The sequence below is a fragment of the Oncorhynchus nerka genome, linkage group LG22 (genome assembly GCF_034236695.1).
Source record: "Oncorhynchus nerka isolate Pitt River linkage group LG22, Oner_Uvic_2.0, whole genome shotgun sequence".
Lineage (NCBI taxonomy): Eukaryota > Metazoa > Chordata > Actinopteri > Salmoniformes > Salmonidae > Oncorhynchus > Oncorhynchus nerka.
Window position 1 is genome coordinate 51,051,648 of NC_088417.1, and position 288,358 is coordinate 51,340,005.

The 288,358-nt window shown below is 41.5% G+C and overlaps 4 protein-coding genes and 1 long non-coding RNA gene across 19 annotated transcripts in view; 3 read left to right on the forward strand and 2 right to left on the reverse strand.

Annotated features, from left to right (window-relative positions):
* The window catches only part of LOC115105309 (myelin protein zero-like protein 1), a 20,638-nt gene extending 1,707 nt beyond the window's left edge, over nucleotides 1-18,931 (reverse strand). The window contains exons 1-6 of one of the 3 annotated variants that reach the window (XM_029627213.2): nucleotides 18,526-18,929; nucleotides 15,368-15,540; nucleotides 14,053-14,266; nucleotides 13,436-13,565; nucleotides 10,867-10,975; nucleotides 1-1,814 (exon numbers count right to left, since the gene is read on the reverse strand). The exon at nucleotides 1-1,814 is cut by the window's left edge and continues 1,707 nt beyond it. In XM_029627213.2, the coding sequence (XP_029483073.1) occupies nucleotides 1,713-1,814; nucleotides 10,867-10,975; nucleotides 13,436-13,565; nucleotides 14,053-14,266; nucleotides 15,368-15,540; nucleotides 18,526-18,598 (801 nt within the window). In that variant the 5' untranslated portion in view covers nucleotides 18,599-18,929 and the 3' untranslated portion in view covers nucleotides 1-1,712. Of the gene's footprint in view, nucleotides 1,815-10,854; nucleotides 10,976-12,783; nucleotides 13,166-13,435; nucleotides 13,566-14,052; nucleotides 14,267-15,367; nucleotides 15,541-18,525 lie in introns of those variants that run through there. The other 2 variants (XM_029627212.2, XM_029627214.2) reach the window with 2 other exon arrangements.
* Nucleotides 18,932-48,221: 29,290 nt separating this feature from the next.
* Nucleotides 48,222-122,975, forward strand: LOC115105310 (CAP-Gly domain-containing linker protein 2-like). Of its 4 annotated transcripts, XM_029627218.2 has the most exons (18): nucleotides 48,227-48,802; nucleotides 54,471-54,690; nucleotides 65,018-65,559; nucleotides 78,635-78,759; nucleotides 87,313-87,526; nucleotides 98,710-98,907; nucleotides 108,413-108,516; nucleotides 109,463-109,523; nucleotides 111,390-111,440; nucleotides 112,189-112,554; nucleotides 112,652-113,233; nucleotides 113,547-113,604; nucleotides 114,833-114,916; nucleotides 116,495-116,651; nucleotides 117,469-117,628; nucleotides 118,184-118,375; nucleotides 119,487-119,549; nucleotides 119,896-122,975. In XM_029627218.2, the coding sequence occupies exons 2-18, from the start codon at nucleotides 54,567-54,569 to the stop codon at nucleotides 119,905-119,907; spliced, it is 3,093 nt and encodes a 1,030-aa protein (XP_029483078.1). In that variant the 5' UTR covers nucleotides 48,227-48,802; nucleotides 54,471-54,566; the 3' UTR covers nucleotides 119,908-122,975. The 4 variants fall into 4 exon arrangements, with proteins under 4 accessions (XP_064863301.1, XP_064863299.1, XP_029483078.1 ...); XM_065007229.1 differs by lacking the exon at nucleotides 114,833-114,916 and having other exon boundaries at nucleotides 48,222-48,802; XM_065007227.1 differs by lacking the exon at nucleotides 119,896-122,975 and having other exon boundaries at nucleotides 48,225-48,802; nucleotides 119,487-119,570.
* On the reverse strand, nucleotides 115,122-126,172 carry LOC135563780 (uncharacterized). Its single transcript, XR_010460496.1, has 2 exons — nucleotides 125,913-126,172; nucleotides 115,122-116,637 (listed from the first exon to the last, which is right to left on the reverse strand). It is a non-coding gene; the product is annotated as an uncharacterized LOC135563780 (long non-coding RNA).
* LOC115105311 (general transcription factor II-I repeat domain-containing protein 1-like) lies at nucleotides 123,442-171,800 on the forward strand. Of its 6 annotated transcripts, none has more exons than XM_029627221.2 (27): nucleotides 123,442-123,547; nucleotides 135,633-135,765; nucleotides 142,378-142,519; nucleotides 144,634-144,813; nucleotides 145,851-146,037; nucleotides 146,187-146,506; nucleotides 146,865-146,948; nucleotides 148,332-148,415; nucleotides 148,727-148,910; nucleotides 149,788-149,813; nucleotides 149,999-150,125; nucleotides 150,424-150,467; nucleotides 150,859-150,939; nucleotides 156,182-156,301; nucleotides 161,857-161,910; nucleotides 162,261-162,338; nucleotides 164,072-164,255; nucleotides 164,807-164,868; nucleotides 165,299-165,379; nucleotides 165,616-165,883; nucleotides 166,041-166,069; nucleotides 169,288-169,335; nucleotides 169,546-169,623; nucleotides 169,814-170,006; nucleotides 170,192-170,229; nucleotides 170,357-170,466; nucleotides 170,735-171,800. In XM_029627221.2, the coding sequence occupies exons 1-27, from the start codon at nucleotides 123,468-123,470 to the stop codon at nucleotides 170,801-170,803; spliced, it is 3,084 nt and encodes a 1,027-aa protein (XP_029483081.1). In that variant the 5' UTR covers nucleotides 123,442-123,467; the 3' UTR covers nucleotides 170,804-171,800. The 6 variants fall into 6 exon arrangements, with proteins under 6 accessions (XP_029483081.1, XP_029483082.1, XP_029483085.1 ...); XM_029627222.2 differs by lacking the exon at nucleotides 123,442-123,547 and adding an exon at nucleotides 123,812-124,205; XM_029627225.2 differs by lacking the exon at nucleotides 123,442-123,547 and adding an exon at nucleotides 123,812-124,200.
* Nucleotides 171,801-176,079: 4,279 nt separating this feature from the next.
* Nucleotides 176,080-224,278, forward strand: LOC115105313 (probable E3 ubiquitin-protein ligase DTX2). Of its 5 annotated transcripts, none has more exons than XM_065007230.1 (10): nucleotides 176,080-176,937; nucleotides 178,325-178,910; nucleotides 188,871-188,929; nucleotides 191,973-192,125; nucleotides 193,691-193,758; nucleotides 194,421-194,579; nucleotides 198,881-198,907; nucleotides 201,101-201,262; nucleotides 201,328-201,417; nucleotides 223,663-224,278. In XM_065007230.1, exons 1-10 carry the CDS (start codon nucleotides 176,625-176,627, stop codon nucleotides 223,801-223,803), a joined length of 1,758 nt encoding a protein of 585 aa, XP_064863302.1. In that variant the 5' UTR covers nucleotides 176,080-176,624; the 3' UTR covers nucleotides 223,804-224,278. The 5 variants fall into 5 exon arrangements, with proteins under 5 accessions (XP_064863302.1, XP_029483088.1, XP_064863303.1 ...); XM_029627228.2 differs by lacking the exon at nucleotides 223,663-224,278 and adding an exon at nucleotides 203,633-207,022 and having other exon boundaries at nucleotides 176,096-176,937; XM_065007231.1 differs by lacking the exons at nucleotides 191,973-192,125; nucleotides 223,663-224,278 and adding an exon at nucleotides 203,633-207,022 and having other exon boundaries at nucleotides 176,096-176,937.
* Nucleotides 224,279-288,358: the final 64,080 nt, after the last annotated feature.

The window sequence follows — 288,358 nt, forward strand, 5'->3', positions numbered from 1 at the left end:
ATCTGTTTTGTAAGAGACTGACTTTGACCCAAATTATCCTATTTACACTTTGAGGTCAATTCTGACACTAAAATAAATGTTTGACTCAGACGCCACATAGCCTCTTCTCAAATGGGAAAGATGCTTATTACGTTCAGTTGCTCTTTAAACGGACTACTAATGCATCTCTTCCATCAAACATGATTGACTCATTGGAATAGCAACATTTGACTTTGTAACATAAAATAAGACTTATAATGTGAACCTTGAATATATTTAAAGCACAGTGAAACATCAAAGTAGAGTTGTTAATGGAAGATATTTGGCCCATGATATTATCAGTCTCACATGATCACGAAATCTAAAACAGATGTCAAAACGAAAATATGTCAAACAGGGTTTTTGTCATAATTAGTTGTGCTTAATTAATAAATTACATGTAAACTATTCAATAAAAGCAATGTAAAAAAAAGTTGTCTATGTTTCCATTTAACAGTTCAGTTTCTAAGCCAGTGGCAGGTAGGGTTTTAGTCATGGATATATCAATGCAATGTGCCAACCTATAGGACAATACAAAGTAATTTCACCATGAGGCTTTCCATGGCTGTGTACCGGTGTGATATATGGAGTTAATCTAAATGTTACAAGGTAACAATTTTGTGAAGGCAACTTGATTGCAGACAAAACACCAATGCATTTCAGTTATCCTATATCTAAACCATCAATTTAACATCCAATGTGTTGGGACTGAGCTGATGGTTAACATGTTATCATGGTCCCTGGATTGTAAAACAAAATAACAACCAAAGCCTATGTATTTTACACTTCCTACACATGCAGTTAATGCACAGTGCCTTCAGAAAGTATTCACAGCCTGAATTTAAAAAATATTATATTGAGATTTTGTGTCATTGGCCTAGAGCCAAACGGAATAGAGCCAAGCACAGGCACAAATCCTAGAGGAAATCCTGGTTCAGTCTGCTTTCCAACAGACACTAGGAGTCTAATTCACTTTTCAGTAGGACAATAACCTAAAACACAAGGCCAAATATACACTGGAGTTGCTTACCAAGACGACATTGAGTATTCCTGATTGGCCTAGGTGCAGTTTGGACTTAAATGGGCTTGGAAATCTATGGTAAAACTTAAAATGGCTGTCTAGCAAAGATCAACAACCAACTTGACAGAAATTTAAGAATTTGTAAATAATACATGTGCAGATACTGTACAATTCAGGTGTGTAAAGCTCTTAGAGGCTTACCCAGAACGACTCACAGCTGTGATAACTGCCAAAGGTGATTCTAACATGTATTGACAGAGGGGTGTGAATACGGACTATTTCTGTATTTCATTTTCAATAAATTTACTAACAAAAACATGTTTTCACTATCATGTGGTATTGTGGGTAGCTGGGTAAAACAAAAAAACATATCCATTTAGAATTCAGGCTGTAACAGAATAAAATGTGGAGGACATCAAGGGGTATGAATACTTTCTGAAGACAGTGCTTCTCTAATCTCTGTGTTGTATTGTATTAATCCTTGGTAGCGTAACTGTTTTACCACACACATGAACATGCAATGAATGCTTTCAGCAGACAAAAGGACAAATTAATGACAAAAAAAAACAATCTTTCAAAACAGCATAAATTCTAACCTTGTATAACAACCCCCACCCACCCATCCCAAAGCAGCGAGCTATGGTGGCCTGTCCATTTTGGTCTCCAGTTCTCTTCAGTTTTTCCTTATGTCAGCGTAGACCACTGGCTCCATCTTGTGGAATGAGTTGGGGTTCTTGGTGCCTGTGTGATCCAACTGGGCGTATATCACCGGTCCCTGTTGTGATGAGCATATGGATGGATGGGGAGATCAGGAAAAGGGGAGGGAAGGCTGTGTTAGTAAAAATACATGTCAGACTGGTTCAGCTGTTAAGTTCAAATGGCCGACTGCAGATGGAAGCCTGTAACAACGCCAGATTGTAGCACAAAATACCCCCCCCCCTCCCCGGGACTACATCTGGGCTGCTCTTGTCATCTTCAAGGTGAAATTTCTAACCCCCACTGAGCACTAACCTAAGAATCACACACACAAAAACAAAATAATAGGAAACATACAGTGCCTTCAGAAAATAACCATACCCCTTGACTTACAGTATTCAAAATGTTGTTGCGTTAGAGCCTGAATTCAAAATTCTCACCCATCTACACACAATACCCCATAATGGCAACGTGAAACCAATTACATAAGTATTCACACCCGAGTCAGTACTTTGTAGAAGCACCTTTTGCAGCGATTACAACTGAGTCTTCCTGGGTAAATCTAAGAGCTGTGGCTCCTGAGTGGTGCGGCGGTCTAAGGCAATGCATCAAGTGCTAAAGACGTCACTACAGACAACCTGGTTCGATTCCAGGCTGTATCACAACCGGCCATGATTGGAAGTCCCATAGGGCGGAGCACAATTGGCCCACCGGTGTAGACCGTCATTGTAAATAAGAATTTGTTTAACTGACTTGCCTAGTTAAATAAAGGTTAAATGGGAAAAAAAAGATGGCCACAGATTTAAGTCAAAACCGTAACTCTGCCACATTCAGTCTTCTTGGTAAGCAATTCCAGTGTATATTTCACCTTGTGTTTTAGGTTATTGTCCTGCTGAAAGGTGAATTTGTTTCCCAGTGTCTGGTGGAATGCAGACTGAACCATGTTTTCCTCTAGAATTTTGCCTGTGGTTAGCTCCATTACATTTACTTTTTAGCCCAAAAAAATAAATAAATTGTCAGGTCCTTAATGATTACAAGTGTCATGACTCTCCTGGTCAAGGATCCAAGGCCTCAGATTAGCTTGGCAAATGGCTGACAGATAGCTGGGCCCGTTTTATGACACCTCACGCCAATCGTAAATTGTATGCAGCAGACAACTCCTTTAAGTCTCTAGTATCAAGATTGGAATGTCTTTATTACAAAGACATTTTGCTACCCAAAAACTCTAACGACCAAAGAGTGAAACAATATTTCTAAGCTACGAATGTTAAGAATGGTCAGTGAAGATCTAAAGAATAATCATGTCATATTGCTTATTTTGTGATGCTATTAAAAACTGTATAAACTAAAATACTGTAACTTGAAGAGTCAGGTTTACATCCTTTACATTGTGTAGGAAATATCAAGAACAATTTAAACTATTTTTGTTAAGATAGGAATGTGATTTTAGTTTTCTAACGAGATCATAGATAACTTCACTGGGAGTGCCATCAGATGAAGATCAAAGGTAAGTGATTAACGCTATTTCTGACTTTTGTGACACCTCTCCTTTGTTGGAAAATGGCTGTATGGTTTTCTGTGGCTAGGCGCAGACCTAACATAATCGCATGGTGTGCTTTCGCCGTAAATCCTTTTTGAAAATCGGATGCAGCGGCTGGATTAACAAGAAGTTTATATTTAATCCTATGTGTAACACTTGTATCTTTCATCAATGTTTATGATGAGTATTTCTGTAATTTGATGTGGCTCTCTGCAATTTCACCCGGATGTTTGTTTGAGACAATGCATTTCTGAACATAACCTCATTTGAAATTGGCGCGTTTTTGGACATAAATATATACTTTATCGAACAAAACACACATTTATTGTCTAACATGAAGTCCTGGGAGTGCCATCCGGTGAAGATCAAAGGTTAGTGATTCATTTTAACGCTATTTCTGACTTTTGTGACACCTCTCCTTCTTTGGAAAATGGCTGTATGGTTCTCTGTGGCTAGGCGCTGACCTAACATAATCGCATGGTGTGCTTTTGCCGTAAAGCCTTTTTGAAATCGGACACTGTGGCTCGATTAACAAGAAGTTTATCTTTAAAATGGTGTATAATATGTTTGAGGAATTTTAATTATGAGGAATTTTAATTATGAGATTTCTGTTATTTGAATTTGGCGCCCTGCAATTTCACTGGCTGTTGGCGAGGTGGGACGCTCACGTCCCGAACGATCCTAGAGAGGTTAAGGTGCAACGGACATGAAAACTAAGCCACGCCCGAATGAAGTCAGAAGAGCATGTCAGTGTGATGGAACCACCCTTTTCGACCAGAGTGCTCAAAAGGACTCGCTAAGGATTAACGGACCAGCAGAAGTGAAGCATGAGCTAAATGTTGAAATGGTTGAAACTCTAAATCCAGAAAATGTGTAGCCAGGCTGAAAATGGTTAGAACTTTAACTCTCCACACGAGGTGAAGAAGATAAAGACCAAAACATTTGACAGCCTGAATCTGTGCATGTAAAAGTGGTCTTAGAACTTTGACTATCTACCCGAGGAAGAAAAGCAGAAAGAAGCTCACCTCAGACAATCACTGGTGAATCATTGAAGCGACAGACAACTAAGGACATTGTGACCTCTGATGGACAATCAGAGCCTTACACCCACGGGAGAGCCCACATCCTTCCCGACAATGCTTGGTTCTGACCGAGATAGACGAAAGAAGGCATTCACCACATGAATACATTTGTTACTTTCTTACCAAGCAGGTGGTTGTTCATGTGCAAGGCATATGATTAATGTGAGAATAGTTATAGAAATGTATCCACGATAAATGTCCCTTTCTCTAACTCCCCCCACTCCCTCTGTGTAATAAGCAGTCATCTTGTCAGTCCACTACGGACTTTTGTATGTGTATTCTGTGTTATTATTTCATTAATTAGTAAGTAAATACATTTGTACTGAATAATCACAAAAGGCTGGGGTTCTTGCGGATTCAAGAGGTATGCGACGTTCAGAATGAGACTGATATGAGGTAATGATTAATAAGTGACTTATCAATAAATAACTGATTTAATCTTCCGAATTAAACTCAAGATTATAACTTGTTAAACAACTTCTTCCGTGGTGCCCTAGTCCTAATGAGTACATTTTTACACAAGTATTTTAAAATCGAGCAACAATTAAACAGAATTAGTTGATTCGATACATAAATCAGATTAATAGCAGTCATGTCACTACACAAGCATAACCAAAACATGATGCAGTCACCACTACACTTGAAAATATGTACAGTGGTACTCAGTAATATTTATTTTGTATTTGCCCCAAACACATTGTATTCACATCAAAAAGTGAATTGCTTTGCCACATTTTTTAAAGTATTACTTTAGTGCCTTGTTGCAAACAGGATGCATGTTTTGGAATATTTTTTAAATTCTGTACAGGCGTCGTTCTTTTCACTAACTCATTTAGGTTAGTATTGTGGAGTAACTATAATATTGTTGATCCATTCTCAGTTATCCTATCACAGCCATTAAACTCTGTAACTGCTTTAATATCACCATTGACCTCATGGTGAAATCCCTGAGTTGTTTCCTTCCTCTCCTGCAACTGAGTTAGGAAGGACACCTGTATCTTTGTAATGAATGGGTGTATTGATACACCATGCAAAATGTTATTAATAACTTCACCATGCTCAAGGGGAATTTCAATGTCTGCTTTTTTCATTTTTACCCATCTACCAATAGGTGTCCTTTGCGAAGCGTTTGAAAACCTCCCTGGTCTTTGTGGTTGAACGTGAATTTGAAATTCACTGCTCGACTGATGGACCTTACAGACAATTGTATGTGTGGGGTACAGAGATGAGGTAGTCTTTCAAAAATGATGTTAAACACTATTATTGCACAAAGAGTGAGTCCATGCAACTTATTATTTGACTTAAGCTAATTTTAACTCCTGAAGTTATTTAGGCTTGCCATAACAAAAGGGTTGAACATTTCAGCTTTACATAAAAATAACAATTGTCTACATTTCTGAAAACATAATTCCACTTCGAATTTATGGGGTATTGTGTGTAGGCCAGTGACAAAAAAAAATCTCAATTTAATCCATTTTAAATTCAGGCTGTAACAACTAAATGTGGACAAAGTCAAGGGGTGTGAATACTTTCTGAAGGCACTGTAGATGGTGAGGAAACAACACACAAACAACTGAAAAGTACAGTACAGTACACAGGAATGTAGCCACCACAGATCTGCCCCGACACGTCTCTTAATGTAATAAGGGAGAGGCGCCTCTCATGACGTCCCTCACAAGATCAGCAAACGAAACAAGTCGACTGGCAAAGTTGACCGTAAACAAAGCATAAGGTTATTTTTTCCCCAGACATAATCCTTCAATATCAGTTTAAATCAGAGGACTCCTATGAACGTTCATAAGCAATGCATAACACCTTCATAGGCACTAAATGAACATCTATGCATGCTTATGTCAGCAACAGCAGCTTCGCAAAAGGATATGCTGTGACACTCCGGCCTGCTGTTGTTGACAAACATTTCGAGTTTAACCTAAATGAGAGGTCTCATAGTACATTAACAAGTATTGTATCTTGTTAATCACCAATCATAGTACTGGAAAGCTACAGGATGTGTGGGCTTTTGTTTCAGTCCAGCACCAAAGCACCTCATCAATTCAATAATAATTGATGACTATTTGGATCAGGTGGGTTACTGCTGGGATAGAACAAAAGCCTGCTCCAGGCTCAGGGTTGGTGACCACTGAAGTCAGTCTGTAGTGAAGGGGTATTCACCTACAGTACTTAAAGGCTGCAATGTCTACAGGCCTCCATCTTAGACTTAAAGGGACATTACACTTCAAAATCAAAGCTTTCAAATGTTTTCAGACCTTAAAAGTAATCCAACTTCAAGATAAATCCAAATTAGGGCTGGGCAGTATACCGTATTTTACTATATACACCGGTATTGATGCGACGGACCGGTTTGGGTTTTTACTGTACCTTCTATAACGGTATTTGAATGTTTGGTTTGTTAAATGTGATAGACTGTGTGCAACGTCCATTTTTATAGTTTACACTGCTACTTGAGTCATCTCTCTCTGCTACAGTGGGGCAAAAAAGTATTTAGTCAGCCACCAATTGTGCAAGTTCTCCCACTTAAAAAGATGAGAGAGGCCTGTAATTTACATCATAGGTACACTGCAACTATGACAGACAAAATGAGAAAAAAAATCCAGAAAATCACATTGTAGTATTTTTAATGAATTTATTTGCAAATTTTGGTGGAAAATTAGTATTTGGTCAATAACAAAAGTTTCTCAATACTTTGTTATATACCCTTTGTTGGCAATGACAGAGGTCAAACGTTTTCTGTAAGTCTTCACAAGGTTTTCACACACTGTTGCTGGTATTTTGGCCCATTCCTCCATGCACATCTCCTCTAGAGCAGTGATGTTTTGGGGCTGTTGCTGGGCAACACAGACTTTCAACTCCCTCCAAAGATTTTCTATGGGGTTGAGATCTGGAGACTGGCTAGGCCACTCCAGGACCTTGAAATGCTTCTTTCAAAGCCACCCCTTCGTTGCCCGGGCGGGGTGTTTGTGATCATTGTCATGCTGAAAGACCCAGCCACGTTTCATCTTCAATGCTCTTGCTGATGAAAGGAGATTTTCACTCAAAATCTCACGATACATAGCCCCATTCATTCTTTCCTTTACACGGGTCAGTCGTCCTGGTCCCTTTGCAGAAAAACAGCCCCAAAGCATGATGATTCCACCCCCATGCTTCACAGTAGGTATGGTGTTCTTTGGATGCAACTCAGCATTCTTTGTCCTCCAAACACAATGAGTTGAGTTTTTACCAAAAAGTTATATTTTGGTTTCATCTGTCCAAATGACATTCTCCCAATCTTCTTCTGGATCATCCAAATGCTCTCTAGCAAACTTCAGACGGGCCTGGACATGTACTGGCTTAAGCAGGGGGACATGTCTAGCACTGCAGGATTTGAGTCCCTGGCGGCGTAGTGTGTTACTGATGGTAGGCTTTGTTACTTTGGTCCCAGCTCTCTGCAGGTCATTCACTAGGTCCCCCCGTGTAGTTCCGGGATTTTTGCTCACCGTTTTTGTGATCATTTTGACCCCACGGGGTGAGATCTTGCGTGGAGCCCCAGATCGAGGGAGATTATCAGTGGTCTTGTATGTCTTCCATTTCCTAATAATTGCTCCCACAGTTGATTTCTTCAAACCAAGCTGCTTACCTATTGCAGATTCAGTCTTCCCAGCCTGGTGCAGGTCTACAATTTTGTTTGTGGTGTCCTTTGACAGCTATTTGGTCTTGGCCATAGTGGAGTTTGGAGTGTGACTGTTTGAGGTTGTGGGCAGGTGTCTTTTATACTGGTAACAAGTTCAAACAGGTGCATTAATACAGGTAACGAGTGGAGGACAGAGGAGCCTCTTATAGAAGAAGTTACAGGTCTGTGAGAGCCAGAAATCTTGCTTGTTGGTAGGTGACCAAATTCTTATTTTCCACCATAATTTGCAAATAAATTCATTAAAAATCCTACAATGTGATTTTCTGGATTTTGTTTTCTCATTTTGTCTGTCATAGTTGAAGTGTACCTATGATGAAAATTACAGGCCTCTCATCTTTTTAAGTGGGAGAACTTGCACAATTGGTGGCTGACTAAATACTTTTTTACCCCACTGTAGATCTCCATGACACATTCCACGCAGTCTGCATGGGTTCAGTCTGCATGGTAAATGCAGCACAAGCAGCAATGTTGATGACAATGATGCTGTTTTCACTTTGCTTCTTAATATAAATCCATTAGCGTTCTATAATTATATGTTTGTGTTTCTTACATCTGCAAAAGGCTTGGTTTGTCTTTTCTTAGCAAGTTGGGCCTAAATCGTGTTAGCCGCTAATACTAAATCGCTAGTTAGCTGGCTACCTAGCTAATAAATGTAGATTCAGAGTAAACATAACTAGCTATACAGCCCGATAGTACCAGTAATGGTGTAGAACCAGCATGTTTGTGCAACAGTGTTTTCTAAATCAAAGAGGAATACGTAAATATGTTAGCTACATGAAGTAGCTAAGAGAAAACATTCAATGTTCACTCAAGTGTTTTGCTCTAAATCGGAAGTCAAATCGCAATTGCAATATTTGGTTAAAAGTAAGGTCTAGATTGGTTGCCCGTATCGTGCAGCCCTACGTGGCATCATAAATTATTTCAAATGAGTGCAGGAAATGCAGAAATGTATTCATTGTTTTAAGTTGAACTGAACTATATAAAACAATCAGACTGGATAAAGACCCATTAAATTAACTTAGAATGTATGTGCTGCCACCCTAGGGTAACACACTACTCATAAAGCAAAACGTATAACTTTTATAGTCATACTGTCAACATAAAAATAAAATAATGTGATTATATTATATTTTGTCCATATCACTCTAGTCCACATCCAATGCCAATTGCTGTGTAAATCCATCTACGTGTCAACCCCAAATTAATGGGAAAGACAAGCAATACAAAATGGTGCTTATCTTTTCCATTGATTTTAGTTAGAGGTATATACAGTGGCAAGAAAACGTATGTGAACCCTATGGAATTACCTGGATTTCTGCATAAACTAAACAAGTTATCTGATCTTCATCTAAGTCACAACAATAGACAAACATTGTGACCTAGATGAAGATCAGATCAAATGTTATGACCAATTTATGCAGAAATCCAGGTATTTCCAAAGGGTTCACATACTTTTTCTTGCCACTGTAGCTGGATCTATAAAACACATGGCCTGGGACATGGACTCATCTCGACATTAGACTACTTTCTGAGGTCTGAAAACAAATGACAAATTACATTTGAGTGTATTAATACCTGTGATTGGTTAGGGAGTGTGTCCACCTGGGTTGTGTTCAGTAGATAGAATTGTCAACATTTTGTTACAATGTTCCTGTATTTAATAAGACCCTGGTTTTCCAGGTCTGAAATCAGATGTATGAAAAACTAAAGAAGCCATCAAGGAGATCAGCTTGAAACCCTATGCTGTAGTAGTCAAATGTTGGCTTGTCAATGATGATAATAGAGTTGGCAAGAGCACAAATAGATCTGGGTGAGGGTAATGCTGTAGTGCAGATGAAATCCTGCGACTAGCGAGGTTTGGCTGCCAGACAGACAACCTGCCCGCTCGACCCCATTCCCTCCTCCAGACGATCTCTGGAAACCTTCTCCCATTCCTCATCAACTCATCCCGGGCCACTGGCTGCATCCCCTCTGACATCAAAATGGCCCGAGTCACTTTCCTTCTCAAGAAACCAACACTCGACTCATCTGACGTCAAAAACTATAGACCTGTATCCCTTCTTTCTAAAACACTTTAGCGAGCGATCTTCTTGACCCAAACCAGTCAGACATGAAGACGGATCACTCAACAGACTGCTCTTCTCTGTGTCGCAGAGGCTCTCTGCACTGCCAAAGCCGACTCTCTCCTCTGTTCTCATCCTCCTAGGTCTATCTGCTGCCTTCGACCTTACCTAAAAACAAGAAGCGGTGCAGGTTCTAATCCAGGCCCTTGTCATCTTCCATCTGGACTACTGAAATTTGCTGTTGGCTGGGCTCCGCGCTAGTGCCATCAAACACCTGCCACTGCAGCGTTTTCAACCTTCTTAAGTACTCCAATGTCACCCCACTCCTCCGCACACTCCACTGGCTGCCAGTCAAAGCTTGCATCAACTACAAGACCATGGTGCTTGCCTACGGAGCAGCAAGAGGAACTGCCTCTCCCTACCTTCAGGCTATGCTCAAACCCTACACCCCAACCTGAGCACTCCGTACTGCAACCTCTGGTCTCTTGGCATTCCCACCCCTACGGGAGGCCAGCTCCTAGTCCAAGCTCTTACGAAACTTACTATAACTGTAATATGTGGTTGTCCCACCTAACCATCTTAAGATGAATGCACTAACTGTAAGTTGCTCTGGATAAGCGTGTCGGCTAAATTACAAAACATGTCAAATGTAGTGCATCTCAGCTCTAGTTAGTTAGAGGATCCCTCTCCACCCTGTAAGTGTCCCCTGGGCGACAGTGGGTGTGGATGGTTGGTTTGTCACTCACTGTAGCTCCTACCTGGACCGGGGTGGAGTGGCTGCTACACCTGGAGCCCTCCAAGCTGGACTCTGGTTTCTTCCCCCCCGGGCGTGTGGCGTGGGAGCTCACACTCTCCACTGACGTGCAGCTAGTTTTTGCGCCGGGTGAGAGGTTTGCAAACCAGAGGTTTGTTTTGTGCAGTTCAGGAAGCGTTGGCGCACAGAGAAATAGGCGACATGGACACATACAGACACAGACACACACAGGAGAAGACTTACGGGACAAAAATGCAATTGAGAAATGGGCAGATTCTGCATGGGTTATGTGGCACATTTTTAAATGACTGCTCCTAGTGGTTGGGAGGAGAGGTTTGCAGGAGTGACAGACATTGGGTAGAGACAATGTACTGGAAGTTTAACAAAGCATTTGTATGGGCACCAGGAGCAAATTCAAATAAAGGTTGTCGTTCATCCTATGCAAGACAATAACTGATCAACTGGTCACCCACTTGAGAGATTATTTGTGTGTACATTCAGATGTGTACATACCAATGTCAATCAGTCATCCACTAAACACTGAAGAGCAAACATGGCACTCTAAAAGAAACACACATACCATGTATATGTCCCAAATGGCACCCTATGCCCTAAATAGTGCACTGTTTGACAAGAGCCCTATAGGCCCTGGTCAATAGTAGTGCACACAATATAGAAAATAGGGTGCCAATTGAGACGCAACCCCATATCCTCCATTTTGAATAATAGGATCAGTTTGTTCACTCTACAAGATCTCTCAGCGCACATCTAACCAGGGGATGTATTAAGCGTCTTAGAGTAGGATAAACTATGTACATTTGATTTAAAATACATAAAATATAATTTATACATTTAAAAAATGATTCTAGAAATTAATCTAGGCTAATTATTTTAAAAACGTCCCGAATTGAGTCAATGCAGTTTTAATCGCAGTGTTAAAAGTATCTATTTTAATCTAATGTGATATCCACCCAAACAAAATGATTTTAGCCAAGATAATTTAATGAAAAAATAAAGTTGCAGACATTGGTGTTTAATACCCATTACAATTAGGGAGGGGCAACTTTGATGGCACTGGGGGCCACAAAATCTGAACTTATGAGGAGCCATAGTTGCTTGCGGGTCTGTGTACCCACATCCATGCATGCAGTCAGAGCTGGCCCTAGCATTTTGGGGGCATTATTGCAATTCTACACATTTTGCCATGGGGCGTAGAAAAAATATTGCAGTTTTAAAGCAAGTTTGTTGTAATTCTACACATTTTACCATGGGGCTGAGGGAAGATTTTGCAATTGTATAATTAATTTCATGCAATTATACTGATTTTGCCATAGGGCGGAGAGCAATGTTTGCAGTTTTTAATATGTTGTGAGAGTGACTAACAAAATAAAAAATGTGGTCCCCCCTTCAGTAATTTGACCATGATTACTACAAGTTTAGATAGCTGGCAAGACAAACTTACCAATCTTAAAAATATAAGCTGACATGGGCTAATTGAGTGACTGCAAGTGACTGACATGAGAAAACTGCTGATGCACAATCAAATTTTGAACTTGCACCTACTATTCTAACTCTCAACATTAAGTTGAGACCCCTACTGAGTTGGGGGGAAATTGATTCGCGGGCCTACAAAAGGGGAGCTGCCGCCAAATGCCCATTCCTGCATTAAATCATCAGGAGTCCATCTTAGTCTACGACTTTCGCTCAGTTTACAATTCCGTTAGTCAGCACTTGCCCTACTGATTTGGATGTGCGTCAACTAATGCTTTATATTAGGCCTAAGTCATGAAAACCTTGACACCAATCATGTGATGCAGAGAGAAAAGAGAGAAGAGTCTAAACATCTAGTCAGAACTAGCGTGACGTCCTCTACTCATATCTCTCATCCAGCCGCGTCCTTCGAATTAGTTTTCATTTAAGGTTATGTCGGACACAAACATTTTTAATCAATCACAAACATGTTACTGTATTATTCCAAGAGAGGGCACAAGCGACAATCTACCAGAACCCAACCCCCATATCCCATACAGCGGAGTTAAGGTCTGCTGACTAAGAACGTGCGTGTACTGGGAATTAGAGAGAAGAGATATCCATGGAATGCCCCACAACCCAACAGGCCATTAAAACATCAGTTTGAAAGTAGACCTCCATTCAATGCAAGGGCCGCTTCCAGAAAAAAAAGACAACTATGAACATTGATGCATAATTTCTGGAGAGATTAAGTTCTTTTAACATGGGCCAGCATCCCTGTGGAATGCCTTTGACACCATGTAGAGTCCATGCCCTGATGAATTGAGGCTGTTCTGAGGGGAAAAGAAAGGGTGCAACTCAATATGAGAAAGGTATTCCTAATGTTTGTTATTCTCAGTGTATATCACCAAGATAAGAGTCCTCTGTGTGATTTCATCTGTTTGATAAAATATTTCATATTATTTCATTTTTAGATACCTCCTAAAATACTCCACAGATACTGACGGTCAGGTGCAATGATTGATACTGACCAAAGTGAAGTTATTCAAGTACTATTCAAGCTATCTACTACCTTGATGGTAATACAAGGGAGAATGCCTTACCCTTCGTATTCATGGGTGGTTTGATGCCTCTTGATGATCAGGCAGGTAACCACAGAGATGAGGATAAGCCCAATGACGGCGCCGCAGACGGCGGCCACTACGACGGCCGTGTTGTCTTGAGGGAGAGACTCTGCAAAACAAGACAACGTAAGCATCATCATACAACATAACAATTACGTTACAAAGTCACAGCTGTGCAAATACTACTAGGACCCTACATATTTTTTAAATTGAACTTAGTAGGGAATCAATTAAATGTATTGAAGTCTATCATAATACATTAACATAATGCATCAGTGAAATTGGAATTTGGGAAAAAAAAAAAACGGATTTTGGAAAAACAAATAATACCAATTTTATAGGGCCCTATATTACCAGTTAAATGTTTGAGACGTTAAAAATCAGTGTTAGTGTTAAAATTGTGAATCTCTTGTACGTGTGTTTCTCAGTCCCTGGTTAGTAAGATATGATTAATCGCTCAGTTGGTTTGTTAGGTGAAATGTATTTTCTGGCTGTTTTATTCCAAGTCATCCTTCAATGTGAGAGACATTGGTCAGGTCCTATTTAAAAGTGAATTGAGTTTTGCTGTACTGTTGTGAATCTATTTGCAAGTTTACCTTTGATGACGACCTTGAGCTGTGTCTGAGCGGCGGTGCCAGATATGTCAGGCGGGTTAATCACGGCACATGAGTAGGTGCCATTGTCGTTGAACTGCGCCTCAATTAAATGGACTGAGGCATCTTTTTTGTTCAGGTCTCCCGCCCATTTCACCCTGTCTTTGAATTGAGCCACACTCCCTGGGTAGTGGTTTGCAGAAGTGTAATAGAAAATCTATAAAAAAAAAAAAAAATTAAAAAAAGATAGATTTTTTTTTTATATAAGAATGACTGAAGAGAAATGGATTGTGCAAGAATTGCACACAATGTTAGCGTCCCATATGACACCCTATTCCCTTTATAGTGCACTTCTTCTGAGTATGCCCATGGGGCTCTGGTCAAAATCAATACACTAGGCTATATAGGGAATAGGTTGCCATTTGAGACATAGCCAATGACTAAGGACTCATAACAGGAAATGGGAAAGACAAGCAAACAGGTTTAACCGTTGGGATGCTTATGGCTTACCTACATGACTGGGCACTTTTGCCAAGAAACAGCTAAGCTTCCCCTGATACTGTGTGTTATGTTCGTATCTGCTACTGTACCAAACTGATGGGCAATTCGTTTAGCATTTACATGACAGACAAATATCCTTAATAGTCATTTTGTTTAAAAGTTGAGAGTGGACAAATAGCCGTTCGCATTAGTGTGGGTGTTGGTGACTCCCTCTCCAACTGCACTCTGTTACGAGGCCGGATACAAGCACAGCATTATGGGCAAGATGAGCCAGCTAGCTAGATCTCTAGGGGAGGGAAATGGGAATAGGGGGAACTAGTTACGCTTGTTCCTGCCATTTCCATTCAAATCCCAGCATTGCAAATGTTAATTAACCTTCAGAAACTACTCTGTCAGGCTGAACACACTTTCCACATAAACAGGTCAAAGTTACTGCCTCACTCAATGAGTTGTGGGTCATGTTCATTTGGCCACGCAATATATTTTTTGGAAAGAGGAAACAAAAATCTATATACATATTGCCCTGAACCAGAGGAGGGAAGGAGCACTGAATTCAATGCTTAAGTTTGGAGAAACAAGAAAGGGAAGGACGCAGATGGTCAGGAAGAAGTGGCCTAGAACATAACACAACCCTCCTCAGGCTCCTTTCCTTTCATTGGACCAGTCACAAACACACACGCAAACTGCCTCACTCTTTTCTGTGGCAGTGGGCCTAAATAATAGCAGGAAACATGTTGTGCTAGAACACCCATTGGTGGACGATCTGAGAGGAAGCTCTTGGGAGTTTCATGGACCTCAGAAAAAAGAAAGGACTCACGGAAACAGCGCTTCCGGCATCGGATCCCGCCGGGCAAAACGACCAGGTGACTGTGGCTGCACTGCTGATCACTTCCCTGGACTTGAAGGAACACTTGAGGATCCCCGTGGTGCCATTCTCAACCAGCACTTCCGCCGGGGCGTACAACTCTATAGCGAATGTTCGATTTATACCTGTTGATAAAGAACCAAACATTCAATTTCTTGCTTAATGTATTCAACGTTGAGAAGCTTGGAGGGATTGGGACTCTTTAGGCACTTAAGCTTTGATGCTTTATATCTGCTTGGCCTAAGTTTGCCTAATACAGCAAACTGTTACCTTGGTTACCCCATGTATATTCAGTCTGAAAGTAGTCACAAGTCTCAAACCAGAATGTTGAATAAAATTGTTAAAATGTACTTCACCGGTTGTCCGTGCTGTTGGTCATTTTGACAGTAGTAAGTGAAGATAAAATGTCCACAAGAAAGTATTATTAACCTGACTTTTTGGGGTGCCGGTCTATATATGGCTCAGTTGGCTTGTATTTTCAATCTCCTGAAGCATTGCACGCGATGCACAATATGTAAACAATAGCCAAACGTTGTCGACCGAAGCACGTTTCCTCACATTCACTCACTGGAAGTACCTGCATCTCACTGCAAATTCAAAGTCAGCAACGTTCGATCAGTGGTTTGGTTTCTCTCAGCCATTGTTAACATACTTTGCAAGTGTTTACGTCGTGTGCAAATTGCGCCAGTATTGAAAATACAAATCGACAGGACCATATACAGACCAGCATACTGAAAGTCGGGCTAATAACACTTCCCTGTGGACATTTTGTCTCAGATGACCTCCAACAATGACAAAATCAGCAGACAACAGGTAAAATAAAATCGAATGAAGTTTATTCAACATTCTGACTGTTTGTTTGTTTGTTTGTTTGTTTGGGACTGTTTGGAAATGTTGAGCCAACAATGTAAGAGACGAAATTGTAAGTCTTCCACTCTCGGATTCTAAAAGGCACTGGGCATGAGTCATTTCCAGCTATCGGGTAAAGAGGACATAAAAACATTTGCTTCTGTGTTCTTACAACAATCTGTGTTAGTGTTGTTTTGATACCAGTATCGCGATACTAGGAAGTAAGGAAGCAAAACATGAAGTGAAACAGTCCTAATGTTTATAAAAAATAAAATAATCAAACTGCCTTGTCGTCACCCAGAGTCATATTTGTTTATTTTGCAAGCTATAGCACACAATATTTTACAAGAGTAGGTTTTAAAAGGACCAGAGTTAAGTCTACTTCTGGGTTTTTGCCAAAGAAAATCTGGTATCGCTATACTGCTATTGTGACAACACTAATCTGTGTTTACTAGTTTTTCATAGCTTAAAGCCTATACAGCGAGTTGTTCAACAGATTTCTGTACATATTTGACATCTTCTCCAGTTAGAGAGAGCCAGGTCAGAGAGGAAGGCATGCAGTGACAAAAACATGCTGACAGTGCAGAATGCAATAATAAAACAGCTGGACACTTTTTCCCTGCAAGCCTTTGAATTTCAACCCAACAGGCTGTGTGCAAACAACACACATAGAAACCAAATCCATTGGAAGTGATATGATATGGCATCTCAAAAGTGCAGTAGACAACAAATGATGCACTAAAATAACCATGACATTTTATCTTTTACACCAAAAAAAAAAGCCAGATGTTTCACCGGATGTATAAATCTGAAGCATCCAGTTGGAATTTCCACTACCCACCAAATATGGCGAGGAGAGGAAGCCAGTGGCCGAGTACGGAGCGATATGGAATTAGGCCAACATTCTGCAGATTTTCTCATCGAAGAAAAGCCTGATCTCAATTAGGGACGGACGATACCAGTATTGCAATAGTCATTAGTATCGTGGCAAGGAAACAATTTTCGGACAATTTTTTGAGCCTTCCTCTGACACCGCCTAGTATATGGATGTCAGGAAGCTTGGCCCCAGTGATGTACTGGGCTGTACGCACTACCCTCTGTAGCACCTTACGGTCAGATGCAGCGCAGTTGCCATAACAGGCAGTGATGCAACCGGTCAGGATGCTCTCGATGGTGCAGCTGTAGAACTTTTTGAGGATCTGGGGACCCATGCCAAATCTTTTCAGTCTCCTGAGGGGGAAAGGTGTTGTCGTGCCATCTTCACAACTTTCTTGGTGTGTTTGGACACCAAGGAAGTTGAAACTCTCAACCCGCTCCACTTCACTGCTGTCGATGTTAATGGGGCCTGTTCGGCCCTCCTTTTCCTATAGTCCACGATCAGCTCCTTTGTCTTGCTCACATTGAGAGAGGTTGTTGTCCTGGCACCACACTGCCAGGTCTGACCTCCTCCCTATTGGCAGTCTCATCGTTGTCTGTGATCTGTTGTGTTGTCAGCAAACTTAATGGTGTTGGAGTCGTGTTTGTTTACAAGGAGTTCAAGTGTGAAATGTAGTTATTGCACATGCACACATGCTCCCTGACAGAAATATGCAAATGCATGTTAGAATGCGCCAATAGGGTCTCGCTAGTTCGTGCATGGCTTTGCCCACCTCCTTGCGTGTTCTGCCCACTATAAAAAAAAAAATCCCCCAAATGAAAAATAAACAAATGAACTATCATAGTTATGAATATCGTAGCTAAAAATGACATGAACTAAGTTTAAATATTTTTTAACTTGCTGTAATTTGAATCCGTCATATTTAGCCAATTAGTTGGTAAATTCTTAGTTATCACGCCAAAACAATAGATTCAGAAATATTTAGAGGTCATTAAAGTCAACAACATGTGTCAAGTGTCACAACGGGCACACTCGCGTATCTTTAGATATTCTTTGGTTTTGTGCCAACTAGTTACATTACCTAGCAAACAAGTTAAGCTAATCAGACCCCATAAATTAGTAATCTAACCAGCTGGCAAGTACTCTAGTTACGATCTGCATCACATGCCTTAATTAGAAATACGACTATCGTACCAAGTCACGCACTAACGTTACTAACTAAAGCCAACTAGTATCGTCGTTTAGCTAGGTACAGTAGCCAGCTAACTAAAGCATATTATGTTAGCAATTATCTAGCATGCAAACTACTGTACTGGCTAGCTCACTAGCTAGCCATCAACTATTGCGATCATATTGTTATCAGCTTAGCGAGATCAGTACTTACCGAAAATAAGACATAAGGTTATTCCACATAGTAAAACACAATTGCACGCTGGGTTTGTCCGTCTTAACTCCATAATTTAGAATGTATCAATATTGCCCTCCCTGTTTTTAGGTCTAACGTTAACCAGCGTCCAGCTGCTCATCCACTGCACCCTCTTCCTGTAAGCGATGTTCGTGGGGCGTTCAAGCCCTAAACAGCGCTTGACTGGCGGCACGGTCTCCCAGGCTGCGTGCCGCTCTCAAGACCAGAGCCAACCGATACAAGTATCAACGAGCAACAGAACCAGAAAGCTAACGCCTAATGATGTGGAAACCAAGTATTTCTGAAGCCTTTTGGGCTTTCACCAAATTGTGCTGAAAAACAGTTCATTACTCAAGAGTTTTTAACACAATGACCATTAGGGACCTCTGCTGGTCAGCAATGAAAAGCAGCGTTTGATGTTCATATAGAAGGTTATTCCACAATATATCACATATCGTGGTTAGTCGTGGGTCTTAGCGCTATTGTCACTTACAGGTTCGCACCTTCCATCATGCTTCCCTGTTTTGCTGTAAATCCCTATTTTTTTGCTGTCAAAAACGGTGAATCTATGGCATTATTTAGGATAGAAGCTTGGGATGAACGAGTGACGAATTTACGGACAAGGGTGGTCCAATTAAACATCCATTCCTTACGGACATAATTCACATGCTCATAATAAGACCCGTTTTACCCAATTTACCAGGAAAGTACAGGATTTAAGCAACAAATACTCAGAGGGTTTTCTAATTATTTCAGGGGATTTTAATGAAACACCTGATGCATCTGCTGATCGTTTTCCACCTAGAACGAGTCAAAACCCTCAAAATAGTAACATTATCATTACACTACGCAAGGATCTCTGTGTTGAGGATGCCTGGCGTTATTTCAATCCGGATGCTAAGGGTTATACCTGGACCAACAAAACTGTCACGTAAATCTAGAATATATTTATTCCTAATTTCCCCTTTTTTTGTTACAATTTGTTATAGATGTAGATTATCAGTTGGCTCCCTTTTCTGATCATCACTTGATTTCCCTGAATTTACAAGCTACTAAAAAATCAAAAGGTACTCGAGGATATTGGAAATTAAACAACACACTTCTTAAAGATACTACTCTCATTGAAAACATCAAATCATTAGTTAAATATATTTTTGTAAGAAAAGACTTGGGTCAGGGAAGTAGATTGGAATTGTTCAAATATAAAGTCAGAGTGGTAGCCATTAAATGCGCCAAAGAACTGATGCAATTAAAGAAACTTAGAGAAAAGGAGATGATGAGCAAGCTTGACAGTTTTCTAAAGAAAGATAATTTATCTGAAGAAGAGGAGTCTGTGTTCAAGTCTTTACAACTACAATTAGAACAGCTTTACACGGATCTGGCAAAGGGCGCCTTTGTAAGGTCAAGAGCAAAATGGATTGAAGAGGGGGAAAGAAACACTAGTTACTATTTTGCACTTGAAAAGAAAAACTACAAAATAAAATCTATAACTACACTCAAAATTAACGATGTTTTATGCAAAGATCCCATTACACAATATCATCATTTGTCAATTCCTTTTATGAAAACCTTTACAGCTATCAATTTCAGGAAGATGGTTGTGAAAGCTACATTTGCCACATTCAGAATTATGTCCCTGTAATTGAGGATGATTTCCACTCAGTTTGCGATTCACCTGTGTCAATTGAAGAAATTAGAGAGGCGCTGAATTCAATGAAAAAAGGGAAATCACCTGGCCCTGATTGCCTGTCAGTTAAATTCTATAGACAGTTTTGGGAGTTACAAGAAGACCCGATTTTCAATATGTTTCAAGATTGCATTAGAAATGGGGAAATGGTCTCCACTATGAAATATGGCCTCATTTCATTGATTCCCGATAAAGACCCTTCTCTCATTGACAATTGGAGACCAATTACTTTTTAAAATGTTAATTACAAATGGATTGTTCTGGTTTATGCCAAAATATTAAAGAAAGGAATAGATACCATTATAAATGAGACTCAAACAGGATTTATGAAGGGTCGTCACATAAACTCTGACATTCGTTTAGTCTTGGACACTCGATTATTCAGATGCAATTGACGCAGATGCGGTTGTCCTATTTTTGGACTTTGGTAAAGCCTTTGACACAATTGAACATTAATTTCTCTTTAGGTCTCTTAAACTTTTTTGGGTTTGGTGAAATTTTATTAAAGTAATTTGCATGTTTTACAAAGATAAACAGTTTTGTGCTACTAAACCTTAATACTTCCAAAAGATTCAGTATCAACAGAAGTGTACGACAGGGATGCCCAATTTCGCCATTTTGATTCATTTTGGTTGTGGAACTTCTATCTCCAGATATTCTGAATAATGCACATTTGTATTGCTTAACCATTTTTAACAAAGAAATCTAAATCTCCCAACTGGCTGATGATACTACTCTTTTCTTAAGAGACAAAGACCAGGTCGCCCATGCCCTTAATGCTATAACTGCATTTTCTATTGCATCAGGATTAATGCTGAATGTTTCTAAATGTGAAATCTTATGTTTATTTGACTCTGATGATAAAGAAATAGAAAATATTCCTGTAAAGGACTGTGTTAAATATTTAGGAATTAATCTGTCAAAAAAACACTTAGTCAGACCACATTTGAATTTCTCTCCTAAAATTAAGAGAACTAAAAATATATTTAATAATTGGCTACTAAGATATCTTTCTATACTTGGGAGAGTACTTCTGACCAAGGCAGAGGGACTGTCTCGTTTTGTGTATGTAAAAGTTTTTATGGAACATGCTTATTCCTGACATTGTCTGGAAAAATGCATGGTTAAGGCCTTACAAATACTGTATACCAAACAAAGTCAAGGAAGTGCACTTCAAAATTATACATGAGATATATCCATGTAATTATACGGTATCCAAATTTGTGGCTATTGATGATATCTGCGTTTTCTGTGAAAAAGAAGGTGAGAATCTGTCTCACTTGTTCTTTGAATGTAAATTTGTGTCAGAATTTTGGGAAAACCTTGCAAAATACTTATTTACCATTATGAACACTGCCTATGTTTTTGACATTAAATATATAATATGTTACTATTGCAATGATAACAAGACCACTGAAATTATTGTTAATTGTTTTATTCTTGTTGCCAAATACTTCATACACAAACAAAAATTCCAAAATTCTATACCAAAATTACAAATTTTTCTGATTTAATTATCTTATTAAAACATTAACCCTAGTGAATAACAACAAGAATAACATCTTCCTGAATCATTATAATACGATTTTTTTCAGATTGAATACAATTGCACAATTAAAAAATATATATATATATATTTTATTGATATTTTTTGTATGTTTGAGTATTTTCTTGTTAATACATGTGTTTTGTTTTGTTAGACAAGATTGATGTAGCAATGTAAGTAGATTTTTGTATTACGATTTTTTGTATTTAAAAAAAATAATTCCTTCCTTCCTCGCCCTGCAAGTGTATACTCGTCAGACGTCATTATACGTCATCAGAAGTGTCCACTTCATTTCAGGGCTGAGGGGATAGGGTTTTGTCTTTTAAGAGTTTGGATCAGTAGCGCTGTGAAAACTTAATCGGAGCATTAGAGCTCGAGGTATTGATCGTTCCATCACTCCTCAAGCCTAGAGAGGGAAAAAGGTAATATAGCAAGCATCTTTCAAAATTAAGGCAACTTTATGCTAAAATGTCACTGATATTGTATAAGACTGATTTGTTGTAAATAACCAATCTTTGTGTTTGTTAGCTACCCAGATAGCACACATACTGTACATCGCGCCGATGTCGGCCCGATGTATACATGACACATTATGTTGATGTAATGTTAGTATGGAGAATTTGCACATTGGCAAGACGTGCATTAGATCGCATTCGCCCTTCAGTTGCTGTTTGGACGATGATTTTCAAAGCTGTATGCTGTCTAGCCGCTCTGCAGATGACATAAAAAATACCTTTGAGGTCGGATCCAACAGCAAATAATGTTTCACTAATATGATTTGAATTGCCCACACCCAGTGGCAACCCGTCATTCAAGACAGGTGTTTTGAGCCCCACATGTTTAGTTAACTGTTGCCTGCTTTGCATGTTATTTTGGCATTTTAATACGTCTCCCATATCAGGTTACAAATATTGTAAAAAATAAATAAATAGAATCTTTGAGTTAATAAAGCCGCATTCAAAAATGGACTCTTTTTTGCTTTCTTGAGTAAGGCAGCTCCAACATGCAGGTTTCAGCCTAGCTCAGTGCTTTCTGTGGTGGTGGGAAAGCCAGCAGAAAATACAGAGTGTTGGGGTTGGTAATGTTCTCTAGTTGCGCCGGGATTGGCTCAGTGTTCTGTCACTCGTGGGGACACGATGTCATCGCAAAATAAACAGGGAGAGTGCGAAAATTCAAGCCCAAGGGGTGCTGCCATAGATTTGCATTAGATGTGCCTGTCGAAGAAGGCTCAAGGTCATTGGTCAAATCAAAGTTTATTTGTCACGTGCACCGAAAACAACAGGTGTAGACCTTACAGTGAAATGCTTACAGTGAAAGGCTCTAACCAACAATGCAAAAAAGATATTAGGTGAACAATTAGGTAAGTAAAGAAATAAAAACAACAGTAAAATGACAGTGAAAAATAACAGTAGCGAGGCTATATACAGTAGCGAGGCTACATACAGGCACTGGTTAGTCGGGCTGATTGAGGTAGATATGGTTAAAGTGACTATGCATATATGATAAACAGAGAGTAGCAGTAGCATAAAAGAGGGGTTGTCGGGTGGTGGGTGGCGGGACACAATGCAGATAGCCCGGTTAGCCAATATGTGGGGGCACTGGTTGGTCGGGCGAATTGAGGTAGTATGTACATGAATGTATAGTTAAAGTGACTATGCATATTTGATAAACAGAGAGTAGCAGCAGCGTAAATTATGGATTGGAGGGGCCACACAATGCAAATAGTCTGGGTAGCCATTTGATTACCTGTTCAGGAGTCTTATGGCTTGGGGGTAAAAACTGTTGAGAAGCCTTTTTGTCCTAGACTTGGCACTCCGGTACCGCTTGCCATGCTGTAGTAGAGAGAAAAGTCTATGACTGGGGGTGGCTGGGGTATTTGACCATTTTTAGGGCCTTCCTCTGACACTGCTTGGTGTAGAGGTCCTGGATGGCAGGCAGCTTAGACCCAGTGATATACTGAGCCATACACACCATCCTCTGTAGTGCCTTGCGGTCGGAGAACGAGCAATTGCCGTACCAGGCAGTGATGCAACCAGTGAGGATGTTCTCGATGTTGCAGCTGTAGAACCTTTTGAGGATCTGAGGACCCATGCCAAATCTTTTTAGTTTCCTGAGGGGGAATAGGCTTTGTCATGCCCTCTTCACGACTGTCTTGGTGTGTTTGGACCATTCTAGTTTGTGGGTGATGTGGACACCAGGCAACTTGAAACTCTCAGCCCGTCGATGAGAATGGGGGCGTGCTTGGTCCTCCTTTTCCTGTAGTCCACAATCATCTCTTTAGTCTTGGTTACGTTGAGGGATAGGCTGTTATTCTGGCACCACCTGGCCAGGTCTCTGAACCTCCTTCCTATAGGCTGTCTCGTCGTTGTCGGTGATCAGGCCTACCATTTTTGTGTCGTCTGCAAACTTAATGATGGTGTTGGAATCGTCCAGTGTTGAAGATCAGTGTGGCAGATATGTTGCTACCTACCCTCACCACCTGGGGGCGGCCCGTCAGGAAGTCCAAGATCCGGTTGCAGAGGGAGGTGTTTAGTCCCAGGACCCTCAGCTTAGTGATGAGCTTTGAGGGTACTATGGTGTTGAATGCTGAGCTGTAGTCAATGAATAGCATTCTCACATAGGTTTTCCTTTTGTTCAGGTGGAAAAGGAAAGTGAATCTGTTTGGGTGGTATGCAAATTTGAGTGGGTCTAGGGTTTCTGGGATAATGGTGTTGATGTGAGCCATTACCAGCCTTTCAAAGCACTTCATGGCTACGGATGTGAGTGCTATGGTCTGTAGTCATTTAGGCAGGTTGCCTTCGTGTTCTTGGGCACAGGGACTATGGTGGTCTGCTTGAAACATGTTGGTATTACAGACTCAATCAGGGACATGTTGAAAATGTCAGTGACGGCACCTGCCAGTTGGTCAGCACATGCCCGGAGCACACGTCCTGGTAATCCATCTGGCCCCTCAGCCTTGTGAATGTTGACCGTTTAAAGGTCTTACTCACGTCGGCTACGGAGAGCGCGATCACACAGTCATCCAGTACATTTACATTACATTTAAGTCATTTAGCAGACGCTCTTATCCAGAGCGACTTACAGTACAGGTGATGCTCTCATGCATGCCTCAGTGTTGCTTGCCTCGAAGTGAGCATGGAAGTGATTTTGCTCGTCTGATAGGCTTGTGTCACTGGGCAGCTCGCGGCTGTTCTTCCCTTTGTAGTCTGTAATAGTTTGCAAGCCCTGCCACATAAGGCGAGCATCGGAGCCGGTGTTGTACGATTCGATCTTAGCCCTGTATTGACGCTTTGCCTGATGGATGGTTCATCAGAGGGCATAGCAGGATTTCTTATAAGCAAGCCCTGCCACTTTTGATGAGCGTCTGAGCCGGTGTAGTATGATTTGATCTTAGTCCTGTAATGACTCTTTGCCTGTTTGATGGTTCGTCCGAGGGCATAGTGGGATTTATTTTAAGCTTCCGGTGTAGAGTCCTGCACCTTGAAAGCGGCAGCTCTACCCTTTAGCTCAGTGCGAATGTTGCCTGTAATCCATGGCTTCTGGTTGGGGTATGTTTGTACTAGAGTTCGACCGATTAATCGGAATGGCCGATTAACTAGGGCCGATTTCAAGTTTTCATAACGATCGGAAATCGGTATTTTTGGGCGCTGATTTCCAATTATTATTATATATATATTTTTTATACCCTTATTTAACTAGGCAAGTCAGTTAAGAACACATTCTTATTTTCAATGATGGCCTTGGAACGGTGGGTTAACTGCCTTGTTCAGGGGCAGAACGACAGATTTTCGCCTTGTCAGCTCAGGGGATCCAATCTTGCAACCGTACAGTTAACTAGGCCAACGCTCTAACCATTGCACTCCATGAGGAGCCTGCCTGTTACGCGAATGCAGTAGAAGCCAAGGTAAATTACTAGCTAGCATTAAATTGATCTTATAAAAACAATCAATCATAATCACTAGTTATAACTACTAATCCAGTTTAGCAGGCAATATTAACCAGGTGAAATTGTGTCATTTCTCTAGCGTTCATTGCACGCAGAGTCAGGGTATATGCAACAGTTTGGGCTACCTGGCTCATTGCGAACTAATTTGCCAGAATTTTACGTAATTATGACATAACATTGAAGGTTGTGCAATGTAACAAGAATATTTAGACTTAGGGATGCCACCCGTTAGATAAAATACCGAACGGTTCCATATTTCACTGAAATAATAAACATTTTGTTTTTCGAAATGATAGTTTCCGGATTCGACCATATGAATGACCAAAGGCTCGTATTTCTGTGTGTTATTATGTTATAATTAAGTCTCATTTGATAGAACAGTCTGACTGAGCAGCAGCAGGCCCGTAATCATTCATTCAAACAGCACTTTCGTGCGTTTTGCCAGCAGCTCTTCGCAAGCACAGCGCTGTTTTTGACTTCAAGCCTATCAGCCTAATGGCTGGTGTAACCAATGTGAAATGGCTAGCTAGTTAGCTTGGTGTGCGCTAATACCGTGTCAAAGGTCACTCGCTTTTAGATTTGGAGTAGTTATTCCCCTTGCTCTGCAAGGGAGGGCCGCAGCTTTTGTGGAGCGATGGGTAACGCTGCTTCGAGTGTGGCTGCTGTCGATGTGTTCCAGGTTCGAGCCCAGGTAGGGGCGAGGAGAGGGACGGAAGCTATACTGTTACACTGGCAATACTAAAGTGAAAAGAAAGAAATAATCCTAGAAATACTATATTAACTACAACCTATGTCATGTTAAAAGGAAGCACCAACTTTCATATGTTCTCATGTTCTGAGCAAGGAACTTAAACGTTAGCTTTTTTACATGGCACATATTTTACATGGCACACATTTTTACATGGCACATACATGGCACATACATGGCACATATTGCATATTGGCACATATTACTTTCTTCTCCAATACTTAGTTTTTATAATATTTAAACCAAATTGAACATGTTTCATTATTTATTTGAGGCTAAATTGATTTTATTGATGTATTATATTAAGTTAAAATAAGTGTTCATTCAGTATTGTTGTAATTGTCATTATTACAAATACATTTCTTTTTAAATCGTCCGATTTAATCGGTATTGGCTTTTTGGGTCCTCCAATAATCGGTATCTGTATCGGCATTGAAAAATCATAATCGGTTGACCTCTAGTACATACAGTCACTGTGAGGATGACGTCCTCGATGCACTTATTGATAAAGCCAGTGACTGATGTGGTGTACTCCTCAATGCCATCGGAAGAATCCCGGAACATATTCCAGTCTGTGATATCAAAACGGTAGTTTTGCGGTAGTTTTGCATCTGACCACTTTTTTTATAGACCGAGTCACTGGAGCTTCCTGCTTACATTTTTGCTTGTAAGCAGAAATCAGGAGAATAGAATTGTAGTCGGATTTACCAAATGGAAGGCGAGGGAGAGCTTTGTACGCGTACCTGTGTGTCCTAGTCTCTGGTCACAGATAAAATGACACCAAATCACGTTTTATCTACCGTAACTTTGATTGGACTGATCATGTCAACATCATCATATATCGACATAACCTGAAAGGGCACTCAGCAAAGAAGAAGCCACTGCTCCAAAACCGCCATAAAAAAGCCAGACTACGGTTTGCAACTGCACATGGGGACAAAGATCGTACTTTTTGGAGAAATGTCCTCTGGTCTGATGAAACAAAAATATAACTTTTTGGCCATAATGACCATGGTTATGTTTGGAGGAAAAAGGGGGAGGCTTGCAAGCCGAAGGACACCATCCCAACCGTGAAGCAAGGGGGTGGCAGCATCATGTTCCAAATGGACAATGACCCCAAGCATACTTCCAAAGTTGTGGCAAAATGGCTAAAGGACAACAAAGTCAAGGTATTGGAGTGGCCATCACAAAGCCCTGACCTCAGCCCTATAGAAAATTTGTGGGCAGAACTGAAAAAGCGTGTGCGAGCAAGGAGGCCTACACACCTGATTCAGTTACACCAGCTCTATCAGGGGGAATGGGCCAAAATTCACCCAACTTATTGTGGGAAGCTTGTGGAAGGCTACCCGAAACGTTTGACCCAAGTTAAACAATTTAAATGCAATGCTAGCAAATACTAATTGAGTGTATGTTAACTTCTGACCCACTGGGAATGTGATGAAAGAAATAAAAGCTTAAATAAATCATTCTCTCTACTATTATTCTGACATATCACATTCTTAAAATAAAGTGGTGATCCTAACTGACCTACGACAGGGAATTTTTACTTGGATTAAATGTCAGGAATGATGGAAAAACTGAGTTTAAATGTATTTGGCTAAGGTGTGTGTAAACTTCCGACTTCAACTGTAGTAGTACGGTGAACATGATGTGGCTGTGGTCCTTGATAATTTTCTTGTCCAGATGCGTTGGGCCCTCTGGAGAGCCCAGCGGTTGCGGATGGTGCATCTGTAGAAGTTTGTGAGGGTCTTATGGGCAAATACACATTTCTTCAGCCTCCTGAGGTTGAAGAAGTACTGTTGTGCCTTCTTCACCACACTGTCTGTGTGGATGGACCATTTCAGATTGTCAGTGATGTGGACGCCAAGGAACTTGAAGCTCTCCACCTCTCCACTGTGGCCTCATTGATGTGGATGGGGGCATGCTCTCTCTGCTGTCTCCTGAAATCTAGGATCAGCTCCTTTATTTTTTTGACGTTGAGGGATAGGTTATGATTATTTTCCTGGCACCACTCCTGTTAGGGCGCTCAACTCCTCCCTGTAGGCTGTCTCATTGGCACTATGAGCTCGGACGGCACTATGGTGTTGAAGGCTGAGCTGTAGTCAATGAACAGCATTCTTACATAGGTATTCCTCTTGTCCAGATGGAATAGGGCAGTGTGATTGTGATTGCATCATCCGTCTATCTGTTGCGGCAGTATGCAAACTGTAGTGGGTCTAGGGTGTCAGGGAAGGTAGAGATGATATTATCCTTAACTAACCTGTCAAAGCACTTCATGATGACAGAAGAGAGTGCTACAGGGCAATAGTCATTTAGTTCAGTTACCTTCACTTTCTTGGGTACAGGAACAATGGTGGAAATCTTGAAAAAACTGGGATAGGGAGAGATTCAATATGTCACACTCCAGTCAGCTGGTTTGCACATACTCTGAGGATGCGGACAGGGATGCCGTGAGGGGTTAACATGCTTAAATGTCTGCATTGTATTTTCCTCGAAGGGGCAGAGTTGTTTAGCCTGTCCGAGAGCAAGGTGTCGGTGTGCGCCATGTGGCTGGTTTTCCCTTTATAACCCGTGATTGCCTGGAGTCCCTGCCACATAGTGTCTGAGCAGTTGAATTGCGATTACACTTTTTCTGTACTGATGTTTTGCCTGTTTACTTGCCTTACGGAGGGCATTGCTATACTGTTTGTACTCATCCATGTTTGCAGCAGTGGCTCCTCAGAGGAGGAAGGGGAGGACCATCCTCCTCAGTGAAATAAATAGAAATAGTGAAACACTAAAAAAGTTATCCTTTTTAGATAAAACTATACTAAATATATTCATATGTCACCAAATAATTAATTAAAACACACTGTTTTGCAATGTAGGTCTATAGTAACTTCAACAGCACTCTCTGGGGTAGCACCATGGCGTAGCTGGAGGACAACTAGCTAATGTCCTCCTCTGGGTACGTTGACTTCAATACAAAACCTTGGAGGCTCACAGACCTCACCCACTTCCATAGACCTACATGGTAATAATGACCACTTCCGGAGGATGACGTCCAACCAATCAAAGCTTTTGCAATATGTTGTCCATCCAATCATAGGATTAGGATAAGAGAATTAACCTAGTGTGTTGTATTGGGGTTGTGCCGCAGAGCATTATGGGGGGTGGTGGTTCTATGTGTTGAGAAGCTTGGTAAATTAGTGACATTATTGGATGGAGATTGAAAAGTGATAGTTTAGCATTTTGTTGATATTCAAATTAGTTTCTTCAAAGTACAGGAGAAGGAGGTAGATAAATTGTTTCATTCATTTTAGAACTTAATTTTTGTGTCCAGTTAGTGCAATTTATTTCAATTCAGTAGCAGTAGCTCCAGTGTGCAGTTTTTACCGCCAATGCTACCGCAAATTTAGTTGACTTTTTGTTTAAGAACCCCTTTCATTCTCTGCGGTACATGGAAAAGGTGTGAATTAAAACCAAGGGTCAACCTCTGCCTGAGATCAGTTTCATGAAGAAGGATGAAAAGGTGTGGGCATTCAATACCATTTGGTATCGAAAGATTAGCTGGTTAACAGGGAGCTTTTCAACAAGCCCCCTGTATTGCTGGCCTTGCCTGCTTTTTGGAAAGTCTGAGCCTTGGTCGAAAGGTGGGTACAGTGACCTGAAGAACATTGATCGTTCAGCTAAACGGTAAAACAAAAGCAGGGAGCATATAATTGCCCACATCAAATTCAAGCATCTGGAAAAAAGCCGCATCGATCATGACGGCGGTCTGGGTATTAGTGATGGATCGTTCGCGAACGAGTTGGCTGTCATGATCGTTTGAAGCATACTCGGACCAATGTGAAGTGTGATCTAGGTTCTACATCTTTATTTAGTGAAACACACAAAACAATAAAGAATAACAAAACGTGACGACAATGGAGTGCTAACATACAACTACCCATAAAGAATATCCCACAAAACACAGGTGGAAAAATGCTACTTAAATATGATCCCCAATTAGAGACAACAATAGCCAGTTGCCTCTAATTGGGAATCATACCAAACACCAACATAGAAAACAAAACTAGAACCCCACATAGAAAATATATACTAGACGAACCCCCCAGTCACGCCCTGACCTACTCCACCATAGAAAATAAGGACTCTCTATGGTCAGGACGTGACATTGGCTCTAAGAGCCGGCTCTTGTAGGTGAACGTTGGGAGCTGGCTCGCATATCAGAAAAGTCAAATCTATTTGTAAAAATATAAAAAATTAAGATATGAATAATCAAAATATTTAAGCGAATAGTATGAACTAATTCAAAGAAGAAGAAAAAAATAAATAATAATATAGGCCTAAATGCTCAAGCGCACACAATCGTTTTAACTGTCTGCTCAGACTAACAGCCTCACCTGTTGTTCCTGTCAATCAGACACACAGTGTCAACCAATGAACCAAAGTTGCACAAGGGAGGGCCGAGCCAACTCACTCACAGTCACACACTTAGCAGCTGAGGAGAGAGAGGAAGGACAGCTGTGAAAACAACAGCTGGAAAATTTGTCGGAAGCACAGTAGCATTTGGATGCATTTTAATAATGTAGACAATCTTAGAGCACAGTGTAGAATTTGCTAAACAAAATCTCATATAAAGCCGGTTCTACGCACAACCTACACCGGCATATGCAAAATGTGCACCCAACTGTGAAGCTAGCTGTAGCGGAGCTTCGAAAAACTAGCGGGCCTGCTTGTGATAGTGGTGGAGCCAGCACCTCCACACGTGGAGATGTATGCACTCAGTCAAGTATGCCTACTCCACGACCCACAGCAACGCAGTCTTCTATGGACCAGTTTATGCCAAAGTCTATGTCTGTAGCAAAACAAGGCCAAATTTATATTGCATTGGCTAAAATGATTGCCACCAATTTCAGCCATTTTCGATCGTGGAGGACAGAGGTTTTAGAAATTATAGCAGTAGTCTATATCCAATGTACACAATTTCAAGCAGGGAAACCCTTTCAAAATCCCTTATTCCACAACTGTACTGTACTGTACTGAGAGCACATAGGCTTCAGTGCGGGAAAGAGTCCAAAAAGCTACTGCAATTTGCCTTACCACTGATTGCTGGACATCACGGGTAACCACATCTTACATGTCAGTTATATGTCACTTCATTGAAGATTTTTCGATGTCTAGCTGTCTTCTGGACTGCTTTGAGTTCAGCGACAGATACACCTCAGAGAACTTGGCAGAGGAACTGTTGAGAGTGGCCAGAGAATGGCAAGTAGATGGAAAAGTGGTCTGTTGTGTTAGCGACAATACAGCTAACAACCAAAGCCATGAAAATGTTAAAATTGACTCTATGTCCATGTCTTGCCCACACAATACACCTGATTGTAAGAGATGCTCTGAAGGTGATGAAGCCCACTGTGGACAAAGTGAAAGCAGCTGTGGAACACTTCCACCGGAGCTCAGTAGGTGCTGAAAAACTAAAGTCTACACAATGCCAGATGGGGATGCCTGAGCTGAGACCTAAACAAGACTGCACTACAAGGTGGAATTCAACATTTTATATGTTGAAGCGGTTTCTTGAGTCAAAGGATGCCATCATCTCTACCCTGGCCATTGTCAATGCACCTGTTGATGCTCTGACCCAAGAGGAATGGGAGGTGGTGGAGGAGGTGTGCAGGGTCCTGGAACCCTTTGAGCAGGTCACTGTGGAGATCAGTGGAGAGAGGTACAGTATGCAGTTATTACTACATCATTATTTAATCCAGTATTATATATGTATATGAGCACTAGATGAGAATATAGTATCAGTAGACAAAACATGAACCTGAACTAATAATACTGTTCTCTCTTTTCAGCTATGTGACAGCCTTAGAAATGATACTCCTGTGTAAGGGTCTGCAGCGAATCACAGCCAGCAGCCAGAGAGAAGCAAATGTAACCACAGGACATGTGACAGAGTTGATGGACACCCTATGTTCATCAATGGACAGAAAGTTCTACAGAATGGAATATAATCACCTGCTATCAGAAACCGCTTCACTTGACCCCAGGTTTAAGAAGTTAGTCTTCAGTGATGCCAGAGCGATTGATGAGGCTCTTCAAAGAATAACCTCAGCAGCAGGGACGGACACTCCCAACAGTCAGCTGGCTCAGGTACCAGGGCAACAGGAAGAAGAGGGATTAGATGGAGGAGAAACACCAGCAGTAGTGCCACAAACGTCTGCTGTTTGGATGCTGTTTGACTAGAGAGCAACTGAGGATGGAGCACGAAGGAATCCCTTAGCAGATGCCATAATGGAGGTCCGATCCTATTTGGAATAGCCCCTCCTCCAAAGATCTGCAGATCCTCTGAGCTGGTGGAAGAACAAGGCCTCTGTCTACCCACGGCTTACTAAAGTCATGACAGGGAGCCTCTGCATAGTGGGCACATCCGTTCCCTCTGAGATGGTCTTCTCGAAAACGGGACGAATAATTACTGAGAGAGGAAACCGCATCAGCCCCTCAAGTAAGTCAGTTTGCATTTCTGAATGCAAATCTCTCATAAAAGAAAAATATAGTCAGCATTGCTGCGTGCTGCTGGTTATAACATGGCAATAAAGAAGAGAGAGAAAAGAGGGACCAGTTTAATGTTTTAAGTGGGATGCTGCAGTTTTGCACATTGTTATTTATTTTTCATTGATATGGTGCAACATTCTATTATTTTGTTGTTCAGATTGTATTCGTTTTGAATTGTAACATTTATATGCACTTTGTTTATGTACATTACAAAGTTATCCATAATGTATTTAAAAATGCATTGGTTTGTTATGAAAAAGATTGCTATTTGCGTTTAAATGGTAAGGTAGAGTATGATTTCATTGAATAATTGAATTCTAATTGTTTTAACACCAATCATAGTCAAACTATCGCAAACTGTTTGACATTGACAAAATACAAAACTTTTTTTTTTTTAAAGAGACGTTTTGGAGCCAAAAGAGTCGCTTCTTTTTGGTGAGCTGAGCCGAACGAGCCGGCTCACTGAAAAGAGCCGGAATGCCCATCACTACTATTCAAACTGCGCAACACAGTGAGAAAGTTACAGCCTGGCCAACGTGACGCGAGCGTTGCAAAATACATTTTGAAATCTATGTTATTCAATTATTGCACCCGCACTGCTCACGCGCGCCAACGAGCGTCTGCGTTGCCAATGGCTAAACTAGAAATCAGTTCTATTTCTGATGCAGATCGCGCTGCAAGTCCTGCCTCTCCCATCTGCTCATTGGTTTATAGAAGCAGGTACCCACGAGCCATCTCCTCATTGGTTATACCCACGAGGGTGACTGAAAGACGAACGAAGTCAGTGACGGTAATGCACCTAATTTATGAAAGTTACCAATCGCAATATAAAGTCAAGAGAAGAAAAGGCCTGGAAGGAAGAGAGATGACTAGAAACTATTTGGTTGACCTTATTATGTGTGGAATTATTGGAGGAGTAGAGGACCTTGTGCATTTCAGGTAAAATAACTCAATGTTTATATCCCAGGACAAATGAGCTAGCAACAGCAAGCTTCCTAAATAGGAGAAATTAGCTAGTAAGTGCAAGCTAACTAGCTAAATTACCATACATGTTTAATGCTTTTTGACCTGTCCCCAAATTAATATAATTGGTTCAGAGTTTGTTTTGATATTTCAACCTGCGTGTCATGATCGTGTTTGTTTTGGGGGACAAAATAAATGTGTGCACGATGGCACATGCATCTTTTGTCCAGGTGGGATAGGGCAGTGTGCAGTGCGATGGCGATTGCATCGTCTGTGGATCTATTGGGGCGGTAAGCAAATTGAAGTAGGTCTAGGGCAGGGGTGTCAAAGTCAAATGGACGGAGGGCCAAATAAAAAAATCAGCTACAAGACGAGGGCCGGACTGTTCGAATGTTCATTGAAAATTTTTTAAATGACGCATATAGTCTAGTGAACCTAATTGAACCTACTGAAAACCTAACAAATATATTACAATATGATCAGATAAATAAAGCAATATTTTCTTATGGCTCTGTCAGTAATCTTTAATTTTCAACAGACACAAAAGACAAATTTCCTTTATATAAATATCCCCATAACATGAACATTAAATGAAAGAAACCGGTATTCAAGGCACCATCAGTAGACTATATTTTCTATTTTAGCAAAAGTGGGCTAAATTTACTTCAAAGAAAAAACAATAATAGCAATTTTCTATCATCCACTCAACTGAAATATTTTTAAAATATAATTGGATTGAAATACAAAAAAATAAACTGCAAAAATCTATTAATCAAAAACAACACTTTGTTTAAGGAGAAGTAACATGCAGTGAAAACAAATATTAAATTTTAACTTTTAAACTTGAACTGAGTAAAAACTCTAAATATGTGATTGCACAGTAATGTTCACTTGTTTGAGGTTGAGGGTGATACTTGGTGGTGTCCCATCTTTTCCACAAGTTCATCAATGTTCGGGGGTAAGGCTCTGAGCTGAAGAAATCCTCAGAATTGAGTGGAGGTGTTCAGCAGTAAGTCGACTTCTGTGTGATGTTTTGTTCAGGTTCATCAAAGAAAACAGTTGTTCACACAGGTATGTGCTGCCAAACATAGACAACGTTTGAGCAGCCTGGATGCGCAGCTGGGGCATTGTGCCGGGAGGAAACGGGCGAACTCCGCAGCACCCACTGCCGCATATTTTGCCCTCAGTGCATCATTGCATTGGAGGTCAATCAACTCCATTTGGAGGTTTGGTGGTGAGCTTTCCACGTCAACAGCAAATGGGTTACCGAGCAGTTCCAACCTGCTTTTTGTGCTTCAAAGTCAGCAAATCGGCGTCGAAAGTCAGCGGCAAGCATACCTATTTTATCAGCCAACTGTGTGCTCGGGAACGCACTGGTAGAGAGCTTCTCTTTCATGGTCTGGCAGCTGGGAAAGTGGCTCAAATTTTCTTTCCGCATCTGCGTCTCCCACAGAGTCAGTTTGGTTTTAAATGCCTTCACTGTACTGTACATATCAGAGATGACACGATCCCGACCCTGCAGCTGCAAGTTTATTGCATTCAGATGACTCGTAATGTCACACAGAAAAGCCATTTCACACAGAAACATTTCGTCTCGGAGTTGTGTTGTGTCTTTCCCTTTGCTGTCCAAGAACAGACAAATCTCCTCACGAAGCTCGAAACATCTTTGAAGCACCTTTCCCTGGCTTAGCCATCGCACCTCTGTGTGATAAGGCAAATCACCATGCTCCGTTTCTAACTCCGTCAGAAATGCCTTGAACTGGCGGTGATTCAAACCTTTGGCTCTGATAAAGTTAACTGTGCGCGTGATGATGCTCATTACATGCTCCATTTTCAAGGCTTTACCGCACAACGCTTCCTGGTGTATGATACAATGATAAGCTGTCAGCTCACCTGTCGCGTTTTCCTCTTGCATCTTTTCCCGTATCTTCGCCACCAGTCCGCTCCTGTGTCCACACATCGCAGGTGCTCCGTCGGTTGTCAAACCCACGAGTTTTTCCCAAGGCAGCTCCATCTCATTTACACATCTTGACACCTCTTCATACAAATCATGCCCCGTAGTTGTGCCATGCATAGGACGTAAAGCCAAAAACTCCTCTGTCACGCTTAGGTTGGAGTCCACTCCGCGGATGAAAATTGACAACTGGGCAATGTCAGAAATGTCGGTGCTCTCATCCACAGCCAAGGAATATGCAATAAAATCTTTTCCCTTTTTCACAAGCTGCTCTTTTAGATTGATGGACAACTGGTCTACTCTCTCGGCAATGGTGTTTCTGCTCAGACTCACATTTAAAAAGAGTTGCCTTTTTTCTGGGCAAACTTCGTCACAAACTTTAATCATGCAGTTTTTGATGAAATCCCCCTCCGTAAATGGCCGGGCTGATTTAGCGATCTCTTCTGCCAAAATAAAACTGGCCTTGACAGCAGCCTGGCCTTGTGATTTGGCTTTTTGAACAGAGCCTGTCGAGATTTGAGGCCTCGTTTTAATTCCTCTGCCTTTTGTAGCCTTTGTTCCATGTCCATATTCTTGTTTTTGTCCGCGTGTTTCGTTTCATAATGTCGTCTCAGATTATACTCTTTCAGTACCGCCACACTTTCTCCACACAGAAGACACACAGGTTTTCCAGCTACCTTCGTGAACATATACTCCGACTCCCACCTTGTTTGAAACCCCCGGTTCTCAGTATCCACCTTCCGTTTTGCCATTTTTGATGGGTATCTGAAAGTTAATTTTACTGTGATGCTGACGACTGCTGTGCCAATAAATATTGAAATGAAGCAGCCTACTGCTCGGTGCGTCACCTTTGCATTGTGGGAAATGTAGTATTGGTGCGTGTAAAAGATCTGCGGGCTGCCGGCTTGCTGCGGGCCGGTTCTAATAATAAATCAAGATCATCCCAGGGGCCGTAAAAAACCTTCTTGCGGGCCGGATGTGGCCCGCGGGCCTTGACTCTGACATATGTGGTCTAGGGTGTCAGGTAAGGTAGAGGTGATATGATCCTTAACTAGCTTCTCAAAGCATTTAATGATGACAGAAGTGAGTGCTATGGGGCGATAGTCATTTAGTTCAGTTACCTTTGCTTTCTTGGGTACAGGAACAATGGGTGACATCTTGAAGAAAGTGGGGACAGCAGACTGGGATAGGGAGAGATTGAATATGTCCGTAAACACTCCAGCCAGCTGGTTTGCACATTCTATGAGGACGCGGATAGGGATGCCGTCTGGGCCGGCATCCTTGCGTGGGTTTACACGCTTAAATGTCTTACTCACGCCGGCCACGGAGAAGGAGAGCCCACAGTCCTTGGGAGTGGGCCGCGTCAATGACCCAACACACCTCCAGGCTGTGTAAGGGCTATTTGACCAAGAAGGAGAGTGATGGAGTGCTTCATCAGATGACCTGGCCCCGAGAATCACCTGACCTCAAACAAATGAGATGGTTTGGAATGAGTTGGATCGCAGAGTGAAGGGAAAGCAGCCAACAAGTGCTCAGCATATGTGGGAAACTCCTTCAAGGTTGTTGGAAAATCATTCCAGGTGAAGCTGGTTGAGAAAATGCCAAGTGTGCAAAGCTGTCATTAAGGCAAACGGTGGCTACTGTGAAGCATCTAAAATATAAAATAGATTTCGATTAGTTTAACACTTGTTTTGGTTACTACATGATTCTATATGTGTTATTTCATAGTTTTGATGTCTTCACTATTATTCTACAATGTAGAAAATAGTCCAAATAAAGAAAAACCATGGAATGAGTTGGTGTCCAAACTTTTGACTGGTATTGTATATACAGTGTATTCGGAAAGTATTCAGAGCCCTTTTCCCACAATTTGTTACGTTACAGCATTATTCTAAAATGGACAAATGTTTTTAAAAATCCTCATCAATCTACACACAATACTCCTAATGACGAAGTGAAAACAGGTTTTTGGGAATTTTTGCAAAGTTATTACAAGTAAAAAACTGAAATACCTTATTTATGTAAGTATTCAGACCCTTTGCTATGAGACTTGAAATTGATCTCAGTTGCATCCTGTTTCCAGTGATCATACTTAAGATGTTTCTACAACTTGATTGAAGTCCACCTGTGGTAAATTAAATTGATTTGGCATGATTTGGAAAAGCACACACCTGTCTATATAAGGTCCCACAGTTGACAGTGCATGTCAGAGCAAAAACCAAGCCATGAGGTTGAAGGAATTATCTATAGAGCTCCGAGACAGGATTGTGTCGATGCACAAATCTGGGGAAGGATACCAAAGAATGTTTGCAGCATTGAAGGTCCCCAAGAACACAGTGGCCTCAATCATTCTTAAATGGAAGAAGTTTGGAATTACCAAGATGCTTCCTAGAGCTGGCCACCTGACCAAACTGAGCAATCGAGGGGGAAGGGCCTTGGACAGGGAGGTGACCAGCTAACAGAGCTCCAGAGTTCCTTTGTGGAGATGGGAGAAACTTCCAGAAGAACAACCATCTCTGCAGCACTCCACCAATCAGGCCTTTATGGTAGAGTGGCAAGAAGGAAGCCACTCCTCAGTAAAAAGGCACATGGCAGCCCACTTGGAGTTTGCCAAAAGGCACCTAAAGGCACCATCCCTACTGTGAAGCATGGTGGTGGCAGCATCATTCTGTTGGGATATTTGTCACTATTCTGTTGGGATATTTGGGACTGAGATACTAGTCAGGTTTGAGGGAAAGTTGAACGGAGCAAAGTACAGAGCGATCCTTGATGAAAACCTGCTCCAGAGCGCTCAGAACCTCAGACTTGGGAGAATTTTCATTTTCCAACAGGACAGCGACCCTAAGCACACAGCCAAGACAACACATGAGTGGCTTCAGAACAAGTCTCTGAATGTCCTAGAGTGGCCCAACCAGAGCCTGGACTTGAGCCCGATCGAACATCTCTGAAGAGACCTGAAATTTGCTGTGCAGCGATGCTCCCCATCCAACCTGAGAGCTTGAGAGGATATGCAGAGAAGAATGGGAGAAATTCCCCAAATACAGGTGTGTCACGCTTGTAGCATCATACCCAAGAAGACTCGAGGCTGTAATCGCTGCCAAAGGTGCTTCAACAAAGTACTGAGTTAAGGGTCTGAATACTTAAGTAAATGTAATATTTCTGTTTTTATTTTTTTTAATAAATGAGCTTTGTCATTATGGGGTATTGTGTGTAGATTGAGGGGGAAAAAACTATTTAATCCATTTTAGAATAAGGCTGTAACCTAACAATATGTGGAAAAGTGAAGGCGTCTGAATACTTTCCGAATGTAATTATTATTCATTATATTTCCGAATTCAATTCTTCTTCTTATTTACATTTTTAAGATGTATATCTTTAAGATACTTTGAGGACTGTTTTCAGTGACTGCATTGATACTGGCTGGGTATACTGGTTCCCTTAATGTGTTTTTGTCATAGGCAAGGTTCTCCTTTCCGCAAAGATTTGCCAGAACAATATTTCCCTCTGTTTTGATATGACAGTTATTTTCTTCTGTACTCTGCTCCAGGGGCACTCTGGAATCTCTGCGCCTGCACCTCCGAGATGAGACCCTCCGGCCACTACCAACCACCAATCCATGGACCCCCATCTTAATATGAGTGCCAAATAAATGCCACACCTCTGTCTCTCATGTGTCTCCTGGGTTGCCTTAGATCAGAGCTAAAACCGCTCCAGTCCTCGAGTGCCACAGGCCATGTATGCTAGTTTTCATCCTTTTCCTTTTAACTGGAGACTCAACAGTTTTTCAAAGCTTTTTTTAGTGCATTAAATAATAACCTTTATTGGATTATATGTGGTAAAACGCTTGGTCTTAATCCTGATGAATTCATTCTATATTATGTGGTTGATTTGTTGCATTATAATATGTGCCCCTTAGCAGATGCTTTTATCCAAAGCAATTTACAGAACAGAGTGCATTTTTAGACGCAGCCCATATCAGTACTGTAAGGTCAGCCTCTAGATGACACCCACTTCCCTATGCGGGCCCTGGTCAAATGTAGTGCACTATATAGAGAATAGGGTGCCATTTCAGACACATACACTATCGGCAAGGAATGGTGGTGGTGGCATGCAGTTTGGGACTGCCCCAAAATGTGTACCACACACAGCTTAAGTTTAACATATTTATTCTTCATCAGAATCGGGAAACATTATTTTAGCCAGAAATTGTCTCTGGGGTATTTTTCTCGGTATCACGCACAAGTGATGAAAAAATAATTAATAGGGAATACATAATGTTTATTTTGCAAGTGTTACATGTGATCACACAATGCACACAAACTAATTTGATCACCCTGTTGTTGCAGGAAATTTCCACGTTAAAATGTCAGATTTCATTTGTCCTAACAAAAAAATGATCAACCACTGCAAAAATGTCAATTAATTATAATTCTCACAATAATTCCAATTTCCTGTTGCTGCAGGATTATTTTCCTGCTGTGAGAAACTGCTCATATTAAGATCATACACCACTGCTGCCTGTCAGTGGTAGCACCGAGAAGTACAGGGTCTGTATTCATAGTGTTTCAGAGTCTTGATCTTGGTTCAGGTCTGACCTATTCATGCAATGTTATTCAATATGATCTAAAAGGCAGAAGTGATCCTAAATCAGCACTCACACTGACACATTTTATGAATATGGGCCTAGATTAATAGTCTGATTTGTTCTCTACCATCTCTCTCTTTATCTCTCCACATGTAGAGTGTCACTGAGCTGAATCAGTGGCTCCTGGCCCTGAGGACAGCCTGCAGCCACAACAGACACTCCTTCCACCCAGGGTTTTACACAGGAGAATGATGGAGCTGCTGCCACCAGAAGGACAAAGCAGGTACTGCAGTTTGGCATGCCAATGCAATGCATTAATACAGTAAAGGGGGATACTAAGTACAACTGAAATGTGTCTTCCGCATTTAACTCAACCCCCCTGAATCAGAGAGGTGCGGGGGGCTGCCATAATCGACATCAACGGCGCTCCGGGAACAGTGGGTTAACATCCTTGCTCAGGGGCAGAACGACAGATTTTTACCTTGTCAGCAAGGGGATTCAATCCAGCAACCTTTTGTTTACTGGCCCAATGCTCAAACCAGTAGGCTACCTGTCACACAAGGTGCCAGCCCTCCTGGGCAGCTACTTGGTGTGCAGGTTTTTGTACCAGCCCTACTCTTAACACCGACACCGATTTCAGCAAATCGCTGATTACTTAAATCAGCTGTGTTGGAGTAGGGTTGGAACAAAATCCTGCACACGTCTTAGTTCAGTTAGGATCACCACTTTTATTTTAAGAATGTGAAATGTCAGAATAATAGTAGAGAGAATTATTTATTTCAGCTTTTATTTCTTTTATCACATTCCCAGAGGGTCAGAAGTTTACATCTACTATTTGAGTGTTTGGTAGCATTGCCTTTAAATTGTTTAACTTGGATCAAACATTTTGGGTAGCCTTCCACAAGCTTCCCACAATAAGTTGGGTGAATTTTGGCCCATTCCTCCTGACAGAGCTGGGTCAGGTTTGTAACTAGGTCAGGTTTGTATGCCTCCTTGCTCGCATATGCTTTTTCAGTTCTGCCCACACATTTTCTATAGGATTGAGGCCAGGGCTTTGTGATGGCCACTCCAAAACCTTGACTTTGTTGTCCTTAAGCCATTTTGCCATAACTTTGGAAGTATGCTTAGGGTCATTGTCCATTTGGAAGACCCATTTGAAACCAAGCTTTAACTTCCTGATTGATGTGGAGTCAATCACCACCTTCCGGAGACACCTGAAACCCCACCTCTTTAAGGAATACCTAGGATAGGATAAAGTAATCCCTCTCACCCCCCCTCCCCCTGAAAAGATTTAGATGCACTACTGTTCCACTGGAGGTCATAAGGTGAATGCACCAATTTGTAAGTCGCTCTGGATAAGAGCGTCTGCTAAATGACTTAAATGTAAATGTAAATGTTGAGATGTTGCTTCAATATATCCACCTAATTTTCCCCTCCTCATGATGCCATCTATTTTGTGAAGTGCACCACTCCCTCCTGCAGCAAAGCAAACCCACAACATGTTGCTGCCACCCCCATGCTTCACGGGATGGTGTTCCTTGGCTTGCAAGCATCCCCCTTTTTCCTCCAAACATAACCATGGTCATTATGGCCAAAAAGTTATATTTTTGTTTCATCAGACCAGAGGACATTTCTCCAAAAAGTACAGTCTTTGTCCCCATGTGCAGTTGCAAACTATAGTCTGGCTTTTTTATGGCGGTTTTGGAGCAGTGGATTCTTCCTTGCTGAGCGGCCTTTCAGGTTATGTCGGTATAGGACTTGTTTTACTGTGGATATACAGTGGGGCAAAACAGTATTTAGTCAGCCACCAATTGTGCACGTTCTCCCACTTAAAAAGATGTGAGAGGCCTGTAATTTTCATCATAGGTACACTTCAACTATAACAGACAAAATGATAATTTTTTTCCCAGAAAATCACATTGTAGGATTTTTATGAATTTATTTGCAAATTATGGTGGAAAATAAGTATTTGTTCACCTACAAACAAGCAAGATTTCTGGCTCTCACAGACCTGTAACTTCTTCTTTAAGAGGTTCCTCTGTCCTCCACTCGTTACCTGTATTAATGGCACCTGTTTGAACTTGTTATCAGTATAAAAGACAATGTGATTTTCTGGATTTTTTTCTCATTGTGTCTGTCATAGTTGAAGTGTACCTATGATGAAAATTACAGGCCTCTCATCTTTTAAGTGGGAGAACTTGCACAATTGGTGGCTGACTAAATACTTTTTTGCCCCACTATAGATACTTTTGCACCTGTTTCCTCCAGCATCTTCACAAGGTCCTTTGCTGCTGTTCTGTGATTGATTTGCACTTTTCGCACCAAAGTACATTTGAACTCCAGGAGACAGAATGTGTCTCCTTCCTGAGTGGTATGACGGATGCGTGGTCCCATGGTGTTTATACTTGCGTACTATTGTTTATACAGATGAATGTGGTACCTTCAGGCGTTTGGAAATTGCTCCCAAGGAAGAACCAGACTTGTGGAGGTCTACAATTTTTTCTGAGGTATTGGCTGATTTCTTTTGATTTTCCCATGATGTCAAGCAAAGAGGCACTGAGTTTGAAGGTAGGCCTTGAAATACATCCACAGGTACAGCTCCAATTGACTCAAATTATGTCAATTAGCCTATCACAAGCTTCTAAAGCCATGGCATCATTTTCTGGAATTTTCCAAGCTGTTTAAAGGCAGTCAACTTCGTGTATGTAAACTTCCGACTTCAACTGTAGATGGCTATCTAGCCAGCTAGCTTTGTAGCCATGGATTGTGCACCTTCCATTGTTTAGCTAAGTAGCCAGCTAGCTATACACCTAGCTCAACCTAGCTCAACCTTTTACCGAAACAGTGACTTTGAGAAAGATGTATTATTGTTTTAACTGTGGATTGCCGCTTTAATACCTAAAAAAAATATAAAAAAATGCATTGTGCTCCTACATTTCTTTGTGTGCCCCTACATTTTTCAACTTAGGAGCACAAATTCTGAAGGTAGGGTCCTTAAAACTTTTAATGATATACAGTATATAATCAAGTTGCTGGTTATTATTTGTTTGAATGCATATGATTGTAATGAAAGACAACAGGCCAAATTCTGTGTTCTATACCAGTGGTTCCCAACCTTTTTTGGTTACTTTACCACCAACTGAATTTTGCTCTGCCCAGAGTATCCCTGAAGTACCCCTTTATATGCATTTTACCAGTAGGCCTATGGTCTCATGAGTCTTCTCAAGTAGTCCCTGTTGATAGACCTAGTACCCCTGGTTGGGAACCACTGTTCTATACTATCTGCCCTTCTATACCCTTCTACGTGCCTTCCTAGACATTAGAGGACACGCATTTGTCATGGTAATGATTGCGGTTGTGGTTGTGGGCCTGCAGCTTTCACGTTGTAGCTTTTTAAGTGCACGTGCAAATACTCTGAGTGCATTGTCGTACATCATGTTCATCTGCAACTTCTCCGGTGCTGCTTGTGGCTAAAGTGCGTTTGAAAGATATGTCTCTGTGTATCTCTAGTGCTGGTTGATCCCAGTCTGTAATCTGTTATCTGGCCTCCTGTCCCAGGTGAGAAGAAACTGGACGGGTCACAAGGTTGTTCAGTGTCCTGCAGGACTCCCACACTGCAGTGGAGGAGGGGAGGTCAAATAATAGAAACTTTCTCCTGGAGCTGCAAACGTAACAGAACGTCAACTCAACAGGCAGTTTTCAGGCCTAGGATGTCCCAAATGATACTCCCTCATCCCCTCTATAGTGCATACAAAGATATCCCAAAAATGCATACAAAGACAACCCAAACCCAGTCCCCCTCAGTCCCCACCTTTTATCTTTGGAATGTTTTAGCATTCAGGTCCAAAAAGTAACTTTCTGAGCACTTCTACAATGGGCAAATATGAATGGAAGGTTTCGTTCAAATCAAAAGGTGTACTGTCAAAGTGATTAAATTCAAATGGATACTGTACCCTAGACTTTTTACATGCACTTGTGAATATGATGCTCTGGAACAGTATAAACAATACAGACGAGGAGAAACATGCATTTCAGAGGACAGATTGTCTGTATATGTATGCAAATGAACTTTTCAAGTGTTAAACTTGAAAATGAATGGACCCCTGAAAGATTATTCTCAGAAATGTGAAGTGGAAGATATTGTCATCCCTTTATTAATGTTGCCATTCTGTGTAAATACTAACCTTTTTTATGCGTTAGGTTTTTATTATATGTGTGCATATGTTCTTATAAATCTTATACATTTATATTGTACATTTTTATATGCTATTTTCTTTCTGTTTCACCACGTGAATGTAAAATGTTGGATCATTAACATAGTTCATTGTTATTAACCACTAGGTGGCTCAGTTGCATAAGTATGCTTGTGAAGTGCTATACAGCCATGCTATACAGTATGGTGTAAAGTGAAGTTGCACCTAGATGCTGATCTTGGGTCAGTTTAGCATTTTCACCAATAATGGTCAAGGATTGGGGGAGGAGAAGTTGATCCTAGATCTGTACCTAGGCAAAACTGTACCCTGGAGCTGTACAGTATACAGGGTTGGTGTACTTTCTATTGTATCTTTCCAGGAAGTACCAAATGGTTAACTACTTCCATGTTGCATTTCAACACATTTTGTGTAAAGCACCTGCAAGTACAGTTTGAAACTCCAGTTCTCTCTAATAATTTGAGAATTATCTAAATGCAATTCAAACCAGCTATACAGTCAACACCAATATGGCGCATGTGTGGATATAGATAGGAAATACTTTATAAAGTTTTTTACACACAAAATGCATTCATTTCAGATTTAATCAAGTGCAATGTATATTAGATTATACAAATGGAAAATGTGTTGCTTTACATGTGACCAGAGTACATGCTTAATTAACCGTGTGCAAGGTCATTAAAACTACTTTTATTGTATAAAAAAAAAACTCTAAACATCTAGCCAACATTGATATAAAGACATTTGCTTATCAAAAGTTTCAGTCTACACTCTTAGTTCTGTATAGTGCTTTCAGCATGCCTATTTTATTACTCAAATGTGGGTTGACTCACAGTATTACAGTTGACTTACAGTGGCATATCAATATCTGTGTCACTCCTTGTTGAAGGACACAATGCAGTAGCCCAGACAATAGTCAGACAATTGTTAGCGAAATATTACAGAAACATGCATTTAATAATGGTAATCAAGGCTCATGTAGTATCTGTTTGCATAGTTTGGCTTATGTCCAGATCTTCAGCAATACAGAAAGAATGTATTTCCTGTTGTGGCTTCAACCTCTCATGGAAACAAGAAACATCCAATCCCCTTTGCTCCCCCTCTCCTGACTCAATTTTAAGCAGAGGCGGCTCCAGAGAGGGCCTTGCCGGTTCTGACACACCCTCACTAGACCTAGCACTGCCATTAAACAACTGATAAGTACATACATGTACACCATTGATGGCAAGCATCCCTACGCAACGACCAAGCTACCCCAGTGACAATTATTGGCCACTGATTTTAAGACATAACATTCGTTTTTGCCACAACCAACTATGAATAGGTTATCCACTTTCCACTTCTGTAAACCTGTGATCTGGATGTTACATTCATTTTGAATTGTTTATATCAATAATGCAGCTTTAGGAATGGGAAAATGTAATTGTATCTTTTCTGTCCATAAGCTTTTTTTCTTAATCTGGTTATCAGCTATATATCAACTTTTTTACACTCAGTACAGGGACCTAAGTTAGTGAGACATTTTCATACCGCAAGAGTAATCTAATGTGGAATTATTTCAATGTTTACAATTATTTAGAAAGACCTTCAGATTTTTCATCATGCATGTATAGGGGGGTCTACACAATCTATGGTATGGATTTTAATATGGATTTAGCTCAATTGACCTAATCTACCCATTTGACCTGCTACATTCACAACTCATCATTTACCACCGCTAAGTCTATGTTAATTTGTTGACTAAACATTAATAACCATGAGACATCACGTCAACAAGATCTTTCGCCACCCATTGCATCACACCCTATTGGAAATTAGCATTTTTATATAAGCATGTAATAGGCTAATCTCATCCTTGACACTCAGGGCCACAATATAGATTAGACACTGACAAATTGCCTCAATTTATCAATGTTGTGCCACAGCCATTGAGATGCCTGAAGGTGTCACGGCCGTTGAAAGAAGAGGACCAAGGTGCAGCGTGGTGAGCGTACATATTCCTTTTATTATGACGCCGACAAACAATCCAAAAACCACCCGTGAAGCTAAAGGGTATAGTGCCAACAAACAAAGACAACTACCCACAAAGACAGGTGGGAAAAAGGGCTGCCTAAGTAGGGTTCCCAATCAGAGACAACGATAGACAGCTGTCCCTGATTGAGAACCATACCCGGCCAAAACAAAGAAATACAAAACATAGAAAAATAAACATAGAATGCCCACCCAAATCACACCCTGACCAAACCAAAATAGAGACATAAAAAGCTCTAAGGTCAGGGCGTGATGATTGTTGAGTGCTTCAAAGGGTATTGATGATGGACGAGTGCACATTTAACTTGAACTTTATTTAATTAGGCAAGTCAGTTAAAGAACAAATGCTTATTTACAATGGCGGCCTACCCCGGCCTAACCGGACGACGCTGGGCCAATTGTGCGCCGCCCTATGGGACTCCCAATCACGACCGGATATGATTCAGCCTGGATTCAAACCAGGGACTGTAGTGTCGCCTCTTGCACTGAGATGCAGTGCCTTAGACCATGGCACCACTCGAGAGCCCACACTAATCACAATGGCACTAAATCACATTCCATTTATAGGTGTAACTGATTGAGAGTTGTTCAAATGTCTCTGCTTAATATACTTTTTCTTTTACCATAAATATTGCAAAATATAAAATAGGGCAAGGCTACTTATAGTTGTCATTTACAAATATCCAGTAGACCTTCTTTTCAATAAGTTTCCCTTATACAGGTCTGTGTATTTAGCCTGTATGGTATTATAACAGTAGGCAGTGTAATTACAATGTTATTATATTGTCCGTTCATTATCTCAATTGTATGTATATTTGGGAACCCTTAAGCGTGAGTTGCAAAAAATGTATATTGTAATTATTGTAAATCGTATTAGGGACAGTGCTATAGCCTATTGCAAAGTGGGATCTAATTTAATGAATTTTCAGGAAGGATAACAATTTCCCAGTGATTCAGCACCAGGTGCACATAAATTCCTGTAAGCAAGTTGAACAGCTGGACCAAAGAATAATCCGGATAAATTATTATAGTCAATCCTACTTTCTCCTACACCTTAAATATACAAAATAGGCAACTATTTATGAATGCCTTCCAAGCCGGCCACAACATTGTTGGCCTTCTTCTATTCACAACTCTCTCAGCAACAGCGTCCACTTCCTTAGCTCTTTGTTTGGTTGAGCCAGCGAAGGGGGAGGCTACAGAGGCGATAAAAGAGGCCGAAAATCCATTGCGCCCCCAAGCGAAACATTGAAAACCTCCTCACCTTCTGTGTTCAGTACGCCACATGTGCGACTGGCTGCGTACTGGTCAACGTTTTTAAGAGTCAATTTATGCTTGATCCGAAAATGTGTTCGGATGCGCCGTATGGATGGTGTGACGCACTCGCGGAGGCCAACTTGAGCTCTGTTCCGCATCACGGTGTGCCTCTCAAATTGTGTAACAATGTGTAGGGCTCCGTATAGCTCCGTATTTACATGATTGGTGGACGGTAGGTGAGAGCGGGAGGTCCTGTATAAACACAAACTCACTTCCTTGACAACATCTCTGCGCTGCTCCGCGAAGCGCAAGAACCATGAATGCCATGACTTCTGTAGAGGCTATCACCGTACGGTAAACGCTGCACGACCAATGCAGACTATAGGTTGACCATACAGCGCCTTTAATAGTCGTGGACGCGGATCGAAGCTGCATGATTGAATGCGAGTTGCTGATGCTGCGTTGCACAACAAAATCGCAAACAAGAAGGGAGACCGAGGACTTAGCATATAGTTACGTTGTTGTTTCTGTTTGCTATGAGAAAACAATCTCATTTTGTTCCTGAGAGTCGCATTTTGAAATTAAACCGGCATCTCAGTCACATGAAATAGCCAAATGCGGCTCGCATCCTATCACACTCTCCCTTTCAGCTCCAGCTCAGCATCCATATTTTTTGTGCATCCCTGTGTTGGTGTATAGGGAGTGGCAACCTTCTGATAAATCAACCGATCAGCGCAACCCTCTCCTCTAGGAAAAACAAATACGTTTATGCGTAAATTGTACATTTAAAGGTAAGCGTTTCTTTCATGCATATTTATCTGGATTTGTTGAGTTGAAGTAGAAATGCACACCACGCTGTAGTTGGTATAACAATAGGTCAATAGGTTGTATGTGATTGGATGCGCATTCTGTTTCCCTATCACAGAAATATCAATTCGCAAAATATAATTGTGTAAACAATGTATCCAACAAGCTTAGCAAAGACAATGTGTCACTCAATAGCCCAATGGTCCTTGATGTTTAGAACATAAAATTGTAATATTGTAGCCAAGCTTAGCCCTACTGCACTGTCATATATATATATATATATATATATATATATACAAAAGTATGTGGACACCCCTTCAAATGAGTGGATTCGGCTATTTCAGTCACACTCGTTGCTGTCAGGTGTATAAAATCGAGCACACAGCCATGCAATCTCCATATATAAACATTGGTAGTAGAATGGCCTTATTGAAGCGCTCAAATCAAATTTAATTGGTCACATACACATGGTTAGCAGATGTTAATGCGAGTGTCGCGAAATGCTTGTGCTTCCAGTTCCGACCATGCAGTAATATCTAACAAGTAATCTAACAATTTCACAACAACTACCTTATACACACAAGTCTAAAGGAATGAATAAGAATATGTACATATAAATATATGGATGAGCGATGGCCGAACGGCATAGGCAAGAAGCAGTAGATGGTATAGAGTACAATATATACATATGAGATGAGTAATATGTAAACATTACATAAAGTTGCATTGTTTAAAGTGACTAGTGATACATTTATTACATCCAATTTTTTATTATTAAAGTGGCTAGAGATTTGAGTCAGGATGTTGGCAGCAGCTACTCAATGTTAGCGATGGCTGTTTAACAGTCTGATGGCCTTAAGATAGAAGCTGGTGGGGTGAACAGGCAGTGACTAGGGTGGTTATTGTCCTTGAAGAGGACAACAATGGAGCAGTTGCCGTACCAGGCGGTGATACAGCCCGACAGGATTCTTTCGAGTGTTTTTGGTGACAAGCCAAATGTCTTCAGCCTCATGACGTTGAAGAAGCGCTGTTGTGCCTTCTCCACCACGCTGTCTGTGTGGGTGGATCATTTCAGTTTGTCCGTGATGTGTACGCCGAGGAACTTAAAACTTTCCACCTTATCCACTACTGTCCCGTCGATGTGGATAGGGGGGTGCTCCCTCTGCTGTTTCCTGAAGTCCACAATCATCTCCTTTGTTTTGTTGACGTTGAGTGTGAGGTTATTTTCCTGACACCACACTCCGAGGGCCCTCACCTCCCCCATGTAGGCTGTCTCGTCGTTGTTGGTAATCAAGCCTACCACTGTAGTGTCGTCTGCAAACTTGATGATTGAGTAGGAGGTGTGCATGGCCACGCAGTCATGGGTGAACAGGGAGTACAGGAGAGGGCTGAGAACGCACCCTTGTGGGGCCCCAGTGTTGAGGATCAGCGGGGTGGAGATGTTGTTTTCTACCCTCACCACCTGGGGGCGTCCCGTCAGAAAGTCCAGGACCCAGTTGCACAGAGCGGGGTTGAGACCCAGGGTCTCGAGTTTAATGACGAGTTTGGAGGGTACTATGGTGTTAAATGATTTGATTTGATTTGAAATGCTGAGCTGTAATCGATGAACAGCATTCTTACATAGGTATACCTCTTGTCCAGATGGGTTAGGGCAGTGTGCAGTGTGATTGCGATTGCATCGTCTGTGGACTTACTGGGGGCGGTAAGCAAATTGGAGTGGGTCTAGGGTGTCGGGTAGGGTGGAGGTGATGTGATCCTTAACTAGTTTCTCAAAGCACTTCATGATGACGGAAGTGAGTGCTACGGGGCGATAGTCGTTTATCTCATTTACCTTAGCTTTCTTGGGAACAGGAACAATGGTGGCTATCTTGAAGCATGTGGGAACAAAAGACTGGGATAGGGATTGATTGAATATGTCCGTAAACACACCAGCCAGCTGGTCTGCGCATGCTCTGAGGTAGCGGCTAGGGATGCCGTCTGGGCCGGCAGCCTTGCGAGGGTTAACACGTTTAAATGTTTTACTCATGTTGGCTGCAGTGAAGGGGGGCCCACAGGGTTTGGTAGCAGGCTGTGTCCGTGCCACTGTATTGTCCTCAAAGCGAGCAAAGAAGATTTTTAGTTTGTCTGGGAGCAAGACATCGGTGTCCTTGACAGGGCTGGTTTTCTTTTTGTAATCCGTGATTGACTGTAGACCTTGCCACATACGTCTCGTGTCTGAGCCGTTGAATTGCGACTCTGCTTTGTCTCTACACTGACGCTTAGCTTGTTTGATTGCCATGCAGAGAGAATAGCTACACTGTTTGTATTCGGTCATGTTTCCGGTCACCTTGCCATGATTAAAAGCAGTGGTTTGCGCTTTCAGTTTTGCGCGAATGCTGCCATCAATCCACGGTTTCTGGTTGGGGAAGGTTTTAATAGTCACCTTGGGTACAACATCACCGATGCACTTGTTCACCGAATCAGCGTATACATCAATGTTGTATACATCTGATGCTATCTGGGAACATATCCCAGTCCACGTGATCGAAGCAATCTTGAAGCATGGAGTCAAATTCGTCGGACCAGCATTGAACAGACCTGAGCACGGGCGTTTCCTGTTTTAGTTTCTGTCCATAGACTGGGAGCAACAAAATGGAGTCATGGTCAGATTTGCCAAAAGGTGGGCGAGGGAGGGCTTTGTATGTGTTGCGGAAGTTAGAGTAGCAATGATCCAGAATTTTTCCAGCCCGGGTCGCGCATTCGATATGCTGATGAAATTTAGGGAGCCTTGTTTTCAGATTAGCCTTGTTCAAATCCCCAGCTACAATAAATGCATCCTCAGGATATGTGGTTTCCAGTTTACATAGAGTCCAATGAAGATCTTTCAGGGCCGTCGAGGTGTCTGCTTGGGGGGGATATACACGCCTGTGATTATAATCGAAGAGAATTCTCTTGCTAGATAATGTGATCGGCATTTGTTTGTAAGGAATTCTAGGTCAGGTGAACAAAAGGACTTGAGTAACTGTATGTTGTTATGATCACACCACAACTCGTTAATCATAAGGCATACACCCCTGCCCTTCTTCTTACCAGAGAGATGTTTGTTTCTGTCGGCGCGATGCGTGAAGAAACCGGGTGGCTGTACCAACTCTGATAACGTATCCCGAGTGAGCATTGTTTCCGTGAAACAGAGAATGTTACAATCTCTGATGTCTCTCTGGAAGGCAACCCTTGCTCGAATTTCGTCTACCTTGTTGTCAAGAGACTGGACATTGGCGAGTAGTATACTCGGGAGCGGTGAGGGATGTGCCCGTCTACGGAGCCTGAAAAGAAGACCACTCCATCTGCCCCTTTTGTGGCGCTGTTGTTTTGGGTCATCTACTGGGATCCGATCCATTGTCCTGGATGGTGGTCCAAACAGAGGATCCGCTTCGGGAAAGTAATTTTCCTGGTTGTAATGTTGGTAAGTTGACGTTGCTCTTCTATCCAATAGTTCTTCCCGGCTGTATGTAATAAGACTTAAGATCTCCTTGGGGTAACAGTGTAAGAAATAATTCATAAAAAAACAAAATACTGCATAGTTTCATAAGAACGCAAAGCGAGATGACCATCTCTAGTGGCTTTCAACGTGGCACCGTCATAGGATGCTACCTTTCCGACAAGTCAGTTCATCAAATTTCTGCTAGATCTTCCCCGGTCAACTGTGCTGTTATTGTGAAGTGGAAACGGTCAGCACAAAGTGGTAGGCCACACCAGCTCACAGAATGGAATGACAAGCGCTGAAGCGTGTTGCGGGTAAAAATAGTCTATCCCCAGTTACAACACTCACTACCGAGTTCCAAACTGCCTCTGGAAGCAACGTCAGCACAAGAACTGTCCTTCGGGAGCTTCATGAAATTAGTTGACATGGCTGAGCAGCCGCACACAAGCCTAACATCACCATGTGCAATGCCAAGTGTTGGCTGAAGTGGTGTAAAGCTCGCCACCATTAGACTCTGGAGCAGTGGAAACGCGTTCTCAGGATCACACTTCACCATATGGTAATCACACTTCGCCATATGGCAGCCCGACGGACGAATCTGGTTTTGGCGGATGCCAGGAGCACGCTACTTGCCCGAATGCATAGTGCCAACTGTAAAGTTTGGTAGAGGAGGGAATAAAGGTCTGAGGCTGTTTTTCATGGTTCGGGCTAGGCCCCTTAGTTTCGGTAATGGGAAATCTTAATGCTACAGCATACAATGACATTCTAGACGATTCTGTGCTTCGAACTTTGTGGCAAAAGTTTGGGGAAGGCCCGTTCCTGTTTCAGCATGACAATGCCCCCATGGACAAAGCGAAGTCTATACAGAAATGGTTTGTCAAGATCATTGTGGAAGAATTTGACTGGCCTGCACAGAGCCCTGACCTCAACCCCATCAAACACCATTGTGATGAATTGGGACTGCGAGCCAGGCCTAATCGCCCAACGTCAGTGCCCGACCTCACTAATGCTCTTGTGACTTAATGGAAGCAAATCCCCTCAGCAATGTTCCAACATCTAGTGGATAGCTTTCTCAGAAGAGTGGAATCTGTTATAGCAGCAAAGGGGGACTAACTCCATATTAATGCCCATGATTTTGGAATGAGATGCTTGACGAGCATGTGTCCACATACTTTTGGTCATGTAGTGTATATAGGCTACAAAGTTGCTACTTTGTATTGTCAAGAATATAGCCCCCTAGCAGAGCTGTCATAAAACTGCCCGAGGAAATATTCTGAAAGCATATACAGGACTATTGCATAAAATAACCTACGAAATGATGTTGATACATGAGTCGACTGAATGGTGCTGATGATACTGTAAAAGCATCTTTGTATTTTGTCAGTCGTCTTATCTCGAAACCTGCATAAGTGCGACGTGGCGCTAGAACAGTGATGTAACGCTGTCATGAATTGCATATTATGGTTGGAGAGATGTTGTCTTGTAGGCCATGCATGCAATTGGGAATACAGCTGATCAGATCTCAGAGTGTGTGGGCAGGGCCTAGTGCAATGAAGTCCTCTCATAGACATGTGATGCTATGGCACTGGCATAAGGCCACCCCCCTAACCCTAACAGAAGTCTAATAACTACTATTATAACCACAATTCTATAAATAGCCCTAGTATATTCATTTGGAATGAATGCACAACCAAAAACAAGACCAAATGTCTCTTTTTCTGTCAGTGAATATTCTTGAAATACACATTTTAGCATTGAGGCCAAACAGGAAGCTCTTTTTGTGAAAGTGAACACATCTAAGTCCCTGTGCATTAATTCACCAACAACACACTTGAAACTATACATTTAACTTAGTAAGGCCCATTGGCCAGAGTTCAGGAGAATCAACAACGATGATTAATAACCCAAATCAGAAATAGAGCCTATTGTTTTCTTATCTATAGTTCATTTTTTATCAAATTGAAAAGGAACCACTCAATTATTTAAATGTGTAGGCCTTTACAGTAGTACAGTATAGGCTATACTTGCTACACCTTGACATGGCTTAAGTTTTAAAATGGCTGGAGTTCTCAACAAGAAACCCAGCTAGCACAGAACGTTCCTGTAATGTTTCTATGAACCAAATTGTCCTTTACAGATGGATAATGCTAGCGTCGTCACTAATACACTGATGCTTCCACTCATTTCCACAGCTAAAATGGAGAGAGATTGCCACCATTCCGATTTCTAGTGCCTCAAACCGAAAGCCTTGATAGGGACTTTCTCATCCCTGCACATCTCCCCTGTACATGATGAACATGCTGAAGTCCAGTGGACTGAAGATCCCTGGCAGGGGCCCAAAGCACTCCCCTGGCCCCGTGGGACGAACCTCTGCTGGGGGATCTGCTTCCGGCACTGTGGGCCATAAAGACAGTAAGTCACTTCTTCACACTTCAAGACCTCGAGACTCTCAGAGAGCGGATTTCCTATTGCTTAGTTATTTATTTTACTAGGCAAGTCAGTTAGGAACAAATTCTTATTTTCAATGACAGCCTAGGAACAGTGGGTTAACTGCCTGTTCAGGGGCAGAACAACAGATTTGTACCTTGTCAGCTCAGGGATTTGAACTTGCAACCTTTCAGTAACTAGTCCAACGCTCTAACCACTAGGCTACCCTGCCGCCCCAGTTAGCCTATCAATCATTGTGGCATTTCATCATTGGAAGTGACCAGCGATTCCTTGATTGTTGTAATTGATTGTTTGTTGTCAGGTCCCTGAGTTTTTCCTGGTCAGCTCATGTTGTCAGAAAAAAATCAGGGCACTAGGTACAGTATTATGCTTTAGGTCAGAGTTTAACATGTTTTATTGGTTACTGTAGCCCCAATCACATTTTCCTTTGTCCGAAGTACCCCTTCATGTGCAACTGATCATTAGGCCTGTGTTCTTATGAGTCTTCTCAAGTACCCCTTGTGGATATGCTAGGTACCCTTAGGGGTATTGGCACCCCAGGTTGAGAATAACTGTTGTAGGTGACTTTGTTGTGATTCACGGAGATTACATCTTAGTACTAAACCATATTTGTCTACCACCATGACAAATCCGAAACCTCTCCATCTACCCAGGTGTTGACAGTGTGCAAAGCCAACAGAAATAGGACACTTACGTTATTCCCGGTTTTAGATCACATAACAAGCCCAGACCCTAGGCAGGATGATGTTTATTGTCATGAGTCTTGTCCTGGGCAGAACTGAGCAATTTCCCCTTAAATAGGCCAGCTGTAAAGTCAAAATTGTCTATGTTGTAAAAATCAGCCGTTTAAAAAAAGAAGAAGCTTTTTAGACTTATTTTAAGGTTAGGGTTAGCAGTGTGGTTAAGGTTAGGGTTAGGTTTACAGTTAGATTTTATGGACTTTGTGGCTGTGCGAGCTACTGACCACTCTACAGAACTGCCTCTAGAACAAGAGTCATGACGAAAAACGCTAACCTGTGACCCTAACGCCACAGATGCGTGTGTAACACTGGCACAGCTTTCTGCAAAATTACAGCTAGACTCTGCCTCCGAGCTGCACTCGGCTGATATTAGCCTACAGGAGGCCAAACACTGTCTGGGGGAGTCTGGGCTGCTTCTGCTGTCTTGTTATTTGCATTAGCCTGTATGGGAGAGTTCAATCAGAGGCAGCCGTGTCATGGTTTAAGTTGACGGTGGAATGTTGTGAGCAAAGGAAAGGAAAGAGAAAAACACAGGAAGTACAGTCGTGGGTAAATGAGAATCATGCATAGCAGTAATGCCTTTGAGAGTGCAGATGTTTTTTATTTCTTTTTTGTTCCTCCTTCAAAAGGACTATTTTGCAGTGCAGTGCATGTAGTGTATGTTGTAAGTATAACTACCAATAGATGATGCATAATTACCTATCAATAGATAGTTATTTTAAGAGATGTAGGACTAACATTGTTTCAAATTACTAATAGTGTTATTTGAATTCCTTCTCAATTATCCAAATTCACAAAGTCGTGTGAATTATCTTAGTTATTGAATGTTGGTAAAATGCCTCTCTCCATGCACAGTTTTGTAACACAATATGAATATATCTTGTAAGCAATATTAACAATGCTTTATTTATGTAAAAAGGAAGTATATTTAATCGGTAGAGGTAGGACTTCGTATATCGGCCTACTTCAAGGCCCTCTCAGTTACCAGAACAAACAAAACAATGCCACTGAATTATCTTATTTATTGAATGTCCCCATTTCTCAAGCCCCCTTACGGAGGAGGCCCCCTTACGCATGCATCCATAAGCCAACATTATAACATCTACAACCATGGCTCCACAGCAAAAAAAAATCCAAACTTAGTCTCAATAATATTTTTCTAGATCAGGGTCATTTCAGGAACAGCTGGTAGTCATAGTAATTGACCTAATCCTTCTAATTGACTGTCATCCTTTCCCACATCAGTGTTCATCAACTGCCTGCCTGCAGTGCACACAGAGAATCAGGTTAGGGCTATTGTGTGAATAGCTGTTTGGTCATCAAATTTCCATTTGTGTACTAATAGCCCTGCTCTAATTTCCTTTTTAGTTCAAGATCATTGCCATTTTTTTCTGTCGTTGATTGGTGATATAATACATTACATACTCTTCCCTTTTAGATCCAATTGATTTGATAATAAGTAGGCAGGCCTAGATAATTTCCTCTTGTTGTCCTGTCTGTTCATCCTCCTTGGATTTCAATACCAAAAGGCTACTTTTTCCATTTAGAAATGTATTGTGATTATATATAATGGTGCACCAACATACAGTTGAAGTTGGAAGTTCACATACACCTTAGCCAAATACATTTAAACTCAGTTTTTCACAATTCCTGACATTTAATCATAGTAAAAATTCCCTGTCTTAGGTCAGTTAGGATCACTACTTTATTTTAAGAATGTGAAATGTCAGAATAATAGTAGAGTTAATTATTTATTTCAGCTTTTATTTCTTTCATCACACTCCCAGTGGGTCAGAAGTTTACATACACTCAATTAGTATTTGGTAGCATTGCCTTTACATTGTTTAACTTGGGTCAAACAGTTTGGATAGCCTTCCACAAGCTTCCCACAATATGTTGGGTGAATTTTGGCCCATTCCTCATGACAGAGCTGGTGTAACTGAGTCAGGTTTGTAGGCCTCCTTGCTCACACATGCTTTTTCAGTTCTGCCCACACATTTTCTATAAGACTGAGGTCAGGGCTTTGTGATGGCCACTCCAATACCTTGACTCTGTTGTCCTTAAGCCATTTTGCCACAACTTTGGAAGTATGCTTGGGGTCATTGTCCATTTGGAAGACCCATTTGCGACCAAGCTTTAACTTCCTGACTGATGTCTTGAGGTGTTGCTTCAATATATCCACATAATTTTCCTACCTCATGATGCCATCTATTTTGTGAAGTGCACCGGTCCCTCCTGCAGCAAAGCACCCCCACAATATGATGCTGCCACCCCCGTGCTTCATGGTTGGGATGGTGTTCTTCGGCTTGCAAGCCTCCCCCTTTTTCCTCCAAACATAACGATAGTGATTATGGCCAAACAGTTCTATTTTTGTTTCATCAGACCAGAGGACATTTCTCCAAAAAGCACGATATTTGTCCCCATGTGCACCAGCAAACCGTAGTCTGGCTTTTTTATGGAGGTTTTGGAGCGGTGGCTTCTTCCTTGCTGAGCGGCCTTTCAGGTTATGTCGACATAGGACTAATTTGACTGTTTCCTCCAGCATCTTCACAAGGTCCTTTGCTGTTCTGGAATTGATTTGCACTTTTCACACCAAAGTACGTTAATCTCTAGGAGACAGAACAAATCTCCTTCCAGAGCAGTATGACAGCTGCGTGGTCCCATGGTGTTCATAATTGCGTACTATTGTTTGTACAGATGAACGTGGTACCTTCAGGCGTTTGGAAATTGCTCCCAAGGAAAGACCAGACTAGTGGAGGTCTACAACCTTTTTCTGAGATCTTGGCTGATTTCTTTTGATTTTCCCACTGTTGTCAAGCAAAGAGGCACTGAGTTTGAAGGTAGGCCTTGAAATACATCCACAGGTACACCTCCAATTGACTCAAATGATGTCAATTAGCCTATCAGAAGCTTCTAATGCCATGACATCATTTTCTGGAATTTTCCAAGCTGTTTATTAAAGGCACAGTCAACTTAGTGTATGTAAACTTCTGACCCACTGGAATTGTGATACAGTAAATTATAAGTGAAATAATCTGTCTGTAAACAATTGTTGGAAAAATGACTTGTTTCATGCACAAAGTAGATGTCCTAAACGACTTGCCAAAACTATAGTTTGTTAACAAGAAATTTGTGGAGTGGTTTAAAAACAAGTTTTAATGACTCCAACCTAAGTGTACTGTATGTAAACTTCCTACTTCAACTGTATTAGGGACAACACATCTGGGTTGTGGTAAATTCAATTTAAATTCAGTCAATTCAGGAAGTAGACTGAAATTCCAATTCAAAAATGTTCTTAAAAGCTAGGTTTCCATACAATTGGTGACAGCTTTTTATAGGAATATTCTAAAATCTGCATAAAAACTATATGCGCATTTTCCCACCAGACATGTGTTTCCATCAAAGCGAAATTTGTGCCCACTCTGGTCTTGGCAAGTGCAGTCTAGCCAACAACTCGCAGATACAGTGCGGGTAGGATACCTACATGATGAGATTATGGATAAGAGCGAGATTCTTTTTATTTGTCAAACGGCAGCCAAGCATCTATCATCATGTCACCAGAATAAGACCCTCAATATTTATTGGAAAGCAGCATCAAGCTCATAACCTTGCACTTTCACCACCCTTTCAAGTTCATCATTACTTATTTTACTGCATGCTTTCCCGAGTCGTAGTGGGAGGACCACACAACATATCATTGTGCCACCCTCAAGTTTACTTCAATATGATGGTTATACTATAAATATTTGCACATGAAGGCGTTTCCACCTCCATTTCTTGCATAATATATTTAACAGAAACAAAAAAGATACCTAATTGTCTAGTGTATTTTGTTTTGTCGACATTTGGAATGTTTACAGACAAATTTGCTCTTTCCAACATGCATGTCGTGACATTTTACATCCAACGTGTACTTTACAGGATGGAATCTTGGTTATAGAGAAGCATTTAGGAGAATTTCCTTGAAAATTAAATTGACCAAATTGAAATGGAATGACCCAACCCTGCTAAAAATATTTTGTCAATCTCATAAAAGCTTACATGGTATTACCTCATAACTGCTCCCAATGGTTCTATCTTTGGAGGTCATGTCCTTGTAACTGTCGAAACAAAGAATCATAACAGAGAGAAAGGTGTTTAGGTATCGCCCCTAAAAGCGTAGTCCTAGTCTCTCCTCTCACTGTCCTTAAAATCAGCCCCACAATCGTGAATGCTACACATTAGCTATAGTATTTGTATGAGGAATAAACATCAGTTTATTATTAGGGAAGCCAAAGAAATGTTCAACTTCACTTATTGGACTTAAGTCTCTCTGAAAGCTTTCAGTTCTCAGTCAGAGAGAGAGAAAGAGAGAGATGAAGAGAAAGAGGCAGAGAGAGAGAGGGAAAGAGCAAGGGGAGAGAGAGTGAGTGTGAGGGAGGGAGGGAGAGGGAGGGGGTTTTCTAAGGAGTTGTGGTGGGGTGATTGTGTAGGGCTGGTTTGAATAGTTGGATTCAGATGGTGGTGGGAGGTGGCTAGGCACAATAGTGAAAGTGAGGCCTGTGTTCTTGCTCTTCCTCCTGCCCGCCTCATTTTCCCCTCGATCTTCCGTTGCCCCGGCAACCCAGCCACTTGGACTAGCACTGCGCCTGTCTTTTTTTGGTGCATGCTTGTTTGTCTGGTGGGACTTGTAGAGGGAGAAGGGGGTGGGTAGGGTTCTTCTCTGTGTTGGCCCAGTGATGTGGCACAGGGCCATGGTGTTGACAAAGCTCACACATGTGATACACACAACATGCACAAGCAGGGGCATGCTCACACACCCATACCCCCTGCTACTGCACATGATATTACATACAGCACCTGCTACTGCACACACTTTATTACTTCACACATACACACATACACATTCACACCAACACAAACATACTGCATAGTACACACACATTACCTACGCAAGCACAACACACATGTCCTCATTGTCATGTGGCCGATGTGCAAAGCTTTGTTTGGTAAAAAAAAATATCTGTTTTGGAGGTATAATAACTTGAAATATGAAGGGTACAAGTGACTTTCATCATGTCATTATAAATCACTTTATTTGGGGTTAAAATGAAATTTTCATGTACACTAGCAACTGAAAATCGTAGGCTATGCCCTTTTCTATAAGAGTCCCAAATATAGTGGAAGTTCAGATTTAATAGGCCTTTTCAAACACATTAGTTATGGCCAGAAAGAGTAGCTGTTGGAAGCAGGGGCAGTGTCCCAAATGGCTCCAAATTCCCAAAATAGTGCACTACTTTTGACCAGACCCTATGGGTCCTTGTCAAAAGTAGCACTGCACTACATAGGGAATAGGTTGCCATTTGGGACGTAGGCAGAGTTTCATCCAGCATATTCTAGTCTTTGTCAAGAAAGACTAGAGTTTATCAGTGCTGCTTGAATCTCCACACAAGCTAGATACTGACGTTTTTCCTACTTAGGTACCTGCTGAAACACCCATTACGCTTAAACGTGTGTATTTTGTGTTGGCATCAAAATACAGTTGCCTTAATGACATTGTTTGATTTTGTTTTGTTTATTGTACGACATTATTGTATTCTGTAACCCATCAAGATTTACGTTATAATCACTCTTCATTCATGCAATTACAGTGTATGGATTTCTAATGAATTAACGTAAAACACATTGTACAAAACAAAATGTATTCTAAGTGGTGAATGTTACATTCCTGCGGGGGAACATACACTACAGTGCCTTCAGAAAGTATTCACACCCCTTAGCTTTTTACACATTTGACAAAATACTCTAATGTCAAAGTGGAAGAAACATTGTAAAAAAATAAATTTAAAAAATACTAATATCTTGATGACATAAGTATTCAACCCCCTGAGTCAATACATGTTATAATCACCAATGGCAGCGATTACAGCTGTGAGTCTTTCTGTGTCAGTCTCTTAAGAGCTTTGCACACCTGGGTTGTACAATATTTGCACGTTATTATTTTTTAACTCTTCAAGATCTGTCAACTTGGTTGTTGATCATTGCTAGACAGCCATTTTCAAGTATTGCCATAGATTTTCAAGCCAATTTAAGTCCAAACTGTAACTAGGCCACTCAGAAACATTCAATGTTGTCTTTGTAAGCAACTTCAGTGTATATTTAGCCTTGTGTTTTAGGTTATTGTCTTGCTGAAAGGTGAATTTGTCTCCCAGTGTCTGTTGGAAAGCAGATTGAACCAGGTTTTTCTCTAGGATTTGCTTGTGCTTGGCTTTATTCTGTTTTGTTTTTTTGTGATTTAAAAAAAAACTCCCTAGTCCTTGCCGATGACAAGCATACCCATAACATGATGCAGCCACCACCATGCTTGAAAATATGAAGTGGTACTCAGTGATGTGTTGTGTTGGATATGCCACTATCAAAACACTTTGTATTCAGGACATAAAGTGCATTTCTTTGCATAATGTTTTGCAGTTTTACTTTAGTGCCTTATTCCAAACAGGATGCATGTTTTGGAATATTTAGGTTAGTATTGTGAAGTAACTACAATGTTGGTCCATCCTCTGTTTTCTATCATAGTAACTGTTTTTTGAGCAGTGTCCTTCCTCTCCGGCAGCTGAGTTAGGAAGGACACCTGTATCTTTGTAGTGACTCCGAGTATTGATACACAATCCAAAGTGTAATTAATAACTTCACCATGCTCAAAGGGAATTTCAATGTCTGCTTTAAAATGTTTTACCCATGTACCAATAGATGCATTGGAAATCCTCCCTGGTCTTTGTGGTTGAATCTGTGTTTGAAATACACATCTCGACTGAGGGACCTTACAGCTAATCATATGTGTGGGGTACAGAGATGAGGTAGTCATTCAAAATCATGTTAAACATTATTATTGCACTATTGTCCATGCAACTTATGTCCATGCAACTTATTATGTGACTTGTTAACTTCTTGCGTCGAGCCATCCCGGATCCGGGATAATGACTACAGCCTCAATTCCATTACCATAACGCAACGTTAACTATTCATGAAAATCGCAAATGAAATGAAATAAATCTGCTAGCTCTCAAGCTTAGCCTTTTGTTAACAACACTGTCATCTCAGATTTTCAAAACATGCTCCTCAACCATAGCAAAACAAGCATTTGTGTAACAGTATTGATAGCTAGCGTAGCATTTAGCGTTAGCATTCAGCAGGCAACATTTTCACAAAAAACAGAAAAGCATTCAAATAAAATCATTTACCTTTGAAGAACTTCGGATGTTTTAAATAAGGAGACTCTCAGTTAGATAGCAAATGTTCAGTTTTTCCTGAAAGATTATTTGTTTAGGAGAAATCACTCCTTTTGTTCATCACGTTTAGCTACGAAAAAAAACCTGTATCCAGGAGTGTAAATCTATTCGCAAGCTCATTAGCATAACACAACGTTAACTATTCATGAAAATCGCAAATGAAATGAAATAAATCTGCTAGCTCTCAAGCTTAGCCTTTTGTTAACAACACTGTCATCTCAGATTTTCAAAATATGCTTCTCAACCATAGCAAAACAAGCATTTGTGTAACAGTATTGATAGCTAGCGTAGCATTTAGCATTAGCATTCAGCAGGCAACATTTTCACAAAAACAAGAAAAGCATTCAAATAAAATAATTTACCTTTGAAGAACTTCGGATGTTTTCAATGAGGAAACTCTCAGTTAGATAGCAAATGTTCAGTTTGTCCAAAAATATTCTTTGTATAGGAGAAATCGCTCCGTTTGGTACATCACGTTTGGCTACCAAAAAAACCCGAAAATTAAGTCATCAAAACGCCGAACTTTTTTTCCAAATTAACTCCATAATATCGACTGAAACATGGCAAATGTTGTTTAGAATCAATCCTCAAGGTGTTTTTCACATATCTCTTCGATGATATATCGTTCGTGGAAGTGTGCTTTCTCCTCTGAATCCCATGGGAAAATGCCTGCAGCTGAAGATTACGCACCAATTTAGACAAAGGACACCGGGCGGACACCTGGTAAATGTAGTCTCTTATGGCCAATCTTCCAATGATATGCCTACAAATACGTCACAATGCTGCAGACACCTTGGGGAAACGACAGAAAGGGCAGGCTCATTCCTGGCGCATTCACAGCCATATAAGGAGACAATGGAAAACAGAGCCTCAAAAATTCTGCTCATTTCCTGTTTGAAGTTTCATCTTGGTTTCGCCTGTAGCATCAGTTCTGTGGCACTCACAGATAATATCTTTGCATTTTTGGAAACGTCAGTCAATTATATGCATAGTCGAGCATCCTTTTGTGACAAAATATTGCGCTTAAAACGGGCATGTTTTTTTATCCAATAATGAAATAGCGCCCCCATAGGTTCAAGAGGTTAAGCACATTTTTACTCCTGAACTTATTTAGGCTTGCCATAACAAAGGGGTTGAATAATTATTTACTTAAAACATTTCAGATTTATTAATTGGTAAAAATGTATAAAAACATAGATCCCACTTTGACATTATGGGTTATTGTGTGTAGGCCAGTAACACAAAATTGAAATGTAATAACTTTAAATTCAGGCAATAACACAACAAAATGTGGAAAAAGTCAAGGGGTGTTAATACTTTCTGAAGGCACTGTACCTCCATAAATGCCATTGTAAGACCCCATTAAGTTTCAAAACTGAATTATCATGCTAAAACCCACATTCTTTTGTTCAATGTAGTACCCATTTTGCAACCAAGTCTATCGGTCTCACAACATATGGGAGCAATTGAGGCATACAAACAGCCATTGGGCCCCCTCCCCCACTGTTTGGGTTTCAGAGAGACAGTCCTGGCACCAACCACATACACACACACACAGCTTAGCTTCCTTGCTACAGTTAACAGCTTGTGTCTCTCTCACCAGAATGGATAGTGCTCGTCTAAACATCATGTGTCAAACAGCAAAGCACCGGTCAAGTCATCATTACATGAGAGATAATCTCACAGACAGTTTTCACTAGGAAGTAGAGTAATGGCTAACCTCACATAAACACCGTTTTGTGATGTAATATGACGAAATTGGATAAATAGATGCTTGAGTGACTGGATTTTGAATGCATTGTTTTCTCTTTATTCAACGTGCCCGCCACCCACCCGCTCTTCATCCATTCAATATTTCATGACCCTAAACCCGTCAAACCCACGCATCACTATTATAGATCTTCTACATTTGTATTATGACTGAATTCCTTATTTCAGCAGTTTGTGTCTATGCATGAGAAAACTGGACTGTAACCTGCATACAACACAATATATTAATCCTATAGACAAGCAACATTGTTTAGTTGATTATTTTTCACATTATTTGTTTGTAGACCTGTATGTATCGCCTTTTCTCTCCCCTCTTCAGCACTTTTGTTCCTATGGCATACACTGCTCTTCATCATTGTAATTAAAGCCATACTGTAGATCAATGTCCATTTGAATGAATATAGGAATGATCTGATTGTAACCTATACTCTGTCTACAATAGTAATGAATGTAAATAGGAATTCCATGATTGTAGCCTACATGATCTCATACTCTCTCTCTCTACCTCCATAGACTCCCCACACAAGCAGACCTCCCCACTCCCCAGCAGCAATGCCTCGGAGAAGTCGTGCTCCAAAACATCCGAGGTAGGGGACGATGTCCTGGGGGACTACGTAGTTGGCGAACGTGTCTGGGTCAACGGGGTCAAACCGGGCGTCATCGCCTACCTGGGCGAGACCCAGTTCGCCCCGGGACAGTGGGCTGGGGTGGTCCTCAACGACCTGTTGGGCAAAAATGACGGCTCTGTGGGCGGCGTGCGCTACTTTGAGTGCCAGCCACACCAGGGCATCTTCACGCGCCCCTCCAAGCTCACCAGGCAACCGGTGGGCGAAGGGAGCGAAGGCCACTCTGCTGATTCCCTGACGGCTCAGAACCTGACGCTCCATGGCGTCAACGGGGCTTCGCCCGCTGGTCAGCGCGTGGTTATGCCACTCAGGGAAGGCATGCTCAACAGTTCGGTGAAGACGGGTAACGAGTCAGGTTCCAACATGTCCGATAGCGGCTCGGTCAAGAAAGGCGGGGATAAGGACCTTCGAGTGGGAGACCGCGTGCTGGTGAGTCCATGTCCACACACACACACACACAGTGTTGGGTTACCAGTATGGTTCAGACATAGTTTCTAAGTCAAGTATACTGAACACAAATATAAACGGAACATGTACATGTTTGTTACCATGTTTGATGAACTGAAATAAAATATCCCAGAAATATTCCATATGCAAAAATAGCTAATTTTTCTCAAATTGTGTGTCTGAGACCAGCCACCTGGACAGCTGATGAAACTGCGGGTTTGTACAACTGAAGAATTTCTGCACAAACTTTCAGAAACCGTCTCAGGGATGCTCATTTGCATCCTAGTCGTCTTCACCAGGGTCTTGATCTGACTGCAGTTTGGCGTCGTAACCAACTTCAGTGGGAAAATGCTCAGCTTTGATGGCCACTGGCATGCTTGAGAAGTGTGCTCTTCACAGATGAATCCCGGTTTCAACTGTACCGGACAGATGGCGTTGTGTGGGAAAGCAGTTTGCTAATGTTAACGTTGTGAACAGAGTACCCCATTGTGGAGGTGGGGATATGATATGGACAGGCAAAAGCCACGGACAATGAACACAATTGCATTTTATCGATGGCAATTTGAATGCACAAAGATACAGTGACGAGATCCTGAGGCCCATTGTTGTACCATTCATCCGCCAAGCCATCACTTCATGTGTGACCGACCACCTTGATTCGGTGGTATGTAGCAAAATTTGATTTATTTTTATTTTTTACATTGGATAAAAACAGAGACATAAAGCTACAACATGGTATATCATTCACTACATTTGAGAAATCATGGAAAGGTAATTCTGCTTTGAAAGTTGATAAACTTGTAAACTCACTTTTGAGAAAATGGACTTTGAATGTTTGATACCTACTGGAGAGCTCTTCTTTGTCTACACCCATTCAGCATTGTTCACACCCTCTTAAGCTTGAGCCCCCACCCAAAACTCTTACCATTTTACTCACCCTAGCAGAGATGGTTAGGCTGTTTTCATGTTATCTAGAGCGTTGGTGACTGCAACTGTGCTGCTGGCAACAATTGAATTATGCTTTTTTTGCCAACGTTTACTGACATGGCCATATTCAACTGGTGTTGTGCATTCGTAAATTCAACAGTTATTCTACGCTCTGGTACTCTCAGACGAGAGTGCTCTGAAATCGGAGTAGATGGCCAGACGGAATTTACGAATACACCCGAAATGGTTACTTGCATAGTGGAGTCTTTTGTTAAGACATGTAGCTAGTTAGCTAAACAATGAACCATAATCAAAACTTATGACGTTACTACCCTGCATGAATCTGTAGGTAGCTAACCAGCGTCTATCAACAGTTGTCATAGTGACATTCTATTCAAATGGATACTTGCATAGTGGAGTCTTTTGTTAAGACATGTAGCTAGCCAGCTAAACAATGAACCAGAATCACAACTCATGACATTACTACCCTGTATGAATCTGCAGCTAGCTAACCAATATCTGAAAATGTAGCTAGCCAGACTATCTTACCGTATACATCATGGATGGACGCATCTCCTGTCGGATGCCATGGTTTGGTTGCTCATAGTTTGAAGATGTAATCCAGAGACAGGTGTTTTCTACATCTCTTTAGCTATCCTACTTGAATTCCATTGATTTCAAAACTCTGTTCTCCAGAAGGTGGAGAGCCACACTTATGCAGTTTTACTATGCAATACATTTTTCAAAAATACGCATTAGACAGGATTACCTAGACATACTTTCCAGCTCAAATACACAGAAGCGTACTATATGGCAGACTGATCCAAACTCATCTTTGGCATGTCCAGCCCACTCATTATCTCAGCCATTCATGGTTAGCGGGAAGGTTGCTCCCTTTTTCCATGGCTAAACCAACTAGGCTCATAATTTAACAATTTTATGTGTATTCACAGATGGCATACAAGTTTGCTATTAAGGCACATGAAAGTTCACATGTTCGAGAAGGGATTTCTGCCCCAAAAAACGCGTTTTGATTTAAAAAAATGTTTTACTTTCAAATGGCTCTCCTGTGAAGTAGTGACCCGCGACATACGCCTAGTTTCCTGAAACGGGTCACATGTTTCAGCAAGATAATGCACAGCCCCATGTCGCAAGGATCTGTAGACAATTCCCATTTCTTCCATGGCTTGTATACTCATCAGACATGTCACCCATTGAGCATGTTTGTGATGCTCTGGATCGACATGTACTACAGCTTGTTCCAGTTCCCACTAATATCCAGGAGTGGGACAACATTCCACAGGCCACAATCAACAGCCTGATAAGCTCAATGCGAAGGAGATGCATCGCGCTGCATGAGGCAAATGGTGGTCACACTGGACAATGACTGGAGTCAAATGAAATCCATAGATTAGGGCCCAATGAAAACATTTCAATTGACTAATTTCCTTATATGAACTGTAACTCAGTAAAATCTTTGAAATGGTTGCAAGTTGCATTTACATTTTTGTTCACATTCTGCAACTTTCATACCCACATAGTATCAAGACAAAAACACTCTTGAAAAAACAATGTGTAAATGTTTTTCACTGTGTGGAAACAATGATGGAAAATTATGTTGTTGACATGAAGAGCACGTTTGCTTTGACCCTTGCTCCACAAAAACAATGACAAAACATTATGAAAGTTCAATCTTAACTTATTATGATTTACGATTATGATTATGATTTACCTGTCATGTTCTGACCTTAGTTCCTTTGTTATGTCTTTGTTTTAGTATGGTCAGGGCGTGAGTTGGGTGGGTTGTCTATGTTCGTTTTTCTATAATTTGGGATTTCTGTGTTCGGCCTAGTATGGTTCTCAATCAGAGGCAGCTGTCAATCGTTGTTCCTGATTGAGAATCATACTTAGGTAGCCTGATTTCACTTTTGAGTCGTGGGTGTATGTCTTCTGTGTCAGTGTCTGTGACCACACGGGACTGTTTCGTTTATTCACGTTTATTGTTTTGTTCCAGTGTTCTGTTGCGTTTGATTAAACATTATGGACACTTACCACGCTGCACATTGGTCCTCCGATCCTTCTCGCTACTCCTCCTCAGAAAAGGAGGACGAGATCTGTTACATTACCTGTACATCTGCTATCTTTTTTGATCATTCTGAAAGTCTGAGAAACCAGACCTGGACTGATTCCATTTGCACTTCCACAAAAGGTCAAGGACTGCCATTTACACAATGTTCTTTCAACCAAACCACACTCTCTAAACAACAATTGGGTCACATTGCCATTAATTTACCGTTGGGTTGCGCTAAATGGTCAGTTTTGTCAATCACATTGGATTACTGTCAGGAGATCCCACAGCTGACATCATTTTACCTTGCTTCTCCACTCTGCTCTAACTGTGTGTGTTGGTCAATATGGATACTGGATAGGGGGTTGTGAAACTTGTTTCAAAATTGTCAGCCTTTCTTGCAATATTGATATTGTGTATTTTGGTGCCCTACTTTTGAATCTTGAAGCTTTGTGATAGGCTCTGACTTGTATTCCAATTTTGTACACAATACACAATGGTAATCTCAAACTCCTGCAAGAGTAGAAAATTGTGTTTTTGCGAAATCCCTGGAAGGTTTATCAAAAGTATTACATTTGAATGCATAAATGCAACTCTAATTCCTGTGGTTTCTCATGTCTGACCACAGTTTTTAACCACTTGCCATGGACTCCACCTTCCATGCTCTCTATGGATATAAGTATGTTTTCACAAAAGCCTTCCCAACAGCCTCCACCCACTAGAACTACTCATCAACCAGCACCAGCTTTCAAGGTCCTAAACTGTGAGATTGAAACCCTGAGTAATCAGTTGTTACCACTGGGATTAACATTGAGTAGTACCTAAATGACAAGGTAGCACCATGCCTATTCCTTCATGGGTTGTAATGTGGGGATCTGAAGGCCTAATGGTCGCTCAGTCACTAACATCCCCTGCCTAGTTAGAAGGATCTTGTTATCAGGGGTTTAGGACATTACGAAGTCTGTGTCCAAAATGGCACCCTATTCCCCATTGGTCCATAAGGCTCTAGTCAAAAGAAGTGCACTATAGGGATTAAGGAGCCATTTGGGAGGCACCCATAGACAATCCAGACAACCCTGTTAGTCAGAGACGGAGATCCCTCATCATTAGAGGGAAGAGAAATGCTTTCTGAAAAGAGAACTTCTGTGGCCAAATATACATGAGTAATGTCTCATGTTCCTCTAGCTTTGCATGGGATCGTTTTCTTGTTGTCGGCCATGTTATGTTAACTTCACTGGAGGGCAGTTCTACAGCTGTAGATTAGGAAGGAGTTCTTTGACTAATTTAGTCTTGACAAAAGTTGTTTGACTTGTATGAAGTACATATTTCAGAACCATTTTGTGACTTTTAGGGTTGAAGGATTAACATGGTTGTAGAAGTTTTGCTCACTGTCACACCCTGACCTAGTTCACCTGTCCTCGTGATTGTCTCCACCCCCTCCAGGTGTTTCTTATTATCCCCGGTGTATATATCCCTGTGTTTCCCGTCTCTCTGTGCCAGTTTGTCTTGTTTGCCAAGTCAACCAGCAGTTTTCCTTGCTCCTATTTTTCCCAGTTTCTGTTTGTTTCTAGTCCTCCTGGTTTTGACCCTTGCCTGTCCTGACTCGGAACTCGCCTGCCTGACCACTCTGTCTGTTCTGACCTCCAGCCTGCCTATCCCCTTGTAATATGTTTGGACTCAGATCTGGTTTCTAACTCCTGCCTGACTATAAGACTGCCTATCGTCTGGTACTGTTTGGACTCTGACCTGGCAATGATTAAAGAACGCAATGGCGTTAAGTAAATTGCGGCTGTCACAGCTTTTGAGAGTCATGATGGCTCTCAGTGATGACACGAAAAATTAACTATTGATTGAATTAACTATTGATGAACTCAGAAGTAATCAAATTTACTCTCACCATTTGATAATGTATTGCTAAATAAATAAATAACATTAAATATGAGTTACACAAAGTATGGAACTTTATTTTGAGGGGGGATGGATTGTGATTCTGTTCAAAGAGAGAGATGAAGGAATATAATGTTACTTTATATAATGTTAATGAACAAAGCATGGGAATGATTAGGGTTCATATTATAACTCCCAATAGCGCGAGATAAATCATTGTAACTACTTAACGTTAGTAAATGACTGTATAAAGCAACAATATTAATATTAAAAAGAAGTATAACAACTAACAACAGTTGTAACACGAACTTCCATGTGTAATGAATACAATGGGAGACAGACTGGTTTCAAGCGCAGGGCGCAGCAGGTGTTTATTAGTAAAGGACCACAGGAGGAGGCAGGTAGCTGGGTCCAGGGACAGGCAGAAGGTCATACACAGGGAGACCAAACAGGTAACAGTACAGGCAGGGGAAAGGCTAATCACGTAGTCCGGGAGATAAGGCAAGAGGTTGATGATAGAAAATCAGATTGGCAAAAGTACAGGCAGAGAATAGGCAAAAAGGCATCGTAGGTGAGGATGGCCAAAAACTATGATACACAGGAGGGCTAATACGAAAAAATGATCAGCGCTCCGAATAAACCGTGTAACAAAAACAAACAATACCTCAAAATGATGGAGTGCAAGGAACTGAACTAAATAGTGTGTGTAAATGACCTACAGATGTGTGAACAGGTGATCAGAATTCCGGTGATTGGGATCTGTAGAGTGAGCTGCGTTCAGGGGATCTATGTGTTTGTGAGCTGGAAATTGGTCTGGAAAGTTATCTACGTGTTTGAGAGTGTGAGTTGGAAGCAGATGTTACACCATGAAATATGCAATAACGTTATGTTGGATTATATGGAAATGATATCCACAATTGTGAGTCCATTTCCTATGGCACTTCCATTTCCTATCTTAATCAATTATGTTGCATGAACAAACAATTTTTTTGAAAAACTGTATTTTGACAGGAAAATCCCAACAACTGCCCAAGAAACGGCATCGTTACACTCCCGAAAACAGCTACAGGCTGCTAACGAGGAGGTGATGGCTGAGAGGAGCCTGAGGGAGGTGGCTCATGCCTCCTGTCAGTACCTGGTCCAGAAACATTACACATAGTTAATGACTATTGCAGTATGGTGACATGCTGTAAAAGATCACCCAACTGAGTGTGCACTTTGGTCTTTTAGGGAGTCCCGTTCATTTTCTTCACCTGTGCACAATCAAGAGTAGAAAGAGAGGCACGCAGGAATGTCACGTTTCAATTTGGGTTAGAGCATGTCATTTGCAAACAAGTTTAATAGATAGCACACGTAAGTTATTTAGGATATGCGTAATTGCCATGCATTATTGCACACATGAGATTTCACAATGATTGAACACATAGCACTCGTGAACAGGTTGGCACAGCAAATACAGTTGAAGTCGGAAGTTTGCATACACTTAGGTTGGAGTCATTAAAACTAGTTCTTCAACCACTCCACAAATTTCTTGTTAACAAGCTATAGTTTTGGCAAGTCGGTTAGGACATCTACTTTGTGCATGACACAAGTAATTGAAGGTACCACGTTCATCTGCACAAACAATAGTACGCAAGTATAAACACCATGGGAACATACAGCCGTCATACCGCTCAGGAAGGAGACGCGTTCTGTCTCCTAGAGATGAATGTACTTTGGTGCGAAAGGTGCAAATCAATCCCAGAACAACAGCAAAGGACCTTGTGAAGGTGCTGGAGGAAACAGGTACAAAAGTATCTATATCAACAGTAAAACGAGTCCTATAATCAACATAACCTGAAAGGCCGCTCAGCAAGGAAGAAGCTACTGCTCCAAAACCGCCATAAAAAAGCCAGACTACGGTTTGCAACTGCACATGGGGACAAAGATTGTACATTTAGGAGAAATGTCCTCTGGTCTGATGAAACAAAAATATAACTGTTTGGCCATAATGACCATTGTTATGCTTGGAGGAAGAAAGGGGAGGCTTGCAAGCCAAGGAACACCATCCCAACTGTGAAGCACAGGGCTGGCAGCATCATGTTGTGGGAATGCTTTGCTACAGGAGGGACTGGTGCACTTCACAAAATAGATGGCATCATGAGGAAGGAAAATGATGTGGATATATTGAAGCAACATCTCAAAACATCAGTCAGGAAGTTAATAAAGCTTGGTCACAAATGGGTCTTCCAAATGGACAATGACCCCAAGCATACTTCCAAAGTTGTGGCAAAATGGCTTAAGGACAACAAAGTCAAGGTATTGGAGTGGCCATCACAAGCCCTAACCTCAATCCTATAAAAATGTGTGGGCAGAACTGAAAAGGTGTGTGCGAGCAAGGAGGCCTACAAACCTGACTCTGTTACACCAGCTCTGTCAGGAGGAATGGGCCAAAATTCACCCAACATATTGTGGGAAGCTTGTGGAAGGCTACCCAAAACATTTGACCCAAGTGAAACAATTTAAAGGCAATGCTACCAAATACTAATCGAGTGTATGTAAACTTCTGACCCACTGGGAATGTGATAATAGAAATGAAAGCTGAAATAAATCATTCTCTCTACTATAATTCTGACATTTCACATTCTTAAAATGAAGTGGTGATCCTAAAACAGGGATTTTTTTTACTAGGATTAAATGTCACGAATTTTGAAAAACTGAGTTTGAATGTATTTGGCTAAGGTGTATGTAAACTTCCAACTTCAACTGTATACTTCAAAATATGTGAACACAGCAAACGTGAGAGCAAAAAAAAAGAAATCTCTTTGTCAGCAGGTGACAGATCAGAGTTTGGCGCGGTGGTATTATTTTTATGATTCTGCACATCAGTCTTATGCAATTCATTATTTATTGATTCAGTGTGTGTTATTGATGACCACTGCTATTAGCATCATTCTCATGAAAAATGAGTTTAATATTAGCCATTATAGAATTAATACTAAAGCTAATTTAAACGAAAATCATAAATAATTTACATCATTTAGCAGACACTCTTATCCAGAACAACTTACTTATTGGTCTCCCGTGGGAATGAAACCCACAACCCTGGTATTGAAAGCACCATGCTCTACCAATTGAGCCACACAGGACCATAATAATGAATGTTTCTTACAAGTGTATATGGTTACGCTTGTTTTTAATCTGTGAGAAACACGCTACCCCTGGTAGAAAGAGGCTGTATGGTACACGAGTTGCATAATGCATGCTTTACAGCGTCAGAGGGGTCCGTTTTTTCCCCCATAGTTTCTCAAATACTATTGGTTTATTTCCATGTCAATCAATGCTTGAATAGAAACGTAGCTCACACCCCGGATTTTGATGCTAACACAGTTGCTACAGTCCCATTAGTTTTCATTGCAGCCTCTTACGAATGCTGCGGTTACGCAGAATGTGTACGCAATACCGTTAGGTAGCAGTGGCCAACTAAAAATATATTTTAGCCTTTACTCTCAAAATACTTTATTCTCAAAATTGTATTTCGATTTTATTCTGGAAATATTGCAACTATTCAACAAATTTAATTTGGACATTATTCTCAAAATTTCAACTCAAAGTATTTCGAGTTTTTTAAGTACTATCAGTGCAACAACAAAAAAATCCAAGCACCACCACACATCACCGTTTATTTATTTTATCTTCACTTAGCCTTAATACTCTTCTGTAATACAGTGTATATGTGCAAAATAACCCATAAAGAACATTTAACCATCTCTATTAATTGTGTTTTATTGATGTATATTTCACTATCTGCATAGCACAATAACACAGTTGCTGGAAGTTATATATTTTTTGAATGCAAGGCAAACTAACGGACTCATAGGACTGGTCTTACACATCCTCAATATGATGTCTTAAGCGAGACTAGCCTATGGGTTACACTTCATATCACCTTACTGTATCTTATAGTGCATCTGTCTGACCTCCATTTGAAATCATAGACAAAGATATCACAGCCTAGTGTCCTGGTGTAGCTCTCTGTGTCTTGGCACTAAAACGGAGTTGCTTTGAGTCCCATCTCAGGCCAACTTTCAGATAAACAGGAAGTTAGAGGGGCAGTAGCCAAGAGGAGTCTTACAGTATGTTGCTGACTCGCTGTCTCTGCACTGCTGGCAGGCACACTCAGGCTTTAATCTGTGAATCCTTATGCAGTTATCCATCCAACTGGCATCACAAGCAGCCCACAACTGTGTTTTGCCTCATGGCTTTCACACTAATCCATCACACTTCTCTCTTCCCAGCCCATGAAAATGGACAGGTTAGGGATGGAAGGGAACACTCAGTGAAATAGCAAGATCTCCTATTTTGTCAACCCAGGTCGATGTCTTCTCCTTATGTTTTGACAAGCTAGGTTGTGGTCTATTTCACACAGTATGTTTTCCTTGGTGTGAAAGCTGTTTTGGACATGGTGTGTCATGCTGTGCAGGTTTAAGGAAAGGGGAATAACTAGTTAGTTGTACAACTGAATGCATTCAGCCAAAATGTGTTTTACATATTTAACCCAACCCCTCTGAACCTTAATCGACATCCACATCATTGACACCAGGGGAACAGTGGATAAACTGCCTTTCGAGTGGCAGAATGAGAATGTCAGCTCGGGGATTTGATCTCGCAACCTTGCGGTTACTAGTCCAACGCTCTAACCACTAGGCTACCTTCTGTCCCTATAAGTAAACAAAGTGAGTTAGGAAGAGAGGACTCAACATTCTTTGGGAGTGTTTTTGTAATCTCTATGTAGATTCACGGGTGATGAATGTGTCCGTCTGTTACGTCAAGCTGGAGCTTCTCTTCTCAGAGGAAGTGAGGATGTTACAGTGACAGTACTCGTATTTCACGTACAAATGTGCACCATATGTGGATAAGAAGGAGTGGAAGTCGAGATATTTAGCCTTTTTTGACTCACATTGACATTGATGATGACTATCATTATTATGATTTATTCATAATAATTATTAATAAATCATTATATAATAAATATTATAATATTTATAATTATTTATATTTATTATAATAAATAAAGTGTATTATTTATTATAAACATGTAGTAATCGATCAATTAATCGATCAACCCTCAACATTCATTGTGCAGTTTTTATCCTCCAACATCAGCAGTAAGTTCTTAAAACACTCCATGACAAGACAACCTACAGCACAACTGATTTGTATGAATTTGATGAGTACAACATGATAATTCCCTGGAAACTGCTCTGTGCTGACAATGCCATGCTATCCATAAGGGCAGTGTGCTCTAAGTAAGTTATGCTCTTTTCTCTTTCCATAAAGGCAATTACTGTAGGTTCTTCTCTCGCCCACTCACAAAAGGCCTCTGTGTCCCGGGATCAGTCTGGAGAAGATGTGACTCAAAACAAGATGGCAGTAGTCATGAGTCAGAGGTTGGGAAGTGAACAAAGCACTATTCTCCACCAACTCATTTCAGTGACAGACATTGTGTTCATCTCTACTACATTCACACACAACATTTTTTATGATTGTGGATAACACTCTCTATGAATTCCCTCTACCTCATTGTAATGTATTATAACGCTATGAGAATGGCGTGAGGGCATTATAACACTTTGCGTCATAAGGCATTATAGAGCCTTGTCATAATGCTCTATGGATATAGTTATAGATGTTAATGAGCAATTATTAGTGCCTATTTCATGGATTATAATGCATTATGCATAGCTCATAGGATTTTATAAATGTGCTTATAATCCATTATAAAGACAGCATTAATAGGAAGTTTTACCAAGTCGTGAAATGGAGTGTATTTTTTCCAGTAAATAAGCCTTGTGGAGCAATAACATCTCAGTCTTTGTTATTTGCATTTGTGTTGTCATCATACCATTTAGAAAACAATATCTTCTCACAGCCAGAGGTGGAATCAATATGGCTATCTGTGAAAGAACAGGAGAGTCCTTTGGGGGATTGAAAAGAGAGTGAAAGCTATACCAGGTTTTGCCATCAGATGAATTTAGACTGAATTTCATTGTTCTGCTCCTTGCAGTGCTTTGAGTAAGAGATACACACTGGCATGGATGATATCATTGTTTGGCCTCTAGGATGATGACCATGATGACATAATGTGTGTTCATCATGTTTATTTAAAAAAATCCTTTATATTTCTTGTTTATGTGGAAAGAGATATATCGAATCGATTGTTGAGAATCTGTATTTATATTGGTTTATTTGTTTATTTTGGTTTAGTGAAGATCAAGGAAAGGTTATTTCACTCATTGGTGATCGGCCTGTTGTTTGTTAGGCGGATGACTTTAACATTTTAATCAGTTGTTGATTACAGATTACATGGCAATGAAAGTAATAAGTAACATGATACATTGGATTACTCTATTACTCTTAAATTAGTATTAAAAAGATTCTGATTACATTTACTTCCATTTCTATCACTCTTTTAATTAAACATGTACCCCTATTATTCAATAGAAAAACAAAGAAACACAATATCAAGTAATCTAAAACTCTTTTAATCTAAAACTCTTCACATTTCTTGTTGCTGCTGGATAATTTTCCTGCTGTAGCAAACTGGCTCAAATGAAGATCCTACATCTGTATGTGCTAACAGTGGGTTTACATTCAATACACAGAAAAAGAAAAGACAAAAAGGGATGTATTGATGTGCACTTCTTTTCCATTGTTACAGACAGAGGTCGTATCAGCTCTACCTGTGCTTTTCCACGGTTATAGTGGATGTACATTCTAGCCAACTCGGGCTACGTAAATACCGTTGCTTATATGTGAATTTGAGTTCGGAGCACGCCAGATGCATGTTGGATATGGTTGGGTCAGATTCTCCCGGAGAATCTGGTTGTTTTCTCGTGACTTTGGCCTCCTTTGACACTAGAAAAATCACATGCCAATCATCACGTGGGGCGTTCCAAAAGCATATTGTTGGTGCTGCTTGGCAACAGACAGCGCATCTCCGTATGAAGCGCTCTGCACAGTTCATTTATCTCATCAGCTGGTCATTTTTAGGTAAATGTCATTTCGCTGCAGCATAGGTAGCGTATAGCCTAGTGCATTGCATGATGATGCTTGGAAAGTTGTATGTCAATATACAGTATACCATGTCTGATTATCTTAGATTTTATATTATTATTTTGGGGGATTTGGGAGAGGACACAATATTGTTGTTGTCATGGCATTCCAAAACACTGAGAATGGATCTGTGTTTGCCTCGGTCCACTGTTTGTAGATGATTGAACTTTAGATGGACTACGTTTCTTTATCATCAGTCTGTCTGATCGCAATTAGCGTAACCGACTGTGACCTTTTCAGACATAGAATGTAGGCCATATCAGCTTTTTCAGTCATGCACGATTACACATCAGCTCTGTCGCTCCGTTGTCAACTCCGACTTGTCAACTCGGAGTTGTCTACCCATGCAACACCAAGATGCCTGTCTGATTTCACCCTTATGTGTCTACGTCATTTAGTGTCACTATGGGATACGTGCATAACATCCCAATCCCACCTTCTAAAAAGGCAACACTCCATTGTCACTGAAAGTAGCCCAATGGTTATTGTTACCTTTTTTGGTATACAGTATATACTGTCGCGGTGAAGGCGCCGTGCAGGATTACGCCACACTACATACCTTATTTATAAACATGTAAGAACATCTTTGCACAGTTGGAAAAGGATGTCGCAAACGACATATCTTTTTTTCAAGTATGCATATTTTGGGGGCATCTGAAATAACAAAAATACCAAGAAACAAACAAGCAAAAAGAAACAGAAAGACAACCTCATGTCTACCTCAGTTGCAGTTGTTCTATATTTTATCTTACTACGCAAGGTATTTTGGACATGATAATTCCCAAGATGTTGCAGTTGTTCTATATTTTATCTTACTACGCAAGGTATTTCGGACATGGTAATTCCCAAGATGTTGCAGTTGTTCTATATTTTATCTTACTACGCAAGGTATTTTGGACATCATAATTCCCAAGATGTTGCAGTTGTTCTATATTTTATCTTACTACGCAAGGTATTTTGGACATGGTAATTCCCAAGATAATGCAGTTGTTCTATATTTTATCTTACTACGCAAGGTATTTTGGACATGGTAATTCCCAAGATGTTGCAGTTGTTCATCATGCTCCTTTGTATTTTCAGGTGGGGGGCACTAAGACAGGAGTGGTGCGCTACGTGGGGGAGACTGACTTTGCCAAGGGTGAGTGGTGCGGCGTGGAGTTGGACGAGCCCCTGGGGAAGAATGACGGTGCAGTGGCTGGAACCAGGTATCTCTCTCTCTCTGTGTGTGTGTCTTTCTCTCTCCCCCTCTCCTACTTGATCTAACTCCCTCTTTATTTAAATGTTTCTGTCTCTCACTGTCTCTTTCTCACTCTCCTACACACACACACACACACACACACACACACACGCACGCACACAAAACCTCCACACAGATCTGTCTGGCAGATCAAGCTGTAGGCCTAGTAGTGGCTTAAGCAAATCTATCATGTGTGGTTTAGTGTCAGACGAGACCGCATCATTCTCTTTTTAGCTGCAATCCCACTGTATGGTAAATATTTAGAGCTAGGCCTTCCCCTCTGTAACACAATATTGAACTGAATTATTTCCAAAATGGTGGAAACATAAATCACTGTGCAAACAGAATATGACTTCACTCTCCAGAATATGACTTCACTCTTCTACCTACAAAATGAATCCCTAAATAAAAAAATAAAAATTGAGATGGAAAGTAGCTGTGCTAACATATACTAGCGGCAACATGCTCTAGTTTCCTCGACTTACATATTTGATGTTTGAAATATGCCTTAGAAAGCTTTATTTCAATCCATTTAACTAAAAGCATGTTTTCCGCCTCTCAAAGTGATTGATTTCTATTAAAATACATTTTGATGTGAAGGAATGCTCGACAGCAACTAGTCATGACTTGCATCACATTTTACAGTACTATATTATTAATGACATAATACATACTAGAACATTGATATAACCTTTCCAACATGCCACTAAAATGAATGTAATGTAATGTTTCCCAATAGTCTTGAAAGACTAGTCTTAATTCCTCATTGCCACCTTTCTCTCATAACCTCTGATTAGAAAGGACTTGATTCCACTTGACATGATGGAACCTAGTAGTGAGCACCAATATCGATAAAAAAGTAACAATAAAATAACAATAACGAGGCTATATACAGGGGTACAGAGTCAATGTGCGGGGGTTAGTCGAGGTAATTTGTACATGTAGGTAGGGGTAAAGTGACTATTCAGAGATAATAAACAGCGAGTAGCAGCAGTGTAAAAACAAAAGGTGAGGGGGTCAATGTAAATAGTCCGGGTGGCCATTTGATTAATTGTTCAGCAGTCTTATGGCTTGGGGGTAGAAGCTGTTAAGGAGCCTTTTGGACCTAGACTTGATGCTCCGCTACCGCTTTGCCATGCTATAGCAGAGAGACAACAGGAAATTCACCATATTTATGTCGCCGAGACATAGCATGGGAATCTTTGTCTAAGAGGGCCTCGGTCGAAAATACGAAATGCGCTATGAAACTCTCTCCAGTCGCTCCTTTACAGACATTGGGATGCATAGGCATGATGTCCGATGTCAATTACTCATTAATTATCCCTTCCTTCGATGTATTAACTATGGCCCACTTCCTTGCAAGGTAGAAGCAAAACATTTATTAAAAGAGCTAAATTTACTCAAACATTTTTAAAGGGTATTAGTCAAAAGACTAAATAATTTGGTGGGTGCTTATATTTGTCCTATTTCACATATCTATTCATTGGAAATTAGCTTTTTTGCACATCCCAACTCCCCCTGAGACACCTTCGGAGAGTCGCCATTATCAACAGCGACCCTGGAACAATTAAGGTTAAGTGCCTTTGTCAAGGGCACATTGACCAATTTTTTTGAACCTTATCAACACTTGGATTCAAACTAACGACCTTTCGGCTACTGGCCCAACACTGTAACCGCTCGGCTACCTGCCGCCCTGTGTTTTAGCATGTACAAAGTAACAAAAACAAAACAGATGACATAGCATACATTTAAAAAAACAACCTAAAACAATGAAATTGACTGAATATTCACATTTTAAAAAATGGGCAAGACAAAAGAGCCTTTGAACAGGGTATGGTAGTAGGTGCCAGGCGCACCAATTTGTGTCAAGAACTGCAATGCTGCTGGGTTTTTCACACTCAACAGTTTCCCATGTGTTTCAAGAATGGTCCACCACCCAAAGGACCTCCTGTCAACTTGACACAAATGTGGGAAGCATTAGAGTCAACGTTTATTTTATTTAACTAGGCAAGTCAGTTAAGAACAAATTGTTATATACAATGACAGCTTATGAACAGTCGGTTAACTGCCTTGTTCAGGGGCAGAACGACAGATTTTTACCATGTCAGCTCGGGATTTGATCTAGCAACCTATCAGTTACTGCCCCAACACTCTAACCACTAAGCTACCTGCCGCCCCAGCATCCCAGTGGAGTTCATGCCCCGACGAATTGAGGCTGTTTGGAGGGCAAAGGGGGGTTCCAACTCAATATTAGGAAGCTGTTCTTAATGTTTTGTACACTCAGTGAAAAGCCTGAGCGTCCTTCACTCATCTCATTCATTAGTAGGGGTGAACGGTTTCAGGATTTTTGGAGTCGACTCCGACTCCTGTGGTTGGAGTTAAGAGTCAACTCTAGTCCTACTAGGAAGACACATTTTGCATTCTAGGGAAGACTGGCATGAACATGATACTGCCCATTTGCTTATCAACTTATAAAAGTCCTATGTTGTTTGTATATAGAAGGTGATGTGTAGGAACTAGAATATTTCAGTGATATTTCTGCTGTGAGCAGCCTTGACAGATCCCATGGGATGATGCGGTGCACTCTACGCCGATAAACCTATTATTTGCTGTGTTATGAAATTATTATCCAAGCATTTGCTTTATTCCAAAGGACGATTTGCACAGGATTAGTTTTTCCAAATGGAAAATTATTATTATTATTTTTTAAATTAAATTGACTCTTATAACAGAAGCCTGGGGTAGAAGTTTTTATTTTAGGCGTGAAGATATTTCAACGTCATGTCTAGACGGGCTACACTGATGACAGGCTACACTGATAACTCATGCTTGGCTGACAGATGTATCGGTGTCTCCATAATATTTAAATTGAGGAAGTGTGATCATAATCATTATTTTAGTGATCCATGGTAGACTTCCTTCCAAGTAAAAATGTCCCCCATTATGATGATTTGAGCTGCAACATTTTTGGGGTCTGAAACGTACCTTTCTGGTAATTTAAAAAAATAAATTGCTAAGGTGTACTCACTTCTGAGGACACAAGCTCAAATTCATACAAATATTCAGAAAATATGAAAAATCATGTATGACTTTTTTCCTATTCAAAAAAGTGGGGCAATAGGGCATGACATGATTGAAATGCTTTCTAAATATGGTAACAACAGTTTAATAGCACAAGAAACTCTGAGTGCTCGGAATAGGCTACCACCCACTGGTCACAGATGTCATTTCAACATCTAGTTTTGATTTACATTTGGTTGAAAAATCACAATGTCATTGGATTTAGGTCAAAAATTACAGGTGAGAAAAGACAATTCCCTTGCGTTGATGACTTTTTGCAAAGTCTTTTTGCACCTTTCCAGGTTGATTCAATGTCATCATGTAGATTTTATTTGTTGAAATGACGTGGAAACAATGTTGATTCAACCAGTGTTTGCACAGTGGATAGTTGTTACAATGTTGCATGTTCGCTATAGCAACAGCTTCAGCCGGACACTGTTGATTGATTTGGCATAATGTTGCAATTCACGAGCGACACTTCAAGCCAAACAGATAGAAGGGGAGGCAGACAGGCAGAGTAGAGAGATTAATGCATTTTTACTTAGTTGACAATGGAAGTTATAGGACTACTGCTGCATTGGCCTATAGGCTACCTCTGAGTTCCATGCGCTCATTTCTTTCGCCGCCAATGGCTTACGGTGTATCAATGTGCTCATATGGCAGAAGCTGGTGCTCTTGCATTAGTTGAATTCTTACTTTCAGATTTGTATCATTTTAATTTAAATTTGTATTATTAGAGATAAATGAGAAATGAAAATGTTATTATTGAAATTAAACTGCAGATCGGTAGAAATAGTATAATAAATTGTACATTTCCCCAAACTTGAAACTCACTCGCCGCCTATGTCAGCTACCCAAGTTTATCAGGCATTGTGTTATCTTGGAAAATTCCGTCTGGATTTTCTTCTTATCCATGATCAGCTCAGAAATTGACGAATAGGCCTACAAACTTGAACTCCCCAATTATCATGGCAATTTAGCCCACTAAGTGAAACTCGCGTACAGCAGTCGTGTGTAGTCTAATTTAATTCCATAGGCTATTTTCCATTTTATCTGTACTGTTTTTAGGATATGGTGTGTTTGATAAGACGTTAATTCATATTCACGTCGAAGCGCATTTGTATTTGATATTGGCCACCATTTGGGCTATTTGATTGGAAACACACATGATGTAAAAAGTGTCTGTTTCATGACATTGTCATACATTTGGTTTCCCTGTAGGCTACAAAAAATGCCAAAGAGGCTATATACTTCTACGTATAGGCTACATGATTTATGTTAGATGACCTTGACAGAGCGTAGCAGTGCACCTCTCCAACTGCACCATGGAGAGGCACGGTGGGCATGAACAAGATACATACACTATACATACAAAAGTATGTGGACACCCCTTCAAATTAGTGGATTTGGCTATTTCAGCCTCAGCCGTTGCTGACAGGGGTATAAAATTGAGCCGACCACCATGCAATCTCCATAGACAAACATTATTAGCAGAATAGCCTTACTGAAGAGCTCAGTGACTTTCAACATGGCACCGGCATAGGATAACACCTTTTCCAACAAGTCAGTTCGTCAAATTTTGGCCCTGCTAGAGCTTCCCCGGTCAACTGTAAGGGTGAAGTGGAAACATTTAGGAGCAACAACGGCTCAGCTGCGAAGTGTTAGGCCTAGGGTTGCAAAGGGTCAAAAACTTTCCGGTAAATTTCTGGACATTTTTTGGTTAAACTATCCCCAATTTAATGGAATTGCAACCCTCTGCTGTCACGGATCCACCCCGGTACTGCTGCTCATTCTGTTCACCAGTTCCGGAGGTCGACGTCACCGGCCTTCTTGGCTTCACTGAACTGGATTCATTATCATCAACCCCAGACTTTTTTGATTACATACACCTGGTTCCCATTTCCCCTGATTAATACAGCATGTTATATATGTGCTCTCTGTTCCCCATTGTCCTTGTCGGGTATTGTTACCATGTCCGTTGGTTGTGTGAGTACCATTGCGTTGTTTTTGTGCTGTGTGTTTTGTGCATTGTATTGTGTCGTTCTTCAAGGTTTACCCTCGCTCTTTTGTTTAGGTACATCCCAGTGTTTTGTATACGTGTTTGTTTTGGGTGTATTAGACACAGGGATACATAATAGCGTTTTTTTGTCTCCAAATCCTTTATACCAGCGTGACATCTGCATGTACAGTGCATTCTTCCATCAAATGTAAAGCTGATTCTCAAGATCTTACACACTAGTGAGATGCTATTGAGCCCACATTACTACACTGTCTGAGCCAAGGACTACATGCTTTCTGGTAAGTTTTGATTACAATACTGGGTGGGGTGAATATATTTTGTGACCTACATTATTTTTTGTTAACAAGTAAATAGCAGCCTACAGCAAAGTGTGTTTAAATCACTACTAACTTGCAAACAATTTCTGTTAGTTAGGTTTTGCTACCATGTGGGTTTTAGCTTGCTTGAGCCTGCTAACTGAGTGTTAATTCACTTGTTTCCATACGTTTCATTTTAAAACATTTATCTTACAAAGGATTTGTTTAATCTAACTGCTTAACTATTTATCTGTACATGGATTTTTATTTATTTAAATGTACTCATTGTTTTCTAATTTACAGGAAAATGCCACAGGCACTATCTGATGTGTGGAGACATTTCACTGGAGCTAAAATGGGGAAGGAAAAGCTGTGTACATTTGCAAATACTGTGCCAAATCATATGCGAAGAATGCAACAAAGATGCAGAACCATCTGGCCAAGTGCATAATGTTCCCTCAGTGCTCACAACAAGCAACCTCTGACAAAAGTCCCTTCTATTTGAGGTGAAAATGATGAATCAGACACCTTATTGATAGCAACAGCTCGTGGTCCTCCTTCTCATTCATCAGAGAAATGCTGATGAATGTCTTGCTCGAGCTGTGTATGCAACTGGTTCACCTCTGATGCTCACAGGCAATGTGTATTGGAAGGGATCTGAATGTTCTTCGCCCAGCATACCCCCCTCCAACCAGACATGCTTTATCTACTCATTTGCTGGATGCAGAGTTCAACAAAGTTCAAGTGAAGGTCAAGCAAATCATATAGAAAGCAGACTGTATTGCAATCATCTCTGATGGGTGGTTGAATGTTCGTGGGCAAAGAATAATTAACTACATAATCTCCACCCCTCAACCAGTATTCTACAAGAGCAGACACAAGGGACAACAGACACACAGGTCTCTACATTACAGATGAGCTGAAGGCAGTCATCAATGTTCTTGGACCACAGAAGGTATTTGCACAGGTGACAGACAATGCTGCGAACATGAAGGCTGCTTGGTCTAAAGTGGAGGAGTCCTACCCTCACATCACACCCATTGGCTGTGCTGCTCTTGCATTGAATCGGCTACTCAAGGACATCATGTCACTGAAAAAAAATTGTTACACTCTGCAAGAGAGCCAAGGAAATGGTTAGGTATGTGAAGGGCCATTAAGTTATAGCAGCAATCTACCTCACCAAGCAAAGTGAGAAGAATAAAAGCACCACATTGAAGCTGCCCAGGAACACCCTTGAGGTGGTGTTGTCATCATGCTTGACAGTCTCCTGGAGGGAAAGGAGTCTCTCCAAGAAATGGCCATATCACAGACTGCCGATATGGACAAGAGGATCCTCCTGGATGATGTATTTTGGGAGGCCGTGGTAAGCAGCTTGAAACTCCTGAAACCTATAGCAGAAGCCATTGCACGGATTGAGGGAGACAATGCCATCCTGTCTGATGTTCAGACTCTGCTTGTAGATGTAAGAGGAGAAATCCGTACTGCCCTGCCCACTTTACAGTTGCTCCAAGCGGAGGAAACTGCAGTTCTGAAATGCATCAAAAAGCATGAAGACTTCTGCCTGAAGCTCATACACGCCGCAGCGTACATGTTGGACCCCAAGTATGCTGGCAAGCGTATCATGTCTGGTGCAGATATCAACAAGGCCTAGGGTGTCATCACTACTGTGTCTCGCCTCCTTGGCCTTGATGGGGGCAATGTTCTTGGCAGTCTGGCGACGTACACTTCCAAGCAAGGGCTTTGGGATGGAGATGCAATATGGCAGTCGTGCCAACATATCTCATCAGCCACCTGGTGGAAGGGACTTTGTGGATCTGAGGCTCTCCCCTGTTGCCTCCATCTTCCAAATCTCACAAACATCATCCGCCTCAGAGCGCGACTGGTCCTTGTTTGGAACACACACACCAACTAATGCAACAGGCTGACCAATACAAGGGTTGAAAAATTGGTGGCCATCCGGGCAAATATGAGGCTTTTTGAGTCTGACAATGAGCCATCCTCAACAAGGTTGGAAAGTGACAGTGAAGATGAGGCCTCAGAGTCTGATGTTCAAGAGGTGGACATTGAGGAGGTCCAGGGAGAAGACATGGAAGCCTGAGAGGAAGACAACCAGACCTTTAGTTTCTAGACTATCATTTTATAAATGTGTGTTGAAAATGTTTTTGGGAGATGAGATGGATCATTCAATGTTTCCTTTTTTTTGTTCAGTGAAATCATCCCATGTGAAGAGTCAACTCATTTAAAGTTCAATTCGTAACTAAATAGTGTTTTTTATTTCTATTGGAAGGATTTAATCATTTGCGATTATGTTTACTTATGATAAGGTAAATATATCCGGGGCGGCAGGTAGCCTAGTGGTTAGAGCGTTGGACTAGGAACTGCAAGATCGAGTCCCTGAGCTGACAAGGTAAAACTCTGTCGTTCTGCCCCTAAACAAGGCAGTTAACCCACTGTTCCTAGGTCGTCATTGAAAATAAGAATTCGTTCTTAACTGACTTGCCTAGTTAAATAAAGGTAATAAAAATATATCCAATGCAAAAAACAATTAAATGGTAATAATTTGCATATAATTCTCAAAGTTTCCACCTCTGAATATTCCCCAAAATGTACAACCCTAGGTAGGCCACACAAGCTCACAAAACAGGACCGTTGAGTGCTGAAGCGCATAGTGGGTAAAAATTGTCTGTCCTCTGTTGCAACACTCGCTACCAAGTTCCAAACTGCCTCTGGACGCAACGGAAGCCTAGCTTGTAGGCCTATGGTCCTAAATGAAAGGGAAACAGATTGCCATTTGTAGCCCAATAGACCACTGAAATCAGTCAAACCGAGCTCAATAACTCGACGCATGCGCACAGTCCTATTGAATATGAATTTACCTATATTGTGAGTAGGCCTATACCATCTTGATGTACCCAGTTTATCAAGAGATTCACCATTCAAATCAATTCTTACCGTTATGTAGTTTGTTTAAAAACAAAGTCAAATTGATTGTATTGATACATGGCTGTCGCTGGGAATTTTTCTCATCAAAAAGTTAACAATTCATTATATTTATTATTGGCGTTAAATGTCAACCTCCTTGAACCCCACAAATCATCATTAGCCCTTAAAAACCCATATAGTTCATTCTCTACCTCTGACCCAGGTACTTCCAGTGTCCGCCCAGGTTTGGACTGTTCGCACCCATCCACAAGGTGATCCGTATCGGTTTCCCCTCCACCAGCCCGGCCAAGGCCAAGAAGACCAAGCGCATGGCCATGGGGGTGTCATCCTTGGCCCACAGCCCCAGCAGCTCGTCCATCAGCTCTGTTAGCTCTGTGGCTTCCTCAGTGGGCGGGCGGCCCAGTCGAACTGGCCTGGTGAGAGATACACATGCATGCATAGACATAAACCAACCAATGTATTTTCATGACTATAACTGCTAGTCTAATGGGGTGGTATCATTCATGTAAAGTGCCTTCAGAAAGTAGTCATACCCCTTGACTTTGAGTTACAGCCTGAATTAAAAAATGATTAAATATATATATTTTTTTATCTCACCCATCTACACATAATACCCACAATGACAAAGTGAAAACATGTTTTTAGAACTTATTGCAAATGTTTTGAAAATAAAATACAGAAATATCTCATTTACATAAGTATTCACCCATCAGTCAATACTTTGTAGAAGCACCTTTGGCAGTGATTACATCTGAGTCTTTCTGGGTAAGTCTCTAAGAGCTTTCCAAGCCTGGATTGTGCAACATTTGCCCATTCTTTTTTAAATTCTTCAAGCCGTGTCTAATATCCAACGTTTTGACAGACAAGCTGTCTTCATCAGGGTATAATGAAGACAGCTTGTCTGTCGAAACGTTGGATATTAGGTTATTAAATTATTGCATCTGAGCGCCTAGAGTGTGCGGCTCTCCTTTTCTTTTTCAATCATTGCTATACAACCATTTTCAGGTCTTGCCATAGATTTTCAAGTAGATTTAAGTCAAAACTAACTCAGCCACTCCAGAACATTCACTGTCTTCTTGGTAAGCGACTCCAGTGTATATTTGGCCTTGTGTTTTAGATTAATGTCATGCTGAAAGGTGAATTAATCTCTGTGTCTAGTGGAAAGCAGACTGAACCAGGTTTTCCTCTGATTTTGCCTGTATTTAGTTCCACTCTGTTTATTTTTTATCCTGAAGAACTCCCTAGTCCTTAACGATTACAAGCACACCCATAACATGATGCTGCCACCACTACGCTTGAAAATATGAAGAGTGGTATTCAGTAATGTGTTGTATTGGATTTGCTACAAACATAAAACTTTGTATTCAGGACAAAAAGTGAATTGCTTTGCCACATTTTTTGCAGTATTACTTTAGTTCCTTGTTGCAAACAGGATGCATGTTTCGGAATATTTTTACAGTTGAAGTCGGAAGTTTACATACACTTAGGTTGGAGTCATTAAAACTAGTTTTTCAACCACTCCACAAATTTCTTGTTAATAAACTATAGTTTTGGCAAATCTGTTAGGACATCTACTTTGTGCATGACACAAGTAATCTTTCCAACAATTGTTTACAGACAGATTATTTCACTGTATCACAATTCCAGTGGGTCAGAAGTTTACATACACTAAATTGACTCCGCCTTTAAACAGCTTGGAAAATTCCAGAAAATTATGCCATGGCTTTAGAAGCTTCTGATAGGCTAATTGACATAATTTGAGTCAATTGGAGATGTACCTGTGGATGTAAAAATCTGTCTGTCAAAATGTTGGATATTAGGTTATTAAAATATTACATCTGAGTTCCTAGAGTGTGCGGTTCTCCTTTTCTTTTTCAATCATTGCCTCTTTGCATGACATCATGGGAAAATCAAAAGAAATCAGCCAAGACCTCAAAAAAAATTGGAGACCTCCACAAGTCTGGTTCATCCTTGGGAGCAATTTCCAAACGCCTGAAAGTACCACGTTCATCTGTACAAAAAATAGTACGCAAGTATAAACACCATGGGACCACGCAGCTGTCATACAGCTCAGGAAGGAGGTGCATTCTGTCTCCTAGAGATGAACGTAGTTTGGTGTGAAAAGTGCAAATCAATTCCAGAACTACAGCAAAAGACCTTGTGAAGATGCTGGAGGAAACAGTTACAAAAGTATCTATATCCACAGTAAAACGAGTCCTATATCGACACAACCTGAAAGGCCGCTCAGCAAGGAAGAAGCCACTGCTCCAAAACCGCCATAAAAAAGCCAGACTACGGTTTGCAACTGCACATGGGGACAAATATCGTACTTTTTGGAGAAATGTCCTCCCGTCTGATGAAACAAAAATAGAACTGTTTGGCCATAATGACCATCGTTATATTTGGGGGAAAAAAGGGGGAGGCTTGCAAGCCGAAGAACACCATCCCAACCGTGAAGCACGAGGTGGCAGCATCATACTGTGGGGGTGCTTTGCTGCAGGAGGGACTGGTGCACTTTACAAAATAGATTGCATCATGAGGCAGGAAAATTATGTGGATATATTGAAGCAACTTCTCAACACAACAGTCAGGAAGTTAAAGCTTGGTTGCAAATGGGTCTTCCAAATGGACATTGACCCCAAGAATACTTCCAAACTTGTGGCAAATTGGCTTAAGGACAACAAAGTCAAGGTATTGGAGGGCCATCACAAGCCCTAACCTCAATCCTATAGAAAATGTGTGGGCAGAACTGAAAAAGCGTGTGCGAGCAAGGAGGCCTACAAACCTGACTCAGTTACACCAACTCTGTCAGGAGGAATGGGCCAAAATTCACCCAACATATTGTGGGAAGCTTGTGGAAGGCTACCCGACACATTTGACCCAAGTGAAACAATTTAAAGGCAATGCTACCAAATACTAATTCAGTGTATGTAAACTTCTGACCCACTGGGAATGTGATGAAAGAAATAAAAGCTGAACAAAATTATTCTCTGCTATTATTCTGACATTTCACATTCTTAAAATACAATGGTGATCCTAACTGACCTAAAACAGGGAATTTTTACTGGGATTAAATGTCAGGAATTGTGAAAAACTGAGTTTGAATGTATTTGGCTAAGGTATATGTAAACTTCCGACTTCAACTGTATATTGTACAGGTTTCTTCTTTTCACTGTCAATTAGGTTAGTATTGGGGAGTAAATGCAATGTTGTTGATCCAGCCTCAGTGTTCTCCTATTACAGCCACTGCTGGCTTGCCTCTGAAGCTAAGCAGGGTTGGTCCTGGTTGGTCCTTGGATGGGAGACCGGATGCTGCTGGAAGTGGTGTTGGAGTGCCCGTAGGAGGCACTTTTTCCTCTGGTCTAAGAAAATATCCCAAATTCCCAGGGCAGTGATTGGGAACATAGAAGACTGTCTTTCGGATGAGACATTAAACATGTGTCCTGACTCTCTGTGGTCACTAAAGATCCCATGGCACTTATCGTAAGAGTAGTTAACCCCAATGTCCTGGCTAAATTCCCAATCTGGCCCTCATACCATCATGGCCACCTAATCATTCTCATCTTTCAATTGGCTCATTCATCCCCTTCCTCTCCCCTGTAACTATGACCTAGGTCGTTGCTGTAAATGAGAATGTGTTCTCAGTCAATTTACCTGGTAAAATAAGGGTTAAATAAAGTTAAATTAAAAACTCTATAACTATTTTATAGTCACCATTGGCCTCATTGTGAAATCCCTGAGCGGTTTTCGTCCTCTAAGGCAACTGAGTAAGGAAGGATGCCTGTATCTTTGTAGTGACTGGGTGTATTGATACACCATCCAAAGTGTAATTGATAACTTCACCATGCACAAACGGATATTCAATGTCTGCTTTTTTATTTTTTACTACTTATAGGTTTCCTTTGCGAGGCGTTGTAAAACCTCCCTGGTCTTTGTGGTTGAATCTGTGTTTGAAATTGCTCAACTGAGGGACCTTACAGATAATTGTATGTGTTTGGTATAGAGGTGACTTTATAAATATATTCGCTTGTATTTACCCCCCAAAAATGAAATGCTAATTAGCTCCTAGTGTGGCTATCATAAAGAACAACAAATGCCATGATGATCTGGACGAGACTGACGAATCGAGAGACAATGGTAAGAATATGTGGATTAACTGTAATGTTAGCTAAATGTAATAATGATTAAATTGGCTACATTTCTTTAAAAGGACAATTCCGTGATCTATCTTGTGCAAGTTTAAAAATGTACACAATACCTGTTAGCAAGTGTCAGCTTGAGATGATATGCAGGATCTTGCAGGGATTTTTTGTTTTTCATGATGTCTATTTGGTGCTAATTAGCATTATTCGAATCTGAGAGTAAATTGAGCTGAATATATTGATAAAAGTCACGTTGTCCAAGAGAGATTTACATGGTTCTCAAAACGTCACACCAGGGTAAGCCTACACGAAACACAGCCCTTATTTTATGTTTTTTTTAATGTTTTCCCTATGGGAAAAATAAATGGTGGAAAAACGATTGAAGTCATTTCCCTGTTTAATCTCTAGGTTTTATGGGTATTATAAAACCTCCACTGTGAGGCTCTGTAGGAATTAATGGATTCTACAGTATTTTAATTAAAGGACAAAATTACATGTATTTAAGTATTCCTTTGTTGTATTGGACAGTAACATTAGTACTTTCCAAAACTGACTCGGAAATGTTTTTATATATTCTATTTTTTATGTTTAGCTCACATAATATAATTAAAAATATGCATTAAGATGTCTGTAGTATAATAAATGTGTCAAAAACAAATGTAGACATTAAATGCATTTCTATGGCTTTTAAAATATGTTTTACAATGGTGGGTGAGTGGCAAGATGGAGGCGCGGTGGTTTCAAAACAGCGCCCTCTGTTAAGTCATCTAGTGTAGATATAAATAATTGAGCGGTATGCACACACAAAAACTTGTCCCAGGTGCTGGATCAGAGAGGACAACGTAAAACAAAAAGTAAATCTGTACACTGGTTATAATGCTCCCAAAGCGTTTAGTTGCATTATACACATTTTTGCAGACCTTTAGATATAAATTAGATATAAATAATTGAGCGGTATGCACACATCAATTAAAAACATGCCCCAGGTGCTGGATCAGAGAGGACAACGAAAATCAAAAAGTAAAACTGTACACTGATTATAATGCTCCCAAAGCGTTTAATTGCATTATACACATTTTTGCAGACCTGTGGTGCGTGCATATGTATTCACCCCTTTGCTATGAAGCTCCTAAATTAGATCTGGTGTAACCAACTACCTTCAGAAGTCACATAATTAGTTAGATTGCACACAGGTGGACTTTATTTATCTGTCACATGATCTCCGTATGTATACACCTGTTCTGAAAGGCCGCATAGTCTGCAACACCACTAAGCACAGGGCACCACCAAGCAAGCGGCACCATGAAGAACAAGGAGCTTTCCAAACAGGTCAGGGACAAAGTTGTGGAGAAGTACAGATCAGGGTTAGGTTATAAAAAAATATCAGAAACTTTGAACATCACACGGAGCACCATTAAATCCATTATTAAAAAATGGAAAGAACATGGCACCACAACAAACCTGCCAAGAGAGGGCCGCCCACCAAAACTCATGGACCAGGCAAGGAGGGCATTAATCATAGAGGCAACAAAGAGACCAACGATAACCCTGAAGGAGCTGCAAAGCTCCACAGTGGAGATTGGAGTATCTGTCCATAGGACCACTTTAAGCCGTACACTCCACAGAGCTGGGCTTTACGGAAGAGTGGCCAGAAAAAAGGCATTGCTTAAAGAAAAAAATAAGCAAACACGTTTGGTGTTCGCCAAAAGGCATGTGGGAGACTCTCCAAACATATGGAAGAATGTACTCTGGTTAGATGAGACTAAAATTTTGATTTTTGGCCATCAAAGAAAATGCTATGTCTGGCACAAACCCAACATCTCTCATCTCCCAGAGAACAGCAGCCCCACAGTGAAGCATGGTGGTGGCAGCATGCTGTGGGGATGTTTTTCCATCGGCAGGGACTGGGAAACTGGTCAGAATTGAAGGAATTATGGCATTAAATACATGGAAATTCTTGAGGGAAACCTGTTTCAGTCTTCAGATGGCTTTACAAAGTACATATTTTTTTTTGGGGGGGGGGTAGTTATGCACGTTCAAGTTTTCTGTTTTTTTGTCTTATTTTTTCTTTGTGTCACATTAAAAAATATTTTGCATCTTCAAAGTGGTAGGTAGGCATGTTGTGTAAATCAAATGATACAAACCCCCCAAAAATCTATTTTAATTCCAGGTTGCAAGGCAACAAAAGAGGAAAAATGCCAAGGGGGGTGAATACTTTCGCAAGCCACTGTACATGAGACAGGACACACACTGTATTTGGCACAATATAAAAATTTTAGAGACAAATAACACACAAACACAGTAGTAACACATTACATAGAATAGTTACAACACGTTGGGGACACAATTACTGATTATCATAGCACATAAATAGGCAATATTCTTTTAAAGCTAGTATTGATATATTATCAGTATTGATGGAAATGTCTGTCTGTGTATGTCACCCCTCCGCCTCTTATCAGGCAGTCAGGTGACATATTTGGAAGATGTAGCACATTAGGTCAATTAACCTCAGCCAGCATTAGGACACCCTAATTATCACATTCTGGCACATCAGGTGGCCATCTTGGTGCTGGCAGTAGGGCTAAAGTACAGACATACTGTGTATACCCAGAAAAAATGACCCCATGTGGGTATTCGGTGGCCAAGGTGAGCACGGGCTAGCACACACCAAGCCAAACACATTCTAGCCTACACCAGCCCAACTCGGGCTAGCCCCGACATGGGCCAGCCCACACCAAGCCCAACACTGTCATGGTTCCACCTGTCACGAGAGGGCTGCAGATACCGTCCTAGAGACATTAACATCACTCAGGTGTGTCCTATTTACTCGTTATGATTTCCATGTTAAAAGGGGTGTGTTTTCTGTTGTCCTTTGCAGAAGCTTGAATTGTATACCGTGTGTGGTCGTTTACTGGGTGAGGTTTCGAGACTTAGTGTGTTGTTTTTCTAGTGTACTTTGATCCTAAAGTATTCATGTTTACCCTTAACCGCTGATTCTGCATCTGGTCTCTTCTCTGCACCTGGGTCCTACGTCACAGCAAGCTTCTGCCTCAACATGGACCCAGCAGAGATCACCCAGATCCAGAATGCTATAACCCACCAAGGAGAACTACTGTTGCGGCAGCAAGAACAACTCTCCCAAATATCAGAGACCCTCTGGGCACTTACCGATTTTGTCCAACCACGGCCCAACCCCAACCCAGGAGGAGCCAATGCCCAAGTCTCATCACCCAGTGCTACAGGTGTCGCCATAGTTCCTCCAGAGAAGCTGTACCGGGAACCCAAGATCCCAGCCCCCGAGCAGTATGACGGCCACCCTGGAGGATGCAAGGGGTTCCTCACTCATTGCGCTCTGGTGTTCGAGCTACAGTCCTCCTCGTTCCACACCAATCGGGCCATGATAGCCTATATCATCTCTCTACTCTCAGGTAAGGCCCTGGCGTGGGCAATGGAGGTGTGAGAACAGCAGCCACCATCCTGCAGCTCTACATTAGCCTTCACTGCCAAGCTGCGACGAGTCTTCAAACACTCAGTCAGCAGACGAGAAGCGGCAAGCCGACTGTTCAACCTCCGCCAAGGGGCCAGACCAGTGGTTGACTTCGCCATTGAGTTCCGCACCCACCCACTCCCGGCCGCGAGAAATACTGAGGCACTGGTCACCGCTTTCCACCAGGGTCTGTTTAACTCCATCAAGGATGAACTTGCCGCTTGGGAACTGGGAGAGGACCTTGAGTCCCTGATAAAGCTGGCCATCAGGATTTACAACCGCATCTGAGAACGTGAAAGACAGCGCCTTTGACACCACCACCGGTTACCGAAGCACCCCAAGCCCCCCGAGCCCAGAATTAAGGAGCTCAGGCAGCTGGGACGCTCACGTCTGAGCCCGCAGGAATGTGACCGGCGCATGAGCAACGGCTGCTGCCTCTACTGCGGAGGTCTCGGCCATCTCCGTTTTACATGCCCAGAGTTGATGGGAAACACCAGGCTCGCCAGGACAAGGGGAGACCCTGACGAGCTGTGCAGTTACATCCCAGGTACCCAGTCACCCTCTGACACTACCCGCAACCCTCCATTGGGACAACCGTCAGCACCACATTCAAGCCTTCGTGGGCTCTGGGGCTTCACCAGAGAATTGCAAATCCCCTGCGTGAAATGTCCCATTCATCTGCAGGTTCAAGCCCTCAATGGACGCACCATCGGCTCCGGCCAGGTGGAATATCAGACCAAGCTCATTCTACTGCAGGTTGGGGTGAACCACTCAGACTTTTAGTTTTCTTTTGATCACTGCTCCCGAGAACCCCCTTATTCTAGGGTACCCTGGGCTAGTGCTACAACCCACTATTCTCCTGGTCCACAGGACACCTACTAGACTGGGTTAAGAACTTCCAGACTAAATGCCTAAGACCCCCACCAAGAGCCTCGCCGTGTTCCCTGGCATCCACTGAAGACCAAGACTTTTCCACTCTCCCTCCTGAGTACGTTGACCTCCGGGAGGCCTTCAGTAAGAGGCAATCCGCCACCCTCCCTCCTCATCGTCCATACTACTGCGCCATAGAACTCCTACCCGGCTCCACCCCTCCCCAGGGCCGTCTGTACTCCCTCTTGACCCCTGAAGCAGCAGTCATGGACAATTACATCCGGGAGTCGCTGGAGCCAGGTTTCATTCACTCCTCTACATCCTCAGCTAGTGCAGGTTTCCTCTTTGTGGGAAAGAAGGATGGAGTTCTGCGTCCCTGCATCAATTACAGAGGGCTGAACAGGATTACAATTAAGAATCGTTGCCCCCTACCTCTGATGTCTGCCGTCTTGGAGTTTGCCCATTGGGCCCAATTCTTCTCCAAACTGGACCTCCGCAACGCTTACAATCTGGTGAGAATCAGGGAGCGAGATGAATGGAAGACTGCTTGACCCCGTAAAGGTGAGGGCGGTCACAGATCTCCGGACCCATCCTTGTCCATCCGGATCCTACCCGTCACTTCGTGGTAGAGGTGAATGCCTCAGACACCGGAGCAGGGGCGGTCCTTTTACAGCGGAACGAGGGGGACAAGAACCTGCACCCATGTGCCTATCTCTCCAAGTGGTTATCGCCAGCGGAACGCAACAACGATGTAGGCAACCAGGAGCTCTTGGCAGTTAAGTGTGCCCTTGAGGGGTGGAGACACTGGTTGGAGGGACACCTCATCCTTTTGTGATCTGGACGGACCATAAGAACTTGGTCTCCATTCAAGAAGCCAAGAGGTTGAACGCTTGCCAGGCTAGGTGGGCTCTGTTCTTTAACAGGTTCAACTTCACACTAGCCTATCTCCGGGATAAAATAGTTAGAAAGCAGACGCCCTGTCCCGCCAACACAATGTCTCTAATGAGGAGAGGGACTGCGAGCCCATTATCCCCAGCTCCCGCATTGTGGCCCCCATGATATAGAGTATTGATACAACGGTCCGACAAGCCCAGACCCGAGAACCTGGCTGGGTCTCACTACAGACTTTATGTTCCGCGATCAGCCCGTTCCCGGGTACTACAATGGGGACACTCCTCTGAAATTAACTGGGCATCCAAGGGTTAATCGGACACTGGAGTTCCTGAGGCGGAGATTCTGTTGGCCCAACATGATTGAGGATGTGAGATCCTTCGTTACGGCCTGCTCCACCTGTGCCCAAAGCAAGTCCTCAAGACAGCGACCGGCTGGGTTGCTCCAACCTCTGCCCATCCCCAGCCAGTCCTGGTCCCACTTGTCCGTAGACTTTATCACAGAGTTACCCCCATCCCACGGGCTTACCACTATCCTGGTTGTTGTCGATCAGTTTTCCAAGGCTGCCCATTTCATCACCTTACCCAAGTTGCCCTCAGTGAAGGAGACCGCTGATCTCATGATTACCCATGTCTTTCAACTACACAGACTTTCCCAGGACATTGTCTCGGATCGTGGGCCCCAGTTCGTCGCACGGTATTGGAAAGCCTTCTGCTCCCTGTTGGGGGTGTCAATGAGTCTTTCCTCTGGGTTTCACCCAGAGTCTAATGGGATAACGGAACGGGCCAACCAGGAGTTGGAGAAGTTCCTCTGCTGTTTCGTCTCCACCCAGGCCAGCAACTGGATCAAGTTCCTCGTCTGGGCAAATATGCTCAAAACACACTGCCGAGCTCGTTCACTAGACCGTTCGAGTGTCAGTTCTGGTTTGCCGAACTGTTGTCGTTCGCAGAAGCTTAAATTGTTTACCATGTGTGTTCGTTTCCTGAGTGCGTTTTCGAGACTTAGTGTTTGTTGTTTTTCTAGTGTGCTGTGATCCTGCTGCTACCGTTTCTCAGTAAAGTATTTATGTTTATCCTTAACCACTGATTCCTTGTCTGGTCTCTTCTCTGCACCTAGGAACAACCTCACCACATCACAAACATAGGCCAGCCCACACCAAACCTGACATGGGCCAGAGCACACCAAGCTCAGCACCTAGAGGCTGGGGCTCATTAGAATATTTGGGGGCGTAGTTTGCACACAGTTATTTTTGTGCAACCGTGACTGAGTGTCATTCCAGTTTAAGTGTTCTGTTGTGAGGTACCCATTTGTACACTTATGACGTCTTTATAAAGACCACACCCATTGCTGACCGGTGTATTAAAATTGAGCACACAACCATGCAATCTCCATAGACAAACATTCACAGTTGAATGGCCTTATTGAAGACCTCAGTGACTTTCAACGTGGAAGACGTGAATCTTTCCAAGAAGTCAGTTTGTCAAATTTCTGCTCTGCTAGAGCTACCCCGATCAACTGTAAGTGCTGTTATTGTGAAGTGGAAACGCCTAGGAGCAACAACTGATCAGCCACGAAGTGGTAGGCCACACAAGCTCACGGAGCGGGACCGCTGAGTGCTGAAGAACAGAGCCCTGACCTTAACCTCATAGAACGCCTTTGGGATGAATTGGAACGCCGACTGCGAGCCAGGCCTAATCACCCAACATCAGTGCCCGACCTCCTTAATGCTATTGTGGCTGAATGGAAGCAAGTCCCCGCAGCAATGTTCCAGCATCTAGTGGAACGCCTTCCCAGAAGAGTGGAGGCTATTATAGCAGCAAAGGGGGGACCAACTCCATATTAATGCCTATGATTTTGGAATGAGATGTTCGAAGAGCAGGTGTCAACATACACTACATTACCAAAAGTATCTTTAGTCTGCTCCTATTTTTTAAAAATAATGCTCCCAGACAAATGTCCTCAATAATAATTCAAATATCATGAAAGCCCCTTATTTCATGCAGCATAGAAATCATTTATGAAATCCCCTTTTTTTTCTTGCATTTTTAAATTGAGTGTTTATAAAAAAAAATTGTAATGCTGCAAGACAAATTTCCTCTAATCTTATTTGTTTCTCTCACCTCCTTCCCGCCTCTCTCTCTCCCCCCATTCATCCCCCTACCCAACCACCCTTCCCCCCTACACAACCTCCCCTCCCCCTCCATAGCTCACAGAGACGTCGTCGCGCTATGCCCGTAAAATTTCAGGCACTACTGCGCTGCAGGAGGCACTGAAAGAGAAACAGCAGCACATCGAGCAGCTGCTGGCCGAGAGGGACCTGGAACGGGCTGAGGTGGCAAAAGCCACCAGCCACATCTGTGAGGTGGAGAAGGAGCTCAGTGTCCTCAAGGCCCAGCACCTGCAGGTAGGCAGTAACCTGAGTGGTAGTTTTTATCATCGTGCCATGACATTGCAAGCCCTCTTTTTGTGGTCAGTTTTATGCAATAATATTGCGATGATTTCACTGTTTTAGGCTGAAAAGGTGAGGCGATTGGTCAAATTCACAATCATTGTTGATTTTGCAAAAACATTCTGTCGCAGAATCCTGGGGGGACTGGCTTACTAGACTCATAACCGGGACTAAACTGTAAATAAACCATCTCTAATGCGCTTTGGTTCGCCTGGAGATGTTCATCGTTCATAAACAAATCAGTCAGTAAGCTATTTCTGACGAATCAGAATCTCATGCAAGCTGAGCCTCACATTCATAAAGCCATTCAAAGCTGAATGTTATCTCCCATGGTTATCTCTCTTTTCTAGACAAGGTGCATGCTAGTTTTTGCATTGCCCAGTCCCCTTTTTGGGTGGAGATTTCATTTACGGAGCAATGGAATAATATGAAAAATCCGCCCATCCAGGGCACTGGTGATGCAAAACTAACGTGGCCAAGGAAAGCAAGTCCAGTGCTCTCAACCAATCAGTATTTATAGCGGAAACAGAGAGCGTCTTGGCCTTTGGCTAGCCATACCTACGTTTATGTCTCCAACCATGCTGTCAAAGGCACACAGCTAGGAAATAAGCTAGCATTTATTTCACTAGAAAGTTGCTAAATGCATGCCAGACAAAGCTTCTCTTGTGTGTTCTTCACGATCAACCAGAAAAAAACAAGTGTTTAAATCATGTGGCACTAAAGAGGAAAGGAGGCAACATCAAAATCCTACTACGGCAAAGGGAGGCTTACTGGATATCGTATCTAAAACATTGACCCCTAGTGGTCAGAATATTGACTGATCTCATGCCCTTCTTATGAACAAATCTTTTTTATGAACAAGTCTTATAAATTGATATATTCTTTCTACAGCTTATTAGCGTACACCAAATATGTTCCCCCTGTTGATGATGCTCATTATACATTAAGGTTGAACCAAAAGATTACATGTAACAAATATGAAATGAAATATGAAACAATTATGTGAAATTGAATTAAACAATGCATGTTGATGCTAATATGATGTACAATATTCAATTGTTTCTATATGATAACAATAGCGTAATATATTTAATATGCCATAAACTTAAAAAAAAAAAAAAATTAGTTTCACTAATTCATTTGAATTAACTTAATAATTATGACACACCCCTCACTAGTGTCATTGTTTGCACTAATTGCACTGTTTGTCTCCATAACCTGGTTCAAGTATTCATGATATTACCCTGAGAAAGGCACAGTGATGCGAAATGTTGGTAAATACCCATTAAATTGTTGGGAGTTTATACATGGAGTGTGCAACTTTCTTTATTTTGATAGTTAAAAGTTTATTTGCCGTTAGTCAGCACCTCCAGATAAACACATTTTTCTGGGTGTGCACCTGCTCGTGTTTTTTAATCTAGTAAAGAGGAAAGGAAAAATGTTCAGAGGAGACTCAAAAGCAAGATCAAGGAGTGCAAGGCAGCCTACAAAGACAAATTAGACAATGTTTTTAAAGACAATGACAGTAGGAAAGTCTGGCAAACCATCACAGGTTACAAACCAAAGAGACATTTTATGACTGTCGATAATGACCTTGTCTTTGCAAATGTTTTGAACCATTTCTATTGAAGGTTTGACATGGGTGATTTTACATCGCAGCATAAATGGCCATGGACAGTGTAGACAGCATACCAGCTGTTGATATACAAATCCCAGTGATGACGTCAAACAACACTTTCAACATGTCATCCCAAGAAAATCATACGGTCCAGACAGCTTCAGCAGGAAGGCACTCTGGGCATGCACAAACCAGCTTGCACTACCGTTCCAGAAGCTATTCCAGCTGTCACTGGACAGCGGGACAATTCCAGACTTATGGAAAAAGTTGCTGATTGTCCCAGTACCTAAAAACACCAGGCCAAAAGAAAATAACGACTTACGCCCTGTAGCCCTGACATCTGTAACTATGAAAACAAAAAAACCTCTGAGCCAGCCCACACATTCTTTAAATATGTAGATGACACCACTCTTGTGAGTTTTTCCACCCAGACCAAGGTTTTGACAGAGAAACTGTCAAATTCGTCCAGTGGTACGCAATTAGTCCAGTGGTGCGCAGATAACTTTCTTGAAATAAACGTTAAGAAAACAAGAGATTGAAATGGATTTTTAGAAGGAATGAAACTGCACTATCCCCTACGAAGTTCAATTGGGAATCCGTCGATAGAGTGACCACGTATAGATATCTGGGAATCGAAATAGACAAACTGAAATTCAATGACTGTATTCTTGCAAAGAGAAAGAAACTGCCACATACAATGTTTTTTTTACGCAAACTGAACCATTTTAATGTTGATTGCCATATCCTACAACTGTTTTATAAATCTGTCCTGCAGAGTGCGCTGTCCTTTGTTCTGACATGCGTCTTTGGAAACATACGAGCACAAGACCATGTCAAGCTTCAGCGCTTGATCAAGACGGTGGGAAGGATAATTAATATAGACCAATAATCAGCCACCAGTCTGTACACAAAACCTATTCTCCAAAAACTTGAAAGCATTTTACAGGACAGTACCCATTCCCTTCACTCAAAACTCAGTCGCAGCAGCCGTAAAAGTGGAAAGAGACTTCTTTAAGACAACCAGTGGCGCTTTTATAGCTCAATCTAATTCGTGCTGATAAAAAAAAAAAATCCATAGCTCTAACGGACACATGCTCAAACTCGCACACTTTTGACAGACTTAAACATCTGCAAATTACCGAGATATCAAAGTGTCACCAACATAAACCTAAACAATAGGCCTATAGCAAATGTAGCATATGGCACACATTTTTCAAATGCAAATAGCACTTTTCGGTAGTGCTCAAAGCATGCCATTCCCGAGAGCAGCATTTATTTTTCATCTCGAAGCATTGAGCCCAATCAGTGCTCCATGACAACAAAATAAATAAACAACAGTGTAGTAACAGAGTTGGCTAGTCCTTAGTTTTTGTGTTATGCTCATGTAAAACAATTTGGCTAATCTATATTTCCATATTTCCTAGTCACTTGAAGATCCAGGGGTATTAAATATATTGGAATAACTGACAATCTGACACTTGTTTTTTTAAATGTAAAGATATAGCCTAATCATATTATTATCTGTAGTAGAAAGGGATGGGTAAGAAGAAGCCTGCATAACCAATCCAAAAAGAAACATGAAACATCCATTTATGGCCAGCTATGTAAACTCTAACATTGACTTATCCTGCAATATGTCGTTCAATTGGTTATATTCATTTTGGCTCTTCTAATGCTTCTTATTAAGCAATTTGACATTTATTGAGATTAGTCTTGTCCTTGAGGCAGAACCGAGCGATTTCCGCTAGATGGGCCAAAATTGGATATATTGTAAAAATTTATGAAATCAGACACTTGCTTTTTGGTCTTAATTTAAAGTTAGGCCTTAGGGTTAGCAGTGTGGTTAGGGTTAAGGATGGGTTTAAAATCAGATGTTATGACTGTGGCTGTGCCAGCTAGTGGCCAATCTGCAGAGCTGCCTCCAAAACAATATGTGATGAAAATCACTAACCTGCGCCCCTTAAAGGGAAAGTAATTGAAAACTTTATTATCCCACCAGGTGGAAATTAATTTGCTTGTGTGCTTAAAAAGACAGTATATAAAAACGCAATCAAATTAATTTGAAAGTGTAATAGCCTACATATTTACAGTGAAAGTACAATATGCTGTACACTCACGTGACCAATAGACTATCCATTGTGTATATCAGTTGAAGTCGGAAGTGTACATACACTTAGGTTGGAGTCATTAAAACTAGTTTTTCAACCACTCCACAAATTTCTTGTTAACAAACTATAGTTTTGGCAAGCTGGTTAGGACATCTACTTTGTGCATGACACAAGTAATTTTTCCAACAATTGTTTACAGACAGATTATTTCACTGTATCACAATTCCAGTGGGTCAGAAGTTTACATACACTAAGTTGACTGTGCCTTTAAACAGCTTGGAAAATTCCAGAAAATTATGTCATGGCTTTAGAAGCTTCTGATAGGCTAATTGACATAATGTGAGTCAATTGGAGGTGTACCTGTGGATATATTTCAAGGCCTACCTTCAAACTCAGTACCTCTTTGCTTGACATTATGGGAAAATCAAAACAAATCAGCCAAGACCTCAGAAAAAAAATTGTAGACACAAGTCTGGTTCATCCGTGGGAGCAATTTCCAAATGCCTGAAGGTACCACGTTCATCTGTACAAACAATAGTACGCAAGTATAAACACCATAGGACCACACAGATGTCATACCGCTCAGGAAGTAGATGTGTTTTGTCTCCTAGAGATTAATGTACTTTGGTGCGCTAAGTGCAAATCAATCCCAGAACAACAGCAAAGGACCTTGTGAAGATGCTGGAGGAAACCGGTACAAAAGTATCTATATCCACAGTAAAACGAGTCCTATATCGACATAACCTGAAAGGACCCACAGCAAGAAAGAAGCCACTGCTCCAAAACCGCCATAAAAAATCATGGGGACAAAGATCGTACTTTTTGGATTAATGTCCTCTAGTCTGATGAAACAAATATAGAACTGTTTGGCCATAATGACCATCGTTATTTTTGGAGGAAAAAGGGGGAGTCTTGCAAACTGAAAACACCATCCCAACTGTGTAGCATGGGGGTGGCAGCATCATGTTGTCGGGGTGCTTTGTTGCAGGAGGGACTGGTGCACTTTTCAAAATAGATGGCATCATTAGGCAGGAAAATTATGTGGATATATTGAAGCAACATCTCAAGACATCAAGTTAAAGCTTGGTCGCAAATTGGTCTTCCAAATGGACAACGACCCCAAGCATACTTCCAAAGTTGTGGCAAAATGGCTTAAGGACAACAAAGTCAAGGTATTGGAGTGGCCATCACAAAGCCCTGACCTCAGTCCTATAGAAAACTGAAAAAGCGTGTGCGAGCCAGGAGACCTACAAACCTGACTCAGTTACACCAGCTCTGTCAGGAGGAATGGACCAAAATTCACCCAACTTATTGTGGGAAGCTTGTGGAACGCTACCCAAAACATTTGACCCAAGTGAAACAATTTAAAGGCAATGCTACCAAATTCTAACTGAGTGTATGTAAACTTCTGACCAACTGGGAATGTGATGAAAGAAATAAAAGCTTATATCAATTAGTATTTGGTAGCATTCCCTTTAAATTGTGATGAATGAAATAAAAGCTGAAATAAATCATTTTCTCTATTAATATTCTGACATTTCACATCCTTAAAATAAGTCGGTCTGGTCAGCATGTAACTGACCTAAGACCGGGAATTTTTACTCTGATTAAATGTCAGGAATTGTGAAAACTGAGTTTAAATGTATTTGGCTAAGGTGTATGTAAATGTCTGACTTCAACTGTATGTACACACACACTAAAGTTAATAAATATGGGGTCACTTAGAAAAAGAAAAAAAAAGCATATTTTTTCGTCCATTTAAAATAGCATCAAATTGATTAATTAGAAATACAATGTAGACATTGTTAATGTTGTAAATGACTATTGTAGCTGGAAACGGCTGATAAAAAAAAAAAGAAGGAATATCTATAGAGGCGCATTATCAGCAACCATCACTCCTGTGTTTCAATGGGACGTTGTGTTAGCTAATCCAAGTTTATAATTTTAAAAGGATAGTTGATCATTAGAAAACCTGTTTGCAATAATGTTAGCACAGCTGAAAACTGTTATTCTGATTAAAGAAGCAATTAAACTGGCCTTTAGACTAGTTGAGTATCTGGAGCATCATCATTTGTGGGTTTGATTACAGGCCCAAATGGCCAGAAACAAAGATCTTTCTTCCGAAACCTGTCAGTCTAAAATACCAGCCTCAAAGTCAACAGTGAAGAGGTGACTCCGGGATGCTGTCCTTCTAGGCAGTCTGAAGGGGAAAACATACATAATCCATGTCTCAATTTTCTCAAGGCTTAAAAGTCCTTCTTTAAGCTGTCTCCTCCCCTTCATCTACACTGACTGAAGTGGATTTAACAAGTGACATCAATAAGGGATCATAGCTTTAACCTGCTCAGTCTGTCAAGGAAAGAGCAGGTGTTCTTGATGTTTTCTACTCTCGGTGTATATCACTTGTAGACTAGCACAGGAAAGCAGCGCCACAGATGAAAGGGGAAACTAGTGATCAAACCTGAGTTAGTTAGTCGCTTATCTTTGGTAGAGCATGCGCGGCTTACCTTGCTCCCTCCTCCGACAGTCAAACAAACTGAGATTGAGATTTTTTTTCATGAAACTAACACAAAGTAATTTAACTAATAATAATGCAGTACTTTCCACACAAAGAAATATTGTAAAGTAACACTTTACTTTTGTTAAATGTGACGAGTAATATATTACTTTCCCAAGTAACTAATTCCAACACGGGTGATGATGATGGTAATTAGCCATAAAAGCCGTTGGGGCCGTGCAAGGACAGTGGTGACAGTGTGGCTACCTCCAAAATAGCACCATATTCCCTATATAGTGCACTTGAGTGTGAGCATGTCGTGTGCAGTGAAAAGGGGCATTTGAATTGACACCATATCCCCTATATAGTGCACTACATAGGGAATAGGTTGTCATTATACAGATGTAGGATCTTAAATTGATCACTCTTTTGTTGCTGAGAATGTTTTTGCACAGCAGGAAATGCAAACTTGTAGTGTATTCAAGATTTTAAAAGGCTTCTAAGGTTTGTAATTTCCACTTCAAAATATATCAAGCCCTACAAAAAAAATCCAATAATTATAATCCACATAATAATTCACATTTCCTGTTGGTGCAGGACTATTTTCCTGCTGTAAATAACTGGCTCAAATTAAGATCCTACATCTGTAGTTGCATGCTGTCACGGTCACTGCAGACTACACACTCACACCAGCCAAATCAGCAGCACCCACTCTATGACTCAACCAGGGAAATATCCTAATATGTCATCCCAATGAGTCTGCAGATGTTGATGAGTCACGCAATGACAGGGCTCTTGACTGAATTAAGAGAAAAGCAACTGCATATCTGTCAGACATATTCATCTGTTAGATATGGAAGTTGACAACATACAGGGCTGGTTTCCCAGCCAGTTTAAGCCTAATCCAAGACTAAAAAGCGTTCTCAATGGTGATTATCCACTGAAATAATGTTATTGTAGTAGTGTGTGCTGTACATCATTGGAACTGACTGACACACACAAACACACACTTGCAGGAAAGCATATCTAATGTGCTCTGGTTCGCCCCGGGGTGTGCTTTGAGTGATTCTCCATTGAAATAGTTGTTTTAGTCCAGGACTAAAAAGTATCTGTGTCTGGGGTTGTTCCATGTCATTTATATATATATATATTTACCTTTATTTAAAATTTCAGCAAGCCATGATACCCACCATCTCAGATTGTTCTGAAATCGTTTCTGTAGTTAAAAACAGATAAGATAAGTATTACGGAAACATTTTGTTGAAATATAATTTGATCTCTGAGAAATTAAGCTAATTGATTGCACCCAAATTGGCCATTTTAATTGATAGCATACAATAATTATTAATAATATAATATTCAATTATAGTACCTAACATCCAAAGTTTTTTTTAACGATGAGTAAGACAAAGAAATGGACAAAAGCCAACCACAGACCCTCCACACCCCACACCAATCCCACCCCAACAACCAGTATATACAGTGCATTCGGAAAGTATTCAGACCCCTTCACTTTTTCCACATTTTGCTACATTAACACCTTATAATAACATGCATTAAATAAATAAACATCCTCATCAATCTACACACAATACCCCATAATGACAAAGTGAAAACAGGTTTTTATTATTAACAAAACCATTCAGACTATTTGCTATGAGACTCGAAATTGAGCTCAGGTGAATCCTATTTCCATTGATCATCCTTGATATATTTCTACAGCTTGTTTTGAGAACACCTGTTGTAATTTAAATTGATTGGACACAATTTGGAAAGGCACACACCTGTCTATATAAGGTCCCATAGTTGACAGTGCATATCAGAGCAAAAACTAAGCCGTGATGTCAAAGGAATTGTCCTTAGAGTACTGAGACAGGATTGTGTTGAGGCACAGATCTGGGCAGGGTTACCACAACATTTCTGCAGCATTGAAAGTCTCCAAGAACACAGTGGCCTCCATCATTCCTAAATGGAAGAAGTTAAGAACCACCAAGACTCTTCCTAGAGCTGGCCACCCTGCCAAACTGAACAATCAGGAGAGAAGGGCCTTGGTCAGGGAGGTTATCAAGAACCTGATGGTCACTTTGACAGAGCTCCAGAGTTCCTCTGTGGAGATGGGAGAACCTTCCAGAAGGACAACCATCTCTGCAGCAATCCACCAATCGGGTCTTTATGGTAGTGGCCAGACGGAAGCCGCTCCTCAGTAAAAGGCACATGACAGCCCACTTGGAGTTTGCCAGAAGGCACCTAAAGGACTCTCAGACCATGAGAAACGAGATTCTCTGGTCTACGGTGGCAGCATCATGCTGTGGGGATGTTTTTCAGCGGCAGGGACTGGAAGACTAGTTACAATTGAGGCAAAGATGAACGGAGCAAAGTACAGAGAGATCCTTGATAAAAACCTGCTCCAGAGCGCTCAGGACTTCAGACAGGGGCGAAGGTTCACCTTCCAACAGGACAACGAACCTAAGCACACAGCCAAGACACCACAGGAGTGACTTCGTGACAAGTCTCTGAATTTCCTTGAGTGGCCCAGCCAGAGCCTGGACTTGAACCCGATCGAACATCTCTGGAGAGATGTGAAAATACATAAAAAAAAAAAAAATCCTAATAGCAGGAACAGCACCATGTAGTGGTCAGAACCTGGTAACATTAGGATGTTGGATGGGATACACAAAATTCACTGAGAATACATAACATAGGATGAAGAAACAAAATTCAGCGTCACAGCTCCATACTACTTGTCAGACTGATAGATTTTGAAAATGTGTAACTCATTGTTAGAAAAAGGTTTGGTCCTTTTATAAGAATCCTATAAATTAAAAGTGATGATTTGGGTGCAATCAATTAGCTTAATTCAGAGATCACATTATATTTCATCAAAATAATGTTGCAGGAATGCTAATCTTATATGTTCCTAACAACAGAAACGATTTCAGAACAATCTGAGATGGCGGCTGTCGAAAATCTTCTTTCTTGTGCTTTTTATTAAGGTGGAACGACCCTCTGGGAAACTGCCCCTTATAGTGTAATCTACAGACTTCACAAAGAAATCTACTCAACTTGACAAATAAAACATGATTCATCCATCAATGTTTCTTTTCATTGTACACTTCACTGTAGATGTAAACGAGGCCTAAATTAGTATGGGTAAGTGTATTTACTGAGAACTTGTCAAAGCACTCAGTGATAGCATGGTATAGCTCATCCCTGATATGTTTTTTTCTCTGATTACAGTATGTCACCGAGACTGAAAGCAACCTCCAGCAAGTCAAAACTCTGTTGGCAAGCACTCAGAAGGACAAAGTAGAGCTGGTCAATCAGCTTGAAGAAGAGAAAAGGTACATTGTCAGGGATTTCTATGGAATGATTCATTTGTGGCACAAAAATATATAAATACTAAATTGCTCAGAGCAATTGAATATATATATATATATATATATATATATATATATATATATCCACTTTCATGACAACAGGATATTACTATTGTCATTTCGGCAATTGAAACCAATGCTTAAACCTTCCTCAAGTGCGAAAATCCCCTCTATTATTCCATTTATGGTACTCAGAAGAACATTGCTAGGGCATTGTCATTTTCATATGCCCTGCTTTTAAAATACACATTTTATTAGCTAGCTGCATTAGCCATCTTTGGTAGAACTTTCAGCTGTGAATAGAATCTATTGTTCCAGTAAAAGAGATAATATGCGTCCCAATGGCACCCTATTCCCTATATAGTAATACTTTTTTCAATAGGGTAGCCATTTGGAACGGATCCATGGTTGTCGGTGCTGTGATCAGACCTGTGCCAAATACATATGTCAAACACTTTCACATACTTAAAGTGCGCTTCATTTAACCTGACCAGTTTTCAGGGTGGGAGTATTTAGCACTTTTGGGACTATTCCATTGCACAGGGCAAGCTCAGTCAAGTGTACCTCAAGTGATTGAATTGACATACTGTATGCAGTTCTTGAAGTGGGACAATGCTTTCCTATACAGTGTACTGAGTCCGACTCCTCTAATTTTTTACTGCTGGAGTACTGGCACCTTTTATGATGAAATGAGTACCCACACCTATTTAGTTCTACTTCATGCTCTGTCCGTATGTATTTGAACCAGGTGTGGTACTGTGTAGCTCAGTTGTTTAGAGGAGGGCTCAAATATGTATGTCAAAAATGTATGCAGTCACTGTACTGTAAATTGTTTTAGAAACCATTTGTTGGGTCGTGATGCTCTTCTGTGGCACTTCCCTGACACCTTGTGGCCGACGTATTATTACAGGAAAGTGGAAGACCTTCAGTTCAGAGTGGAGGAAGAGTCAATCACCAAAGGAGACCTTGAGGTATTTATCTACCATTTGGTAAAAAGCTTAGATCAATAGTTTGATAAACATGTTTTGAAGGTATGAGAATGTGTGTTTTGTAAGATTACTTTAGCAAAAGTGATCGAATTTTGCTCTTTCTATAGTGTAATGTGAAAGTTATTGAGTAGTAGGCTGGTAGCGATCGACACTATGATGCTCAGTTAGGTTAGAGTGACCAAAAGCTTGTGCCAAACATATAGTGATTAAAACAAGAAGTGAGAAAGATAGACAGGGACGTTTCACATTTTCAATGTTTAGGGGCGGCAGGTAGCCAAGTGGTTAATAGCCTTGGGCCAGTAACGGAAAAGTCACTGGTTTGAATCCCTGAGCTGACGAGGTGAAAAATCTGACTAATATGCCCTTAAGCAAGGCACTTAATCCTAATGACTAAAATGTAAATGTCTATCCTCCTCCAATCTTTTGACAACTGTTACAGAAAATCCCATGTGATGTGTATTTTTCACACAGCCTCTTCAATCTGTACAGGTTTCTGTGTCTTGTCTTTTTTTCTACCTCTGGTCTCTCTCCGTTCTCCTTTCCTCTCTGTAGACTCAGACGAAATTGGAGCATGCCCGTTTTCGGCAGCTTGAGCAGAATCTGTTCCTCGAAAAGTCGAGAGCAGAAAAGCTTCAGAAAGAATTAGAGGTGAATCGGGTAACTGATAGCCCATCCTAGAGCCCCTGCCTGTATCCATTTTCTTTGCTCTTCTCCCCTGTATCTTTTGTTTTGGTTGCTGTGGGACTTGCAGCACAAATCCTTATCATTCCTGCCCTGCACCTGTCTCCAAACTCAGTCACTCATACAGAAAATCCTGTCAGTTACCTCATCTAACGGCATAGACTACAATCAGAATTGGGTGCCATTGCCCTGATTTATTTACCAATGCCAGGAATGCTCTGTACAGATATTAGGTTTCATGTTGAGAGAAACAAATTTCAAGCCTGATGACTCACACTAAACTCTTCCGCTATTCTGTCGTTGCTAAATACTTTAGTCTGAGACTGCCATCATTGACGTTGTTTGTGGTGACGTGGGGCATTGTACAAAACAAAGTAATTTAACCAATCAGAGTATCAAAGCCAATGACGAATTTTCAAACCGCCACTTTACCTACGTGTGTTCTGGCTCTGACCCAACCCATAGGTTTCTGGACCAATCAGAAATCCCTGAATGTGTTCGCATTCGGTGATGGGTCAGAGAGGTACTCAGATCCAGACTCATTGCGGATAAGAAACGAATGTCTGTGGACGTGGTGTAGCGTTTGGCCGGAACAAGGAGTCTGAGTAGTCAGGCAAACAAATTGCACAAGTGTAACCTGAATTGATTATTTCATTAATGAATGAACAATTGGCCTCACATCCAATAGAAAACCTCTCTATCGCGTCTCAAATGGCACCCTATTGCCTATATCATGCACTACTTCTGACAAGAGCCATATGTGCTCTATGGGGAATAGTGTGCCAGACACAGCCTCTATCTATTTCTCTCTTGGCTCTCAGCTCTATTTCTCTTGGCTCTCTTTCCTTGTTCCTTTTGCCGCCCACTCACAAAAATCTTGTTTGAGTTCGCAGGGTGTAATGCTGGAGCAATTGTCAGCTGTAGTCAGCGTCGTTTCCACTGTTGATGTCGTAACTTTAGTTTATAAGGAGGTTAAATTGGTGGCATAATATTAGAATTAGCACCAATGTGAAACTTCCATTAAGTTCTGCTGAGGATCAAAATCTTGCCTTATACAGTTATGTACAGATATATACTGTCACACAATCATTTTGTGGTGAAACACACTTAGCACATTTGGGTCATGAATGTTATATAGAGCTACAAATATACTGATTTTACCTACAGGGAAGACGCAGACTTGATGCAGCACCATTGAGGTTGGGTAAGAGAACCAAGGTGAAACAAAATGGACTCGTCGTTTCGTTCAGCTATCTAAACTGTTTGATTCCCAGTTGTCTATTTTTGACGACGTTGATGTTGCGAAGTCAATCTTGCCTTTTTTGATAACTACTTTTCCTAGAAACCTATCAACTGTAGCGTTGATTTTGCCTCAATGGTCTGTATTAACATACTATGCACCCCGTGTCATTATGTCTGCTCTGCCAAACATGGAGTTCTGTCATTTTTAATTGGATGTTTGAAAATGTCACATTTTAATTGCTATGTGTGGTCCTAGTGATTGCCTATCTATGTGTAGTGTTATGTCTGGGGGTTTCTGTGTGGGCTTTGTGCATCTGCCTGGCTTCTTTAGTGACAAAATAGCAAAGAATGGCTTGCTTTCTTCTGATTAGGTTGTATTGCACCTGCTGATTTTAAAAGCTCAACTTGTTCTTGATGTCTGCGAGCAAAGCATTTCCTCAAACCAAGGGATTTCCACTGTAATGCGGAGCAGTCTGCTGGCCCAGCTTGTACGTTCATATGATTCTCAAAAGGCCTCTTTTCCTGGGCCTGCATGCTGTAATCAAGTATTTTATTTGGACGCTTGGTGCTTGAAAGATGCCAAAGACGTCATCCCCGTTACAGGACTGACAGTATCCGGTCATTCTGTTACGGGAACGATACTCCTGACTGTTTCAGTAATGACTCAAACCACATTAAGGCAATGATGGTCTCTCTCTCTCTCTCTCTCACTCTGCCTCCACAGCAAAGCACAGTTGAGGAGCAGAGCCGCGTCATGCAGCTGGAGGATGAACTGGCTCTGCGTCGGGCCGAGATCGAGGAGCTCCAGGTCCGGCTCCGGGATGCGGCCAAGGACGGGGACTCCACCCAGGGGCCGGTGGCCAAGTCGGAAACCATTCTGCTCCGGGAGCAGCTCCTGACGGCAGGCCGGGAGCACCACAAGGAGAGCAGCCAGCTGAGGGAGAAGTACGAGGCTGCAGTGGCAACGGGCCAGGAGGAGACAGACAAACTGAAAGCCACGGTGGACAAACAGAGCCAGGAGATCATTGAGCTGAAGCAGAAAGTCCAGCAGGCCTCTACAGAGAACATGGAGATGATGGACAACTGGAAGGTGAGAGGCACTATTCTCAGAACATAAAGGGAATTAAATTACTCATTTGGAAATGTAGGTTTCTCTCTCTCTCTAATCTTGTATCCCTCTCCTCAAGGTCAAGCTGGACACCCTGGTCAACGACCACCAGCGTTCCCTTGAGGACCTGAAGGCCTCGCTGTCCAGCATTTCAACCAAAGGCCAGGATCAGGAGCCCCAGGAGCTGAGGACCACACTGGAGAGCCTGCGCATGGAGCACCAGCTGGAGCTGGAGAATCTCAAGACCAGGCATGAGATCGAGGCAGCCATGCTGGCCAAGGAGCGTGACGATCTGCGCTCACGCCTGCAGGATGCCAAGGACCAGCTGGTCGAGAACAGCCAGAACTGGAATAGCCAGGCCCAGACGAAGGCCAGGAGTGACCAGCAGGCCCTGGAGCTGAGGGAGGTCTGGGAGAAGTTCCAGAAGGCCCAGCTGAGGGTGGGCGAGCTGGAGAGGCTGCAGGGGGAGCAGGACGGCGCCCGAGACAAGCTCCAGGAGCGCTTGGAGCTGGCTGAGAAGAAGATGGTGGACTACAAGGCCCTGCAGAAGGCCGAGGCCCAGAGTAGACAGGAGCTCTACAGCCTGGAGGAGAAGCTGAGGGTGACTGAGAACCGGCTGCAGGCAGTGCAGGATGACCACCACATGCCACAGGATGCCAACGTGAGTCCTCCGGGGGGATAACTGTGGTAGCATTGGTTGTATATGCTATGCTGTGCTCCACATGAGATTAGAGTCCTGTGACCCAACTATAAAATGCACTAATGTTGCGTTTAGAGCGCTAAAGGGTGCTAATGTCCTTATTCATGTGATATAATGCTAGCTTTCTAGAAACATTCTTTACACAAGTAAAATACTTCCACATGATATCCATGCTTTTCTAGTTCCTTGTGTGTTTCCATATCTTGTCCTTCAATAAACAACTAAAGCAATGAGTTGTCATGGATTTTAACTCTCAATTTTGTCTCCCTCTCAGGTTATAGAAAATAATGACATCTTGGAGGAAAAGATGAAGCTAAAACAGAATGTTGAAGGTATCGTAAATGTTAACCTGGCTAATTAAATTGTATTGTTACTGTAAACATATGTTTAGGAAAATGAGGATGGTTTTAAAGACCCTTAATGTCCAACCGCTGTTATAGTAAAGCATTTCAAATGTCAGACCTCTGCAGGCTTTTGATTGTACTTTGAGGACCTTGCATACCGTAAAACTTCAGTTATTGGAATCATCCGTTTTTATTCCCAGTAAGAAACTGCTAGCCCTTGGCTGCTAACAGCTGAGAACTGCTAGCTAACTGGCATGCACAAAACAGTCAACATCGGGTGTAAAGACAGAAATCGAGAAGGGTCTATCTGCAGACTGTGTTTACTAGATGCTGCACCCACTTACTTTATGCCACGCCAACTGCCATTGAGGCTGTTAGCTATCTAGCAGCCTCCCAAGTGGTGCAGAGGTCGAAGGCACTGCATCTCAGTGCTAGAGGCGTCACTACAGACCCTGGTTCGATTCCAGGCTGTATCACAACCGGCCGTGATTGGGAGTCCCATAGGGCAGAGCACAATTGGCCCAGTGTCGTTAGGGTTTGGCCGGGGTAGGCCGTCATTGTAAATAAGAATTTGTTCTTAACTGACTTGCCTAATTAAATAAAGGTTTATAAAAAAATAAATCTAGGACACCGGCACACAGTGTCCTTCACCCCCTGCTAAACACTGCTTTCCCATAGTTATTTTAACGTTACAGCAAAGGTATTCACTACCCAGTAGTGCCACGCAAGAGTTGGGTTGGCAACACTAGCTACGTACTTCCCTCGCCGTAAAGTTAACAGAACTGCTGGCGCAGGATTTAGTGGGTGCGGCATGTAGTAACCACAGTCTGCAGATAGACATTATTGCAGAAATCGTCCGATCGTCCTCGTGATAAAAGTAAGAACTGCCGAAAATGCACAGTCAAAGAGGAGAATAATTATTCTGTCAAGAGGCATACTAAAACAAAACAAACATGACACAGTGTGTGAAGGATAACACATTAGTGAAGGAAATGAAGAAATTCATTAAAATGCTGGAAGTGAATGCTAGAATTAAACAAAATGTACTATGCAAATGAGCAAAAGCTGTATGCGTTAAGGAAATAGAAGCCTTTCTCTAATAAGCGCCTGTTGTGTTCATTGATTTAAGCAAATAAACGCCCAGGCTTTTAATTGAAGTTTTACGGTAGTTAGATTCCAAGGTTTTTGACCAACGGTGGTTTTACATTTCTTTCAGAAACTATGGATAATCTGACCAAAAGAGAAAGAGAGGTCTCTACTCTCACATCACATGTTGATGCCCTCAAATCACAGATAACTGGTAAATGATACTGCTACGACTACGATATGTTGCGTAAAAGGTGAAAAGAGACTCTGCACACTGATGAAGACCTGATTGGTCTTCAGAGACATTGTCAAATAAATTCCCATGGGAGCATAGAATATAGTGTGTGGAGTATATCTCCACCTTTTATTGAACATTCTTTGATATCCAGAACCGATTCAAGTCAATAGATGTGTGTATGTATGTAATCTCTTTTTTCTATTTATTGTATTTTGCACTCCATGAATGTCTTGACAAATACGACACATTCATTCTCTATCAACTACATGTACAGTATTTGATTGCCTGAGAACATTTACTCTCAAATATATTGCATGGAAAAAAAAGTAAAGTAATGAAATGATAAAACTAAATGAATTAATAATAAAACAAATGAATAATAAAAATAAAACATTTCACTGACTGTCAACTGAATATACATATCCTTTTTTTTAAACAAAAATATAAACGCAACATGTAAAGTGTTGGTCTTATGTTTCATGAGCTGAAATAAAAGATCTCAGACATTTTCCATACGCACAAAAAATGTTTGCCAAGATAATCCATCCACCTGCCACATATGGCATATCAAGAAGCTGATTAAACAGCATGATCATTACACAGGTGCACCTTGTGCTGGGGACAATAAAAGGCCACTCTAAAATGTGAAGTTTTGTCACACAACAAAGTGCCACTGTTTTGAGGGAATGTGCAATTGGCATAGTGACTGCAGGAATGTCCAACAAAGCTGTTGACGGAGAATTTAATGTTCTACCATAAGCCTCCTCCAACGTCATTTTAGAGAATCGGCCTCACAACGACCGACCACGTGTGGGAGAGCAGTTTGCTGATGTCAACGTTGTGAACAGAGTGCCCCATGGTGGCAGTGGGGTTATGGTATGGGCAGGCATAAGCTACGGACGACAAACACAATTGCATTTTATCGATAGCAATTTGAATGCACAGAGATTCCGTGATGAGATCCTGAGGCCCATTGTCGTGCCATTCATCCACCGCCATCACCTCATGTTTCAGCATGATAATGCATAGCCCCATGTCGCAAGGATCTGTACACAATTTCTGGAAGCTGAAAATGTCCCAGTTCTTCCATGGCCTGCATACTTACCGTGTACAACAGCGTGTTCCATTCCAGCCAATATGGAGCACAGCCATTGAAGAGGATTGGGACAACATTTCACAGGCCACAATCAATAGCCTGATCAACTTTATACAAAGGAGATGTGTAGCGCTGAATGTGGCAAACGGTGGTAACACCAGATACTGACTGGTTTTCTGATACACGCACCTACCTTTTTTTAAGATACCTGTGACCAGCAGATGCATATCTGTATTCCCAGTCATGTGAAATCCATAGTTTAGGGACTAATTCATTTATTTCAAATGACTGATTTCCTTATATGAACTGTAACTCAGTAAAATCTTTGAAATTGTTACACTTTGCGTTTATATTTTTGTTCAGTGTATATATATTTAAGGTGCCGACATTGCAGTACTTGTTGGTCCAAACCAAACATTTAACTCTAAATCCTTCTCAAACTTCTTTTTGTCCACCAGCCTTGGAGGGCAAAGTTCGCTTGGGTGAGAAGAAGGGCGATGCCCTGGTCAAGGAGAAGATGCGCCTGGAGGCCGACCTTGAGTGCATGACCAAGAAGTCCCATGATGCATCGGGACAGCTGGTTGTCATTAGCCAGGAGCTACTGAAGAAGGAGAGGTCATTTAATGGCGAGAGAAGGAGGGAACACTATTGATTTTACACCACAGCTCAGTATTTTCCCTTTGAAATACGGAATAAAACATGGCAGCCCACCCAAAGCTACAAGATATAGCTTACATTCATCTGAAGGAGATTAGATGTTTGCTAATGCACTTGTATGAAACTGTCCCCCGTCTTTACACATACAGTATTTTGTGCTAGAGTCATGCGTTTTCAAAGACTGACAAAACAGTCGCAACTCGTCTTTGTGATATGCAGTCACTAGACGTATGCTAGACATCTGTTTTATGAGGATCAATCCACTTAGGTTAAAAGCAGTTAAGGTAATGGAGAAAATTAGCCTGATTAAAAGTAGGCCTAAAAGGCCTTTTCACCCCTCAAATCATTGCCTTGTCATAGCTGAGAATGCTATGTTACTTTAAAGTGTCCCATTCCTCAGTCTAAGGCATTTAGGGAGATTACGCACAGCGCTTAGGCCTGGAAATATAAGCAAACATTTATTGAAAGGACAACAGCACAACATTATGTATCTCAGTGACTCTTAGGGCACCTACGTTTGCAGTATTTGACTGTGTCAACTGCCTTTCATAGAGAAAAACAAATATGCCATGTATCATAGATAGTGAAACAACCCTGAATCTAGCCTGGGTGCCAGTCTCTTTCTGCTCTCTTGCCAACTCTGGGGAATTGTCATGCAAATGACACAATTGGAGTTGGCAAGAGCACAATCAGGTCTGGGACCAGGCTACCCTGAATCAGGAAGGCAAGGGTAAATCTTAACGGTACTCTTTATTGTATCGCCCCCTTGTGTCAGGAGTCTGAACGAGTTAAGGGTGTTACTGCTGGACTCCCCTCGCCACTCGCCCGGCCTGGACCGAGACCTGAGCCGAGAGGTGCACAAGGCTGAGTGGAGGGTGAAGGAGCAGAAACTCCAGGATGACATCAAGACCCTGAGAGACAAACTGCTCCTGCTGGTGAGAGGGGAGGGGCTGGGAGATGTCAATCACAGTGCTGGCTACGCATCACATTGTGTGTCCATCAACTTAGGGTTGTATTCACTAGTAACCAAACGGGAGTAAACAGGCTGAAACGAGGAGGAATGCTTGTTTTCTTTGTTAAACGTTTTGCTATGCTGTGTACTAATCAATGTGACACAGTTTGTTGTGTTCTCACAAAGATGAACTCTGGTCTAGAAGTAGAAAAGCTCTACGTGATTAAGATTATAAATGTTCCATGTTTCTTATTTAAAGTGGATACAGTATTTGGCTATTATTTCATTCATGTCTGTATCCTATATGATTTAAAATATGTTTGACTCTGTGTATTCATATCAAAGGCAGACCTAGCAATGACAGATGTAGCCCTCCACATTTGTCCAGCAATGGATTGAATAACTAAACAGGGTTGTGTTCATTAGGGCCCACAACTATAAAAGTCAAAGTAGTCTATTCCTGTTAAAGTCGGTTTTATTTATTTTAGTGCCTAACGAACACCCAGTTGATCCCTACGCTTTATATGTGTGTTCTCAGGGCAGGGAGAGGGGCTCGCCCCCAGATCACAGGCGCTACTCTATGCTGGACCCGTCGACCCTGGACTCGGAGGTGACACTTCTGCGCCAGCGGCTCATGAGCACAGAGGAGGCTCTGAGGGGAGCCCTGGAGCACAACCAGGAAGTGGACCAGCTGGTGCAGGCCATGCGCACGCACCCAGACAAGAGCGAGGTAAACTAGAACAGGACCACCTCTAGCTAGCACTTGTTTTGCCTTTCTGGGACAGATTTTGTTTTATAGTGACTATTTTGAAGTAGGGTCTACTTGCAATGACTGTGATTGTTTTTCCCTATTAAACTTAGTTTTTATCCAGAGCGACTTACAGTCACCCTAATTTAATGTAATTCAAGCTACAGTTGCAGGCACTAAAAGTTAGGCCGTGTCATGGTTTTGGCAGAACAATTCCTACAATGTGTGTGCAACTAAATGTGGCACTCTATCGTCTCCAAGTGGTGTAAAATACGTATGAAAAAATACATTAAAGTACTACTTAAGTCTGATTTTTTTTCTCTGTATCTGTACTTTACTATTTACATTTTTGACAACTTTTACTCCACTATATTCTGAAAGAAAATAATGTACTTTTTACTCCATACATTTTCCCTAACACCCAAAAGTACTTGTTACATTTCGAATGCTTAGCAGGACAGGGAAATGGTCCAATTCAGAGCATCCCTGATCATCCTTACTGCCTCTGATCTCACGGGCTCACTAAACACAAATGCTTCGTTTGTAAATGATGTCTGAGGGTTGGAGTGTTCCCCTGGCTATATGTAAATTAAAAAAACAGGAACATCGTGTCATCTGGTTTGTTTAATATAAGTAATTAGAAATTATTCGTATTTTTCCTTTTGATACTTAAGTACATTAAGCAATTACATTTACTTTAAACCCAAGTATTTTACTGGGTGACTTTCCTTTAACTTGAGTTGTTTTCTATTAAGGTAACGTTACTTTTACTCAAGTATGATAATTGGGTACTTTTTCCACTACTGTCATCTCCTTGCGATAGTTTGTCACAGAAACCTTTACCCACAATGGTAACATGAGTTTGATTGGAAAATTTAAAAAAAAACGTGTTTCTTGAACGGCAAGAATGTACCATGTAACAAAGTACTAACAACACTGCAATTACATTGTACTTGCCTTTGTAACAACCACATAAATACATGGTTTCAGAGTAATTTAATATAAAGTGGTACCGAAGGATGTTCGATACAAAAGTCAGGATATATGAGTTTGAATAGTGTAAATGCACGCTTCTTTCATGAATCTCTTTCAGGTGCATGGTGGTGCAAATTCAGCCAATGGAATTCATCAACAGAATACTTCCTTTACTCAAGATGTAGGTATTAATTCATCATAATAGCACATCAATCACACATGTTGTATGTCATATCAATTACATTTATCTTAAGTCTATAGATCAGTTAATTAGTCACTGTCTAGAGATTTACTAAATGCCATTATTGCCATTCCCACAATGAGTTGCATAAATACAACATTGACAGCCGGTTTACCTAACACAGATAAAGACTAGTTCTAGACTTAAAAGCATGCTCATTAGAGAATCTCCATTTAAAATGCTTTTTCTTCTAAAACAAGGCATAATCTGCCCTAGATTAATACTTTGACTGATATGTATTTGACACATTATTTGAGCTTCTTCAATTTGATGGCTTGCTCCCCAGGAACAACACTGATATAGGAGAAGAAGAGCTCATCTTGAATTGGAGAAATACAGAGGTACATTTTAAAAGAAGAAGTCAGTACGACTTGGGACTAGCACGCCACTGGACTCCAGACAACATTTCCTGTTTACAGTTACTACCAAAACAATGTCGCTCTATCTCAATATGTACATTCATCTGTTGCAAAAAAGAAAAACACCCATTAGCCAAACTTAAAACAGCGTGAAGATACTGTAAAATGGTTGACAGAGGTGAAGAATTATAGGTATGACTTTTGAAAACTGATACATACCCTGCCTACATAACCAAGGATGGTATTGGACATTTGGGCATGAGATAACCTTTTATCTTAGTTTATTAGAGATCGTGACCCTATGAGCCTTGAAGGATGAATTGTGACTCCAGAGAATGAAATGACTCTGGTGTCTGATTGAAAACAAAGATTAAGAATTTGGCCTCAATCCATCACTTTTTGTTTTATTTATTTGCCACAATTATTTTTTTTAATCCTTCTTTGATTACTGTAGCTGATTTGACCAGTGACGTTCAATTTGCTTCATAGCGAACATGCTCTGTAGTGAACATGTGAATGAAACGGGGATGCTGCTGGATTTCATCTGATGTTGTATCTACATATGAATATAGCTGCATTATCTGAAACCTGTGCATACTGTAAAAGTGTATTTAGTCAACTGAACCAATGCAACTTGGTGCCGTATGTGCACCAAATAGCTATCAGTTTAATGGTTTACTCATTTGAACTAAGTAATCCTTAATTCCACTGTGGCTTTGTTTTCATACACGTGAGGGGGGAAAAAGAAGAAAAAAAAGTCTTAACTTCCTATTGTTGATCATTTATCTAAAGAAAGTTCAACCTAGATCAATGCCTTGGGATCACTTTGTCCTTTGATTCGAGTAGGCCACTCAACGGCTGTTTGGAGCACAATGCAAACAATGGAACATTCAAAGCTTGTGTCCCAAATGGAACTCTATGACCTATATAGTGCACTACTTTTGACCAGAAAAGTAGTGAACTATATAGGGAATAGAGTGCCATTAGGGATGGATACCTACTGTAACTGCTTCCTCCATTCTGGATGATCCCTCCCTTCTGGATGTAATCACAATGTACAGAATTGATACGTTATCTCCATTGAACAAGCCAACAGGGAGATTCTAAATGCAGTCCATTACTGTATTCTTGGGAGATTAGTTGATATTCTGTCTGCGTCTCGAATGGCACCCTAATTTCCTATGTACAGTGAGCTCCAAAAGTATTGGGACAGTGACAAATGTTTTGTTGTTTTGGCTCTATACTCCAGCCAGCACTTTGGATTTTAAATGATACAATAACTATGAGATAAAAGTGAAGACTGTCAGCTTTAATTTGACGGTATTTTCTTTCCTTATCGGGTGAACCATTTAGAAATTACAGCACCTTTTGTACATAGTCCCCCCATTTTAGGGGACCTTAGGTATTGGGACAAATTCACTTATGTGCATTAAAGTAGTAAAAAGTTAAGTATTATCGCAGTGCTAGAGGCGTCACTACAGATCCGGGTTCGATCCCAGGCTGTATCACAACCGGCCGTGATCGGGAGTCCCATAGGGTGACGCACAATTGGCCCAGCGTCGTCTGGGTTAGGGGAGGGTTTGGCTGGGGGAGCTTTACTTGGCTCATCGCGCTCTAGTGACTCCTTGTGGTGGACCGGGCACCTGCAGGCTGACCTCGGTTGTCAATTGAACCTTGTTTCCTCCGACGCATTGGTGCAGCTGGCTTCCGGGTTAAGCGGGCGGGTGTTAAGATTCGTGGTTAGGCGGGCCATGTTTCGGAGGACCCCTGACTGGACCTCCGCCTTCCGAGCCCGTTGGGGAGTTGCAGTGATGAGACAATGTCGAAATTGGGGAGAAAGGGGGGTAAAATACAACAACAACAAAAGATTATAAGAATAATATTAATAAGTTCAGTATTTGGTCCCATATTCATAGCATGCAATGACTACATCAAGCTTGTTAGATGCATTTGCTGTTTTATTTTGGTTGTGTTTCAGATTGTATTGTGTCATTTTGGAGTCAATTTTATTGTAAATAAGAATATAATATGTTTCTAAACACTTCTACATGAATATGGAATAGCTAATCCTGAATGAATTGGGAATAATGATGAGTGATAAAGTTAAACGTACAAATATCATACCCCCAAGACATGCTAACGTCTCACCATAACAATAACAGGGGAGGTTAAGCATTTTTGGGGGGTATGATATTTATGCCTCTAACTTTTTCCCTCATCATTATTCATGAATCAATCAGGATTATCCGTAATCATGGTAGCGTCCAGATTAGTGTAGAAGTGTTTAGAAACATATTCTATTCTTATTTACAATAAAAATTACAATACATTATCTACCATTAATTTCTATTGGGCCCAAAATAATCTGAAACACAACTAAAACAAACAGCAAATGCATCCAACAAATGTGTAGAGTCACAAGCTTGATGTAGTGATTGCATGCTATGAATATGGGACCAAATACTAAACTTTTGACTACTTTAATACACATATAGGTCAATTTGTCCCAATTATTTGGGTTCTATGTGCAAAAAGTGCTGTAATTTATAAAAGGTTCACCCGATATGGATGAAAATACCTTCAAATTAAAGCTGACAGTCTGCACTCAAACCCGTAGACATTGTATAAATTAAAATCCAAAGTGCTGGAGTACAGATCCAAAACAACAACAAAAGATTGTCACTGTCCCAATACTTTTGGAGCTCACTGTGTATTGTGCACTACTTTTGACCCGGGCTCTACCCCTGGTCTAAAGTAGTGCACCATTTTGAATGCAGACTGTCTTTGGGAGAACATTATTTTGATGTGACTAATGTGGAATGTAAGACTTGGGGATTGACATTTCATGGGCAAAGTGTAGGGCTGGCCTCTGGTCAGTGAAACTGAAGCTACAAATTGTCATTGGATATTGTATATGGCCTTTTTCAGATAGGAAACACTTCGTACCCTTAATGCTGTAATGATTTCTGAGATTGAGTCATTAAATGTTAACAATGTGGGCAAAGGATTATGGTGTTTTATTTAATGTGGACATATTTTCTGATGTGTTAAGCATTTATTCATGTCGTGTGCAGACTACGTAATGAGCAGCTGACCAATTACGTAAGGCTTTAGCTCTGGGTTAACTGAGATTAGGCCTTTATTGAACACCCATTTACAATTTTCTCACTCACAAATAAATCCTGTTTGTAGTTTTCTTACCTGCTGGACATGGGCAGACACACACACACACACAGCTTGGTGACTAATGGTTTCACAATAAACATTTGGCTCAGTTGTGGAAGTGATGTATCCTTCATGGGAAAATGGCCATGATAGAGGCTGTGAAGCCCAAAAAAGCGCAGCAACAAATGTTGTGAAGGTGTTCAGAAATGTACTTCTAAAAGTGGGACCAGACAGAGTACAATACTGTACTCAAACACTAGAGGCAAAGTAGGCTGCTATTCATGATTTATGCACTTGGCCAATGTCACCAAGGATATGAAGTGAGCTAGATCACATGCAAAAAGGGGCAGTTTGGACACTGCTCAGGTGGCTGACCAAAATAGTTCACAATTCAACTCTTGATGATATACAGAGGTAAAGTATTGTTATCATATTACATGTTGAAATTGTATATTTTAGGTGTTCCTTTTTCACTATAGTTGAGTCAATTCTAAAAAGCATCTAAATTAATTTACCAAATAATACATTGTCCATTATATATAATCATCCTTTATAATACATTATATTAGTCCCAATTAGTTTTAAGACCAGTTTTTGTGCAGTCAAGTCTAAATATTTAGTTATTTAGTTAAATGTTTAATGCGGAGTGTGATATTTGTTTGTTTGTTTTTACAACAGGTTTAACTCACGACCCTCTCCATGCGAGTTTCCCCCCATGGTTTCCCAGAGGTTCCTTAATCCTAGCTATATGTAAATTACAGCCAATAGATGCTGTTGTTGAGTTGGACCGGGATTAGTGGAGGCGAATGAGTTTCAATTTTACTGGATTAGCTACAGAACAAAGAAACGGGACACACTCCACTGTTAAAGAAATAGAAAAATAATCTCGGTGATAACGTTTTGCTAACTAATTTTGTGCAGTAATGCTTCAGATTACAAGGTTTCGAAACCCCGATATTAATGCTAGATTTTAGATGGGAATTCTACCCAGCAATTTCGGTTGGATTAAACGGGGAATAACCATATTCCGGGATTGACAGTGTAAAACAATTTAAACGTTGATGTTGGTAAGGTATGCATCATGTTATTGTAACATTTATCAACATTCAAACATAAAACCGTGTCTTTTGTATACACGTGACTTTTTATGACTGAACAAATTGTGAAATTACAGATTAGAATTCTGGGGGAGGAGATGGGCCAGCTCGATTGAACCTTCTCGCTATTTCCATAGCTAGCTAGCTAGATGCGGACAATGGTATGAGCTAAACTGTATTTATGTTGCTAAATTGTGTATTTGATATGTGTACAGCCAACTGAGCAACATAATTTCGCAGAATGATACGATGTACGACGAGTCTTGGTTGGGTGTTCGCACGGATGGTTTAGCTAACGTTAGCAAGAAAGCGAATTTAGCTAGCTAGCCAGCTATCCGGTCATTGTTTTGTTGCCTGTTATTAGCTCAAACGGGTGGCATATTACATTTTGTGTGTTGAGTATAAATTAAGACATTTTTCAAGAGCACGTCAACCATTTTACTTTAGTGAAAGCTTACTGGTTAGCTACCTAGCCAGTTTAGCTAGCTAATTAAATTAGACTCGAGCGTTTTGTTCAATCTTGTCAACGTGAGCTAGCAGGCAGCCCACATATACATTGGTTAAAAAACACTTTCACAACTGTCGTGCACAGTTTTCTCTTCCCAATCTCATCCACTATTTTTGCATTGATACTAACTACTCCTCTGTAGCTAACGTTAGGTAATTAGACTACATAGGTAGCTACAGTCAGGATTCAAAACTCCCCAATGTAGCTAACCTGGAGTAGGGCGTGTGGCTAGCTAGTGTACTATAGCCAGCAGATTCTGACCCAACTGATGTTATGATTGTTTAAACTGAGCTGCACTGGGGTCGACGGTATTCATTGTTAGATTAAGACAATGCGGAGCAGGCACGAGATATAGGTCGGTAAACGTACCTGCAGGGATGGGATGTGCCACTGTTATGCAAATTTGACCTATATCCAAACTGATACATTAAGAAGATTGAAATACTGCTATTTTACTGGAAAACTGTCCTTGTTCTAGGGCTAGATTGTAGAAGCCACCACTGCCATTCCAGCCAATCAGCTCCTTTGTTGTGGAATGCTGTGGGTACTGCTAGCTAGCACGAGGATGAAAAGGCAGCTTTCCAGAAAAAACAGCAGTCGTTCAATCTTCCGTGTTTAACAGTTAGGATAATGGGCCAAATCGGAGTACAATGCCATTTCTAAATCACTGGATTGAGGTATGTTTTCGACCCAGTGCAGCTCAGTGTAAACAAGTGTAACGTTAGGGTCTTAATCTGCTGACTAGCTAGTTTATTATCATGTCATGAACATATCACTGAAGTTCACCTCAAACAAGCTTCACATGCAGTTTACCCAATGCATGCATTACCCGAGACATGATGTAAAAGCAGCTAGCTACAGTAACCTATGCCATGCCAAAAGTTTCTAAATTATATTAATTTAGTAGCCACTCTTATCATACCTCTAATTGCTCCTGTAAATCGCTATGTGCCTGGCAGAGGACTTGTGGTTACTGGCCCAAAGATCTTAACTGCTAGGCTACCTCAGTAAATATACCTCAGTAAATGTTACAAGTAGGGATGTGACAAATGGACAATTTTACTTTAAGGTGCTACACATAGGATATTTAGGAATTTTTGGATTGTAAATTAAAAAATGTCCATAATATATCTGCATCAATAGTGGAATGATAGTGTTTCACAGTCTTACTTACCCACCAGTGTTGTGATATTCATCTATTGATTTCTCCTGCTGGTCTGGCATCTCAAAATGGGGAAAACTGTTTTGAGTTTGTGGCTGTGTTGTCTAGGGAAATCGGGTCAAGTGGCCAGTGTAGAAAGCGCTCTGTCATTTCCTGGTTGCTAAAACTTGTACACGGTTTGCTCAATTGCCACTTGCGTGAGAACATTGCTGTGAAATGTATTTTCGATTTCAATAACAAACCATATAGTTTTTACAGCTGTTTGAAGCTGGTGGACCAAAACTGAAAGTAAAAGGCGCGAGTCTCTGCCAAATTGCAGGGGATGAGGGAGATTTGTTTTGAATGCAGCCTAGTGGTGTTGTAATTCACCGATCTTCCATTTAAGGTTGAAACTTTTTTAAAATTGGTTTTCCTTTTAAACAACAAGAAAATAAACATACAATTCCACATCAATTCACAATGCAGAATAATGGTTATATTGCATATGTATTAGAGGTCGACCGAATGGACGATTAATTATGGCCGATTTCAAGTTTTCGTAACAATCAGTAATCAGCATTTTTGGACACCGATTATGGGCGATTACATTGCAGTCCATGAGGAGACTGAGTGGCAGGCTGACTATCTGTTATACGAGTGCAGCAAGGAGCCAAGGTAAGTTGCTAGCTAGCATTAAACTTATCTTATAAAAAAAACAATAAATCTTAACATAATCACTAGTTAACTACACATGGTTGATGATATTACTAGTTTATCTAGCTTGTCCTGCGTTGCATATACCATAAACATCAATGCCTTTCTTAAAATCAATACACAAGTATATATTTGTAAACCTGCATATTTAGTTAATATTGCCTGCTAATATGAATTTCTTTTAACTAGGGAAATTGTGTCACTTCTCTTGCGTTCTGTGCAAGTAGGGTATATGTAGCAGTTTGGGCCGCTTGGCTTGTTGTGAACTGTGTGAAGACCATTTCTTCCTAACAAAGACTGTAATTAATTTGCCAGAATTGTACATAATTATGACATAACATTGGAGGTTGTGCAATGTAACAGCAATATTTAGACTTAGGGATGCCACGCGTTAGATAAAATACGGAACGGTTCCGTATCTCACTGAAATAATAAATGTTTTGTTTTCTATATAATAGTTTTCCGAATCAACCATATTAATGACCTAAGGCTCGTATTTCTGTGTGTTATTATAATTAAGTCTATGATTTGATAGAGCAGTCTGAGCGGTGGTAGGTAGCAGCAGGCTCGTAAGCATTCATTCAAACAGCACTTTCCTGCATTTGCCAGCAGCTCTTCGCTGTGCTTCAAGCATTGCACTGTTTATTACTTCAAGCCTATCAACTCCCGAGATTAGGCTGGCAATACTAAAGTACCTATTAGAACATCCAATAGTCAAAGGTATATGAAATACAAATGGTATAGAGAGAAATAGTCCTATAATAACTACAACCTAAAACTTCTTACCCGGGTATATTGAAGACTCATGTTAAAAGGAACCACCAGCTTTCATATGTTCTGAGCAAGGAACTTAAACGTTAGCTTTTTTACTTGGCACATATTGCACTTTTACTTTCTTCTCCAACACTTTGTTTTTGCATTATTTAAACCAAATTGAACATGTTTCATTATTTATTTGAGACGAAATTGATTTTATTGTTGTATTATATTAAGTTAAAATAAGTGTTCATTCAGTATGGTTATATTTGTAATAATGACAATTACATCTAAAAATCGGCCGATTTAATCGGTATCGGCTTTTTTGGTCCTTCAATTATCGGTATCGGCTTTTTTGGTCCTCCAATTATCAGTATCTGCGTTGAAAAATTATAATCAGTCGACCTCTAATATATATAACCTTCTCAGGAAATAATTTCGAAGTGCCACTGAACGTGCATATTGCTTTTATTTTTGTATTTTATTTTACCAGGTATGTTGACTCACGCTGACCACACAGCTCACATGCGTGAGCGCTGCAAAATACATTTACACATACATGTTATTCAATCATTGCACTCACCCTGACCGCGCGCCTCAAAGAGCGTCTGCGTGGCCAAGCGCTAAAATAGAAATAGGTTCTATTTGTGACGCTCAACGCGCGCTATATGTCCAGCCTCTCCCATCTCCTCATTGGTTTTTAAGAGCATATACCCACGTGCCATCTCCTCATTGGTGTTTAGGAGCATATACCCACGTGGGTGATTGAAAGATGAACTGACGTCCACACTATAGTCTGTTGTAGTAATGCATCGTAAAGATGGTTGCCAACCGACATATAAAGTCCAAAGAAGTAAAAAGAAGCCCGAGGAAGGACGAGAGATGACGAGAAAGGAATTCAGTTTACCGTTTTATTTGTGGATTAATTGTCGGAATAGAGGACCTTGTGCATTTCAGGTAAAATAACAACCCAATGTTGATATCCCAGGACAAATTAGCCAGCAACAGCAAGCTAGCTAAATTGCCATAAATGTTATTAATGCTTTTCGACCTGTCCCCAAATTAATATAATTGTTTCGGAGTCTATGATATTTCAATCTGCGTGTCGGTTTCGTGTCTGGTGTGGGTGTACAAAATCAACATGCATGCGTGCGTCGGTTTGGTCAGCATGTAAGACGCCAACCTTACTAGTTACCACAGTCAGAAAGTAATATACCCAGCTTCTTTCTACAATTTCTCTTCTTAAAATGTGATTTTAAACCTAACCTTAATCACACTGATAACCTTGTGCCTAACCTTTAAATGAAGACCAAAGAACACTTTCTTTAAAAAAAACTTTTAATGCATTTTTACGATATAGCCAATGTTGACATTGTGGCTGTGGTAACTAGTGGAAACCTTACTGAAGCATGTTATTCCTACTACTCTCAATTGGCCTCCCCTTACTCACAGGGAACTTCTTAGGATCTCTCTCCCTGGACCCATCTTCCTCTACTACTCTCTTCACTGCCTCGTCATATGACATTGTACTACTTGGGGCTATATAGTGCTACCATTTTACTCACATATGTACCTACATATTTTAGCTGTGCAACCTGGAATTATTTGATTTAGATGCCCCAAGTAATAATTCTAGCTTTATTACCTCAAATATTTGTCATTGTGCTCCTAAATTTCTTTGTGTGCGCTTACAGTTTTCAACTTAGGTGTGCTCCTTGTAAAAGAAAAAAGTCCAGCATAGAACCCTGCTACTCTGACCCTGGCAACCTTGACCTGTCTTTCTCTTGCTGGACACTTTTGATCTCCAGCAATATGGGTACCCCTACAGTTAACATGCACAGCTTTCCCCACTAATACTACATATTCCTTTGTCTCATGCCCTCCTGCACACTTCTCACATCTAGGAATCTCCTTCCTACACACTGCTGCATCATGATCATAAGTGTGAACCTCAGTTGTTCCGTGTATTTGAACTAATCCAGAACTAGCTGGATCTCCAAACTGCATTCTCCTGCTCCGACGTAGCAATCATCAACCAATGTGTGCAACGTCATCGACTGCAGGTGGGCACCAGACTACTATACCATATGATGTGGTAAGCTGATACGTAAAATACTTATCCAGGTGTTATAAGATCTGGCATGCGTCAGCAACGTCTGAGCAGAGGAATGACTCATGGCTATGCCTATCCCACAACGCAGGCATAATAGCCTAGCTGATGCACGTCTACAGCCTCTGGGATCATGCCTGGCATGCCAAAGATCAACATAATTCATTAAAAGTCGTTGATCAGCACTGAGCCTAACAATTTAGATACCGTTGTGTTCTTCAAAAGGTCTCCGGGCCGTAATGGCTTGTTAAGGGGTATAAGCAAGTGTTGTGTATCAATGGCAGCGAGTGCCACAAGCCTCTTAGTGCAAAACCAGCTCAGAAAACCCTTATACCCCTTCTGAGTACATTGTAGGCTAATAACTCTGGCTAAATAATGCTTGGGCAATTATTCAACAAGTGAAGGATCAGCTTAGCCCTCTGTAGCCTGCAGAGGTTTACATGACATGAAGGAAATAACAGTGCCGGCTTCCCGGGGGGACTCAAATGGGTTAGGATGTCATTAGCTGGAGCATTTAAGCACGGCAGCTAGAGCAGCATGTTATCATTTTAAGATCAAGGCGTTACTCTCATACCAGGGAAGTGTTCTGAAGTGTAGCCATACTGTTGTGGTTATTTTTTGTTTGTTAGGTAGAGGCTAGTTTATCTCACAATCAAGGCACAGGCAAAACATTTTAGGTACTGTAGCCTGGTGGTATCATAAATGTTGTAAGACTAAGCTATATTTGGGCTACAGTCTGAAATTATTTGCTGTAAGGCAAGAGAGGCTACAATTGCAAATAGTTGAGTTGTTTTTGTTTTGTCCTTGCCAAAGGTCAAAGATGGCAATGTTTTTTTTTAGAATAGCCCTTTTGTATTCCTATATATATTATAAATTACCAAAGCAACAAACCTAAAGCTTTTTCAGTCACATGCACCTACATTAATAATTGTGTTTGACATCTACAAGTGAAATTGGAACCGGAACCATATTGGTTCATTTGCATTTTTCCATCTCAACATCAGTGACTGTCAATTTCCATGCTCTTTGTTTTGACATTTGTACTTGTGACATTGCTTTTGAAGTAGCCTCACCACTGCCAGCCAGAAAACACTTCATTTGAGTTCACTGGTGGCGGCTTTCTCTGGCTGCGAACAAAATGACGGTGCCCCCCTTCTCAATTTTTCGTGTGCTTCTGTTGCCTTAAAGATGGGAGTGAAAGAGGCCATCTATTTCGGTGGTGTAATAGTTTAAGGGGCTTATGTTTGCTGTTGGTTCAGGGGTCGGCCCTATTCAGACATGCATATTGGTGCAGTTGAGACTGTCTCTCTCTCTGCCCTCCCTCACTGTCTATGGTTTGGGGCTGCCCTGAGAGGCTAGGATAATGACTCTCAGTGTCTGGAGAGATTAAAGGCCGGAGCTGCATTGTTCAAATGCCTCGAGATTAGTTTCCAAGGAGCAGATTGCTGTTGCCATGAGAACGCAGTGCCTGGAATTAGGATTGGGGGGGGGGGGTTCTTCTTTTTTATATGCCCCACTCTTTCCATCCCACCTTTATTTACCCTTTCTTTCCTTGACTTTCTATTGACACTGATTATATTGTCCAGTTAACATGTTTGTGATGAATGTTAGGCCTACTCCCCTGCAAATAGACTAATTTACCCTTTTCTATGCCCCACCCCCTTGGTTACTGTTGAGCAAGAGCAACGTGAAGTTCATAGGTGCACATCAAATTTGGTGTCAGATGACAGCTGAGTCTATTTATTTTAAGACATACACTGTATACACTTTTTTCTAAAATGTTCCATCCTAAAAATGTGGAATTGATTTCTGTTCAAACAGATGGAAAGGTGGTCTTAGAAAACATCTAGCAGGGAAAGTCTTAAAATGTATTAGAAATACATCAAACCCCAATTATGTTTAAAAACCCTGGCAACTAATATCAACATTTTATATTGTTTTTCAGAAATTATTTTCATTCTGTAAGTAAAATAAATAAATATGTATCCTAGTGTCCTGTCAATGTGTTACCAAAAATCTACATATCTTTAAGATATTTTATAGTTTCTCTCCTTCATGAGGGAGGATAATGAAAGTTCACAAAAGTAACAAGTAAAGGTAGACCTACCAATTAGTTTGTGTTTTTGTGATAACAATTTGTTTTTTCGATTTATTAAGTAATTAAAACAAGTCATTCTGTTACCAAATTGGTAACATAAACCCTTAAAAATCGGTAACAGATGACTGCAACTGAATTGGCTACAATGGGAATTTATAGTAGTCACAAACCAGTTGGGTCACCTGCTACTATCCTCCCTTCCACTAGCATACTGTTAAGCTCAGCACAATGTTTTCTTTCTGTTTCTGTCCTGTGGTGGTCAAAACAAGAGTGTGAAAAACGTCTGGACAACCGCTCCCCCTCTCTCTTCTATCTCACTCTCTCCAGTTAATGTCAGCTTTCTCTGTCTTTTACTGACACCTACCCATGAGCCCCCTCTCTTTCCATACTGTAACCAGCCCTCTCACCCACAGAGCACCGACCGACATCAGACGATGAGAAGTAATTGAAATTTGATCAGACAAAATCTGAACCAATCATAAACGACTGTTTCACAAGTTTGGACAGCAGAGTAAAGAAAAGTAGAGTATAGTACTATACAGTAGAGTTTAGAACAGTACAGTAACTCTACTGTGCTGTACTGTGATGTCCAAACTTATGAAGCAGACGTCTATGATTGGTACAAATTTGTTCCGGACCAACCACATTTGGTCTTGTTTGAGGGAGGAGCTCATTAGAATAATAGCCAGTGTGTAGAATAATACCCAAACATGCAAAGGAGGCTAGGAAATGTTTCTACCTTCTGTGTACCTATTTAGGATACATCACCATGAAGAGAATGATATTCATAATTATGCATTTCTGTATAGTGCACATCAGAGACCCATGATGTCATTCTGTTACCATCATTCTGTTACTGGGTCTTAATCCACTTCAGTTACTGTATTACAATAAACAAAATAGAGGTGTCATCATAGCTGACACTCCACTCCGTTTTTGGAAAATGTGGTCACATAAACGGAGGGAGATTTTACCGTCATTCTGTTATCAAACTATACATCTGCACAGTTTTTCGAGTAAATGTGTTTGTTATATTTTCAGTGGAAATTGTTCAAAGTAATCAGTGTGAATAGAGTTGTATGGTTTGTTTAACTTTGCAATCAATGGTTTTTGTTTGACATTCTTTTAAAGTGAAAAATCGGAATATCAGCGTCATTGGAACATTGCCCTGTGACAACTCGGACAACATTTTTCTGGGAAGCCCAATTCCCCGTTCAAGCTAGTGGACTGTGTTTTTATTACTCGGTGAAAATAAAACACAAACTAACCTTTGCTAATCAGGAGCCTCTCGGATATGTTGTGGTGGACTGTTATAACAATAGCTTCACTGGAACCTGGTAAAATATATTTTTTTAGTGTGGCTAGCCACTGGATGACTGAATGCACTGTGTCAGCATGTAGCTACTAACCACTTTTGGAGCTAATGAATGATCTCAAATCATATCCTGATGTCGACAGCAGATGAGGGTTAAATACATAATATAGCTAACTTAGCTAGCTAACATACATTTGGTGAAAACAAGGTATAATTAACTGGCTAACTAGCATTAGCAGCATTTTCAATGGTGGCCAGTGCAGCTAGCTAACAGTTTGTAACAGTTGCCATCAAATGGAGCACTGTGATTGATTGGGTGGGATTTAGCGAAGGTTCAAACGGCTGTCCGTTTTCCAAATGACATTGAACATTTAGGGCTGTTATGGTCATGGGATTTTGGGTGACTGTTATTTGTCAGCCAAATGACTGCGGTGATTGCTATAAAATATGCACTTTTTCTCTTTTCCACCGCTCCTGAATGCGGGGGGGCTCAACTGAAGACTTGTTTGCTACAACACCTTGCTTGTTTCCACAAAGAACTAGAAAGTTTCACCACATTGTTACCATGGAAACGGACTCAACCACGGGAATGCCTGTATATCCCATCCATAGATATCCACTGAGTGTACAAAACATTAAGAACTTGTTAAATCCACTTCAATCAGTGTAGATGGAGGAGAGGAGATGGGTTAAAGAAGGATTTTTAAGCCTTGAGACATGGATTGTGTATGTGTGCCATTCGGAGGGTGAATGTGCAAGACAACATATTTAAGTGCCTTTGAACGGGGTATGGTAGTAGGTGCCAGGTGGACCGGTTTGAATGTGTCAAGAACTGCAGCGCTGTTGGGTTTTTCACGCTCAACAGTTTCGTATGGGTATTAAGAATGGTCCACCACCCAAGGACATCCAGCCAACTTGACACAACTGTGGGAAGCGTTGGAGTCAACATGGGCCAGCATCCCTGTGGAACGCTTTCGACACCTAGTGGAATCCATGCCCCGACGAATTGAGGCTGTTCTGAGGGGGAAAAAAGGGGTGCAACTCAATATTAGGAAGGTGTTCCCAATGTTTTGTACACTCAGTGTAGCATGACCATACTATTTTTAAGGTCCCCGTCTTCAGTCAGATGTTCGTTTCACATACACAAAAAAGCATAAAGCATTTATGATGATCTTCATCTATAATCGCCTGTTACACGATTATACAATTTCCGTGCCAGCCCTAAATTCGAAATTAGGCCTAATCAGGAGCAAATGGAATTTGGGTACATTTTTCTTTCAATTCCAACCTCTACAGGTATTTGCTGAGCTACCTTCTAAGGAGAGCAAATGAAGGATGAAGAGATTCAAATAAATATTCAGAGCTATCTTTAATTGGCTGACAAAGGCTTATTGTAATTAGCTACTTTCGCATGTGTGTGACGGATTTGGGTATTAGCATATTACATGGAGGGTATTACCGCCACTTTTAAAAGCCTCTTAATGAGAATAAACTCCACCCAAATGACCCCCATCCAACTGCCATGTTTTATCACTATTCAAAATGCAGCCAAACCCTGTTGTCAAATCAAATGGGCTTCTTGTTGTTTTATTGGTGCGATGAATGGCAGATCAACGTCGTGTGCATTTGGTTACTGCTCAATAATTTGTAGGCTTTAGCTACCTTAAATGGCAGGACATGACTTTGTCTACCTAGCATATGCCATATACTTAGACCATGGGTACACAACCTCCTTTTCTACAGACGTGGTTAAAACTGAATCATTGTTCAGTGTTTTACTCAGAACCGAGCTCTGGGGTGAAGTTTCCCCTAGGTACAGATCTGGGATCACCAATCATAACATCAACCACTAGTGAGTACAATTCTAAACTGACCCTAGATCACCCTAGTGGTAAGAGCGTTTGAATAGTAACCGAAAGGTTGCAAGTTCAAATCCCCGAGCTGACAAGGTACAAATCTGTCATTCTGCCCCTGAACAGGCAGTTAACCCACTGTTCCTAGGCTGTCATTGAAAACAAGAATTTTGTTCTAAACTGACTTGCCTAGTTAAATATAGGTCAAATAAAAAATAAAAATACATGTGTAATGTGGGTATTTCAGTGTTTGGACCCCAGGAAGAGTAGCTTACTGCCTTGGCAGGCCAAAAAATGTATGGAAGTAAATAGGATATTTCCACGTCAAAGGTATATGGGTCATTAATTCTTTAAGCATCTGGTACAAATGTTGCCCCTGGCGATTCTTGTTCTCCCTTTGTCACATATCTGATAACATCACAGACATAATTGGCATTATTAAGCTTTGCAGTCAGAGCTCATAACCTCATTGCATCACTAGATTTGATATTGACAGCACATATAACAAATCCTGATTGAGCCTAACAAGAAACTGACAAAACCATTACATTCATTACATTACGACAGGGTAGCCTAGTGGTTAGAGAGTTGGGCTAATAACCGGAAGGTTGCAAGTTCAAATCCCCGAGCTGACAAGGTACAAATCTGTCGTTCTGCTCCTGAACAGGCAGTTAACCCACTGTTCCTAGGCCGTCATTGAAAATAAGAATTTGTTCTTAACTGACTTGCCTAGTTAAATAAAGGTAAAATAAAAAGAAAAGGTGTAGGAGCAACTTCATCCTACTCCCAGAAGTGACTGATGGGATGCAGACGAGATACCATCCACATTTATGTAATCTACACAGGCAGACACAAATAACTGTTTCGGTTCATCTTCTTGAAAGCCCTCTATTTTGTGTCCCCCCAGAAGAGGAATGGCACAGATGAGGAAGTCTGGATGTGACGGGATAAGGACTAACTCCCGGACTGAGCTGTGGGTCCCACAGGTGTCGGCCAGACAGGAGATCCTCACCAGCCTAGTGGCTGCGCTGGACTCAGTGGTAGGAACCACTAACACACAGACATACACAAACGTTATTAGTTTTACCATGGAAAAAACATGAAAGATTGATTTGTCAGGCAGTGTTATTTCAATGACTTCTTACAAAATCAAATTTGGCAATTCCATGGGAGCTGAAAATATTTTTGGTAATTTGGATTGTTCTGGCAATTCTCACATTGGCAGGATGGATATTTGAAATGCTTTTTACATTTGTTTTGCAAACCATTAAAACATCATGATTAAAGTGGCCATTTTTGGCTATTTCTTTTAGACCTATACATGCCTCCTGTAAGACCCTATGATCTGTGAACTACATGATACAGACAACATCTTGGTGTCATTATACTCCTTATGGTGTTCTCTCAAATATATGTATTGATTCCAAATTAAAATGTCACATTAATTTATTCAACATTAAAAATATTAATTTCTCAAAACTACCCATTTTAAGACTTTGTTTAGAACAATATACTCTAGAATTACATCAAATTGCCAGAGTGGGCTCTCTGCTAATTGTGAAGATATGCTACATTTTCTGAGCACCACCAACACAGTGAATGGGAAAAGAAATTCAAAGGGAACTCCCGCTGCTGGTCACTTGCTGAATGTGCAATCCTAAAGGAGACTGATTGTGGTTAATGTTAATTTATATGTATAAAATGGGTCATATCATGAAAGGGTAACTCAACCCCAATTTCAGCCTTTGCCTAACCCCCTTCAATTAAAAAATGCAGTCAGGGGAGAAGTTGTGGGTGGGGGAAATTGCTCATAAACATTCATTTTGGGTGTGGATAAACATAGTTGTACCTGATCCCAACACTTTCTCACTAAAGCGTACTTACCAGAAGTCCACTGGCACGCTCTGATAATAAAATTATGTGCAACGCGAGCAGTTACGGCTCTGTACAGTTAGCTCACTGTGGTAAGGTACCAACCAAGTTTCTGACATTACATTTTCATTTTAGCAGACGCTCTTAACCAGAGCAACTTACAGGAGCAATTATCGTTAGGTGCCTTGCTCAAGGGCACATCGACAGATTTTTCATCTAGTCTGCTGGGGATTCAAACCAGAGACCTTTTAGGTTACAGGCCCACCGCTCTTACCGCTAGGCTAGCTGTCGCCCCATCTATTGCCACTTGCGGTGTAAGTTCGAATACCCCATGGGGCACAAAATACATATTTTGAAATTTGTATTTTTGGTACTGTGTTGGGAAGAAAAGTGCAATCGTCACCTTAAATGAAGATTAGATGGTCAATTCAATCCAGACCGCATTGCTGGGGCGGCAGGGTAGCCTAGTGGTTAGAGTGTTGGACTAGTAACCAAAAAGTTGCAAGTTCAAATCCCCCAGCTGACAAGGTACACATCTGTCGTTCTGCCCCTGAACAGGCAGTTAACCCACTGTTCCTAGGTGGTCATTGAAAATAAGAATTTGTTCTTAACTGACTTGCTTAGTTAAATAAAGGTAAAATAAATAAATTATATTTTAAAAAATTGCAATATTTATGCTGTACCTATTTTTACAATGGTCAAATGAACTAAGATTGGTTTTGGGTACTGTATAAAAACCTACAACTGCTGCCGATGTGACCCCTCTCACAGGTATAATTTGACTTTTTTTAGAAGTGTGTGGGCACTGTATGAATGTTGTAAATAAGGGAGTAGCATTCACAACCATTGAACTATGAGCTAACTCTTCGTGGACTGTGCCACCAATCAGTAATAGTGGTTGGTAAAAAAAATACAACAATTTAACATGACCACCATTGTCATCTATTTCATTGTTACGATGGTGGTAGCTACGAATATAAACGTATAGTCCTCATAGCCTACATTTTTTTTCTTCGTAAAAACACCGATGTGTATGAAACAGTAAGCAAAAACATTGAATTTGGTCATATGCGGAAATGTTCCTTACACTCCACTTACCAGGACCATTGCCAAATTGGGAGCGCTGTCACCTGCTTTTATAATGCCTTGAGGTGTTACCACCCAGAAGAGTTTATTTCATACCGAACCCCTCCCTTGAGATGACATAGAGGGACCTTCTCAAGGTGCCTCTCTACATCATGATTTCAATGGTAGAGTTGAACCGCTAGTGGCAAAAGGAGCTAGATTTACTACTAAAATAGCAAAAAATAGCACTTTTGTAGCGAACTGTCAAAATGAAGAACAGAATTGGAATGTTTCACTAGAATGCCAAGAGTGTGCAAAGCTGTCACAAGGGCAAAGGGTGGCAACTTTGAAGAATCTCAAATATATTTGGACTTGTTAAACACTTTTTGGTTACTAAATGATTCCATATGTGTTAATTCATAGTTTTACATTCCTAACTATTCTACAATGTAGAACATAGTAAAAAAAATATATATTTACAGTTGAAGTCGGAAGTTTACATACACTTCGATTGGAGTCATTAAAACTTGTTTTTCAACCACTCTACAAATTTCTTGTGAACAAGCTATAGTTTTGGCAAGTCAGATACGACATCAACTTTATGCATGACACAAGTCATTGTTCCAACAATTGTTTACAGACAGATTATTTCACCTATAATTCAATGTATCACAATTCCAGTGGGTCAGACGTTTACATACACTAAGTTGACTGTGCCTTTAAACAGCTTGGAAAATTCCAGAAAATGTCATGGCTTTAGAAGCTTCTGACATAATTTAGAAGCTTCTGACATAATTTGTGTCTATTGAAGGTGAACTTGTGGATGTATTTCAAGGCCTACCTTCAAAATCAGTGCCTCTTTGCTTGACATCATGGGAAAAAAATCAGCTAAGACTTCAGAAAAAAATGGTAGACCTCCACAAGTCTGGTTCATCCTTGGGAGCAATTTCCAAACGCCTGAAGGTACCATGTTTATCTGTACAAACAATAGTACGCAAGTATAAACACCATGGGACCACGCAGCCGTCATACCGCTCAGGAAGGAGACGTGTTCTGTCTCCTAGAGATGAACATACTTTGGTGCGAAAAGTGCAAATCAATCCCAGAACAGCAGCAAAGGACCTTGTGAAGATGATGGAGGAAACGGGAACAAAAGTATCGATATCCACAGTGAAACGAGTCCTATATCGACTTAAAAGGCCGCTCAGCAAGGAAGAAGCTACTGCTCCAAAACCGCCATAAAAAAGTCAGACTAAGGCTTGCAACTGCACATGGGGACAAAGATCGTAATTTTTCTGATTAACCAAAAATTGAACTGTTTGGTCATAATGACCATCGATATGTTTGGAGGTAAAAAGGGGGAGGCTTGCGAGCCGAAGAACACCATCCCAACCGTAAAGCACGGGAGTGGCAGCATCATGTTCTGCGGGTGCTTTGCTGCAGGAGAGACTCATGCACTTCACAAAATAGAGGGCATCGTGAGGCAGGGAAATTATGTGGATATATTGAAGCAACATCTCAAGACATCAGTCAGGAAGTTAAACTTTGGTCGCAAATGGGTCTTCCAAATGGACAATGACCCCAAGCATACTTCCAAAGTTGTGGCAAAATGGCTTAAGGACAACAAAGTCAAGGTATTGGAGAGGCCATCACAAAGCCCTGACCTCAATTCTATAGAAAATGTGTGGGCAGAACTGAAAAAGCATGCAAGGAGGCCAACAAACCTTATTCAGTTACACCAGCTCTGTCAGGAGGAATGGGCCAAAATTCACCCAACTTATTGTGGGAAGCTTGTGGAAGGCTACCCAAAACATTTGACCCAAGTGAAACAATTTAAAGGCAATGCTACCAAATAGTAATTGAGTGTATGTAATCTTCTGAACTACTGGGAATGTGATGAAAGAAATAATAGCTGAAATAAATCATTCTCTCTACTATTATTCTGACATTTCACATTCTTAAAATAAACTGGTGATCCTAACTGACCTAAGAGACAGGGAATTTTTACAAGGATTAAATGTCAGGAATTGTGAACAACTGAGTTTAAATGTATTTGGCTAAGGTGTATGTAAACTTCCGACTTCAACTGTATATATATATATCGAAATTAGTAGGTGTGTCCAAACTTTCGACTTGTACTGTATATACACTGCTCAAAAAAATAAAGGGAACACTAAAATAACACATCCTAGATCTGAATGAAATATTCTTCTGAAATACTTTTTTCTTTACATAGTTGAATGTGCTGACAACAAAATCACACAAAAATTATCAACCCATGGAGCTCTGGATTTGGAGTCACACTCAAAATTAAAGTGGAAAACCACACTACAGGCTGATCCAACTTTGATGTAATGTCCTTAAAACAAGTCAAAATGAGGCTCAGTAGTGTGTGTGGCCTCTACGTGCCTGTATGACCTCCCTACAATGCCTGGGCATGCTCCTGATGAGGTGGCGGATGGTCCCCTGAGGGATCTCCTCCCAGACCTGGACTAAAGCATCCGCCAACTCCTGGACAGTCTGTGGTGCAATGTGGCGTTGGTGGATGGAGCAAGACATGATGTTCCAGATGTGCTCAATTGGATTCAGGTCTGGGGAACGGGCGGGTCAGTCCATAGCATCAATGCCTTCCTCTTGAAGGAACTGCTGACACACTCCAGCCACATGAGGTCTAGTATTGTCTTGCATTAGGAGGAACCCAGGGCCAACCGCACCAGCATATGGTCTCACAAGGGGTCCGAGGATCTCATCTCGGTACCTAATGGCAGTCAGGCTACCTCTGGCGAGTACATGGAGGGCTGTGCGGCCCCCCAAAGAAATGCCACCCCACACCATGACTGACCCACTGCCAAACCGGTCATGCTGGAGGATGTTGCAGGCAGCAGAACGTTCTCCACGGCGTCTCCAGATTCTGTCACGTCTGTCACATGTGCTCAGTGTGAACCTGCTTTCATCTGTGAAGAGCCCAGGGCGCCAGTGGCGAATTTGCCAATCTTGGTGTTCTCTGGCAAATGCCAAATGTCCTGCACGGTGTTGGGCTGTAAGCACAACCCCCACCTGTGGATGTCGGGCCCTCATACCACCCTCATGGAGTCTGTTTCTGACTGTTTGAGCAGACACATGCACATTTGTGGCCTGCTGGAGGTCATTTTGCAGGGCTCTGGCAGTGCTCCTCCTGCTCCTCCTTGCACAAAGGCGGAGGTAGCGGTCCTGCTGCTGGGTTGTTGCCCTCCTACGGCCTCCTCCACGTCTCCTGATGTACTGGCCTGTCTCCTGGTAGTGCCTCCATGCTCTGGACACTACGCTGACAGACACAGCAAACCTTCTTGCCATGCCATCCTGGATGAGCTGCACTACCTGAGCCACTTGTGTGGGTTGTAGACTCCGTCTCATGCTACCACTAGAGTGAAAGCACCGCCAGCATTCAAAAGTGACCAAAACATCAGTCAGGAAGCATAGGAATTGAGAAGTGGTCTGTGGTCACCACCTGCAGAACCACTCCTTTATTGGGGGTGTCTTGCTAATTGCCTATAATTTCCATGTGAAATTTGTCAATCAGTGTTGCTTCCTAAGTGGACAGTTTGATTTCATAGAAGTGTGATTGACTTGGAGTTACATTGTGTTGTTTAAGTGTTCCCTTTATTTTTTTGAGCAGTGTATATTTAAAAACAAATTGGCGTCAGAAAACATTGTGAAGTAAACCACTGTGTAATATAGTTAAATATGTGTACATGCCAATACAACCAAAAGTATTTATACAGCAAACATGGCTAGGGATTGTAAGAAGTTGGAAGAAGAGTCAATGAATAGAACAATATTCTAAATGTTGATTAAGTGTACTTTGAGCCTCACAGTAACACTAAGAAATGTTTTTCTTTATTCACTCTGAAGCTGTGTTCGAATACTCATACTAACCGTACTATTTGTGACGTAAAGTGATAATGTAGTATGCTTATTGGTCATAGTATGGATGTTAGTGGTATGCCAAAAGATGTTCTACATTCGCCAAAATACGAAGTATACAAGGAGTGGACACTATTTCCAGGCTCTTAGGGCCCATAATGTAATTATTCAGAAAATGGGTGTGGATTCACAACATTTTCAGATTTGAAGAAAATTGAGGAAAATATACTGCTGAAGTCCGACGAGAGCGGATTCAAATTCATTGCATTAACTAATTATGACAACTGTTGAGCAATGTAATGACTTTTCAAATAAGTTCCACGTTATGGCCTTACAAACTACATAGCATATAATTTCTGCAGTTGCTTGTATATACCGATATGTAACGTTAGTTGGCTACTAACACATCAAACTTGACAGTATATTAACTATATGCTATCTAACGACCCAACATTTATTGACTTGATTATTCACGTCATTCTTAGCTTAGTTAAGTGGTATAGTCGTTATGCTTTCTCAATGGACATTGTTATTGAAGTCGTAAGATGTCTAGCTAGTAATTTGTCCGCTATGTTAACAATCTAGTAAGAAGTTGCATAGCAACAGCATCTACTTCCGGTAGAAAGGCGAAGTGCTAGTACACTCAACTGAAATGATACCGTTCATTTACAGTATACTAAAATGAACTAATAGTATGTAGTATATACTCATTAAATATGTAGTATACAGTTTGTTAGTATGGGTTTTCGAACACAGCTTTAGTCTTGCTTGAGAAGGTGACCTATGACCTTGTCTTTTAACCTGTGTTCCAGTGTACAGCCATGTCAAAGCTCAATGCCGAAGTGGCTTGCGTCACAGTGCACGAGGACAGCGTGATCGCCGTGGGAACAGAAAAGGGAAGAGCTTTCCTCAACTCACGGAGGGAAATACAAACAGACTTCCACAAGTTTTGCAGTGAGTGCTTCGCTGTGTACTGGGCAAAAAAGATGAATCGGGTATAATTTGCCCAAATCACATAACACGATATGGCTACATTTTTCACTTGGAGCACAATTGCTACAACATTTTCCTCACAGGTCCTGCTTTTGTCTTAGAGTTGAACTTAGTTTTTTTTTATTTTATCTGCGCCTAAAAAGGTTTTGTCTTATTTAAGTCTTATTTAAGTAATTCAATCTCTAGTTTTACATTTACATTTGAGTCATTTAGCATTTGCTCTTATCCGGAGTGTAGAACCATTTTTATTGTTTGTATCTCTGTAATGTGTCTCTATCCATGTAACTGTATACTGAATGTATCTGTATACCTTTAAAAAAATGGGACCACAATGGAAATAAGTCCCTGACTTTATTGTGCAATCCCAGTCAAGTAAAAAAAAAAAAAATGATGTACTGTGTAAATATGTATATATATATATTTTTTATTGATAAATAAATCTATCATTCAATTCTAAAGCAATTGAGAACCAGAATAGCCCAACTTTGAGTGAAACTGGCAAGGTGAAAAGTGGAGATGTACAGTGAGGGGAAAAGTATTTGATCCCCTGCTGATTTTGTACGTTTGCCCACTGACAAAGAAATGATCAGTCTATAATTGTAATGGTAGGTTTACTTGAACAGTGAGAGACAGAATAACAACAACAAAAATCAGAAAAACGCATGTCAAAAATGTTATAAATTGATTAGCATTTTAATGAAGGAAATAAGTATTTGACCCCCTCTCAATCAGAAAGATTTCTGGCTCCCAGGTGTCTTTTATACAGGTAAAGAGCTGAGATTAGGAGCACACTCTTAAAGGAAGTGCTCCTAATCTCAGCTTGTTACCTGTATAAAAGACACCTGTCCACAGATGCAATCAATCAATCAATCAGATTCCAAACTCTCCACCATGGCCAGGACCAAAGAGCTCTCCAAGGATGTCAGGGACAAGATTGTAGACCTACACAAGGCTGGAATGGGCTACAAGACCATCGCCAAGCAGCTTGGTGAGAAGGTGACAACAGTTGGTGCGATTTTTCGCAAATGGAAGAAACACAAAAGAACTGTCAATCTCCCTCGGCCTGGGGCTCCGTGCAAGATCTCACCTCGTGGAGTTGCAATGATCATGAGAACGGTGAGGAATCAGCCCAGAACTACACGGGAGGATCTTGTCAATGATCTCAAGGCAGCTGGGACCATAGTCACCAAGAAAACAATTGGTAACACACTACGCCGTGAAGGACTGAAATCCTGCATAGCCCGCAAGGTCCCCCTGCTCAAGAAAGCATATATACATGCCCGTCTGAAGTTTTCCAATGAACATCTGAATGATTCAGAGAACAACTGGGTGAAAGTGTTGTGGTCAGATGAGACCAAAATGGAGCTCTTTGGCAACTCAACTCGCCGTGTTTGGAGGAGGAGGAATGCTGCCTATGACCCCAAGAGGTGGAAACATTATGTTTGTGGGTGTTTTTCTGCTAAGGGGAAAGGACAACTTCACCGCATCAAAGGGGCGATGGACAGGGCCATGTACCATCAAATCTTCGGTGAGAACCTCCTTCCCTCAGCCAGGGCATTGAAAATGGGTCGTGGATGAGTATTCCAGCATGACAATGACCCAAAACTCACGGCCAAGGCAACAAAGGAGTGGCTCAAGAAGAAGCACATTAAGGTCCTGGAGTGGCCTAGCCAGTCTCCAGACCTTAATCCCATAGAAAATCTGTGGAGGGAGCTGAAGGTTCGAGTTGCCAAACGTCAGCCTCGAAACCTTAATGACTTGGAGAATATCTGCAAAGAGGAGTGGGACAAAATCCCTTCTGAGATGTGTGCAAACCTGGTGGCCAACTACAAGAAACGTCTGACCTCTGTGATTGCCAACAAGGGTTTTGCCACCAAGTACTAAGTCATGTTTTGCAGACGTGTTTTTCTGGATTTTTTTTTGTGTTATTCTGTCTCACTGTTCAAGTAAACCTACCATTACAATTATAGACCGATCATTTCTTTGTCAGTGGGCAAACGTACAAAATCAGCAGGGGATCAAATACTTTTTTCCCTCACTGTATGCCTTTAGTTTCTCATGCTTGATTCTTTCAGGGGTGCACTGTCTGCAAGGGCTGACCACAGTGAATGCCCCCCATGCCAAAGTCCAGGAGAGTGAATCCAGCAAGCTTGGCAAAGAGGGCGGGCACGGCAAACAAAGGGCGTCAACAGATGCCCACTCTAACATCTTTGTCTTGAGGAAAATGGTGGAGGAAGTCTTCAGTGTGCTTTACAGTAAGGGCTTCAACATACCTCACCAAACAAAGATATCATTTTTTTAGGCCTGCGCTATTGGAATTATTTATATTTTCTAATTTAACTTCCTAATTTCTACCTTCTCATAATTGAAATCAAATGTCAAACACATGATTGAATGTTAATATTTACAGTAATTTGACAAGCAACAAAGTTTCAGATGAAACGTTCCTTTTCTAATCTCTACCTTCTCATAACTAAAATCCTATTTCTGACACGTGATTGAATGTTTTTCTATTGTCAAATCAAACTTTATTTGTCTCGTGTACAGGATGCAACAGTTGTAAAACAGTCCAGCGAAATGCTTGCTTACAAGCTGTTTCTCAATAATGCAGCTTGTAAGTAAGCATTTCGCTGGACTGTTTTACACATGTTGATTTTTTAAATTTTATTTCATGTGATTAGTAATTCATTTACGTCTGTCCCTCATTTTAAGGTCAACCCTCTTATGTGAACTAAACTCATTTATTATTGTGAAACTATTCCTTAAAAAAAAAGAAAAAATCTAAAGCAACATTGAACATCTAATAGTCAAATCATAGTGTAAAAGCAGGTGGAGCTTGCATTCAATTGCCACTTCCTGTTGCACACAGCAAGCTTCCATTCCTCCTGCCACAAGGGGGTTTTATGGCTGATTTAAGATGAAATCATCAACCTTGTTATTGTCAACCCTGTAACTTTCTTTGGCACATAATAGGAACTTAATATCGTTTTTTTGAGATGGGGATAACTAATAGTTTTTATGATGTTGACATAATTTTTTAATTAGGTGAAATCAAAAAAACATTTGACCAAGTTACACTTCTCAAAAGGCACCGAATTAGTGGAACGACCCAGTAATAATAACAATAGAAGCAGCAGTGTATATATTATAGGTGAACGTGCATGTGTCAGTCATTTGACATGTCCTTTTCTAATTTTTAGCATCTCACAACAGAAAGCATGTTTCTGACAAGACATGGAATGTTGCCATTTACAGTCATTTGACATGCTGTATGTATGTGATAATTTTCCAGGTGAGGCTGTTGGGAAGAGCAATAGCCTAGTCCCTGTGCCTTATGAGTGGATCCTGAAGGACCCCAGCTCTGTGGTGGCCCACGGCCTGCCTGAGGGGATCGCCCTGAGGAAACCTGCTGAGTATAACACCAAGACCTTAATGAAGATCCTGGAGCAGAGCAACCGCATCTACTTCACTGTCAAAAGGTGATCTCACTCTATACAGTACTTCATGACGTACCTGCATAAATGGCAGAAGTAAGGCAGCATAATTAGGATTGATCCAGGGCTGGTCTTGTTATTGACACACAGCTTTATCTTCTCCTGTTTCCTTCTTCTTCATCATCTGTTTATAGGGGAACAGAGGAGCCTAAGTCCAGTGCCGGCAACGTCAGCAACCACAACTCCTTCTCGGGCACCACCAAGATCCTAGCCAAATACGGCCCAGCCTCCAAGCCTGCCTCCACCGCCCAGGAATTGTCCACCGCATCAGTCTCGACCAGCAACTCCATGCTCTCCAGCTTCCTGTATGGCATGCCCATGTCCTCCCTGCCGCACCCTGACGGCAAGCTGGACCTCAAGCCCACGTCCCTCCTCAACATGGACAAAGACCGCCTGGGGGCCTGGGTGGCAGGGGCGGATAAAGGGACGGCCGCCAAGGACAGTTCCGACAATGGTAAGATATATAACGTGACCCCACAGGAAGAAGCTGTTGCTAAGGTAGCAGATGATGGAGATCCAGGTTACTACTGACAAACCCTTCACCATTTTGAGTCACCGTTCATTTTCTGTCTCTGTAATTTAATTAATTTGGCAGGGTTACTATTCTCCCTGTCATTTTTGCTAGTGGTTATACTACTGGCTGTCATTTCACATAATTTACTTGATCGAGAATCACTTTTGATTATGGACATTTTCATTTTTCAAAATTTGCTTGGCCTTGAAAGCATAATTTAATGGCTTTAAAATGATCTTTTGATGCTACCCTTGTGAGTATGTTTATCAATGTTTAATTTCTGGCATTTTGCGGATAGTACTCCAAGGGGAGTTGGGCCAGAGTCCTCCCAGCATCCACGTCTCCAAGCGCCTCCTGTTTTCCCTCGTACATGAGAAGTCAGGTAGGCTTGAACTGGAACTGGACACAGACAGTAGGCCTGTAGGCCACATACTTTTCTCACCAACCCGTTTGTGCTGTCTCAGATATTTTCCATTCACATTGTTCATGGATGTAGCGTCTATGGTGGATGTGTAACAGGTACAGCTTAGCTCAGTTTGACTCTGCCCAGTAGTGTGAAACATTTTTTTTTTAAAGGGGTCTTTGGGCATCTCACCCCACCCCCCTGCCAGACAATACATATACTCTACATCCGGGTATAGACAATCTCTCAAATGTGGTCTTAGAGAATGACTTGTCGGCTCACTTAATGGCTCTTTTTTTCATGTGAATCCCACATTGCAGTTTATTAAAAACCAATGGTTTTTCACTCACGCTATAGACTTCTCTCCTTTGTTGTATGACATGATTGAGAATTATAGTTTTTAATTTGTTAAACTTTGATTTCATATAATTTTTTACATTTTACACAGTGGTATGGCATTACCAAAATGTATTGCAGATTAGAGTGAAGCAAAACAGTGCACTCACACAGAGTATCTGCACACGTGCACAGTTGTGCTTCATGCTGCTGGAACATGATAGCTGCCAGACCAAAACAGTGTGAAGTTTATGCTAGCGTGTCATACTCTTAAGTTGTTGCGGAAGTCTGATTTTAATTATTTTCTCATTCAACTTTGTCAGAGTTTATTCTACATAGTAAATTATTGGGTGGGCCGTCTAAGGCCATACAGTATATTTTTAGAAATACATTTTGGGGTTGGTAAAACGCATTCAGTGTTAACTTTAAGGGATATTTTGGCACTTAGGTCCTTTATCTACTTTCCCAGAGCCACAAATTATTTTCTAATTGAATTCCTTATACCTGTAAATCCCTTTCCAATGTTTAGGTCAAATGTAATTCCAAATTCAATATTATTCCACAAATTCAATTCCATCAGGCTGATAATGTAATTGTTCAGACAGCCTAGCTAAACTGGAAATATAGGAATAGCAGTTAAAATTATCTAAAACAAATCCTGTTGTTGATACTAAGTGCATTATTTCCATTAACTGGGAAATATACAAATATTGAATTCTAATTCAATTCCAAATATTTCTTTTTTTACAATTCAAATAGAATTGAAATTCCATAACTTGAACATTTTTGAAATTCGAATTGATTTCCACGTAAATTTTCTACTTCATGATTGAATTCAATAATTGAAAGGAATTTCAAATTGATTTGGATTTGACCCGAACCTTGATAACCACCACCAAAGCCCCTTTTTGATTTAGAAAAAAACCCTCAGTGTACATGTGGAAAGTAGACATACAGATTGAATAACTTTTATTTTTCTTCACCTATTTTTTTAATGTTTACGTTATTCTCTTTTGCGCTCAACAGAAAAATGGGATTCGTTCATTCGAGAGACAGAGGACATCAACACGCTGAGAGAATGTGTGCAGATCCTGTTCAACAGTCGCTATGGTGAGATGGTCAACCACTATTTCTCAGCGTGGTTTCCTATTGTAGGGCATTAGCAACAAACACTTTTAGGGTTTTAACAACTTTCAAGTTTCCTGGACCCAGATTAAGGTTAGTCTCAGTCCAAAAAGTACTTTCAGTGGAGATTCTCTGTGAAAACGTTTTACTATAGAATGCTTGTGTTTAGTCAGTTTCCAGCTGTCATTACTGCATATAAATAAATCTATCCATACGTTATACCCTTATTAAGACCGCATTGTAGGGCCTCGTGATTGAAATCCGTCAATGATTTCTGACAACCCCCTTATTTTCAGCGGAGGCCCTGGGCTTGGACCACATGGTTCCAGTGCCGTACCGGAAGATTGCCTGCGACCCAGAGGCTATGGAGATAATTGGCATCCCAGACAAAATCCCCTTCAAGAGGCCCTGTACCTACGGAGTACCCAAACTCAAACGCATCCTGGAGGAGCGCCACGGGGTCCGCTTTGTAGTGAAAAGGTAAACACTGATCTGAGATCAGTCTGGAAAAGTCTGGCATTTTTCTCTCTCATTCGTCCCTCCAAAAATAAGAGATTACACTGTAGTGTAGTGCACCCATATAAGGGCTGCATAACACATAATTCCAGGGTTGTGTTCATTAGGCTCCAAAATATATATTTTTTTACTGAAACAGGGAAGAACTACAACTAATGCAGTTGTCCAATAAAAAACATGCTCTAATGAAAACAATCCTTTTTGAGGACCACTGTTTGATGAGCTACAAAAGAAGGCACAGCATCTCATCTATCTCTAATTTCCTATTTGGAAAACTGAATCAATGAAGGCAGAAGTGTCAAACCAGGCCATCTGTCGGTTAAATACCCTGCCCTCCTCTAATAGACAATGCCCCGCTGACTGGTAACCACCACCGCACACCACACAGCATGGTGCCTCCTGCTCTCTGGCATATTGAGCCAACGTCTCGTCTCGCTGTCATTCAACCCATTTGATGAAATAAATGTAGATTGGGCAACAGGCTTAGCTTGAGTTAACACCGGTATCAGCGCATGACCCATGCACAAGGCGACATGGGCATGTCATTAATATGAATACAAGTAGAGCTGATTGAAGATCATATTTATATCCAGGAGAGATACACTCCTGACTTTGTTTTTGATATTTGTTGTTGTTACTGTTGTTTATTCAAGATGGCCCAGATATAGACCGTGTAGAGATGTCTGTTTAATCTCGTGACATGTTGTCTGTTCAGTTCCCTTGTTGACATGTGCACTGTTGTTCACCAACAGTTTACTACAGGGTGCCCTCCTTACTTGACTGTTATCAATGATCAATAATCACATTTATAAACAATAACAACCCTCTGTTCTCATTCCAGAATGTTTGACGAAAGGATTTTCACAGGTAATACTGAGTGTTTTTTCATCTTGCATTGTTGATTTCTAAAGAAGCCCTTGGCATGCCTTTTAGCAATGGCATGTCCTTATTTTTCTTCTGATACCATGGATGTTTAGCTGTAATAGCTTGTAGTCCATCATGGATGATCTGATTGATTGATCTGATTGATTCTGTTATGTTGTGTCACAAAGCTGCTGGTAAGGTGGCCAAGGAGGAGGGGAAGCATGACATAAACTCCACCTTTGAGGACGGTTTCCCTGACAACCTCCAGGTCCCGTCGGCTGCACTGGAGCTGGTCACCAATCCTCACAGCAGCAGGTCTGTACGCAAATCCTAGGACTTAGCCATTAATGTAGAGGGTGTAGTGACGCAAGATGCTATTTTGAATCATCAGAACAATCTGTTCCGCACCTGATTTAGCCAATCTGCATCCAGAGCTATAACAGACAATTAGATCAGAAGACAATACAAACAAACATTTCAACCCGTTGTAATATATTGAATGCTACATGTCTATCACTTGGTAATGGAAGGCCATACCCTGACACACCATAATTTATCTATGCTAATGAATTTATGTTATAATTCGAAATTGTGCATTTGTTTTCCTTTTCAGATCTACAAGCTCTTGTGTGAGTCCATTGGCTGACTGCGAAGCAGGTTAGTGACAAGGCAATGCTATAGCATACTATAGTAATACTTTCATGCAAACCCAATAGGTGAACACAGGTTAGCACTCCTTTTTACAGTAGTCTAATACGTTTCATTTTGCATATCCACTCTTTAACTGTCCCTTGGGATTCGCAAATGAAAACTTAAGCCACCTGATACAGAACATACTTACTTAAAGTATTTGAAACACATCTATAAAAATCCAATGTCACACATTCTGGGAGAAAGATCTAGCTTTACCTCAGATGGAACCATATTCCCTATATAGTGCACTACTTTTGACCAGAGCCCCATGGTCCCAGGTCAAAGTAATGGAATATAGTGTGCCATTTGGGAGGCAGCACTGCTATATGAACTGTTTTTACTGTTACTCTTTAAGGGCCTTCAGGAGATTGTATTCCCTTGAAAAAGATTAAAACGGAACCCCCAGATGGGGAAATCATCCAGGTGACTGTACCAGGTAAGTGGTGCGCCTCCGTCATTATAGTACCTTTTGTAATAGCTTTAGCTGTTAAACCAGATAGCATCTGGGGAGCAGCAAGTCAATATAGCGTAGATATGCAGTACCAGTCAAAAGTTTGGACACACCTACTCATTCCAGATTATTTTTATTTTTACTATTTTCTACATTGTAGAATAATAGTGAAGACATCAAAACTATGAAATGACACATGGAATCATGTAGTAACCAAAAAAGTGTTAAACAAATCAAAATATTTGTTATATTTGAGATTCTTCAAAGTATGACATCTTTGCACACTCTTGGCATTCTCTCAACAAGCTTCATGAGGTAGTCACCTGGAATGTTTTATTTTTTTTATTTCACTTTTATTTAACCAGGTAGGCTAGTTGAGAACAAGTTCTCATTTGCAACTGCGACCTGGACAAGATAAAGCAAAGCAGTGTGACACAGACAACAACACAGTTCCACATGGAGTAAACAATAAACAAGCCAATAACACAGTAAACAAATCAATGACACAGTATAAAAAAAAGTATATATACAGTGTGTGCAAAAGGCATGAGGAGGTAGGCAATAAATACGCCATAGGAGCGAATAGATCTGGAAGGAAAGGCGGCCAAATGAGGTGTTTGCTTTGGGGATGATCAGTGAGATATACCTGCTGGACCGTGTGCTACGGATGGGTGTTGTTATCGTGACCAGTGAACTGAGATAAGGCAGAGCTTTACCTAGCATAGACTTATAGATGACCTGGAGCCAGTGGGTTTGGCGACGAATATGTAGCGAGGGCCAGCCGACTAGAGCATACAGGTAGCAGTTGTGGGTGGTATAAGGTGATTTGGTAACAAAACGGATGGCACTGTGAAAGACTGCATCCAGTTTGCTGAGTAGAGTATTAGAAGCTATTTTGTAGATGACATCGCCGAAGTCGAGGATAGGTAGGATAGTCAGTCAGTATTATTAGGGTATCTTTGGCGGCGTGAGTGAAGGAGGCTTTGTTGCGAAATAGGAAGCCTATTCTAGATTAGATTTTTGATTGGAGATGTTTAATATGAGTCTGGAAGGAGACTTTACAGTCTAGCCAGACACCAAGGTATTGCATTTCCATTAACAGGTGTGCCTTGTTAATTTGTGGAATTTATTTCCTTGAAGCGTTTGAGCCAAACAGTTGTCTTGTGACAAGGTAGGGGTGGTATACAGAAGATAGCCCTATTTGGTGAAAGACCAAGTCCATATTATGACAAGAACAGCTCAAATAAGCAAAGAGAAACGACAGTCCATCAATACTTTAAGACATGAAGGTCAGTCGATCTGGAAAATGTCACGAACTTTGAAAGTTTCTTCAAGTGCAGTTGTAAAAACCATCATTAAAGAATGGAAGACCCAGAGTTACCTCTGCTGCAGAGGATAAATTCATTAGTTACCCGCCTCAGAAATTGCAGCCCAAATAAATGCTTCAGAGTTCAAGTAACGGAAATATCTCAACATCAACTGTTCAGAAGAGACTGTGTGAATCAAGCCTTCATGGTCGAGTTGCTGCAAAGAAACCACTACTAAAGGACACCAATAAGAAGAAGAGACTAGTTTGGGCCAAGAAACACAAGCAATGGACATTAGACCGGTGGAAATCTGTCCTTTGGTCTGACGAGTTCAAATTTGAGATTTTTGGTTTCAACCGCCGTCTTTGTGAGACGCAGAGTAGATGAACGGATTATCTCCGCATGTGTGGTTCCCACCGTGAAGCATGGATGAGGATGTGTGGGGGTGCTTTGCTGGTGACACGGTCTGTGATTTATTTAGAATTCAAGGCACACTTAACCAGCATGGCTACCACAGCATTCTGCCATCCCACCTGGTGTGCGCTCATTTGTTTTTCAATGACCATCAGGCTGTGTAAGGGCTATTTGACCAAGAAGGAGAGTGATTGAGTGCTGCAGATAACCTGGCCGCTACAATCACCTGACCTCAACACATTTGAGATGGTTTGGGATGAGTTTAACTGCAGAGTGAAGGAAAAGCAGCCAATAAGTGCTCAGCATATGTGGGAACTCCTTCATGACTGTTGGTAAAGCATTCCAGGTGAAGCTGGTTGAGAGAATGCCAAGAATGTGCAAGCTGTCAAGGCAATGAGTGGCTGCTTTGAAGAATCTAAAATAAAACATATATTTTGATTTGTTTAACACTTTGTTTGGTTACTACATGATTCCATGTGTTATTTCACAGTTTTGATGTCTTCACTATTATTCTACAATGTAGAAAATAGTAAAAATAAAGAAAAACCCTTGAATGTAGTCTGTCCAAACTTTTGACTGGTACTGTATGTAAAAGGGAGTCTTGGAAAATGTTTTCTGTGTTTTAAGCGATCTGTCTTTTTCAGCCATCTTTTTTAAAACAAATTCTTATTTACAATGACTGCCTAGGAACAGTTGGTTAGCTGCCTTGTTCAGGGGCAGAACAACAGATTTCTACCTTGTCAGCTTGGGGATTCAATCTAGCAACCTTTTGGTTACTGGCCCTATGCTCTAACCACTAGGCTAACTGCCGCCCCATTTTTGAGGGGTGCAAAAGACCATTTGTCACCTAAATATCACTGGATTGCTACTCTTTCATACTATTGCTTTTGCCTGGCGTTTTTTCCGTTACCGCTTTAACAATGTTGTGAAATTGGGAAAAGTTATATTTTAATGCAGTTGAAATGTTTACAAATTAGATGCGCTGAAATGAAAGCAACTTCCCGAAAACAAACATTCGGATTATAGTGATGTTATGTCTGATCTAGCTAGCAATGTAAAGTATGAATAGATAGGTGTAATCTAGAGCCAAGCGTGTTGATTTTTTTATCCAAGGGTATCCTGTTATTGACACACCTGTTGAATTATGCAAGAGAACGTGACAACAACAGTAATTAATGAGTTAGTCTAGACAGTGCAGGTAGGCCTAGACAGAACAAGTCTTTGGTGGTTGCAGCCCTGTTCCACCCCTTTGTTAATGTATTCTGTTAAATAAAGGTTACATATTATTTTTTTGAAATACAAATGTATTCATGTCTGCGAATACACCATGTGTTTATGCAAAGGAGGCACATATAATTGTATTGGTTTTAACACAAAATATAAAAACAATGCCTGTTACCATTAGAAAATGTGCATATGAGTACATTCTAAGGAGAGTGAAAAAGTGACATTTGACAATAAATGTAATACCCGAGTTCCCATCCCTGAACTCCTCCAGTAAAAAATTGTATGCGCTATAATTTTGTGAAAATCTGATGGATTTTAAAGATTCAAAAAGTTTGTAGAATCTAAATCCATTGTCCAGCTGTTGCATTTATTAGAATTTCTTTTTAAAACCTTTTACCAATTTTGATGACCTTTACTAGATTGAGGTGGAGTGTTAGCCTGTTTGGGATAGGGGGCAGCATTTTCACTTTTGGATGAAATGCATGTCCAGAGTAAACTGCCTCCTACTCAGTCCCAGATGCTAATATATGCATATTATTAGTAGTATTGGATAGAAAACATTCTGAAGTTTCTAAAAACTGTTTGAATTATGTATGTGAGTATAACAGAACTCCTATGGCATGCGAAAACCTGAGAAAAATCCAACCATGAAGTGGGAACTCTGAGGTTTGTAGTTTTTCAAAGCTTGGCATAACGAACACACAGTGTCTATGGGGTTAAGTTGCACTTCCTAAGGCTTCCACTAGATGTCAACAGTCTTTAGAAACTTGTTTCAGGCTTCTGCTATAAAGGACGGGGGAATGGGAGCTGAATTAGTCAGGTGTCTGGCAGAGTGTCTCAGACTCGTGACGCGCGGTCCCGACAGAGTTAGCTCTCGTTCCAGTACTTTTCTGCAGACAATGGAGTTCTCCAGTTGGAACATTTATTGAAGTTTTATGTTTAAAAACATCCTAAAGATTGATTTCATACATTGTTTGACATGTTTCTACAACCTGTAACGGAACTTTTTGAGTTTTTGTCTGGACGTAGTGCTCACGCCTCATGAAGATGGATTACTGGGCTGAACACGCTAACAACAAGTGGCTATTTGGACATAAATTATGGACTTTCTGGAACTTTATGGAACTAAATCAGTAATTTATTGTCGAACTGTGATTCCTGGGAATGCATTCTGATGAAGATCATCAAAGGTAAGTGAATATTTATAATGTTATTTCTAACTTCTGTTGACTCCAACATGGAGGATATTTCTTTGGCTGGATTGGGCTCTGAGCGCCGTTCTCAGATTATGCTTTTTCCGTAAAGTTTCTTTGAAATCTGACACAGCGGTTACATTAAGGAGAAGTCTATCTTTAATTCTGTGAATAACACTTGTATCTTTTATCAATGTTTATTATGAGTATTTCTGGGATTTGATGTGGCTATCTGCAAAATCAACGGATGTTTTGGAATCAAATCATTACTGCACATAACGCGCCAATGTAAACTGAGATTTTTGGATATAAATATGCACATTATCGAACAGAACATACATGTATTGTGTAACATGATGTCCTATGAGAGTCATCTGATGAAGATCATCAAAGGTTAGTGATACATTTGATCTATATTTCTGCTTTTTGTGACTCCTATCTTTGGCTGGAAAAATGGCTGTGTGTTTTTGTGACTTGGCTCTGACCTAACATAATCATATGTTGTGCTTTCGCTGTAAAGCCTTTTTGAAATCGGACATGATGGTTAGATTAACAAGAAGTTTATCTTTAATTTGCTGTATTGGACTTGATAATGTGTGAAAGTTACATATTTAAAAAATATATTTTAGAATTTCGCGTGCTGCCTTTTCAGCGGAATGTTGTCGAGGGGTTCGGCTAGCAAAACGCCTGCGCTTTAAAGGTTAACAGGAATCCAATACTGCTGGATTTTACTTTGTGTGTGGGTGGTAGGAGGCGGAAGTGGAGTGTTATTCCACACCTGTTTCATTCTCTCTGTCCTGATCCATGTCTATGTTCCCCCAACCATATTTTGTGCCAGTTCCCGGGAAGTGATCCTGACAAGTTATTTCCTCTAGTTACCCTTGCCTTGTGGGGCTGTTTCCCTTTACACTTACCGTACTTACACGACAATGAAAGCAGTGGAGTTAGCAAGAGCATAAACAGATCTGGGACCAGGCTGGTACTGTCTCTCCTATCTCACGTGACTGTCCTGATATCCAGTACTCTAACACTGTGCCGCATGTCTTTATTAAGTACCCTAACCATGTGCCGTCTCTCCTCCCCCAGATGCCAGTGTTTCAGTGGAGGAGCCAAGTGAGCCTCGGGCTGATCCAGTTGCAGCAGCAGTGTTGGCAGTGGCCACCCCGGCGCAGGCTGCTCCCTGCCGCCCTTTGGAGACCCACGCAGGTAACTGCAGCCTCGCCTTCCTTCTCCACCTCACGGCTGCACCAGGACAGCCCAGACCCGGCGCCAATGGGCATACTACCGCCAACACGGTCTCTCCCTCTGTTAAGGAGCTAGATTACCAGCACACGTATGGAATCACTTTTCACAGATACTCCCTGCCTCCTTTCCCCCCCCTCTCACACTTCCTACCCCACCCAGAGTCACTAGTACCCAGTATCATCTCTTACACCCCACCTACTCTCTGCCAAACCTGTAACACACTAAGGAAGGAATACGCCGGCTGCTCTGGACACACACTGTCCATCAGTTTTTTGTTTTTTATCCCATTTTTTTATGGTATCGATGAATTTGGCTATCATCTTTGGAAATCAGACCTTTTTAAGAACGTTTTCATTTTAGAATCTGATGGATGGTGCGGAGATCTAGTATCCATAAGCAATACCTCAGATTAAACACCGTTTTCACAGTAAAGCCTGTGTTCCCACAAAACATATTCAAAGAAAGATTGGTCAACAAATGGCAACAATTTTGCAAACATCCAGATTAGAGGTCGACCGATTATAATTTTTCAAAGCCGATACCGATTATTGGAGGACCCCAAAAAAAAAAGCCGATGCCGATTTTAAGATAAAAATGTATTTGTAATTATGACAATTACAACAATACTGAATGAACACTTATTTTAACTTAATATAATACATCAATAAAATCAATTTAGCCTCAAATAAATAATGAAACTCGTTCAATTTGGTTTAAATAATGCAAAAACAAAGTGTTGGAGAAGAAAGTAAAAGTGCAATATGTGCCATGTAAAAAAGCTAAAGTTTAAATTCCTTGCTCAGAACATCTGAAAGCTGGTGGTTCCTTTTAACATGAGTCTTCAATATTCCCAGGTAATAAGTTTTAGGTTGTAGTTATTATCAGAATTATAGGACTATTTCTCTATACGATTTGTATTTCATATACCTTTCACTATTGGATGTTCTTATAGGCACTTTTTAGTATTGCCAGTGTAACAGTATAGCTTCCGTCCCTCTCCTCGCTCCTACTTGGGCTCGAACCAGGAACACATCGACAACAGCCACCCTCGAAGCAGCGTTACCCATCGCTCCACAAAAGCCGCGGCCCTTGCAGAGCAAGGGGAACAACTACTCCAAGTCTCAGAGCGTGTGACGTTTGAAACGCTATTAGCGCGCACCCCGCTAACTAGCAGATAGGCTTGAAGTCATAAACAGCGCAATGCTTGAAGCACAGCGAAGAGCTGCTGGCAAAGCGCACGAAAGTACTGTTTGAATGAATGCTTACGAGCCTGCTGGTGCCTACCATCGCTCAGTCAGACTGCTCTATCAAATCCTAGACTTAATTATAACATAATAACACACAGAAATACGAGCCTTAGGTCATTAACATGGTTGAATCCGGAAACTATCATCTCGAAAACAAAAAGTTTATTCTTTCAGTGAAATACGGAACCGTTCCGTATTTTATCTAACGGGTGGCATCCATCAGTCTAAATATTCCTGTTACATTGCACAACCTTCAATGTTATGTCATAGTTACGTAAAATTCTGGCAAATTAGTTCGCAACGAGCCAGGCGGCCCAAACTGCTGCAAATACCCTGACTCTGCGTGCAATGAACGCAAGAGAAGTGACACAATTTCACCTGGTTAATATTGCCTGCTAACCTGGATTTAATTTAGCTAAATATGCAGGTTTAAAAATATATACTTCTCTGTATTGATTTTAATTAAGAAAGGCATTGATGTTTATGGTTCGGTAGAGTCGTGCAACGATTGTGCTTTTTTCGCAAATGCGCTTTTGTTAAATTATCCCCCGTTTGGCAAAGTTTGCCTTCTTTGTTAGGAAGAAATAGTCTTCACACAGTTCGCAACGAGCCAGGCGGCCCAAACTGCTGCATATACCCTGACTCTGTTGCAAGAGAAGTGACACCATTTCCCTAGTTAAAAGAAATTCATATTAGCAGGCAATATTAACTAAATATGCAGGTTTAAAAATATATACTTGTGTATTGATTTTAAGAAACGCCTGGATGTTTATGGTTAGGTACACATTGGAGCAACGACAGTCCTTTTTTGCGAATGCGCACCACATCGATTATATGCAATACAGGACACGCTAGATAAACTAGTAATATCATCAACCATGTGTAGTTTTAACTAGTGATTATGATTGATTGTTTTTTATAAGATAAGTTTAATGCTAGCTAGCAATTTACCTTGACTTCTTACTACATTCGCGTAACAGGCAGGCTCCTCGTTGAGCAGGTGGTTAAGAGTGTTGGACTAGTTAACTGTAAGGATGCAAGATTGAATCCCCGAGCTGACAAGGTAAAAATCTGTCGTTCTACCCCTGAACAAGGCAGTTAACCCACCCGTTCCTAGGTCGTCATTGAAAATATGAATGTGTTCTTAACTTCATGGCGCACCCATCCCGTTAGCGGGATCATTTTCGTCAACATCCGCTGAATTGCAGAGCGCCAAATTCAAATTAAATTACTAAAAATGTTTCATTTTCGTGAAATTATAAGTGCAATATAGCAAAACACAGCTTAGCTTGTTGTTAATCCACCTGGCGTGTCAGATTTCAAAAACGTTTTACAGCAAAAGCTATCTAAGCGTCTATGTTAGGACATCTCTCTCAGCAGACAAAACATTATAAACAGCTAGCAGAAATGTAGATTGGTCACAAAAGTCAGAGAAGCAATAAAATGAATCGCTTACCTTGGATGATCTTCGGATGTTTGCACTCACGAGACTCCCAGTTACACAATAAATGTTCCTTTTGTTCGATAAAGATTATTTTTATAACCAAAAACCTCCATTTGGTTGGCGCGTTTTGTTCAGAAATCCACAGGCTCGTGCAGGTCATGATTGGCAGATGAAAATTCCAAATAGTATCCGTAAAGTTCGTAGAAACATGTCAAACGTTTTTTATAATCAATCCTCAGGTTTTTTTACAATAAATAATCGATAATATTTCAACCGGACCGTAGCTTTTTCAATAGGAGAGAGAGAAAATGTCTACTCCAATGCGCATGCAAAACTCTGGCCATCCAACGCGATGTGATCGTTTCGCTCATTTTTTCAGAATAAAAGGCTGAAACTATGTCTAAAGACTGTTCACACCATGTGGAAGCCATAGGGAAAGGAATCAGGTTGATATCCCTTTAAATGGAGGGAAGGCATGCAATGGAACAGGGAGGTTTGAAAATAAGAGGCACTTCCTAGTTGGATTTTCCTCAGGTTTTCACCTGCAATATCAGTTCTGTTATACTCACAGACAATATTTTGACCATTTTGGAAACATTAGTGTTTTCTATCCTAATCTGACAATTATATGCTATTATATTCTAGGTTCATTTGGGTATGTTTTTCATCCAAACATCAAAATACTGCCCCCTACACTCAACAGGTTAACTGACTTGCCTAGTTAAATAAAGGTGTACAAAAACAACAAAAAATCGGCCAAATTGGTGTCCAATTAATACCGATTTCCGATTGTTATGAAAACTTGAAATCGGCCCTAATTAATCGGCCATTCCGATTAATCGGTCGACCTCTAATCCAGATTGGTTTCAGTTTCCTAATATAATAACTGCAATAGAAAACCTCTATTTATAAACAAATGTAATTTGAGAATTGACCAAAACTGGGTTTATTTTGTCCAGTTTGTGATTTTCACTGAAGATATATGTTTTTAATTTGGACTCTGTCTCAGGTTTGACGGTATAGTTCATGCACCCTACACAAATTCTTGTCTCAACCCCGGCCAACAGCCCCTGCAGCCCAACCCCCTACCCTAGTCACCCACGCCCTAGGCCTAAACATCCATCCCCATGCCCTGATTGTAGTCGAGTAGCACGAGGTAACTAAGGACACTTGAGTACACTATATTCTCTTTCTGAACCTCAATTCTAAGTTGTGCTATACTTGTGGAGCTATACTACTCTGAGTGCCAGTCTGTTGGTGCTATCATGTCACTCATTGTCATGTTTGGCTCATTATTTGAAAATTCGTAGAGAAGAGGAAAGAAAAGGAATTGTACTCAAGTGTCCATGCTAACCTCTTGTCTAGATCCTTAGACATTTTGTTTGTTTTATTTGGTTGCTGTGATGTTATGTTCAAGTTTTTTCTTTTCCAACGATGATCATGAAGGGGAAAAACACTGGTAAGTGCAGAAAAATATCATGCCATTTTTTTCTACATCATATTATCAGATTAACAAATTATGTACAACAATATCTTTGCCTTATGATCAATGGTGAGACACCGTCAGGTTTTTTTTAAATCAAAAGGTGGCATAGGTGGTGGGCGTGGCAGGGGGTGCGTTCAGCCTGTCTGCACGGTTGAATTTTAGAGGGAAACGTTTTTTGCATTTTTAAGGCAATTTCCTGCAATTCTCCATGGAGTTGATAGGACATGTGGCTGTTTTAAAGCTAATTTCCTGCAATTCTTTGCATGTTGAGATGTCTGTTACTTGAATTCTGTGAAGTATTTATTTGGGCTGCAATTTCTGAGGCTGGTAACTCTAATGCGCTTATCCTCTGCAGCAGAGGTAACTCTGGGTCTTCCTTTCCAGTGGCGTTCCTCATGAGAGCCAGTTTCATCATAGCTCTTGATGGTTTTTACGACTGCACTCAAAGAAACTTTCAAAGTTCTTGACATTTTCCGGATTGACTGTTCTTCATGTCTTCAAGTAATGCTGGACTGTCGTTTCTCTTTGCTTTTTGAGCTGTTCTTGTCATAAAATGGACTTGGTCTTTTCCCAAATAGGGCTATCTTCTGTATACCACCCCTACCTTGTCACAACACAATGCGCTCAAACACATTAAGAAGGAAATAAATTCCACAAATGGACTTTTAACAAAGCACACCTGTTAATTGAAATGCATTCCAGGTGACTCCCTCATGATGCTGGTTGAGAGAATGCCAAAAGTGTGCAAAGCTGTCATTAAGGCAAATGGTGGCTACTTTGAAGAATTTCAAATATAAAATATATTTTGATTTGTTTAACTCTTTTTTTTGTTACTATATGATTCCATATTTGTTTTTTCATAGTTTTGATGTCTTCCATATTATTCTACAATGTAGAAAATAGTGTAGATTATAAGGATAAACCTTTAAATGAATAGGTGTGTCCAAACTTTTGACTGGTACTGTGTGTGTATGTATGTTTATCCTTATAATCTATATATATATATATATATATATATATATATATAATATTTTTTCATGTCATAGTAAATATTTGTGTTTTTAGCAAATGTAAGCAACATTTATGTTTATCGGTAGCCTGTAAAAGTTGTTTTTTAATTTAATACGTCCTCCTCATTTTATATTTTCATTTCGGTTGACCGGTCAGTCTGTATTTCTGAGGTTTGTATCTTTGAGGTTCTACTGTTGTTTGAGCTTTGTCATTTTTTAAACAGTATATCTTGGCTTGACAAACAGTAGCATGAGTTGTAAGTACCAATGCGAAACCTTTTTAACTAGACTTGCCAACCCTGCTCACCTCTTTGCCGTCTTCCTTTCAGCTGAAGCACTTTCATCTAAACCATCTTCTCAAGGCCTCAGAAGATCTTCTGAAGGTAAAAATAGGATGGACAACCTGTCTCTAAGATATTTCAGCTGTATGCACTGTGTTCTTACATTGGACAAAGCCTAACAAATCCATTTCAAATGATTGATTGTTAATTAGGGATTTTTCACTTTTGCACTTTTAAATTGATTCTGGATTAATGTATAAATGCCTCCATGAGTTTAGTTCAACTGTTTTATCACTTCAGGCCATTGTTGATTCAGACTGCAGTTTTAATGCATTGGAATCTGTTGTAACTTCTACATGTATCACATTCTTCTTCACTAATCAGGTCGTTTTCTACAGCTCTGAATAAAACACTCGTGAACATTTTTCTTCATTTGCTTTTTTTCCGGAAAGGAAATCTAGCTGAGGACATAGGTGAAATTATCCTCCAGCTTCGGAGGCAAGTGGAAAGCCTATTCAGCACTAAGTATGGTAAGCTGCCTAATACACTTACCTGCACACTCAATGTTCAGACTCTGGCCAAGCGAGAGCAACTGACTCGAGCAATAAATCATAAATTATAGACTTCATCAACCGTTTCTACACAGCCTCATAATTTTCTATCCTTGTTAAGATGCCACAGAGAAAGCAATGATTCTCCCCAAAAATGTTTTTAACAATCCTAGGTATAATTCCAGTTGGTGCTGTATATGAACTAATATAAATGGGTTTTACTTTAACAATTATTTGTTAGTTTACAATTGTACAATTTATGCTCTGTGCATGTAAAAACCACTGCCGGAAAGCCCCGAACACAAGATTGTAATTTCTGACTCACACAGTGGAGGAATATATTGCTGGTAGACTCCTCTACATGGTTATATGGCACGCACCAAGTGGCACTTCACTTTTTAGTATGAGTAGCATTCCAGTTTAGCTCGCACTCAGCAGGCAGGCCATATATAAAACTCCCCTAGAGCTACAGAACGGACTAATTACCGCAACGCGCAGCCCCCACATATTCCATATTCCGTTCCTAAAATCTGCCATCAGTACAGTGTAGGGAATATCTTCGAGTAGCCCATAGAAGATGGTAGAATAAAATTCTGCTGCAGGTGATGCATCAACCCGCGCGGATCCATAAGACGAGCCATCCACACACACAGTTTCAGCCCCAGCCATAGGACTATACAGTAACCATGACCTCCGTAGCGGCCAAACCTACTCTTTCCCATAGTACAAGCCTATCTATAGTAGGACAGTACCAGCAGTTAGCTACCAACAGCTTGCAGACATGTTTACATTTGGTTAGTTTTATCAGTGTTATTTAGATGGAAGATGTGAACTACATGTGGTAGCTCTATAGCTAGTAAATGTTAGCATAGAGGTAGAAAGCTAGCTCTTTCACTTCCATGCTCACTGAAGCCTGTGATAATGCTCAGTCTGCTGATGCTGCTGGCTGTTTGAGATGCTTTAGAAGTCACGTTGATGGTAGGGACATTAATCACTTTGAGAAGCAAGTTCTTGCTGATGCCCTCCTTCCATTGTTGATAGCTGTGGAAGTTCCCAGGGATTAAATATGACATGCAGATTGACCATAGACACCCGCCTCATTCTCACCAATGTATCCCACTTTGTGACGCTGATCGAGGGGCGTTATGGGACTGTTTCTGAAGTTAGAGCTGACTTGGAGAAAACCTCAAACCCAACTTTAGGAAAACATTACAATATTATAACTGATTTAAGAGTTTTTAATATGGGAATGTTTTCTTTTGGTTCTCTAAGCTATTATTATATGTGTTTCTGGCATTGAGAGGTAGGTGCTACACTGCCTTTAAAAATGTCTTCCAGCAATTTTTGAACATATACTGTTGAAAAGCGATATCCCAAGTGTAAACACAGTAAAGTACAAACACTAAAGGGTAAACAAATATGTTTTGAGTTAGTCTGATCGGAATCTGTGATGTCATCCGCTTCCCCCTTGCTTGAGGAACAATAGAGGGGAAATAGAGAACAAAAGAGGAAAGGCCCACCCTCCCACTTGTGCTATGTCATGACTTACCTAGACCACTTATTGAGATGTGCCTTTTGTTAAGTAAATCTGGTGTTTAATGAGGTGAAAAGGAGACTGGAGTGCCACTTTAAATATTGAACAGCATAGGGCTTTTGCATAAAATGAATCACCCATATTCCTCTCCATTTCCCATCCCCCTCTCTTTCTGTAGCCGAGGCCCTTGGACTACCTGAGTCTGCAAAGGTGCCCTACTCCAAGTTTCAGATGTACCCAGAGGAGCTGTGTGTCACAGGGCTCCCAGAGGGCATGACTTTCCGTAGGCCCAACTGTTTCGGAGCGGCCAAGCTGCGAAAGATCCTGGCTGTTGGCAGCCAGATCCACTTTGTTATCAAAAGGTCAGAGGCCATACATTGTCACGGGGGCAGGGTGCATCCCAATAATATCTCCTTTCTCCAGAAGTTTGCAGTTGTTCACATCCCTTCATTGATTTGAAAGGAAATGACTGATATATGGAAACCCTCTAGTCCTACACCAATCTAATTATTTTGTGGGGAGTAGTGAACAAGTACACACTTCAATAGGATTATTGGAACGCAACTAAGGTCTTGGTCGCATTCCAGGCTGATTACATTGCAGATGTTGCATTACATCAACCAACGGTTGCATCATCGACTGCCCAGTCAGGCATCAGACTGCTATATCATATGATGTGGTTAACTGATGTGTGAAACACTTATCCAGGCGTTGTGAGATATAGAAGGCATCTGCAATATAGTCAGCCTGGAACACAATCCTTGTTTGGATATATTATTATTATTGTTGTATGAAGAGGATCTAGGTAAAACGTTGTATAAGTTGGTGCAGGAATTAAACACAAAAGCATTATTTGTGTGCAAGCTTCTCTTTATGAAGTTCTAACCATGTTTTGTTGTGGTATACTATCCAGGCCAGAACTGTTAACAGATCTTGTCAAGCTAGAACCGCCTCCACTCCCAGCCTGTGATTCAGGTGACTACATCTTCATCCTAAATTCCAGCTGATTTAATGACTGTATCACAGTTGATTTGAACAATTTTAACATTCAAAAACACAAAGTAAGTTTACAAACTAGATTAAACATCCCCACTGAATATAATGACCAATATCTCAATAGTTTGAAATAAATTAGAATTTTGGTTCAATGTCAATTCATTACTGAATTGATTGAGTGAAAATGGGCCCAGCCCTCTTATAATGTTCTCCACTGTGTCCTTTACCATTAGGCCCTTTTAAAGCAACTATTATTCTACACATGATCAGTTCAAAATGTTGAGCCCATAAATTAGAATTAACTCTGTAATTAATTCAAATGAGCTGGTAATTACACATTTAAGGCAGTGGTTTGGATCCATATTTCCAAATAGGTCTGGTGAACTGGTTGTATTCACTGCTTTTTTAGACTTTTTTTCCACAGACCTGGACTCCAAAGATGCTTTGTCAGAAGACGTAGGGGCTGCAATGCAGAGACCAAGCTTCCCAGGTAATAAGGAGACCAAATACTTGATTCAATATCGGTACATTAATTTACCCTCCTATACTTTGAGTAATACATAGTGGATATCATTTGGAGCCTGGTTGGGATTGTTTTTTTCCTCTTGCTTGTTCACTTTTTCTCTAAAATGAGAAGCACTATTTATATGCTGCAAAGGTGTATATGAAATAAATTAAACAAAACTACTCCATTCATCTGATGTTGTCATATGGTTCTGTTGACAGATAGCTTAGAGGCCAAGCTGTCTAGGATCGACCTGGCCAACACCCTGAGAGAGCAGGTCCAGGACCTATTCAACCGGAAGTATGGGGAGGCACTTGGCATCAAATACCCCGTCCAAGTGCCTTACAAGAGGATCAAGAGCAACCCGGGCTCGGTGATCATCGAGGGCCTGCCCCCTGGCATCCCCTTCAGGAAACCCTGTACCTTTGGCTCGCAGAACCTGGAGAGGATCCTGGCAGTTGCAGACAAGATCTGCTTCACCATCACCAGGTGGGTAGTTCTCCTTCACGTTTTCATGGGGTTGTGGAAATAAGACATATGGCAGGGATGTTCAGCTACTGGCCCTTGGGACAAACTATTGCTACTTTTCTTTTCTCCCTGGTAGTTGGTTGGTTGATAAGATTCCATCTTTGTTTATCTCTTGCAGACCTTTCCAAGGACTCATCCCTAAACCAGGTAACTCTCCATATATTTTATGAAGCAGATTAGAGGTCGACCATTAATCGGAATGGCCGATTTTAAATAGGGCCGATTTCATGTTTTCAGAACAATCGGTATTTTTGGGCGCCGATTTAAAAATAAATGTATTTATTATTTTTAAAAGGTTTTTTTAATAACCTTATTTAACTAGGCAAGTCAGTTAAGAACACATTCTTATTTTCAATGACGGCCTAGGAATGGTGGGTAAAACAGCTTTGTTCAGGGGCAGAAAGACAGATTTTCACCTTGTCAGCTCGGGGATCCAATCTTACAATCTTAGTTAACTCGTCCAACGCAATAACGACCTGCCTCTCTCTCGTTGCACTCCACAAGGAGACTGCCTGTTACGCGAATGCAGTAAGCCAGGGTAAGTTGCTAGCTAGCATTAAACGTATATTGTAAAAAACAATCAATCATAATCACTAGTTAACTACACATGGTTGATGCTAGATAATATCTAGTAATATCGTGTCCTGCGTTGCATATAATCTGACTGAGCATACAAGTATCTAAGTATCTGACTGAGCGGTGGTATGCAGAAGAAGGCGCGTAAACATTCATTCAAACAGCACTTTCGTGCATTTTGCCAGCAGCTCTTCGTTGTGCGTCAAGCATTTCGCTGTTTATGACTTCAAGCCTATCAACTCCCGAGCTGAGGCTGGTGTAACCGAAGTGAAATGGCTAGCTAGTTAGTGCGCGCTAATAGCGTTTCAAACGTCACTCGCTCTGAGGCTTCTAGTAGTTGTTCCCCTTGCTCTGCATGGGTAACGCTGCTTTGATGGTGGCTGTTGTCACTGTGTTGCTGGGTCGAGCCCAGCGAGGAGAGGGACTGAAGCTATACTGTTACACTGGCAATACTAAAGTGCCTATAAGAACATCCAATTGTCAAAGGTTAATGAAATACAAATGGTATAGAGGGAAATACTCACTCATATGTTTTCATGCTCTGTGCAAGGAACTGAAACGTTAGCTTTCTTACAGAGCACATATTGCACTTTTACTTTCTTCTCCAACACTTTGTTTTTGCATTATTTAAACCAAATTGAACGTTTCATTATTTACTTGAGGCTAAATTGATTTTATTGATGTATTATATTAAGTTAAAATAAGTGTTCATTCAGTATTGTTGTAATTGTCATTATTACAAATAAAAAAATAAAAATCGGACGATTAATCAGCTTTTTTGGTCCTCCAGTAATCGGTATCGGTATCGGCCTTGAAAAATCATAATCGGTCAACCTCTAAAGCGGATATTCAATTCATATTTCTGAATTTTCAAATCAAATTTTATTGGTCACCTACCTACACATGATTAGCAGATGTTAATGCGAGTGCAGCGAAATGCTTGTGCTTCTAGTTCCGACCATGCAGTAATATCTAACAAGTAATCTTAACAATTTCACAACTACCTTTCACACAGGTGTAAAGGAATGAATAAGTACATATAAATAATATGTACATATAAATATATGGATGAGCAATGGCCAAACGGCATAGGCAAGATGCAGTAGATAGTTTAGAGTACAGTATATACATATGAGATGAGTAATGTAGGGTATGTAAACATTAAATAAAGTTGATTGTGTAAAGTGACAAGTGATACATTTATTACATCCAATTTTTTATTATTAAAGGGGCTAGAGATTTGAGTCAGTATGTTGGCAGCAGCCACTCAATGTTAGTGATGGCTATTTAACAGTCTGATGGCCTTGACATAGAAGCTGTTTTTCAGTCTGTCGGTCCCAGCTTTGATGCACCTGTACTGATCTCGCCTTCTGGATGATAGCGGGGTGAACAGGCAGTGGTTCGGGTGGTTGTTGTCCTTGATGATCTTTTTGGCCTTCCTGTGACATTGGGTGGTGTAGGTGTCCTGGAGGGCAGGTAGTTTGCCACCCGTGATGCGTTGTGCAGACCTCACTGCCCTCTGGAGAGCCTTACGGTTGTGGGTGGAGCAGTTGCCGTACCAGGCGGTGATACCGCCCGACAGGATGCTCTCAATTGTGCATCTGTAAAAGTTTGAGTGTTTTTGGTGACAAGCCAAATTTCTTCAGCCTCCTGAGGTTGAAGAGGCGCTGTTGCGCCTTCTTCACCACGCTGTCTGTGTGGGTGGTCCATTTCAGTTTCTCCTTGATGTGTACGCCGAGGAACTTAAAACTTTCCACCTTCTCCACTACTGTCCTGTCGATGTGGATAGGGGGCTGCTCGCTCTGCTGTTTCCTGAAGTCCATGATCATCTCCTTTGTTTTGTTTACGTTGAGTGTGAGGTTATTTTCCTGACACCACACTCCGAGGGCCATCACCTCCTCCCTGTAGGCCGTCTCGTCGTTATTGGTAATCAAGCCTACCACTGTAGTGTCGTCTGCAAACTTGATGGTTGAGTTGGAGGCGTGCATGGCCACGCAGTCATGGGTGAACAGGGAGTACAAGAGAGAACGCACCCTTGTGGGGCCCCAGTGTTGAGGATCAGCGGGGTGGATATTTTGTTTCCTACCCTCACCACCTGGGGGCGTCCCGTCAGAAAGTCCAGGACCAAGTTGCACAGGGCAGGCTCGAGACCCAGGGTCTCACGCTTAATGATGAGTTTGGAGGGTAATATGTTGTTAAATGCTGAGCTGTAGTCGATGAACAGCATTCTTACATAGGTATTCCTCTTGTCCAGATGGGTGAGGGCAGTGTGATTGCGTCGTCTGTGGACCTATTGGGGTGGTAAGCACATTTCCTAACAAGTACATGACTTGTTAATAAATGTCCCTTGTCAACTGTGAACTAATAGATGGTGTAGTAGTTATAAACACTGAGTGTACAAAGCATTAGGGACACATTGCTAATATTGAGTTGCATCTCCTTTTGCTTCACACAGGAAACTGTGTAGAAAACCCATCAGTGTTGCAGTTCTTGACACACTCAAACCGGTGTGCCTGGGACCTACTACCATACCCAATTCAAAGGCACTTAAATATTTTGTCTTGGCCATTCACCCTCTGAATGGCGCACATACACAATCCATGTCTCAATTGTCTCAAGGCTTAAAAATCCTTCTTCCCCTTCCTCTACACTGATTTGAAGTGTATTTAACAAGTGACATCAATAAGGGATCATAGCTTTCACCTGGTCAGTCTGCCAGGGAAAGAGCATGAGCAAGAATGTTTTGTACACTCTGTTGTATAATGACATTACATTTGTCTCCCTCTTAGCGCCTCGTCGGATCACTTTATTGAAGAAGGCCTACGCCTCAATAAGCGGTGAGCATTATAGTTGTGTTGCATATTCATTTTGATGCAGTATGAACACTTAATTTGAAACGGTCATGAATGCATGCACTAAATATGAGCATTCAGATACCCAGAGCAAGCAAAAACAAAGTAAACAGTGCACTTATCAGAGTCAACTGCATACATATATTTATTTTATTTTCCCACCAATTCTGTTTGACTCTCCTCCTGAAATGACAGATGAGGAAGAGGTTAACTGTATCGGTGAGAAAGTGATACTTCGCGAGCAAGTGAAAGAACTCTTCAACCAGAAATATGGTCAGTGTATATCCTTCATTCATACTGTATGCTTTATCTATACAAGCCTTAGTGAAAAAGATTATTCTAACTTACATTCAAGTTTAATATTCACTTAGTCTCTCATGATATCCATGCATGACTTAGTGAAAATTCAACCTAAGTTGAAGTTAAGATCCGCCCAAAACTGACTGAAAAGATTCTTGTTAAGGTGATGCTTTGGGCCTGGACCACTCTGTCCTGGTCCCATACAAGCTGATCCGTGCCAGTCCCGAGTCTGTGGAGGTTAGTGGCCTTCCGGACGATATTCGCTTCAGAAATCCCAACACTTACGACTTAGTCCGCCTGGAAAAGATTCTTCAAGCCCGAGATGAGATCAACATCAACATCAAAAGCCAGCTACAGTGAGTGTCTGTGTAATTGTGATGATAGTGTCAATCTGAAGTTTGTGGAAATATCCCAGATTATGGATACAAAGTCTAAAATGTGAAAGAAGGACATGAAAGAACTGTATCTTAGGCAATGCCAGGCTCACCTCTGGTCATTTACAGAAATTAAATTCATATTTAATGAATTTTCTTTTCTACAGGCCTTTTGCAGAAATATGCACCCAAACATGTAACACAGGTAAGGATTGTTCTATAGTAACCTATTTATTAAAAAAAATATATATATAAAAAAAAGCAATGCAGTCTATAACGACATGTGCTTTAGCAGTATGTTCAAAATGGCATTATTGTTTTTGTGTTTAAAGAAGGGAATGAGGTTTCTACCAATCGACGCAAACGCAAAAGAGTCCTGGAGAGCAGCCGGGTGTCCTTACCCTCCGAGTCAGGGGTATCAACCAATCAGATTCCAGTGATGGTACGTGGTAATAACAAAGCTATTATATAACAGTTTGTTGTATTTACGTGATCATTCTCAATCATTATCAAAAATACATGACTGAAATACTCTGATTTGATACTTTGATGCAGATTACATTATATTTATAAATGTGTATTAAAGGCATTTGTGAATGGCACTAATGGTTGTGTAATTGGACAGGAATTTGCTTCTGCAACAGCATAACTAGTCTCCCTCATGCTCACTCTAATGATCCTTCTATTGCTTTGTCTCTTTCTGCTTGTAGCAATGGCCCATGTACATGGTGGACTACAGTGGAGTGAATGTGCAAGTCCATGGGAAGGTGAAATACTAGTAGAAGAAAAATATGCTATGCTACAGGAAGAGAATAGACATGAGAGGACTTTATCAAAGCTGTACTTATAACCACATCTCCAAGTTTCAGCTTTGCGCGTGTGCTGTTGCTTAAATACTCTTCTGACTGAAAATATAGATTTGGATGTGTGTTTTGGAATGGTGGCGATTGCCAATATTAGGTGGCTTGGGTGGAAAGGTGAGGAGGAACTATAGAATCTGTGCATAATTTGTTGCAGGATGCTTTCTTTTATTTTGTCTTCCCCCACAAGTCCTGATGGGCTTTCTTGATACACCTATTTCAAAAGTGCTTAAAAAAAACTCTATTCAAACCGACTGGGATTATGTTATGGCACTAAGCTTATGGAACTCACAATTACCGAAGTACTCACCCTTTTAGATAATTTTTATCAGATCCAACATGGAGACTTTCGTTACGGGGTGTAACTACGGCACAAATGTATTGGATCAATCTGGTTTTACAACATTCAGATATTTGTATGAGTATTTATTTATTTATTTTGAAGATGGAAAAATAAAACATGTGCAGGGATGTAAATTACAATGTTCAGTAATCTAAGTACTGAATCAAATGTCTCTACAACGCTAACTACTACTGTATGTAACTCAAAAAGTATATCAGTTGAAATATGTTTGCCTTCAGGTGTGCGTACCGGTATTCTCCGTGGTAGGAATAACCCAAGGTGATAGCACTATATCTAAGAACAATTTTCATATTTTGTATAACTACATGGATTTTCTTTTATCACAGTACTTGTACATGGCGTTGAGATTTCTCAACTCAGCTTTTCTTATGTTTGTTCCACATCTGCGCTAAGTTGAAATGTCTCATTAAGTCAACATGAATGTAACGTGTGTAAAAGAAAGAATGGTCTGTGTTATCCTGTAACGATTGTCTCTGGATTCACCAGTATTTATATGCTGTACCTTAATGCCATTTAGGCCTTTGAAATAAAATGTGTTGCCTTGCACTTTCATTGGACTGCAGTGACTTTGTGTGTGATGAATGCAAGTAAAAAAAAATATATATATATATATATATAATAATTCTAAAGTTTAAACATACTACTTTTGTATTCGTATTGTGTCATTGACTGTCATGGTATCATTAGAGAAATTAAAAGTATATGATGGAGCTTTGAAAGGACAATTGACAGCTAAGTGCTTTTAAATACCTAAGACTTAGAGGCTTAAACATTTTTAAATTACATTTAAAAAAACATCTGGCTGTCAGTAGCTGATGACAACAAGGTTAATATTAATATAGACGCTTATACCACACAAAAAAAGCTAATCCTGTGTCAAACACTATACAAGTAACTTTAGCATATTTGACTCAGACACTTAAGATGAGTTTTCATTTTCGGTTTCATTCACATGTCCTCATTTGCCAAGCAACTATTGTTGTTCAGACACAGAAATAGAATGAATAGAAAGGACATGGAAGCTCTTGGGTGCACTCAAAATGTCTGACTGGTATTGTGGTGCAATAACTTCCCTGGTAATTTGAAATGTTCTATCAACCAATGCTGGATTGCCATGGTAATGTAGAATGTTCATTCAAAAGATGCTGATTTGGGCTATGCAATGGAATGTATTTTTTTGTAATGTCAGTTGAGTTGACTCAACAATTCACAGCACATATTGAAAGGTACACGTCCTGCTTTAACTATAGGTTGAAGACAACGGCATCACAATAATGCAGAGGTTCTACCGCTCCGAATCAACTATAGGACCAGCTCAAGCGTTGTAGCTACGCTGCCTAGGCAGAAGGAAAGCTGTCTGAAGCATATAAGGTTGGTGAAACAAGAAAACCATCTCGCTAGCTAACGTCTTGTTTGAAGATTACAAGTTTAAGACAACAGGGTTCTAATATTCCATAACTCCTTGCAATCAATGCCGTTAATCCCATGAATTTGTTTATTTTCAAATGCTTCCGCATGGAATTATTGAGTTGTCTTAACCTTTTATTATTTTTTTTACCTAGGTTTCACTTCTTGGCATGGGTACACTCAAAATGTCAGTCCATCCATTATACCATAGATACACACAGCGAGGCATGCACCCGAGGAGGGTACAGCCATAGCGTACTCCCGTTACTCACATGTTAAATTGCCAACTTAAATCATAACCCGACAACGGCTGTATTCTTTTTTTTATCAACAAACTACCTATCATCTAAAAACACATTCTAAACGTAAACATTTTAGCATTAAAACCCTTGAGTCTAAGTGGCTGGGGGAATTGATTTAAGATGGTTATAACAAGTACCATTTAGCTATTTAATTTAGAGTTTTAGGACCCCTTAAGGTATCAAAAATAAAGTATTGAAACGCATTGAGTACAGCTTAACAGATAGTTTAAAAAAAGGGTCCGTCATGGTCTGGAGCATTGTGTCAGCATCATCAGACTGAGTTTGTTGTCATTGCAGGCAATCTCAACGCTGTGCGTTACAGGGAAGACATCCTTCTCCCTCATGTGGTATCCTTCCTGCAGGCTCATCCTGACATGACCCTCCAGCATGACAATGCTCGTTTTGTGCGTGATTTCCTGCAAGACAGGAGGTGTCTGCCAGCGAAGAGCCCGTATCTCAATCACATTGAGCACGTCTGGGACCTGTTGGATCGGAGGGTGAGGGCTAGGGCCATTCCCCCCCAGAAATGTCTGGGAACTTGCCTTGGTGGAAGAGTGGGGTAACATCTCACAGCAAGAACTGGCAAATCTGGTGCAGTCCATGTGGAGATGCACTGCAGTACTTAATGCAGCTGGTGGCCACACCAGATACTGACTGTTACTTTTGATTTTGACCCCTCCTTTGTTCAGGGACTCATTATTCCATTTCTGTTAGTCACATGTCTGTGGAACTTATTCAGTATATGTCTGTTGTTGAATCTTATGTTCATTCAAATATTTACACATGTTAAGTTTGCTGAATATAAACGCAGTTCACAGTGAGAGGGCGTTTCTTTTTTTGCTGAGTTTATAAAACATTTTATATAAACATTTTTTTAAAATGTATTTAACCGCTTATTTTTGGCACTAAACTATCTCCATATACAGTATACAACATTTGTTTTTTTAAACTGGTATGGGGGACCTTCAGACAAGTCCTTGTGAGGCTTGTAGGCATCCTAGAGCAAAACAGAGACTTGTTCACCTTTCCAAAAAGGGGTCATATTATTGGATATAAAAAAATATAAAAAATCGAAGGTGAGCATTTCCCCACTGAAGTTGGTTATGACGCCAAACTGCAGTCAGGTCAAGACCCTGGGGAGGGTTACGAGGAAGCAGATGAGCTCTCAGACGGTCCGTAGGTGAAGAAGTCGGATGTGGAGGTCCTGGGCTGACGTCTTTACATGTGGTCTGCGGTTGTGAGGGTAGTTGGATGTACAGCCAAATTCTCTAAAACAACTTTGGAGGCAGTTTATGGTAGAGAAATTAACATTTAATTCTCTGGTGAACATTCCTGTAGTCAGCATGCCAATTGCACACTCCCTCAAAACTTGAGACATCTGTAGAGTTGCCTTTTATTGTCCACGGCACAGGGTGCACCTGTGTAATGATCATGCCGTTTAATCAGCTTCTTGATATGCCACACCTGTCAGGTGGATGGATTATTTTAGCAAAGCAGAAACGCTCACTAACAGAGATGTAAACACATTTGTTCACAAAATGAGAGAGAAATAAGCTTTTTTGTGTATATGTAAAATTTCTGGGATCTTTTATTGCAGCTCATGAAACCAACACTTAACATGTTGTTTATTTTTGTTCAGTATAGATAACTAACCCTGCTTTTAAGATGCCGAAAAGCTGTTACATACCGATTTGTTTGAACAATAGTAGGAGAAAAGGCCACTAAATTAAATTATATCAACTGCCCAAGGACCAGATTAGGCTGAACTCATGGTTAGGCTATTATGCCACGATGATGATGTAAAAGGCACTTGTCATCTCCCGTCTGGATTACTGCAACTCGCTGTTGGCTGGGCTCCCTGCCTGTGCCATTAAACCCCTACAACTCATCCAGAACGCCGCAGCCCGTCTGGTGTTCAACCTTCCCAAGTTCTCTCACGTCACCCCGCTCCTCCGCTCTCTCCACTGGTTTCCAGTTGAAGCTCGCATCCGCTACAAGACCATGGTGCTTGCCTACGGAGCTGTGAGGGGAACGGCACCTCAGTACCTCCAGGCTCTGATCAGGCCCTACACCCAAACAAGGGCACTGCGTTCATCCACCTCTGGCCTGCTCGCCTCCCTACCACTGAGGAAGTACAGTTCCCGCGCAGCCCAGTCAAAACTGTTCGCTGCTCTGGCCCCCCAATGGTGGAACAAACTCCCTCACGACGCCAGGACAGCGGAGTCAATCACCACCTTCCGGAGACACCTGAAACCCCACCTCTTTCAGGAATACCTAGGATAGGATAAAGTAATCCTTCTCACCCCCCTTAAAAGATTTAGATGCACTATTGTAAAGTGGCTGTTCCACTGGATGTCTTAAGGTGAACGCACCAATTTGTAAGTCGCTCTGGATAAGAGCGTCTGCTAAATGACTTAAATGTAAATGTAAAAAACTGTGGGCTTCGGTTACTCGACACATTTATGTGTTCGAACAACTTCATCACTTGTTTGTATCGAACTAGCCATGTGTATTGCGCAAAGCTTGCTCGTTAGCTTGTAGTAAGGACTAGTGAGCTGTATCGGTCAAAATAACAGCTATAATTTTCCTCTGCATTTGGAAAACTGCAGATTCCACCAAGTAGGTGTCGTTATCGCCATAAGCTATTTTGGGCCATTTGGTAGCGTGTCTCCCCAGCTTTTCGGTCTCTGGCAAGTTGAAAATACATAATATATATAGGCAAGCCAACAATAATCAACTATTCTAAATACCTCGACATTTCCAAGGCAAGCAAAAACATGGAAGTAGTTACACAACATATCTAAGACTCGCGAATTAGATCTAGATTAATTTATCTTGATAGCCAGCCAGCTAACAGGCGAAAAAGCTAGAAGTAAACAAACGGTGATTTAGTATAACGCGACGGCTTTACCTTCAGCGTTAGAAGGTCGGGTAACAAATTAGTGGCTGAATAAGTATCATGCAAATAATTTGTGGTAGCTGAAAATGTTTATTGAAACGACAAAAAAAGTGTCAGTAGTTCATTTAGGATGACGCCCAAATTAGGCTAATTACAGTAATGGGAGTACAATACAGTATCCGTAATCGGGGGCGTGGTCATGTAAAGCTATGCCTCGCAGTGCGTATCTATTATTGGGTTTGAATGGGGAAGGTCCTTCTATTCATTATATTTCTGTGGTTCAGACAGATTGGTGGCTAGCCAGTTTGGGTTGGTATACAATGTATGATTAGCATAGATACATACATTTCCGAATCGAAGGATTCATTGCTTCGCCAAAATGTTTTTTATACGTTTGCTTGAACGTTTACCGCCTGACCTGGAATCAGTCGTATTGTAAAAATGAGGCATTTTAAGAATCCAAGCTAGATGGCTAGCTAGCTTTCCATTTTGTAAACTCAATATGCTTTGCTAGCGTAACGTTAGCCAATTTGCTAGCTAACCGTTAGCGGACTAATCGTGTAAACGTTAGTTATTTTGGTTTTCTAGCCAACGTTACATTTTATTGATGGGATAACGTTAGCTGGCAAGGTGTCCTGTAGTTTGTCCCTCTGACTTCCTAAACCTATCTAACGTTAGTTTACCAGCCTCCGCTTTATTCCCTTAACTATCGTTTCGTTTACTGGATTTGACGTAACATTAGCTGGCACTGGCTAGTAGCTGCAAGATATGGCCACTGCCTCTAGCTCCTGTGTGGGGAGAAATGTGTCTAGAAATGGACCCTCTGTCTCGACCCCGACCTCGGGAGCACCTGGACAATCACAGCCTATGGTCGTTGTATGGGAATGGCAGGATGATCTTGGCGTCTGGCTACCGTACAGCGGCCAGGTGAGCGGCTACATAGAACAATGTTTCTCTTCTCCGCGGGGACACAGGAGTGGGGGTCCTGGCTCCACCAGTATCTGGCTCGGACAATCAGATCCCAGTTTGTCGCCTTATCTTATAGACATACCAAGCTTGAAGCAGTTCCGCCAAGATACAGGTAAGGAAACTGCCACTGCCCTATGTATGCTTTACATTACAACTCAACTGAAGCCTTCGAGCTTTAGTTTTAATGCCCTAACTAGCGCAGCGCTATATAGCTAGCTGTTGTTGTGATCATGTGTTAGCCACCATAAGACAAACATAATCGCATTGCTAAACTTGATAACAGCTATTGCGAAGAGTCAACTACTTGTCTATTTCCCAGCGATGGCAACGCTTTCTTTGGCTAACTAGTTAGCTGGCTAACTGTAACTGAAATGTCACAGAGATTATATTAAGACAGGGATATACACTACGTGACCAAAACTGTGGACACTTAAGTTACTCATCGAACATCTAATTCCAAAATCAAGTGCATTAATATGCATTTGGTCCCCCTTCGCTGCTATAACAGCCACCACTCCTCAAATCCAACGTTATTGGTCACATACACATGGTTAGCAGATGTTATTGTGAAATGCTTGTGAAATGCTTGTGCTTCTGGGAAGGCTTTCCACTAGATGTTGGATCATTGCGGGGACTTGCTTCCTTTCTGCCACGAGCATTAGTGAGGTCGGGCACTGATGTCAGAGTATCAATTCATCCCAAAGGTGTTCGATGGGGTTGAGGTCAGGGCTTCCACATTGATCTCAACAAACCATTTCTATATGGACCTTGCTTTGTGCATGGAGGTATTGTCATGCTGAAACAGGAAAGGGCCTTCCCCAAACTCTTGCCACAATGTTGGAAGCACAGAATAATTTACAATGTCATTGTATGTTGTAACATTAAGATTTCCCTTCACTGGAACTAAGGGGCCTAGTGCTTCTTAATCAAAGCATTTACAGTTGACCGGGGCAGCTCTAGTAGGGCTGAAATTTGACGAACTGAGTTGTTGGAAAGGTGGCGTCCTATGACGGTGCCACGTTGAAAGTCACTGAGCTCTTCAGTAAGGCCATTCTACTGCCAATGTTTGTCTATGGAGATTGCATGACTGTGTGCTCAATTTTATACACCTGTCAGCAACGGGTGTGGCTAAAATAGCAGAGTCCACTAATTTGAAGGGGTGCCACATTAAATATATATGTATACATAAAAGTATATAAAATGGACAATCCATTTTAATGCAGACTAGATCTAAACATTAATAATTGAAAATGACAAATTACCCAAATGGCTCATGATCATTTTCTGTTTAAAAAAGTGGGGGTGCAGATGCTCTGTTGCTCAGGCGTTAATGGATGTTCAGTGTACTAAGTTGACATCATGAACCACACTACTACTAGACTAAGTCTATAATTAATAAATAGTTTGGCATTCACTGATGTCTATTGCATAAACTTCTGTGCAAAGCACTTTTGCCTCATGAGTACATTATTAATTCTGTGTTGTTCTTTTCTCTCTAGGGAAAACGCGGTCTGTACGCCGTCAATTGTTTGCCCAGTCCTCAGGCTTGGGTAGCGGAGTATATTGGGAGTGGGTGAATGACGAAGGAGGATGGACTCCATACGAGACTCGCACTTCTATCCTACTAGAACACAGCTACCAGGCACGGCAGGCCACAGCGGACATTGTCTCACACGGCTATAACTACATAGTGGACCTCACGGCGCTGGCCCAGGTCAACAAGGCCACGGGCTACCGGCGACCGGTACGACGGCAGGGTAACCTCCCCTACCCACTGGCATCTGGTGCATCCGTCATACACTCGGGCCCGGCCTGCTCCTGCCAGCAGTGTCTGAGCCACAGCAGCACTGGCCCCATGTCCAGCCGCTCGCGCCATTCCTTCTCGTCGGGGCAGCTGAGCCGGCCTAGCCTCCAGGTCCCTAGCAGGGCGACTGGAGCTCACCCCACCTCAGTGTACTCACCCTACCCCAGGAGGCCACTTTCTGTGGGGGGAATGGCGTGGGGAGGCCCCTGGCCACTGGCACCCTCTGCTAGTCAACTCCCTGGAGCTCAACTGGCCTTGTCCACCAGTGCCAATGGCTTAAGGTGGGTCCTCAGGTCCATCTTATGGCCTTTTCAACCGGCTTTGTTGACACTGTTTGAAAAGTAATTGTCGACTCATTTAGGAGCTTATCCATTTAGACTAATAATCTTTGAGTTGAGTAAGGCATAGCCTACTGATAGAGGGTCTGATTGACATTTAGGCAGAGTTTAAACAGGCAGCCCAATTCTGATCTTTTTCCCAATTATTGGCAAATTATCAGATCTGATTGCTCAAAAGACCAATTAGTGGCAAAAGATCAGAATTGGACTGTCTGTAAACGCCGCCTTAGACCCAATTGTTGTTTTGAACCAATTTACTTCTATGATCTATAATTTCATCTTGAGGTAAGTGACATATTGTTATGATTTGGGGTTAAACTGCAGTATGTCATAGAGTGCTGAATCTGAAAGATTCACAAACACTCTGCGAAAACACCAGGATAAGCTGTTTTGTTGACCTCCACTAAAGAGGAAGTGGTGTTACGCAGGATAGGAAACTAGATATGTGACCCAAAGCTCTGCTTGGTCAATACGCCACTGATGTTTTTAAAGGGTTACATTACATCAACTGCTGCGTGTCATACACACTTCCTCCCATTGTTGTCACCATGTGGTCCCTGGTTGTAGTAGGCTTAGGCTATGTCACACCACGTGACGAACAAAGCACCCGGACGAAAGCTTTTGACGGTCATATAGCATTTTTGTTTTCAATAATACCTTAGTGGCACTATTTCTGAATGTTTTGAAGCAGACTTGATGCCACACAGCGCCTGCCAAATATTCTTAAAATAACTTGAGTGAAAAGTGGCAGCATTCAGCAATGTTGAACATAAACATTCACATTACTCCAGATCCTTATCAACTTGGAGAGAAAGCACACAAAGTACAGTGCATTCAGAAAGTATACAGACTCCTTTTTTTTACAATTTATGTTACAGCCTTATTCTAAAAATATATTATATTTATATTATATTTAATATTATATATTATATTTATATTATATTTAATATTTATATTATATATTTATATGTATATTTAAGTCATTTACACGCTCTTATTTACAAATTGGTGCGTTCACCTTAAGACATCCAGTGGAACAGCCACTTTACAATAGTGCATCTAAATCTTTTAAGGGGGGTGAGAAGGATTACTTTATCCTATCCTAGGTATTCCTGAAAGAGGTGGGGTTTCAGGTGTCTCCGGAAGGTGTATATATATAATATATATATAATTGTATATTACAATTACAAATATATATATTTGTTTTACATTTTTGCCCCAAAAAAAGAAAACAGATACCTTATTTACATAAGTATTCAGACCCTTTGCTATGAGACTCGACATTGCACTCATCCTTGATGTTTCTACAATTTGATTGGAGTCCACCTAGGGCTGGGCGATATGGCAAATCAATTATCACGATATCTATATTTTTTTCATTCGCTAACGATAATTATCATGATATTAATCAAATAATGTTTAAAAGGTACATAATCTGCTTCAGACTCAATAATGCCTAATGCCTTAACAAACTACTAGGCAGGTAGCCTAGTGGTTAGAGAGTTGGGCCAGTAACCAAAAGGTTGCTAGATCGAATCCCCAAGGTAAAAATCTGAAGAAGGCAGTTAAACCACTGTTCCCTGATAGGCCATCATTGTAAATAAGAAGTTGTTCTTAACCGACTTGGCTAGTTAAATAAAGGTTCCATAAAATAAAAATTGTGAGCTACACATAAAATTACACTCTGTCAGTGTTGACTGCTTCAGGCAAACATTCCTAAATTGGCTGGTGCATGAGGGGCATTCATCAATACTCTAACTTCCTGCATGTTCCAAAGAGTGATTTTTGCTTCAGATGTTGAAAAAGGTTTGTCGTATTTCCAGACTTCGTAGCCACCTGTCTACGGCACAATTTGCACCGAACATTGCTCTGCTCTTTGTCGGACTTCAAAAATCCAAACCACTTCCAAATTACTGAAACAGTTTAACCCTTTTTATCAATAATTTCTTCGTTGGAAGCTGCTCCTTCTCCATGGCGATAACTGTTTTCGCCTACACCACTCATTTTTCGTGGTTAATAGTGGCCAATCCACCAAGTGGTGTTGGAGTGCCAGTAGGAGGCACTCTTTCCTCTGGTCTAAACAATATCCCAATGCCCCAGGGCAGTGATTGGGGACACTGCCCTGTGTAGGGTGCCGTCTTTCGGATGGGACGTTAAACGGGTGTCCTGACTCTCTGAGGTCGTTAAAGATCCCATGGCACTTATCGTAAGAGTAGGGGTGTTAACCCCGGTGTCCTGGCTAAATTCCCAATCTGGCCCTCAAACCATCACGGTCACCTAATAATCCCCAGTTTACAATTGGTTCATTCATCCCCCTCCTCTCCCCTGTAACTATTCCCCAGGTCGTTGCTGCAAATGAGAATGTGTTCTCAGTCAACTTACCTGGTAAAATAACAGATAAATAAATAAATAAACTTGAGGTGCTAACTGTTTTTTGGTGGGCGTATACCTCGCCACGTGCATATTGTCACTTCTCCGCACGTTCCTGCTGTGTCAGAGGTGAATCGTTATTGAGGGAAGTAATTACCTCTAATTATTGATTTAGCGCCCAGCCCCCACCTGTGGTAAATTCAATTGATTGGACATGATTTGGAACTGCACACACCTGTCAGTAAAAGGCACATGACAGCCCACTTGGCGTTTGCCAAAAGGCACCTAAAGACACTGACCACGAAACAAGATTCGATGGTCTGATGACCTCTGGCCTGAATGCCAAGCATCATGTCTGGAGGAAACCTGGAACCATCCCAAAGGTGATGTGTGGTGGTGGCAGCAACATGCTGTGGGGAGGTTTTTCAGAAGCAGAGACTGGCAGACTAGTCAGGATCAATGAAAAAATATGAAAACCTGCTACAGAGTGCTCAGGACCTCAAACTGGGGCAACGATGTATGTACCTTCCAACAGGACGACGACCCTAAGCACACAGCCAAGACAACGTAGAAGTCGCTTTGGGACATATCTCTGAATGTCCTTGAGTGGCTCAGCCAGAAGCCGGACTTGAACCCGATCGAACATCTCTGGAGAGACCTGAAAATAGCTGTGCAGCAACGCTCCCCATCCAACCTGACAGATCTTGAGAGGATTTGCACAGAAGAATGGGAGAAATTCCCCAAATATAGGTGTGCCAAGCTTGTAGCGTCATATCCAAGAAGACTCGAGGCTGTAATCGCTGCCAAAGGTGCTTCTACAAAGTACTGAGTAAAGGGTCTGAATAATTATGTAAATATGATATCAGTTTTTATTATTGATACATTTCTAAACTTGTTTTTGCTTTGTCATTATGGGGTATTGTGTGTATATTGATGAGGGGGGTGAGAACAATTTAATCAATTTTAGAATAAGTCTGTAACGTAACAAAATGTGGATAAGGTTCAAGGGGTCACAATACTTTACAAAGGTACTGTATCTGACGCACTGGATTAGGGCTGGGAATTGCCAAGGACCTCACAATACGATATTATTGCAATACATAGGCTTGTATTGCAATTCTCAGGGTCCTATATGTATTGCTATTTGATGCTCCAAATATTGATCACTATATATCTGCTGCAGAGAGGTGAGAAAACGAGTTTTGATCAGTCAGGAAAATAAAAGTGCTGAAAACATGTTAGCTCACTATTTAATAAGATGCCGAACCAAATTTATAGGATGAAAAATACTGGCTTTTTGGAGCAGGTACAGATGACTACTGGTAGGTAATGCTACCTACAGTATTAAAAATATATACACTGCTCAAAAAAAAAATGGAACACTAAAATAACACATCCTAGATCTGAATGAATTAAATATTCTTATTAAATACTTTTTTCTTTACATAGTTGAATGTGCTGACAAAAAATCACACAAAAATTATCAATGGAAATCAAATTTATCAACCCATGGAGGTCTGGATTTGGAGTCACACTCAAAATTAAAGTGTAAAACCACACTACAGGCTGATACAACGTTGATGTAATGTCCTTAATACAAGCCAAAATGAGGCTCAGTAGTGTGTGTGGCCTCCACGTGCCTGTATGACCTCCCTACAATGCCTGGGCATGCTCCTGATGAGGTGGCGGATGGTCTCCTGAGGGATCTCCTCCCAGACCTGGACTAAAGCATCCGCCAACTCCTGGACAGTCTGTGGTGCAACGTGGCGTTGGTGGATGGAGCAAGACATGATGTCCCAGATGTGCTCAATTGGATTCAGGTCTGGGGAACGGGCGGGCCAGTCCATAGCATCAATGCCTTCCTCTTGCAGGAACTGCTGACACACTCCAGCCACATGAGGTCTAGCATTGTCTTGCATTAGGAGGAACCCAGGGCCAACCGCACCAGCATATGGTCTCACAAGAGGTCCGAGGATCTCATCTCGGTACCTAATGGCAGTCAGGCTACCTCTAGCGAGTACATGGAGGGCTGTGCGGCCCCCCAAAGAAATGCCACCCCACACCATGACTGACCCACCGCCAAACCGGTCATGCTGGAGGATGTTGCAGGCAGCAGAACGTTCTCCACGGCGTCTCCAGACTCTGTCATGTCTGTCACATGTGTTCAGTGTGAACCTGCTTTCATCTGTGAAGAGCACAGGGCGCCAGTGGCGAATTTGCCAATCTTGGTGTTCTCTGGCAAATGCCAAACGTCCTGCACGGTGTTGAGCTGTAAGCACAACCCCCACCTGTGGATGTCGGGCCCTCATACCACCCTCATGGAGTCTGTTTCTGACCGTTTGAGCAGACACATGCACATTTGTGGCCTGCTGGAGGTCATTTTGTAGGGCTCTGGCAGTGCTCCTCCTTGCACAAAGGTGGAGGTAGCAGTCCTGCTGCTAGTCCTGCTGTTGCCTTCCTACGGCCTCCTCCATGTCTCCTGATGTATTGGCCTGTCTCCTGGTAGCGCCCTCCATGCTCTGGACACTACGCTGACAGACACAGCAAACCTTCTTGCCACAGCTCGCATTGATGTGCCATCCTGGATGAGCTGCACTACCTGAGCCACTTGTGTCGGTTGTAGACTCTGTCTCATGCTACCACTAGAGTGAAAGCACCGCCAGCATTCAAAAGTGACCAAAACATCAGCCAGGAAGCATAGGAACTGAGAAGAGGTCTGTGGTCACCACCTGCAGAACCACTCCTTTATTGGGGGTGTCTTGCTAATTGCCTATAATTTCCACCTGCTGTCTATTCCATTTGCACAGCAGCACGTGAAATGTGTCAATCAGTGTTGATTCCTAAGTGGACAGTTGGATTTCACAGAAGTGTGATTGACTTGGAGTTACATTGTGTTATAAGTGTTCCCTTTATTTTTTTGAGCAGTGTATATTACAGTTGATGTCGGAAGTTTACATACACCTTAGGCAAATACATTTAAACTCAGTTTTTCACAATTCCTGACATTTAATCCTAATAAAAATGTCTTCGGTCAGTTAGCATCACCACTTTATTTTAAGAATGTGAAATGTCAGAATAAAATATTTTATTTCTTTCATCACATTCTCAGTGGGTCAGACCTTGACATACACTCAATTCGTTTTTGGTAGCATTGCCTTTAAATTGTTTAACTTGGGTCAAGTGTTTCGGGTAGCCTTCCATAAGCTTCCCACAATAAGTTGGGTGAATTTTGTCCCATTCCTCCTGACAGAGCTGGTGTAACTGAATCAGATTTGTAGGCCCCCTTGCACACTTTTAGTTCTACTCAAACATTTTCTATAGGACTGAGGTCAGGGCTTTGTGATGGCCACTCCAATACCTTGACTTTATTGTCCTTAAGCCATTTTGCCACAACTTTGGAAGTATGCTTGGGGTCATTGTCCATTTGGAAGCCCATGTGTGACCAAGCTTTAACTTCCTGACTGATGTCTTGATGTTGCTTTAATATATACACAATTCTCCTCCCTCATGATGCCATCTATTTTGTCAAGTGCACCTCCTGCAGTAAAGCACCCCCACATCATGATGCTGTCATCCCCGTGCTTCACGGTTGGGATGGTGTTCTTCGGCTTGCAAGCATCCCCCCCTTTTCCTCCAAACATAACGATGGTCATTATGGTCAAACAGTTATATCTTTGTTTCATCAGACCAGAGGACATATCTCCAAAAAGTACAATCTTTGTCCCCATGTGCAGTTGCAAACCGTAGTCTGTTTTTTTTACGGTGGTTTTTGAGCAGTGGCTTCTTCCTTGCTGAGCGGCCTTTCAGGTTATGTCGATATAGGACATGTTTTACTGTGGATATAGATACTTTTGTACCTGTTTCCTCCAGCATCTTCACAAGGTTCTTTGCTGTTGTTCTGGGATTGATTTGCACTTTTCGCACTAAAGTACGTTCATCTCTAGAAGACAGAACGTGTCTCCTTCCTCAGAGGTATGACGGCTGTGGTGTTTATTCTTGCATACTATTGTTTGTACAGATGGACGTGGTACCTTTTAGGCGTTTGGAAATTGCTCCCAAGGATGAATCCGACTTGTGGAGGTCTACAATTTTGTTTCTGACATCTTGACTGATTTAGTTTGATTTTCCCATGATGTCAAGCAAAGAAGCACTGAGTTTGAAGGTAGGCCTTGAAATACATCCACAAGTACACCTCCAATTGACTCAAATGATGTCAATTAGCCTATCAGAAGCATCTAAAGCCATGACATCATTTTCTGGAATTTTCCAAGATGTTTAAAGGCACAGTCAACTTAGTGTATGTAAACTTCTGACCCACTAGAATAGTGATAGTGAAATAATCTGTCTGTAAACAATTGTTGGGAAAATGACTTGTCATGCACAAAGTAGATGTCCTAACCGACTTGCCAAAACTATAGTTTGTTATCAAGAAATGTGTGGAGTGGTTGAAAAATAGTTGTAATGACACCAACCTTAGTGTATGTAAACTTCTGACTTCAGTTGTATATACAGTACCATACACATGTTTCTTTATTTTTACTATTGTCTACTTTGTAGAATAAGAGAGCAGAAATCAAAACTATGAAATAACATATGGAAACATGTAAAAAAAGTGTTAAAACAAATCAATATATTTTCTAATCTTTAAAAGAGCCTCCCTTTGGCCTTGACAGCTTTGCACACTCTTGGCATTCTCCCAACAGTCTTGAAGGAGTTCCCATATATGTTGTGCTCCTTAGTGGTCAGCGGTCTAAGGCAATGCCTTGCAGTGCTAGAGGCATCACCACACCCCGGGATCGAAGCAAGGTATCACATCCGGCCGTGATCGAGAGTCCCATAGGGCTGCGCACAATTGGCCAAGCGTCGTCCGGGTTAGAGGAGGGTTTGCCTGGGCTATTCCGTCATTGTAAAATAAGAATTTTTCATAACTGACTTGCCAAGTTAAATAAATTAAAATATATGTTGCACATTTTGTTGGCTGCTTTTCCTTCACTTCGTGGTCCAACTCATCTCAAACCATCTCAATTGGCTTGAGATCGGGTGGTTATGGAGTCCAGGTCTTATGTGGCACTCCATCACTCTCCTTGGAGGCACTCCATCACTCTCCTTGGAGGCACTCCATCACTCTCCTTGGAGTCACTCCATCACTCTCCTTACACAGCCTGGTAGGTGTGTTGGGCCATTTTCATGTTGAAAAACAAATAATAAACCTACTAAGCACAAACCAGATGGGATGGTGTATCGCTGCAGAATGCTGTGGTAGCCATGCTGATTAAGTGTGCCTTGAATTCTAAATAAATCAGTAACTGTCACCAGCAAAGCACCATTACACCACCACCTCCATGCTTCACGGTGGGAACCACACATGCGGAGATCATCCGTTTACGTATTCTACGTCTTACAAAGACATGGTGGTTGGAACTAATAATGTCACATTTAGACTCGTCAGACCAAGGACAGATTTAGCCTAGTCTGATGGCCATTGCTTGTGTTTCTTGGCCCAAGCAAGTCTCTTCTTATTATTGGTGTCCTTTAGTAGTGGTTTCTTTGCAGCAACTCGACCATGAAGGCCTGATTCACGCCGTCTCCTCTGAACAGTTGATGTTGAGATGTCTGTTACTTTAACTCTGAAGCATTTATTTGGGTTTCAATTTCTGAGGCTGGTAACTCTCTAATGAACGTATCCTCTGCAGCCGAGGTAACTCAGGGTCTTCCTTTCCTGTGCTGTTCCTCATGAGAGCCAGTTTCATCATAGCTGTGAGGGGAACGGCACCTCAGTACCTCCAGGCTCTAATCAGGCCCTACACCCAAACAAGGGCACTGCGTTCATCCACCTCTGGCCTGCTCGCCTCCCTACCACTGAGGAAGTACAGTTCCCGCGCAGCCCAGTCAAAACTGTTCGCTGCTCTGGCCCCCCAATGGTGGAACAAACTCCCTCACGACGCCAGGACAGCGGAGTCAATCACCACCTTCCGGAGACACCTGAAACCCCACCTCTTTCAGGAATACCTAGGATGGGATAAAGTAATCCTTCTCACCCCCCTTAAAAGATTTAGATGCACTATTGTAAAGTGGCTGTTCCACTGGATGTCTTAAGGTGAACGCACCAATTTGTAAGTCGCTCTGGATAAGAGCGTCTGCTAAATGACTTAAATGTAAATGATAGCGCTTGGTGGTTTTTGCGACTGCACTTGCAGAAACTTTCAAAGTTCTTGACATTTTCCGGATTGACTGACCTACATGTCTTCAAGTAATGATGGACTGTCGTTTCTCTTTGCTTATTTGAGCTGTTCTTGCCATAATATGGACTTGGTATATTTTACCAAATAGGACTGTCTTCTGTATACCACCCCTACCTTGTCACAACATAATTGTTTGGCTCAAACGCATTAAGAATGACTTTTAATTTGATTTACATAGGCAAGTCGGTTAAGAACAAATTCTTATTTACAGTGACGGCCTAGGAACAGTGGGTTAACTGCCTTGTTCCGGGGCAGAAGGACAGATTCTTTACCTTGTCAGCTCGAGGATTCGATCTAGCAACCTTTCGGTTACTGGCCCAACGCTCTAACCACTATGCTAAATAAATTCCACAAATTAACTTTTAACAAGGCACATCTGTTAAATGAAATGCTTTCCAGGTGAGTACCTCACGAAGGTGGTTGAGAGTGCCTAGAGTGTGCAAAGCTGTTATCAAGGCAAATGGTGGCTACTTTGAAGAATCTAAAATATACACTTTTTTTGGTTACTACATGATTCCATATGTGTTATTTTATAGTTTCATGTCTACACTATTATTCTACAATGTAGAAAAAGAAGAAAATCCTGGAATGAGTGTGTCAACTTTTGACTGCTACTGTATACATATACACACTGTAGGTATCGGTTCGCTAGATATGCGTAACTGTGGTAGGCTCTCTCTGCATGTGTTCTGGAATACTTGCAGCAGGACTTCTCTGCTTTTGCTCTGCTCTCTCTTGGGCACCACTGAACACAGGCCTCAGTGGAACAACATGACAGTTTTGGAAACCAGGAGGAAATACTGCACAGTGCACCGTAGTACCCCTGGCCTTTGTCTGACGTGGAGCAGGAAAGCCGGATTTTTGGGGGTCCATTGTTCTCCTCCTCATGGGGGCAGGTTCAACTCTGAACACAGGCAGGCATGTTTTAGCAAGGCCACGCTAGCTCCCCATCCATCATTAATCAGAGGAAGGACATTTATCATCTGTGGATTTCCTAGCTTTTTAGTTTAGAATGTCGAAAGTTGAGAAATTCAAATCGTAACCTTTTAGTATTGTTATTGATATAATTGTTAACCTGCAGTGACAGGCCGCAGAACTATTCAATATAGATGATATCGTGGATGGATTCTGCAGTGTCTAGAGCTCTTTTTTTGAGAGAGAGAGAGAGAGAAACCACCACATCAGTTCTTCATTTGATTGCTTATGCAATGGTGTGTACGGATTCGTATGTGTGCCTTTTGGCCTTCACCATACTCCGTTAATGTCTGTTTTCCTGTTTCTTCTGCCACAGTATCCCCGCCATCCCTGTGCAACTGAATGGATCCACCAGTGTGAGCTCAGCCCTGGCAGGTAAAGAGGTCCCAAGTAAATTCATCCAATTTTCACGTCCCCAATGGTGGTACTACCTGTATTCTTACAGTCCCCATCCATGTGAATTCTAGCGGTTTCGGTAAAGCATTGTTTTTCTTGTTGACGATGGCAGAACCTTCTGCTCCATGAGGTTACGTCTCAGTGTGAAAGTAAGAGGGTGAAAAAGTGTTGCGTTTTCACACTCATAAGTTTTAAAATCGATGTTCGTTGACATACTTTGTTTCAGCCAAATGTGTAGCCTATAGCAAGCTAATGACTTAACAAAGATGGCTGATACACCAGAAATAGGCTACACATTTGACAGCACTGTCCAGCAATTGTGTGCTTTAGCAAGCTTATCTGATAGACCTGACAGATTTTAGAGGCACAGCTTTTGTTGACCAGTCATTAAAGCAGTGATACAGAGAACTCCTTTGTGATTTCATGGCAATGGCCTGTCACTGTCTATGGTGTGAAAGCCATTGTGTCTCTCTAGACAACTAGCCTAGCACCTCAGTTTATTGCTGTGCACATTCTCCACAGACCAGGCCCTTGTGCACCAACCAGGCTTGTTTCTTGTCAGTTGCCCAGCCCATGATGTAATTTATTTTCCAGGGTAGTCTCAGGGATTTGTGGTCTTAATGAAAAGGAATAGTTAAAGCAATAGTTCACTTTTTTCTTTCTCGTTACATTTTCCGTTACACTTAGGATGTTGTCGTTTTATCCAAACCGTTTATTTGATTTGTTATATGGTTATTTCGCAATGTCAAATGTCCTAGCTAGCAGTTAATCTTTTTACGCAAAAAAAAATCTCATTCCTGTTGAGCCAGCAGATTGGCCACCAGAGAGACAGACTGAGCATATATACAGTGGGGCAAAAAAGTATTTAGTCAGCCACCAATTGTGCAAGTTCTCCCACTTAAAAAGATGAGAGGCCTGTAATTTTCATCATAGGTACACTTCAACTATGACAGACAACTATGACAAAAAAAAATTCACATTTGTAGGATTTTTAATTAATTAATTAGCAAATTATGGGGGAAAATAAGTATTTGGTCACCTACAAACAAGCAAGATTTCTGGCTCTCACAGACCTGTAACTTCTTTAAGAGGCTCCTCTGTCCTCCACTCATTACCTGTATTAATGGCACCTGTTTGAACTTGTTATCAGTATAAAAGACACCTGTCCACAACCTGAAACAGTCACACTCCAAACTCCACTATGGCCAAGACCAAAGAGCTGTCAAAGGACACCACAAACAAAATTGTAGACCTGCACCAGGCTGGGAAGACTGAATCTGCAATAGGTAAGCAGCTTGGTTTGAAGAAATCAACTGTGGGAGCAATTATTAGGAAATGGAAGACCTACAACACCACTGATAATCTCACTCGATCTGGGGCGCCACGCAAGAACTCACCTCTTGGGGTCAAAATGATCACAAGAACAGTGAGCAAAAATCCCAGAACCACACGGGGGGACCTAGTGAATGACCTGCAGAGAGCTGGGACCAAAGTAACAAAGCCTACCATCAGTAACACACTACGCCGCCAGGGACTCAAATCCTGCAGTGCCAGATGTGTCCCCCTGCTTAAGCCAGTACATGTCCAGGCCCGTCTGAAGTTTGCTAGAGAGCATTTGGATGATCCAGAAGAAGATTGGGAGAATGTCATATGGTCAGATGAAACCAAAATATAACTTTTTGGTAAAAACTCATCTCGTCGTGTTTGGAGGACAAAGAATGCTGAGTTGCATCCAAAGAACACCATATCTACTGTGAAGCATGGGGGTGGAAACATCATGCTTTGGGGCTGTTTTTCTGCAAAGGGACCAGGACGACTGATCCGTGTAAAGGAAAGAATGAATGGGGCCATGTATCGTGAGATTTTGAGTGAAAACCCCCTTCCATCAGCAAGGTCATTGAAGATGAAACGTGGTTGGGTCTTTCAGCATGACAATGATACCAAACACACCGCCCGGGCAACGGAGTGGCTTCTTAAGAAGCATTTCAAGGTCCTGGAGTGGCCTAGCCAGTCTCCAGATCTCAACCCCATAGATAATCTTTGGATGGAGTTGAAAGTCCGTGTTGCCCAGCAACAGCCCCAAAACATCACTGCTCTAGAGGAGATCTGCATGGAGGAATGGGCCAACATACCAGCAATAGTGTGTGAAAACCTTGTGAAGACTTACAGAAAACGTTTGACCTCTGTCATTGCCAACAAAGGGTATATAACAAAGTATCGAGAAACTTTTGTTATTGACCAAATACTTATTTTTCCACCATAATTTGCAAATAAAATCATTAAAAATCCTACAATGTGATTTTATGGATTTTTTTGTGTACATATGATGAAAATTACAGGCCTCTCTCATGTTTTTAAGTGGGAGAACTTGCACAATTGGTGGCTGACTAAATACTTTTTTGCCCCACTGTATATGCATGTGTGACCAACAGCAATTCAGCTTATTTTGCATGTGAACACTTTTGGTCCAGTTGGACTTTAGCTAAAATGTTTTGTAGAGTGCATTTTTGAAGATTTTCTTTGTCACATTTTGTAAATATTTGTTTGTGTGCTCTTTAAAACGTACCCTTAATGAAATAACAGATTTTTTTCCCACATAGTTGGTCCAGGGATTCGACTCGGCAACCATTCAGTTACTGGTCCAACGCTTATAACCACTAGGCTAAATGCTGTCCAGAATCGAGGCAGAACCTTACAATATGGCTTTAAAAAGGAAATCGGTGCATTTATCACATCAGCCCACATTTATTACTGCTGAATGTTAGTCAAACACATTTTCTTTACTGTACAAACATTGAATCCAAATTACTTCTTATTCCTGAATCCAATGTTCTCTATTTTGACCAAGCAGAATTGGTCTGGAAGCTTCCCAAACTTCCCAATACACGCCCTCTTTTCCCACCAGTCAGTCACTGCTTTATCCACCATGTCGCATCCCTTTGGTCCCGATCCCCTTCCAACCCCCCCGTCCCCCACCCCCTCTGCATGTCTCCACCGGTCCTCCCCTGGCCACCCACTCCAGGCATGGCCTCCATTTTGATGTCAGCAGTGGGACTCGGCGTGCGCTTCATGAGTGCCCCCTCCTCCGCTCCTCCTCCCCCCAGCAGCAGCAGCAGGCCCGCGGGCTCCAAAAGTCGCAGCTCGGTTAGGAGGGAAAAGAGGCAGCACAGGACAGGTAGCTACGCCACCCACCCCCTCCTACCCCCCCCATTATGGGCCTGCATCCAGCTCTGTGCCTTGTCACATCCAATGCTTTCCATTGTGTTGTCATCTAGAGTTATCCCAAACAAGTTGTAATACATGTTCAAATATGAAAAAAATGTATTCCTTGTGTTTTTGTGGTGGGAAACTAATATGCCTGCCTGGTGAAACATTGGCGATATCCGAGCTAGGAATTCCTATTCTCACTCAGTTTTAGGATCTCAATAGTCACTACACAAGACTTACAATCAATGGGAGTGATGGGGGCAACTGAAATCAATTCATTGATTTGGTTCGACTTGACTTAAAGGTGATTTGGCCCAAAATATATCATGGTTGCCCCTATCACTCCCATAGATTTTTCACTAGAGGTGGCTAAAGTTAGCTCAAGTTAGTAGTGGCTTTTTAAATAAACCTGAACCATGGATTACATTTCCCCTGGCTGATATACTACTATCAGTGTAAGGAACCATTTATCATTAAGTTGTGTGTGTGTATTTTAGATATATACATTTTACATACATACATACATACATACATACATACATACATACATACATACATACACACACACACACATTTCAAAATGTAACCTGAAAAGGCATCTCAGGCAGTGTGTTTTGATTGTTATCTGCAGGCTAGTATAGCGTCCTTTTATCTTACATGTGCTCACTCTTTTATCTCATTCCATCGCCTACTTGTCTCTGTACGAATCATTTGCCCTCCCGTGACTCTCTCATTCATATCCACAAATCAGTGTTGTGATGTTGCTTGGCGGTCAACACTGTATTCATTAGCTAACAAACATTGGTGGGTTTCCTTCAGAACTAATCGTGTTCCTGCTTTTTGGATCCAGCTTATCTTCATATAATGCCTTTTTATTTACGAAGGTGTTATATAAAGATGGCAGAGCGAACTGACATTCACAAATCGAACTCTGAGGAAGCATCCCAAATTGGCACCATATTCCCTACATAGTGCACTACTTTTGACCAATGTAGGGAATAAGGTGGCATTTGTGACGCATACCCTGACTGACGAAGGAAGAGCAAGAGGGTGCGTTTGGCACATTCGTAGATTAGTGTCAATATCTTACCCTCTTCTCTCATTCAGCCATAACTGTCAAACATTAATACTGTGTGCCTCAAACTCATGTCACATTTTCGAGCAGTGCTCTTGCATGGTACAGATATGCCAACGAAGCCTGCCTAAAGTCTGAGCTGCAGCGAAGTGTGTAGGCTACTTCTGCAGAATGAGTTGGACATTTTTGCTTTAGGCTTTCAGAAGGCAGAAATATAAAATATAGCGAAAGTTTAAAATGTTTTTGGATTTAACTATAGGCTATAAAATCTAGGCTATTATTTCTGTGAACATAATTTTTCGCAAACTGCAAAACAACCACTGTAGTTTCAACCACTGAAAGCCATGGATTAAAAAAACAAATGTCTATACAATTTCTGTCATGATAATACCACCTGTGTCCTGTGTATGTGGTTGGCTTCTCCCCAACTCTGTTCATTGTGTCCACTATCCTCTCAGTCCCAGCCCAGAAACCAGAGGATGTCATTCACCGCTACATGGAGGAAGTTGCCTCTGCTCAAGACGAGGTACGCATGTCAATGTCAATCTCCCTCCTCCTCCCTCGCATCTTTATTTATTTGTTTTTTTTTGTATAGGGTGAAGTTGCCCCTAGACGCTGATCTTGGGTCAGTTTAGCATTTCCCCCCCTAATGGTTAAGGTTAGGATTGGGGGAAGGGAATCTTATCCTAGATCTGTACCTAGGGGGAAATTCTCCCTGGGGCCGTCTTTTTAGGCAGTACTCACTGAAGTAGTGCTCTTGCAGGAGAATCAGTCGTGTGGTACACTGGAACTCATTGTAAACATGCAATTAATTACACCTGCTTTAGTTTGCATGTAGTCTCTCAAACTTAAACTATTTTTGTAAAAAATTATACATTCATGTGAAGGTGATGTGATTTTTTATTTATACAAAGCAACTAATTGTATTTGTATTGAAGAAAGAAATGTTATTTTGCAAAGAATTTGCAGTATGCAGGTTGAAAGCAATATGATTTCTCTAAAATGAACACAGGCTTGGCCTATTTCTAATGCAGTATGAGCAAACCAACTGCTGTTTTGTATACAATACCCATCTGTATCCCCAAGTTATCCCAACCACAATTTCTAGACTTGCAATATAATATCATAGAGATCCTGTAATACTTGTTCTCATGTAATTGTATTATAACATTCTCCCTGTGGTTTCAGGACTGCATCATCTGTATGGACCGGCTGTCTTGTCCATCGGATTATGACGTGGCGTCTGAGGGAGCCCAGTCCATCCAGCCTGGTGCCGTGGGCAAGTTCAAGTGTGGACACACCCTCCACATGCTCTGCATGCTGGCCATGTACAACAATGGCACCAAGGTGGGTGCCACAGAGATCCTAAATGTAATTCAGTTGGTTGCCTGGAAGACACGAGCCCACATATTGTCCTACATAGAAGCATTAACATATTATAAGCCTTATAAGGCATTATAATGGCTTGTACATGCTTATAACAAGTAATGAAGCGTTGTACTTGCAGGCTAAAAGTTAAGTCTTACCCACAACGTGTCATATTACAGTGCCTTCAGAAAGTATTCACACCCCTTGACTTTTTCCACATTTTGTTGTTACAGCCTGGATTGAAAATGTATTAAATTTAGATTTTGGGGGGGGGTCACTGGCCTACACACAATACCCCCATAATATCATAGCGGAATTCTATTTTTTTAAATTAAATAAAAATGAAAAGCTAATACGTCTTGAGAAGGGCTGTGGCGGTCATGAGATTTTGTTGGCCGGTGATTTGTCAAGCAAATAACTGCCGGTCTCACGGCAATTGACTGTTATTAAACACATGTAGCATCTCCTGGCTTCCGCTGATGTAGACCATAGGAACATCTACATTTTTTTTAAAGTATAATAAATCCATGTAATATAGCCTACACCATCACAGTAAATCCATGATGTATTTTAGACCGGTCTAAAGAAACATGATATGAAGATGTTGTCTATTTCAAAAGTATAGAATAGCATACTCTGAGTCCATATGTTAGGCCCTGATCAGGCTATGCCATATGGCTGTGGGTTACACTAGTTAATTTAGCCTACAAGATTTGCTTAGAATTCCGTGCCATTATTTTATAGTTTGAAGAATACAATTTGAAAATGGCTGAATAAAATAAAGGATATTTTCTCAAAGATTTGAGTGCGCACATGTGGCTATTCTGTGTTGATCGGTTAACAAAGAAACGGGTATATTTGTAACTTTTGTTGTGATACAAATGTCGGGCTATATGTTGTGATTTTTTTGATACATTCTAAGGCTCCATGATGCGACTCCAATGATTTGAGAAAAAGTCACATGAAAGGCACGAGCTCTGCTTTGTTTTTTTGCGCAGGCTGTACATTATCAGTCTCTCATTCACAATTTGACAAGCACTTGACAATGCCTCAAATTTCCCGGCTAACCACCCTTTTTGTGGCCGTAATGCCCCCTAAAAACATCCATGCCATTTGCGGCCGCTGTGCCCTTGGGCTGAATATAATAATTATAATTCCCTTCTCCCCGCTGCGTGTCGAAGCACCTCACTCACATGGCTCTCCGTCACATGATCGGGTCTTTCTCTTTCGACACATTGGGGATGCAACTGTGTGCGTCCTTATCCAATTCCAAAGTGCATATTGAAGATATTGGAAGAACTGTCCACATTTACTTTGTCAGCCAACGAGATCAGTAGGCCTAACAAACGGCAAAAGCACAAGCCTGTCAATCTACTATCCCCAACAGTACAAAAGTTGACTCATGTCTCTACACCTGTTGTAAAGCGTATTAATGTGCTTCATTTTAAGAAGTGAATTGGACACTTTTTAGTGGTGATACAAACATATAGGCCTATGGGCTAGGCTACATGAGGTGTGTGACTGATTTTAAAGTTGTGGGAAAAAAATAAGCATTCTCTATTTCTTGCATCATTCACAAGTGATAGGCTAATATTGTCAGCCAGCGTACTATTCTTAATTTAATCTAGTCTTTACATATACTAAACAATCTGTGTGAAATTTGATTTAGAATGAACCATTATCATGCACCTGTCTTGATACGGGGAGCTGAAAAAAATACATATCCTACTTTCGCTAGCCTGTAGGAAGCTGATGAGATCCTCCAAATGTTTAATAGAGGCCATCAATCTGTTTTCTCACGCAGTTGCATAGCCTATAGAAATGTTGCACAACATGGGCTCTCATGGAGGGTTTGATTACGTTTGCATTGATGTCCGTGATTAGAGGGACAATGTAGTGTTGAGTACCAGGCAGTTAGCAAGTTTGGTAGACTACTAATGAGCACCATCAGCAGCATCGGAGCTTGGAGAAGCTTAATTACTGTGACTAAACGGTCACATGGAATTTGACTGCCGGTGTGGAGGTAATATGGTCATCGTAACAGCCATAGTTTTGAGTTTAAGTATCCAACTCCTTTGTTATGGCAAGCCTAAATAAGTTAAGGAGTAAAAATTTGCTTAACTCACATAAGTTGCATGGACTCACTCAGTGTGCAGTAATAGTATTTAACATGATTACCTCACCTCTGTATTCCACACATGAAATTCTGTAAGGTCACTCAGTTGAGCAGTGAATTTCAAACACAGATTCGACCACAAAGACCAGGGAGGTTTTGCAAAGCAGGGCACCTATTGGTAAAAATAAAATAAAGCAGACATTGAATATCCTTTGAGAATGGTGAAATTATTTATTATACTTTGTAGTGACTGGGTGTATTGATACACCATCCTAAGATACAGGTGTACTTCCTAACTCAGTTGCCGAAGAGGAAGAAAACCGCTCAGAGATTTCACCATGATGCCAATGGTGACTTTAAAACAGTTACAGAGTTGAATGGCTGTGATAGGAGAAAACAACTGAGGATGGATCAACAACATTGTAGTTACTCCACAATACTAACCTAAATGACAGAGTGAGAAGGAAGCCTGTACAGAAAATATATATATAATGCATTCTTGTTTGCAACAAGGCAGTAAAGTAAAGCAAAAAAATTGTCAAAGAGATTAACCTTTTGTCCTGAATACAACGTTTTATGTTTGGGGCAAATCCAATGCAACATATTGAGTACCACTCCATATACAGTACCAGTCAAAAGTTTGGACATACCTACTCATTCAAGGGTTTTTCTTTATTTAAACTATTTTCTACATTGTAGAATAATAGTGAAATATGAAATATTTATATGAAATAACACACATAGAATCATGTAGTAACCAAAAAAATGTGTTTTAGATTCTTCAAAGTAGCTACCCTTTGTCTTGATGACAGCTTTGCACACTCTTGGCATTCTCTCAACCAGCTTCACCTGGAATGCTTTTCCAAAAGTAATGAAGGAGTTCTCACATATTATAAGCACTTGTTGGCTGCTTTTCCTTCACACTATGGTTCAACTCATCCCACATCACCTCAATTGGGTTGAGGTTGGGTGATTGTAGAGGCCAGGTCAACTGATGCAGTACCATCTTTCTCCTTCTTGGTCAAATAGCCTATAACGCTATTTATTAGAGCGGGGTAAAGATTTTGTTCAATAGAGGAGAGATCTTAGCTGTGGTTTTCAGGCTTGCAGTTGTCCCTTCTGACCGTCCAATAGTTTGTTGGTTTGTATGTCAAAGCTTCGCAACAATGTTGCTACTAATCCATGCGATCCGTAACAGGTGCGGTTCCAAACGATCACGACCTAGAGCGGTCACACCGATGATTGAGTTAAATACTTTATAAACTACACACGCTGAAAATAAACAAGGACATCTGCAGCATAGTATTCACAACCAACTGTCGCGCCAACCAAGAGCCCCTCCCCAGAGAACTGAAAGAGCTGTCTGTCTTTATTTCCCGCTTCCTTACTGCTGATGCGCTCTTAAAGTGGCAGCGCACGGTGAAGGCTCCGTGCAGGATTTCGCCACAAGCCCTTACATAGCCTGGAGGTGTGTTTTGTGTCATTGTCCTGTTGAAAAACAAATTATTTTTTATATTTTAGTTAGGCAAAGTCAGTTAGGAACAAATTGTTATTTATAATGTCGGCCTACCGGGGAACAGTGGGTTAACTGCCTTGTTCAGGGGTAGAACTACAGATTTTTACTTTGTCAGCTCGGGGATTCGATCCAGCAAACTCCTGAGCTGACAAGGTACAAATCTGTCGTTCTGCCCCTGAACAGGCAGTTTAACCCACTGTTCCTAGGCCGTCATTGAAAATAAGAATTTGTTCTTAACTGACTTGCCTAGTTAAATAAAGGTACATCTCAAATATCAAATATATTGTGATTTTGTTTTTTTACTACATGATTCCATATGCATTTCATAGTGTTGATGTCTTCACAATTATTCCACAATGTAGAAAATGGTAAAATTATAGAAAAACCCAGGCATGAGTAGGTATGTCAACTTTTAACTGGTACTGTATGTAAATGACATATTTCTGTATTTCATTTTCACTTTGTCATTATGGGTTATTGTGTGAGAAATATAATCCATTTTGAATTCAGGCTGTAGCTCAACAATGTCAAGGTGCCTTCAAAAAGTACACTGTACAGTGTATTCGGACCTCTTGACTCTTTCCATGTTTTGTTACAGATTTTACTCATACTCTTTATTCTAACCCCCTTCTTCCATCTTGCTGCAAGTCCCCAACGGGCTCGGGAAAGGCCACGGTAGAGACATTATTTATTTTACCTTTTATTGAACTAGGCAAGTCAGTTAAGAACAAATTCTTATTTTCAATGACAGCCTAGGAACAGTAGGTTAACTGCCTTTCAGCTCAGGGATTTGAACTTGCAACCTTTCGGTTACTAGCCCAACACTCTAACCACTAGACTACCCTGTCACACCCCAAAACATGCTCCTTAACACCCACACCAATGTGTCGGCGGAGACACTTTCCAACTGTAGTAACACCTCTACCACTGCGATGCAGTGCCTTAGACCACAGCGCCACCTTGGAGGCACATTACAGCCTTACTCTAAAAATGGATTCAAAAAATATTTCTCATCAATCTACACACAATATGACAAAGCGAAAAAACTGTTTTTTTCAAAATGTTTGGAAATTTATGAAAAAATAAAAAAGAACTTATTTACATAAGTATTCAGACCCTTTGCTTTGAGATTCAAAATTGAGCTCCGGTGCATCCTGTTTCCGTTGATCATTCTTTAGATGTTTATACAACTTAATCGGAGTCCACCTGTGGTAAATTCAATTGATTGGACATGATTTTGAAAGGCACACACCTGTCTATATAAGGTCCCACAGTTGACAGTGCATGTCAGAGCAAAGAACCAAGCCATGAGGTTGGAGAAATTGCCCGTAGAGCTCCTGAGACAGGATTGTTTTGAGGCACAGATCTGGGGAAGTTACCCAATCATTTCTGCAGTGTTGAAGGTCCCCAAGAACACAGTGGCCTCCATCATTCTTAAATGGAAGACATTTGGAACCACCAAGACTTCCTAGAGTATTCAGACCCTTTAACCTTTACTTTGTTGTAGCACCTTTGACGGCGATTACAGCCTCAAGTCTTCTTGGGTATGATGTTACAAGCTTGGCACACTTGTATTTGGAGAGTTTCTCCCATTTCTTCTCTGCAGAGTCTCTCAAGCTCTGTCAGGTTTGATGGGGAGTGTCGCTGCACAGCTATTTTCAGGTCTCTCCAGATTAGTTTGTTCGGTTTTAAGTCTGGGCTCTGGCTGGGCCACTCAAGGACATTGAGACTTGTCCCGAAGCTACTTCTGCATTGTCTTGGCTGTGTGCTTAGGGTCGTTGTCCTTTGCCCCAGTTTGAGGTCCTGAGCGCTCTGGAGCAGGTTTTCATCAAGGATCTCTTTCCGCTGATCCTGACTAGTAATCCCAGTCCCTGAAAAACAACCCACAGCATGATGCTGCCACCCATGCTTCACCGTAGAGATGGTGCCAGGTTTCCTCCAGACGTGATGCTTGGCATTCAGGCCAAAGAGTTCAATATTGGTTTCATCAGACCAGAGAATCTAGTTTCTCGTGGTCTGAGAGTCTTTAGGTGCCTTTTGGCAAACTTCCAGCAGGCTGTCATGTGCCTTTTACTGAGGAGTGGCTTCCGTCTTGCCACTCTACCATAAAGGCCTGATTGGTGGAGGGCTGCAGAGATGGTTGTCCTTCTGGAAGTTTCTCCCATCTCCACAGAGGAACTCTGGAGATCTGTCAGAGTGACCATTAGGCTCTCGTTCACCTCCCTGGCCAAGGCCCTTTTCCCCCCAATTGCTCAGTTTGGCAAGGCAGCCAGCTCTTGGAAGAGTCTTGGTGGTTCCAGACTTCTTCCATTTAATAATGGAGGCCACTGTGTTCTTGGGGACCTTCAGTGCCACAATTTTTTTTGCCTCGACACAATCCTGTTTCGGAGGTCTACAGACAATTCCTTCGACCTCATGGCTTGGTTTTTGCTCAGACATGCACTGACAACTGTGGGACCTTTTATATAGAAAGGTGTGTGTGCCTTTCCAAATCATGTCCAATCAATTGAATTTTCCACAGATGGATTCCCATCAAGTTGTAGAAACATATCAAGGATAATCAATTTTGTCTCATAGCAAAAGGTCAGAATTCTTATGTAAATAAGGTATTTCTGTTTTTTATCTTTAGTAAATTTGATACAATTTCTAAAAACCTGTTTTCGCTTTGTCGTTGTGGGGTATTGTGTGTAGATTGAGGAAAAATATTTTAATCAATTTTAGAATAAGGCTGGAACAAAATGTGGAAAAAGTCGAGGGGTCTGAATATTTTCCGAATGCACTGTACATGTGCCTTTTGGTATTTTGTAAAGAAAGTCTGCCTCCGTTGGGTGTCTTCTAAGGTGGTTGACTGCCTGTTCTCTATTCCAGGATGGCAGCCTCCAGTGCCCCTCATGCAAGACAATCTATGGGGAGAAGACTGGGACCCAGCCCAAGGGGAAGATGGAGATCTATAGTATCTCCCAGTCCCTCCCTGGCCACCCTAACTGTGGAACTATCCAGATCATTTACAGCATCACCCATGGAATACAGGTACACACACAAGACACACACATGAGACACACTCACTCACTCACTCACTTCCTCACTCTCTCCAGGGTCCAGAGCACCCTAATCCCGGGCAGTCGTACACCTCTAGAGGCTTCCCTCGCTTCTGCTTCCTCCCAGACAACAAAAAGGGCAGAAAGGTAAGCAGCTAACACTGCATCTATCTTACATCGAACCAACACACTGCAAACAGTTGACAACACCCTGGATGTGCTCGTAAGGGCACACAACAGAAAATTAACAGTTCTCATTGGACAAGTCCACGTAGTTCCTCCCTGTTTTAGTATGTTTTTTTTCCAGTTTGCTCCCTAATGAACACAACATTTTGACTCTGTTCTGCTCATGTAACCGGTGCTGTACTGCACTGCCGTAGCTCCACTGTGTGTGTGTGTGTGTCTGATGCTTTTGTAGCTCCGTTGGTAGAAGACGTGGACTTCAGTGATCAGGCTGTTTTCAGTGTAATGAGTTTCTTCTGCTTCCATAAGAAAATATAAAAACATTTGTAGAGCACATATGTTCTGCCAATCATTTCCTCTCTACAGCAGACACAATACAAAGGACGGTGATCCGTCAAGGAGCTAGCCATCATTCACACATACAACACACTAGCTAGCTAACAACCACATGTTGAATTCGAAATGTTATTATCATCTGTAAAAGTAATACTTACTATACCATCCCTGTGAGTAAACACTAAATGTACACCATTATTTATGAACAAAACAGTGTGTCTTGTGCTTATTACATGTAACATTTCTGAAGACGACATAAAAAGCGTGCCTACCTCTATGCGTCCAAATTATTTGAGCATGCAGGGCAAACCGTAAGTACGCGCTCCCCTATTTCCCAGGATTCAGGCAAGCATAATAACTTAACATGCTATATGAATATACGAACCTGGTGAAATTCACAAAATATTTGAATAATTGTTACACTCACACATTCCTCGTATGTGCAAAAACCAGTCTAGGAAGTCTGACAGCAGTTTCAAGGGGGAAAAGAAAAAATATTAAATTTTCAGGTGTACCATTCAAAATAGTGAAACCTCTCACTTGAATATCTTGTTCCAATTCCTCATTACTATTTTAATTTGATTTGCCATTCATTGCAACCAATTCCGCTACTCTGTTGGCTATATTTAATAAATGCTTATTTTACTGTACAGTGTGAGGTAATTGTTTTATTGATAATTCATCCAAATGTTCTTGCCAAAGAAATCCATTTCTATATCTGATTTCCTGTCGATGTGAAATCAAATGGGCATACCTCTACCATAACCTAGAGACAATGCAGACCACCTTAAAAGGGACATTCAGTATTTTTTAACTTAATGTTAGAAGGTTCCTCACCCTGAAACTAGTCTATGGGCCAGGATAAACTTTAAAAGCAGCTGAACTGACAGATTTTGTCTCGGTTTTCCTCATTTAAGAACACAAGATTTGTGTGTGTGTGTGTGTGTGTGTGTTTCACACGTGGGAAGCGTTTGTACATTAACTATGGCAAAACAGTACCACAGTCACTTACTCGTCTAAATAACTTCAAAACATTCTAACCTGCTGTGCTAGGGGGAGTGAAATGGTTAGAGTGAGGTGTGAAAGTCACTGTAAATTAGCTCATACTCTTTTAGTTCTATGTTCACTATTTATTTTGTATATAATATACAGTATTTAAATTGTTTAAATTCCTCTCTGTATTGTCTCTATATTACATTTCTATATGTCTTGCTAGCAGCACCATTTTACCAAGTCAGATTCTAGGTATGTGTACGTTTACTTGACGAATAAAGATGATTCTGAAGTACAGTACATAGCACTTTTGCTAGCCAGTGTGCGACCGTGGCAGTTAGGTCGCTGTTGGGGATTATCCAATTACACAATGTATGTGGGACAATATTTTCTAGTTCTGTCATTAAATGTCAAAAAGTGTACTTTCAAAGTATTTGTTTATTTTTAAATTATCCAGAAATTAATGTAAAATGTTATTAATCTAAACACAAATCATATTTCAGACCACACGGTAAGGTTTCAAATGACACCAAGACTGTCTTTAGCATCTACAGACTCATCGTTGTAGTGTCTTTAAAGAAGGCCTGGGTAAGGCCAAAATGTAAAAAAAAAAAAATTTCAATCAATTATTTCTCAATAATAATTTTGGGTAGACTTCAAAGGTATGCTAAACATCCTTACCCCAAAGGACATTTCAATGCATTTAATTTCAGGAATATCATAGATTTGGGCCAATCTCATATGGAGTTGCCCACAACAAACTTCCGGTAACTTTGGCCACCGCTGGCTAAAAGTCCATGACAGTGATGGGGGCATGTCATCTCTAATTTCATGTCTAATTTCATGTCAGGTGCTGGAGCTGCTGAAGGTGGCATGGACACGGCGCCTCATTTTTACGGTGGGAACGTCCAGCACCACGGGCGAGCCCGATACGGTGGTGTGGAACGAGATCCACCACAAGACAGAGATGATGTCCAACGTGTCGGGTCATGGCTACCCGGATCCCAACTACCTGGACAACGTGCTGTCCGAGCTGGCCTCCCAGGGGGTGAGCGATGACTGCCTCCTCAGACAGGAGGACCCCAGCCAGGGAGGAGCGTCAAACTCTAGACTGTGAAAACTGGTTATGGCTAGGGAGCATCCGACTGTGAAACTGACCGTGAATCACTTTCCTCGTAATGTCGCAACTTCAACATAGAGAACATAAGGGATAAACCAAGTATTCACATTCCCACCTGGATGTGTTTTTATTAAGTATTCAATGCAAAGCGTATGTCTGAGTGCATTGTGCCGAATACTACACATACTGATAATGTGGGGTTTGACTTGGACTTTATTAGCTGCAGTAGTGCTCCATTAGCTATTGGTTTAGTCACCTAGGCTGTGTCTCAAACGGCACCCTGTATACATCCCTATATTTGTAGTGCTATATATATTTATATATGTACACACACACAGTGGGGGGGGGAAGTATTTAGTCAGCCACCAATTCTGCAAGTTCTCCCACTTAAAAAGATCTCCCACTTATTTTCCACCATAATTTGCAAATAAATTCATTAAAAATCCTACAATGTGATTTTCGGGGTTTTTTTCTTCTCATTTTGTCTGTCATAGTTGAAGTGTAACTATGATGAAAATTACAGGCCCCTCATCTTTTTAAGTGGGAGAACTTGCACATTTGGTGGCTGACTAAATACCCTTTTGCCCCACTGTGTGTGTGTGGCATTACAAAAGTCATTTTTTCAAAGATAAGGGCGCTCCACTATATATGTGTATATTGCTCAAAAAAATAAAGGGAACACTAAAATAACACATCCTAGATCTGAATGAATGAAATATTCTTATTAAATACTTTTTTCTTTACATAGTTGAATGTGCTGACAACAAAATCACACAAAAATGATCAATGGAAATCAAATTTATCAACCCATGGAGGTCTGAATTTGGAGTCACACTCAAAATTTAAAGTAGAAAACCACACTACAGGCTGATCCAACTTTGATGTAATGTCCTTAAAACAAGTCAAAATGAGGCTCAGTAGTGTGTGTGGCCTCCACGTGCCTGTATGACCTCCCTACAACGCCTGGGCATGCACCTGATGAGGTGGCAGATGGTCTCCTGAGGGATCTCCTCCCAGACCTGGACTAAAGACTAAACCAACTCCTGGACAGTCTGTGGTGCAACGTGGCGTTGGTGGATGTCCCAGATGTGCTCAATTGGATTCAGGTTTCGGGAACGGGCGGGCCAGTCCATAGCATCAATGCCTTCCTCTTGCAGGAACTGCTGGCACTCCAGCCACATGAGGTCTAGCATTGTCTTGCATTAGGAGGAACCCAGGGCCAACCGCACCAGCGTCTGGGGTCTGAGGATCTCATCTCGGTACCTAATGGCAATCAGGCTACCTCTGGCGAACACATGGAGGGCTGTGCGGCCCCCCAAAGAAATGCCACCCCACACCATGACTGACCCACCGCCAAACCGGTCATGCTGGAGGATGTTGCAGGCAGCAGAACGTTCTCCACGGCGTCTCCAGACTGTCACGTCTGTGACATGTGCTCAGTGTGAACCTGCTTTCATCTGTGAAGAGCACAGGGCGCCATTGGCGAATTTGCCAATCTTGGTGTTCGCTGGCAAATGCCAAACGTCCTGCACGGTGTTGGGCTGTAAGCACAACCCCCACCTGTGGACTTCGGGCCCTCATACCACCCTCATGGAGTCTGTTTCTAACCGTTTGAGCAGACACATGCACATTTTGTGGCCTGCTGGAGGTCGTTTTGCAATTTTGCAGGGCTCTGGCAGTGCTCCTCCTGCTCCTCCTTGCACAAAGGCGGAGGTAGCGGTCCTGCTGCTGGGTTGTTGCCCTCCTATGGCCTCCTCCACGTCTCCTGAGGTACTGGCCTGTCTCCTGGTAGCGCCTCCATGCTCTGGACACTACGCTGACAGACACAGCAAACCTTCTTGCCACAGCTCGCATTGATGTGCCATCCTGGATGAACTTGTGTCGGTTGTAGACTCTGTCTCATGCTACCACTAGAGTGAAAGCACCGCCAGCATTCAAAAGTGACCAAAACATCAGCCAAGAAGCATAGGAACTGAGAAGAGGTCTGTGGTCACCACCTGCAGAACCACTCCTTTATTGGGGGTGTCTTGCTAATTGCCTATAATTTCCACCTGTTGTCTATTCCATTTGCACAACAGCATGTGAAATTTATTGTCAATCAGTGTTGCTTCCTAAGTGGACAGTTTGATTTCACAGAAGTGTGATTGACTTGGAGTTACATTGTGTTGTTTAAGTGTTCCCTTTATTTTTTTGAGCAGTGTATATATAGCGGCGCGCTCTTATCTTTGACCAAAGGACTTTTTTTATTTTTTGGAACAGCCTGATGTTTCGCTTCCCTTTTGACATGCTCCATGGAATGTGCCAGCTCTCACGGGGAATATAGAACATCAGTAGCACTTTTTTAGTTTTTACAGTGCATTTAATTAACACGTATGGTAATTACCAGGTTATCTGTGGTTGATAGTAAAAACATTTTTTAATGTAAATTATGCAATTACTTTTTTTATTTTTTATTTTGAGCAATGTACTTACTCACCAAATACACAGGCATATAACAAAAACAAAATGGTAGCAAAGTGAGTACTTGTTTGTGTTATAATAGAAGATTTTGGGCTGTAATGAAAGCACTGTAAAGGAACAGATTTGCCAGTAAATGCCAGTTACTTTAGAAGCATAACCCAGAAGAGAAACTTCTCACTTTGCTTTTTGTTTCAGTTGTATTTTTTATTTATTCTTAATGCATTATAATTGAAAGGTGGAATCCCTAGTTGCTACATCCATGTTTTACTTAAATTAATATTATGTACCCATCGATTCTTGAATAATATAACTTATAAATGCCTCATGCGCTTAGTTCAATTGTCATACCCCAACAGAACCCCAAATAGAACCTTGTTACTCCAATGTTTAAACAATGTACATTTAAACAAACTGTATAGCCTCAACATGGTTAAAACTATACATTTGAATATAATGAATGATCAGTCCTTGAATCTATGAATTTGAGAGTGGTTATGTTTCTCCAGGCCCATCCCTCAGCTTTTTACCAAAGCACAGACTGGGTGATTGCTTTGTTTCAATTAAGGATTTTATCTTTAAACATTTAAAATGGGGAAACAAACAGATTTGTAATGCAGTCACCTGTAATGCAATTAAAGCGGTGCCCATGTTCATAAAGCATCTTAAAGAAGTTGTGCTGATTTAGTATCAGGTTCTCCCTATGTAACCTTATTCATTATGATCAAAAACGCAAAACTGATCTTGGATCAGTACTAGGGTCCTACTCTGAGACCACTTTATGGGCCCTGATGCTTTGCTACACCCACTTACAGTGCATTCTAGGCAGTCATTGAAAATAAGAATTTGTTCTTAACTGACTTGCCTGGTTAAATAAAGGTCAAATTAAAAAATACAATTCGGAAAGTAACATTTTATGTTACAGCCTTATTAAATATTTTTTTCCCTCATCAATCTACACACAATACCCCATAATGACAAAGCATAAACAGGTTTTATACATTTTTGCAAATGCATAAAAAATAACTGAAATATTACATTTGATATAAGTAGTCACACCCTTTACTCAGTACTTTGTTTGAAGCACCTTTGGCAGCGATTATAGCCTCGAGTCTTCTTGGGTATGATGCTACAAGCTTGGCACACCTGTATTTTGGGAGTTTCTCCCATTCTTCTCTGTAGATCCTATCAAGATTTGTCAGTGACCATCGGGTTCTTGGTCACCGCCCTTCTCCCTCTTAAGAATGATGGAGGCCATTGTGTTCTTGGGGACCTTCAATGCTGCAGAAATGTCTTGGTACCCTTCCCCAGATCTGTGCCTCGACACAATCCTGTCTGAGCGCTCCAAACAATTCCTTTGACCTCATGGCTTGGTTTTTGTCTGACATGCGCTGTCAACTGTGGGACCTTATATAGACAGGTGTGTGGCTTTCCAAATCATGTCCAATCTATTTAATTTACCACAGGTGGATTCCAAGTTGTAGAAACATCTCAAGGATGATCAATGGAAACCGGATGCTCCTGAGCTCAATTTCAAGTCTCATAGCAAAGAGTCTGAATGTTTAAAAAAAATGTTAAGTATAAATGTGCAAAAATGTAAATCTGTTTTCATTTTGTTGTTATGGGGTATTGTGTGTAGATTGAAGAAAGTGTTATTTAATCTGCCATGGAAAATACCACCAAGGACACCTGTAGTCATTCTTAAATGAATCAAAGCTGGAGGTCACAGTCAAACTTGGATGCATAAAGTACCAGTCTGAAGTGAGCTCTCCCGAGGCAGTTACGTTAGTTCATATTCCGCTTACACAGACAAGTTATATTTGCATGATTTAGCTTATTCATAATTAATTCATCATTAATGCTTGGTTCATGCATGTGACCGACCAGTAGCTCACAAGGCTTCTTTCCAAGCAGAGACATGCCTTTCGGTTCTCAAAACAATGTTCTGGGCGTACTGCCAAATTGCAGATACTGATAGTGAGGATTCCCCCCAGGCACAGTCAGTCACTTGCATGAACCTAGTCAAATTGGTTAATAGAAAAGCACAAACCATAAAATGTTTCTTCACATAAAATGTTTATCACTTTTGTGACAATCGTTAAATTTGAAGGTAAGCATAGCTTCTATCAAAAGGTTCAAAAGAGAAATCAACTCAACCAGATTCTTCAGCATTTCAAACCCTTCGTTTTGCGTTACACAATCTTTTTTTGTTGTTGAATTTTTACCCCCTTTTTCTTCCCAATTTCATGGTATCCAATTTTTAGTAGCCACTATCATGTCTCATCGCTACAACTCCCGTACAGGCTCGGGAGAGACTAAGGTTGAAAGTAATGCGTCCTCCGATACACAACCAAGCCACACTGCTTCTTAACACAGCGCGCATCCAACCCGGAAGCCAGCCGCACCAATGTGTCGGAGGAAACACCGTGCACCTGGCAACTTTGGTTAGCGTGCACTGCGCCTGGCCCGCCACAGGAGTTGCTGGTGCGCGATGAGACAAGGATATCCCTACCGGCCAAACCATCCCTAACCCGGACGACGCTATGCCAATTGTGTGTCACCCCACGGACCTCCTGGTCGCGGCGATTACGACAGAGCCTGGGCATGAACCCAGAGTTTCTGGTGGCACTTAACCACTGTGCCACCCGGGAGGCCCCCTGTTATACAATGTTAAGTAGTATGGTAATACTATCATCATAATAAAGGTTATACTTCTATTAAAATACACACACATACACATCGTGTTAATTAGGCAAACTAAGTAATAAAAAAACATCCTGCAGCCCATTTGGCAATTTGTTACAGGGATTCCATCCAATTTGCGAATGTCCACTCTGGTTGTGGGGAATTATTCTTAGCGACAGTGGCAATGTATTTGGTGAGATCAGTCATATTAGAAGTGGGACAAAAGTACAACATTCATCGCCAATGATTGCACGAGTGCCCCCTTGACCTGTAGAGCCAAGTTACGTAATTATTTTATCATTGCCATATTTCTCTGTGTCTAGAGATCTCCTGAATTTGGTCTAGGGCACATGCAACTCCATACCCAGGTAAAAACACACCAAAGAACCTGGAGAGAAAAGGCAGTTGATAGCTTTGACTGGATGCTGTGTACAGGTTGCTGGCTCGGACTCCGGTCTCACGATAGAAGTGGTGAAGGACAGGGCCATAGTGAATGCCATTGTCGCCATTACTTCAGCTGGTTAGAGGGGTTGAGGCACACACTTCTCGGTCTAAGTATCTTCCATGCATCTAGATACCATCTGTGGTCACCTTCGCCGTAACATCGAGAGAGGACAGACCAGAACAACAGTTTAGTCTAGGGCATTTCTGATTCAGGAAATCCAGCTCTTTACTGTATGACACATTAGTACTACTACCAATATTCTTAACAACACGGTTGAAATTTTTGCAAATTGGCCTATACTCCCATATCATATTGACAATCTCACCCCAGACTTACAGGTTCAGGGCATTAGAGGGCTAATCATTAGGGACAAATCCCGACCATCCTGCAGACCCAATCTGGTGATATTTTTATTGAAGCAAGACAACAGTAAAATTGACTACAGACAGAATTACAATGCTTTATAACTCCATTTTAAAATAGTTGCATCCCATAAGGTAACAGTCAAATAGACTAGGGACCGGGTTCCCTCATTCAGGGGCAGCTTTCTTTTGCTCTCGTGCTCCGAATCACACACAGTACTGTTGATAAATTATAAACTACTTCCCAATTATCAGTGTTTACATATTACATTTAAATGTCACCCAATGTCTCTAGCCTTTCTAGTGTGGGTGATCAGGCCTCACCAGAAAGTCAGAACAGAGGTCAGACATTTTTCCACCCCATTAAGTGAGTTTTTCTTTCCCTGTACCTCAGACTCATTATTTAAAGACATTTCAAACATTCCAAACATTTAACATTTTGTGTACCAGGCTTACATTGGATTTTTCAGTACATTTCTTATCAAGAGAATTTACATGTGTGCAAATAAAATCAGACGATGAATACTTCAGAAAATTTAATTTGTGTGCCCTTTTAAGGTGCAATCTTTCTAACCTGTGGCAAACCCACTGAAACCAAAATAAAAAGACCCCACACAATAAATCAAACACAGTATTAGCACCACTAACAAATATTCATAGCAGGTGGGTGCTGGCGTGTGTGGTAAAACATGGGGTAAAAACAAACAAAATGGCCCGTCGTTACTTAATTTGGGAGTTCCCTTAACACCTCTTACAGCCCCCCCACTTTGTGCAATTTCCGCCTGAAGGCATACCCAAATCTAACAGCCTGTAGCTCAGGCACAGAACCAGGAATATGCATATTCTTGGTACCATTTGAAAGAAAACTCTGAACTTTGTGTACATGTGAATTGAATGTAGGAGAATATAACACAATATATCTAGTTTAGATAAATCAATGAAAAAAAACACGTTTTTTTATTTTTGTATCATGTTTAAAATGAACAAGATAAAACAAACATTCAGATAGGATGATGGGGACAATTTCAGTGAAAAATATAAGAGGGCAACAGTACTTGTGCAAAGTTTCAGAACGATAACTTCCAAAATGAGTGTGCTACATGACATTTATCATGAAGTCACCCAGGTGTCCCACACAAGTAGCCCAAATGTGGCCAAATTGGTGAAGGTATACATTTTGAAACAAATAACTATATACAAAATACCGAAATGGTTTTCTAACACCCCCCCCCAAAAAAAAAAAATATTGATAATAAAATATATACATACATTTACAAAATAACATGAGTAACTATTTACACACTTTCAATATTTGGATGACCCTCAGTCCTCTATCAAATCAAATCTATTTATATAGCCCCAGCCTAAAACCCCAAACAGCAAGCAATGCAGGTATAGAAGCACGGTGGAAAAACTCACTAGAAAGGCAAAAAAATATATGAAGAAACCTAGAGAGGAACTAGGCTATGAGGGGTGGCCAGTCCTCTTCTGGCTGTGCCGGGTGGAGATCACAGTGGTTGTAGAGGGTGCAACAGGACAGCACCTCAAGAGTAAAAATGAACAGTTTAGGGTTCCATAGCCGAAGGCAGAACAGTTGAAACTGGAACAGCGGCAAGGCCAGGTGGACTGGGGACCGCAAGGAGTCATCATGCCAGGTAGTCCTGACGCATGGTCCTAGGGCTCAGGTGGTCCTCCGAGAGAGAAATGATTGATATATAAACAGCTGAATCTGCGCGTTCACCAAACAATGCGTGCATAATATGCGTAGATCCTTCCAGTATGAAACTTCAATAGCGAATGACTCACTTTACGCTGGAGCTTACTACATGGGTTGGTCTTGCAACACATAAACATGGCGTATTGCCGTTTAGCTCAGCTCATTGGCTATCTACCCAGCTAGATTTCAAGACTATCAGTGGTCATTGGGTTAAAAGACAGTCAATCGACGAAACAGTGGGCAAATCATTGGTGCACAATGATGTCTTGACTTGTTGTCTTCAAATCGGTTTCTTTCAGTCAATATGTCCCGCGAAATGGCCCATCACGTTTGATTGTGTTACAAACAAACCAGTTGATTGCAGTGAAACCAAACATGACTGGAAAAGTCACGTTCTGTGTGGGTTATTTACGTCGACCACAGAGTCAGGACACCCGTTTAACGTACCATCCGAAAGACAGCACCATGTCCCCAATCACTGCCCTGAGGCATTGGGATATATATATTATTAACAGAGGAAAGTGTGCCTCCTACCTGCCCTCCAACACCACTTCCAGCAGCATCTGGTCTCCCATCGTCAATTGCTGTCAAAGGTGCTTCAACAAAGTACTGAGTACAGGGTCTGAATACTTATGTAAATGTGATTATTCGTTTTTTATTTTTAATACATTTGTAAAAATGTCTAAACTGTTTTCGTTTTGTCATTATGGGGTATTGTGTGTAGCTTGATGAGAGAAAAAACAATTGAATCAATTTTAGAATAAGGCTGTAACGTAACAAAATGTGGAAAAGGTCAAGGGGTCTGATACTTTCCGAATGCCATGTATATTAAAAAAATATATATATTCAAAATAATATATATATTTACAAAAAATATGAGATTGGAAATTATGCAGACAACTACATTGATAGAAGCCACAATCTATCTGCAATATTAAAGCTGAACTACCCCTTAAGAAAGTGTATATATAAAAATGAATTAAAAAATAATAATATACACTATATGTAAAAACCAGCTCCTCCCTCGACAAAGATCGATCCTCTCAAAAACTAAAGCAGATAGCTTGTACGGCCCACCTGCTACCGGAGGGTCTAATTTGCTTCTACACTCTCCATAATTTTCACTCCCGCAGCTTTGGGATACTTGTGCATAATGGCAGAGACTTACTTGAATGAGTAAATTGAGGGTCGAGGCTAAGGGGATGATTTGGGATTCAGCCGTAGTTCTGCCTGATGGGCCTTCTCATGCTTGTTTGTATAGCCTACTTTTATTTTGAGCATGCCTTTTTTGATTTGAGTTTTTGTATGTATTGTTGTGTTTACGATTAGCTGGTCTTTTCCACTGAGTCAGTGTAGCTAGCTTCTTCAGTCTGCAGATGACCGTAAGCTAACAGTTAGCTAGATGAACTAAACTAACGTTAATGTACTGTAGCTGGTTATTCTCTTGGATTTACACAGACCGTACGTGTGGATGGCATTGGAAGAAGGTCTATATGACAACCTACTATCTTGTTTCAGGATGTTTATTTCAGACAATTTATAACACTATAATTACTGTATACCTCCTTTACAGATCACACATAGTGTCCATACTGGGGCCATATAACAAACTGACGAACCAACGGAAAAACACTGAAAACATTGAAAATTGGAACATTCCGCTGTCAATCATGTAGGGATCAAAGTAGGCGGGACATACTGCTTCTGTGGTACAACAATAACATTATTTAGGTCACCATCAATTGAAATTCAATTAACTGCTTCAGGTGGATGACTCAAGATTCAGGATAGAGGTCACCCTAGACCCCAGGAAACCAAGCTGTCTTCCAATATCCTAGTCCAGGGATCATCAACTAGAATTAGCCGTGGGGCGATTTTTTTTCTTCTTGAGAGGATGGTCGGGGGGGAACATAAACACAAATAATTTGTAGACTGCAAATTGACTGCAAGAAGCCCGAAAATATACAATGTTGGTCTCACACATAATTTCAAAACATTTGTATACGATCACGTGTCTCTATTATGTGTGGAAATACTTCGGTAAAGATTTCTGAAATTAAAATCACTTAGAGCTGATTTCCTGGTGTTTTTACAGTCTTCTATTTCATTTATTTTTCTCTGAAAACTTAGGGGGCCAAATAAAACCTCCCGCGGGCCAAATTCAGCCAGCTACAGTCCTAGGTGCTAGTTTGTACCCGTTTCCTCCAGCATCTTCACATGGTCCTTTGCTGTTGTTCTGGAATTGATTTGCACTTTTTGGCACCAAAGTACGTTCATCTCTAGGAGACAGAATGTGTCTCCTTCCTGAGTGGTATGATGGTGTTTATACTTGCATACTATTGTTTGTACAGATGAATGTGGTACCTGCAGCAGCCACTCAATGTTAGTGGTGGCTGTTTAACAGTCTGATGGCCTTGAAATGATAGAAGCTGTTTTTCAGTCTCTCGGTCCCAGCTTTGATGCACCTGTACTGACCTCGCCTTCTGGATGATAGCGGGGTGAACAGGCAGTGGCTCGGGTGGTTGTTGTCCTTGATGATCTTTATGGCCTTCCTGTGACATCGGGTGGTGTAGGTGTCCTGGAGGGCAGGTAGTTTGCCCCCGGTGATGCGTTGTGCAGACCTCACTACCCTCTGGAGAGCCTTACGGTTGTGGGCGGAGCAGTTGCCGTACCAGGCGGTGATACAGCCCGCCAGGATGCTCTCGATTGTGCATCTGTAGAAGTTTGTGAGTGCTTTTGGTGACAAGCCAAATTTCTTCAGCCTCCTGAGGTTGAAGAGGCGCTGCTGCGCCTTCTTCACGATGCTGTCTGTGTGGGTGGACCAATTCAGTTTGTCTGTGATGTGTACGCCGAGGAACTTAAAACTTACTACCCTCTCCACTACTGTTCCATCGATGTGGATAGGGGGGTGTCCCCTCTGCTGTTTCCTGAAGTCTTTGCTGATTTCGTTTGATTTTCCCATGATGTCAAGCAAAGAGGCACTGAGTTTGAAGGTAAGCCTTGAAATACATCCACAGGTACACCTCCAATTGACTCAAATTATGTCAATTAGCCTATCACAAGCTTCTAAAGCCACGGCATAATTTTCTGGAATTTTCCAAGCTGTTAAAAGGCACAGTGAATTATAAGTGAAATAATCTGTAAACAATTGTTGAAAAATTACTTGAGTTATGCACAAAGTAGATATCCTAACCGACTTGCTAAAACTGCATTTTGTTAACAATACATTTGTGGAGTGGTTGAAAAACAAGTTTTAATGACTCCAACCGAAGTGTATGTAAATTCCGACTTCAACTGTATGTTAACATTTCCAAAGCAAGTGAAATAAACAAACAAAAAATAGCAATTATCTCTCTCTCGCTGTCTTGACATTTCTCACAGTTCAGTCACAGATGGTATGTAGGCTGGTTGATAGCACCTGCAGTCCTGTTTGAGGGACAACTGGACAGAACTTATCAGAATTTTTGGACTTCAGCTGAGACTCGTCTTGTTACCCTTCCTTCTATTTACTTGTTACATGTGTATTTAAATAATGAGTCCCTCTCACATAATGTTAATTACACCTACTGGCCAAATGCATCACCATGCACTTCAGCTTGCATTTCCTGTTTTCAGGCCTGGTTTAAAATGTTCAGGTAAAGCTCTTTGGATTAAGTGTCAAAATTGTGACACAGGCTTTATTGTTATGGTTATGTATGTACAATAAGGTATCCAATATTCTTAAATGTGACATGGGTTGAAGTTACTATCATTAATTCTGCATCAAGTCTCAAGTATGTAAGAATAGTAGTTTATAGAATAACCTGTGTTCTACTATTTTTGATCCACTTGATGGCAGTAATTTGCCACCACCTTCAAAGAGGTCTAATGTGTTTTTTTATTCACCCTTCAAATACTGAGCAAATGTTCAAATGAATGAAATTCCCTGAATTTGCATTGTGAATGTTGCTTTGATGGATACTAGATTGGATTTATATAATTGATTTAAGTGTCATACATCTACCAGTGCCCAGCCCACACGGGCTTACAAGACACTACACAACAAAATAACATTATACATATTATAGACATACAATAATCATGGCCAGTGTTGATTTTAGCATGTATATCTTGGTGGGGCAAACTAAACAAATGTTTTGGGGGATGCATGCCAGCAAAGCCACTACACTAAACAACACTAAACAATACATTAATTTAACTATAACCGTGATGATCTGTTCGGGCCTTCAGCGGAGTCTTGTCTGGCAGCAAAACAGTTCATTCAGCCTCATTACTGCCTTAAAAAAAACATTGCTGACTTGCTTAGACAAATGTGGATTCTACTGACAATTGAGATGTACAAACTATGGCGTAAGGGAACGATGAGGGGATGAGCCAATCCGTAATTTAGTTTAAGACATTAATGAGTGAGCTAAGACGAACATAGTTCATTTAACTATTTGTTCAGCACCTTTGAAATGTACAGTGACAGAATTCAGAACATGGGCCTTCCTTACACTATTCTACCTGTACTCCAAGTCAGAACCGTAGGATAAATTAAGGGTGCACATAAGCATACATGAGCATAAATAAATAAGCATAAATGAAAGCTCTTACAATATTCGATCATGACATTCCTCCAAAACATGATATAGGCTACATGTGCCCCACCAAGTCAGAACAGTAGGCTAAGTTATGAGGGGGAAAGAGACAAATGATTAGGGTGAGGCACATGGGCTACTAACAGCTTACTACACAACATACGATTAGTATTACTTTCTTAGCTACAGTATACATATCTCCCGGGCATATTACATCATTTATGCAGGAACATGCAGGACATTTTTGGACTCACCTTGTTGCGCTATGCTAATATGAAAAAGAAAGTGACACTGCGGTCATTTTTGTGGGCAAATGTTGTCAACAAAGTCTGGCATTCTCTGGATTTATGTGCTTTCAAGACAACTGGGAACCTCGGAAAAAAACAAGGTTGGATCATGACGTCAGTGATCTTCAGGTCGGAGCTCTAGAAAGTGGCCCAAGTTCCCGACTTGGAATTCTGAGTTGGATGACCGTTCAAAACGTATTTTCCCAGTCAGAGTTTTTCTGAGTTCCCAGTTGTCTTGAACTCACTGAAGTCTGAGAATTCACAGTTCCAAGTTTACAGTTGTTTTGCTAGTGATTTCTTTGCAACGCTTGCAATTTTGCCACTGATTCCTTCTATACCCCTCATTGTTGAATTTGCTATTTCCAACTTGTTGTGTTTATGTCCAAATGGACGATAAGCACCGATACATTTGATCTATAATTTCTCTTCGATTGAAAAGGATTTGCCAGTAGATTCTCGACATGATTCATGATGATGCCTTCTTGTCTAGCTTGCTAGCTAAGATTTTAAAGTATGATGTTGACATGATCAGTCCAATGAAAGCTATGGTAGATATAACGTCATCTGACGTCATTTTATCTGTGGCCAATGACCTTGAGCCTTCTTGGATGGGCACTTCTAATGTAAATCTATGGCAGCACCCAAGGGACTTGAATTTTCCAGCTCTCCCTGTAGATTTTGCGGTGACGTAGTGTCCCCATGAGTGACAGAACACTGAGCCAATCACAGTGCAACTAGAGACCATTACCAACCCCTACGCTCTGTATCTTACGCTGGCTGCCCCACCACCACAGAAAGCACTGGGCTAGGCTAACACACCTGCATGTTGGAGCTGCCTTACTCAAGAAAAGAAAAGAGACCATGTTTTTTATGTAGCTTTATTAACTCGTTATTTTATTTTTTATTGTTTGCTAACTGATATGTGACACGTATTCATGCCAACATAACATGCAAAACAGGCAACAACAAAACATTTGTTTATTTTTTGTAAAATTATTTGTTTTTGCTAAACATGACAGGTTCCCACTAATCACAGCAAGTACAACTACCATCTAGCCACACTACACAACAAGTACATTTCTCCTTCTCCAGGCATTGTGAACAAACTCAAACATGCCCTGTCTGAAACAGATTTCAAGCCTCTGCTCATCGAAGAACCAGAATACTTCAGGGTTATCAACAAAACTTTTACAAAAAAGAACATCTCAGTCTCAGATCGTCATACAGAGGACAATAAAATACTAAATGGATTTTGTTTTTTGATTCCCCCAAGATCACACCGTAAGCAAATGATCTCTTCAGGCACTCTGATATATCTACCCATCTCTATAGCCAGAGGGAGGATGCCAGATCTGACTTGTGCACAAACTGACCTTTGGCTTTTTGTTAGGTTCAGGTCGGACCGGTCGAGGCTCCTCGGAGGAGGAAGGGGAGGATCATCCTCAGTGAATTTCATAATAGAAATGGTAAAACATTTAAAAAGTTAATATTTTTAGATAAAACTATACTAAATATATTCACATCCCCAAATAATTGATGAAAACAAACTATTTTGCAATGAAGGTCTACAGTAGCCTCAACGGCACTCTGTAGAGTAGCACCATGGTGTAGCCGGAGGACATCTAGCTTCCGTCCTCCTCTGGGTACATTGGCTTCAATTAAAACCTAGGAGGCTCATGGTTCTCACCTCCTTCCATAGACTTACACAGTAATTATGACAACTTCTGGAGGATGTCCTCCAATCTATCAGAGCTCTTGCAGCATAACCTGATATGTTGTCCACCCAATCAAAGGATCAGATAATGAATCTATTACTGAATGCGTAAGCTACAGCTAGCTAGCACTGCAGTGCAATGTATACAATGGTGGTGGGTTAGTTGACTCAAAGAGAAAGACAACAGTTTTGAACAAATTAATTTCTTCCAAAATGAAGGAGAAGCAAGACAGAGATGGATGGAGTGTCATTTTTAGTTTGATTCACTTGGCTAACACATGCAGCTAGCTAGTTTAGCCTACTCAAAAACCCTGCTCAAACAGAGATGCTGTGTTAGCTAGCTGGCTATGACTATCCAACACAACACAGGAATTCTTATCATGTCAAGGTAAGCTTTTGTTTTTACTAGTTTATTGCCACCGGGGCCCGCCGGTGTAAGTGCTAAATTAATAACGCATTAGCTATGTTGACTATGACTTTACTTTCGCTAATATGGTGACAATGATGTAGGCTGTGTGTAGCGGTTATGATATGTTTTGGCTTGGAAAGGTTTTTTCGCCTGTTCACATTCAGCTGATGTGTTGTGCATTGAAGTGCATGGAAGGGCTCCCGAGTGGCGCAGCGGTCTAAGGCACTGCATCTTTTCCGTTGTAAACACAACTATTGCTGCGCCAATTGGCCTACTTCTCTGGCCTACTTCTCTGGCCTACAATTGGCCTACTTCTCTTCTCAATTGGCCTACTTCTCAATTGTTTACAGACAGATTATTTCACTTATAATTCACTGTATCACAATTCTAGTGGGTCAGAAGTTTACATACACTAAGTTGACTGTGCCTTTAAACAGCTTGGAAAATTCCAGAAAATTATGTCATGGCTTTAGAAGCTTCTGATAGGCTAATTGACATCATTTGAGTCAATTGGAGGTGTACCTGTGGATGTATTTAAAGGCCTACCTTCAAACTCAGTGTTTCTTTGCTTGACATCATGGGAAAATCAAACTAAATCAGTCAAGACGTCAGAAACCAAATTGTAGACCTCCACAAGTCTGATTCATCCTTGGGAGCAATTTCCAAACGCCTAAAGGTATCATGTCCATCTGTACAAACAATAGTACGCAAGTATAAACACCACGGGACCACACAGCCGTCATAACGCTCAGGAAGGAGACGCGTTCTGTCTCCTAGAGATGAATGTACTTTGGTGCTAAAAGTGCAAATCAATCCCAGAACAACAGCAAAGGACCTTGTGAAGATGCTGGAGGAAACCGGTACAAAAGTATCTATATTCACAGTAAAACGAGTCCTATATCAACATAACCTGAAAGGCCGAATCAGCAAGGCAGAAGCCACTGCTCCAAAACCACCATAAAAAAAGCCAAACTACGGTTTGCAATTGCACATGGGGACAAAGATCGTACTTTTTGGAGAAATGTCCTCTGGTCTGATGAAACAAAAATAGTTACTGTTTGGCCATAATGACCATCGTTATGTTTGGAGGAAAAGGGGCAAGCCGAAGAACACCACCCCAACCGTGAAGCACGGGGGTGGCAGCATCATGATGTGGGGGTGCTTTGCTGCAGGAGGTACAGAAAATAGATGGCATCATGATGGAGGAAAATTCTGTGGATATATTGAAGCAACATCTCAAGACATCAGTTAGGAAGTTAAAGCTTGGTTGCAAATGGGTCTTCCAAATGGACAATGACCCCAAGCATACTTCCAAAGTTGTGGCAAAATGGCTTAAGGACAACAGAGTCCAGGTATTGGAGTGGCCATCACAAAGCCCCGACCTCAATCCTACAGAGAATTTGTAGACGGAACTGAAAAAGTGTGTGTGAGCAAGGAAATCTACAAACCTGACTCAGTTACACCAGCTCTGTCAGGAGGAATGGGACAAAATGCACCTAACCTATTGTGGGAAGCTTGTGGAAGGCTACCTGAAACGTTTGACCCAAGTGAAACAATTTCAAGGCAATGCTACCAAATACTAATTGAGTGTATGTACACTTCTGACCCACTGGGAATGTGAAAGAGATAAAGGCTGAAATAAATCATTCTCTTTACTATTATTCTGACATTTCACATTTTTTAAATAAAGTGGTGATCCTAACTGACCTAAGACAGGGCATTTTTACTAGGATTAAATGTCAGGATTTGTGAAATGTATTTAAATGTATTTGGCTAAGGCGTATGTAAACTTCCAAAGTCAACTGTATGCTGCAAATAAGTTTCACAAGAAATGTATAACAATTCTCTAGCCCCCAGATAGTTATGAGTCGAACACATTTGTTTTTTTGTGATTCTGTGTTCTGACACATTTTATCAGTCTGTTCCTAGATATGTCTGGTTGTGATTCAGTCACATGCAAAGTTAAAGTATTATACAAAGTGTGGAATGTTGATTCCCCCAATTACTGTCTGTCACTTGCTCCAATAAATATCTTAAACATATACAGATAAAGGTGTGGTCTGTACTTTGAATGTTCCATTTTGATATCACAAATATTCCCATTTGTTCTCTCTGCTGTAAAATAAATAAATGTGTTTTAGAATTACTTCCACAGACATACAGTGGGGCAAAAAAGTATTTAGTCAGCCACCAATTGTGCAAGTTTTCCCATTTAAAAAAATGAGAGAGTCCTGTAATTTACATCATAGGCACACTTCAACTATGACAGACAAAATGAGGGGAAAAAAATCCAGAAAATCATATTGTAGGATTTTTTATTAATTTATTTGCAAATTATGGTGGAAAATAAGTATTTGCACAATTGGTGGCTGACTAAACTTTTTTGCCCCACTGTATGTTAAATACTCATGCACTTTCTCATTGAAAGAGAGGGGAGGGTTCAGAAAATAAAGAGGCAAAGGCCTGAGGCTACAGTCCATTAACAAATGACCAGCCATGTCACCACACTCACCTGCAGTACATTCCTCTCCCCATCCCCACCTACTTACACACATGCAATTCAAGGAAGATCTTAGTCTGTATTCACAAAGTGTCTCAGGGTAGCATTGCTGATCTAGGATCATTGATCAGGTCCCTCTATGTAGTCAGCAGATGCAGCTGCTTTTTCAGCACGGAGTGCCGGGCCCAATTATAGGAAAAGTCACATGTAATAAGTAAATGTGGAGATGACACAATTTTCTTAATTTTGAATTGTCTTTTGATGACATTTTATTATAGGAGATATCATTCTGATTGACTCTTCGCCACAGTGCACAAAATGTTTCCAAAAATGTATTTTTCATTCCCTCGCCTATGTACATCTAAAACTCATCAGCATTGGCAACCAAAGAAATGTGTGCTTTCATGGATAGAAACAAAGATTTTTGGAATTCTTATTAAAAAAAAGATTTAAAAAAGGCCTATTTAATTAAAGTGACCTAAAAAAAATTACTTCATATTCATCATCTCCAGCACCACCCCAACATCAATATGTGAAAATGGTGTGTTTCTATGTTTTGTATTAAAAAAGATAAAGATAATTGTTTCCATTGACATCATCAACTAATTAGTAGGCAATTAGTTGGCAGTGCCTACTTGTAATTGGTTAAATTCCCACGAGGCACACCGATGATGTCATTGGAAACACTTATCTTCCTCTGTCTTTTAGAAACAGGCCATTTTCACTTATGTTGATGTTGGGGTGGTGCTGCAGATGATAAATATAAAATATTTTGAAATGTCCCTTTAAGTTCAATTGCATGTAGTAACTTTTAAAGTCCTCTGGATGGCAATAGAGATCAGTAATTAACCCTGGAGTCCATATGAGACCTTCATGTGGAACCTTGAAATGACAGGTGACAAGTGTATTCAAACAAAAACGTAGCATTAAAAATAGAGGCAGTCAGACTTGTATCAGAATTTTTACTTTAAAAAAAAAACTTTTTTACAGCCAAGGCCCATACCCACAAAGCATCTCAGAGTAGGATTGATATCTATACCTTTTTAGTTCATAATTAATACAATTATATGGATTGATCCAACATAATCATTCCTACTCGAAAGCAGTTTATGCCCAGTTCCATACAGTTTAAGTCTTTATTTTAAGTATGGGACCCACAAGGGTATGAAAGGTTTGGACATGGCACAACAGATCTGGGTTTGGGGCCCTCAGCCTTGGCTTTGACTAACATAATGGTATAGAACACACTGATCTCCCCCTCTCTCCCTCTTTTATTTGTCTTTCTCACTTGCTCTCTTTTCTGAAGGATCAATATATTGGAAGTAGAATGCACGGAAGGTCCTGGCCAACCCCAACGACCTTCCGGGGCGGCAGGGTAGTAACCGAAAAGTTGCAAGTTCATATCCCCAACCTGACAAGGTACAAATCTGTCGTTCTGCCCCTGAACCCACTGTTCCTAGGCCGTCATTGAAAATAAGAATTTGTTCTTGCCTAGTTAAATAAAAAAAGACCCCCAGGCCCTTCAAAGAGGAAGAAAGAGACCACGGCAAAATCGTTTTACCAGAAACAATTACATTTTCATGTTAAATGTACAGTATATTGGCAAAGCAATGAAAGTTATGTGGATGTGACTACCCTATTAAAAGGCTAAATCAAAGTTTGTCTCAACTGTTGTAGTAACTTGTGAATTTGGAATGTAATTAATAATTGTAACAATTGTATTATTGGAAGCTTGTGCAAGAGTGAGTTTCCATCATATTTCTTCTACTAGTCATTCTTTCAAATAAGTTAAATGTGAACAAGTGCACATTTTGGGACGAAGGAGAGAGAACTGTGACATAGCCTATAGATTGCAGACTAGCGTCCTGGCCAAGGGGTGTACTTGTACATCAAGCTGCCTCACACTACACAGACAGGAGGTTGAGGGCCCTTAACTTTATTGTCTGATATACCTTTCCATTTTATACAAATCACATCCTTGTTACATATTTGATTGGCACATTATAGTTGCCAAATCTATCCTTAAACCCAGTGTTTACCCTGGTCCTTGAGTACCCCCAACAGTACACGTTTTTTTGCTATAGTACCGGACAAACGCTGTGGGGGATTTTTTAAAATTAGCATTACTTTAAATGATAGGTATGTACAATCCTGTTACTCTGGTTGTGTAAGTTGCTGTTTTCACCTAAACTCTGTACCTAATCCACCACGGCTGTGCACATCTCGTGTTCTTACCCCCACCCTCTGTACTCTGAAACTTACATGTTCGGAACGAGGTATCTTTGTTCCGAACAAAGTTTCTCCTTATCCTCTAGTCTAAGAACAAACAGTTTTTAGGATACGCAGGAGAACACAGAGGACAGAGGATATTTGACCACCTTATCCAGTAGATATCGGTTGGCTCGACACATTGAGACAGTTGTGGTGGATTAAGGAAATGAAACAAGGTTGGGCTATATAAGGCAAGCCCCAACTCAGAATCATTGAGCTCTCACTCTATTCACTCGTGTGTGTGTGGTGTGACCTGCTCCCCTATTAATATGTTTTGAATAAAGAATATAACCTGATTGTTAATGGTTCATCTCTCTTCTCATTATTGATTAGAATTTCCACAACAGTATTTGGCGACGAGGATGGGATGTGCAACTTCACTTGCTGACCACTCCCGAAGACCTGGGTAAACTGTGCACAGGGGATTCCAAATTGGAATTTCATGGAAGCCACACTCCTGAAGGAGCAGCCTGAAACCCGCCTAAGGATCTGAAGGGAAGCAGGGTGGGTGGATACCACATTGTTAAGGGAATTTTTATCAATGATGACTAATTATGTATACAATCAGGCCTGACGAATCAGAATACTATTATGTTACTGCATATGTACTAAACAGAATACTATTATGTTACTGTATATGTATGAATTTTCTTTTTATTCTTAGTTCTGAATATAATGTGTGCAAATAATCAAGAATGAGAACAATGACGGTCTGTTCCTTGGTAGAAATGAATTAACTATATCTCCAGACTGACTAGAATGCTTATCTACACTGGCTGACCTTGGCTCTAGGCTAGGAGGGAAGGCTTGAGAACTATAGAGCCTTTCTACCAGTGTCAAGAAGAGACGGAACATTTAGAAAATGCTGACGTCATTTTCAGTTTTTAACCTGTGGTAAAATGTGTAAGGAGCAGTACTCTCGTGAATAAAGGCTGCTATTTGACTTTAAGACTGGGCTCTGTCCATTTCCTTAAAATAAGGGTCTTACAAATTCTTATGAATTAACAGAGTGTTTAATTTTAATTGGGTATTAGAACAGAGGAATTAAATTCCTGCAACACACATCCTGAACATAGAAACATTGAGAGAGGTGAGCTTGAATATTTTCAATAGGTTGAAGCTCCTGTTGAGGGTACGCCCAGAGTACAACTCTCTGAGAAAGAGAGGCAAGAGCTGGGGTGACTAGGAGGACTGGGCTAGGTTGATTGGGTGTTTGTAAGTGAGTTAATCCTTAGACATGCATATATTAACTGCGCAGTTGAGAGTTAAACCAAAAGTCCAGGGCCGTGTCTGGTTTGATCACTGGTGAGGTTGTGTAAGAACAAAAGTCCAGGGTGCAAGTAAACTTCTCGCGAGAGTTTCTTTGCCTGGTGATTTCAATTTATAACTTTGTTTCATAGTGTTCTTAGAGGGCAAACCAAGTCTGCCATTTTAAAGTGGAAATTACAAACTTTAGAATCCTTTTAAACCTGAAATGCACTACAAGTGTGCAGGAAAGTTCCTGTAACATCAGGGGGATTAAATAAAGATACTATACCAGAGAAGTAGGCCAATTGTCAAAGCAATAGTCATGTTTACAACTGAAAAGTATAGCCTAACTCTGTCTTTCATTGAGCAGTAAAGGTTGTTGATGAAGTATACCCATACCAATAAAAATGCTTATTTTAATTGGCTGATGTAACTACATGAAGTTCATGATGATCATCCAGAACTCACAGATAGACAGACACACACACACACACTGACTTTAACTTAATTGGATATTGTTGTATGTGTAATCAATAGCTAAGTTATGCAAAGTGGCAGACAGGTAACCATTTATAGTAACTACATTAATTCATTTACTCTGACAATAAACACCATCAGCCATCAGAATATCTAGCTAAATTAGCTACAGAAATTAATGGAGAAATCTAATGGGCAGCTTCATCTTGTAGCAGGTTGAGGGACTAATTTATTTCCACTAGCTACTACTAGCTAGCATGACTATAGCCATTAAGCATATAGGGCAGGCTAGCCAGCCTGCTAGCTAGCTCACCAGCTAGTGCAATCAAACTTTGTTCAGTTGTTAAGTTTGTTCTATTGGCATGCTAACTTCATAATAAGTTCTGCATCTTAGCTAACATGAATATTTTTATCTTCCAGTTTATATCACAGTCTAATCCTTTCTTTTTTAATGCCAACAGGCTTTAAACACACCCCCTAAGCCCATGAATATTGTATTAGGGGGCATGTAATTCCGGATATGAAAAATAAAAATGTATTTTTTTCTTCTGTTATTCCATTTCAAATTTTGACACTAGAAATTAGAAAACAAGTCGATTTCCATTTTTCCATTCGACTCTGAAATCAAAGTAACAAAATGTACACGGACCTTGTAGGGGCAATGGGGTGGTTTGGGATTCACTAACAATTTTTGCAAGAGGGAGGGGTATCTGGTTTCATTAGTCCTCATCTCGAGACACTTCATTCATGATAAATGGAGTTAGCAGTGAGTTAGCCTGCCCTAGAGCAGGTTAGTTCTGAAGTATTCGTTGCCATAGAAATTTACCTGGCTAAAAGATGAGTCACTTTCTTGGTACTGGTTAAACTCAGAGTTAACTCCTCAAACCAGGTACATAGTATAGCCCTCTGATCCGCTTGCTATTTCCATGTTCAATGAATACATTCAGACAGGTTATGGAACAGTTAAACAGACATAGAACTACCTAGACATGGTGAGTTGACTTATTCGTAGGAAGACTAGTTTGTTTAGTAAGGACACACAAAACCTACCACAGTAGTTATTTTATGGCTGGTTATGACACCTACATAAGACTGTCAAAACCTAGCACACAAGGCAAAACATATTGCATTATACTATAGCCTACTTGTTTATGTTATATAAAAAAAAAATGAAATGTACCATATTAAATTATCATTGTAATTGCTCACATTGATGTCGGGCATGCACCACTCCAGTGGTATGTTTCTGATGAATGTAGGAGCAGATTTCAGGAGCAGGACAAGACATCCTCTTTTTGACTGATTACTGACATAAGGGCATGCACGTGAAATGCCTACAATATCTGTCTTATATGATTATGATGCACATAATGCTTCTTGGCGGTGTCATAAAGTGCATTTTCTTAGTCCAAGTAACGTGACATAGGGATGGTCATAATGCTTTATGACATTTTCATCAAGTATATTTTCCAGAAGTTGCTTAAAATATGATAGAACAAAAATGACTGTAAAGAATTCATTACAACAACAACAAAGGACTTAAGTAACTTTAAGATGAAAGGGAACTTCTTGGCAGGGAAAAAACATTTGAACAAACGTGGGGTTTGACACTCTTATGTACTGTAGGTGTCATAACCAGCCATAAAATAACATAATAAATGTTACAACAGGTGTAAATATATGGGTCATGACAGTGTTATGACAGGTCTATGACAAGCTGTTGTGACAAATTATATGGTTATGACCGTGTCATAACAGGTTTAATGACACTGGGTGTCAAGTAAAGTGTTATCGAATCCTTTCTCTCTATGAAATGAAACACTGTAGTATGTGATGTGGTGCTACTTCTCCTGTAGAGGGCAGCATTGTATCATCAAATTTAGAAACCAACAATGAGACATGTTCACTCTCCCTTACATCAAAGATGCCACATGCTGCTCAGATATTCATGGATACCTTTCCATGATGTTGCCACTACATCCGTATGAAATATAGATCAGTCAGTTGTTGAATATTATCAGAATATCTTCCCTTTTGGTTGAGTCATCCTGTCAAGTCTTGAATATTTCTTCTGAGAATCTGTAAGTGGTTTTTCTCACTTCAAATTAATCACGTTTCTATTGTTTTTTCAGTCTTTTTTTAGTTGACTCCATTCTTGTTTGTTATGCTAATTAATTATGCTCCCTCCTTGATGCCACCCTATCATCATAGCCCCAAACTCTCTAGATAAACATGAATGCTAATCAGTTTTATTTTGAAATTGCACCTACTCTACTAACATAACTCTCAACAGTAAGTTGAGACCTGACTGAGTTAAAAAAAAATATATATATATTTTTGTAGGGGAAATGTATGGATGAGTAACTGACGGCCCGCTGCCCCCCTTTTGTAGGCATGCAGGTTGCCAGTTGCACATCCCTGCAGTAGGGGATGGAAGCTATAGTGAGCTTTGATTGGTCAATAGTGCTGCAATGTCATGGAGTATTTGCATAAAGTTCAGCTTTCCCCAACTTTGGTTCCGCTCCGTTCACACTCCCTCACCCATGCTCACATCGTCCAATGGTCCCCCATCCACCCACTTCACTTCCATCCTTTGAAAATGAATCGGGCTCCGTTATTTCATCGCCCCCCCCCCAACGTGTTACGTGGAAATGCACTGTAAGCGATTCAAGTCGTTGCCTTCGCTGAGGGAAGGACACTCCATTACAACTGCACTGACCCAAGTCTGGACAAATTACTATCTACTTCACTGGCTAGGTTGAGGTTTTTCCATGGGTGAACGACCTCATTGCTGAATGGATAGATAAAGTTTTATTTGAAAGACAATTGTTCCTATTTGAAAGACTGTTGCAGTAAATATTGGACAACATCATCAGCAATCTCTCAGGGTTGAGGATGATCTCTTTTTCACAGGTTTTGCTTGTAGTGGGTCCTGTTGTGGCTGAGCAGACCGATCCTGCAGCCACAGACACGTCCACAGACAATGCAGGTCAGGTTGGAGGGAAGGGAGTGTCGGTTTTGTTGGTGGGTTGAGGGTCCTTTCATTTCTGCCTTTTTTTCATTGGCCAGAGTGATGCGGGTGAGCATTAAAATGTGAGGGGGAACAATTGTGTGGGGTATCTGTAATAAATTGTGTGTCTTAACAATCAAGCAGTCCCTTAACCTCAATGAAATAGAGTACATTTAATTTGTCTCATAATATTTTACACACAAGTTAATGGATTAAGTCAAAGTTTTTTTTTTTTTTTTCCTTTTTGCAATAACATCTTAGACTTTCATCTTGAAAAATAAAAGCTTTTCAAGCATCAACTTCTAATCTATTGGTTGCTCTTTGAAATATTTACATTTGATCAGTATAGACCAGTAATGCTGTACATGCACCATTTTACATTCAGAATTATAAAGCCTCTCTGATCAAGCTTCATAGAGTCTTATTAAGTATGCCATTACTTCTGATGTTAAAAGCATATTAGAAGTGAGATCAAAACTCGTGCCTCTCCCTCGGCAAGGCTTTACATTGCTTAAATAGTCTGACTCTCCAACTCCTACAGTACAGAGAAAGAGAGATGCCGCAGCCCATAAGACAGGATCTACTCAGCTCCCACATTCCCATTTCAATTTCCAGGGGATGAGAACCTCGCTGACTATCTTTATTAGGAAACATCTATGCTGTTTGTTGTCTGTAATTAAAATGAAGCTTAGGGATGATGATAACTTCGCTTGGACCTGAGGCATATATCTTCCTTAGATGGGATCTCAGCGCTGACTCGAGAGGATTTTCCCTCCCCTGTCCTCTGTCTCTCTATATTTCCTCTTTAAAAAATATATTTTAATAGATATGAAAGAAGAATGGTTTGCTTTTCTCCCATTTCATACAATATAAGATTAAATGACTGATGTAAATATAATAAAGAAACTTCATATAACAAAAACGCATGTCAGAGGATTAATTGGGCTTTCCGTTCAATTTTTGTATAATCATTGTATAATGTACAATAATGTCCATATTACTGCAATAGCATAAATATTTACTGCATTACAACACTGATGTCTTAAAGCTAAAGACTAGCATTTGAAAAACAACAAATCAGCTGCCCTACCACTTATTTAGGCATACAGCTGAGAGATGGGCCAATTAAATTGAACCCCTCTCAACTTTCAAAGACAGTACTCTAGATGCAAGGACTGACAGTCCACAACCTCCACATGATAGTTGTAACCATGTTATGAAGCTAGACATTGTTTGTTTAAATGACATTGTTTAAAAACAATGGCGAAACACAAGCTTATATTTTGGGTTCTGATGAGGTAAGACTGTTGTACAAAGCAGTTGTACTAGACAGTTGCACTGTCATGAGGTCACAGGAGGTTAGTGTCACCTTAATTGGGGAAGACGGGCTCGTGGTAATGGCTGGAGCAGAATAGGTGGAATGGTATCAAACACATGGTTTGATGCCATTCCATTTGCTCCTTTCCAGACATTATTATGAGCTGTTCTCCCCTCAGCAACCTCCACTGCATAAGGTATTTATAAGTGATATTCTTCAAGACTCAATGGCTATATGTCATTCATTTAAAAGTCCAAAAATGGATGTAGTATATTTATTTAAACTTTATTTAACTAGGCAAGTAAGTTAAGAACAAATTCTTATTTACAATGACCGCCTACCCCGGCCAAACCCGGGTGACGCTGGGCCAATTGTGCGCCGCCCTACTAATCCCAGACAGTAGCTTTAATGCCAGTACCATCCATTCCAAGTAGTTGGGCTAAGGCAGACAGGAGTCTGCACTGTATACAAAGTCAGTGAGAGCTCTGGCATAGACATCCTAGCTGGAGGCCAGAAAAGCACACACTAATGTCTCTTCTCTCTCCATATTTTATGAAACCAATAATTTGGAGCTTCTGCTTCTCTTTTTATGTCTTAAATTTTCCCGTCTAAACAGAGAAAAAATGTAAATGCATCATGTAAAGTGTTGGTCTTATGTTTCATGAGCTGAAATAAAATATCCCAGAAATGTTCCTTAAGCACAAAAAGCTTATTTCTCTCAAATTCTGTGTACAAATTTGTGTACATCCCTGTTAGTGAGCATTTCTCCTTTGCCAACCTAATTCATCCATCTGACAGGTGTGGCATATCAAGAAGCTGATTAAACAGCATGATCATTACACAGGTGCACGTTGTGTACGGTTAGGTCACACAACACAATGCCACAGATGTCTGAAGTTTTGAGGGAGCATGCAATTGGCATGCTGACTGCAGGAATGTCCACCAGAGCTGTTGCCAGGGAATTGAATTTGGCAGTACGTCCAACCGTTCTCACAACTGCAGACCACATGTAACCACACCTCCACATCCAGCTTCTTCATCTGCAGGATCGTCTGAGACCAGCCACCCAGACAGCTGATGAAACCGTGAATAATATCTACACAAACTGTCAGAAACATTGTGAGTGAAGCTCATCTGCTTGCTCATCGTCCTCACCAAGGTCTTGATATGAATGCAGTTTGGCATACTAACCGAATTCAGTGGGCAAAGGCTCACCTTTGATGGCCACTAGCATGCTGGAGAAGATGGCATTGTGTTGGTGAGCGGTTTGCTGAAGTCAACATTGTGAACAGATGGTATGTGGTATGGGCAGGCATAAGTTATGGACATGAACACAATTGCATTTTATCAATGGCAATTTGAATGCACATAGATACCGTGACGAGATAATGAGGCCCATTGTAGTGCCATTAATCACCCACCATCACCTCATGTTTCAGCATGATACCGCACAGCCCCATGTCGCAAGGATCTGTAAACAATTCCTGGAGGCTGAAATTGTCCCAGTTCTTCCATGGCCTGCATACTCACCAGACATGTCACCCATGTTTGGGATGTTCTGGATCAACATGTACGACAGCGTGTTCCAGTTCCCGCCAATATTCAGCAACTTTGCACAGCCATTGAAGAGGAGTGGGACAACATTTCACAGGCCACAATCAACAGCCTGATGTGTCGCACTGCATGAGGCAAATGGCGGTCACATCAGATACTGACTGGTTTTCTGATCCACGGCCCTACTTTTTTTTTTAAGCTATCTGACCAAAAGATGCACATCTTTATTCCCAGTCATATGAAATCCATGGATTAGGGCCTCATGAATGTATTTAAATTGACTGAATTGTAGCTCAGTAAAATCTTAGAAATTATTGTTTTGTTTATATTTTTCTCAAGAATCGATGACTACCATCGATGAGTCAAGGTAAAAAGTTTAGAAGGCAACTCCCATAACCATATTAAGACCGCCATTGATAAATAGTCAAAAGCATTCCATTGTAATATTTTTTATATCAAGTCAACGAATCTAAAGACCTTCCCGCATGAGTAAGTGTTTCTTTCTGGCTGGGCCACTTTGCATTATCCACCACAGTGTCATGTTTCATTTCTATAAGTGTTGACTCACTACTCAACAAAATGGGCAAGCAGTGTTCACAACTCTCTCAGGCTACAGTAGGTGCAACAGCCTGTCTCAAACACAAAATGGAATCAATTTGCCTCTCATTGCCGCCACTATCAGCTCATTACTACAGCCAGATGCGTCGGGTCTCGGCTACTCCTTTGAGTGCGGCTGAGAAGAATTCATTACATTTGCACAGTAGAAAAAAGTGACGTGTACGCCTTAGGTGAAAGCCTTGTGTATTGTTTACCTGTCTTTCCATAATATGTCTCACATTTCCCGAGATACTACATTTTGGTGCCTTATTTACACGTATAAAATGGGTAGTTTGGATCCTGGATGCTGCTTTTTTTGATAGGCGTTAGTTATTCACGATAATCCACGGGTAATGCCTGCAGAGCCTACCTGACCTGGGTTCAAATACAGTGTCAAATAATTCACCTGGGCTTGATTGAGCTATTGTGGAGGAATGGACCAAAACAGTAGCCGTAAAAGTGAAAACCTCGCCCCTTTTTTCATATGCTTCATAAACAGTGAAATTCTTACATAACAATGCAGTGAGAAAAAATATAAAATGAATTATAACACAAGGAATAAATACACAATGAGTAATGTTATCTTTGCTATATACATGGGGTACTAGTACCAAGTCAATGTGCATGGGTAAGAGGTAATTGAGGTAAATATGTACATATACATTACCTTTGGAAAGTATTCAGACCCCTTGAATTTTCCACATTTTGTTACATTACAGCCTTATTCTAAAATTTATTAAATAGTTTCTTTCCTCATCAATTCACACACAATTCCCCATAATGACAAAGCAAAAACAGGTTTATAGATATTTTTGCTAATTTATCATAAAAAAAAAATTGAACTATTACATTTACATAAGTATTCACACCCTTTACTCAGTACTTTGTTGAAGTACGACTCATTGCGAGCTCACAGAACAGGGCTCCGGGCAGCCGAGCGGAAATGGAGGAAAACTCGCCTCCCTGCGGACCTGGCATCCTTTCACTCCCTCCTCTCTACATTTTCCTCTTCTGTCTCTGCTGCTAAAGCCACTTTCTACCACTCTAAATTCCAAGCATCTGCCTCTAACCCTAGGAAGCTCTTTGCCACCTTCTCCTCCCTCCTGAATCCTCCCCCCTCCTCCCTCTCTGCAGATGACTTCGTCAACCATTTTGAAAAGAAGGTCGACGACATCCGATCCTCGTTTGCTAAGTCAAACGACACCGCTGGTTCTGCTCACACTGCCCTACCCTGTGCTCTGACCTCTTTCTCCCTCTCTCTCCAGATGAAATCTCGCGTCTTGTGACGGCCGGCCGCCCAACAACCTGCCCGCTTGACCCTATTCCCTCCTCTCTTCTCCAGACCATTTCCGGAGACCTTCTCCCTTACCTCACCTCGCTCATCAACTCATCCCTGACCGCTGGCTACGTCCCTTCGGTCTTCAAGAGAGCGAGAGTTGCACCTCTTCTGAAAAAACCTACACTCGATCCCTCCGATGTCAACAACTACAGACCAGTATCCCTTCTTTCTTTTCTCTCCAAAACTCTTGAACGTGCCGTCCTTGGCCAGCTCTCCCGCTATCTCTCTCAGAATGACCTTCTTGATCCAAATCAGTCAGGTTTCAAGACTAGTCATTCAACTGAGACTGCTCTTCTCTGTATCACGGAGGCCCTCCGCACTGCTAAAGCTAACTCTCTCTCCTCTGCTCTCATCCTTCTAGACCTATCGGCTGCCTTCGATACTGTGAACCATCAGATCCTCCTCTCCACCCTCTCCGAGTTGGGCATCTCCGGCGCGGCCCACGCTTGGATTGTGTCCTACCTGACAGGTCGCTCCTACCAGGTGGCGTGGCGAGAATCTGTCTCCTCACCACGCGCTCTCACCACTGGCGTCCCCAGGGCTCTGTTCTAGGCCCTCTCCTATTCTCGCTATACACCAAGTCACTTGGCTCTGTCATAACCTCACATGGTCTCTCCTATCATTGCTATGCAGACGACACACAATTAATCTTCTCCTTTCCCCCTTCTGATGACCAGGTGGCGAATCGCATCTCTGCATGTCTGGCAGACATATCAGTGTGGATGACGGATCACCACCTCAAGCTGAACCTCGGCAAGACGGAGCTGCTCTTCCTCCCGGGAAGGACTGCCCATTCCATGATCTCGCAATCACGGTTGACAACTCCATTGTGTCCTCCTCCCAGAGCGCTAAGAACCTTGGCGTGATCCTGGACAACACCCTGTCGTTCTCAACTAACATCAAGGCGGTGGCCCGTTCTTGTAGGTTCATGCTCTACAACATCCGCAGAGTACGACCCTGCCTCACACAGGAAGCAGCGCAGGTCCTAATCCAGGCACTTGTCATCTCCCGTCTGGATTACTGCAACTCGCTGTTGGCTGGGCTCCCTGCCTGTGCCATTAAACCCCTACAACTCATCCAGAACGCCGCAGCCCGTCTGGTGTTCAACCTTCCCAAGTTCTCTCACGTCACCCCGCTCCTCCGCTCTCTCCACTGGCTTCCAGTTGAAGCTCGCATCCGCTACAAGACCATGGTGCTTGCCTACGGAGCTGTGAGGGAACGGCACCTCAGTACCTCCAGGCTCTGATCAGGCCCTACACCCAAACAAGGGCACTGCGTTCATCCACCTCTGGCCTGCTCGCCTCCCTACCACTGAGGAAGTACAGTTCCCGCTCAGCCCAGTCAAAACTGTTCGCTGCTCTGGCCCCCCAATGGTGGAACAAACTCCCTCACGACGCCAGGACAGCGGAGTCAATCACCACCTTCCGGAGACACCTGAAACCCCACCTCTTTCAGGAATACCTAGGATAGGATAAAGTAATCCTTCTCACCCCCTTAAAAGATTTAGATGCACTATTGTAAAGTGGCTGTTCCACTGGATGTCTTAAGGTGAACGCACCAATTTGTAAGTCGCTCTGGATAAGAGCGTCTGCTAAATGACTTAAATGTAAATGTAAATGTAAGTACCTTAGGCAGCGATTACAGCCTTGAGTCTTCTTGGGTATGACGCTGCAAATTTGGCAGACCTGAATTTAGGGAGTTTCTCCCATTCTTCTCTGCAGATCCTCTTAAGGTCAGTCAGGTTGGATGGGGAGCATCGCTGCACAGCTATTTTCAGGTCTTTCCAGAGATGTTTTATCAGGTTCAAGTCTGGGCCACTCAAGGAAATTCAGCCATTCCTGTGTTGTCTTGGCTGTGTGCTTAGGGTTGTTGTCCTGTTGGAAGGTGAACCATCTGAGGTCCTGAGTGCTCTGGAGCAGGTTTTCATCATGGACCTCTGTACTTTGCTCCGTTCATCTTTGCCTAGATCCTGATAAGTCTTCCAGTCCCTGCCGCTGAAAAACATCCCCATAGCATGATGCTGCCACCACCATTCAGGCCAAAGAGTTCAATCTTGGTTTCATCAGACCAGAGAATCTTGTTTCTCATGGTCTGAGAGTCATTAGGTGCCTTTTGGCAAACTCCAAGCAGGCTGTCATGTGCCTTAACTGGGAAGTGGCTTCTATCTGGCAACTTTACCACAAAGACCTGATTGGTGGTGTGCTGCAAAGATAGTTGTCCTTCTGGAAGGTTCTTCCATCTCCACAGAATAACTCTAGAGCTCTGTCAGTGACCATTGGGTTCTTGGTCACCTCCCTGACCAAGGCCCTTCTCCCCTGATTGCTCAGTTTGACCGGACGGCAAGCTCCAGGAAGGGTCTTGGTGCTTCCAAACTTCTTCCATTTAAGAATGAGGGAGGCAACTTCAATGCTGCAGAAGTGTTTTGGTACCCTTCCCCAGATCTGTGCCTCGACACAATCCTGTCTCGGAACTCTACAGACAATTCCTTTGACCTCATAGCTTAGATTTTGCTCTGACATACACTGTCAACTGTGGGACCTTAGGTGTGTGTGTGCTTTTCCAAATCATGTCCAATCAATTGAATTTACCACAGGTGGACTCCAATCAAGTTGTAGAAACATCTGAAGAATGATCAACGTAAACAGGATGCACCTGAGCTCAATTTCGAGTCTCATAGCAAAGGATCTGAATACTGATATAAAAAAGGTATTTCTGTTTTTTATTTTTTATAAATGTGCAAAAACATTCTAAAAACCTGATTTTGCTTTGTCATTTTGGGGTATTGTGTGTAGCTGAGGAAATGTTTTTATTTAATCCATTTTAGAATAAGGCAGTAACCTACCAAAATGTGAAAAAGTCAAGGGGTCTGAATACTTTCCGAAGGCACTGTAGATAGGGGTAAAGTGACTAGGCAACAGGATAGATAATAAACAGTAGCAGCAGCATATGCAATGAGTCAAAAGAGTGAGTGCAAAAAAGTCCTGGTAGCTATTTGGAGAACTATTTAGCAGTCTTATGGCTTGGTGTTAGAAGCTGTTCAGGGTCTTGTTGATTCCAGACTTGGTATATCGGTACCACTTGCCGTGTGGTAGCAGAGAGAACAGCCCATGACTTGGGTGTCTTGAGTCAACACATCCAAGGTTACTGTAAACAGAAAAGTTGCAAATCTGATGTTGAAGAGAGATCTCATTAAACATATTTTACTAATGTAAATCCACCCTTAGTATTTGGACACCAGTGAGCTATTACAGACCATTATGTCAAAGAGCCCAAACCCTTTGACTGGCTAGTAGGTGGGGATCGTAGAGAAAGCCTGGCTCTAAAGCAGTATAAACCTTTGGCCCTCATTATACTTAATTTCCCAAGAGCAGAAGCATAAACTTAACCAGGCTGTTAACAAGCACAGGCTCTATGAATCAGCTCCACCACAGGCATACTAACCAGGTGTAATTTCAAATGTTCAGTGAAGTACATCACAAATGTTATGTATGACACAGACATATGCAAAGAAGTAGGACATTTTTATGATTTTATCCATGTCATTAACTTGAACATTTTGGGCCAGTTTCCCAGATCCATCAATTTGATTTTGGTATAAAAATAATGCTCAATTGAGAACCTACAGGAAACTGGTGTCACACCCTGATCTGTTTCACCTGTCTTTGTGCTTGTCTCCACCCCTCTTCAGGTGTCACCCATCTTTTATCATTTTTGCCTGCCTGCCTGCCGTTCTGTAGCTTCTCACACCACCCTGGATTATTGACCTCTACCTGCCCTGACCCCGAGACTGCCTGCCCTTCTGTACCTTGTGGACTGATCTGGATTACTGACCTCTGCCTGCCCTTTACCTGTCATTTTGCCTGTCCACTGTTCTAGTAATACACTTTTGTTACTTCGACACTGTCTGCATCTGGGTCTTCTCCTGAAAAGTGATACTGGCCCCTTCGCTTCCGCTGCACAGACCCTATAACTGCGGGATTGACATTCTCCCAGGCACCACTCTGCCCCGTGGACGACTTTCGGTAATGTCCGGAGACCAAGACTATGGAGACCTACATTGAGGACTCCCTAGTTGCAGTGTTCATCCGTCCTTCTGCCTCCCCCGCCTGCGCCTGTGCATTGACTTCCTCAACGTCATCACAGTGAAGAACCGCTACCCACTACTTCTCATCTCCTTGGCCTTCGAGCCATTCCAGGGGGCCACCGTGTTCTCCAAGCTGGAGCTACGGAATGCCTACCATGGTGTGGATACGGGAAGGGGACGAGTGGAAGATTGCCTTCAACACAACCCAGTGGTCACTATGAGTATCTGGTCATAGTCAACTCGATGACATCCTCGTTTTCTCCCGCTCCACCCATCAACATGTGCTTCACGTCCGACAGGTTCTCCAACACCTGCTAGAGAAACAGATTTGTGAAAGCAGAGAAGTGCGAATTCAATCGCTCCACGATGCCTTCCATTGTTTACATCATCGCTGCAGGGAGTGTACAGATGGATCCCAGGAAGGTGAGAGCAGTGGTGGATTGGCCCCAGCCTATGTCTACAGTGCAACTGCAACATTTCCTAGGATTCAGCTACTTTTATTGCCGCTTTATCCGGGGTTACAGCACCCTGGCTTCCCCCCTGTCTGCACTCACCTCTCCCAAGGTTCCGTTCACATGGTCCCCAGCTGCTGATCTCAAACACACTTTCACCACAGCTCCCATCTTGGTTCATCCTGACTCGTCCCGCCATTCTGTGATGGAGGCCGATGCTTCGGATGTCGGAGTGGGGGCTGTCCTGTCCCAGCGTTCTGCCCTGGACCTCAAGTTACATCCCTGCACCTTCTTCTCCCATCGCCTCAATGCCACGGAGAGGAACTACAATGTTGGGAATCGTGAGATTCTTGCGTTGGAGGAGCGGAGGCACTGGCTGGAGGGGGTGGAACATCCGTTCATTGTGTGGACAGACCACAAGAACCTGGAATATCTCCGAACCACCAATAATCTCAATTTCAGGCAAGCTAGGTGGGCCCTGCTTTCACCCGGTTCAACTTTGTTGCCGCATGCAAGATCTGTGTGCAGAACAAGACTCCCCGGCAAGCTCCGGCTGGTCTCCTTCAACCTCTACCTGTTCCTCACCGTCCCATGTCTCACATATCTCTGGACTTTGTCACTTGTCTCCCCCCATCTGATGGCAACACCGCCATCCTGACTGTAGTGGATTGGTTTTCCAAAGCTGCCCACTTCATTCCTCTCCCAAAGCTACCCTCTGCCAAAGAGATGCCCAGCTCATGGTGCAGCATGTCTTCCGGATCCATGGACTCCTATTGGACATAGTCTCCGACCAGAGTCCTCAGTTCTCGCCCCAGGTCTGGAAGGCTTTCTACACACTCATTGGGTCGTCGGCAAGCCTGTCCTCCGGTCGGGTTCCACCCCCAGTCCAACGGCCAGTTGGAGTGAGCCAACCAAGACCTGGCAAAGTGGGTGGGGTTATATCCTTCCTGTTTGGCCCTGTCCGGGGGTGTCCTCGGATGGGGCCACAGTGTCTCCTGACCCCTCCTGTCTCAGCCTCCAGTATTTATGCTGCAGTAGTTTATGTGTCGGGGGGCTAGGGTCAGTTTGTTATATCTGGAGTACTTCTCCTGTCCTATTCGGTGTCCTGTGTGAATCTAAGTGTGCGTTCTCTAATTCTCTCCTTCTCTCTTTCTTTCTCTCTCTCGGAGGACCTGAGCCCTAGGACCATGCCCCAGGACTACCTGACATGATGACTCCTTGCTGTCCCCAGTCCACCTGGCCGTGCTGCTGCTCCAGTTTCAACTGTTCTGCCTTATTATTATTCGACCATACTGGTCATTTATGAACATTTGAACATCTTGGCCATGTTCTGTTATAATCTCCACCCGGCACAGCCAGAAGAGGACTGGCCACCCCACATAGCCTGGTTCCTCTCTAGGTTTCTTCCTAGGTTTTGGCCTTTCTAGGGAGTTTTAGGCTGGGTTTCTGTACAGCACTTTGAGATATCAGCTGATGTACGAAGGGCTATATAAATAAATTTGATTTGATTTGACCTGGAGATGACTCTACGCTGCCTGGTCTCTGCCAATCCCACCACCTGGAGCCAGCAACTAGTGTGGGTCGAATATACCCGCCTCACCCTTCCTTTCTCTAACATGGTTCTCTCGTCCTTTGAGTGTTCCCTGGGTTATCAGCCCCCACTCTTCCCGGAGAAAGAGGAAGAGGTCGGCGTAACCTCGGCCCGGTTGTTTGTCTGCTGCTGTCGTCGTACCTGGATCCCGGGTCCCCGGTATTGTCTCAGGCACAGGGTATGGCTTTCCCCCGAGATCTGCCCATATGGGTGGAGTCCCTCAAACTTTCCCCTCGGTTTATTTAGCCCTTCTACTGTTCGTCTTCTGTTGCCCTGTACCCTCCATATCCATGTCTCATAGCCATTTGTCTCCTGTTTCCACATTAGAGTATCTGGCTGGTGGTTGTAAAATTAGATTTGATTGCCTCAGAAGACATACATTAAAAACAAGATTAAAACCCTCATCAAACATGATGGAGTAACTGACATCAGACTAGGGCTGCATCAAAACATAGTGGTTAAAAATCTCATTGCTGATGGCAGAAATTCCCGTCTGCAGTTTGCAGCATTATGGTTCCTCAGTCATAGGTTACATCCCAAATGGCACCCTATCCCCTATGTAGTGAACTACCTTTGACCAGGGCCTAAAGGGTAGTAGTGAACTACATAGGGAATAGTGTGCAATTTGGAATGCAGACATAGTGTGCTTAAAAAGTCTCATTGCTAATGGCAGAAATTCCCATCTGAGGCTTTCAGCATTATGTAATGAAAATCTCTTGCTAAAAAGTGCAAAGCTATGTATGTAAATACAGAAAATATGCAAATACGGGAGGCTTTAGGGTTTCTGCCCATTAAAAATAGACATGGTGCATCAGTGAGTCAAACTTAAGTCAAATCGACTGTCATCCACAGATGATGGACTGTCTTCCCTGAAAGTACAATTTAATGTTGTTGGTGGCAATTACAAAAGGTTTGTTGGATCAATACGTCTCGGGAACAATGAACAATGTGTGGAGATCAGAGTCTTACAAGGTCTAGCTAGCTGTATTCCTTTGACTGAGATATTTAATCATGCTTGATTAGTAAGTGCTATAAAAATCAGAACCAGCGAGTAAGTATGAATTTTAAAGGTAGATTCAATTCTTTCAAAATAATGCTTTATTTTGATAATCGTGGTTAGGCGTTACCACAAAAATAGCTTCTTTGCCAAAAAATATTCCTAAAGCAAGAATTTTGCTTGGACTGTCTGGGAGTGGTCTGAGTGAGGGGCCTAATTGGCCTTATGGGAGGGATATGTAACCTGAAAACTAGCTGTTATTGGCAGGGAGGTTTGAAATTCTCTTTATTGGTCTATTAACTTACACCACCTGCCCCCATCCCACCAAAACAGGCTGACATTTCAGGCTTTTCAAACAGCTTTTACACTAAAAGCGCAATATCATGATTTCCAAAATGTCACAGTTTTATTCTAACCTCATAGTGTGGACATATACATAACACACAGGAAAATTACATTTTTTGACTGCACTGGGCATTTAACCCCACTGACTCAAGAGCTATGACATTAACTAAAGAATTAAAACTGGTAATATGTCCTTGGAAAAAAAGGCTGCATTAGTTATTATGTACAATAAGGAATGGGATAGGGGTACAGATAAGGCATAGTGGTTTGGTCACTACTGGGCTTGGGTCAATTACCCTCTTGATAGAATTCGGTATTGATATCTGCCCAACTCTGAATAACCCTGCCTGTTCAGTCACTTAACCCTGTGTATATTTGACCTCTTGCTCATAGTAGCAAAGATAATAACCTACAGCGCCTTCAGAAAGTATTCATACCCTTTGAAATATTCCACATTTTGTTGTGTTACAGCCTGAATTTAAAATGGAGTAAATCGATTTTTTCTCTCACCCATATACAGTGCATTCGGAAAGGATTCAGACCCCTTGACTTTTCCCACATTATTTTACAACCTTATTCTAAAATGGATTAAACACTTCACACAATGCCCCACAATAACAAAACAAAAACATCATATATACACAAGTATTCAGTACTTTGTTGAAGCACCATCGGCAGCGATTACAGCCTCAAGTCTTCTTGGGTATGACGCTACAAGCTTGGCACACTTGTATTTGGGGAGTTTCTCCCATTCTTCTCTGCAGATTTTCTCAAGCTCTGTCAGGTTGTATGGGGAGCGTCGTTACACAGCTATTTTTAGGTCTCTCCAGAGATGTTTGATCTAGTTCAATTCCGGGCTCTGGCTGGGCCACTCAAGGACATTCAGAGACATATCCTGAAGCCACTTCTGTATTGTCTTAGCTGTGTGCTTAGGGACGTTGTCCTGTTAGAAGGTGAACCTTCGCCTGAGTCTGAGGTCCTGAGCACTCTGGAGCAGGTTTTCATCAAGGATCTCTCTGTACTTTGCTCCGTTCATCTTTCAATCGATCCTGACTAGTCTCCCAGTCCCTGCCAATGAAAAACATACCCACAGCATGATGCTGCCACCACCATGCTTCACCGTAGGGATGGTGGCAGGTTTCTTCCAGATGTGAAGTTTATATTTTCAAGCCAAAGAATTCAATCTTGGTTTCATCAGACCAGATAATCTTGTTTTTCATGGTCTGAGAGTCCTAAGTTCCTTTTGACAAACTCCAAGCTGGCTGTCACGTGCCTTTTACTGAGGACTGGCTTCTGTCTGTCAACAAAATGCCTGATTGGTGGTATGCTGCAAAGATGGTTGTCCTTCTGGAAGGTTCTCCTATCTCCACAGAGGAACTCTAGAGCTCTGTCAGAGTGACCATCGGGTTCTTGGTCACCTCCCTGACCAAGGCTCTTCTACCCTGATTGGGGAATGATGGAGGACATTGTGTTCTTGGGGACTTTAAAGCCTGCAGACATTTTTTTGTACCCTTCCCCAGATCTGTACTTCAACACAATCCTGTTTCAGAGCTCTATGGACAATTCCTTCGATCTCATGGCTTGGTTTTTGCTTTGACATGCATTGTCAACTGTGGGACCTTATATAGACAATCCTGTCTCGGAGCTCTACGGATGATCAATGAAAACAGGATACAAATTAGCTCAATTTCGAGTCTCATAGCAAAGGGTGTGAATACTTATGTAAAGAAGGTATTTCTGTTTTTAATTTTTAATACATTTTCAAACATTTCTAAAAACCTGTTTTTGCTTTGTCATTGTGTGTAGATTGATGAGGAAAAATATCAATGTAATCCATTTTAGAATAAGGCTGTGCATCAAGGGGTCTGAATACTTTCGAATGCACTGACACACAATACCCCATAATGACAGTGAAAACCTGTTTTTTGAATTTTTTGCTCATTTATTGAAAATGAAATATCTCATTTCCGAAAGTATTCACACGTCAATACATGTTAGAATCACCTTTGGCAGCGATTACAACTTTCTGGGTAAGTCTCTAAGAGTTTTTCACATTATTCTTTAAAAAAATATTCAAGCTCTGTCAATTTGGTTGTTGATTATTGTTAGACAGCCGTTTTCAAGTATTTCTATATATTTTGAAGCCAGTTTTAAGTAAAAACTGCAACTAGGCCACTCAGGAACATTCGATGTTGTCTTGGTAAGCAATTCCAGCCTAGATTTGGCCTAATGTTTTAGGTTATTGTCCTTATGAAAGGTGTATTGATCTTCCAGTGTCTGGTGGAAAGCAGACTGAAATAGTTTTCCCTCTACTAAGCTGGAATTGTTTTAATATGGTCATACCATGGATCATTTAGCTATTTGATTTGGAATTTTAGGACTCTTTAGATATAAAGAAATATATATATATTACATTTGGCCTTTACTACTATAACCCATAGAAACGCATTTAATAACTCGTGAATAACTGATGAATGGCAAAACAAATAAATCATAAGAAATAACGTTTTGAAGTGTGTGTCCAATATCTAGGAGATATAAGAAAGCTCAAGAAATATTTGAGTTTTTTTGGACACATTTAACCCCTTCTTTTGTTGGCACACAACTACATACTTCCATGAATTTGTATTCGTTACCTTCAGATGAGTCCCGTGACATGTTTGGGGGTCAGAGCAAAACGGAGAACACCATCGTGTTCATGAGAGTCTCATTGTAAATTTACTGTAACACAACAAAATGTGTAAAAAGTCAAGGGTTGTGACTACTTTCTGAAAGCACTGTAAGTGGCTCTGTACTACTATAGCTAGGTAATCTCTTCAGTGAGATGTGTGCCTGACATTTTTAGCCCCAGTTGTCTAACATCCACAAATAGAACGATACAACCATACAGAGCAACATTTAAGAAAACCTGAAATACAGGAAAAATCTTCGTATTGCACACTTTGTTTCTCCTGCTCGGATGTGGCCATGACCTTTCCTGCAGATGCCGCCTTGCTTCTCTCTCCACACAGCAAAGGAAAGAGACATATTCAGACTCCTTGCTAATAGTCAGTGCTGCTTCCAAGAGACAGCAAATCAACAGTGGACACTGAGGCAGGACCGTTGCATCTCCAGGCAAAGCGACTGTGAGTCTCTCCAGCTCGACCACACACAGGGTCACAGCGGGACAGAGCCAATATGGCTGACAAGCTTCAACCGAGGACCCGAAAATATACTGCTCCTTGGGGGCACGCTTGGCTTTCTTTCTTTTTTTTACCATGCTAAGACAAGATTCTTCCTCCAATTCCATTAGAGGAAGGAAAATAGTATTAATAAAAGATCAGTCAATCAAACATGCCGAACTCTTGGGCATTCCCACATGCCTATTGAGTTGACATATTAGAGCCCTGCTGTGTGAATTTGCGTTTTTTCCTATGTTATAGAGTGGGTTGCTGAGTGTATTGTGTGATTTATTCCTCATATTCCAGCAGTGGCAAAAATCCAATCATGCCTGGTGAGGAAGAACTCTGACTCTCCTCCTTTCCCATCAGCCTCCTTTATTTACCCGTGTTTTACTCACGGGCGGAACGCTATTTGTGTTTGAGCGGTTCATTAATGGCATACCTGCGGTGACAAACGAGTTACCCAAAATGTTTACCCATTTGGTTGTTAGGAGGGTATTGATTTTAGAACCTCATCTCTCCGTCCCGGGACACACAGCGATGAATCAGTGGCGAGCAATATAGTTCGCCCATTTATCATCACAAATCAAACACCTCGGTTGCATGTTCATTAACTGAATGGCATGCAAATACATAGCTTTCCCACACATAATGCTGATTACTTGGATTCGCAAGGATATTCATGGATTTTTGTGCTTCATTTCCATCTATTGAAAATGTACTTTGCTCTCTCCCTACACATCACTATCACCTTTAACTTTAAAAGAATAGTACATTCATCGCAGTGAAAAGAAGAAATCAGAGTGGTGCAAAATGAACTCCTATGGACAAACTGACTTCTCTCTCTTATTACACTGAACAAAAATATAAATGCAACATGTAAAGTGTTGGTCCCATGTTTCATGAGCTGAAATAAAATATCCCAGACATTTTCCATACGCACAAAAAGCTTATTTCTTTCAAATATTGTGCAATAATTTGTTTATATCCCTGTTTGTGAGCATTTATCCTTTGCCAAGATAATCCATTCACCTGACAGGTGTGACATATCAAGAAGCTGATTAAACAGCATGATCATTACAGAGGTGTACCATGTGCTGGGGACAACAAAAGGCCACTCTAAAATGTGCAGTTGTCACACAACACAATGCCACAGATGTCTGAGGGATCCTGCCATTGGTATGCTTTCTGTATAAATGTCCACCATAGCTGTTGCCAGAGAATTTAATGTTAATTTCTTCAATGTTGTTTTAGAGAATTTGGCAGTACATCCAACCGGTCTCACAACCGCAGATCCACATGTATGGCGTTGTGTGGGCGAGCTGTTTGCTGATGTCAATGTTGTAAACAGAATGCTGATGGTGGCGGTGGGTTTATGGTATGGGCAGGCATAAGTTACGGACAACGAACACAATTGAATTTTTTCGATGGCAATTTGAAAGCACAGAGATACCGTGACGAGATCCTGAGGCCCATTGTAGTGCCATTCATCCGCCGGCATCACCTCATGTTTCAGCATTGTAATGCACAGCCCCAGAGTCGCGAGGATCTGTACTCAATTCCTGGATGCTGAAAATGTCCCTATGGGCCCTGCTCAAAAGTAGTGCACTAAATAAGGAACAGGGTGCCATTTGAAAAGCAACCATGCTGAAAGTTTTTTAGTAAGCTGGGCTAAAAGGCAATGCTGAATTCAATCTCTCTCCAACACATAATTATGATTCCCATTTAGACCTGAATCAACCTCCTGTGCACCCTCTCTCCAAACAATTATGTAGACTCAAGCCCAATAAAGAAGAAGTAAACTCATTTCACAAAACCATTAAGCATTTTCAATCTGGCTACACTCTATTTAATTATCCAAACTCAGAGAATTAGGTGAGCGATGTCTCCGCCAACTCCAATGTCTCCACATAGATAAACTAATGTCACCATGGTTACAGAGACCAGAGCTCTTCAACAGGCACTCAATATTTTCCTTATAGAGAAGTTCACTATCCTCCCTATCAACTGCTAGGCCTACAGTGCATTCAGAAAATGTGCAAACCCCTCAGCTTTTTCCACATTTTGTTACATTACAGCCTTATTTAAAATGGATGAAATAGTTTTTCCCCCATCATCAATCTACACACATTTTAGATTTTTTTGCAAAAAAAAGTATTCAGACCCTTTACCCTTTACCAATCAAGCACCGTTGGCAGTGATTACAGCCTCGAGTCTTCTTGGGTATGACACTACATGCTTGGCACACATGTATTTGGGGAGTTTCTCCCATTCTTCTCTCTCTCAAGCTCTGTCAGGTTGGATGGGGAGCATCGCTGCACAGCTATTTTCAGGTCTTTCCAGAGATGTTTGATCAGGTTCAAGTCCGGGCTTTGGGTCACTCAAAGACATTCAGAGACTTGTCCCGAAGCCACATCTGCATTGTCTTAGCTGTGTGTTTAGGGTTGTTGTCCTATTGGAAGGAGAAACTTTGCCCAGTCTGAGGTCCTGAGCGCTCTGGAGCAGGTTTTCATCAAGGACCTCTCTGTACTTTGCTCTGTTCATCTTTCCCTCGATCCTAACTAGTCTCCCAGTCCCTGCTGCTGAAAAACACACCCACAGCATAATGCTGCCACCACCATGCTTCATCGTAGGGATGGTGCCAGGTTTCCTCCAGATGTGGTGTTTGGCATTCAGGCCAAAGCGTCCAATCCTGGTTTCATCAGACCAGAGAATCTGACAGTCTTTCGGTGCCTTTTGGCAAACTCCAAGCAGGTTGTCATATGCCTTTTACTGAGGAACAGCTTCCGTGTGGCCACTCTACCATAAAGGCCTGATTGGTAGAGTGCTGCAGAGATGGTTGTCCTTCTGGAAGATCTCCACAGAGGAACACTGTAGCTCTGTCAGAGTGACCATCGGGTTGCTGACCAAGGCTCTTCTCCCCTGATTGCTCAGTTTGGCCGGCCGGACAGCTCTAGGAAGAGTCTTGGTGGTTCCAAACGTCTTCCATTTAAGAATGATGGAGGCCACTGTGTTCTTCGGAACGTTCAATGCTGCAGAAATGTTAAGGTACCCTTGCCTAGATCTGTACCTCGACACAATCCTGTCTCGGTGCTCTACGGACAATTCCTTCGACCTTAACCTCTTGCTTCTACTCGGGACGCTTGCGTCCCAACTAGAGCTCTGGAAATGCAAATGCGCTACGCTAAATGCTAATAGTATTAGTTAAAACTCAAAAGTACATTAAAATACACATGCAGGGTATCGAATTAAAGCTACACTCGTTGTGAATCCAGGCAACAAGTCAGATTTTTCAAATGCTTTTCGGGGAAAGCATGAGAAGCTATTATCTGATAGCATGTAACACCCCAAAAGACCCACAGGGGACGTAAAACAAAATAATTAGCATTTCGGCGTTACACAAACCGCACAATAAAATAGAAAACATTCATTACCTTTCACCATCTTCTTTGTTGGCACTCCTAGATGTCCCATAAACACTATTTGGGTCTTTATTTCGATTAAATCGGTCCATATAAAGCCTAGGTTATATGTAGACTGTGTGATAAACAAAAAAAACATTGTTTCAAAACGTAACGTCATTTTTAAAATTCAAAAAGTCGACGATAAACTTTCACAAAACACTTCGAAATATGTTTGTAATGCAACTTTAGGTATTAGTAACGTTAATGATAAAATTCATCAGGAGGCGATGTAAAGATCATTAGCTGTCCGTCTGGTAGAAACTCAACGAAAATATCCGGTCCTAGACCTAGGAGATACGGTGCCCTGCATGTGTTTGACCAAGAAAAAACTCGAAGGGAAATGACAAGACTCTAGACACCGTGTGGAAGCTGTAGGTACTGCAACCTCAGTCAATTAATTGTGGTTCACCTTTATCAATGGGTTCAAGTAGCATGGATATATTTTCCCATTTTCAGTGATCAGTTTTTCCTGTGCTTTTAATGTAAATGCCGTTCTTAAAGCCACAGCAGTGATTTAACCAGTTTTATAAACGTCTGAGTGTTTTCTATCCACACAGACTAAGCAAATGCATATACTATATTCCTGGCATGAGTAGCAGGGCGCTGAAATGTTGCGCGATTTTTAACAGAATGTTCAAAAAAGTAGAGGGTCGACATAAGAGGTTAAGGCTTGGTTTTTGCTCTGACATGCACTGTCAATTGTGGGACCTTATATAGACAGGTGTGTGCCTTTCCAAATCATGTCCAATCAATTGAATTTACCACAGGTGGACTCCAATCGAAGTTGTAGAAACATCTGAAGGATGATCAATGGAAACAGGATGCACCTGAGCTCGAGTCTCATAGCAAAGGTTCTGAACTTATTTAAATGACGTATTTCTGTTTTTTATTTTTTATAAATTTGCATTTCTAAAAACCTGTTTTCCCTTTGTCAGTTTGAGGTATTGTGTGTAGATTGATGAGGGCAAAACAAATATTTGATCCATTTTAGAATAAGGCTATAACGTAACAAAATGTGGAAAAATTGAAGGGGTCTGAATACTTTCCGAATGCACAGTATCCCATAATATTTTTGCAATGTTCATTACCTCAATTTAATTCTGAGAACAGTCTCTGACAAATCACAACTGTAAGCGTATGTCAAAACAAGAGAAGTTTATAAAAACACAAAAATACAATTTGCATGCAATGCAAGCTCCAGATTGTGTGTGCAATGTCATATGAAGGATGAGATAATGTGATATGATTCCACCGAATAAGGTGTCGTGTATTGCACTGACAGTGATATACCTTGCACCCGGCTGCCGCTTTTTACATTTTTTATAAATTTGCAAACATTTAAAAAAATGTTTTTGCTTTGGCATTATGGGGTATTGTGTGCAGATTGATGAGGGGAAAAAATGATTTAATCAATTTTAGAATAAGGCTGTAACGTAATAAAATGTACATATTATGTGCATCCCATGTGGCTTTAGCCATTTCAGATGTTAATGTTCTGCAGAGTCAAGTATATTTCACTTGGAGATGCAGTACTTGTCAGTCTGGCATGTGAAATGTAACGTTGGGTAATCTTAATATCCTGTCATGACAGGCATTATCTTGAGACAGATTTGGTCTACAGACGGTCCGTATGTACACACTAGGATAGCTCTGTAGAAATTTCAAGGGCAAGACAATCTCCCCTGTCTGACAAGTGCCATTATTCTTTGAACGTGATTGGAGCTGATTGCATTGCATATGACCTGTAATATTTGATACGGTCAATTGGGACTCCTTCAGTCTTTTCTCCTCAGTCTTTGCTTTCTAGATTGATGTCTTTGAGTCCTAGCCCACAGATACATTAAGTCCCTCGTTTGAGTTTATTCGTATCTGTGTCTGATGCAAAATCATTCTCTCTACTATTATTCTGATATTTCACATTCTTAAAATAAAGTGTGGATCCTAACTGACATAAGACAGGGAATTTCTACTAGGATTAAATGTCAGGAATTGTGAAAAACTGAGTTTAAATGTATTTGGCTAAGGTGTATGTAAACTTACGACTTCAACTGTATACTGCAAAAAGGTTTCACAAACAATTGATAACAAAAATGCCCTGTTTTAGGACAGTTAGGATCACCACTAAAGCCATGACATAATTTTCCAAGCTGTTTAAAGGCACAGTCAACTTAGTGTATGAAACATATGACCCACTGGAATTACAGTGATACAGTGAATAATAAGTGAAATAATTGTCACGACTTCCGCCAAAGTCGGTCCCTCTCCTTGTTCGGGGGGCGTTCGGTGGTCGATGTCACCGGCTTTCTTGCCACCGATGATCCACATTTCATTTTCCATTTGTTCTGTCTTTGTCTTATCTTACCTGGCTTCACTCACCAATCACTTGTTTATTATCTAACCCTTTGTTCCCCATGTTGTGTTTGTGAGTGATTGTTATTTGTTACGTGGATGATTGTCAGGCGTTGCACTTTTGTTTTAGACCATGTTTTGGCACTTGTATGTGTTATGTGCTGTCGTTTGGTAACCGGTATTAAAGTGCGCCTGTTTATTATACTCTGCTCTCCTGCACTTGACTTCGCCTCCCATATACACGCATTTCAATAATATGTCTGTAAACAATTGATGGAAGAATTACTTGTGTCATAAGCAAAGTAGATGTCCTAACTGATTTGCAATAATTATCGTTTGTTAACAAGAAATTTGTGGAATGGTTGAAAAACGAGTATTAATGACTCCAACCTAAGTGTATGTAAACTTCCGACTTCAACTGTACATACAAATACCTCCTTTTTTAGGATATAACTTCATTATATATATATATATATATATTTGAATTTAACCACAATATTTGTTGTATTATCTATTCTGTATTTTCAGGTGGATTTAACTGAAATTGCAACCACCTTCTAACGCTTGTTTAAAAAATATTTTCGAGATTATTTAGTTTTCAAACAACCGAAAGTGAGCAGTTGTAATCTGAATAAAGGGAAAAGGGCCATTCTTGAACATGGGGTGAGACATTCCTACCTATTTACTAGAGAACCAGGTCTAATGCTTTAATATTTAATCATTTATGCCCCATGTATGCCCTTTTAATTTTGTCTGGCTTGCCATTCCAGATCAAATTGAATATTTTTTGTTCATATAAATCTAAAAAGCAGGTCACTAGATGTAAGCAAAACCATAAGCAAATAGGTAAACTGTGATATGACTAAAGAGTTAATCAGAGTGATTTTTCCACAAATAGACAGGTATTTTCCTTTCCATGGTAGCAAGATCTTATCTATTTTTGTTACATTTCTATAAAAATGTATTGGAGTGAGATCATTTATTTTGTATATCAAGTGTGTCCACATCCCCGTCAGACTATTTTATTGGTAAACTACACGGTAATGTAAAAGTTGCATTTTTTTGTGATTCAAAATTGATTATAGTACACTTTGGTTTTAATCCAGAGAGGTTAACGAAAGTATCTAGATCCTCCATGAGGGTTTGGAGGGATTCTAATTGTGGTTTTAAAAAACATGAATCATCAGCATACTTTTGTTTTTAAGACACGCATTTCTAATCCCTTAATATTATTGTTGGGTCTAATTTTAACAGCTAACAAATCGATTGCAATAATAAATAGATATGCCGATGGTGGACAACCTTGTTTTACTCCTCTTGACAGTTTAAAACTTTCTGAGATGTAGCCATTATTTACTATTTTACACCTAGGGTTACTATACATAACTTTAACCCATTTTATAAGAGATTTTCCAAAATTGAAATATTCAAGACATTTATATATAAACTCCAGTCGTACTTTATCAAAAGCTTTTTCAAAATCAGCTATGAAAACCAGGCCTGGTGTCCCCGATATTTCATAGTATTCTATTGTTTCCAGTACTTACTTGTCTTATATTATCTCCAATGTATCGTCCATGTAAAAAACTTGTCTGATTAGGATTAATAATATCTGACAATACCTTTTTAATTCTATGCGCCAAGCATTTTGCTAGAATGTTTGCATCACAACACTATAGTGTAAGAGGCCTCCAATTTTTTTTAACGGATTGGAACTTTATAAATACCACTTGGATCCTGTTTCAGTCAATTTTTTTATGGACTGGATCTTTATATTTCCCACTTGTATCCTGTTTCAGAAATAATGAAATCAGACCCTGTTGAGTGTCCAATAATCTACCATTTACATAGGAGTGGTTAAAACATGCTAATAATGGTCCTCTGAGTATATCAAAACAAGTTTGGTATACTTTCACTTGTATGCAATCCAGCCCTGGAGTTTTCCCAGCCTTAAAGGCTTTAATTTCATCAAGAATTTCCCCCTCTGTAATTTGGCCTTCACATGACTCTTTCTGTACAGATGTTAATTTTTATTAATAGTAAAAAAATCCATACAATTATCTTCGGTTAGTGGAGATGGAGGAGACTGAAACCAAAACGTGCATATTTCCCCATATTCCATCCAGTTTGCTTTATTTTTTATAATATATTACACTGGATCTTTCTTGAAGAAGTTCCTCCGTTTCTTCCTAAAACGTTCTTCCTTCTTCCTCTAACTTATTCTGTGCCTCTATCGTATAGTTTTTATTGCAATCTAACTGTACTGTTAGTTTTTCAATTTCCTTTGTTAATATAAACTATTTTGATCTTAATTGGTTTTATAGATGAGTACTGAATTGCATGGCCTCAAGGCACATTTAAAAGTATCCCATACAATAAGGGGATCTGCTGTACCTATGTTATGTCTGAAAAAGTCAGTTAAAAATGATTCTGTCCTAGTTATAAACAAGTGTCACGCTCTGACCATAGAGAGCCTTTTATTCTCTATGTTGGTTAGGTCAGGGTATGATTAGGGTGGGTTATCTAGGTTGTTGTATGTCTATGTTGGCCTGGTATGGTTCCCAATCAGAGGCAGCTGTTTATCGTTGTCTCTGATTGGGGATCATATTTAGGCAGCCATTTCCCCACTGTGTTTTGTGGAATCTTGTTTGGAGTTAGTGCATGTTGCACCGGTTCGTTGTTTGCACCGGTTACGGTTCGTTGTTTGTTTCTTTTTTAAATGTACTTTTCATGAAATCACAAGTGCAATATAGCAAAACACAGTTTAGCTTGTTGTTAATCCACCTGGCGTGTCAGATTACAATACATATTTTCGGCGAAAGCATAACAAGCGTTTATGTAAGAACATCAGAAAAGCAATAGATTTAATTGCTTACCTTTGATGATCTTCGGATGTTTGCACTCACGAGACTCCAAGTTACACAATAAATGTTCCTTTTGTTCCATAAAGGAATTATATCCAAAATACCTCCATTTGTTTGGCGCATTATGTTCAGAAATCCACAGGCTCCAGCGGTCACGACATCGCAGACACAAAAATTCCAAATAGTATCCGTAATGTCCACAGAAACATGTCAAACGTTTTTTATAATCAATCCTCAGGTTTTAAAAATATATATAATCGATAATATATCAACCGGGACTGTCGCTTTTTCAATAGGAGAGGGAGAGACAATGGCTACCCGACTCTGTTGCGCAAGCAACACTCTGCGAACACCCAGCTATCCACTGACGCAATGTTATCTTTCTCGCTAATTTTTCAAAATAAAAGCCTGAAACTATATCTAAAGACTGTTGACACCTTATTTTGTCTACTGAGAGAGATGTTCTTACATAAACGCTTGTTATGCTTTCGCAGAGAAAAGAAATCTGGTTGATATCCCTTTAAAAGGAGGGAAGGCATCCAATGGAACAGAGAGCTTTCAGGAAAAACATCACTTACTGGTTTGATTTTCCTCAGGTTTTCGCCTGCAATATCAGTTCTGTTATACTCACAGACAATATTTTGACAGTTTTGGAAGTTTTAGAGTGTTTTCTATCCTAATCTGACAATTATATGCATATTCTAGTTTCTACGCCTGAGAAATAGGCAGTTTCAAATGGGTACGTTTCTTAGCTAAAATGAAAATCCTGTCCCCTACACTCAAGAAGTTAACGATTACAAGTGTCATGACATTGCCCTCTTTGGGTACAGCAAGCCCCATCCCCCTCTCTCTGTCTCCCACACTCAGGCTGCTGCGACCTCAGGTCGTAAATTCCCGGAGGAGATTATCTCCTCATGGCCACAGTATAGAGACAGTGACTTTTCATAGAGAGAACAAAGGAATTTCTTCCACCTCACAGAACTCGAGGTCCGAACAACATTTATCTTCTGGAAAAGGTATGAAAGATCGGTGAAGAATCCAGCTACGAACTGGTCCATTTGGTACAACTTTGAGAAACTCATTGGAGACAATATGGCCACATTGCCATAACGCTGTTTATATAATAGCCTCAGATATGAGGCTTATGTCTAATTGTTGTACAGGATGAATGAGGGAAAATAAAACTATTTCTGAAATTATAGGATGCTATGTATTGATGTAATGTGAGAGAATTGTATTTCTGTGTAAAGTTTCACTTAAGTCACTGGCACGCCCCCATGAACACAGCCAGGATTTGGCGCCATGAGACAGCCTTTTTCTGCTCTTCCGAATAAAACTCCCACCTTGAGAATTTCTCAACAGACCATGTTTCTCTCAATTACGAGAGGACAAAGGTTGCAGACCAGCTTACCTCGATAACGAGAGGGCCAAGGTTTGAGACCAGACTGCTGAATCTTTTAACCATCCCACGTGGTTAAACTCTTAGACTATCGATACCGACAGAATAAGAACAAGTCTTTGATATTAATTACTAGTCTGCAGCTAGGAATTCGGTATTATTGAACGGGAGACCGACAACTGCCGAAACATCTATTCTATAACGACATGAATGAATGTCACTCCATTCTAACCACGACAGAGAGCGGACAGACTCTCCAACAGAAACAAACTTTTCAACAGAGATCCCGACGACACACTGAGCGTAAATATATATATATTGATTGCAATTGTTCCCGAATGAGTGAGCGTTCATGTGCAAAGGATTAGCATTTCAATTGTTATAATTATCAGCTGTGTGTTGTCTTCTCTCAGTCGACGCCCACTTCCCTTTTTGTACACCAAGCCACGATGCCGGTTTAGCCCACTAGGGCACATCCGCTATCATTTCCTTGTAACTATCTATTGTTTGTTTATTTTATTATTATTTTATTTTTTTTTACCTTTATTTAACTAAGCAAGTCAGTTAAGAACAAATTCTTATTTTCAATGACGGCCTAGGAACAGTGGGTTAACTGCATTGTTCAGGGGCAGAACGACCGATTTGTACCTTGTCAGCTCAGGGATTCGAACTTGCAACCTTTCAGTAACTAGTCCAACGCTCTAACCACTAGGCTACCCTATGCATTTCTGTGAATGACTTAGTTAGTAAATAAATGATTTTAGACAATTTATGTATGGATGACTCATAGTGAAGACGGGGTTCGTGCAGATAACCAACAATTTACGACGTTTGGAATGAGACTAACGTGAGGTAAAATAAAGAATAAGTCATTAATCAGAAGACTAATTGATCAGATATTAAAATATCTGAAAAGTTATATTAGGAAAATTATAACTTTGTAATCTGAATATTTTCCTTGGTGCCCCGACTTCCTAGTTAATTACAGTTACGTGATTAAGTAGTTTAATCACGTAATCATAATTAGAGAATTTTTGATAAAGTTGAATCTTCAGTTTAATGATGCCAAAGACATGGCACAAGCATAATGCAGCCACCGCTGTGCTTGAACATATGGAGAGTGGTACTCAGTAACGTATTGTATTGGATTTGCCCTCAAAATAACACTCTGTATTCAGGTGTACAACATTTTTGGTAGTTTTACTTTACTGAAATGTTGCAAACAGGATGCATGTTTGGAATATATTTACTCTTTGCAAGTTTCCTTCTTTTCACTCTGGTAGGTTAGTATTGTGGAGTACAAGTAACTACAATGTTGTTGATCCATCCTCAGTTTTCTCCTATCACAGCCATTGAACTCTGTAACTGTTTTAAAGTCGCCATTGGCCTCATGGTGAAATCCATGAGTGGTTTCCTTCCTCTCTGGCCAACTGAGTTAGGAAGGATGCCTGTATCTTTGTAGTGACTGAATCTATTGATTCACCATCCAAAGGAGTATTTCTGTCTATAATAAAGCCCTTTTCTGGGGAAAAACTCATTCTGATTGGCTGGGCCTGCTCCCCAGTGGGTATGCCCTCCGAGACCCACCCATGGCTGCACCCCTGCCTAGTCATGTGAAATCCATAGATTAGGGCCTAATGAATTTATTTCAATTGACTGATTTCCATATATGAACTGTACCTCAGTAGAATCTTTGAAATTGTTGCATGTTGCATTTATATTTTTGCTCAGTATATTTAAAACGACTTATGACAGCTTATGATGTCATAATATGTTATATAGACATTATAAAGGCTTTATGAATGCATGCATAAGAACACCTACAATAAAGTTTTACTGAAAAAGTTTTCAGACATTTTCACTCATCCTACAGGGAAACTGCACTGGTAGAATAGCATGTGTTTATTTTCATATATTCTCAAAGGCTTCCGTTTTTAAAATAGGGAGCTCTTCTTCCTCCTGTATTTGCATAGCCTCAACGTACATGCATCATGGCATGAAATGTGATTTGCATTGCCCCCATGGAGCATGTATTTCATGTCACCTATGCAGATGTGTTTGAAGAAAATATGTAAAACTTAAAGTATTTAAAATTAGACATACAGTGGGGTCCAGAATTATTGGATCCCTTGATAAAGATAAACGGAAAAAAACTGAATAAAATAAATTCTACAAATACTGAGCTATAATGTATGCTCCAAAAAATACAAATTAATATTATTTTACACTAATACACTTGGTCAGAGAAAGATGTTGTTTAACATGTCATAAAAAATACTGTATTTCCTGTTTTCAATACTCCAACACCTTCTACTTGCAAGGTTAATGACACTGAGCCTTTTTCAAAAATATTTTATGAGATTCGAGAACACATTGGAAGGGATCTTAGACCATTCCTCCAAACAAAATTCAAGTCCAGAGACTGAAATGTATTTATTTTATTTTATTTAACCTTTTTTTAACCAGGTAGGCAAGTTGAGAACAAGTTCTCATTTACAATTGCGACCTGGCCAAGATAAAGCAAAGCAGTTCGACAGATACAACGACACAGAGTTACACATGGAGTAAAACAAACATACAGTCAATAATACAGTATAAACAAGTCTATATACAATGTGAGCGAATGAGGTGAGAAGGGAGGTAAAGGCAAAAAAGGCCATGGTGGCAAAGTAAATACAATATAGCAAGTAAAACACTGGAATGGTAGTTTTGCAATGGAAGAATGTGCAAAGTAGAAATAAAAATAATGGGGTGTAAAGGAGCAAAATAAATACATAAATAAAATACAGTTGGGAAAGAGGTAGTTGTTTGGGCTAAATTATAGGTGGGCTATGTACAGGTGCAGTAATCTGTGAGCTGCTCTGACAGTTGGTGCTTAAAGCTAGTGAGGGAGATAAGTGTTTCCAGTTTCAGAGATTTTTGTAGTTCGTTCCAGTCATTGGCAGCAGAGAACTGGAAGGAGAGGCGGCCAAAGAAAGAATTGGTTTTGGGGGTGACTAGAGAGATATACCTGCTGGAGCGTGTGCTACAGGTGGGACATGCTATGGTGACCAGCGAGCTGAGATAAGGGGGGACTTTACCTAGCAGGGTCTTGTAGATGACATGGAGCCAGTGGGTTTGGCGACGAGTATGAAGCGAGGGCCAGCCAACGAGAGCGTACAGGTCGCAATGGTGGGTAGTATATGGGGCTTTGGTGACAAAACGGATTGCACTGTGATAGACTGCATCCAATTTGTTGAGTAGGGTATTGGAGGCTATTTTGTAAATGACATCGCCAAAGTCGAGGATTGGTAGGATGGTCAGTTTTACAAGGGTATGTTTGGCAGCATGAGAGAAGGATGCTTTGTTGCGAAATAGGAAGCCAATTCTAGATTTAACTTTGGATTGGAGATGTTTGATATGGGTCTGGAAGGAGAGTTTACAGTCTAACCAGACACCTAAGTATTTGTAGTTGTCCACGTATTCTAAGTCAAAGCCGTCCAGAGTAGTGATGTTGGACAGGCGGGTAGGTGCAGGTAGCGATCTGTTGAAGAGCATGCATTTAGTTTTACTTGTATTTAAGAGCAATTGAAGGCTACGGAAGGAGAGTTGTATGGCATTGAAGCTTGCCTGGAGGGTTGTTAACACAGTGTCCAAAGAAGGGCCAGAAGTATACAGAATGGTGTCGTCTGCGTAGAGGTAGATCAGAGACTCACCAGCAGCAAGAGCGACCTCATTCATGTCTACAGAGAAGAGAGTCGGTCCAAGAATTGAACCCTGTGGCACCCCCATAGAGACTGCCAGAGGTCCGGACAGCAGACCCTCCGATTTGACACACTGAACTCTATCAGAGAAGTAGTTGGTGAACCAGGCGAGGCAATCATTTGAGAAACCAAGGCTGTCGAGTCTGCCGATGAGGATGTGGTGATTGACAGAGTCGAAAGCCTTGGCCAGATCAATGAATACGGCTGCACAGTAATGTTTCTTATCGATGGCGGTTAAGATATCGTTTAGGACCTTGAGCGTGGCTGAGGTGCACCCATGACCAGCTCTGAAACCAGATTGCATAGCAGAGAAGGTATGGTGAGATTTGAAATGGTCGGTAATCTGTTTGTTGACTTGGCTTTCGAAGACCTTAGAAAGGCATGGTAGGATAGATATAGGTCTGTAGCAGTTTGGGTCAAGAGTGTCCCCCTCTTTGAAGAGGGGGATGACCGCAGCTGCTTTCCAATCTTTGGGAATCTCAGACGACACGAAAGAGAGGTTGAACAGGCTAGTAATAGGGGTGGCAACAATTTTGGCAGATAATTTTAGAAAGAAAGGGTCCAGATTGTCTAGCCCGGCTGATTTGTAGGGGTCCAGATTTTGCAGCTCTTTCAGGACATCAGCTGAACGGATTTGGGAGAAGGAGAAATGGGGAAGGCTTGGGCGAGTTGCTGTTGGGGGTGCAGTGCTGTTGACCGGGATAGGAGTAGCCAGGTGGAAAGCATGGCCAGCCGTAGAAAAATGCGTATTGAAATTCTCAATTATGGTGGATTTATTAGTGGTGACAGTGTTTCCTATCTTCAGTGCAGTGGGCAGCTGGGAGGAGGTGTTCTTATTCTCCATGGACTTTACAGTGTCCCAGAACTTTTTTGAGTTAGTGTTGCAGGAAGCAAATTTCTGCTTGAAAAAGCTAGCCTTGGCTTTTCTAACTGCCTGTGTATAATGGTTTCTATCTTCCCTGAACAGCTGCATATCACGGGGGCTGTTCGATGCTAATGCAGAACGCCATAGGATGTTTTTGTGTTGGTTAAGGGCAGTCAGGTCTGGGGAGAACCAAGGGCTATATCTGTTCCTGGTTCTAAATTTCTTGAATGGGGCATGTTTATTTAAGATGGTTAGGAAGGCATTTAAAAAAAATATCCAGGCATCCTCTACTGACGGGATGAGATCAATATCCTTCCAGGATACCCCGGCCAGGTCGATTAGAAAGGCCTGCTCGCTGAAGTGTTTCAGGGAGCGTTTTACAGTGATGAGTGGAGCTCGTTTGACCGCTGACCCATTACAGATGCAGGCAATGAGGCAGTGATCGCTGAGATCTTGGTTGAAGACAGCAGAGGTGTATTTAGAGGGGAAGTTGGTTAGGATGATATCTATGAGGGTGCCCGTGTTTAAGGCTTTGGGGAGGTACCTGGTAGGTTCATTGATAATTTGTGTGAGATTGAGGGCATCAAGTTTAGATTGTAGGATGGCTGGGGTGTTAAGCATGTTCCAGTTTAGGTCGCCTAGCAGCAAATGGCCATTGCAAAAATGTTGTGGTCAATTAACCATTTCTTTGGATTTTTACGTTTGCTTGGGGTTATAGTCTTGCCGGAAGATTCACTTGTGGCCAAGTTTCAGCCTCCTGGCAGAGGCATCCAGGTTTTTGGCTTAAATGTCCTGGTACTTGGTAAAGTTTATGATGCCGTTGACCTTAACAAGGGCTCCAGAACCATTGGAAGCAAAATAGCCCCATAACATAAAATATCCACCACCATATTTTACAGTAGGGATGAGGTATTTTCTGCATATGCATTGTTCTTTCGAAGGCCAAACCCACCATTGTTGACCATATGACACAAAGAAATTGGTATTTGGCTACGGACATCAGCAATGGGTTTGGCCCTCAAAAGAACAATGCATATAGTGTGAATGTAAAAACCTTCATTAACATAAGCATTATAATTCATTAGCATTTCTGAGCATTTATAAGGGTTTATTCAAGAAAGTTATTATCAAGTGTAAGAGGTCAGATGCACAAACTACTCACACATAGAAGCCCAAATGAAGTGATTTCTTTGGGAGTTTGTAACTTCACCAGCTTTAAAATGGAGCATACCAAACCAGGGACGCTTTCCAATGAGCCAATGTGCACCACAAACAACTAAAGTCACTGAATCTCTGGTGACTGGCGCCACATCTGTCCCTGTCTGAACACATTACGCTGTGACAGCCGAGTTTCATCTCATCCGAGCCTAGTCGTGCCTCACTCTGACAGCTCCAAGACCTTGACACAGATCCTCTCGTCACATCCTGTCTTGAGGCCCCGGCTCCTTCAGCACAGTTTCAAGTCAATCTACTTCTTGAGAGGGTCAAAGAGGCCATATCTCCATCAAAGTGTTCTCTCTCTCCCTCTGTATTCCCTCTCTCTTATCTTCTCCGACAATCTGTGTTTATGCAGCCTTCTCAGAAATGTATGGCCAACACAGACTTTAGCTCTCTCGTTTGCTCTCTCTCTCTCTGAGAAGGCTAGGTAACATAGAGTTAACCCATTACCCCCAGCACGCCACTCAAATCCCTCTGTCCTTGGAACTCCATCTCCCCTGTGAGCAGCTAATAAGGCACAACAATGGGTTAGCAAAGAGGGGGTGACAGAATGCTATAAGTTCACATACTGTAAATTAGACCTAGATCAGCTTTAGCCCGACACACACGAGCGATGCTACAGAAAGGTGAGCAAGGTCTGTAATTCATACGTGTTTTGGAAAGAGGAGAAAGTTTGAATAGCTGTTGGATTGGATTTCAAACATCTCTGCAAACAGATTAGGTCTGGGAGCCCAGACAATTGGTCTCCCTACAAATATAAGAGCATTGATCTCATTTTCACAGATATTTACCTCAGTGATGTTGGAATGAATTACATTACATGGCTGTGACCTGAGGTGACAGCCATTTAGATATGTTTGCAATTGCTCATCTCATTTGCCTCTCTTCCCCAGACAAAGATGAAAATCTACTTAGCCTGCTTGAATGGGTGTAGTTGGATAAATGGAGGTTATTTTTACATAATTCTGACATCTATTTGGATGTTTGAGAAATTAATGTTAAAGGGGAAATCTGCGTTTCGAAAAACAACAAAACGGCTGCCCCGCCACTTATTTTGATAACAGCTGAGACCAAATACGGTGTACCAATCACAGACTGTAGCTTTAAGGGTTCTGGACTGGTTTGAGTTAGAATGATAAAAAAAACTATGTTATACATGTCATGTCTGTCTATTCTTCTAAGGACATGGACCAATTTAATCGTCAAATTGGAATGAGTTTGTGAGGGATCACCCTTAGGTTACATTTCAGTCGGTCGGTATAGGATACCTGGATATAATACATTTTTCAAACTTTTCAAGCACACAAAGGTTACAAGCAGCTGGAGGTTGAATGTTTGAAGGGGTACGGGACTATAAAAAGTTTGGGAACCACTGCTCTAGATGTTGCAGGTTTTGGGTCTTGCTATCGGTTTTTGTGTTTCCTAAAAGCTAGCTACTTTCTGCTCTGCTTGTGCAGCTCATGCTTCCTTGTTTGGGTAGGATTTGTGTTTGCTGAAAATCCACTGCTTTCTGCTCTGCTTTTGTAGCAAATGCATCTTTGCTTGAGTAGGATGGCCAGTGGTAAGAGTAGTTCAAAAAAGGCTAACCAGCTGAGTTTGAACCTCTGACTGCACACTAGGGCATGTGGTTTCACAAAGAAAATTAAAGATACTCATGAGTGCTGTCCTGTTTGCCTGGGGTGGAAACAGGATCAGGAGGCCTTGGCTCGGGCTCACTTTCTGAGGAAGATTGGGGCTACTGGCGAAGGGTCTTCCGTTGAGGCGACCTTGGAAATGGGGTTGTCTGAGGCCGGGAGAGAGCAGCAGTGATGGTAAGAGTTGATGGGGGTGAGGTTCATTACGGTTTCTCTGGAGGTGTTCAGAGTCTGGATTCCGAGGATGATATGCTATATCCTGGTTGGCTCTGGAGAGTTTTCAGAGTGTGAATCAGATGACATCAGGGTAGCCTGAAGCCCCAGCTTTGGATTCGGCAGTAGGAGTGAATGATTGGTGGTTAATACGCCTTTGATGGAGCTGTGTCGTAGGGCTGTAGATCACCTGGGGGTGGATTGGACCTTCTCTCCCCCGCAGCGGAGTTCCTCCAGGTTTGGGGGAAGGTATTTACATCCTGTATTGCTTACCCCTGTTTAAAGCTTTAGTTGAGCTAAAGGCCTTCCTGGGATTCCTCTCATTCAGCCAGGCTGGTCCTACTAGGTTATGGTGAGTTCATGAATGTGCAGGGTATGGAGGAGGCGTGGCTCGTTGGCACACTGCCGATGGATGGAAAGCTGGCAAGTTATTTAGCTCCTGAAGCTAACAAGGGGGCTAATCCTAGCACGGTGCTTCCACATAAACAGTGCCGGTTCTCGGGGGATCAGCTGGACAAAGTGTACAAGGCTGAGCGTGTGGCGTCCAGTCGTTGAAGGTGATAACAATGTATCATATCAGCAGAAGCTGAATAAGACCATGGAGGCATATAAGCTGGTTTTAGAGCTTCTCAACAAGATACGGGCTATGGATGATTTTGTGCTGTGTCTGTCAAGCTGTACTATCCTGGCTGTTTGCTGTGGCAACAGTGCTCCCAAGTGGCTCGGTCGATGGGGGCAAGTTACTGGTTGGCAAAGTCCCGGAGCCCGGTCTGGGCCTGGTATCAGAACGGCGGTACCACAAAAGCACGTTGTTTCTACCCAAGGTTCCTTGGTGTTCAGGCATATCGAGTGCGGTATTGTCCGGTGTGGACAAGAATGTGTCCAGAATGTTCCTTCCCCACATTCAGACAAGGGATAAGGGACCGGTTTGGCAGGGCTGACAAGGATATTTACGCATTGTGAGAAAAGGTGCATTGCCATATTTCCTTTTTTTTCTATTTTCTTTTTAACATTTTTACCCCCTTTTTTCGCCCCAATTTCGTAGTATCCAATTATTTTTAGTAGTTACTATCTTGTCTCATCGCTACAACTCCCGGACGGGCTCGGGAGAGACGAAGGTCGAGAGTCATGCGTCCTCTGAAACACAACCCAACCAAGCCGCACTTCTTCTTAACACAGCATGTACCCAACCCGGGAAGCCAGCCGCACCAATGTGTCGGAGGAAACACCGTGCCCCTAGCGACCTGGTCAGCGTTTACTGTGCCCGGCCCGCCACAGGAGTCGCTAGTGCGCGATGAGACAAGGATATCCCTAACCGGCCAAACCCTCCCTAACCAGGTCGACGCTAGGCCAATTGTGTGTCGCCCCATGGACCTCCCGGTCGCGTCCCGCTGCGACAGAGCCTGGGCTCGACCCAGAGTCTCTGGTGCTGCAATGCAGTGCCTTAGACCACTGCGCCACCCGGGAGGCCGTCATCTGTCCTTTTCAATGAGGGATCTGGGCGCTTCTTTGGGAATGGATGGTTTGGAGTATCAGTGGCTTTGAACCCTGCTCTATGCGTTTCTTTCTGTGGACCTTATTCAGACCACCATGGAGAGGGTCCGTCAGGATGGTCTGTTGTTGATTCTGGTAATGTCCCATTGGCCCAGACAACCCTGGTTCCCGGAGATCATGCGCTTGTTGGGTGGGGACCTGTGGAGGGTACCGTGTCTTCCGGATCAATTGTTCCAGCCGCATGGATCTGTGGGTTTGGCGCTGAAAGGTTGAATTTGACGGCTACAGGTTTCCCTTTGAACATGATTACGACTCAGTTGGCGCGTGCATACAGTGCCTTCGGAAAGTATTCAAACCCCTTGACTTTTTCCACATTTTGTTACATTTAAGCCTTATTCTGGATTTGAACTATATCAATCATCAGCAATCTACACACAATACCCAATAATGACCATGTGAAAACAGGTTTTTAGACATTTTTGCAAATGTATTAAAAATAACAAACAGAAATACCTTGAAATTGAGCTCAGGTCCATCCTGTTTTTTTTTTCATTCTTGAGCTGTTTCAACAACTTGATTGGAATCCACAAGTGGTAAATTCATTTGATTAGACATGATTTGGAAAGGCCTGTATATATATGGTCCCATGTCAGAGCAAAAACCAAGCAATGAGGTCGAAGGAATTGTCCGTAGAGCTCCAAGACAGGAATGTGTCGGGGCACAGATCTGGGGAAGGGTACCAAAAAAATGTCTTCAGCATTGAAGGTCCCCAAGAACACATTGGCTTCCATCATTCTTAAATATAATAAGTTTGGAACCACCACGACTCTTTTTAGAGCTGGTCACCTGGCCAAACTTAGTAACCAGGGGAGAAGAGGGGAGAAGAGCCTTGGTCAGGGAGGTGACCAAGAACTCGATGATCACTCTGACAGAGCTCTAGAGTTCCTCTTTGGAGATGGGAGAACCTTCCAGACGGACAGCCATCTCTGCAGCACACCACCAATCGGCAAATATGAACAGAGCAAAGTACAGAGAGACACTTGATGAAACCCTGCTCCAGAGCACCCAGGACCTCAGACTGGGGTGAAGGTTCACTTTCCAACTGAACAAGACTGTAAGCACACAGCCAAGACAATGCATAAGTGGCTTTGAAACAAGTCTCTGAATGTCCTTGAGTGACCCAGCCAGAGCCCAGACCTGAACCCGATCAAACATCCCTGGAGAGATGTGAAAATAGTTTGCAGCAATGCTCCTCATCCAACCTGGTAGAGCTTGAGAGGATCTGCAGAGACGAATGGGAGAAAATCCCCAAATACAGGTGTACATAACTTGTAGCATCTTAGCAAAGAAGACTCAAGGCTGTGAATGCTGCCAAATGTGCATCAACAAAGCACTGATTAAAGGGTCTGAATACTTATGTAATTGTGATATTTATATATTTTATTAATTAGCAAAAATGTCCAAAAAACTGTTAAGGGTTCGTCATTATGGGATATTGTTTCTAGATTGATGAGGAACCAAAAACAATTTAATCAATTTTAGAATAAGGCTGTAAACTAACAAAACAGTAGGTCATCAATTTTATTTTCCAATGATTGCACGTTAGCAAGAAGAACGGATGGCAGTGGGAGATTACTTCCTTGCCTCCGGATTCTCAGAAGGCTGCCCGACCTTTTCCAGCGTCTTTTCTTCACACAAAAGGCGTGGTAATCGCTTTTCTGATGGTCAGAAGTTATTTTTGGTCCTAAGAGACGGTAGCAGCAACATTATGTACACAATACGTTTAAAAAAAACAAGCTACACATAACGCAAAAAAAGTGTACATTATCAGGGTTACCACAGTTTTGTGTGGGTTTGAGCCCTGGGATTCCTTGGAAGCGCACAATTACACAGTGTCCAGGTTACTGCAGGTGTCCTGTGGGCTTGACTCTGGTCGATGCTATGCAGCGTGCGTGTGTGCGCTTTACCAAGTCACAACTGGTTTTCTGTTGTTTTTTACTTGCGGTTCCTTGTACGAGTTCTGACATTTTAGGCTTGCAAGGTAAGTTTTGTTCTTGTAACCGTGGGGTCTATGGACTTGGGCTGCAGAGGCAGGCTGTCAGTGCACATAGCCATGATGCAGCAGGTTTTGGTTCCCTATATGAGGCTCTGACAGTTCAGGCTTCTTAGGGAAAAAGGTGGCTTCTGTAATTCCTTTTTGGAACCGCTGGAACCTGTGTGTGCTTGGGCTTCCGTTGGCCTCCTAGTTAGGTACCATCTGAACTAGATTGGGGTGTGATTGTGTGTCCCCCTAGTATGTTATACCGACTGAAAGGGGATGTACAGTTATGAATATAACACATTTTCCTGAAGCATGGAATCAGGTTTAACATATTTTGTCTCCACACCATCAGTCGATTTGCGCTTGCTGAAGAGTGGTACTGAATTGAGGAAATAGATGCGATGCCCAGTATTATAGCCAGGAAGGCGGGGCTTCAGAGATGGGACTCAGCATCCATTGGTCCGTTGGGAGTGATTTCAGTTATCTTCAGGTGAATATAATGATTGGTTGTTGACTCCCAATAGTATGTTATACCTCATTCCCTCAAACAGGGAATAGGAGTTATATTCATAACTGTAGGTTACATCTCTATATTCAATTCATTAATATTATAACTTTATTATGACAAATTATTCCACAGGCATAATTCTCCTTTATACCCTCCTCGTCTGCTGTTTTCACTGGGTTTGATATGTTGTCTATGAAATTGTGTTTGGCTAAACCGACAGTTGGCTCTCTCCCTTTATTGATTACTGTCTAGCCTGGCTTAAAATCATTTTTTATTGGACAGACATGGGGGACTATGAATCAGTGTCAGCCGTGTCAGGGAAAATTCAGAAGCTGCCAGCTTTTGTTCTAAGTAGCTTGTATATTTCAACTGTATAGCCTAGTAGCCTTAGTTGGAATTGTGTCTTTTAGAAAGTTGGTCTCTCTCCGCTGTCTTTCCCTCCTGTATTTGACCAAGCTACTCTTTCCAAGATGCCATGAAAGTATGCACATTCCTTCAATATTCACAAGTATTCTGGATGCCAAAATTGTGTTTGTTTTTATAATCAGTGTGTGCCCCCTATCATCTATTGTTCAACACTTTCTCAGGGCCCCCCAGCTACAGAATAAACCCAGACTGTGTCTTCTGCTACTGGGTCATCACACACAGTTGACAAGTGCTAGCTGTTTATAATAAGAGGCCAAATACAATCTACGCTCACTCACCCCCTAAATCACAGAGCATCATCGGACTGAGCAGTGTTGGATTTTGCATAATTGTGGGAACCCATTGTGGGGGAAGGGGTGTTACCCTTTGACCAGGGCTAAGCAGACTGGTTAGACTCTCTAAAACAGCTGCTCCGGTCATAGGCCAGACTAAGCCATTAATGCATCTAGCTGTGTGCAGTGAATGAAATTAATATTTCGTATTTATTAGGATCCACATTAGAGCAGCTATCTGAAGTCCAAACAGGAATAAAACGATACATCATAATTAAACAATAGCCTACATCCTAAATAAAACAATCATACAAGACATTTAGCATTATACACATTTACATTTCTCCATTATTACACATGATATGCAATATAAAATATACAATACTACAATATAAAAATATTTAAATGTGTATGTTAGTGTGTGTGTGTTTCTTTTCTTCATCAGTCTGTTTTTTTAACATTTTTCTGTCAGCTTGAGTTTTGGAAGAGAGTTCCATGGGGTTCCAAAAGTGTTCTTTGGCTGTCGCCTTAGAATAACCCTTTTTGGTTCCAGTTAGAACCATTTTGGATAGAACCCAAAATGGTTCTTCTTTGAACCAAAAGGGTTCGTCAAAGTGTTCTCCTAGCTGAATGACCTTTTTAGGTCCGAGATTTCTTTTTTTTCCCTAAGAGTGCAGTCATGACTCTATACAGTATAGTACTGTGCATTTCCTAGCTTCTATTCTTGACTTGTGAAGAGACCCCTGGTGGCATATCTTGTTGTGTACTTAGTGGTGTCTGAGCTGTGTGTTAGCTGTTTGTTTGAACAAACAGTTCTGTGCTTTCAACACATCAATACCTCTCACCAAGACAAGTAGTGATGCAGTCACTCTCTCTACAGTGCATTTAGACCTTTTTACTTTTTCCACATTTTGTTATGTTACAGCCTTATTCTAAAATAGCAACAAAACAAAAAAATCCCCTCATCAATCTACACACAATACCCCATAATGACAAAGCAAAAACAGATTTTTAGAAATATTTGCAAATATATATTAAAAAAACTGAAATCATATTTACTTAAGTATTCAGACCCTTTACTCAGTACCTTGTTGAAGCACCTTTGGCAGTGATTACAGCCTCGAGTCTTCTTTGGTATGACACTACAAGCTTGGCACACCTGTATTTGGGGAGTTTCTCCCATTCTTCTCTGTAGATCCTATCAACTCTGTCAGGTTGGATGGGGAGCATCTCTGCACAGCTATTTTCAGGTCTCTCCAGAGATGTTAGATCGGGTTCAAGTCTGGGCTCTGGATGGGCCACTAAAGGACATTCAAAGACTTGTCCTGAAGCCACTCCTGTGTTGTCTTGGCTTTGTGCTTAAGGTCGTTGTCCTGTTGGAAGGTGAAACTTTGCCTGAGTCTGAGGTCTTGAGCGCTCTGGAGCAGGTTATCATCAAGGATATCTCTGTACTTTGCGCCGTTCATCTTTCCCTTAATCCTGACTAGTCTCCCAGTCCCTGCCGCTGAAAAACATCCCCACAACATGATGCTGCTACCACCATGCTTCACCATAGGGATGGTGCCAGGTAGGTCATGTGCCTTTTAGTGAGGAGTGGCTTCCGTCTGGCCACTCTATCATAAAGGCCTGATTGAGGGATTGCTGCAGAGATGGTTGTCCTTCTGGAAGGTTATCCCATCTCCACAGAGGAACTCTGGAGCTCTGTCAGAGTGACCATTGGGTTCTTGGTCACCTTCCTGACCAAGGCCCTTCTCCCCCGATTGCTCAGTTTGGCCGAGCGGCAAGCTCTAGGAAGAGTGTGGGTGGTTCCAAACTTCTTCCATTTAAGAATGATGGAGGCCACTGTGTTCTTGGTGACCTTCAATGCTGCATGCATTTTTTTTACCCTGACCCAGATCTGTGCCTCGACACAATCCTGTCTCGGAGCTCTACGGACAATTCCTTCAACCTCATGTCTTAGTTTTTGCTCTGACATGAACTGTCAGCTGTGGGACCTTATATAGGCAGGTGTGTGCCTTTCCAAATCATCCAATCAATATAATTTTCCACAGGTGGACTCCAATCAAGTTGTAGAAACAGCTCAAGGATGATCAATGGAAACAGGATTAAACTGATAGCAAAGGGTTTGAATGCTTATGCTTAAATTGGCTGCTGCCAACATACTGACTCAACTCCAGCCACTTTAACAATGTAAAAATGGATGAAAAAATGTATCTTTAGCCACTTTAAACAATGCCACTTCATATAATGTTTACGTACCCTACATTACTCATCTCATATGTATATACTGTACTCGTTACCATCTACTGCATCTTGCCTATGCCGTTCTGTACCATCACTCATTCATATATTTTATGTACATATTCTTCATTCCTTTACACTTGTGTGTATAAGGTAGTTGTTGTGAAATTGTCAGGTTAGATTACTCGTTGGTTATTACTGCATTGTCGGAACTAGAAGCACAATCATTTCGCTACATTCGCATTAACATCTGCTAACCATGTGTATGTGACAAATAAAATTTTATTTGATTTATGTAAATAAGTTATTTACATTTTTATATGTAATAAATTTACAAAAATGTCTGAACCTATTTTCACTTTGTCATTGTGGGGTATTGATGGGAAAATGTTTTTATTTATCAATTTCATAATATGGCTGTAACTTAACAAAATGTGTAAAAATTCAAGAGGTCTGAATACTTTCTGAATGCACTGTACAGCTTGACCGGGGCTAATGAGACACTTCCTTGTGGAGGGAATCTTTAACTTTTAAGAACTGGCATTTTCAGTTATACATTTTCAACCCATGCAGTGGTGCCTTGACCTACTGTTTATTTTGGACACAGGTTTTGGACATGGTTTTGTATCATGCATTTATCAAAGCACTGCCATGTTCAGAACAGCTTTTTGTAATTGAGATAACTTGGCTTCTCCACCCTTAATTCAGAAGTGTGTTACTTGTTCGCTCCCCCTTTTACTAGAAGACTTTGATTGTTGCCAGCATGGCTGAAGGATTTTTTGCACCATATTACACCATTTTATGCATTTTCAACCAATCCCAAGCCCTATGCACTTGTAGAGATCTGAGAGGATTTGATTGTTATAAGTAATGTGGTGTAACTTCCAACTAGGGAGGCAAGGTAGAGCTATTACCAGATTGATTACACCTGCAAATCATCTCAGATCTCCTCAAGCGCATATGGTTTAGGGGATGATTTAGCGTTAAGCCACAGTGTGCCTGTGTGTAAATGTGTGTGTTTGAGATTGTGAAATGCTGACTTTGGGGCAGTTTTGGACAGGTTTTCATGTGTTAAATGTTGCACTGGTTTTGTATCATGTTTTTCTCAAAGCACATGTTCAGAACATTAAGAGAGCTCAGCTTCTCCATCCTTAACTCAGAAGTGTGCACTTGTTCACTCCCCCTGTTTGCTAGAAGCATTTGATTGTTGTACCATTTTTGTGCATTTTCAACCCATGAGTGTGTCTGTGTATGCCTGTATGTGAGAGATTATGAAATGAATTTGCCATCAAAATGCAACTTTTTGACATAATGTATTCATTTTGGAGCTATTTTATTCAGTTGTGTTTGATAAACATTTTGATAATCGTTTTGAAATATTATTTCTAAATTCAATACTGTTTGAATAACAAGTCAATTAAGTAAATCTGAAATAATAATTTCATGAAAAATAACCTGTTTCCATTAGGTGTAACTATTTTCCAAAATTGAATTAAGTTGATCAAAATACTTTTTTGTGTGTAGGGGGCTGGCCCACATGAAGGAAATGTAGGGAAAATGGCGCAGCACAACTTCAAGAAAAGAGTTGCTTTCAAACTAGGGATTTCGTGGCTAATGAAACATTAATTCTGCTCATTGATTATGCATGTATGATTGACACATCCAGCCAAAAGCGGGAGGTTTAAAAAATACTCTCTTAGTTGCCAAAGTACCGGAGCATGTCTTTAATTTTAGTGCAATATTATTATAATTTTTTTTAAACCTATATATTTTTTAAACCTACTCCATTTCATAGGACCTCATACAAAATGCAGAATAAAAATGTGACCCCATTTGGTACGACCCCATTTGGTGCATTTGGTGTAGATTTCAACACTTAAGGTGTTGATGAAACCTATATCAAATTTTCAGCGCTATCTATTTTCACTTGCATTGTTCTTTAGTGGAGAAGAATGACTTGTGCGTGAGTGAGATCTTGTAAGCAAAAATATGTCCAGCTGCATCCCAAATGGCACCTTACTCCCTACAGACCCCCATACGGCACTGGTCAAAAGTAGTGCACTGTATAGGGAATAGGTTGCAATTTGAGACTGAGACACTAGCTACTAGAAACAACGCTTCTGGAATCCACTGGGTAAAGATGTTGTGGAGAATTAGAGAAGCTGCCAGTGCTGGTGACAGTTAAGTGGCTGGAAAAAGCTGTCAGAACGATGGGGCTTTCATGACACATCAGTAAGGTTGTGCACCATGTTATATAGAAAAGTCCCCATTGTTTGTTCTTTGGACCCAAGGACTGATTTGTGTGCGTGCATACAGGTGTTCGTTCATGCCTATGTGTATTTGTCTGCCCGCTTTTATGTGTGCTCATCTGTGTGGGTGCATGTGTACGTGCGTGTACACGTGTGTGTGATTATGCTGTCGATAGTGTAATCTTCTGCATTAGGGAGCTCAGAGAATGAATCATTTATCAATATGCCAGCACATCCATATCCAATGTGTGGCAGCACGTGTGCTTAGCTATGCTGATCAGGTGACATGGGCATGTATTGCATCACCACCAAAGCAGTGAAGTGCTTCACATTAGCATATGTCTCAGAGGCATGTATTGGATGATGTAAAATAATTCATTATTTACCTTCATGGGAGGCAGAGTTAAATGGATTCAATTATGTGAGCGCAGACTCCGAGCAGAGTGTTTAGAGGCATGGATGAAAAAGAAATCATTATGACGAGTTAAGCCACAACGTCTCGTGTTCTCCCCGCCAGGTTAAATCACAGAATGGACAATGTCATTTTCATGTGTGCATTACACACTGAACAAAATGATGAATTAAAAATCTAAAGTATCGGTCCCATGTTTAATGACAGACATTTTCCATATGCACCAAAAGCTAACAGTGTGTTAGCAGACCACTTTAAAATGAGCAGTTTTGACACAATGCCAAGTATGTCTCAAGTTTTGAGGGTGCATGTAATTGGCATGCTGACTGCAGGAATGTCCACCAGAGCTGTTGCCAGATAATTGAATGTTAATTTCTCTACCATAAGCTGCCTCCAACGTCATTTTAGAGAATTTGTCGGTGTGTCCAACTGGCCTCACAACCGCACACCATGTGTAACCACACCTGCCCAGGAACTCTATATCCGTTGTTTTCACCTTTGTCATATAAGGGGGGGGGGGGGGTTGCTAAGGACTATTTCTGTCTGTAAAAAAATCAATTTTGTGCGGGAAAACTCATTCTGATTGTCTGGGCCTGGTTCCCCATTGGGTGGGCCTTTGCCCTCTCAAACCCACCTATGGATGCACCCCTGCCCAGTCATGTGAAATCCATAGATTAGGGCCTAATGAAATAATGTTAAATTTACTGATTTCCTTATACGTATGAACTGTAACTCAGTAAAATCTTTGAAATAGTTTTTTTTCTGTATAAAAATTTATATTGGACAGTATGAGCTGCATTTAGTTGTTTTAGATTGATCATATCTACATTGGTCAGATAATGCATAACTGACGTCAATGTCTTATCATGACTGGCAACTAACACAATTTGTAAGGACAGACACGGGGAGACGAGAAGCAAGTACAGGGAGTGGACATTTAATAAACAATGGACATGAAACAGAACACAGACAGAGTCTGGAAAGGGGAAACAAAACAACATTCATGCTAATACGGGGAACAACCTGAGGAACAGACAGATATAGAAGAGGCAATCAACAAAGTGAAGGAGTCCTAGTACCCCCACCTCTAGGAGTGCCATCCGGCGTCCCACCTGGGCGAGCCTGATGGGCCGGCCAAGGCGTGGGAGCCGGATGAGCCGGCCGAGGCATGGAAGCACGATGAGCCGGCCAAGGCGCGGGAGCCCGACGAGCCGGCAGAGGCGCGGGAGCCCGACGAGCCGGCAGAGGCGCGGGAGCCCGACGAGCCGGCAGAGGCGCGGGAGCCCGACGAGCCGGCAGAGGCGCGGGAGCCCGACGAGCCGGCTGAGGCGTGGAAGCATGACAAACCGGCTGAGGCATGACGTGGGGTGGGAGCCTGCCGAGCCAACCAAGGCAAGGAAACCTCTCGAGCCAGCTAAGGTGTGGAAGCCCGATGAGCCAGTTGAGGCACCCCTGGTTCCTTTGGCAGCAGCCCCTGGACCCAACGTCACCAACCAAAACAAAAAACTAAATGAAACTCCCTGAGGCTTCCAATATTGGTGTAGGCGTTCTGTAAGGACAGACGAGAAGCAAGTACAGGGAGTGAACATTTAATAAACAACGGACATTAAACAGACACGGACAGCGCTGTCCAAAACGGCATTAATGCTGACACAGGGAACTACCTGAGGAACAGACAGAGATAGAGGGGGCAATCAACAAAGTGAAGGAGTCCAGGTGAGTCCAATGAAGCGCTGATGCGCGTAATTATGGTGACAGGTGTGCGTAATGAAGTGCAGCCTGGTGCCCTCGAGTGCCAGAGGGGGAGCAGGAGCAGGAGCAGGCGTGACACAATTAACCTGTTCAACCTATGGGGGCGCTATGTCATTATTGGATAAAAAGACGTGCCCGTTTTAAGCGCAATATTTTGTCACAAAAAGATGCTCGACTATGCATGAAATTGACAGCCTTGGAAAGACAAAACTCTGACGTCTCCAAAACTGCAAAGATATTATCTGTGAGTGCCCCAGAACTAATGCAACAGGCGAAACCAAGATGAAGTTTCATACAGGAAATGCCCCAGATTCTGAAGGCGCTGTGTTCCAATGTCTCCTTATATGGCTGTGAATGCGCCAGGAATGAGCCTGCGGTTTCGGTCTATTCCCCGAGGTGTCTGCAGCATTGTGACGTGTTTGTAGGCATATCATTGGAAGATTGACCATAAGAGACTACATTTACCTGGTGTCCCGCCCGGTGTCCTGTGTGCGTAATCTGTAGGTCCATGCGCGTTCCATTTCTTCAGAAGAGAAAGTAAACTGCCATGTGAAAAACACCTTGAGGATTGATTCTAAACATCGGTTTGCCATGTTTCTGTCGATATTATGGAGTTAATTTGGAAAAAAGTTTGCGTTTTAATGACTTAATATATATATATATTTTTTCCCTCCCCAAATGTGATGAACAAAACGGAGCGATTAGTCGACACAAATAATATTTTTGTAAAAACGAACATTTGCTATCTAACTGAGTCTCCTCATTGAAAACATCTGAAGTTCTTCAAAGGTAAATGATTTTATTTGAATTCTTTTCTGGTTTTTGTGGAAAATGTTGCATGGTGAAAGAGAGGCATAATACGATGCTAGGCTATCAATACTGTTACACAAATGCTTGTTTAGCTATGGTTCAAAAGCATATTTTGAAAATCTGAGATGACAGTGTTGTTAACAAAAGGCTAAACTTGAGAGCAAATAGATTAATTTCATTTCATTTGCGATTTTCATGAATAGATAACGTTGCGTTATGGTAATGAGCTTGAGGCTGTATTCACGATCCCGGATCCGGGATGGCTCGACGCAAGAAGTTAATAGTGTATTTTGGTTCCTGGAAATACTGGCATTTATCCTTGTTAGTTACCTTGAGTTGCATGGTCCATTCTGATGGGAAGGTGATATTTTTGTTAGTGTGCTTTATTGGTTTGCTGTCATTGAATGTATAATGGTCCAGTTTCCCAGAAACAGGTTAAACCTAGTCCTGGACTAAAAAACATTCTCAATAAAGATTCTCCATTGAACATGCTTTGTAATCCAGGAATAGGCTTAACCTGAATAGGAAACCTGACCGTAGACATGGAACTGTTGTCCGAAATAAATTAAGTGAGCGCAGACACTGAGCAAATAATTACAGGCAAGGATGATTTAAACAATTGTTTATGACAGACCAGTGGTGGTCGTGCCGTTTAAATGGGGGTGGACTTTTATTTTATTTAGGAGAATGCCGTTATTTCTATATTACTGCATCTTGGATGACTATCATTCATATTCCATTCACCTAGTTCAATGTAACTGCGATAGGTTTAGGCTACTACGTGATACTCAAAATTTCCCTATACACATCATGAGGTTGCTACAACCTAGCCTATGAATGTATGTTTACAACGTAGGTGCACACATGTTGCAAATGGCTTGAGGGTACATGGCTTGGGGATACATGGCTTGGGGGTAGAAGCTGTTAACTTTGGGATCGGTGTCCCGCTTGCGTTCCACCTCGACAACATCCGGTGAAATTGCAGAGCGCCTAATTCAAAATACATAATTGTAATATTAAACATTCATGAAGATACAAGTGTCATACATCATTTTTTAGTTAAGAATCTTGGAAATCGAGCCGCTTTGTCCGATTTACAATAGGCTTTACGGCGAAAGCATAGCATTCGATTGTATGAGGAAAGCGCCCCGCATACACACCGCACAAAAATATTTTTCAAACCAGCAGAGGTGTCACAAAAATTACAAATAGCGATAAAATAAATCACTTACCTTTGACGATCTTCCTCTGTTTGCAATCCCAAGCGTCCCAGCTATACAACAAGTGGTCGTTTTGTTCAATAATATATATATTTATATCCCAAAAAGGTCAGTTTAGTTGGCACGTTTGATTCAGTAATCCACCCGTTCCACTCGTTCAACATGCAGACAAAGGAATCCCAAAAGTTACTGGTGAACTTCGTCCAAACAAGTCAAACAATGTTTCTAATCAATCCTCAGGTACCCTAATATGTAAATTAACTATAAAATGTAAGACATAATGTAGTATCTTCAATACCGGAGATAAATAACGAAGTGCACGCCCTCATTCACGCGCGCCACAAGACCTGTAACGGCTTTCTAATGGTGAAGGAGAGTCGGACCAAACTGGGGGGGCTATCCTGGCTGAATGGCGGATCTAACTGATCCTGGCAGACTGGCGGCACTGGTGGCGCTGGGCAGACTGGCGCGCTGGGCAGACTGGTAGCTCAGGCGGCGCTGGGCAGACTGGCGGCACTGAATGGTGGACTGGCGGCGCTGGGCAGACTGGGTGGCTCAGACTGGCGCTGGGCAGACTGGCGGCGCTGGGCAGACTGGCGCTGGCACGCTGGGCAGACTGGCGGCGCTGGGCAGACTGGCTGGCGCTGGGCAGACTGGCGGCGCTGGGCAGACTGGGAGCACTGGCGGCGCTGGGCAGACTGGCGGTGCTGGGCAGACTGGCGGTGCTGGGCAGACTGGTAGCTCAGGCGGCGCTGGGCAGACTGGCGGCACTGGGCAGACTGGGCGCTGGGCAGACTGGGTAGCTCAGGCACGGCGCTGGGCAGACGGGTAGCTCACGGGTACGGCGCTGGGCAGACTAACAGCTCTGGATGCTTCATGCAGGCTGACAGCTCTGGCTGCGCTGAACAGAGGAGTACTGGTGCCTCTGGAATGAGGGCTCTGGCGCCTCTGGCATGAGGGGCGGTAGCTCTGACAGCGCCGGACAGGCGGGAAGCTCCGGCAGCGGCGCCGGACAGGCGGGACGCTCCGGCAGCGGCGCCGGACAGGCGGGGACGCTCCGGCAGCGGCGCCGGACAGGCGGGAGGCTCCGGCAGCGGCGCCGGACAGGCGCTCCGGAGGCTCCGGCGCCGAACAGGCGGGACGCTCCGGCAGCGGCGCCGGACAGGCGCTCCGGAGGCTCCGGCAGCGGCGCCGGACAGGCGGGAGGCTCCGGCAGCTGCGCCGGACAGGCGGGAGGCTCCGGCAGTGCGGGGAGCTGATGCGTGGTGCTGGCTACCAGGAAGCCTGGTGCGGGGGCTGCTACCGGAGGGCTGGTGGAGGTGGTACTGGATAGACCGGACCGTGCAGGCGCACTGGAGCTCTTGAGCACCGAGCCTGCCCAACCTTACCTGGCTCGATGCCCACTCTAGCCCGGCCGATACGAGGAGCTGGAATATACCGCACCGGGCTATGCACCCGCACTGGGGACACCGTGCGCACCACTGCATAACAAGGTGCCTGCCCGGTCTCTCTAGCCCCCGGTAACCACAGGAAGTTAGCGTAGGTCTCCTACCTAGCGTAGCCATACTCCCTGTGAGCCACCCCCCAAGAAATTTTTGGGGCTGACTCTCAGGCTTCCATCCGCTCTGCCGTGCTAGCTCCTCATAATGCCGCCTCTCTGCTTTTGCTGCCTCCAGCTCGGCTTTGGGGCGACAATAATCTCCAGGCTGATCCCAGGGTCCTTTACCGTCCAGTACCTCCTCCCATGTCCATTTCTCCAGGTAGTGCAATCTCTCCCACTGTAGCTGCTGCTCTGGCATGAGCGGCGCCCGGGGCGGTAGCTCTGACAGCGCCGGACAGGCGGGAAGCTCCGGCAGCGGCGCCGGACAGGCGGGACGCTCCGGCAGCGGCGCCGGACAGGCGGGAGGCTCCGGCAGCGGCGCCGGACAGGCGGGAGGCTCCGGCAGCGGCGCCGGACAGGCGGGGACGCTCCGGCAGCGGCGCCGGACAGGCGGGACGCGGGAGGCTCCGGCAGCGGCGCCGGACAGGCGGGCGGGCTCCGGCAGCGGCGCCGGACAGGCGGGAGGCTCCGGCAGCGCTGGACAGGCGGTGACGCACTGTAGGCCTGATGCGTGGTGCTGGCACTGGTATGCCGTGCATACTATGCCACGCCAACAGCTTTCTTTCTACTCTGTCCACTACATCCTCCACACTCTCAGACTCAGCACTCTGCTTCGCCGACAGCTCCAATTCCATCCATGGCTCTGCCCAGGGTCCTTTTCCGTCAAGGATCTCCTCCCAAGTCCATTTATCCAAAGAGTGCAGCCTCTCCCACTGCTGCTGCTGCCTCTGTTGCTTCTCCTGCTGCTGCCTTTGCTGCTGCTGCTGTTGCTCCTGCTGCACCTGTCGCTTCTCCTGTGGCTCCTGCCTGTTGACACGCTGCTTGGTCCTGTGGTGGGTGATTCTGTAACGGCTTTCTAATGGTGAAGGAGAGTCGGACCAAACTGCAGCGTGTCTATTGTGATTCATCTTTAATAAACAAACGTAACACACAACAAAACACTAACTCTACAAAACGAAAACAGCCTATACAAGTGTCTACTAACCTCTAACCAGGACATCAAGACACACAGGACAATCACCCACAATACAACCAAAGAATATGGCTGCCTAAATATGGTTCCCAATCAGAGACAACGGTAAACACCTGCCTCTGATTGAGAACCACTTCAGACAGCCATAGACTCTCCTAGAACACCCCACTAAGCTACAATCCCACTATACACACATTCCAAAATCCCAAGACAAAACACACCACAATACAAAAACTCTATGCCACACCCTGGCCTGACCCAATACATGAAGAAAACACAAAATACTTAGACCAGGGCGTGACAAGACCAGAGTCCTAATGAGGGACACCTTGAAAAACCACCTGTTCATTTTTCAAAAATCAAGCCTGAATCCCTTTCTAAAGACTGTTGACATCCAGTGGAAGCCATAGGTACTGCAATCTGGGCACTTTTTGGTTGGAAATTCAATAGGCCACATAGGAATGGCCTGGGAGCTCAAAAAACACATTTTCCGGATGGATTTTCCTCCGTTTTTTGCCTGCCATGTCAGTTCTGTTATACTCACAGACATTATTATAACAGTTTTAGAAACCTCTGAGTGTTTTCTATCCTATGCTACCAATTATATGCATATCCTATCCCGCCAAGTCTTTTCAGTCTCCTGAGGGGGAAAAGGTCGTTGTTGTGCCCTCTTCACTGTCTAAAATGGTACCAAAAGAAATGTCAGCAGTTTTACGTGAGTCTAACCAATTGTGCTACTATGTGGATTTTTCTTCGTATATATTTCGTATATACTTCATATACATTCTTGTTGACAGACTCGACAGCCTTGGTTTCTCAAATGATTGCCTCGCCTGGTTTACCAACTACTTCTCTGATAGAGTTCAGTGTATCAAATTGGAAGGCCTGTTGTCCGGACCTCTGACAGTCTCTGTGGGTGTGCCACAGGGTTCAATTCTCGGGCCGACTCTCTTTTCTGTATACATCAATGATGTTGCTCTTGCTGCTGGTGATTCTCTGATCCACCTCTATGCAGACGACACCATTCTGTATACTTCTGGCCCCTCTTTGGACACTGTGTTAACTAACCTCCAGATGAGCTTCAATGCCATACAACTCTCCTTCCGTGGCCTCCGACTGCTCTTAAACGCAAGTAAAACTAAATGCATGCTATTCAGTCGATCACTTCCCGCACCTGCTCGCCCGTCCAGCATCACTACTCTGGACAGCTCTGACTTAGAATACGTGGACAACTACAAATACCTGGGTGTCTGGTTAGACTGTAAACTCTCCTTCCAGACTCACATTAAGCATCTCCAATCCAAAATTAAATCTAGAATAGGCTTCCTATATTGCAACATAGCATCCTTCACTCATGTTGCCAAACATACCCACGTAAAACTGACCATCCTACCGATCCTCGACTTCGGCGATGTCATCTATAAAATAGCCTCCAACACTCTACTCAACAAACTGGATGCAGTCTATCACAGTGTCATCTGTTTGGTCACCAAAGCCCCATACACTACCCACCATTGTGACATGTATGCACTCATTGGCTGTCCCGCACTACATATCCGTCGCCAACCCACTGGCTCCAGGTCATCTATAAGTCTTTCTAGGTAAAGCCCCGCCTTATCTCAGCTCACTGGTCACCATAGCAACACCCACCCGTAGCACATGCTCCAGCAGATATATTGCACTGGTCATCCCCAAAGCCAACACTTACTTTGGTCGCCTCTCCTTCCAGTTCTCTGCTGCCAATGACTGGAACAAATAGCAAAAATCACTGAAGCTGGAGTCTTATTTCTCCCTCTTTAACTTTAAGCATCAGCTGTCAGAGCAGCTTACAGATCACTGTACCTGTACACAGCCAATCTGTAAATGGCACACCCATCTACCTCATCCCCATATTATTACTTACCCTTTTGCTCTTTTTACCCCAGTATCTCCACTTCACATCATCATCTGCACATCTATCACCGCAGTATTAATGCTAAATTCTGATTATTTTGCCTATTTACGCCTTTACCTCCCTACTCTTCTACATTTGGACAAAATGTACATAGATTTTTCTATTTTTCTTTTCTGTTGTGTTATTGACTGTATGTTTGTTTATGTTTAACTCTGTGTTGTGTTTGTCGTACTGGTTTGCTTTATCTATGCCAGGTCACAGTTGTAAATGAGAACTTGTTCTCAACTGGCCCACCTGGTAAAATAAAGGTGAAATAAATAAATAAATAAATAAAATAGCAGGATATAAGCTGCACCAGCTAGATAGAACAGCATACTCCAGTAAGACTGTGCAAATTTGTAAACAGCTGGTGTACGAAATCTAAGGAAGTCTCTACATTTTGTTCGCCTGAAGTAGAGCATCTTATGATTAACTGTAGACCACACTATTTGCCAAGAGAGTTTTCATCTATACTTTTCGTGGCCGTTTATTTTCCTCCACAGACGGAAGCTGGCACTAAGACAGCACTCAGTCAGCTGTGTAAGGGAATAAGCAAACAGGAAACCATTCACCCAGAGGCAGCACTCCCAGTGGCCGGGGACTTTAATGCAGGGAAATTTAAATAAGTTTGACCTAATTTCTATCAACATGTTAAATGAGCAACCAGATTCCAGATCACCTGTACTCCACACACAGAGATGAGTACAAAGCTCTCCCTTGCCCTCCTTTTGGTAGATCTGACCACAAATCTGACCATCCTCCTGATTCCTGCTTACAAGCTAAAATTAAAGCAGGAAGCACCAGTGACTCTGTCTCTAAAAAATTGATCAAATGAAGCAGATGCTAAACTATAGGACTGTTTTGCTATCACAGACTGGAACATGTTCCGGGATTTTTCCATTTGCATTGAGGAGTACACCACATAAGTCACTGGCTTTATCAATAAGGGCATCAAGAACATTGTCCCCACAGTGACTGTGCGTACATACCCCAACCAGAAGTCATGGATTACAGGCAACATTCGCACTGAGCTAAATGGTAGAGCTGCCAATTTCAAGGTGCGGGACTCTAACCCGGAAGCTTATAAGAAATCCTGCTATTCCCTCTGACAAACCATCAAACAGGCAAAGCGCCAATACAGGGCTAAGATTGAATCGTACTACACCGGCTCCGACACTCTCCTTATGTGGCAGGACTTGCAAGCTATTACAGACTACAAAGGGAAGCACAGCCTCGAGCTGCCCAGTGACACTAGCCTACCAGACAAGCTAAATCATGTCTATGCTCACTTTGAGGCAAGCAACACTGAGGCATGCATGAGAGCATCAGCTGTTCCGGATGACTGCGTGATCACACTCTGCGTAGCCGACATGAGTAAGACCTTTTAACAGATCAACATTCACAAGGCTGCACAATTGAGAGCATCCTGTCGGGCTGTATCACCGCCTGGTACGGCAACTGCTCCGCCCACAACCGTAAGGCTCTCCAGAGGGTAGTGAGGTCTGCACCACGCATCACCGGGGGCAAACTACCCGCCCTCCAGGACACCTACACCACCCGATGTCACAGGAAGGCCATAAAGATCATCAAGGACAACAACCACCCGAGCTACTGCCTGTTCACCCCGCTATCGTCCAGAAGGCGAGGTCATACAGGTGCATCAAAGCTGGGACCGAGAGACTGAAAAACAGCTTCTATCTCAAGGCCACCAGACTGTTAAACAGCCACCACTAACATTGAGTGGCTGCTGCCAACACACTGACTCAACTCCAACCACTTTAATAATGGGAATTGATGGAAACTGATGTAAAATACATCACTAGCCACTTTAAACAATGCTACTTAATATAATGTTTACATACCCTACATTATTCATCTCATATGTAAATGTATATACTGTACTCTATCACCTACTGCATCTTTATGTAATACATGTATCACTAGCCACTTTAAACTATGCCACTTTGTTTACATACCCTACATTACTCATCTCATATGTATTTACTGTACTCGATACCATCTACTGCATCTTGCCTATGCTGTTCTGTACCATCACTCATTCATATATCTTGATGTACATATTCTTTATCCCTTCACACTTGTGTGTATAAGGTAGTAGTTGTCACACCCTGACCATAGTTTGCTTTGTATGTTTCTGTGTTTTTGTTTGGTCAGGGTGTGATCTGAGTGGGCATTCTATGTTGTGTGTCTAGTTTGTCTGTTTCTGTGTTTGGCCTGATATGGTTCTCAATCAGAGGCAGGTGTTAGTCATTGTCTCTGATTGGGAACCATATTTAGGTAGCCTGTTTGGTGTTGGGGTTTGTGGGTGATTGTTCCTGTCTCTGTGTTAGTTTGCACCAGAATAGGCTGTTTAGGTTTTCACGTTACGTTTCTTGTTTTGTATTGTTCGTGTTTATCTTTTTATTAAACATGAATCAAAATAACCATGCTGCGCTTTGGTCCGCCTCTCCTTCAACTCAAGAAAACCGTTACAGTAGTTTTGAAATTGTTAGGTTAGATTACTCGTTGGTTATTACTGCATTGTCGGAACTAGAGGCACAAGCATTTCGCTACACTCGCATTAACATCTGCTAACCATGTGTATGTGACAAATACATTTGATTTGATTTTTGCTTAGTCCCTTCCTGTACTCCCTGTTAACCCACGACTGCATGAACTGGCACGACTCCAACACCATTAAGTTTGCAGATGACACAACAGTGGTAGGCCTGATCACAGACAATGAGGAGGTCAGAGATCTGGCCGAGTGGTGCCAGAATAACAACCTATCCCTCAACAACCTATCCTACCTATCCCTCAAAACTAAGGAGATGATTGTAGATTACAGGAAAAGGAGGACCTAGCACACATTCTCATCGACGGGGCTGTAGTGGAGCAGGTTGAGAGCTTCAAGTTCCTTGGTGTCCACATCACCAACAAACTAGAATGGCCCAAACACACCAAGACAGCCTTAAAAACGTATTATGGCTGCAGGGGCAGTATTGAGTAGCTTGGATGAAAGGTGCCCAGAGTAAACGGCCTGCTCCTATTATTAGTGTTGGATATAAAAGAAAACACTGACCTGACCACCAAGTCTAGGACCAAAAGGCTTCTCAACAGCTTTTACACCCAAGCCATAAGATTCCTGGACAGGTAATCAAATGGCTACCCAGACTATTTGCAATGTGACCCCCCAACCCCTCTTTACACTGCTGCTACTCTCTGTTTACCATATATGCATAGTCACTTTAATTATACATTCATGTACATTCTACCTCAATTAGCCCAACTAACCGGAGCCCGCACACATTGGCTAACCGGACTATCTGCATTGTGTCCCGCCACCCGCCTCCCACCACCCACTGAACCCCTCATTTACGCTACTGCTACTCTCCGTTTATCATATAATCATAGTCACTTTAACCATACCTACATGTACATACTACCTCAATTAGCCTGACTAACCAGTGTATATAGCCTCGCTACTGTTATTATTTACTGTCTTTTTACTGTAAAAATTGCACTGTTGGTTAGGGCCTGTAAGTAAGCATTTCACTGTATGGTCTACACCTGTTGTATTAAGCACACGTGACTTTGATTTGATTCACAACTTTCTTGGTGTGTTTGGACCATGATAGTTTGTTGGCGATGTGGACACCAAGTAATTGAAACTCTTGACCCAATCCACTACAGCCCCGTCAATGTGAATGGTGGCATATTCGGTCCTCCTTTTCTTGTAGTCCACGATCATTTCATTTCTCTTGCTCACTTTGAGGGAGAGGTTGTTGTCCTGGCACCGCACTGACATGTTGAGGGTCAGTGTGGCAGATGTGTTGTTGCCTACCCTTACCACCTGGGGGCAGCCTGTCAGGAAGTCCAGGATCTAGTTGTAGAGGGAGGTGTTTCGTCCCAAGGTCCTTAGCTTAGGAATGAGCTTTGTGGACACTATGGTGTTGAACGCTGAGCTGTAGTCAATGAACAGTATTCTCACATATGTGTTCCTTTTGTCCAGGTGGGAAAGGGCAGTGTGGAGTGCGATTGAGATTGCACCATCTGTGGATCTGTTGGTTCAGTATGCAAATTGTAGTAGGTCTAGGGTTTCCGGGATGTTGCTGATGTGAGCTATGACATGCCTTTCAAGGCACTTCATGGCTACTGACGTGAGTGGAAATAATGGAAATAATCAGAATTAAAGTCAGAATTAGTAAGTTATGCCTTTCTTTGCTGTTGCGTTGGACACAATCCAACAAGTCTGGTAATTTTGTTAAATGAAAATGATAATTGGGCAACTTCTGTTTCATCATTAATAATTATTATCTTAAAAGGTGATGAAATGTCCTGTAATTGCAATCATAAACTCGGATGCAAACAATGGTGACAGGATATTTTTCAGTTGTAAAAAAACAAACAAATCAAGCATGCTGCAAAACTATTTGACTTCATGGCTCCGAGATCATGCGCTTTTGCATTCTCATTTGCACTCCATCACACTCTAGACTATCAATACTGAGGCAGAGTCTGACTGCAGAGGCACACACACATGCTTTCTGATAATCCCCCTCCACTCCTCATGCAGAGTCTGATGAAGATTGGTGTCAGTCGAGGGAAAGAGTATCAATTCTGTACGAGAACAATCGTGCCTGGTATGCTCAGTGTTCAACAGCAACTGACTAGGTATCCCCTTCCCTTTCCCCTCCAAGCTCGTCACCAAGCTTAGGACACCTCCTTCTTCAACTGGATCCTGCAACTGGCTCCCAGAGGGTGAGTGTAAGCAACATCAACTCTTCCACACTGACTCTCAACACATGGGCCTCACATGGGTGTGTGCTTAGTCCCCTCCTATACTCCCTGTTCAACCACGACTGCATGGCCACGCATGACTCCCAACACCATCATCAGGTTTGCTGATGACACGACGGTGGTAAGCCTGATCACCGGCGACGATGAGACAGCCTACAGGGAGGAGGTCAGTGACATGGCAGTTTGTTCCGAAACAACAACCTCTCCCTCAACGTCAGAAAGTCCACACACACTCACACAGTCGTGAAGAAGGCATGACAGTATCTGTTCCCACTTAGGATGTTGAAATTGTTTGGCATGGGCCCTCAAATCCACAATAAGTTCTACAGCTGTACTATTGAGAGCATCTTGACTGGCTGCATCACTGTTTGATATGGTAATAGTAATGCCCTTGATCGCATGGCGCTACAGAGGGTGGAGTGGACAGCCCAGTATATCCCTGGGGCTGTGTTCCTTGCCACCCAGGACCTCTATATCGGGCGGGGTGAAAGGAAGCCATAAGATTGCTAAATAGCTATCTAAATAGCTAACAAAATGGCTACAATCTGAGTCGAACCTTGTATTTTATTTTTGCTTTGTCCCTACACTCACGCACACTGACACTTCAACACATATAAAAACACTCACTTCATCATTTGCTCACACATAATATGCACATACACTACCATTTAACAGTTTGGGGTCACTTAGAAATGTCCTTCTTTTTGAAAGAAAAGCAAATTTTTTGTCCATTCAAATAACATCAAATTGATCAGAAATACAGTGTAGACATTGTTAATGTTGTAAATGACTATTGTAGCTGTAAAGGGCTGATTTTTAATAGAATACCTACATAGGTGTACAGAGGCCCATTATCAACACCCATCACTCCTGTGTTCCAATGGCACGTTGTGTTAGCTAATCCAAGTTTATTATTTTAAAAGGCTAATTGATCATTAGAAAACCCTTTTGCAATTGTTAGCACAGCTGAAAACTACTTGTCCTGATTAGAGAATCTTGCTTTATCTTGGCCAGGTCGCAGTTGTAAATGAGAACTTGTTCTCAACTCGCCAGCCTGGTTAAATAAAGGTGAAATATAATTTTAAAAAGCAATATAACCTTCTTTAGACTAGTTGAGCATCTGGAGCATCAGCATCTGTGGGTTTGATTACAGCCTCAAAATGGCCAGAAAAAGACTTTCTTCTGAAACTTGTCAGTCTATTCTTGTTCTGGAGAAATTAAGGCTATTCCATGTGAGAAATTGCCAAGAAACTGAAGATCTCGTACAACACTGTATCCTACTCCCTTCACAGAAAACTGGTTATAACCCGAGTAGAAAGAGGAGTGGGAGGCCCCAGTGCACAAATGAGCAAGAGGACAAGTACATTAGTGTCTAGTTTGAGAAACAGATGCTTCACAAGTCCTCAACTGGCAGCTTCATTAAATAGTACCCACAAAACACCAGTCTCAACGTCAACAGTGAAGAGGCGACTCCGGGATACTGGCCTTCTAGGCAGAGTTGCAAAGATAAAGCCAAATCTCAGACTGGCCAATAAAAATAAAAGATTAAGATGGGCAAAAGAACACAGACACTGGACAAAGGACTTGTTGTCCTTGCACCACACAGTCAGGTCTCTGACCTCCTCCCTATAGGCTGTCTCATTGTTATCGGTGATCAGGCCTACCACTGTTGTGTCATTGGCAAACATAATGATGGTGTTGGAGTCGTGCCTGGTCGTGCAGTCATGAGTGCAGGAGGGTACTGAGCACACATCCCTGAGGGGCCCCCGTGTTGAGGATCAGCGTGGCGGATGTGTTGTTACCGTCAGGAAGTCCAGGATCCACTTGGAGAGGGAGGTGTTTAGTCCCAGGGTCCTTAGCTTAGTGATGAGCTTTGAGGGCACTATGGTGTTAAAGACTGAACTGTAGTCAATGAATAACATTCTCACATAGGTGTTCCTTTTGTCCAGCTGTGAAAGGGAAGTGAGGAGTGCAATAGAGACTGCATCATCTGTGGATCTGTTGGGGCGGTATGCAAATTGGAGTGGGTCTAGTGTTTCTGGGATAATGGTGTTGATGTGAGTCATTACCAGCTTTTCAAAGCCCTTCATGGCTACAGACGTGAGTGCTATGGGTTGGTAGTCATTTTGGCAGGTTACCTTAGTGTTCTTGGGCACAGTGGCTATAGTGGTCTGCTTGAGACATGTTGGACTCTGACAGGAAGTGGTTGAACATGTCAGTGACGACACTTGCCAGTTGGTCAGCGCCTGTTCGGAGTACACATCCTAGTAATCCATCTGGCCCGCGGCCTTGTGAATGTTGACCTGCTTCAAGGTCTTACTTACATCGGCTGCGGAGAGCGTGATCACACAGTTGTCCGGAACAAATGATGCTCTCATGCATGTTTCAGTGTTACTTGCCCCGAAGCAAGCATAGAAGTAATTTAGTTTGTCTGGTAGGCTTGTGTCACTTGACAACTCTCGGCTGTGCTTCCCTTTGTAGTCTGTAATAGTTTTACAAGCCCTGCCACATCTGATGAGCGTCAGAGCCGGTGTAGTATGATTCGATCTTAGTCCTGTATTGGCGCTTTGCCTGTTTGATGTTGCCTGTAATCTATGGCTTCTGGTTGGGGTATATATGTACAGTCAATGTGGGGACCACGTCATTGATGCACTTATTGATGAAGCCAATGACTGATGTGGTGTACTCCTCAATGCCATCGGAAAAATCCCGGAACATATTCCAGTCTGTGCTAGCAAAACAGTCCTGTAGCTTAGCAACTGCTTCATCTGACCACTTTTTTATTGACCAAGTCACTGGTGCTTCCTGCCTTACTTTTTGCTTGATAGCAGGAATCAGGAGGATATAATTATGGTCAGATTTGCCAAATGGAGGGTGAGGGAGGGCTTTGTACGTGTCTCTCTGTGTGGAGTAAAGGTGGTCTATAGTTTTTTTCCCTCTGGTTGCACATTTCACATGGTAATAGAAAAAACTGATTTAAGTTTCCCTGTATTATTAAAGTCCCTGTCTGGATAAGCATTTTTCTGTTTGTTTATGGGGGTATACAGCTCATTGAGTGTGGTCTTAGTACCAGATTTGGTATGTGGTGGTATGTAGACAGCTACGAAAAATACAGATGAAAACTCTCTAGGTAGATAGTGTGGCCTACAGATTATGTTTCGTAGCTGCCTACAAACCACCACTGACCGATGCTCCCAAGTGGCACAGCGGTCTAAGGCACTGCATCTCAGTGCAAGAGGTGTCACTACAGTCCCTGGTTTGAATTTTTACTTTTTAAAATTTCACCTTTATTTAACTAGGTAGGCTTGTTGATAACAAGTTCTCATTTACAACTGCGACCTGGCCAAGATAAAGCAATGCAGTGCGACAAACAACAACACAGTTACACATTGAATAAACAAGACATACAGTCAATAATACAATGGAAAAAGTCTATATTAAGTGTGTGCAAATGAGGTAGAATAAGGGAGGTAAGGCAAAAAAATAGGCCATAGTTGCGAAATAATTACAATATAGCTATTAAACACTGGCATGATAGATGTGCAGAAGATGAATGTGCAAGTAGAGATACTGGGGTGGCTGGATGCCCATTCTAGCCCTGCAAATGCGAGGAGCTGGAATAGAGCGCACCGGGCTATGAATGCGAACTGGAGACACCTTACGCATCACTGCATATCACGGTGTCTGACCAGTCACACGTTCCCCACAGTAAGCACAAGGAGTTTTTATGGGGGTGCCTCATGCTTGTCTCGTTGGTACAAATCCTTGTAATATCGCCGTTCCGCTTTTGCTGCCTCTAACTCCTCCTTAGGACAGCGATACTCCCCAGCCTGCGTCCAGGGTTCTGCTCCATCCAGAATCTCCTCCCAGGTCCATTCCTCCATTTCCTCCCAGGTCCATTCCTCCTGAACACGCTGCTTGGTCCATTTTTGGTGGGATCTTCTGTCACGGCAGGGTAGCCTAGTGGTTAGAGCGTTGGACTACAAATCAGAGAGATAGGTAGGAGCAAGCCCATGTAATGCTTGGTAGGTTAGCAGTAAAACCTTGAAATCAGCCCTTGCCTTGACAGGAAGCCAGTGTAGGGAGGCTAGCACTGGAGTAATATGATCACGTTATTTTGGTTCTAGTCAGGATTCTAGCAGCCGTATTTAGCACTAACTGAAGTTTATTTAGTGCTTTATCCGGGTAGCCGGAAAGTAGAGCATTGCAGTAGTCTAACCTAGAAGTAACAAAAGCATGGATAAATCTTTCTGCATCATTTTTGGACAGAAAGTTTCTGATTTTTGCAATGTTACGTAGATGGAAAAAAGCTGTCCTTGAAACAGTCTTGATATGTTCGTCAAAAGAGAGATCAGGGTCCAGAGTAACGCCTAGGT

Coding starts and splice junctions, on each gene's coding strand:
- LOC115105310 (XM_065007227.1), top strand. CDS start 54,567: ATGATGAACATGCTGAAGTCCAGTGGACTGAAGATCCCTGGCAGGGGC. Junction 113,605..114,832: donor GCTAAAACAGAATGTTGAAG/GTATCGTAAATG, acceptor CATTTCTTTCAG/AAACTATGGATAATCTGACC. Junction 116,652..117,468: donor GAGCTACTGAAGAAGGAGAG/GTCATTTAATGG, acceptor CCCTTGTGTCAG/GAGTCTGAACGAGTTAAGGG.
- LOC115105311 (XM_029627221.2), top strand. CDS start 123,468: ATGCAAAAAGGGGCAGTTTGGACACTGCTCAGGTGGCTGACCAAAATA. Junction 148,416..148,726: donor CCTGTTCAACAGTCGCTATG/GTGAGATGGTCA, acceptor CCTTATTTTCAG/CGGAGGCCCTGGGCTTGGAC. Junction 150,940..156,181: donor CATCCAGGTGACTGTACCAG/GTAAGTGGTGCG, acceptor CTCCTCCCCCAG/ATGCCAGTGTTTCAGTGGAG.
- LOC115105313 (XM_029627228.2), top strand. CDS start 176,625: ATGGCCACTGCCTCTAGCTCCTGTGTGGGGAGAAATGTGTCTAGAAAT. Junction 178,911..188,870: donor ACCAGTGCCAATGGCTTAAG/GTGGGTCCTCAG, acceptor CTTCTGCCACAG/TATCCCCGCCATCCCTGTGC. Junction 201,418..203,632: donor ACAACAAAAAGGGCAGAAAG/GTAAGCAGCTAA, acceptor ATTTCATGTCAG/GTGCTGGAGCTGCTGAAGGT.